The sequence below is a fragment of the Macaca mulatta genome, chromosome 13, assembly GCF_049350105.2.
Source record: "Macaca mulatta isolate MMU2019108-1 chromosome 13, T2T-MMU8v2.0, whole genome shotgun sequence".
NCBI lineage: Eukaryota > Metazoa > Chordata > Mammalia > Primates > Cercopithecidae > Macaca > Macaca mulatta.
The window spans coordinates 75,935,354-76,184,633 of NC_133418.1; the positions used below are offsets into that span (position 1 = coordinate 75,935,354).

Consider the following 249,280-nt stretch of genomic DNA (forward strand, 5'->3'; position numbering starts at 1 on the left):
GACTCCTACAGATTTATGCAAAAATGGGCCTGATATGATTTGGATCTATGTCCCCGCCCAAGTCTCATGTCAAATCATGATCACCAGGTATGGCCTGGTGGGAGTTGATTAGATCATGAGGCAGTTTCTTATGTTTTAACACCATATCCCTTGGTGCTATCATGGCAATAGTGAGTTCTCATGAGATCTGGTTGTTTAAAAGTGTGTGGCGGTCGGGCGCGGTGGCTCAAGCCTGTAATCACAGCACTTTGGGAGACCCAGAGGGGCGGATCACGAGGTCAGGAGATCTAGACCATCCTGACTAACACAGTGAAACCCCGTCTCTACTAAAAAATACAAAAAACTAGCCAGGCGAGGTGGCGGGCGCCTGTAGTCCCAGTTACTCGGGAGGCTGAGGCAGGAGAATGGCGTAAATCCAGGAGGCGGAGCTTGCAGTGAGCTGAGATCCGGCCACTGCACTCCAGCCTGGGCGGCAGAGGGAGACTCCGTCTCAAAAAAAAAAAAAAGTGTGTGGCATCTCTACCCACCTGCTCTTGCTCTGGCCATGTAAGATGTGCCTGCTTCCCTTTTGCCTTCTGCCATGATAGAAAGTTTCCCTGAGGCCTTCCCAGAAGCTGAGAAGATGTCAGCATCATGCTTCCTATACAGCCATTGGAACCATGAGCCAATTAAACCTCTTTTCTTTATAAACTACCCAGTCACAGGTATCTCTTTAGAGCAATAAGAGGACTGACTAATACAGGGTAAATATCTAGCAAGTGGTAAGATCCAAGTTCCGTTCCAGGTCTGTCTGGTTCCCAAATATGTTCACTTTCAGCCATGCTATATGGCTTCCACCAGACACATCCTTAAACTTAACACAGAGAATCAATCAGAATCACCACTGCTTAGTAAAACTTCAAAGTTGTGTTTTGCCACATCTGCATCCATAAATCAGACCCTTTGAACACTGAGGCCAGCCAGTCTGCATAGGCAATGGTCAAATGTCTTGAATCCCCTGACCTGGAGTGCTAACTTCTGCTGCCCTGCTCAGCTTTCCTCATCCTACTCTCTATTTATAACACTTGGTACAAATTCATCCATCATTCCCACTGAATATCATGTTTAGAAGCCAGGGACATGCAATTTATGACACATAAGATGGTTTCTCCCATAATAGAACTTGAAGATCCTCGATGAATTCAAACTCACATATATGATCACATTCTCCAACTGCTCTAAAACTAGGACTACTAGAAAATTTGCTTTTACAAAGCCTGAATGCTGGGTTGGTTGACTGTCTTGAAAATGACAGCCCATGGTGTGCATCTCTGGCAGCATGTTTCCTAGATAGTCAGCTGAGGCCACATGGAAGTAAAGAAGCAAAGATGCCTGTAACCCATCTGAACTCCTATCGGTAAGCTCCAAAGCAAAGCACTCATCTACAAGAGAGCCTAAATATAATTAATCTTTCCTTCCTTCAAACCTAGAAAGAGATTTTTTTGCCTTGCCTGAAAAGGTGTGTTTTATCATAACAATTTGCTGCACACTTGCAAGTACTATCTAGATACCCACTAATCCAGATGCAAAGCAATCAATGCACTCACTATCTGAAAGACATAAGATGCATTTCAACACTAAGACCATAATTCACCAACCCCTCCCAGGCTGAGATCTTTTGCTTTAAGTAAATCACCGGGAGACTGTGGGCTTGATCACCTGAGGCTTCAAGACAACTGAAACTCGACATACACTATCTGCCATGACTTTGTGCTGCTTCCCAGATGGGGACGAGAGTGCCTTTGCAGTTGCAGGCTTGATAGCTAGGTCATATTAGCTGTGGTCTCTTTGGAAATACATATAAAGGGAAAAAAGTGTGTGTGTGTGTTTGTGTGTGTGTGTGTGTGTGTGTTGTGCTCAAGGAGTGAACTATCCTAGTTCACTTGTGAGACAGCCTCTTCCAGTCTTTCTCTTAACTAGAGCTGCCTGGCAGATAGCCCCTGCTTAGGGAAGTGGTGCTAAAGCTGACTTTGTGCAGAAGGGGCCGCTGACTGTATTAAAGACCAAATGGGAGCACACTCACATTTGTTTAGTGGTCTTTCTCATGGCCTGGCACAAGAGTATGTCCAACCAGAGACAGAAGTTATTAGCTGATTCGGACAAATTAACTTTCCCATGAAAATTGAGTTGAATTGGAGATAGAGAACGAAGCATAGTAGTGGCATAGGAGTATATCCCAGTGAGTATGTGAGTTCTGTTTCTAAAAGGATACCAGAGTCCCTAACCTCTGGATATAAACAACCTGAAATCTCATTGGATCCTTCCAGATCTTGAACGATATCTCAATCTCCATAACCTCCAGCAGTATAACTATATAATTTTTAGAAATATTTATGTTTTTCATATTATTCCATGAATCTTACATTAAATATCCCCATTACTGGCGGTAAACCAAGGGACTTTGGAAAAAGCTGCATACGTTGTCTTCCTGTTGGGAGGTTCACAATAAAGCACAACAGTATATTAAAGGCTATGGTAAATGCTGGGAAAAAAAAAAACGTTTTACATTTAGCTCAGCATTCCTCAAAGATCTTTGTTCATAAAAATCCATGCCCTTCTCAGAGTAACTATTAGTATGTTGGGAAACTAACAGAAACCCCTCTTAACATTATGAGCATGTTTACAGATAATATTGCCCTGGCCATTGAAGATGGAGACATCAGTTTTAAAGAAAGCTGGGAAAGGTGAGAATCAAAAGGATCCTTTGGACTAGGGAGCTTTAGATGGGCCCAGCATAACAGAACAAAGAAAGAGCATGAGCAGAGGCACAAAGGCAGTGATGAGGGACAAGGCAGGAGCCAGGAGAGAGGAAGGGGCAATCTCAGGACAAGCTGAATAAGAAAGAGTGTGCCTAAACCTTGCCATTAGTGCTACCATTATGTCCCCAATGTATCAAACAATAGTCTTTTAATACATCTATGGCAGCAAACAACAGTCTTTTAATATATCTATGGTAGCCCTTGATTTGTTTTAGTCTGTATTCACATCCCTGTTCTTGTTTTAAATTCATGGGGGATAATTTTAAATGAATCTTCTAATTTTTTCCCAAGGGACCTCATCAATAATAACTGAAAGGATGATTAAAATAACACTCTGTGTAGAACAAACTGAGTCAAAATTACTGTAAGGAGTAAATTACTCTAACAGAGATATAATATCAATGCCATCATTTATTAAATATCTGCTGCCATATGCTATCTCAATTCAAATGTATCCTTGGGTTGTAACCTGGTCTTTGCCAGGGCATCTGGAGAGAAAAAAGATAAATGAGACTTGGAGTTTGGTCTCCACTGGCCTACCTGTATTGTAGGAAAGACATGGATGGATGAAGGACTCAGGGTGAGGGAAGCTCTAAGTCTCCTCCAAACCCAGCTCTGTTTTATAAGCCCACTCACCTTCCTCAGCTCAGCTAAGCCCCTGCTTCTAAAAGGATTCCCTTTCAAGAACATTTAGCCCCAGAAGCAAGGGGCATGACCCAGGGACTCCATGGCCTGCATCAGAGGACAGAGATTTTACTCAAGCTGGGAATGTCTCCCACAGAACACTTTAGGCATTTTTCCTACTACAGGCTCCTGGGCCCCAAATAGAGCAGCTGGTGGTTAGCAGTCGGCAAAGTAACATCTGTCTAAGAGGCATGGTAGCAGAGCAGTATAGAGAACAAATCTTGGAAGAGACCTTGGAAATCATGTATTTCCTTCTAAATGTGCATACTCGGAAACTGAGGCCCAGAGATGGTGACCATTCACCCAAGGTTACAAGAACTATTTAGCACCCAGAGCCAAGAAGATTTCCCATACACCTAGCTTAGAATCCCAGCTTGATTGTCAGGCTTTGTATCACTTTCTATTTTTTGTATCAAATGTCATTTAAAATGAAAGCATCCTCCCTGCCTTAGCAAAGGCCCAAAGGATGGTCATTTTGACATCTCTCAGCGGGACCAAGGGTCTCCACCTGGCAGGGCTTGACAGGCTGGCCACAGTGACAGACTGTGGCAGAGAATATTAGCCAGGGCAGAAAGAGGATCAGGTAACAGGGACCTCAGCTAAGGAAGCTCCCACTGGGGGCTGAGCTCCTGCTGAGAATCTATATGCTGGCGATGATGAGCCCTGCACACGAGGGCAGTGACTCACTGGGGCACAGTCCCCCGAGAGTCCCACAGCAAGGAGGACAGGCATATGCATTCATGTACTCACTCATGAATACATTCATTCTCTGCTGGGTATCAGGGACTGTGTTGAGGGCTGGTAAATCCAAGGAGGGAGATAGGTGGAAAGGAAAGGGGACATGAGAGGAAGGGAAGGAGGCAAAACTCAAGCTACTAAACCAGAAACCAATTCAACACCAGGAGCAGCCAAGAGACAGGAATGCTAACACAGATGCACCAGCTCAGATGACCTCTGTGCTTGGAAATCCTCATCAAGGAGGGTAGGAGAATGGAATAACCGTTGATTGTCAGATGACAAAGCTCTTCCTCCTCCCTATTCTCCCCTACTCATTTACTTGTCCCAAAGTCAGAGGAGCATGGCAGGTTACAGCAAGAAACACCAAAGGTATGAGTTGTTTCCCTTAGTGTTTATGTTAGTCCATTTTGTGTTGCTATAAAGGAATACCTGAGACTGGGTAATTTATAAAGAAAAGAGGTTTATTTGGCTCACCGTTCTGCAGGCTGTACAAGAAGCATGGTGCCAGCATCTGCTTCTGATGAGGCCTCAAGACGCTTACAAACATGGCAGAGGGCAATGGGGGAGTCGGTATATCACAAAGTGAGACAGAAATCAAGAGAAAAGAGAAGAGGTGTCAGGCTTTTTTTAACAACCAGATCTCATAGTAACTAATAGAGCGAGAACTCACTCATTACTGAGAGGATGAGAATGGCACCAAGCCATTCGTGAGGGATCCACCTCCAACACTGGGAGCACGTTTCAACATGAGATTTGGAGGGGACAAATATCCAACCTATGTCAGTATTTGACTAACAAGTGATCTTGACTAGTACTAATAAGTCCTCAAAACAAGACTTACTTCCTGTAAAGTGAACAGAGATACAAACCTGAAAGGCAAACAGATATTTGTACATAAAGGGCCCTAAAGAGAGGGCTATTATTTAGTAATACAAGGTAGCCACTGCCCTCTAGGAATTGGGGTGGAACCCAAGAATCAATTTCTTATAGCTCCCCAGATGATTCCCAGGTGCAGCCAGTGTTGAGAATCACTACCCAGACTCCTTTTCCTGCATAGAAAAGACTCTGCCAGTGCCACGTTGTTAACCCAAATGAGCCTCAAGTTAACCTTCCTCAATGATTTTATTCCTAGAAAATCCCCTAGAGAAGCTGCCTATTCCTTCCATGATCTCCCACCCTTCTGAGCACCTAGAACCCCAAACCTCCCCTCCAGGACTTCATCACAGCATGTGTTCAAGACGGGCTCAGTTGTAGGTCATTTGTATAGTAGTGAGAATTAGAAGCTGGGTTGTTTCTTCAACCATGGGTCACCTTGAGCCTCGTGTCTCACTATGCAATCTATGAAAGGGCTTTTGAGGCATCAGAGATTCAATGAAGCCATGAAGCTTGGAGCAGACTTTCATTTTGCCTCAAAAGTCACACCCAGGAAGTGACTATCAAGAACTGAATACATTCTCCATTTCTGGAAGTTTTTGTGCTGTACAGATAAGGCAAGGGCTTTGAACTGTTAGTCTCACTCTACCGTAGGTATTCCCAGGATGGGAGAACCTGCACCTTTTTAGCTTAGAGCAAGATGTTAAGGCAGCTAAGACAAGGGTTTGGCTTTATGGAAACCAAGTGCTGATGCCAAAGAGCAACACCTCTAACCACATTCACATACTTGAAGCTAATACATATGTGCTCAGCTCTTTTCATCATTATCTTACTTATCTTTACCATAGCCCTAGGAGGTGAATACGAATATGAAGCACACAGTATAGACAAAGAAATGAACACTTAGGCTATTTAAATTACCTAGGTGCAAGTAAGTCACAGGGAGGAATGACACTTGAACCCAGGTCAAATTGCTGCTAAGACTTTTTAAGGCCCTGGCTATACATCTTCCCATGTTCCACCAAACATTGCCCCACAGTGCCAGCTGACTCAGAATCTCAATCAGCCTTCATACTTACTGATAGGAGCCATGGGTCTTAATGGAATCTGAGTTGGACAAAGTGACCAGATCACTATAACCATTCCCATTGCCAGAAAAACAACCAAAAGAATAATCTTGCTTATGTTATTGGTCAAGGTCTTAGCAAAAAACAATTCTACTTAGATGTTTCAAATGGAGAGAATGTAATGAAGGGACTGCTCTGAGAGGAATGGGCAGCACTAGAGAACCAACAGAGTGCTGAGCTTAAGGAACTAATCACAGGAGAAAACCATCCCATCCCCACTCTGGGGCCGGAACAAGCAAGGGAGAAATCATTGTAATTACAGGTGAAGGGGGAGCCACCCAGCAGGAGCTGTGGTCACCCAAGGATGCAACCAGACCCTTGGTGATGAGCAAGGAGGAAGCTGGTAAGAAAGCCCCCAATTCTGTCTCTCCCACACTCCCAGCTCCTGCTGGTAACTCCCCCTGGTCAGCCCAACCACAGAGCCCGATAGCAAAGGAACCTGGGCCAGGCAGCCCATAAAAGTCAGCTTTCTGGGACAGAATGCAGCAGAAAAATGGGAATAAATGAGTCCGGGGTGGGAGCAAGTAGAGAGCGATGAGCATGAAGAGAAAAGTGTAGTTTTACTGGGACAGTTATGCACATTGTAATGGATTTTTTTTTTTTACAAAAGAATTCAAGTAATTTTCCTAATAACAGCATAACCAGGTGTTCACTGTATGCCTGGCACTGTTCTAGGTGCTTCACAGATGTAGCAGATATAAATCTCAGTCCAGACTCAGGGGTGCATGAAATAGTGGACCTTTCTATTTTCTATAAATTAATATTTATTTTGAGATCCCATCCTACCTGGCTGGCATGGCATTTCACCTCAGTCATCTTTTGGGTGTTGGCAATCCAAGAGGCAATACACAGTGCCAAAGTACTAGAGCCCTCCAGCCTGGGTCATGTGTGCACATAGCCTCCCTCAGGTGTATCCATTGTCCCAGCCAACATGGCATTTCTCATCCAGTGGCTCACTCCATCTTCCAATGCTCCCTAAACAGGGCCAATGCAGGAAACCCCACCTAGAGATGCATGTACGTGCAGCCATTCTTCTCTGGGGTCCTGTCAGGAAGTAGGTCCTGGATCCCCGCTTCTCAAAGACATGCAGAACCTCTAGAGGAACTAGGGAATCTTTTTTCTTCCATCTGAGGAAAGCCCCTCCCTTTCTCTTGCTTTTTCTAAGCCTTCTGTTTCTTCCACAATTCTACTTCCTCTGGAAAACCTCTACATTGTCTGATAGCCTTGTGCATTTAAAAACAAAAGCTGGAAACTCTCTGCAGGCTACTTTAGCTTCTTTTCCCCTCACTTAGCTCTTCTTTGGCATTGCATCGTGCACAATGTGTGGGAAGCAGGGAGGTGAAGGAGAAATACAGGCAGGAAAAAACAATTAATACCTAAAAATACAATCCAGATGAACGTGTTTCTTTAAACTTTAGGACAACTGTATTAATCATGTTGGGTTTTTTTTTTATTTTTTGTAATTTATAATGGTTTTACATCTTGGGAACTTGCTAATCCTGAGAGACTGCCCCTCCCAGGGCTAGCTAATTCCTAAAGCCAGTAAAGGACTTGTTCATCGGGAGCATGCCTGTAATACGCAAACCAACCAATCCAAAGCCCATACTCTGAACTAGCTCCTCTATCTGGCTTTGATACACCAGGAGGCAACATTCCTCTACCCACATTATCCCGGGATCAGGCACCAGACAACTAGGACAGCCCCTACATCCTGGAGCCAGCTAAACTTTTTCAAACTTGCCAATACCAAACCTGGTCAACATAACCACCCATTCCTTCCCACGAAAACCACAACAAACGCTCTGTCCTGCGCTTTCTTTCTTTCCCTTTACCCTCCTTCTGCCTCCTGTCCCTGTCTGGCGCTTCCCCCATGTGGCCCTGCGTAGTGTGCTATATACCTCCTATTTCTAGGGATCTGTTGAACATAAAAGTCCTATTCATGACAATCATTTCCATATCTGTGTGTCTTACCATACCTGATTAAAACAAATCCAGGGTAAGATTTAGTACAACATATGCACCATTTTTACCAATGAGGCTCAGAGTAGTTCAGTTACTTTCCCAAGGCTACCTAGTAGGTAAATTCTCACCCATCTGCCTCTAAAGCCTACTCTTCTAATTTTCCAGAAATGCAAACAGGGTTTACAACACAGACCAGTTATGAGTGGCTGGCATGGCTAGCTAGAAGCTGTGTTAAGAAGAATTCTGATGCAATAAAAAACTCATTGAGAAACAGTGCCATTATTAATTGGCGAGGACTTGGTGAATGCAGGAAGCATGTGTATTTTGCATCTGTTTACTGAAAGTTAAGCCATTTCTTATATATAATAAAATGAATTGAAAAAAATGGTTTGAATTTGTGCAATGTGTCAACAAAGTCATGAAGAGAATCCATCAAGAGAATCTCCTAAGAATCAAGCACTGAGGGAGTGGAGAAAGAAGAGGAACTTATGCACACACAGAATCCCCCACCCAGAGTGGTACCGGGAGGACACACACAGATGGACACAATGCCAAGCCCTTTTACAGGCCACCCTTTTGTCTCCAAGCAGGTTTTTCTGTTGAGTCAGCTCTCCTTTGTTCTTGTGGCACTTCTCTTCATCTTTATTTCATATTTCTTTTATTCAAAAGGTAGAAAAAGGTAGCCACTGTGCCTGCGTCATGTACCTACTGCTTGGGATGACACTAGGAATTAACTTGTAGATCCCACTATTTCTCTGTCCCTTCACTTCACCCCCCCACCCCAGTCAACCACCTACCCCAGGGATATCAAGTCGGAAAAGTGTGGATTTCATTACATTTTATTTTTCCTGCACTCTCCTTTCAGCAGCTCTTAATATCCTTCCTTTTAGTGCTGTAGTTTTGTTGCTTTTTGTTGATTTATGTGGAACTGGGGATCTTTGTCAGTTTAATTACAAAAAAATCACACTGTTGTATATGCTTGTCAACTTAATTTTCAGGATTTGCCTTGTTTTACATTGTAAACTTTGGGGACAATTTGTTCTGTCTTTAATCAACACTTGCAGGTTTTGTTGTGTTTCTTTTAATGTTTTGCTATTTTGCTTCCAAGCCCAGTATGGACAAAGATGATTCACATTTTCCCTTGTTTCACAGCCTGTACCATCATGTTTACATTCACTTTGCTTTGAAGAAAAAGACAACCCATTTGTGTTTTCATTAGAGGAAGCAGTTCGAGCATAATATATACTAGCTCAAAGAGTACTGAACAAAGAGTCACATGAGCTGGTGCTAGTGCTGGCTCCACCAATTTTCTGGCTGGCTGTAAAAAGTCACTTGCCTTCTCTTATTTGTAAAGTGGGAGTATCTGAACTTCACTAGATAAGGTGTGAAGCCCATGTCAACTTTGGAATTCATGGATCTTGTGTTAATGTCTTTCGGTTGCAGGCAACAGAAAATTACTCTGCCTAACATAAATATAAAATTGAGAGCAGCTTGAGATCATTTACAATATTGCAGGAAGAACTGAACTGTCAGGCATAGGGAAGATACAAATCAAAGTGTTGGAAATCCAAAGAGCAGAAACCTGCAGTGCTTCATTCAAAGGCATTACCATAGGTGATTCAGCTCTAACAGCCTTCCATCCACCCATGCCTTGGCTCAAGTTTAGAAGTTCTGAAATAAAGACTGCAATTGGCCCAACTTATCCCTGGAACCAGGGCGTGGGATACTATTTGAAGGCCCAGCCTAGAACAGTATCAGGGGTAACAGCATCTGTTACCAGAAAAGGAATGGGAAGGGGGTCAGGAAAGTATAATAGGCAGATAAAAATAAATAACTACCATTGGTCCATTGCCTAGTAGCTGCCCAGGACACACACACACACACACACACACACACAGAGAGAGAGAGAGAGAGAGAGAGAGAGAGTTATTTAGGTCTCATCTCGAACTCTCTAGGTCTAGAACTTCTCATGATTATATCTCTATGGTCTGCACTTACGTGTTGAATGATAAACAAATGTTAAACAACCCCCAGTAAACTGAGAAGAAAAGCGAAAATGCAAGAAAATCTTTTTTAAATGTTATACAGTAAGAAAGAAGATGCAAGTAGAGGCTGTAACTTCATTTCTCCAGCTGGCCATAACACTACAGCTGATGTTTATAGTTTTCCATAACTTCTAATATCCACTCTATGTTCCTCTGACCTTTAACCAGAACCTCTGAAGAACCAGCTGAGGTTGTCATGACAGGAGACATGACTCTTCTAGGAGGTTTGAGCCCCCGATGGTTTTACCTGTAGAGGGATACAGCAATTACACATTAACCTTGACCACTTGTCTTGGCACCATAAAGGCTTCCTCAGATTGCACCCATTTTTTATGTAGTAGCCACCTCTCTTCTCCTTGGTAATCAAAGTGAATCACCCAGTCAACTTCATAACCATCTTTTCCTGTTTGCAAATAGCGTGAGGAGCCTAACACAGGCCAGGTGGCAGTCTCTACTTCTGATGCAATGGACCTATTCCTGTCACTGATGGAAGAATTTCACCTTTAGGTATCAAGACCTCTAAATCAGCAGAAGCAAGATTCACAGGAACAGGAACCATAATTCATAAAGTAGGTTACCTGATAAAATCATAAGATTCCTCCCCTACCTCACTGAGTGAATGACAAGAAGGATAAGAATTAGGCAGATGAGAGTAACAAAAACCTCAAATAACAATAGCTTAAGCAAGACAGGATTATATTTCTCTCATGTAAAAGTCCAGATAGGTGGCCCAGAGCTGATATAGCACTCCAAGGTGCCAGGAACTCAGATTCTGTAATCTTATTGCTCCATTATGTCCAATAGGCTCCTAACAATTCAATAGATTGATTTGATCCGAGCTATCATATCTGAATTCTAACCAGTAAGAAGGAGAAAAGAGGAAGAGAAGAGAAAAATCCATTCCTGGAAGGTGCACCAGTCACTCTTACCCTATTTGCCAAAATTTAGCTACATCATCCCACTGAACTACAAGGGGTCTGAAAAATGGAATCTTTACTCTGAGAGGCCTTGGGCCCCTAAAAAAATCAGAAATTCTGTTTCTCTAGAAGAAAAGGAAAAATAGTATTAAGGGATAACCAGTGCTCTCTGCCACTGAGAATGAGGGAGAACTGCCAGTTTTCTCCCCTAAGGAAAAGGTAGTGTGATGTGCCTAGAGCAGTTTGGAGAACCAGCGTTTCCAAATGCCCAGGATTCTCGTGGAAACCCTCATCTCAGTTGCCTAGATTCCACTCCTTCCCAAACAATGTTCTAACTAGCCACAACCCTGACAAAGATGTAAATCTAACTGATACTGTAATCTAGCAACTATAAACGCTATCTCTGTGTCTCATTTTCAGCATTCTCAACCCTGTAGAGTTAATAAACAATAAGAGATTCTTTCCTCATGATCACATAAAAGCTTCAGATTTCATTCCATGCTTTGTGGTGAGAATTGTGTAATATAAGCTTTTCAGAACAGTTGTCAGAAGACCCTTGTCCCCAGATCCAACATTTATCATCCCCTTTGCATGAGCCTATGGCTACAGCTATCTTACCCATTCCCCCAGAGTTTCATTTTCAAAGAGCATGTGGTCCCAAAAGAACAGTGTTGATAACTTGAGTAGTTATTTTGTCACTTTATAGCATACATTATACTTACAAACCCAAAGTGAAGGGGTGGGGGTGAAAATCTCACTTCCTTTTGCCCCATCTTGGGCCAGTAACCAATTCTAAGTGGCCCATATGTCTCTTACTTGCAACCCACTCACTATTACCAACTCTGGCATAAGTTAAAGTGTTATGATGGAATGTTGGGAGGAAGTATCTTTTAAGGCTCATACCATTAACCACTATAACTTTATCCTCCTTATAATGTTATTTTTGACCTCCAAGTCACTCCCTCATTCACTGAAGATGAGGACAACTGTAGGCTTCCTAAAGCAAATGCAAAATTTTATGCATATATTATGTACCTTCCTAGAGAGAGAGCCCATACTTCCTATTTTATTTTCAAAGGACCCCATGACCTCCCCAAGGATAATTAAGAATAACTTCCCTAGCTATTAAAATTGCCCGAAGTGTTTTTCATCTGTGAAATTATACATTCCAATGTCCTACTCTCAGTGCATAGCCTCCCACCTTCCAGCTTTCCTTAGCTACTCCTCTGATGTCTGGATATCCACTACCTCTTCAAAGTTTTACCTTCATCTCTTTCCAATTTAAATTCCATGCTCCATCCTATCCACAACTCTTCCTTTATTCATTCATCAACTAAACCAGTGTTTACTGAGCATTTACTATTTGTTACAGACACAAAGACAAGACAGAGATTCCTGCCCTACTGGAGAATATGCTCTCATAAGGAATAGAAAAAGAAAACAAGAAAAGAATGAAATAAATTCAAATTTGTGATTAGTTTCATGAAAGTAAACAAGAACTAAGCAAGAGAATATTATGGAAGCCTACTTTAGGTAGTGTGATAGGCAGAATAATGACCCCCAAAATGTCTACATCTTAACCCCTGGAACCTGTGAATATGTTAGGTTGCAGGCCTAAGGTTGCAGAGGAAGTTAAGGTTTCTAATCAGCCGATCCTCAAATAGGGAAATTATTCTGGAGTAACTGGGTTGGCCCAATGTAATCACAAGGGTCTTTAAAGGTGGAAGAGGGAAATTGAAGGAAGAACCAAAAATATGGCAGCATGAGAAGGACATGACCCACTGTTGCACATTTTGAAGGTGGAAAAAAGGCAGCTACAAGCTAAGGGATGTAGGTGACTTCTAGAAGCCAGTAAAGCAAAGGAAGCACATCCTTCCCTAGAGCTTCCAGAAGGAACTCAGTCCTGCCACCACCTTGATATTAGACTTCTTACCTCCAGAAGTGTGAGATAATAAATGTGCATTATTTAAACTTCTATATTTTACAGTGATTTGTCATGGAAACAATAGAAAACTAATATAGAGTAAATAGAAAGACCTGTCTAAAAATATGGCATTTAAAATAGACTCAAAAACATTAATAAATGCCATGAGATGAGTGGCGGAAAAGTGTTCCAGGCAGGGGGAAGGGCATGCGCAAGAGCCCTGAAATGGGAGCGAGCTTGGTGTATCACAGAGGTGACCGGAGACTGAGGGGGAAAGCCACATATAGGAAGTTATAGCAAATCAGAGCAAGATTCTGCAGACAGATCACATGACTCATACTAAGAAGTCTGGATTTTATTCTAGATGTATCCTAAAGTACAAGATAAAGTCGTCAGCTAGAAGTGAGGATAGATAAATGAGAGTTTTGAGAAAACGGGTGGTGTGAAAGAGCCCTCTTAAGGAGTGGGAAGGCTAATTTACCAATGAAACACAGTAGGATCAGCAGCAGAGTGGAATATTCACTTAAGGTTCATGATCACAAGTTTTGAATAAAAAGAGTCAGCTTATGGGTATGTTTTCTCCAGTGACATTCAGCTAACATTTATTGAGCTTCTTAATGTATGCCAAGGACTGTCATAAGTACTCTAAAAAAATTAACTCTCTTAATCGTCATCACAACTCTACCAAGTGGGTGTCCTGTCATTATCATCTCTAAATTACAGATGAGTGATTATAAAGATAAATATGGCATCTAGGCAGGTCAAAGAAGGATGAAAAGCTAGTGCATTGATGGAGAGTAAGAAATTGGTGGAGGAGGAAGAGGGAGGATGACTGAATTGAAGATTTAAGTAAGGTTGAACATGGGAAGCAATGGGCACACTTCCACAAGTAAGCTAGAAGGGTGGGAAGTTAAGGTTGGAAAGTAACATGTTTAAAATTGAGATTTTATATGTGATGGCAGTCCTGGGGTCCAAGGTATGGTCATGAGATCTTGTGGTTGAGGAGGAGGCAACAAAATGGTCATTAAATTAGCTAGGTGCAGTGGTTCATGCCTGTAATCCCAGCACTCTGGGTGGCCAAGGCAGGCAGATCGCTTGTGTTCAGGAGTTCGACACCAGCCTGGGCAACATGATGAAAACCCCATCTCTACTAAAAATACAAAAATTAGCAGAGCATGGTGGTGTGTGCCTATAGTCACAGCTATTCAGGAGGCTGAGGTGGGAGGATGGCTTGAGCCTGGGAGGCAGAGGTTGTAGTGAGCTGAGATTGCGCCACTACACTCCAGGCTGGGCAACAGAGCCAGACCTTGTCTTAAAAAAAAAAAAAAAAAAGATGAGTAGTTTTCACTACTCAAGGTCTCAAGCACTGGATGGTTCATTCATGTTGATGATGAAGTCACCAAGAATTATATGAAAAATTAGACTATGAGTCAGATGTAAAATTAATGAATAAAAGGGGTGAAGAAATCTCCATGATAAACCAGTATAGGGCAAGGATATACAGAGCTGAGTGGCTAACCCTCAAACCTAACAATTTTGAAACACAGAAAGGAATTCATGGCCTGGAAGCAGGACAGATACTACCCCATATCCTGCCCTGAGGTATGTGAAATGTGGAACAAAACAGTGTCCACCTAAGAGATGCCCTTGAGGGTAGGCAGGTTTTTATTATGCAGGGGTTCCAAGCGTGGATACACATTAGAACCACGTGATAAATATTTAATAATCCAACGCTCAGGCCACATCCCCAGGCCGATTAAATCAGAATCTCTCAGAATTAATCCTATGTATTGGAACCTTTTTTTTTTTTTTTTTTTTTTTTTTTTTTTTTTTTTTGAGACAGAGTCTTGCTCTGTCACCCAGGCTGGAGTGCAGTGGCGTGATCTCAGCTCACTGCAACCTCCGCCTCCCTGGTTCAAGTAATTCCCCTGACTCAGCCTCCCGAGTAGTTGGGATTACAAGCACGTGCCAACATGCCCCGGCTAATTTTTTTGTAATTTTAGTAGAGACGGGGTTTCACCATGTTGGCCAGAGTGGTCTCGAACTCCTGACTTCCAGCCATCCAGCTGCCTCGGCTTCCCAAAGTGCTGGGATTACAGGCGTGAGCCACCCCTCCCGGCCCATATTAGAACTTTTTAGGATCCCTAGATGAGTGCAATATGAAGCCAAAGTTGATTCTAATAAGTTAAGACGAGAAAGTGAAAGAATAAATATTTTAAGTATAGGTTGAGGACACATGGCAGGGGTGAGCAAACTTTCTGTTAAAGGTCCAGATAATAAGTATTTTAGGCTTTGTGGTCCACGGGTCTCTGTCACAATTATGCAACTCTGCCACTGAAGTGTAAAACATTCAAGGTTCATAGATGACACATAAATGAGTGTGGTTGTGTTCCAATAAAACTTTGTGTATAGACACAAATTTGAATTTCATATAATTTCATGCAGTGAAAAATTTTGTTTTAACCACTTTAAGATGTAGGAATTGTTCTTGCGAGCTATACAAAAATAGGCAATAAACTAGATTTGGCCCATGGGTCATCATTTGCCAATATCTGATATAGGGGAATTTGTGGTCAGAGAGCTGAAGTTCTAGAAGGCAGAGCAGTAGGGGTTGACAGGGTTTTATGTCCTTCATGCTTCCAATACACCTCCTGGACCAATCCATGACCCTACATAAACCTAAACATCTTACACCTAGCAGATGAGCACTCTTGGCAAAAATCACACAACTGTGAAGCCTCATAATCTGTCTCCCAGCCTCCACTCCTACCTCTCCAATCAATTCATGGTAGCCAGAGAAATGTTTCTAAAACACAAATCAGATCATGCCATTCCTCTGTTTAAAATCCTTCCAAGCCTTCCCAAGGTCCCTCAGGTTTATCGAAATTTCTCAACATGTTTACTACCAGCTGGCTTCTGCAACACTCTGGACCACCTGCTTCTTGCATTCTAGTCATTGTACATTTGTTTTTCAGCTCCTTAAAATCCCCTTTGCTCACTGTTGCTATGTGTCAGGACAGCCCTTCTCCACCTTTACTCTGCTTCTTCCATCAGGTTCCAGTTTTGATATCATTTCCAGCAGGTCTGGATTCAGTACTCCTCACATGTGCTTCCTTAACATCCAACCTATATTCTTTTTCAAGAGCGTATCATGCTGCTTGGAACTGGTGGTGTCACCTTAAACAAGTGTCACTTGATGAATTAATCACCTTTATTCTTTGTTTCCCACTGACCCTGAAAACCTTATCAGCTGGGGAATTTTTCCCCTGCCACTGGATAAAAACTCTGTCAGGCCCTCTGATGTAATTTGGTCTCTGATGTAATTTGTCTGTGGTAAAACACAGACTCGATTGAGAAAATAGAATTTCCACTCCAATATATTAATCCACACTTCCATCTTCATTCGTGGTTAAGACTCCTTTCTATTTCTTTACCAGTTAGAAACCTATGATAGGCAGGCTTCCTGCCTTGAGAAAAGGTACATAGTTGGCTTCATTTCTCTTTGACCTCTCCAGAATTGGAACATCAGGGAGGGAGAAGAAGAAAGGAACTCAGAAAGCTCTTACTTGAATGATAGGGTCTTAAATTGGCATCTTACCCTTGGCGTAACTAATTTTTAAACTTGATTCTTTCTTTGTGAGTGATTTCAGGGTTCTTTGGAGGCTCCTCCTGACTTGCAGCTCCAATGCTGGGTCACTGCCATTGGTTCCTCTACTATTGCTTCTTCTTCCACCTCAGGTTTTCCCACCACCCAGAGACTCTCTTCATTATCAGTATCTCCTTCCCTTAAAGTCCACTTGGACAGGAGTCAAAACAGCTCCAGGCAGATTTTTTCTCCTGCATGGCCAAATGGTCCTTATCCTTTTTGCCTTGATACATACTGGGAATGCAGGCCAATCTCAACCCATCCATCCCAGTTCTGCTGTGTAAGAGTCTTGTCCTCTAGATTTCTTGGAGAAGAGTCAAACTCAAGTCCAATTGCAGGGGGCACATCTTAAGTCCTTCAGTTGGTCTTACTGAATCCCCTCTCTCCAGATTTAAGGTGACAAAGTACAATTAGTTAAGATAATAATAGCTGCTTTAACACAGCCACAAATCTCAGTGGCTTACATAATAGAATTTATAATTGGGATGGGAATGTGGGGTAGGAATGTCTTCTCTATGAAGTCATTCAAGGTTCCAGGATAATGGATGCTCTTCCATCTTTAACACACTGCTTCCAAGGTTGCCCTGGGCATCAATATCTAGTTAGTAAATGGGGGAAGAGCTTGAAGCTTGTGCAAGGAAGTTTTTAATGGACCAGGCCTGAGAGTGAGCATTCATACTTCCACAGACATTCTACTGGCTGGAACTCAGTCACATGGCCACAACTAGTTGCAAAGAAAACTGGGAAAACTAGCTTGAGCAAGAAGAAATGAGTTTGGTGCATGGTCTTTGCCACAAAGGAGAAGCACATCTTGGCTTCCTTTCAAGATAGTGGGTGATGATCTGGGAAGACCACAGGACTCAGAATCAGGATACCTGGTTTTGGTCCCACTCTATTACTAACTACCTGTCAGGCCTTAGACTAGCCAGTTTACCTCTCCATGAACCTCATTTTCCTCATCTGTAAAATGAGAGATTGGACTATAGGCTCCCTAGGCCCCAGCCCTCTCATTCTCTGGTTCTATGACCCTAAGGAAACACAGCTGGAAATGATGCAGAGCCATAACTCAAAGGGCAGTAGTGCCATGGGTAGAGTGAGGGAAGATGTCTTTGTCACACACAGGCAGCAATTACCCTCAATAGTATTTTCTTTAGAAAACTGAAAGACAAGGATCTTCTGGGAAGGCAGCACATACAGAAGCTAAAATGATACTGAAAAGTCTAAAATATGCCTAGAATCACATCCTTTCTCACCATATCCATCGCTACCCTTAGTTTCCTAATTCATCTCCCTCTATACATGCTCTTTAAAAGTTTCAGACTGTTGGACTGCATTACTCCAAATAATACCACTTCGATTTAATTTTAAAAGTAATTATAGAGCACACCATTCTTATTCTTCACATCACTTAAGATTGGGATACCAACCAATCCCTACTCATCTTGATCTCTGCATACCCAACTCGTTCAACTCCCCACCCAAACCATTCCATCTGCTCCCTGAAATAATTCCTAGCCAAAGGTCACTTCCCTTGCCTTCAAATCCTACTTTTACTATTTCTCATCCACTTAGTGCTCCCACAGGACAACCTAGTTAATTGTGTACATCTTATCTTCTCTACTAAATTGTAAGTTCCCTGAGGGAAGATACCATAGATTACACTATTTGCATTATGCACCATGCTAGGTGCTTAATTATTTATTGAATGAATGAATAACTAATGACTGTGGAGAATTGTTAAAAGGCAGCCCTGTTGGAAACAACAGTGAGCCCTGTTTCATCTTGGCAAGTGCATTGTTTTCTGATTGTTTTTCTCAGAGTCCACTGAGGCTGCATTGAACAATCTGTAGGAAGAACTGTAGGTGTGAATCTTCAGCCAAGATAATGATTGCACTAGGGTCTGATTCAATTCAGTCTTGCCCAGGGGCAGTATTAAGAAGTGAGTTAAGTGAGAGATCATATTCTGTCAAATCCTGAGAAAATGACTGGGTGCCTGCCAAATAAGAAATTGCAGCTGGACAGTAATTTTTCTCTTTCTGTCTTTTAAATGTGAAGCTGTGTGCTCTGAAACAAAACAGAGGAGGGAGATGAGAAGATTTTTGGAAAATTCAATCAATGTGGACAATTGTTCTGTTAAATTCAGACAAAATAAGTCTTTCCCCCCTCAGTAGCAGGAAATTATAGCTAGTTATATGAACCCATGTTTCACCCTCCATTTCCCTTTGGCCTGTCTGAATCAAAGGCCATAAGCTGGGCTGCAGCTAGTTAGCTTAGACATGCAGAGCCTGCAGTTTTCCTCATATCAGCCATAAGCCTGGTACCCTGGGGACCCATTAGCTACACTTTCTCCATGTATCCAAACTGTACCCTGACCACAGATGTACAGTGTGCCACAGGCACAAACAGATCCAGGTAAGGTGAAGGACCAGCACAAACACATCCTCACTATTAAAGAAGCAGTGCAATGGCACATCCTACCAGCATTAATAGCTCTGTCTCACAGCACCAGGCACAGTATCTTGCCCACAGGAGGACTGTATCCATCTGATCATGTGTTTACCATGATGACACTCAGAAAATAACAGCTAACATGGAGCTTCTCCTCTGGACCACACACAGGGCTAAGCACTTCACACACTTTGTCTCCAATCTTTACACCAATCCTGGGAAGCAAAAACCCATTTTATTAATTGGGAAATTGAGGTTCAGAGTGGTCCTTCACATGGTCCAAAGTCACAAAGCCACTGTGTGGTGGGCCAAGATGCCAACTAATGTCCAACTCAAGAGCCATGTATTTTCCACTTGAGCACACTGCCCAATTCTTTTGCCAAGTCCACCAATCCCACTCTTGGGTCATGGGCATGTGAAAACGGGGAGAACGAGCACTCTGCAGACAGCAATGCCCTTTCATATACACTACCTCTTTTGTTCCTCATGGCAGCCTGGTGAGGTATACAAAGCACATAAAATCTCCATTTCATAAATCAGAAAAGTTATGACTGTTTGAGAAGTGAGAACTCAATCTCATTTCTTTTTCTAGATCCTAAGCCTGCCCACTGTTATGTGAAAACTGAGGTATAAGAGTAAAATTATGTTCTTTTTCCCAATGAGTAAGTCATATTTCTCTATTTGTAAACCTCTTGTGGTTTTCCATGACTGTAGGATTAAATCTAACCACATTATTACATCATATAAGGCTTGTCTAATCTGTTGCCTGCCAGCTCACTGGGCTCCCCTTAGCTCCCTTCCTGCCTCTCCACCCTTGTTCTGCCATCTTGAGCAAACTATTAATATTATGCACTCTTTGAAGATGTCATGACGTCACACATCCTAGCCTTTGTTCATGCTAGTCCTTCTGCCTGAAAAACACTTCATACTTCTAGGCTCGACTCTTCCCCAACGACCCCAGGCAGAGATGGCTATTCTCCATCAGCCTTGCAAAGACACCTGTTCCATCAACCCGAATGAGATGATCCAAATGTAGTGCACTTGTAGGGTGTTCACCCTGATTCATGAGACTCTACTAGTAGTGACTGTCTTCCTCACCTCATTGGCAAGGAAAGCTGAAGTCCTCATAAGGGACTACAAAGCTCCATACACTTTGGCTACCCATTATATTACTGAGCTTATTGCCCCCTACTCTTCTCCCCTGTCACTATGCACACTGGCCTTGTCAACTCTTCAACATTCCAGGCATGCTGTCACTTCAGAGCCTTTGCTCTTACTCTTCCCATTATCTGCAGTATCTTCTTCCCAAGAAATCCACAATGCGGACTCTCTCACTGGTGCCTTTTGAGCGAGGCCTTTTCTGAACCCCCATTACATTTCTTTCCCTCCTCCTACCCCAGTGCCCTTTTTCCCCTTACATACTTTATTTTTCTTCAAAGCTCTTCTCAACATCTGATAGACTATATATTTTATGTATTTTTAAACTTTTCTGTCTTTTGAATGAATGAATAATGAATCTTTGTAGCCCCAATTCCCCCCACTCCCAACCAGTCCCCCGTTCAATGCCTGGCTATGGAATTATCTGATCCCCTCCACTGCCTAGAAGATTCTAAAGGATTGACCGAGCTCATTTGGTTTCCGTGGGCCAGGAACAAACCAAATAACCAAGGACAAATCACAATCCAGGAACAGAGCTGTGGGTTGGGGCAGGCAAATTGTGTCTAGGCAGTCTTTCAAACCAAGTGGGTCCTAGAACACTCACTATGGGGAGCAAAGGTGCAACCAACAGAGCAGAGAGCCAGGGACAAAAGAAAGCAAGCCAGGGGCAAACTAAAGCAAGCCAGAAACAATGAGTCAAAATAGGTAAGGGAGAGGGCAGTGTGAGAAAAATCATAGAAATGGTAGGCTTTGATATGTGTCTAGTGATTAATTCCATACGCAGACCAGAGTCAATAAAGCTATACATGTTTGCTGAATAAATGAATAATCAATGGAAAAGCTGAGGGGACAATCCTAAGCTTCTGCCTTTCTGGCTTCTCTATTCTACACATTTCCTGTGTGGAAGGTGTGATCTGCATCCCTGAGGTATAGGTGCCACGCCAGCACCAACCTCTAATTAGCGTGAGCCAATACAGAGCACTCCAAATGCTCACTGCAGGCTGTTTATCTGCAGAAATAAGAAATAAGGCCAGCATTCCCAGCAGACCCCTTTGGCACAGCTATTCCATTTGATAAATAAAGTACGGGCTTTGAGTTCATGGTCTGCTGTCCTGGTCCCAGCATGAGAAGCTCTCCTTTGTGGTTCCACTAAGCAAGTACAAAGCAGAGTGTAAGATAAATTGCTCTTCCACCTACAGAAAGCAAGCAAGCACACTAAGCAGCACCAGGGACATCAGCCAAGCACAAGAAACAAGGCATTGGAAAAACATTGCAAATTGGCACCATCCACTTTAGAGAGATATAACCTCAGGTGTATTTTGACTTGGAGTCATGAAAAGATTGGGCAAGCACACATAGGTGCTGCCAGATGCTCTCTACCTCTACATGTTATACTGGAAAGATGGGAGATGAAAGAAGGAACCAGGGCCAAGAAGTGACCATTTGTTCCTTTCTAGACTTTTCTCACCATCCCCTTCATTCTCCTGACAGTGATAATTTTCTGAGGGAATCCAGGACTAGGTTGAAGGGCCATTTTTTCTTTAAAAAGGTTATTGGTATTACATGAGTACTCTATGAACTCAAAGCCCAAAACAATAGAGATATGGAAATCTATATCAACATTGACAAGATACAGGTATAGCTATAGACATCGATCCAGATACAGTTATAAATATATAGAGTGTAAAATGGAACATTGTCTCTTTTGCTTCCACACTTCCAAACACATGCCACTTTCCAAAGGCATGACAACTTACGGTTTCCTTTAAGTTATTTATATATTTCTATCATATATGAGCATACACACACTTTTTTGCATTAATGGGGTCATTATACATATTTTTCATGCTTTTTGTCACTTAACAAAATGTCTCAGAGCAGACAAACAGAGCAAGATGGCTGAAGAGAAACCTCTACCAATCATCCTCCCCACAGGAACACCAAATTGAACAACTGTCCAAACAAAAAAGCACCTTCATAAGAACCAAAAATCAGGTGATCACAGTACCTGTTTTTACCTTTATGTAACTCAAAGAGGCACTGAAGAGGGTAGAAAAGACAATCTTGAATCACCAATGCCAACCCTCCCCTAAACCCCAGAAGCAGCCACAGAGAAAGTGGCAGAGAGAAAGAATCTGTGCACTTTAGGGAGAAAGAGTACAGTCATTGTGAGACTTTGCATTGGAACTCAGTGCTGCCCTATAAGAGCAGAAAGCAACACTGGACAGAACTCAGCTGTTACCCACAGAAGGGAGCATTTAGACTAGCCCCTGCCAGAGATGAATGACCCATCCCTGCAGTTGGAACCTGAATTCCAGCAAGCCTGGCCACCATAGACTAAAGTGCTCTGGTATTCCAAATAAACTTGATAGCTGGGTGTGGTGGTACATGTCTATAATCCCAGCTACTTGAGATGCTGAGGCAGGAGAATCACTTAAACCCAGGAGGCAGAGATTGCAGTGAGCCAATATCATACCACAGCACTCCAGCCTGGGCAATGGAGTGAGACCCTGTCTCAAATAAATAAACAAACAAACAAACTTGAAAGGCAGTCTAGGCCACAAGGACTGCAATTCCTAGGCAAGTCCTGGTGCTGTGCTCAGCTTGGAGTCAGTGGACTTTTGGGGACCTACAGTATCCAATGAGATACCAGCCATGGTGGCCATTGGAGGGCTTGTATCACCCTTCCTCCAACCCCAGGCAATGCAGCTCACAGCTCAAGGAGAGACTCCTTTCTTTCCCTTGAGAAAAGGAAAGGGAAGGGTAAAGTGGTCTTTATCTTGCAACTTGAATACCAGCTCAGCCACAGTAGGATAGAGCACCAGGAAGAGTCCCGAGGCCCCCATTCCAGGCCCTACTTCCCAGATGACATTTCTAGGCACACCCTGGGCCAGAAAGGAATCTGCTGCCTTGAAGTGAAAGGCCCAGTTCTGGCAAAATTCATTGCCTGCTGACTGAAGAGCCCTTGGTCCCTCAATAATCATCCGTGGTACCCGAAGAGTACTCACCATAGGCTCCCAGCAAGACTTAGAGAGGTGATGGGTTCAGAGGAGGCCCAGAACATTCCCAGTTGTGGTAGCTACAGTGAGGGGACTCCTTATGTTTCAGAAAATGAGAGGGAAGAGTAAAGGGGATTTTGTATTGCAGCTTAGATACCAGCTTGACCACAGTGGAGTAGACCACCAAGCAGGTTCTTCGGGTTGCCAGTTCCAGAACTTGGATCTTAAATGGCATTTCTGGAACTGCCCTGAGCCAGAGGGGAGCCAACTGCCCTGAAGAGAGAGTGAATCCAGAAAGCTCCTGGGTCTGGCAGCTTTCATAACAAGCTGACTGAAGAGCCATTGGGCCTTGAGTGAACATTAGTGGTAGCCAGGTAGTACTCGCCACAGGTTTGGGGTAAAGGTGGCCAGGGGAAGACACTCTTCTGCTAATTGGAAGAAGAGGAATGAGTGAGAGGGACTTTATCTTGTGACCTGGGTGCCAGCTCAGCCACAGTAGAACAGAGCACCAGGTAAATTCCTAAGGTTTGTGACTCCAAGCCCTGACTCCCAGATGACGTCTCTGGACCCACTCAGGACTGAAGGAAACTCCCTGCCCTGAAGGAAAGAACACAAGCCTGATGGTTTCACCACCTGCTGATTGTAGAGTCCTAGGGTCTTGAACAAACATAGATGGTAGCCAGACTGTACTTACCCCGGGCCTTGGGCAATACCTAATGCTGTGTTTGACTCAGGTCTGACCCAGCACAGTCTCAGTAGTAGTGAACACAGAGGTGCTTATGTCACCCCTCCCTCAGCTCCAGGCAGCATAGCACAGAGAGACTGTGTTTATTTGGGAAAAACATAAGGGAAAAGAAATAGAGTGTCTGCCAGGTAATACAGAGGATTCTTCCAGATCTTATCCAGGACTAACAAAGCAGTACCTCTACAAGTCTGCAAGTGCCACAGTGTTATTGGGATCAGGGTACGCTTTAATGCAGATATGGCTGTAGTGACCAAAAACTTAGATCACAACACCTAAGTCCCTTAGAATACCTGGGAAGCTTTCCCAAAAAAGATGAGTACAAATAAGCCCAGATTGCAAATACTACAATAATTACCTAATTCTTTGATGCCCAGACGCCAATGAACATCCATAAGAATCAAGACATCCAGAAAAACATGATGTGACCTCATGAAATGAACTAAATAAGGCACTAGGAACCAATCTCAAACAAAGACATGTGACTTTTCAGACAGAGAATTCGAAATAGCTGTTTTGAGGAAACCCAATAAAATTTAAGATAACACAGAGAAGGAATTCAGAAACCTATCTCATAGATAAATTTAACAAAGAGGTTGAAACAATTTAAAAGAATCAAGTAGAAATTCTGGAGTTGAAAAATGCAACTGCTATACTCAATAATGCATCGAGTCTCTTAATGGCAGAATTGATCAAGCAGAAGAAAGAATTAGTAAGCTTAAAGATAGCCTATTTGAAAACACATAGTCAGGGGAAACAAAAGAAAAAAGAATAAAAAAGAATAAAATATGCCTACAAGATCCAGAAGATAGCCTCAAAAGGGCAAATCTAAGAGTTATTGGTCTTGAAGAGAAGAGAAAGAGAGAGGAGTAAAAAGTTGATTCAAGGGGAAAATATCAGAGAACGTCGCAAATTTAGAGTAAGATATCGATATCCGAGTAGAAGAAGGCTATAGAACACCAAGAAGATTTAACCCAAAAAACAATACCTCAAGGCATTTAATAATCAAATTCCTAACGATCAAGATAAAGAAAGTATCCTAAAAGCAGCAAAAGAAAAGAAACAAATAACACACGATGTAGCTCCCATACGTCTGGCAGCACACGTTTCACTGGAAAGCTTTTGGCTAGGAGAGAGTGGCATGACATATTTAAAGTGTTGAAGAAAAAAAAAACTTTTACACTAGAATAGTATATCTGGTGAAAACATCCTTCAAGCCTGAAGGAGAGATAGACTTTTCCAGAAAACAAAAGGTGAGGGATTTCATCAACTCCAGACCTGTTCTACAAGAAACGCTAAAGGAAGTTCTTTAATCTAAAAGAAAAAGGATACTAATGAGCAATAAGAAATCATCTGAAGGTGCAAAACTAACTGGTAATAGTAAACATACAGAAAAATAGAGTATTTTAACACTGTAATTGTGGTGTATAAACTACTTTTACGTAGAAAGACTAGATGATGAAACAATCAACAATAATAACTATAGCAACTTTTGAAGACATAGACATAAAATAAGATATAAAGACAACAAAAAATTAAAAAGCAATGGGAAATAGTTACAATGTAGAGTTTTTATTAGTTTCCTTTTTGCTTGTTATTTATGTAATCAGTGTTGTCATCAGTTTAAAATAATAGGTAATAAGATAATATTTGCAAGCCTCATGGTAACCTCAAATCAAAAACATACAACTGATACACAAAAAAATAAAAAGCAAGAAATTAAATCATACCACCAGAGAAAATCACCTTCACTAAAAGTATGACAGGAAGGAAAGAAAGAAGAGAAGATCACAAAACAACCAGAAAACAAACAACAAAATGGCAGAAGTAAGTCCTTAATTATCAAAAATATAATTGAATGCAAATGGACTAAACTCTCCAATCAAAAGGCACAGAGTGGCTGAATGGATTCAAAACGAACAAAAAAAGGCCCAGTGATCTGTTGCCTATAAGGAACACATTTCACCTATAAAGACACACATAAACTGAAAATAAAGAAATGGAAAAAGATATTCCAAGCCAATGAAAACCAAAAAAGAGCAGGAATAGCTATTCCTATATCAGACAAAATAGACTTTAAGGCAAAACTGTAAGAAGAGACAAAGAAGGTCATTATATAATGATAAAACATCAATTCAGAAAGAGAATATAACAATCGTAAATATATATGCACCCAACACTGGAGCATTCAACTATACAAAGCAAGGATTATCAGAGCTAAAGAGAGAGACCTCAAAACAATAATAATTGGAGACTTCATCACCCCACTTTCAGCACTGGACAGATCTTCCACACAGAAAATCAACGAAGAAGTGTAAGACTTAACGTACACCATAGAACAAATAGACCTAATAGATATTTACAGAACATTTCATGCAATAGCTACAGGATACATTCTTCTCCCCAGCATATGGATCATTCTTAAGTTTAGGTCATATGTTAGATCACAAAATACATCTTGAAACATTCAAAAAATTAAAATAATATCAAGCATCTCCTTTGACAACAATGGAATAAAACTAGAAATTAATAACAAGTGGAATTTTAGAAACTACAAAAACACATAAAAATTAAACAATATGCTTCTGAATGACCAGTAGGTGAATGAAGAAATTAAGAAGGAAAATGAAAAATGTCTTGAAACGAGTGAGAATGGACACAATATACCAAAACCTACTGGATACAACAAAAGCAGTACTAAGAGGAAATTTTCTAGCTATAAATGTCTACATCAAAAAAGAAGAAAAACTTCAAATAAATAACCTAACAATGTATCCTAAAGAACTAGAAAAGCAAGAGCAAACTAAACCTAAAGTTAGTTGGAAAAAAATGAATTATAAAGATCAGAGCACAAATAAATGAAATTGAAATGAAGAAAACAATACAAAAGATCAATGAAATGAAAAGCTGTTTTTCTGAAAAGATAAACAAAATTGACAAGCCTTTAGCCAGACTAAGAAAGAAAGGGAAGACCCAAATAAATAAAATCAGAGATGAAAAAGGAAACATTAAAACTGATACCACAGAATTTCAAAGGATCGTAAAGGAGACATTACAACTGATACCACAGAATTTCAAAGGTTCATAAAGGAGACATTACAACTGACACCACAGAATTTCAAAGGATCATTAGTAGCTACTATCAGCAACTACATGCCAATAAACTGGAAAATCTAGAGAAAATAAATAAATTTCTAGACATATACAACCTACCTAGATTGAACCAGGAAGAAATCCAAAACCTGAACAGACCAACAAGTAACAAGATCAAAGCCATAATAAAAGTACCCCAGTAAAGAAAAGCCCAGAACCCGATGGCTTCACTATTGAATTCTACCAAACATTTAAAGAGAAACTAATACTAATCTTATTCAAACTATCCCAAAAAATAGAAGAGGAGGGAATACTTCCAAACTCATTTTATAAGGCCAGTATTACCCTGATACCAAAAGCAGACAAAGACATATCAAAAAAAGAAAACCATGAGCCAATATCTCTGATGAATTTTAATGCAAAAATCTTCAACAAAATACCAGCAAGGCAAATTCAACAAAATATTTTAAAAGATCATTCATCACAACCAAGTGGGATTTATCCCAGGGATGCAAGGATAATTCAACATACACAAATCAACCAATGGGATACATCATATCAACAAAATGAAGGACAAGAACCATATGATCACTTCAACTAATGCTTAAAAAGCATTTGATAAAATTGAATATCCCTTCATGATATAAACCCTAAAGAAAAGGGTGTAGAAGAAACATACCTCAACATAATAAAAACCATATGTGACAGACCCACAGCTAGCATCACATTGAATGGGGAAGACCTGAAAGCCTTTCTGCTAAGATCTGGAACCTAACAAAAATGTCTACTTTCACCACTGTTATTCAACAGAGTACTGGAAGTCCCAGTTAGAGCAATCAGAAAAGAGAAAGAAATAATGGGCATCCAAATTGGAAAGGAAGAAGTCAAATTATCCTTATTTGCAGATGATATGATCTTATATTTGGAAAAACCTAGAGAGTTCACCAAAAACCTATTAGAACTAATAAATAAATTCAGTAAAGTTGCAGGATACAAAATCAACATACAAAAATAAGAAGCCTTTTAGTATGCCAAGAGCAAACAATCTGAAAAAGAAATAAAAAAAACTATCCCATCTGCAATTGCCACAAATAAAATTAAATACCTAGGAATTAACATAATCAAAGAAGTAAAAGATCACTGGAATGGAAAGTATAAAACATTGATGAAAGAAATTGAAAAGGACACCAAAAAAATGAAAAGATATTCCATGTTCATCAAGTGGAAGAATCAATATTGTCAAAATGTCCATATTACTCAAAGCAATCCACAAATTCAATGTAATCTCTATGAAAATACCAATAACATGCTTCACAGAAATAGGAAAAACAATCCTAAAATGTATATGGAAGCTCAAAAGACCCAGAATAGCCAAAGCTGTCTGTATTAGTCCGTTCTAATGCTGCTATGAAGAAATATCCAAGACTGGGTAATTTATAATGAAAAGAGGTTTAATTGACTCACAGTTCCACATGGCTAGGAAGGTCTCAGGAAACTTACAATCATGGCAGAAGGGGAAAGAAACACATCCTCCTTCACAAGGTAGCAGGGGAGAGAAGTACCAAGCAAAGGAGGAAAAATCCCTTATAAAACCATCAGATCTCCTGAGAACTCACTCTATCACAAGAACAGCATGGGGTAACTGCTCCCATTATTCAATTACCTCCCACTGGGTCCCTCCAACACATAGGGATTATGAGAACTAAAATTCACAATGAGATTTGGGTGGGGACACAGCCAACTCACATCATTCTGACCCTCTGACCCTGTCCCCTCTCAAATCTCATATCCTCACATTTCAAAATACTATCTTGTCTTTCCAACAGTCCCCCAAAGAATTAGCTCATTTTAGCATTAACCCAAAAATCCAAGTCTAAAGTTTCATCTAAGACAAGGCAAATCCCTTCCACCTATGAGCCTACAAAATCAAAAGCAATTTAGTTACTTCCCAAATACAATGGGAATACAGGCACTGGGCAAATACACCCATTCCAAATGGGAGATATTGGCCAAAACAAGGGAGATGCAGGCCCCACACAAGTCTGAAATCCAACAGGGTAGTCACTAAACCTTAAAGTTCCAAAATGATTTCCTTTGACTCCATGTCTCACATCCAGGTCATGCTGATGCAAAAGGTGGGCTCCCACAACCTTGGGCAGCTGCACTTCTGTGACTCTGCAGAGTACAACCCTCCTCTTGATTGCTTTCACAGGCTTGTGGTGAGTGTCTGTGGCCTTTCCAGGCACATAGTACAAGTTGTTGGTGGATCTATCATTCTGGGGTCTAAAGGACAGTGGGCTTCCTCTCACAGCTCCACTAGGCAGTGCCCTAGTGGGGACTCCATGTTGGGGCTCCAACTCCGTATCTCCCTTCCGCACTGCCCTAGCAGAGGTTCTCCAACAGGACTATGCCCCTGAAGGAAACTTCTGCCTGGACATCCAGGTGTTTCCATATATGCTCTGAAATCTAGGCAGAAGTTCCTAAACCTCAGTTTTTGACTTCTGTGCACCCACAGGCTCAACACCATGTTGAGCTGCCAAGGCTTGGGGCTTGCACCCTCTGAAGTAATGCCTCAAGCTGTACCTTGACCCCTTTTAGCCATGACTGGAGCTGAAGCAGCTGAGATGCAGTGCACTATGTCCCAAGGCCACACAGAGCATGGGGCCCTAGGCCTGGCCCATGAAACCATTTTTCTCTCCTAGGCCTCTGGACCTGTAATGGGAAGGGCTAGAATGAAGGTCTCTGACATGCCCTGGAGACATTTCCCTATTGTCTTGGCAACTAACATTTGGCTCCTTGTTATTTATACAAATTTCTGCAGTGGGCTTGAATTTCTCCTTAGAAAATGGGCTTTTCTTTTCTATCACATCATAAGGCTGCAAATTTTCCAAATTTTTATGCTCTGCTTCCTCTTGAATGCTTTGCCACTTAGAAACTTCTCCTGCCAGATACCCTAAATCATCTCTCTCAAGTAAAAAGTTCCACAGATCTCTAGGGCTGGGGCAAAATGCCACCAGTCTGCTAAAGTATAGCAAGGATCACCTTTATTCCAGTTTCCAACAAGTTTCTCATCTCCATATGAGACCACTTCAGCCTGGACTTTATTGTCCATATCGCTATCAGCATTTTGGTCAAAGCTATTCAACGAGTCCATAGGAAATTCCAAACTTTCCCACATCTTCCTATCTTCTGAGCCCTCCAAGTCTCTAGGAAGTTCCAAACTTTCCCACATTTTCTTATCTTCTCCTGAGCCCTCCAAACTGTTCTAACCTCTACCCATTACCCAGTTCCAAAGTCACTTCCACATTCTCAGGTATCTTTACTGCAGTACCCCACTTCCTGTGGTACCAATTTACTGTATTGGTCCATTCTCATGCTTCTGTGAAGAAATACCCAAGACTGGCTAATTTATAAAGGAAAAGGTTTAATTGACTCACAGTTCTGCATGGCTGGGAAGACCTCCGGATACTTACAATCACGATGGAAGGGGAAGTAAACACATCTTTCTTCATAAGACAGCAGAAGAGAAAAGTGCTGAGCAAAGAGGGAAAAGCCCCTTATAAAACCATCAGTTTTCATGAGAACTATCATGAGAACAGCATGGGGATAACTGCCCCCATGATTCAATTACTCCCCACTGGGTCCCTCCCATGACATGTGGGGATTATGGGAACTACAATTCACAATGAGGTTTGGGTGGGAACACAGCCAAATCATCACTACCCTAAGCAAAAAGAAAAAAAACTGGAGGAGACAGATTACCAGACTTCAAATTATATTACAGAGCTATACTAACCAAAACAGCATGGTATGGGCATAAAAACAAATGCATAGACCAATGAAATAAAACAGAGAAACCAGAAACAAATCCATACATCTACAGTGAACTTATTTTTGACAAAGGTGCCAAGAAACATACATTGGAGAAAGAACAGTCTCTTCAGTAAACGGTGCTGGGAAAACTGAATATCCATATGCAAAAGAATGAAACTAGACCCCTATCTTTCTCATATGCAAAAATCAAATCAAAATGGATTACAGGCTTAAATCTAAGATCCCAAACTCTGAAACGACCACAGGAAAATACTGAGAAAACTTTCCAGGACAATGGTCTGGGCAAAATTTTCTTGAGTAATAGCCCACAAGCACAAGCAACCAAAGCAAAAAAGAACAAACAAGATCACATCAAGCTAAAAAGCTTCTGCATATCACAGAAGGCAATCAACAAAGTAAAAAGAAAATCCACAAAATGGAAGAAAATATTCGCAAACTACCCGTCTGACTAGGGATTAATAATCAGAATATAAAAGGAGCTCAAACAACTCTATAGGAAAAGTATCTAATAATACAATTTAAAAATGGGAAAGGGATCTGAATAGACATTTCTCAAAAGATAACATACAAATGGAAAACAGGCATATGAAAAGGTGCTTGACATCACTGATCATCAGAGAAATGCAAATCAAAACTACAATGAGGTATCATCTCACCCCAGTTAAAATGGCTTTTATCCAAAAGACAGGCAATAATGAATGCTAGCAAGGGTGGGGAGAAAAAGGATCCCTCACACACTGTTGGTGAGAATTTTAAATTAGTACAAAGACAATGGAGAACAGTTTGGAGGTCCCACAAAAAAAAAACTAAACTAAACTAAAAATAGAGCTACCACATGAATTAGCAATCCCGTTGTTCGGTATATACCCAAAAGAAAAGATATTATTATGTTGACAAGGAGGTAGTAACATATGCATATGGCATTTCCTATTCTTGTTACAGTCCTGATAATGAGGGTAAGGTGTCGGGTGTCTTCATTCCTCAAGTTGCAACTCAAGGTGACTGAGCCATTAGCTCATGGTCTTGCTCTCCAGAATCTTCTCTGCCAGCTTTTAGCTACTATTCTCAGTTTTGGAAAGAAAACTCTGGAGCCTCTCAGAAAACTTTTTGCACTAGGGTCAAAGTAAGCAGAATATAAATGCTCCCTGGCATTTCCCAGTATAAATAGGTACAAGATGCCTCATTAGGAGCTTCACTGCTTGCTTCTGAAGCACAAGTTCCATCTCCATCTTCATCTGTTTCTCCGGGAGAATAACCTCATTACCTTACTACAATTACCTATTTGCTGGAAAATAATCTACATCCCTCACCAGCACCAGTAACCTACTCCCAACTACACAGCCAAGATTTCAAAACCATTGATCTTCCTTAGGGAAAATATTCTCATGCCTTTTCCTTTTCTTTTTGAAAATAGTAATCAAACTCATCAATAAGCTGCTGAGGACTTAAATCCTAAACATCTCTAGCCAGAAGCTAAGGGGAGTATATTCATTTCTGGTTGCAAGCAACAGAAATGAACTTTCTGGAATTAAATGATAACGTAAGTAAAAAGAGAATATTCTGGAAAGCTATGGTGCGGCTCACAATACTGAAGGCAAGACTAGGGAACCAAGCTTGGAAAGACAGAAACGAGGAGACTCCAAAAGATCTTACTGTCAATTGAGCCCAGGCCCCATGGCTGGAAGAGCTGAACTTTGACTGTTCCTCTACCTTAGGTTTACTCTACTCAAGACCAAAGTTCTGATAGAGAAAGAAACCAACACACTAAGTTTTGGTCCTATCCTGCCTCTTGCTATACCTAGGCTGTGAAAGAGAGATCTTAGGAAATGAGCTTCTAGAGTTTCCTTCAGCTGCCATGATGGGACAGAAGGCCCTGAGACTTATCTACCCATCACAACTGCACACAAAGGAACGCAGTAAATTCCCCTAAAGGAAATCAAAGTGCTATTAGGAAAAGGCAATGTATACTGAGTAGCAAAACATAACAAATGTCCTTCCCGGGAATGTTAAAGTCAATTATCTTCTTTTACAATTAAGGAAGCCGAGATCGAGAAAGTTTAAATAACTCAAAGGTCAAAGAGCAAGTTAGAGGAAGAGACAGAATATTCTATATCCTTACTACCGGAAGTGTGTGGTCTATGGAGCTCAGCTGGGGGCTGGTGAGGAATGCAAACTTGCAGGCCCCACCCCAAACCTACTGAGTCAGAATCTGCATTTTAACAAGATGCTGGGGTAATTCACATGGACACTAAAGTCTGAGAAGCACTGCTCTATTTTTATAGGTCTCTACTTCTGTGTCATCCAATGGAAACTGAACCCAGGTGTTTCTCACATGACTTTGACTGATGATGGTCTTTCCTCAACTCATAGAAAAAAAATGACATAAGTGTTTCGTCATCATGTTCTAACCCTTATAGCCTGTCCCTGTGTTCTAGTTAGCACACTCAGAGAGCAGCTTATGTGATCACCAGAAATGTAACAATAGGGTGCACTTAAGCCAAATTCCAACACAATGATAGGAGGACTTCTTCAAATCAGGACTTCATATAGGCAATGTTGAGGATGACCAGTCCCAACTGTGAAATCAGAACCAAAACTATAATGATAAGAATTGCTCCATGGTATTTGGGTGCAAGAAATATCACATTTCTTTATTGTTTTAAATCAAATTAAACAGTCCCACCTGGTGAGCAGGAAATCTAGGTGCAATTATTTAGGACACCCTCTCCATCTTTATCTTGGTTGAAGCAGAACCTGGAGGCTTATATAGTTCTACAAAAACACAAATTAAAAATTTCAAGAGAAAAGGGGGTAGGAGGGGGAGGGGGGAGAAATGGCTCTTTGTCCTCCAGATGGCCCTGGCCACTGACTTTACTTTTTCTCAGGCCACTGCTCTAGGAGGGCTGCAGCCATACACAATATCTGCAGACCTTCTCTGTCTGTCAGCAATCTGGAGAAATCATCCTTCCCCTACTCCAGACTGAGGTGTCATGCTTCATTTTGTATGGTGCAAGTGTGTTTTTGATAGTGAGATTCTATTGCATACATATAATACAGGCATGGTTTCTGCTAGCAATATTGTTCCTTGTTTGCCTGCTGGAGTGAAATATATCACCATTTTATGGTGCTCCATAAAGAGTATGGTGTAAGCAAAGAACACCAGCTTGTTCAGATGATGTCACCCAGACTACTTTGAGGGCCGCTGATCTTGGCTGCCTGCAATATATAGATAGCCTTTGCTGCTATTAAGCTTTGTAACTCAAGCACTCCTGCAACTTCACATCTACGCCAATTCTTCTTAATGTTAAACCTATAATGTGTTGCTCCTCCAGTTCCTTATCACCTCTTTCCCACTATTGCATATTCTCTACCACATAACATGATGGGATTATGGTAAAGACTTCATGGCTCACTCAGGTTATTTGAGAAACTTAGGAAAGGGTTTCCTTAATGAATGACTATGTTATTAAGACTGTAGATCCACTACACAGAAGGCAGTTCCATCTCTCTGCGTGTGTGTGTATATATGTGTGTGTATTTGGGATGAAAAAAAGGATATAGATGTTAAATTCCATGGTGTGATTTTAAGCATGAGCCATACTTACACACTATCGGATGCCTAGACTATCTTTTACACACTATCAGATGCCTGGACTATCTTAACTAGAAAACTTTTTCATGCCATAATTAGGAATAAGATTTTAATTATAAGTAATCCTGTAATTATAATTAATTATAATTATTATATATTGATATAATAATTACATAATTATATTTATAAGTAATTATAAAGAATAAAGAAGCAGCCATTAAGCCTAGGATTCAGATTAGGAGAGGGGATACTTCAGGTACATAATGTCAGGGAAGAGTGAGCCTTGAAAATACAGAGAAGGAAAGTGGACACACCAAGAACACATTCATCATTTTCACAATTCTGCCAACATCCTATACTAAGTGACAGTCCCTTTATTGCATACCGAAAGGCCCTTAAATATCGACATTACCAGTTTCCTTTATTCCTTCTAGATCAGGAATTTTAGAACCAGCAGTCAATCTGATAATCATTCCAGTAAACTTACAGATCAAAAGATCTTCCAGAATTTTCAGGTTCTAATTGACCCAGTAAACATGGTGAGCATAAGAGAGCTCTCTAGAACACGTTCTACAGCAACTAGAGTAGAAGAAGAAGATAACTGGATTCCCATATATACCTGATTGTATTCTTTGACTAATCAAAGCAACAAACACTGAGTTGTATACAATTCCAAGAGATATGTAGCAGGGCTTTACCTTCAAGGAGATTTTACTTTATTTGAGTAAATAGGTCATGTGCATAGAAAGAAAACAAACAACACACAATGGTTTTCAGTAAGTACAAAATGAACTGAACAATTTCAGTGAAGTTCAGAAGAGAGAGGAAGGGGTAGAGAAGTTATCAACATTAGCCAGAGTGATTTAGGAAAGTTTCATGGAGGCTTGAGAATTTCAACTTGACCTCGAGCAAGGATTCTTAATTTAAGGTCAATGTTCTCCTAAGGAGTACATGAATGGAGTTTTGGGTCTCAATGAACCCTCTAGAGATACGTTTTTGTGGGATAAAGTTAATGGCCTTCATCAGATTCTCGAATGGATAACTGAAAACTTTACAAACCATTGCTTTGCAAGAAATTGCATAAGTGGTGAGAAATAAAGGCAGCATCCTAATTAGAGGAAGAAGTAAACAAGAGAATGATGAGAAAATGAACAAGCCATGTTTAAGTGGAAAATATGCAGTATCAGTCTGGTTTTAGAATTGGACCCACGTTCATACAGAAATTTCAGGAGATGAGCTTGGAAAGCAGATTGGAACTGGTGCTAAAGTCAAATCCTTGACTATCAGGATTATCCCATGGGCTATGTTCAGGTGAAGGCTCATAGAGTTTAGGATGATTAATCTGACCACTTTGAGCAGGATGAGGTAGAAGTTGCTGAGCCATGGCTATAGCCATGAAATGAATGAGAAGGATTCTAAAGCACTGAGAGAAGAACTGATAAAATTTAGTAACTTTGAAGTATAGGAAGAGAGAGGAAAGAACTAAGGATGACTCAAAGCCTCAAGTCTGAGTGCCTGGAGGAAGACTCACTTGTAGAAATAGAAACAGTGGATAGAAAGCTGGTTTCTCAGAGAAAGGTAGAGGCTTTTACTTCCAACAGGTAGATTTTGAGATGCTATCCCAGGAATAACTGAGCGCCCCTTTATCAATGTTGCCAAACATTCACATACCCAAATATATGATCAGAGACATCTCTAACAGTATTCTTCCAGCCCTGTGCCCTCTATACCAGACAACAGATTTGGTCTGACTTCTTGGGGTACTCTGGACCGTTAACTTAGGCTGTATTATTTTTGGTTTTTATTAGCAATCTTTCCTGAAGCATTTTCTCCAAATGACGTTACCACAGTGTGATTAGGAGACATGCAAGGACATAAACATTCCAGTAAGATAAAAGCAGCCCTGCTTTCCCAGTAGTCTCACAGCACTTCAACTTCATTAGGTTCCATGTTTCATTAGAGTCAATGCCATTTAAGTTTTTATGTTCATTTCAAGGCTATTTGTTTTGACAAAGGATTTTAAGAAAATGCAGTTGGAACTTTCTGGGTTTTATTTAACTTTATAACCATCTAATTTACTCACCAATAAAGGGATAACTAAGCATTCCTTTTATGCTTCTAAAAACCTCTTTGCATAATTTTGAAATACAATGCAAGATTCTGCAAGGAGGAAATTCATGCCAAGGAAATGCTGATACAAGCTATCTAGTGTTTGGTGCCAGGGGTTAGGGACTTAGGAATGCCTCTTTTCATTAGCACACACACCCCCTATAGGACCTGAAGACACTTCCTCTATCATTATATTGCTGCTTTTCTAAATAAGTGTATCTCTGACCCTGATGCTTACAGGGATAGATGAAACCCAGCAGGGAGTTCCCCAAAGCCTAGGAGTGTCAACAGACAGGAAATAATAGTAACTAAGAAGAACCAGGATGATTTGTGCAGAAATGTGAAGATTTTACAGATAGGTTGTTCATCTCTCCCCAAGATGACACTCCAGTTGATCCAGACAGATCGTCTAACGTGCCCCTTCATGAATCAAGCCACTGCTCAACTCTTCAGTTTTGTTCAATGTTCTCCACTGCTGGGTAGGACTTCCCTCTTATCTATCTAAATACAGCTGATCTTTCAAAATCCAGCTTATATCCTGCCTCTAGGTAGAACCTTTTCTTTAGGTTTATTTGAGGATTCTAGATCATTGACTTCTCCCAATCACCCAACCAACAAATGCTTTTGAGCACCTACTATTTGCAGGCATGAGAATCCAGTTGTACTTACTCTTTATTTTCTCCTTTGATTATTTGAGTATATTAATCTCATCACTCTCATACAGGTGATCACTTCACTTCCTTTATATTTCCCATGATGCCACACCAATTCCCAGGCAGAGTATCAATTAAAGCCCATATGTGAGCATGTGCCTAGTGTGTTCTAAAGAAAAAAGAAAAGAAAGAAACAAAGAAAAATTGGGGGAAATCCAGAACTAACTGTCTTTTCAGCACAATTAGAAAGGAACCTAAAATAATGAAAATGTGAGGCTTTTTAAATTTAAGCAGAAGAAAAAATAAGCCCATTGGAAAGTACTTCTAATGTGATAAGCTGAGGAATGTACTTGAATTGCTTTGTAAAGTACAGGAAGGGAACAGAACTAATTCCCACTTGGATCTCAGTGACTAGTCCTGAGAGGGCTGTGTGGTGCCGCATGCAGGCTGCCCTCGGACGTGGGCAGCAGCTCGTTCACCTCATCCATGACAACAGCCAATATGTGCTTCCAGAAATGGCCCTAGAATTTACATACTCTGAAACTCATGTCTAGTAAATTTCTCCTCATGTCACCCTCCAAGCATACAATTTGAACTCCCTGGGAAAAAATAGCATCATAAGCAAAAGAAAATACAAAGTCATTATCTTTAGAATAAGAAGGTATTTTTGAGACAGGAGCAATGTGTGTTAGTACATCCTCATATTTAGTTTTTTTCCTCTAATTACGAAGTCAGTGCCACTACACTGTCTTTTCACAATGCAGACAAGGGTCTCTTTTTTATTTCATGGTTCCCAAGTAACTCATATGACCCTATAGGAAGCAATAAATACTTACCCACCCGAACTGCTAGCTTTTCACCAAACATCTGGCAAGTTTTGTGGGCCTCTTAACTATTGAATTTCCATATCAAATACATTTTATATTTAAATCTTTTATTTATAATACTTTTGAGTAAATCCAAACCAACAAAATATATCTCTGAGGCAGGGAGTTTAGCAGATGAATACAATTTCTTAATTTTTATAACTTTCATAGCATGGCTTTTATAATGCAAGGGGAAAAAAAGCAGAGCAATTAAAAATGTTGTCTATGGACCCAGAAGTAAGAAAAAAAAAGAAAAACCATCATTTAAGTAGCCACTGAAGAAATATCCGCTCAAATATACGATTTATCCTTCTCCCAGAACAGAAAGAAAAAGATATGAGTGTGCCTTTATATGAGAGGCATCTCTGCAAAGTGATTCCTGAGAAGCTTACCTTTGGTTTCAGTTCTAAGAAAGCCATAGAAGTTTCAATGATAAGTCGCAGACACTGGGGAAAATGTTATCAACACACACTCCTGTGGGCTCTAAAATTATATAGTCCTGGAGTTGAATATCAACTTTGTCAAGTGTTAATAAAATGAACCCACTTAATGATAGCCTGAAGGTCTATGTGACAGTGGGAAAGTTTCATAGCCTCTCTGAGCTTCATTTACATAATGAAGATACAAATCACAACCTCTCAGTACTGTTGTAAGAATTAAACAAGATCATATGTGACCTCTGGTACAGTGTCTGGCTGACTGGCAAACAGTAGAAGTTCAATAAATGTTGGTTGTTCCTCCCTCCATCTTGAGACCCCTCCTTCCATCCCATGGACCCAACCTGTTTAGAAATTGGGGGTGCCATTCAGATCCATCCTAAAATAACATTTACTAAAAGCATCTTTGAAAACAGGTCTTCATGGCCGGGCACGGCAGCTCATGCCTGTAATCCCAGCCCTTTGGGAGGCTGAGAAGGGCAGATCACGAGGTCAGAAGATCAAGACCATCCTGGCTAAAACAGTGAAACTCCGTCTCTACTAAAAAAAATACCAAAAAAATTAGCCGGGCCTGGCGGCGGGCGCCTATAATCCCAGCTACTGGGAAGGTTGAGGCAGGAGAATGGCATGAACCCAGGAGGTGGAGCTTGCAGTGAGCCGAGATTGAGTGGAGTGAGTCACTGCACTCCAGCCTGGGCGACAGAGCAAGACTCTGTCTCAAAAAAAAAAAAGAAAGAAAGAAAGTAGCTCTTCATATCAGTTTGTCCATCTATAAAAATGAAAATGATATTACTTTCGTTATCTACCTTATAGCTGCTTTAAAAACTATATAGGGCTGGAAAAATATGTCAGTGGAAGGAGAAAAATCCTGGGCTGATCTTCAGAAGACTGGGTTCTAGTCATGTAATGCTGGTCAAGGAACTCAGCTTCACAGTCCTCATTTTCCTTGCATTTAACATACAGATAATGATACTGTATTACCTATATAGGGTGTAATTACATATTATATAGGGTGGTGGTGAACACTTCTTCTTCATTCTGTTTCTTGATCTTCACACCTATGAACCCCAGAAGAGGTTTGGCTCATAGTAACACAACTATTATTTAAACCTAGATTTTACACCATGTCTGAAATCCGAAAGTCTTGTTTTTCCCAATTCTAGATGTTGACATTGAGAGGTAGCAAGTAAGTTCTTTGAAGGCAGGGGCTATGCCTTTCTCCCATAAGAACTGCGCTCCTACCATAAAAAGGAATGAGATCATGTCCTTTGCATGGACATGGATGGAACTTGAGGCCATTATCCTTAGCAAACTGATGCCAGAACAGAAAACCAAATACCACATGTTCTCACTTACAAGTGGGAGCTGAATAATACATGGACACATCGTGGGGAACAACACACACTGGGGTCTGTCAGAGGGTAAAAGTGGGAGGGGAGACAAGATCAGGAAGAATAGCTAATGGATGCTGGGCTTAATACCTGGGTGACGGGATGATCTATGCAGCAAACCACCATGATACACATTTACCTATGTAACAAACCTGCACATCCTGCACATGTACCTCTGAACTTAAAATAAAAGTTTGAAATTTTTTAAAAGGAGCTGTACTCCTACCTCAGCAAGAATCTATATTTTACCTTGTACATCAAATGCCAATATGTGTACATCAAATACCAGTGTGTTCATCAAATTTATTTTGATGTGTTCTCATTTTATATATTTATAAATGAATACTCACGCAATTTAGCACAATGAAGCAGTGTAGCCTATTAGTTGAAGTATGGACTTTAAACCCAGAGCAGCTAAATAATCATGCCTCTGCTACTTGTTGTCTGTGTGTCTGAGAAAAAGACTGCATCTCTCTAAACATTGGTTTCTCCATCTATCACATGGGGAAAAAAACTAGACCTATGTTACAAGGTATAAGAGAAAATAAATGAGATGCTGAATGCCTGTAAAGAAGTCATGCTAGATGTGTTGGCTCACCCTTGTAAGCCCAGCACTTCTGGAGGCCAAGGAGGGCAGATCACTTGAGGTCAGGAGTTCAAGACCAGCCTGGCCAACATGGTGAAATCCTATCTCGACTAAAAAAATATATATACAAAAATTAGCTGGATGTGGTGGCATGTGCCTGTTAATTCCAGCTATTCAAGAGGTTGAGGCATGAGAATCGCTTGAACCTGGGAGGCCGAGGTTGCAGTGAACCAAGGTAGCACCACTGTACTCCAGCCTAAGTGATACAGTGAGATTCTGTCTCAAAAAAAGAAAAGAGAGAGAGAGAGAGAGAGAGAGGAGAAGAAGAAAGAAGAAGAAGGCGGCATTTTGTATCTTCAGAATCTATCCAAGAAGTGGGCAGAAACAGAGATCCCAAATAGAAGGTAAGAAGGAAGTGGAAGTTTGGGCACCTAGGGAGCTCTTAAAAAGTCCAAAGTCACCAAGAGAGGTAGCAGAGAAAGTTTAAAAGACTCTGGAGAGGGAACAAAGTTCCCTCTTTCCTATGTTCAATCCTACTCCCAGTGTTTCTGTTTTAAAGAAATGAGCTAAAGGACCAGGTTAAGAAAAGGAAATATTCATTGAGGTAGAACATTACCCCTGAAGACGGAGAAAATATTGCTTTTCTCACCCATCCCTAGGTTCATGGCTGAGGCTCCATAACAAAAGACAATAGAAAAGCATACAAATTTATATAATACAAGTTTTACATGATATAGTAACCTTCAGCAACAAAGACACAAAGAATCAGGGAAACCTGTGTATTCTTATGCCAAGGTTGATGAAGAAGTGGACAGTTGTAGAGACATTTGATTAGACAAGTGCAGTATGATCTAGGGGAACTTAGCCAAGCCAGTTTGTTCAGATTCTTCTGTGTTCCTGCGGTTTCAAAGTTAAGGATATTCCTTTCCTGAGTATAGGGTAGGCACTTCTCACATGAGGGTCTTAAGAACTACTTTAGAGGAAGATCAGAGAATTCTTGCAGGGCCTGCTTCAGGAGAGAAGAGCAGGAGAAAGTCAAAGAGCTCTTCTTTCTTCTGCTGTTTCCTCAACTGCCAAGGTGCCATATTTTGGGGTAGCATGTCCCGAACCCCATCACTCCAAAACTTGCAGGTTTGCTTCCTTTCTCTTTTCTGCTCTTCTTCTCACTCTTCTAACTTCTGAAAACTCACCATTCTAGTCCTGTTTATAGTTCCCCAGCAAACACACTTGTTTTCATTTTAACCAATACACACACACACACACACACACACACACAATCTCATACTATAACCTCACAAATACACAAAGAGATAGAAGCATGCACACATGTATGTATATCCTTTACTCCTAACCCCTAGCTTCCAAACAGCTCAAGAGACCCACATATGAGTAGTAAGAATTGATGGTATTAATGCTGGTAAAATACAACTGATAGGGCTTCTGGTTAAACTTGACAGATTGAACATGTGTATTTTTCTCCACTTCCTCTCAAATCCCATTAAAATGATGATAATACTCAAATTGTGAAAAAGAATAGATGGGCTGTGGTAAATTACTTGTCAGACCAGAGAAAACTGAAACCTAAACTAGGAGTCAAGGTGGCTTGTGCTGCAGACCCCAGAAAAACTTATGAATTGAAATCACCATGGACTTCTGAAGATTCCCCCTCTAAGGAATAAGAAAGGAGAAGTTTATGCAACAGAGGATGGGGGAGAAACAATGTGAGGAAATAAGTCCATTATACCTTAATAAATCTGTTAAAAAGCAACAAAAAAATCCCCACACACAAAAAAAAAAATAACTATAAAGGAATTAATTGGAAGTTAGCATCCTAAGGGGTGAGACATCACCCCATCCCCAGTTTCTGGAACTCTAGGTACTAAGCTTATACTTCCAAGCAGAACATGTGAGGATCATGTGCAGAAACTGACCAGCTCAAGAAAAAAAAAATAGTGATGGTGATATTTACGGGTCCTCCAATGAAACAGCTAAGTCTGCATGCCATCATCCATATTTTGGTACAACTCCCTTTCCCTCATTTGCATCTTCCAATCATATTTTTAGCACTTTCCTCTTAAAATGGAAAGGTATTTGAGGGAAACCTCCAACATAAAAGAGAGAGATACAAACAAACCAAAAAGAAAAGAAACTCAAAAGAAAAGAGACAACACAAGAAGCAGAAGAGAATTTCAAATACACTCAAAACATGCTATCTCAAAGATACGAACAAGGAATCTCTGAATGGATAGTAAAATGCCATATAAAGGAATATAATTAGAGAACAAGAAAGATGTGCTAGGAATTAAAATCATAAAGGCATACTTTTTAAATTTATGATATGGTTTGGCTGTGTCCCCACCCAAATCTCTTCTTGAATTGTAGCTGCCATAATTCCCACGTGTTGTGGGAGGGACCCAGTGGAAGATAATTGAATCATAAGGGTAGTTTCCTCCATATTGTTCTCGTGGTAGTGAATAAGTCTCTTAAGATCTGATATTTTATAAGAGGAACCCCTTTTGCTTGGCTTTCATTGTCTCTTGCCACCATGATGTGAGACATGCCTTTCCCCTTCCACCATCATTGTAAGGTCTCCCCAGCCACATGGAACTGTGAGTCCACTAAACCTCTCTTTCTTTTTAAATTACGCAATCTTGGGTATGTCTTTATCAGCAGCATGATAATGAACTAACACAGTAAATTGGTACCAGTAGAGTGGGGTGCTGCTGTAAAGATACCCAAAAGTGTGGAAACGACTTTGGAACTCAGTAACAGGCAGAGACTGGAACTGTTTGGAGGGCTCAGAACAAGATAGGAAAATGTGGGAAAGTTTGGAACTTCCCAAAGACTTGTGGAATGGCTTTGCCCAAAATGCTGATAATGATATGGACAATACAATCCAGGCTGAGGTGGTCTCGGATGGAGATGAGGAACTTGTTAGGAACTGGAGTAAAGGTGACTCTTGCTATGTTTTAGCAAAGACACTGGTGGCATTTTGCCCCGCCCTAGAGATTTGTGGAACTTTGAACTTGAGGGAGATGATTTAGGGTATCTGATGGTGGAAGAAATTTCTAAGCAGCAAAGCAATCAAGAGGTGACCTGGGTGCTATTAAAAGCATTCTGTTTTAAAAGGGAAACAGAACACAAAAGTTTGAAAAATTTGCAGCCTGACAATGTGATAAAAAAGAAAAACCCATTTTCTGAGGAAAAATTCAAGCTGGCTGCAGAAATTTGTGTAAGTTAACAAGGAGCCAAATGTTAATCATCAAAACAATGGGGAAAATGTCTCTAGGGCATGTCAGAGACCTTTGCAGCAGCCCCTCCCATCATAGGCCCTAAGCCTAGGAGGAAAAAATTTTTTCATGGGCCCAGCCAAGGGCCCCCTTCTGTGTGCAGCCTAGGGACTTGGTGCCCTGCATCCCAGCTGCCCTAGCCATGGCTAAAACGGGCCAAGGTATAGCTTGGGCTCTAGCTTCAGAGGTTGCAAGCCCTAAGCCTTGGCAGTTTTCACATGGTATTGAGCCTGAAGGTGCACAGAAGTCAAGAATTGAGATTTGGAAACTCTGCCTAGATTTCAGAGGATGTATGGAAATGTCTGGATGTCCAGGCAGAAGTTTGCTACAGGGGCGGGCTCTCACAGAGAACCTCTGCTAGGGCAATGTGAAAGGGAAATGTGGGGTTGAAGCCCCCACATAGAGTCCCTACTGGGGCACTGCCTAGTGGAGCTGTGAGAAGAGAGTCACCATCCTCCAGACCTCAGAATGGTAGATCCACCGACAGCTTGCACCGTGTGTCCGGAAAAGCCTCAGACACTCAATGCCAGCCCGTGTAAGCAGCCAAGAGGAGGGCTGTACCCTACAAATCTACAGGGCCAGGAGCTCCCCAAGACCATGGGAACCCACCTCTTGCATCATTGTAACCTTGATGTGAGACATGGAGTCAAAGGAGATCATTTGGGAGCTTTAAGATTTGACTGCCCTGCTGGATTCTGGACTTGCATGGGGCCTGTAGCCCCTTTGTTTTGGTCAACTTCTCCTATTTGAAATTGCTATATTTACCCCATGCCTGTACCTCCATTGTATCTAGGAAGTAACTAACTTGCTTTTGATTTTACAGGCTGATAGGCAAAAGGGACTTGCCTTGTCTCAGATGATACTTTGGACTGTGGACTTTTGAGTTAATGCTGAAATGAGTTGAGACTTTGGGGTACTGTTGGAAAAGTGTGATTGGTTTTGAAATGTGAGGACAAGAGATTTGGGAGGGGCCAGGGGCAGAATGATATGGTTTGGCTGTGTCCCCTTCCAAATCTCATCTTGAATTGTAGCTCCCATAACTCCCACATGTTGTGGGAGGGACCATGTGGAAGATAATCGAATCATGGTGATTTCCCCCACACTGTTCTCATGGTAACAAATAAGTCTCACAAGATCTGATGGTTCAATAAGGGGATTCTCCTTTCACTTGGTTCTTTCTTTCTTGTCTGGTGCCATGTAAGATGTGCCTTTCACCTTCTGCCATGATTGTGAGGCCTCCCCAGCCATGTGGTACTGTGAGTCCATTAAACCTCTTTTTCTTTATAAATTACCCAGTCTTGGGTATGTATTTATCAACAGTATGAAAATGGACTGATACAATTTACTAGATTAGAAGATAAGGTTGAAGAAATATTTCTGAAATTAGAACAAAAAGGCATAGGTAGAAGATAAGAGAGAAAAGAGAAAATAGAGTCAATCCAGAAGATCAAATCCAACTTCAGATTTATGTAAGTTCTAGAAATCAGTACAGAAGGTCAGAGGAAAGAAAACAATCAAAGAAATAACACAAATAATTTTCTGGAACTAAAATACATGAGTCTCCAATTGAAATGGCCTGGTAAATATCCTGTAAAATAAACAAAAAAAAAAGACACAAACCATCCCCATGAAATTCCAGAACAATGGAGATTAGAGAAGATGCTTAAAGCTTCCAGACAAATAAAAAAAGCAGGTAAGAACGGCATCCTATTTCTTAAAAGCAGCAGAAGCTAAAAGAAAATGCCAAAAAATTCTGAGGGAAAATATTCTCCAGCCAAGAATTCTATGCCAGCCAAATCATGAATCAAGTAAGAAGGTCAGATAAAGATATTTCTAGACATGCTCAATCTTTAAAAAAAAAAAAATAGAAAATTGCCCATGTATTCTTTTTCAGAAAGCTATAGCAAAATGTGTTCCAGCCAAACAACTGAGAAAACTAGGAAAGAAAGAGACGAGGATCAAGAATAGGGACTCCAACACAGGAAGGAGGTCAAAAGAATCCTAAGATGATAACTGGGCAGCAAACTGAGATAGCAGCTAGTCCACATTTGGGGTAGTTGACTAGAGGCTCCCAGGGAGATGTCTCCTACGGGAATAAAGGAACTGTTCGATTACTTTGTGTGTTTAAATGGAGTAAAATGAGTTTTACAGCTTTAGTGAAATATACAGGAATGAATTATTGATAGATACCTAGAAAACTAAGCAAATGATAAAGGAAGTCAATTAACGATTCCAAGGCAAAAGTTGAGAAAGAAAAGAAATGATGTTGTAGAACACTATGTCTCAGCTTCAAATAATATTAACAAAGTCATGATGAACAAAAATAGTGGCTTAGCTATATTGAGAGACAGAAGAAGGAACATTAAGACATTAAGGAAGTGTGTAAAAGGAGTTATTCAGGAGAGCAAAATCATCATCCTTTTATTTTACACAGTTAGCTAAACAGCAAAGAAAAGCAGCTAAGCGTTGAAAGTGGTTCCCTGCCAGAGACAGAATCAGGATGAGCAAGCATGAGACAAGGGACTACTGATTTGTGTAAACTAAGTTAATTAAGATACCAGTAGCAGGAAAGTGGATTAACAGTGGCTTACTACATGAGGATACTTGTTGTTTACTTTTTTAAAAAAATGTACAGAAATAGACGGACTTGGCAGCTCAGTGACATCACTGAGGACTCATCGCTTTCCACCTTTCTGCTCCACCATCCTCAGTGTGTTGCTTTTCAACCTTGCTCACTCAGGGCAGCAAGGTTGCTGCCACAGCTGCAAACATTGTGTTCGCAGGCAGACCACAGGAGACAGATTGCCTGTGACTGAGCAAGAAAGTTGTCTTCATGTAACTCTTCCCTCTCATTAGTGTATCAGTTAGGATTAGTTTTGGTAATGAGTGATACGGACCCAAAATTAGAATGTCTAGAGCAAGGCAAAATCTTGTTCTCACCACTCTGGAGGAGGTAGGTAGTGCAGGGTTGGTGTAAGGTTCTACTTACTCTGTGATCCCTTCAGAGAACAAGGCTCCTTCTCTCTTGTCATTCTAGTAGTCACAGCTTCCTTTCTCAAGGTGACTTCATGGTTCCAGAAGGTTACAGCAGCTCCAGCCAACATGTCAACATTACAGGCAGCAGGATGGAGGAAGGAGGAATAAAAAGGACACTTGAGAGCTTTCTTTTGATGAAATTTCCTGAAAGTTGCCACAAAACACTTTTGCTTATATTCTGCTGGCCAGGATTTAGTCACAAAGCCACAACTAGCTACAAAAGAGGCTGAAAAATGCAGTATTTATTCCTAGTAGCCATATGCACAGATAAAACTTAAAAGTTCTAAAAAAAAAAAAAAGGAAGAACAAAATAACAGATACCTGGCAGTCTTCACCACAATTAGAAAGGAAAATATCTTTCCTGGAAGACCTGAGTAGAATTCCCCCTATATCTTATTAGCCAGAACGGGTCACATGGCCACCCTTGCCTATGAGAGAGGCTGGTGAAGGGTGAAGGGAGACTCTGGATTTTCATCCTCTATAGTAGAAAGGAAGCAACAGAGAAAGGGGTTGAGAATGGCTGCAAATAGCCAAACGAGTGCCTGCCTCACAAATCTTGTAGCACAATTTGACCTTAAAGCTATATACACATAGTACTTTCATGTTTTAACGTATATAAATTTTTAAACGTATATAAATAACAAATAAGTAAATTTGTTTTTATGGGAAAACTTATCAAGATCTGCTGCCACACTCCCTCCATCTTCTTAGTGAATAAATAAAAGAGAAAAGTTATAAGGTCAAAATACATACACACAAATAATAGCAATGGCTATTCATATAGTCTATTTATTTCATGCTTTGCCACATTGATTCTGTCATTTATTCGACAAACATTTATTGAACGCTTGCTATGTACAAAGGCATATAGACATGACTGAGTCTCAGTTCATGCCTTCGAAAAGGTCACAGGTTTGAAGGAGAGAGACATGAAGCCCATTTTTCACAACACGGCATGATAAGCACTAGGTTGGAGGATTGCAGGGGATGACAATTGCAACAACCCAGAGAAGGGCCATTGAAGTTGGCCCAGCAGACAGGGAAGGCTTCCCTGAGGAGATAATTTTTGAGCTGTTTTGAAAGATAGGCAGAAATGTGCCAGGAGATGAAAAGGGCATGGAAAGGACATCAAGCCCACGGAAGAATGAATACAAAGGCATGCATCACATTACAGCTAGGAAGAATGAGCCACATTCTTACTCTGTCTATCACTGATATGAAAAGGTAGGCATGCAATTTACATTTAATAAACATTTGGTAGAGTGAATCAAGAGGAGTAGCAACTCTCTTAATCTACTTCAGCTTAACTAGTACCCTAGATCAGGAGTTGGCAAACTACGGCCCTCAGGCCAAATCCCATCTGCTGCCTGTTTTTGGAAACAAAGTTTTATTGGGATATAACCACACTCATTCATTTACACATTGGCTATGGCTGCTTTTGTGCTATGATGGAAGAGTTGAGTAGTTGGCCATAGAAACTTGAGAGTCTTGCAAAGCCTAAAACATGTACTATGTGGTCCTTTATGGAAAAAGTTTGCTTACCCATATTCTAGATGAGCTGACATCCTTCATTCCCTTTAAAACATACAGCACTCTGAGCTCAAAGCTAACAAGTAATAAATAATAATACATCCTTGCATCTCACCAATCTAGTTGTATTCTTTCCAAGAGTAAATTGTTTGTTACCAAATGTGTTTTGTCAGTTTCACGTGTTAATGTAAATATCTAATAAAATATTGTATATATTAATAAAATGAGTGTGAAAAGGAAGAATGTTTCTATTTTAAAAATTAATAGAATACATTGAAAAATATCCATCACACCATGCTAATAAAAACTATTAGTGAGTCAGATGTGAATGAGACAACGATAATCATAATCATAAAATATTAAGATTTTACCTTGCAAGTGTCTATAACTTTCACTCCACTTTTTTAAAACCTAAAATTAGAAATCAGAGATGATGTATTTAGGGGAGATGTTTATACAAGAAAGACAACACAAAATTATAATTAGCAACACATCCTTAAAGAGGAGTCTTGGCTCTACGTCAACAGACAGGAGTTCCCTAAAAAATTTTAGTTCCCCTAAAAAATCAGATTAAAATTAAACTAAATATTTTAAGTAAGTGAGTGAGTGAGTAAGCAAATAGTATGTAGATAAATATTAATGTATATTTGCTGGATTCTTTTAAAAATGATTTCATGACTTAACCAGGAAAAGACAAAGTAACTGTGTTTGTTTGGGTGAACAGAGACATGAGATTTCAACTCCCAACATTTTCTGGGGCCCATGTCATTCTGCAAGACTCATCTCTCAACCAACCACTGCCTTGACCCCAAAAGTGGTCCAACCTATGGGCACCCATTTCTGCCCAGTGCCAGCTCCTGAGAAAGTTAGATGAACAGGACTCAGATCTCACATTTCTGGCTCTGGATCAGAAAGGAACAATGAGCTGACACTGGCCCCATTCTGAGCAGAAATTAATTACCTGTGAAAATGTCAACTCATTAAATCCCCAAAGTGCGACATCTAAGCTCTGACAAGCGATCTAGGAAATAAAATGAATAAAATAAAACAGGCCCTCTTCATTACAAATCACACAAATTCAAAGTTCAGAAAACTTTTAATTTGGTGTCTTTGCCCATCACCTCATAGAACCTTGGATCCACCTTTAATCTGGAGCTTCAAACAAATCCCTGCTTCCTTAGGATTCTAAAAATAATTGTGCTCCTTGTGGTACATTAACTCTTTCCAAAAGAATAGCCAATTAGCTCATAAAACAGCTGGTTATTTCCTCAAGATCCTTGATTAAACATTGTTTTTTCAGAGAAGCCTATTTGGTTTTTTTCTAGCTAATTTCCCCTCTGCCCCCAAAGGCTATCCCTTCCAGAGAAATAAAAAATGCTTCTTATTCAGTTTTCCATCCTGGAATCACAGCAGTGATCAGTGTGACATCAGATAGGGTATTAAGGAATCTTGGGCCCCCCAAGAAACTCCCTAAAGAAGGTCCATGTTCTCCAGGGTCACTCCGGGCTCTTGGCCTCTCCATCGCCACCAAGGACAGAGCTATGCAGGCAGGAGATGCCCCCAAAGCACACGCTGAAGATAAGGAACAAACAATGATGAAAAATCCAGGACCCAGACGCCACATAAACCTGCCCTCCAACTAAGTCAGTTTCCAAATACATCATTCTTCCACTTTCTAAGCCTCTGCCCACATTGTTTGCCCCCACTTCCACTCCCACAATTTCCAATGCAGGTCACATTTCACCTTTACTTCAAAATCTTTCCTCAATACTAGGTGGGGCCCTCTGACATTCTGCCCTGCCTCACCCATCTATCACTATTTGGTATGAACATTTATTGTGATCATTGGCTTAAATTCAATCTAGCACTATTTTCTATTCTGCCTTCTAGATTCCAACTGAACCATGTCACATCTGAGAGCAAGGCCATGCCTTATTCCTCCTTTTTCTCTTCCATCGTATTCAGCAAAACAAAGTATTTTGCAAACATGTTGTCTTTTCCTTCTCACCTACCTACAGTCTTTTCACAGCCCCCAAATAGCAAACAGGTCCTTCAAGTAGAAGCACTACTTGGGCCAATTCCTTAAGTATAGGAACCATATGAATGCAAAGTTTCCAAAATGCTTTGTACTAGGAGTCTATGAATTAACAACTCCAGAATCACATATTCTATGTCATAACATAATTATGTTTGCTTATGTATAGAGGGAACAAAATTGCCCTCTCAAACTCAGGAGTACTTGGCAGTCTGTATGGTGGTATTCACCTTACAGACTGGTATTCATGCCCTTGTACTTCCTCTCTTTGTATATGACCTGTACCTACCAACTTACTTCTAATTAATAGAATGTGGCAGAGCCATGGAATGCCACTTTCAAGATAAGGTTACAAAAAGACTATGCCTCTGTATTCATCTCTCCTTCTCTCTCCCCACACCTTGTCTTTTCTTTTTCCCAATCTATGCCCCTCTCTTCTCTCTCTCTCTCTCTCTCTCTCTCTCTCTGTCTCTCTCCCTCTCTCAGCCCTTTCTCTAAGGGAATCAAGTTGCTATGTTGTGAGTAATAGCTCTATGGAGAGGTCCACAGAGCAAGGAAATGAGGTTTCCAGTCAATATCCAAAGAAAACCTGAGGCCTGCCACATGAGTGAGCTTGAAAACAGATCCTCCCCTAGTCAAACTTTGAGATGACTTCAATCCCAGCTGACACCTTGATTGCAATCTTGTGAGAAACCCTGAGCCAGTGGCATCTGACTAAACATTCAGTTTTGTTTCATTTTGTGACAGGATTTTTGTTTTGTTTTGTGACAGGATTTTACTCTGTCACCCAGGTTGGAATGCAGTGGGGCAATATGAGCTCACTGCAATCTCCGCCTTCCAGGCTCAAGCGATCCTCCCACCTCAGCCTCCCTAGTAGCTGGGACTACAGGCACATACCACCACCCCTGGCTGATTTTTGTTGTTGTTGTTGTTGTTATTGGTGGTGGTGGTGGTGGTGGTGGTGGTGGTGGAGACAAGGTTTCACCATGTAGCCCAGGCTGGTCTCAAACTCCTGAGCTCAAGCAATCCACCCACCTCAGCCTCCCAAATTGCTGGGATTACAGGGTTTGGTATTTTAAGACACCAGATTTTGGGGTAATTTGTTACACAGCAATAAATAACCAATACACCAAGTTTTTCACAAACATTAGATTTTTTTTCTGCAAAACTAAATCTAATGTAGGCCCCCTCCTCTCTATGCCAGATTGGCAAGAAATTATCTTAGTCAATCCTGTAACTCTATATGCATATCTATATCTCCCAGAGTATTGTCAAAGTCTCAGGGTATTTGGGACAGGATATTTGAGGAAGGGCCTTCAGTCCTTGGTTTGTACTGGTTATCACTACTGGGCTCATTGCCCAACTGTGCATGGCCCTTGGAGTTAGCGGGTGAGGAAGCTCCATACATTCCCTGCCAAGCCTCAGCTCTACCACTGGGACTTTTGCTGAGGCTAAAGCCCAGCACCCAAGGCCAGCCTACCCTCTGCAGTTCTCAGTTGGCAATCAGGGATAGGGGCACCAGGCCCCTCATAGCCCTGCATCCCTTCCCAGGCTTCTGAGAATCTCCTTTCTCTGTTAGTTCCAACTATTTTCTTCACATCCCTCCATCCCTGCATATACACACACATGCCCTTAGCACAATCAAAGAGTTTAGGGTTTTGAGAAAAGCCTGAAAGATAGATTATCTTCAAGCTGCTACTGCAACAAGAACAACAATAGCCTTCTCAGAATTCAGGAAAACTTAAAAAAAAAAAAAAAAAAAAAAAAAAAAAAGAAAAAGCTCTCATTCTTTCTGAAGCTTCCATGCCCTCAACACAAAATACACATTAAAGTTTCAATAAATAATCTCACTGCACTTATTTTCCCCACATATTCAAGAAGAGATTTATGCTCCAAGAAGGGTTGCCATGTTTACCCTAAGGTTTGGAATACCTTCCAGCACACTGCAGTGTACCACCACCTACCACCTCCTAACACACACAGCACTGTAAGAAGCTCAATAATGGTGGAATGAGAGACTGTCTAGTAGGAACCTACTTCTTCCAAATCTCCCCTCACTCTATTAAAGAATAGCCCAACCAACAAGCCAAAAGGCAGGCATCATGCAGGCATAAATGGAATAAGCTTCTACTTATTGTGTGTGATTTAAGTTGAAACCAGGGAAGTCTCTCAGACCCAAAATATCTTCCTAGTGGCCTGTAACAATCACTAAACTTCATTTTTAGAGCCTGGCTCATTTGAATTTAAAGCATTGTTACTCCAAAGTTAAATTATCTATTATGCTGTTTTTAGCCAGGAGCACCTTCTTGGAATTTAGCTTATCAGTTCTTTTCTAAGAGTCAGCTTATTGAAAAAAGAGTTTGGGTTCTGCTGTAAGTGGAAGAAGAGGAATAAAGAGGTTTAGAACAGCAGCAGTGAAGGCATCTTGACTGCTCAAGGCAGTCATTGGGAGTGGGATGTGTAGAAAAACGCTCCTCATTACTGTAAATGTGATATGACTATTGGGGTTATGACATTATATTCTGTTGTAGTTACTCCATGGAGACTGATCATTCTATGAAGGCCACCCCTGGAAATAGATATGGCCTCATGGAGGGTCATTGTTAGTGTTCAGTAATAATGGTACAGGCTAATCTATGAGAAGAAACCAGAAATGAAAGATCTAGACATCAGAGTCTAAATGCCTGGGTGGCATCCATAGGTGGTATGTACAAAGATAATGTCCTCCCCATAAAGAGAGACCAGCGACTTGAAATGAAAGGGGCCAGGCTGGGTTTTTCCCAAAGATACCTGAAGAGTAGGGCAGGAACTGTCTGCACTCAAAAAAAGATCTATTTAAAATAAAATTTCATAGTGTTCTTTGTATGGTAGTTACTTGATCCTCAGCTTGTGAGAGACCAAATCAGTTGAGCAACTGCCTGAAATGTCCCTCTTGAAGGGGCTACAACATTGCCAGAAATTCAGCAAGGAGAAAATTGTATTTACTGAAGCTCCTCTAAAAGAGAAAGCGTACTGACTGAAAACCATTTGGGAAGGAAAGATTGAGAGAGACCCTGAGGGTCAGGTCTTCCAAAAATGGTAAAACTGGTTAATCGTTGGACTTTTGATTTTCCGAATTGGGTATGAAGATGTGGGTTAGTGGTTAAATTACTCAGGGATCATCAAGGAAAGGTTAAGTGCTACTACCACAAGTGTTTCTCTCTGCTCCCCAAACACATCACTTGCAAAGACATATCAGATGGAAGAGCACCACACTACTATCCTGCTTGTGGCGTTAGGTCTACTCCAGTCCTACTCATGAGAATATCTAGTCTTGGCTCAGCTGGACTACTGAAAATCAAGGGAAAGGAAACTTGTATCTCACTTGGATCAGTGTACTCATGAGGCCACTTGTGTTGGTCTCATCCAAGAAACAAACCTCAAAAGCAAGATGAATCTATGAGTCCAATCCCCCAAAGTCCTACCCCACAAGAGATTCTCCTCCATGTAGGGCCAACTTCAGAAAAGTTAGAGTTTGCTGCTACTAACTAGGAAGGTATCATTTCCTTTCAGGGTGGCATTGAGAATGCATGATGAAAGAGATCACAAGAAGAGGTAAGAGAACTTTGAAGATGGACAAAGACTATCACAGTTCAGAGGACCATCCCTGGACATAAACTTATTGGTTACAATGTGCTGTCATAATAAACATTCATAAAATAATAAAGGACAAATATTCCAGATATTCTTTTCTTTAAAGGTGAGGTTCTCCATGCAGCAGCAATAGAAGGAGGAAGAAAGCTGAAGAATGGCTCTTATTGTCCGTTTCTCCTCACCAATTGCATTCAGTTCCACTTTCTACTTTCTCCGCTGGCCCCACCATCAAAAAAGCACTGGATTTCAGATCCCTGGCTAGTTCTTCTCCTTTTGTACCAAAGCAGAGAGTATGTACGTAAAATTTCCAGGCCACAAACACTGTATTTGGGCTTCCAAAGTAGCCTACCTCATATAAATTTTTTATTCTATGATGGCTATCTCTCTTGTTCCTAAGCTCATCCCTGGACTAAAAAATCATGACACTGTTAGAGCTTAAAGGGTCTTTAAAGAACACCTGACTTGCCAGAGAAAACCAAGTCTAAAAAGGAAGTGATTTGTCCAAGATTCCACAGCTGTTTGTGGAAAGACACAGGTCTTTCTGTGTATTTACACAGGAGGACTGCTGCCTCTAAGGCTGGCTGCCACTGTTTTTAGCTTGATTTCACTCAATTTCAATTTATTTAGCTGTGGCCTCAATCCACCTTCTCTGAAGGGCTTACTCAAGGTCACGCTCTCCAGAATCACCTCAAAATTCTGCTGCTGAGAGCCAACATGATTCATGAATCACCTACAAATTTCCTATATTCTTCTCTCTAAAGTATTACCAAAATTAATTTCTCTTTTCCAGGCCAGCTCAAGGAAGAAAAATAGCCCCTTCGGTAGCCTGAGGTCCTCACTGAAACACAGCATTAGGGTGAGTGAGGTGTGGAAGTCCGCCTGGGCAGAAGACTTCCACAGAGCAGTTCTCAGGCCTCTGAATCTATAGTTTCACAGCAAATGAGATTGGAAATTCCACCTTCCATGCTTGATCTCTAGGTTTAAGACTTTCGTTCTTGTGAAAATGCAAATATCAGCTGGGTGCAGTGGCTCACGCCTGCAATCCCAGCACTTTGGGAGGCTGAGTCAGGCAGATCACCTGAGATCAGGAGTTCAAGACCAGCCTGGCCAACATGATGAAACTCCGTCTCTACTAAAAATACAAAAAAAATAGCCGGGTGTGGTGGTGGGCACCTGTAATCCCAACTCCTCAAGAGGCTGAGGCAAGAGAATCGCTTGAACCTGGGAGTCGGAGGTTGCAGTGAGCTGAGACCATGCCACTGCACTCCAGCCTGGGTGACAGAGTGGGACTCCATCTAAAAGAAAGAAAGAAAGAAAGAAGAAAGAAAGAAAGAAAGAAAGAAAGAAAGAAAGAAAGAAAGAAAGAAAGAAAGAAAGAAAGAAAGAAAGAAAGAAAGAAGGGAGGGAGGGAGGGAGGGAGGGAGGGAGGGAGGGAGGAAGGAAGGAAGGAAGGAAGGAAGGAAGGAAGGAAGGAAGGAAGGAAGGAAGGAAGGAAGGAAGGAAGAATGCAAATATCCCTGTCAATGGGTGGATCATTATAGAGCATCAAAACATGATCAGAGTACATAGGTGATAAGAAGGGAAGAGAGAGCAAATAGCAAAAGGCCAATTTGGGGAAAGGGAAAGATGAGAAGAAGAAAAATAAGGAATGAGGTCCTCCTAGGTCTGGGAGCTTAGAAGACAAAACAGAGAACCCTAGGAAAGCATTTTAGCCCACCCCATTCCTCACAACTGCACTTAGCTTTTAAATAGCAGCTTTCTCTGTCTCATTGGCTATTTACAGTTATCTTAAAGAGGTACAGATCCTGTGATTCCCATTGCATCTCCATTTGCAAGAAAAGAGATGCCCAATGAGCTCCACCTTGAGAAGAGATTTGGAATTATTTCACCATCACCACCACCATTCAGGATTCCAACATTTTTGATCCTAAATACCTAAAGGGTGTGGGCTATGTCCCCTGCCTAGAAAAATAAGGGCACTTTCTCAAAAGTTTTATGCATTAAGTTCAACAGATGAATCACAGACAAAAAAAAAATACCCTCCAGCCTTTTCCCAGCTTTGTTGTAGGAGAAATAGAGTTAAAAAATTACCTTGAGTTACCTGAGTTTCATGGTTTGACATAAATTTTTTGTCTTCTTCTTTCTATTTCCTGTTTCTTGATAGACTACTACAGTGAATAGAGAAAAGGCAGTCTTTGGATTCAGTCTCCACAAGACTGCTCTCACTTCAGACATCGGTTCAGAGGTCAAGACAGCAAATTCAGAGGTCCCCAGGGCCACCCACACTTCAGACTAGCTGGCTACAAAATTGGGGATTCCCACAATCACCCTCAGGTTCAACAATTTCCTAGAATGGCTCACAGATTTCAGGAAAACATCACACTTTGGATTACAGTTTTATTATAGCAAAAGGATACAAATTAGAGCCAGCCAAAGAAACAGTGAAGCACAGAGTGAGATCTGGGAGACTTCCAAACACAAAGCTACCACTATCTTCAGGGACTTGTTACCCTCCTAGCATTGATGTGTGACAATTCACCCAGAGTATTCCCAACCAGGGAAGTGCACCCAAGCTTCAGTGTCCAGAGTATTTGGGGTTTTTTTGTTTGTTTCATTATATAAGCATGATTGATTGAATCAGCACCCTCCTGAATGAACTCAATCTCCAGCCTCCCTCTCCTCCCAAAAGGTAAGGCTGATATCACGTGGTTGAAAGCCCAAACCCTCTAATCACATGCTTGGCACTTCTAGCATGGACAGCCTCCCCCTGAATCATCTCATTGGCATACACTATCAGGTCAGGTGCAGTCTGAGGAATCCGCTATGAATAGCAAAGACACTCTTATCACTCTGGAAAGTCCAAGGGTTAGAGATTATCTTCCAGGGTCAGGGACAAAGGTCAGACCTCTCATTGAGTAAATTTAATTCTTCACTATATTAGAAAAACCCTATATATATATATATATATATATATATATATATATATATATATATATATCATATTTTAAAGGTATAAATCACTCATAGTGGATAGTGGCTCAATTATAATACATAGCACAATACACGATTTTAATAAATGTCAAACATCTAATGAAGAAAGTGATTGATTCCATTGCTTAAGTAGGGCTCTATAAGGTAAAAATGACCTGCTTAGGCTAACTATAAACTGGGCTTTTTAAACAGAGTCAAACCTAATCCTTCTGCATTGACCTCCCAGATGAGTTGGAATGAATAAGGGTGGTAGAAGAAAGAAGCATGTATTGTTACCTTGAAACCAAATGGTTGGAGGTGATAAAACTCTCCTAAAATATCCAAGGACTCTCCTTTTTCCTGGCAAAAAAAAAGTACAAAACATAAAAAATCAAATTATGTGTCCCTTGTGTTAACAGGAGAAATTCCAAATCTTCCCTGCTAGCTCTTGAAAAGTGCAGTTTCATAGCCTTGCCCTGTGCCAAGGCTAGGGTGAGGCTCCCTGAACTATCCATCACAGCCTCTCCTTCATGGCCCTTTCTCATGAGCCCACAGAAGGGATGTAAAATTCTTGTGATAGCAGATGTTCAAATTAGACTTAGAATGCTTTTGTGAAAAATTGCAGCAGCTCTGAGACATGTTCTTCTAAAGATTTCAAAGAGCATTTTCTTTCCATGTGCTTGTTTTTAAAGAAAAGTAATGATTCTTCAGCCATGATTTCTTAGATTCATTTCCTTTCCTCAAGTTTTCCAAAATTTCAATCCAATTAGATTAACGTAATGTGCCTAAAACTCTGCAAAGAATAGTAGGGAGTCTTATAGAAAAAGGAGAAGTGGTCCCCACCCTCAGTTTATAATCCATCTCAGGAAATAATACTAGCACCCTCTAAATAAGAAAACAATGTGACATTAAAGTCAATATCTCAAACTCTTGGGATCAGGCAATCCTCCTGCCTCAGTCTCCCCAAATGCTGGGAGTAGAGGTGGAGCCACAGTGCCCAGCCATTCAAGTCAGTTTCAAGAAAAAATAGTTAACATAATGAGTATCTTAAGAATTCAAGGTGAAGAAAAATTGAGGCTTGACTACATATGAAGACAGGCTTCTCAAAGGATGTGAAAGTTAAGTTAGGCTTTGAGAAAGAATAGGAATTTTAGCCCACAGCAAATGGGGAAGGGAGAGACATTCCAGAAAGAAAAGCTAGCATATGAGAAAGCATAGACATAGGAGAGAGAAAAATGTTTACTTATCTAGGGAAGTTTTTTTTTCGGGGTCGTTGGGGGCAGGCGGGTAAGGGATAATCTGATAGAGAAGTAAAAAGCATCCATGCCCCTGCCCCTGAGAACACTGAAGTCTATAGTTTTAAAAAAATATTCAGGTTAGAGACAGAGGATTTATAACTAGTTGTCTTATTACTAAAATGGATCTGCAAATGCTTACATGACAGAAGAACTATGAACAAATATTGGAAAAGGTATTTGAATGGGACTACAGCCTCCATTCTATTATGGAGGAAAATTATTTCTTACAGAACTATATTCCTTAACTATGTGTTAGCTCAAAAGATACTTTTCTGACCCCAAATTCCTACTGTAAAATATAATACTGGGTGAAATTCAAGCACATAAACAGGTATTCACAAGACAAATAGCATCAGAGGAAAACAACTTAGAAGGAGAATTCTATTTTAACAAATGTCCTTCGAAGTTCCAGCCACACTGGGCACAGGCCAATAACTCAAATTGACATTATTTTATTGTCACAAGTCTGAGAAGGCAGGATAATACACTGAGTGGTAGAATTGGGATCCAGAGTAAAATGTGACATTACATGATGGTTCAAACCCAACCAGATGTATTTTAACAGGAATAAACTCAATGCACAAGTGTACAATGTAGAAAATATGTCTTGATATCATAGATTAAAAAAGAAAAACCTAAAAGTCATAAACATAATATGGTTGTACCTAGAAAGCAAAAGCAAACTTGGGCTGTGTTAAAAGCAGAGGCAGGGAGAAGATTGTCCAGAGGCAGGGAGAAGATTGTCTGATCTGTTCTGCACAGGTAGCATCACCTGGGTTCACCACACACTTTAAATAGGGGCACAGAGATCCAGAGGTAAGTAAAGAGTAATCTATGAGCCTTCACCCAAAAAAGAAACAAATCAACCTAGGGAAAAGAGGAACATAATTGTTGACTTCAATATCTGTGGTAAGCAGGCAGGATTAGATTGGTTCTCTACTGTGCTGTTCCCAAACTTTCCAAACCAAAAATCAAGACACAAATAGTTTTTGTGCCACTTCTAAGTGTAAGAGTTAACCTAGGATATACGGTTTGAATACAGAGAGCTGGAAGTTCCAGGACCCTGGGATAGCTTACAAAATAGTAAGTATTTGAAATCATATATTATGTCCTAGAAATTCCGGGGCTTATAGTCACAGAATACAATTATAATGAATTAGAAGATATTCTAAGATAATAAATTCCAACTCAGAATGAGGGAAAATATTCTAACAGAAAGAGTAATCCAAAAATCAAATGCTCTACCCTAGGGGGTAGAGATTTTTGCAATAAATATTTATTGTGAACTTGCTAACAACCATTATCCTGCTCTAAAGTCATTCAGGGTCTAGGGTGGAAGCTAAGCAAGGGAATAGACAACTGAAATGCTCAAGATTAAAAAAGAAGAAGAAAAGTTTAATAGAGGTAAGAAAAAATGTAGAACAGAAGCCTGCATAGTGAAGGGTGGGGAAAATGATCCGAGTTTAATTTCAAGGTTTGGCTGCAATATAAAAATTTATCAGATTGGAGTCACCCAGGAATCAGCGATATAAGTGGAGAAGGCATTGTCATAATGCAGGAATGACATAGCAATGGCCTGAGCTAGGGCAGAGCTAGGGGTGTCAAAGAGCAATTAATATTAAAGAACCATTAAAAAAGCAGAATAAAGAGGACTTGAATTAGGGTATGAGTATGAGTGGTGTCAATGATAGCTGTGTTTCCTTGAAAGATGGTAGTTCCATTCAGCCAGAGAATAGACAACAAGGACTTTCACCAAATATGAATTTAGTCCTGGACAGATTGAATTAGAAAAGTCTGGAAAAACAACCTCGTGCAGATGGGCAAGCAGTTGAATATGTGGGTCTAGCATTCAAATTTTAAAAAAGACAGAACCAAAAGACAAAGGTGAGGATGTCTCATAGGAGGTAAATCAAAAAGAAATATCAATAAAAACTAGGAGATCTAAGCAGTCAAACATCCAAAATGAGGAATTCTTAATAAGAGAGAAAATAAAGGGTGGTTCGGGGAATTGTCAAAGAAAAAAATACGAGAGTATTTCTGAAGGAAACAAATTTCCAGATTGAGAAGTCCAAAGGCCCAACATAATGATGAAAAAGAAATTCACAGCATGACATGACTATGAATTTTAAGAATCCTGAGTATAAAGAAAAGATTCTAATAAGAAAAAATAAATTACATACAAAGAACTAGAAATAAAAATGGCATCAGACTTCTCAACAGCAACACTGAAAATCAGAAGACAATGAGGTATGTCTTCAAAATAATCTGAAAAAACAAATGCCTACCTTACAACTCTATACCCAGCCAAACTATGAATCAAGAGTGAAAATAGAGTAATTTCCTTATATGCGAGGTCTCGAAAAATACACTTCTTATGCATTCTTTCTCAGGAAACTTCTAGAGGATAAGCTCCTACAAAACAAAATACTGCCAAAAAGAAAGAGGAAGACACGGGAGCCACACAATAGCGGACACAGAATAAAGGAGGTCAATAGAATTCCCACTATATTAAGAAAGCAACTCCCATGACAACAGCTGGGCAGCCATTTTATAGAGCAGCCACTCCAGATTAAAGCAGAAAAGAAAAAGGCTCTGAGAGACAGGATTCCAGAAGCAAATAAAAGTGATAGATTCTCTGATAGGCTTATAGTGAGGAAGATTGGATTGAGAATAATTTTATAGAGTTATTGAAGGATATAGAAAGACTTAGCAAGAGACTGGAAGAAAGGTAAGCAAATTTAAAAACAAAACAAAAAGAACCAAAAGTTGAGGCATTCATAACATAGCTCTGGGCTCAGCATTGAGCAATGTTAACACAGTGGTTATGTTGACAATTATTAATTATGAAAATAATGAATATAGATGTGATCAAATGCATTATAAAATTATATTAGGAAGATACAAGGTGATGAAATATGCATGAGCAATGAATAATATCAGAAATCTATTTCTGTGTAATAAATCATCCCAAAACAGTTAAAACAACTGAAGTCTGCTTACGAATCTGTAGCTCAGCAATTTGGACAGGGCTCAGACAGTTCTTCACTCATATGGCTCTTATCTGGGGGACTCCAGATGACCTCACACTCATGTTTTGGGACTGGTGCTGGCTGTCTACTAGTAGACCTAAGAGTCTCAGCTAGGACACCTTGTCTGTGTTTCAAGTATCTCATCACCCTTCAGTCAGATCGGGCTTGTTTACATGACAGCCTCAGAGCAGTGTTCCAAGAGCAGAGGTGAAAGGGCTCTTGAAGTCTAGGTTTGGAGATCCCACAGGATCATTGCCAGAACATTCTTTTGGTCAAAGGAAATCATATGGCCAGTCTAGATTGTATGGGTAGAAACACAGATCCTACCTCTAGATAGGAGGAGCTATAAAGGCAATTTGGAAAGGGGTATGCATACAGGGATGGGAGAATTTGTTGTAGCCACTTTTTCAAACACTCTACCATAATGATATGTAAGAAGTAAGCCTATCTTCTATAGTGGGAAATGAGTATAATGGCCAGTGTAGGAATATCAACAAATCCATATGAAATTTGTAAATATGGTAAACAGAACAAACAGCTGAAGAGTTTAAAGTGGGTGACTTTGAAGAAAGGGTCGGGGTGAAGAGAGGCAGGACAGGTGACTGCTGTTCTTTGTTATAAGCCATCTAGAACTTTTTGACTTTTAAAACTACGAAATTAGATTACTTTGAAAAGCAAAACAAAAGTAAAATGTTTGGCTGTACTAGCAATTCCATTTCTGAGTATATAGCCCAAAGAACTAAAAGCAGAGACTCAGACAGATATAGCAATGTTCATAGTGGCGTTATGCATACCAGCCAAAGGAGGAAACAACCTAAATGTCCATCAACAGATGAAGAGATGAACAAAATGTGATATATACATATAATGGAATATTACTAAACCTTAAAAAAGAAGGAAATTCTGACACATGCTCTAACATGGATGAACCCTGAAGATGTTATGCTAAGTGAAATAGGCCAGACACACACACACAAAAAAACAACTATTATACCACTTGCCTCAGGTACCTAGAGTAGTCAGAGTTAGTCAGAGTCATAGAGATAGAAAGGAGAATAGTGGTTGCCAGGGACTGGTGGGGAAGGGAGAATGGTGAGTTATTATTTTTTAATTTATTTTTTATTTTTTGAGACAGAGTCTCACTCTGTGGCCCAGGCTAGAGTGCAGTGGCACGATCTCGGCTCACTGCAACCTCCATCTCCTGGGTTCAAGCAATTCTCCTGCCTCAGCCTCCCGAATAGCTGGGATTACAGGCGCACACCATGCCTGGCTAATTTTTGTATTTCTGCTTTTGTTTTTGTTTCTTGTTTTTTAGTAGAGACGGGATTTTACCATATTGGCCAGGCTGGTCTCAAACTCCCGACCTCGTGATTCACCCGTCTCAACCTCCCATCACCTGTGCTGGGATCACAGGTGTGAGCCACCGCACACAGCCAGAGTTTCATGGAGGAGTTCTGAAAATAGTGGTGATGATTGCAGAACAGTGTAAATATACATAATGACACTGAACTATCCACTTAAAAATGATTAAATGGTAAATTTACTTTACATATATTTTACCACAATAAAAAACAAATAAGTGCTGCAGGAAAAAACAAACACACAAAAAATCTTTGGCTACCAAGTGAAAGAAAGGTAGTAAGTGGTTAATAAGAGAGGCATGATGTTAAGGACTGGACTTTGTTTGCTTTCCCTCTTTCTTTTTTTCTTTTCTTCTTTTTTTAAGAATAGAGAAGTCTTGAGTTTTTAATGCACTAAGTGAAAAGAACCAGTATAAAGCTGAGGTTTGACACAGCTGACGGGGGAATAACTGGTAGAGAGAAGCATCTGCTAAAGGAGTATGTGGGCAATTGAGTCTTGCCTGCACTGGTGTGTGCTAAAGACAGTTTGAGTAAGCCCTTGGTGAACTGTCACAGACTGGAACAATGACTCCCTTCCACTCCTGAGAGCTTTGCAAAATCATACATGCCTCACAAAATCCTAAGGAGTAAAATATGTCACCTGACAGGAGCATTCACCAACCTCTTAGCATTTATGCATTTATCACTCAATCTGCTTGCTGAACTAGTTGGAGGAAAGAGTATTTTTTATAGAGTGTATGGTCAAAATATTGATTCATGTTTTAACAGGAAACTTAACTACATTCATTGTTGCTATTTTTCTAAAGAGTGGACTATAACTACTTCCCTTATTTTCTAGGATGCTTTAAGGAGCAAACTCTCTGGCCATGATGGGAAAAGGACGAGTTTTGAATGGTTTTGAGCTTTTGGCTTCTGGGGTCATCAGAGTCCATGGGAAATGAATGACAGGAGAATCAGTATGGATGCTGAGGAGGTGAAACAAGAAAAGAGGAGTGTCTCTGAGATAAATCAAAAGAGAGATGAGATTTTTTCCAAACTAAAAAGAGGTCACAGGTCCTAGTGAATCTTGCTCAGTCCTCACCTAACTAGCCCATTGCCTTCGCCTTTATCCATAACAGTACCTAATCTCTAAGAGTGATATGACCTTTGGCACCATATGGAGCTGTGAAGAGAAAGGAAAACTGAGTGTTCTAGAGACCTGGTCTGAGACAGAGGTGACACCCATATTACCTAGCTTGAAATACTGGGCTTATATGAAACAATCTCAATAAAATTTTATATATTTTGCAAAGTGCGATGTTACTGATTTAGGAGAAGAAAGATGATGATGGCATATATAAAGTCACCAAACATTTTTATTCTATTGAAAAAGCAATTCTTTGTACCAGGTCTGATATGAGAGAGTTGGCAAAATATCTTCAAACTGCGACCCTTCCTCAGAGACATAAAATATATCAATTTACAAATAAAGAATAATAAGGAAATACTGCCATTATGCTTATTTTTCAGTCACACTGACAGCCACATTCATCTATATTCTTAACAGCAAATGTAATTATGAAGAGTTTGAAACAAAAGAAACAACTATTTAGATGCCATTTTTCTAGCTTTTATCTGTAGGCACCGACTTATACACCAAATGGCCTTATATTTCCTGGTTTCCCTTGTCCAGAAATTCTAGGGACAGACTTAGCCTCTGACCCAATGAGGGTCTGATCCTAGATCATGGTGGCAGCACTCAAGGTCTGGCAATCTGTGTGTTTCCATGACAACCAGGCACCATTACAGAGTCTGCCTCTTCGAGAAACATTTTACAGCTTTTTTTCTGGAGAAAAGGGAAAGAGGAAAAGGAAAGGAAGGAGAAGGAAAAAGATAGGCAGGTGGGGAAAATAAGGGGGAAAATAAGTGAGAAAAGAGAGAACATGATATTAGAGGGAAGATGAAAGCCATTAAATATGGAGATAGCACATCAAACAGCCTAAAAAATACATACACTTTATTCGCAATCAGAAAGACTTCGGGGAATTTTACAATTTTTTTTCTTTCTCTATTTCTCTTTTTTCTCATCCTGAAGTTCCCAGCACCCTGTCTTTTCTCAATGTTTTACCTGCATGAAAGTTCCTCTTGGAATTTCAATCAACCAGCACTGTCAAGTTTTTCCCTTTCCTTCTTACATTTACTATATAAAAATGAGCAGGGGGTCAACTGCAACTGGAGGAAATCGCTAATCATTACAATACTCAAATTGCAGCCCCCTGGTGTATGAAAAATTGCTTTTTACTGCAGCCAAACGTGTGCTGGGTTCATCCAGAGCTTTACTATGAAAGGGAGCACAGATACTCGTCCTACTACAATCTTGCCAGCAACTGTAGAAAACTCATGAGACTAGAATGGATCTTCAAGATACTGTAGAAACAACAACAACAATAACCACACACACACACACACACAGAGAGAGAGAGAGAGAGAGAGAGAGATAGAGAGAGAGAGAGAGAGAGAGTTTGTTCTCTGAGCAGTTTCCCTTCTGTCACTTAACAATACCCACTCTCCCTCCCTTTTGATTTATTAAAAGTGGCACTGCATTGCTCCTAAGTTCTTTAGTTCTTCCTTTCCACTTATAGGCAGTTACTTTGAAAACTGTACAAAAATTGAAATAAAATATTACTCAATTCTTGAAAATATTTTACATCCCTTCTGGGAGAATGACAGAGAACAGGAGAGTGAAAAGTCATAACAGTATTTTTTTTTCCAGAAAATCTGTGAGGAGAAAAATATATTTCATAATAGTTAATATTCTCTTCAACTGCATCCCTTTAAATTTCCAAAGGAACAGTGATATAGTTTTCAGCCTACTTATGTTTGGATTTTACAAAGAAATCTGAGGACATCTAATTTAATGATAAAAGAAAACAATTTAGGACCAAATTAACTGGTTATTTTATGCTCTACCCCTCTGCTTCTCTCAGTCATACAAAAATGCTAAAAGAAATGTGAGAAAGACAAAGAAGAGTGTTGAGTGAATTCGCCCCCACGCACAGCTTGCACACAGCAGGCTGGAGAAAGTGCTGCATCCTACAGGGAGAATATGCGAGGCAGTAGGAAATGAGGGTGAAGAAGAGAGGACAGCAGGTCCAAGGAGAGTCTGACTAGGGTGGGAAATTGAAATATGTGGAGAGAAGGTGAGAGAGAGATGGTAAAGGCAGAGGAAGGTGGAGAAGAAAAAGAACAGGATTTTTTTAAGAGAGGAAAGTGGAGAAGCAGAGAGGAGAAAGAAAAGGAGCAAAGTATAAATGACAGCAAATAATACTACCATATAGAAACAGAAAGAATTGGTCAAAGGAGAAATGGTAGTATTGAGAGGATGACACATCCCTGTGTGCCAGGAAGACCCTGCCCTCATCTAAAATGGCAGCCATCGAAGCCTTCCTGCTCTCGGTTCCTTTGAATTCTTGGGCCAGTGCCCCTGAGGAAGATCTGATTAATGAATTGTGGCAGGACCTCATTGCATCTTAACGATTTAGGATTTTCCTTTCACTTCCTGCCTGTGGTTATGGATCTTTTATCTGCTTTATCTGTGAAGCCTAATGAATTCCTGTTAAGTCTTTATAGCACTTGTCCTTTCCACTTAAATCTTCCCCCTGATCCTATTTACCAAGTTTACAGTTCAGAGTGTTGTGTGCTAAATTGCTTGTGTTTTTACAACCATCACTAAATGCTGACTCTAGAAAGTAGTTAAGTTGCCAAGAGGAGAATCCTTGGGCAAGGAATAAGTAGAGCGGGATAGGTAGTGCTTCCTTCCTTCTTCCATCTGCTGTGTCTGCTGTTGTGGGTGCAGAGATTCAATGTGCACTGAGGGGTTCTCCTAGGACCTCTGCTTTCCTAAGGTCTGAAAGAAGGGAGGTTAAGTGAAATGGATTGGCAGTCAGTAGGCCGAAATTCTGTCCCAGACTTGCCATGACAAACCAGGTGAGCTAGCACAAGTTGCTTAAGCTCTCTGAGCTGCAGTCTTTTCATCTGTAAATTGGGATCAGTATACTTCCCTCTTCTACAGCAAAGCTGGGAGAGAAACATGGTACAATTAGGGAATAACAAAAAAGGTGGTGTGATGGCTGCAGTTGGTGATACTAAGGGACTGAAGATATAAAGGAACAGGTAAGGTGGAACCAAATAAAAGATGCCTTGAATCTCTCTATGCTTCTCAGTTCCCCACCTGTAAAGTGAGTAGAAATTATGCCATAATTGTTTTATGGAGACATTGGGAGAATGTTTTAGCCCTTTGGATGTATAAAAAGTGCTAAGGAATCCAAAAGGGCGGTGTGCCTGCTCTAATCACCAACACCCTCCTGCAACCCCAGTCCTTCGATGTCTTGTCTCCTGAATTCCCCTAGCTCTGCGTATAGGCCTATCTCTGTTATGGCTAAACAAGTCCCAAGGAAATCACTGGCTACTCACAGTGCCTCTCAGCACAGGATATTCAGAATCATTTTATCGTGGGGTCCAGGATCCTTAGAGAAGTATGCAAAATGTACCTCCATCAAATAGTTTTACTACAAAAACAGAGGCCTGGTAAGACAAAACAGCAACATTTGGAAAGACTATGGTGTTTTGTGTGCTGCCTTCCCTGAGTCTCCTTCTGTCCTTGCCTTCAGAGATAATAAAGTTCTCAAGTTAGGAATTCCATCAATAGTGAAATTTTCAAACAGAAAAGATACCCTAATACTGTGAGGTATAACATACTACTAAAACAAGTCAAATATCCTTCTAGGTCCATGTACTTGGATTCAAACTACTAGGTAAAATTTCAGTAACATCTGACCCCAAATATTTTGTTATTTAATTTTTAATTGTTAAAGTCAACAGTCTCTGAAATACACAGAGGCCCACAAAAAAATCCATTAATATGGAATAAAATGAATGATTGAGCTAATTAACTAAACTAAAATGCAAATACCCCAAATAATGGTAACTCATTAAGCATCTTTATTAGTCTTTAAGCCTTTTTGTGAAACCAACTTTTTTAGGGGAAAAAAATTGAGAGGAAATAAACAACAATCACTGAGTGTGGACTACATGCTTAGTGCTTTCTAGACACGTTACACAACTACTTATGTAGGATTCATATGTTTAATCCTCACACTAACCCAGGAGATATTGACATCAAGCTTATTTTACATAGGGGAGATGAGGCTGAGAGAGTTTATATGACTTGCCTTGGGTCACAAAGTTGGTAGAAATGGGGGAGAGTAGGAGGGTCCTAGGTGCTTAAAGTAAAGAATGGCAAGGAAACATTGTGAAAAAGGATAATGGGCCCAGCCAGGAGCACCTAGATATCCGAAGATAAATTTTGGTGACTTAATAAATTTGGAGGAGTGCCCTACAACTCAATCTCCTACTTAGTTCATGCCATTTCCTCATTCATTCATTCATACTACAAATAGTTACTGAATTCCTACTACATGCAAGGCAGTGTGCCCACTATTGCAGGATGATATCAAGATGGAAAATATGGGACTCTGTTCTCCATGGGCTTACAGCCTAGCAGGGGAGAATATATATGCATAGAATCCTGGTATTTTTAATGCAAGTAGATAATTATGTCTGCTAAGAAGAGAAGAGATAAAGCCCTATGACCATGTGGAAGAAAAAGAGACAGCTTTTAAATAGTGAGGGTTAAGGAACACTTCCTAAAATAGATTGCCCAGAAGGATGGCCAGATTTTATATATGTAGAGAAACGAGGAAGGGCATTCTAAGTGGGGAAACAGAAACAACAAAAGCACAAAGCAGGAGAACATAGAACATGTGTGAAGAGAGAGTGGTTTCATTTCACATCTTTATTTATAGTCCAGAACTCTTTCACAAGCGCTAGATTGATTTTCTAACTGCATGCAAGATATCTCTTCTTAACGTTTCCAGGACAATCTCAGATTTGGTACAGCCAACACTGAAGTCACATGTTCCTTGTGTTTCCTAATGATACTATCTTCTTGCCAGTCACCAAACTTGAAACCTTATTGTCACCTGTGACCCCTTCCTCTCTTGTCCTTATTTCCAACCCAGTGCCAAGTCTTACTCATTGTCTCTCTTGCATTACTTTCTTTACCCAGGCCCCTCACCACAGTCTCATGTAGCATCTAGTCTTACTGCCTCCTGCCTCCACTGCCATCAATTAAGTACTTTGGAGGCATAGTCCTGATCCCATGACTATCCTCCTTAACGCACTCTATTCAGAGTTTACCACAAACGTTCATTGAACAGTTTTCATGTGCCAGATACCATGTTAGTTGCCTTGTGTGTATTACCTCATCTAATGTTTGTATCAGCAGGAGAGGTAGGATTTTATCAGCACCATTTTATGTAGGAATCATGGAAGGAGCTTAATCTGCTCTTTCCACTGTGGTACAGGTATATTCGGGCATATCTGGAGGATCTGGGCCCAATCTACATTTTCAACCTCATATTCTGCCTTTGTAGAGGAGGAAAATGATTTTTTCCTTCTACCCATTGTAGGTTCACTGTCTATAGCCCTTGTAACAAAAGACAGATTAACAAAAGAAAAACATACTAATTTATTTAACATACGTCTATGTGACACAGGAGCTTTTATTAGAAAATGAAGACCTGAAGAGGTGGTTAAAACTGAGTGTTTTTATACTAGGTTTGATGAAGAGTGGAAAGCTGTGAAGAAATGAAATAGGACAAAGGGAGTATGAGCTAAGTGTAACAAACTAGAGGAAACAGAGAGGTTTTTTCCTTTTTTTTTTTTTTTTTTTTTTTTTACCAGATTTCTCTTAGCATCCCTGTGTTGTCTTCAGGGATAAGTGTGCTTTTTTCCTCTATGTATAGGGAGGGCATCTGTCACATGAGGATCACAGGAGAGGGCAGTATTCAGTCCAAAAGAACAAAGTATTGCAAGAAGGAAGTGGGTAGTGAGCAGGACACAATGATCAAGAAGGAGAAGTGGCTTGAGCAGAGGACTTCATTGATCTCTTCAAGAGCACATTTGGTGAGGAGTTAAAGAATGAAGAGTAAATGAAGTAAGAGGGAATGAAAGCAGCAGGAACAAGCTACTCTTTTGAGAAGTCTGGCAGTATGAGGGAAGGAAAAAAAGAGAACCCCTTTGTCAAGGGAGGGATGTTAGGATGCTGGAATCACCTGAGCACCTTCCCAGGCAGAAAGGGAAGAGGCAGGAGAAAGGAACAACTGATGGCATAAGAAATAGGAACCCTTCACAGCTCATTCCAAAAGATTCACCAGATAATGAAGTTAAGGGGAGAACTACCCTACACCATTTAAAGTAAGATTTAACTTGGAAACATTTCCTTTTTTGGAAAATATATGTCTCTTAAAACAGGGTATGCCATCACTAAGAGGTTTGATGTCTTAGCAGGCGACTGAATGGCAGCATGGCAAAAGATTAGATGATATACTTCTTCTAAGAGCCCTCGTGACCTGCCGGGATCTGCCATCTCATGTATAAGTTGATATTAAGTGCTTAATTTCAGTATAACTATAAGATAATAAATAATGATGATAAGCTGCTTCAAAGGAGTCTTCATTTGAAACATTTCTATAAGGTCTTGTTAGAATGTATAAAAATCCATGGAACCATCAGAGAAGGGACAAAAGTTGTTGAATGAAACTGCTAATATCTGAGTAAGAAAACTGAAAAGTGTTTATTGAGGTATCAGACTTGGAAATCCCTACTCCCCATTCTTATTTAGAGAGACAAGGAAAAAACACACACATATTTCTGTTTAAATATTGCCAATAATTTAATCACTTTAATCTTACCTTGATACCACAAATGATTATCTTAAATATTTGGGGCTCCAGCTTTCATTAATTTAAATCCAGTATTTTTTCATGTGGACATTTACTTTTAATCAGCCTCTACAAATGAGCCTGATTACCGTAAGTATTAATAATAATAATAAACTTGTTAATGACTTCTTTTCCCTCTTAACTTACAGGATTAAGCACCACCATTTATTCATACTCATTAGCATTTTCTTGACTGGAGAAACTAAATCAAATGCAAATGCAAGCTTATTTTCTATGCACAGTCATACAAACTTGTCAACAAATTTTTCCATTCTTTTCTTATTTTCCCACTTTTATGTGCATGCCAGAAAGCCACTTACTCTACTCTCCAAAGTAAACTGGGCTTATGTCAGATCATCATCAGGGGAGAGTGAGGGGCCAGAGCACTTGTACCACCATCATGATTAGTTATAGCAACAGCTGCTATTGAACACTTATAGGCCAGGCACTGTTTATGAATTCCATGTACATCTTGAATAAAACCTGTGAGTTAGATACTCATAGGACGTCCATTTTGCAGATAAGGAAACTGAGATGTAGAGGAGGTTAAGTAGAAAATGGCAGGGTTCCTGTCTCTTGGTTTCCAAAGTTGGTACTCTCAGTCACTGGACTGCCAACCCACCCATAAAATACTCACATTACTTTACAAGACCCCTAGCTGTACATCCTTCAGAAAGCAAATGACCCAGGCCAAGAGGAGTCTGAGACTAAATTAAGCCAAGAAAGTGGATGCCATTTTAAATCCACCCACAGTCGTGTTGGGCATGAGGTAAAAGGACCAACTCCTGGGACCTAGAGGGGTCTGATCATCAATAGTCTGGGGCCTTGGAGGAAAGAGCCTCTAACTTCCCAGTCATTGACTGAGCCACAAACCAACCCAGCAGCCAAAGACAGATGCAGGGAATATGCATGGACTGATAAAGCCACAGTTGCTGGAAGCAGAGTATTGAGACAAGTCCAGTGTTACCTTAGAGGAGAGACTGAGGCCACAATATGTTAAAAGCCTAACAGGGACAATCAATCTCAGGCAAGTGGTATAAAAGCTCTAAAACAATATGGTTCCAGATTTTCCCTTTCTGACTTTATCAAGTGTCTCCTGCTCCAGTCTGCCCATTCTTCCCTCCACTCTGGCCCCTGCCCAAGGCACAGCTTTACACACCTGTGACTCCCAATCATGTTCAGACCATTTATAATTTCCCAGCTCCAACACCTTTCACTGTATACCAGATCTAGCTCTGCTACCTCTACTTCTGATCCCTTGGACAAGATGACCATTCATTTTGTTGCCCCTAAAGAATATATAGTTGTCAGATCCCAGTTTCTCCTGGGAGTAAATCCCAGGATTAAGTTTGGCAAGATATTTATACATGGTTACCTTTAGGCTAAGCCTAATTCAAAATCAAAACCTCAAAAAGCAACAGAAGACAGCAACCAGGCTTTTTCAATTTTTCATGGGCTTAGCAAATCCTAAAGGCTTGAAAGCAAGAAAGGAGTCCCAAAGTTGGTTTAACATACCAAAGTCAATCAATGTAATACACCATATTAATATGATAAAGTATAAAACCAAATGATCATCTCAGTAGATGCAGAAAAAGCATTTGACAAAATCCAACACCTTTAATGGTAAAATAATTTTAAAATCAAGTAATCAAGATAGTGTAGTACTGACATAAGGACAGACGTATGGGTCAATGGAATAAAACTGAGCGTCTAGAAATAAACAAATACATTTATGGACAAATGATTTTAGACATGCATGCCAAGACAATTCACTGGGGGAAAAATGGTCTTTCAAGAAATGGTGCTAAGACAACTGGATACCAAATTGGACTCCTACCTCATACCATCCACAAAAGCTAACTCAAAATAAACCTAAATATAGGAACTAAAACTGTAAAGCTACCAGAAGAAAACATAGGAGTAAATCTCTGTAACTTTGGGAGCTGGGCACGGTAGCATGCACTTGTGGTCCTAGCTACTCAGGAGGCTGAGGCCAGAGGATCACTCGAGTCTACGAGTTGGAGGCTGCAGTGAGCTATAACCATGCCACTGCACTCCAGCCTGGGTGACAGAGCAAGACCCTGTCTCTAGAAAAAAGTAAGAAATCTTCATAACTTTGGGTTAGGCAGTGGTTTCTCAGATGTGACACCAAAAGTATAAGCAACAAAAGAAAATATAGATAAATTGGACTTCAGCAAAATTAAAAACTTTTGTGCACCAAATGGTACAATCAAGAAAGTGGGAAGACAACCTATAGCATGGGGAAAAAAAATATTTGCAGATTATATATCTGACAAGATACTTGTACCTAGAATATATAAAGGACACTTACAACTCCCCAGTAAACAGACAATTCAATTTAAAAATGGGCAAAGGGGGGCCGGGTGCGGTGGATCATGCCTGTAATCCCAGCACTTTCGGAGGCCAAGGCAGGCGGATGATGAGGTCAGGAGATAGAGACTATCCTAGCTAACATGGTGAAATCCTGTCTCCACTAAAAATACAAAAAAATAAAATTAGCTGGGCCTGGTGATGGGCACCTGTAGTCCCAGCTACTTGGGAGGCTGAGGCAGGAGAATGGCATGAACCCAGGAGACGCAGCTTGCAGTGAGCCAAGATTACGCCACTGCACTCCAGCCTGGGTGACAGAGCGAGACTCCGTCTCAAAAAATAAAAATAAAAAAAGGCAAAGGGGACCAGGCACTGGGGTTCTCACCTATAATCCCAGACTTTGGAAGGCTGAGGTGGATGGCTTGAACTTAGGAGTTTGAGGAGGCCAGGGCAACACAGTGAAGCCCCATATCTACAAAAAAGAAATTAAAACAACTGGGCATGGTGGCATGAGCCTGTGGCCCCAGCTACTTGGTAGGCTGAGGTGGGGAGGATCACTTGAGCCTGAAAGGTTGAGGCTGCAGTGAGCCATGATTATACCATTGCACTGCAGCCTGGGTGACAAAGTGAGACCCTGTCTCAAAAACAAAAAAAAAAAAAAAAAAAAAAAAAAACTGGGCAAAGGATTTGAATAGATATTTCTCCAAAGAAGACATATAAATGGCCAATAAGCATATAAAAAGATGTTCAACATTATTAATCATTAGTGAAAGGCAAATCAAAACCACAATGAGATGCCACTTGGCACCCACTAGGATGGTTACAATCAAAAGGAGAGCCAACAAGAAGTGTTGCTGAGGATGTGGAGAAACTGGAACCCTCACAAATGATTGGTGGACTGTAAAATGGTACAACCATATTGGAAAACAGTTGGATAGTTCCTCAAACAGTTAAGAATAGAGTTACCATAGCAATTCCACTCCTAGATATACACTCAAGAGAAATAAAAATTTACATTCACCTAAAAATTTGTATACAAATGTTCATAGCAGCATTACTTGTAATAGTAAAAAAGTGGAAACAACCCAAATGTCAACTGAGCGATGAATGGATAAACAAAATAAGGCATATCCGTAAAACATAATATAATCTGGCAATACAAAAGAATAAAGTACTGCCACATGCTATGACATGGAAGAAACTTGAAAATAGTATGCTATGTGAAGAAAAGCCAGACACACACAAAAATACACATACTGTATGATGCCATTTATATGAAATGTCCAGAATAAGCAAATCCATAAAAACAGAAAGTAGTGTAGTGCCTGGGGGTGGATCAGGAGAGTGAGGGAAGGGAGCAAGAAGAAAGAGTAAGTGCTAATGTATATAGAGTTTCTTCTGGGGGTTCTTAAATTTGTTCTAAAATTAGATTGTGATGATAGTTTTTCATTGAGTTTTTAATTTAGAACAAAAAAACACAAAGGGTTGATGAAAACCTTAGAAAAGTAGTTAATGGCATGCCCAAGTTCAGGTGTCTCCACCACACTGAAGAGCAGGAACCTGGTAGAAGATGTAAAAATAAGTCCATTCTTTTCATTTATGATCCATATAAACTTACATGGATCTACTCTACATAGTCATATGCTTTCAAAAATTTACAGGATAACAAACAAATGGTGTCCCTCAGAAATACGGAATCTAATCCCCACCTCTGTCAGCAGCTTGCTGTAGGACTGGTTTACATCAAAACCTGTACATTATTTCCTCATTAATAACTGATCCCTGTTCTGTGTGCCTGCACAAGTGTCAAACAAGCAACAAGAAAAAAAATGGAAACCTTTCATGTGTTCAGAATACTCATGGATAAATCCATCTGAATGTATCTGAAGAGCTGCTAAAAGAGCCACCAGGCCACCTGTGCCGAGAGCAGTGATGTGCTGGAGAAGGCTCATTCCACCCCTCAAGAGCCAACCATGCTCCTCTCATCGACTCTCTATGTTCAATGACATCACATGAGTAACTTGAGATCAGCCATAGTTTTAGAATGACTTCCACTTTCTCAGTTTAATTTAGTCCAAAGTGTCTCACGGCTTGAGCTATTTCCTTTCTGAAGACCTTTCAGTAAGGAAACTTATGAACTAATGCGTCCTATGAGCAGTTCAGTGATTAAAAGCACCTGCTTTGGGGTCCGAGCGACAGAGGCTCTAGTCCTGTCTGGCTCTGCCATTTCCTAGTTACTTAATCTGTTTTCCAGAGAGCTAGTTTACCAGCACAGCACTGGCGGCTTCCAAGGAAGCCTCTCATTTTAATGGCATCATGGCTCACAGCTTGACTTAAAGACCATGGGTGAGAACCTAAGAGAAAGGCCATTTTGAAGACAAAACAGTGTCTGTCACTCAAAATTGTGCTCCAGCAGAGAGTGAGTCCTAGATAACAAGGGGCTATAACGAAGAGCAGATGTTTCTCAAAGATTCCTGAGCCATATGGAACAAGAGCCCAAGGTATCCCTGAGGTTTCTTTACCGGCAGGCAGCTAGCAGAAGCTAGGGCAAGTTGTGGAGCACTCTGCAGAATCAGGTGGACCCTGCCCAAGCTGGATTTGGACTAGCTCACATTTGGAATACATGGAAAGAAAAATGAGACAGCCACTTGTGGACTTGTGAATTAGTTTGCGTGCACACACACACACACATTATTTACTAACATGAACAACCTGCTTCAAGGGTCTGATGGCTCATTCTTATTCTTTGTGATCCCTGCTGACTCTTCTCCAAAGCCCAAGAGATTTAAACTCTTAGGTCAGAATGGATGACTCTTTTATTTATTTACTTATTTCTTTAGATACCCAATTCTCTTTTATTGAGGCCTCTCTGGGGTAGGTCAAAGGTCTTCACTGGAAGGCTTATTTATTGGTGCTGCTTCCTGAGTCCTGGGGATTCATCGCATCAGGCAGCACTGGCAGGCTGAAGAAGGGGTCGATGTGCAGGGCCTCAAAGGTGTCTCTGACCCAACCTGTAAAGCCAGCCCCACTGTAGCTGTGGCCTGTGGCTGGGGAAGCCAAACTCATGCTTCGTCTTGCCATCACCAGGAGCGGGTCACCCTTGTACAGCCGTTGCTAATCAGGCAGTCATTTCAGGATACCTTCAATAACATGGTGCTGGACTCCTTGATGTCTGTGAAGATGGTGGTCATGGCCCCAGCCCAGCCCTACTCTTTTTTAATAACAGCTTTACTGAGATATAATTCACACATCATACAATTCACCCTTTTAAAATGTATAATTTAGTGGGTTTTAGTATATTCCCAGAGTTATATGACCATTACCACTACGTAATTTTAGGACATTTTCATCACCCTAAAAAGAAACCCACACACATAGGCAGTCACTACCCATTTCTCCCTCCCCCAGCCCCTGACAACTACTAACCTACTTTTTGTCTCTATGGATTTGCCTATTCTGAACACTTCACAAAAATAGAAAAATTCAACATATGTCCTTTTGCAACTAGCTTCTCCCGTTTAGCATAATGTTTTAAAGGTTCATCTATGCTGGAGCATGTATCAGTACTTCATTCCTTTTTATTGAAAAATGATGTTCCATTACATGGATATACTACATACTGTTCATCCATTTGTCAGTTGATAGATATTTGAGTTGTTTCCACTTTTAGCTATTATAAATAATGCTCCTGTGAACATTCAGGTACAAGTTGGTGCCCAACTCTTTAGGCATTTGAATCTTTCCTGGCTGTGCTCCTGGGCAGATAAATGGACCTGCAATAACACATCTCTTTTAGGCTCCCCTAGCACTTTCTTCTCCATTCTGTACTTTTTCGAGGAAACAGGTTCATGCTCTTTGCTGGTCTCCCTGCCTCTAAGCTCTCTCCAAGTCTAGTTCTCCACACATTTTGACATCAGGTATATTTTTATTGGAATTGATCTCTATGGCACCAATTCCATGCTCAAGAGATTTGGCTAACACTCAAAGCCTAGAAGCCCCTGTCTCTTCACACCACCAATCCCTACCTTTATTTAATCTATGTTTATCAGGTGTCACCTTGCAAATCTCTCTGCTATCTTATGCCCACCTCATCATTTCTCCAGCAAACATTACTGAATTCCTTGGCACAGTGCTGGACACTGGAAGCATCAAGAAATGACTGAAAAAGATCCCTAGCCTTGAGTTCATTTTCTGGATCTGAGTGGAGTAGGGGGGTGGGTGGTATTGGAGAGGGTGAATAGACATGTTAACAGAGAACAAATAAGCATTATGCAGAAATGGACTACTGGTTCAGTCCACTGGTGACACATCCAACCCTCTTAGAATCTTTTTCTAACTCCAGATGAAGTTTTTGATAAAACTTATTTGGCACAGGATTTTTATAACTGAAATTTTGTGAACTCTTTTTAATTTTATTTGCACAAAAATACAAAAAAAAAAGAAGAGTAAGCAAGTAAGCCCCATTTGCCCCAAGCAATGCTGAGGCTAGAAAGTGGGAGGCATTCTCAGATTGCCCTGAACAGCCACATCTGCATGTTGTCAGGATTATCAAAATTGCCATGACAATGACCCAAGGGTTCTTCCTCAGATAAACCCTGCAAATACTCAGCAGATTTCAGCCAGACTCAACTGCATGCCCTTGAGGTTTGCAGTTTGCATGCTGTAAAAAAGCTGGAAGTAGGGGTGGGAGGGTGGAAGGAGGAGGTAGGATGTGAAGCAAAGGGGAAGAGGCCAGCTGAGGCTGCACAACCTTGCAATAATGTTCAGCTCAAATATGAAGAGAAATCACTTGACATCCTGACTTTGTCTTTCTCTAGAAATGCTGAGGTAGAGCTGTAAGCAGCTTCAGGTCAAATTGTTAAGTGTCTAAGTCTCAGAACTCTTCCCCATCTATTGACCAGAGGAGGATGGACCTGTGAAGAGGGAAGGTATGTATAGCGTTTTGTTCCCCAGAGAGTCTTCCTTAGACCCTATACCTAGGGCTTGGCCACTTGACAAACTGTGATATCATTACATTTAGTCTTCAGAGTCCTGGACTCCAGTTTCTTGACTCTCCTTGCCTCATTTTCAGCCCTGATTCAACTGGAGATCAGTCCCTCTCATTGGATGAACACACTTAGGCCCAGAACATGAAGAGACTAGATACTCTTCAGTTGGGGATGCTGTAGATGAAATGCTTTCATCAAAAGAAGGTTGGACAAGACGATCCCTAATTTTATTCCAATCAAAGCTTCTACAATTCTAAGATTTACCCAAAGGAACAAAGCTATTTTGTGGCAAAGTTTGGACCAGATCCCAGGTCTCTCCCTTCCCAATCCAGAAGCCACTGGAGAATAAGCCCCAGTACATCTTTGATGATGAGCTTATCATCAATTTGGATTTTTAGCTCGGATCTTAAACATCTGTTATGCACCATGTAGACATTATCTTCACAATTTTCATGAGAAGGAGAGGGTGCATGGAGGGGTTAAAGGGGAATAGAGCAAGAAGACATGCAGAACTCCCTTTTTACAACTGATATTTTTCTTAAAAGCTGAAAACACAATCACATTCTGCAAACCAAATTACATTTTCAAATGAAAGTTCAACTGCCCCATAAATGGATATTACCATGAATTCTTATAAAGGGGGCAATCCTATCATTGTAAAGCAAATGACCACTCCTTAATGTATTAATGTAGGATATTTAGATGTTCGTGTTTGGTTTTGATTAAAGCTCTGCCCATATTCTTGTAGTTATTTTACCGTAAAACTAAGACAGTAAAACCAAGCTCCAAAAAGATGTCATGTCTTGTCCAAGAACGCCCTAAGACTAACTCCACACTATCATGACTCAAATCCCTTCCCTAGTCACCCAGTTTCACAGCCTAGATCTCTAAGGAACTAAGGGACTTGATCTGATCTCTTCACTTTGCCTACATCAGAGCCGAGAGCTCCAAGTTGGGCATACCTTGAGTTTTGTTTTTGAAGCAAGGCTTTCAAACAACCTTGTGCTGGATCCTGGCATGGAAGCAGAGGCTCATGTCCCTGACATACAAAGTCACTCTGAGTTCCCCTAATTCCACAGCAATTCCCTGCCTGCTGGGTCTTATTGCTTAACAGGAACATAAGCTCCTCTGACATTGACCTGGACAAGTGCTGCGTATTTGGGAAGACAGGGGAAAAGGCGAGCACAAAACATCTTTGAGCACATTACCGACGTGCCTGATTTCTGCAGGCTGCTCCAGTGGCCTGACTCCCTACTCTGGATGGGGGACTCTTGAAACAACAGGCTCACAAGGCATGGGCTCCCTGGGAAGTGGTGAGCTGCAGAAATAAACTGCTCCTTTCCTTAAAACAGCCAGTGGCTCACACACCTGTAATCCCAGCACTTTGGGAGGCCGAGGCGGGCAGATCACTTGAGGTAAGGAGATCGAGACCATCCTGGCTAACACGGCAAAACCCCCTCTCTACTAAAAATACAAAAAATTAGCCAGGCATGGTGGTCGGTGCCTGTAGTCCCAGCTACTCAGGAGGCTGACACAGGAGAATGGTGTGAACCCTGGAGGCGGAGCTTGCAGCGAGGCCAGATCATGCCACTGCACTCCAGCCTGTGCAACAGAGTGAGACTCCTTCTCAAAAAAAAAAATAATAATTTAAAAAAAAATCAGCCCTGCAAACTCACTCTTGGTAAAACAAAAGACATAAAATTCTTATTGTTTTTCCTTTTTTCTCTCAATTCCCTTTAATATGATAGCAGTTGAACTCGCTGCTCATTTACCAATTAGGTACAGGTGGTAGCTCTTAACTTGTTATCAGACCCTGATGGATTACCTCTTGTAAGGAATTAACCTCCTCCTACCTATTTGAATCTTCTGTCTCCAAGTAGGCTACGTGTTCTCAGAAGACTGAGGCAGGGCCATATAAGCCTTTGCTTTACCCACAGAAAGTCTTGCTAATGTTCGGAGTAGAGTTGGCACCCAGTAAACTCATTAATCTATGGATGATAATTTTTAAGTGCCTCCAGCATTATGAATCTCAGTCTACAAACTCGGATATGCCAAAACAATTCTCCTTCTTTATTTTCATTAAATCAAATTAATTTCCATTTTGAGTTCACAGGCTCCTAAACTTGCAAGAATTTCAATGTCAGGCATTTACAGGAGTCTTCTTTCTCCTCAAGGTCTCCCTAGAATCCAGGGGGCTTCCATGGTGCTCCGAAAATTAGGGTTAGGGCCTCTATCTTCTTGTCCATCGTAGTCATTGCTGCCCATGATGAACCCTGGTATCTCTCTGCTGATTAAAAAAAAAATACCATTGGGAGCACAGGGGCCTAAGGTCAGGACTCCCTAGGTTCACCATTCACCCCCTCTCTGAAATCTTGCTAGGTTAACTAAACACATTAAAGAGGGGACATAGCGTCCTCCCAAACCCAAAAAGAACACAGTACTATTACCAAATGAAGAGATACTGGGTAGGCAAAACAACAAATGCCTGTCACAAACAGAAGAGAGCATTCAAGGTAACAAGCTGCCGGGAGGAGAGCAAAACATCCTCAGCAATATTAATTATATTTGATGCTTAAAGTGAACCTGGATCATTTGCAGATACAAATACCAAGAACTGACTGAAGAAAAGTGATACAAGCATTAATATAAAGAAATGACCAACCCCACAGAAGACTGTGTGGGAAGAGAAAAGAATGAGCCATATCCTATATAATGAAGATAAATGGGAAAGAAAACTGTGGAACAGATGATAAAGAGGACTGTTTTCTTAGGAATCAAGATTTTCTCAGTTATCTTGAAAGGAGCAACTTGAGATTTATTCAAGAATTCCACTTCAAAACCATATGTCGTTGCTGTATAGAAGTATGTCTAGGCTAACAATGTAGTAAAATCAACGTACTTCTCATAATAATGTGTGGGTTTAATTATCGTTGACTATTTTTTATGGTCTTCAAAGTCCCTGGTTAAAGAATTCTTCCTATTACTAAATGGGGATACCTTAACTAGATATAATTCCAGGAAAGATTCTTAGCACCAAAGTAGGCAAAAACCAGGTAAGCTATGCTGATTAGAGATGATGTCTCAAGATTTATTTCTCTGTGTGTGTGTGTGTATACTGCACATGGATTAGGTCTGAAATGCAGAGTTTTAAAAACAAAACAGCTATGTCAGGGCACCATTTCCCAAACTGGTGTCCCACAAATTAGCTCTTTGAGATTCTCTTTGTGGGGAAAAGAAAGGCGGGGAATGAAGTTTTGTAAGTTAAGGGGAGTAGAAATTAGAGACAGAAGTCTCTTATTAGAAGACCACTGAGGTAGTTCACTGGCCAGGTATTAAAGGACTGTGATAAGGAAAAGTGATTGTGGGGGCAGGGGAAGGAACAGCTAAGTGAGGCATCCATCCAAGAAGTAAAATCATCAAAAGAGTGTCTAGTAATGACCCAAAAACCTAGAAGTCATAACCCTTTGTTCTTAACCATAAGCTTATCTTTCCTCAAGAATAAGTAGCTCAGCAATGACATAGATTAATCTTAAAATAATTATGCTGAGTGAAAGAAGCCAGAAAAAAAAGTGCATAATGTATTATTCAAATTATATAAAATTCTAGACTATGCAAACTAATCTCAAGTGAGAGAAAGCAAATCAGTGGTTGATTGGGGCTAGGAAGCTGAGATGGGTGGCCCAAGGAGAGCAGAATTACAAAAGGGCAGGAGGAATCTTTTGGGAGTGATGGATAGATTCATTTTCTTGATTATAGTGATGGTTTTACATGTAGAGATGTCAAAAAACATCAAACTGTACATTTTTAGTATGTACAGGTCATTATATATCAATTATACCTTTATATCTGATAAAGCTGTTGAAAGAAGGAAGGAAAGGAAAGGAGAGGAGAGGAGAAGAGGAAGGAAGGGGAAGGAAGAAGAATATGTACTTCATTGAATTTTATCTATAGCAGAGCTTCTCAACCACAGCACTACTGACATTTTAGACCAGATAATTCTTTGTTGTAGGAGGGGAGCTGTCCTGTGTATCTTAGGACGTTTGGCAGCATCCCTGGCTCTACCCACTATATGCCAGTAGCACTACCCACCAGCAGTGATGACCAAAGATGACTCCAGACACTGCCAAATATCCCCTTGTCAGTAGAAAAAGAGAGAGAAATGCCCCCAGTTGAGAACAATGTGTATGCAGGGATTTAGCAGGTTACCAGGACGTAAAGGAAGAGAGTAACCTGAGCTCATGTAAGCCAGGATATTAATTCAAACCTAACAATTAGTGCTGAGGATGGAACAGAGCTGCAAGCTAGATGCAGAGGGAGGGTGCTGGAGGGCTGTGTGGCTCCTGACGAAATGCCATGCCACTCCTCTTCTACAGCAAAGTCAGTGCTGTAGAAAAGGAGGATGAAACTGTGGCAAAGCAAAACTCAAAGGAAAAAGAGAGAAGTATTCAAATAATAACTTGAATTTGTTTATATTTCCCAGAGTACTTTTAGTCATATTATCTTACTGGGTTTTTACAAAGTCCATGTGAGGACGAGGGGGTAGATATTGCTCTCCTTATTTTTCAGATGTGGAAACCAAAACCTACAAGGAGTATCCATCAGCCTCTGAGTTACTACTAGGTGTCTGAGCACACTGTTAGACTTCTGAGTCTCACCAGTAAAGGAGGGTCAGATAATCCCTCACCATGTTAGATCTTCCAGATAAAAGTTCTGAAGGGATGTGATTAAGAATTCTTAATCTCTGATGGCAATCCAACAAGAAACAAGCTGTAACATTGCAAGTGAGGAATTTAGGAAGTTTGGCTTAAAGAATTATTTCTGGGGTGAGTCTTGTCAGGCAAAGAATGTATGAGTGAGGGATAGTGAAGAACATCCTCTTCTAGTGCTTAAAAATAGAAGATACTTACTTTACTGGAATGATTTAAAGTCACTGATGGAGGGTAAGCGGGTAAACAGAAGACTATGCCCAGCCCTGTAATTCCTTGCACCAATAAAAGGGAGAGGATTCAGAAGTGAGGGATGGAAGATCATTTGAATTGAGAATCTAGATTTAACTTCAGCATGAGTAAGAAGGGGCTAGATTTCAAGTGTACCCAGCCTCTCCTTCCTGCACCCTTTGTCCTTCGCATATATTAAAATTCTTCATTTAGAAAGACATAATCATTTCCATGTAGTGTGAAGATCATGATGCCTCTCCTCGAACAAAGAAAAGCATTGCTCCCCAGAAAAAGAATCTCAGGCCTGTGAAGGAGGTGGAGAGAGATTTGGCAAACGGGCCTTCATGAACCACACCAATATTCCAGTTGGAAGCTCGTTAGTTATTAGAATGTAGTGACTAGCCGTGTGTGTGTGTGTGTGTGTGTGTGTACAATGCAATGATATTTTGATGGCCATACTTGCATTTTAGAGTATCTTTCTTCTAGAGGAGCTCAAAGAAAGTTCCATATGGGCTTTTAAATTTTGTAATTATATATTTTAACACTTTATAGTGAACTATAAACAGAATCATGAAAAAAGAAAAAGTCCAGCCCTCCTTAACACAAAACCTAAAGGAGAATCAAGATACAATGGTCTCTCCTCGCCTTAATATTGTAAGATATAAATTTTTCATGATTGCAATAAACATGCCCATATTATTTTAAGGGTTTATTTCACTCAATATCACATAATCTATATTTTTTCACATCTCTACTGCATTCACATATTTTGAAAAAGCAATGTGATATTCAAATTGTTAACACACTAGATTATTTAACCAACTTGCTACAGTTTGATCATTCACATTGTTTTTCACTGAAAGAAAAAAAGTCTCAATGGAGGTATGATAGTTCTCTTCCATTATTTTGCTCATTCATTCATTCCTTCATGGAACATGATAGAATGAAAAGATGGAAGCATCTTGAATCCTTGGCAGTATCTCACTGCTGTTATATCAATGCTAGACTGCCTACCTCCTAGACCCCTACTTATTCAAGCCACAATAGTCAATTTTCTGCTTCATGCAGCTAAGAGATATGCTGATACACCACTGACGCATCTTTAGGTCTGCATCTTATTTCTCTTATCTTTGAAGGAGAGATGGCCCTCCTGCTTTTTGAACTAGCTCTTCGCATGCATTCGTGATCCCATTTCCTCTTCTGCTTCCTCTTAGGCCATGTTCTTACAATCATGTCCTTTCTTGTTTGCATACTCAATCTTTCCCTCCATTCTGGCTCTTTTTTATGTCCACTAACAAAACTTCCTAGCCCAAAAAAAGATGCTTTCCTTTGAAATATGTTTCAAAATACCAAGCACACCCCTAGGTTAATGTTGTCTTCCTTGTTCTCCCTTTACTACCAGACTTCTTGGCAGACTGGTCTATACCTACTCACTCTTATATCTACTCAGTCTCTTTCAAGCTGGCTTTCAACCCATAACGGTGGAATCAGCAATAAGTTCACCAATAACCAACCTCTTAATTAGCAATTCACACAAGCTTTCTCAGCCTCCATCTTCCCCCCACTTTCTACCTGACACTTCTGATCACCTTCTCCTCTTTTAAACTTTTTTATAAAGTATAAACATATTACAGAAATGTTGGAGGAAAATTATTTTAAATAAAATAACTTATTTAAATAGTTATTAAACATTTAATTTATCTAGTAAATAAATTAATTTAAATATTTATTAAATATTTTAATTTATTTTGAAAACAAAGGAACGTTGAAATGTAGCCATTTCCTTTCCTTTCCTAAACACCACTAAAATATTTTTCTTTAAAGAATATACCCTCTCCCACAAAAAACGAACACACCCAAAAAATAAAGGGAGAAGAAACGATCTTTGGTTGCCATGAGACTACTCATGCCCCTATCTATGGAAGTGGAATTGACCAAGGATCCCCACTGCTGGGCTCTGAAATCCCGCTAAATCCACAGTTGATCTTGACCCAAGCCATGCTTCCCCAGGGCAGCTCCCAGCTAATCATGACTCAATGAGTATGCCAGGGAAATTGAGGCAGGTCCATTCCCAGGGTCCAACAGCCAGCTTTGACTCAAGTACTCTTGTCAGTCTAGTTGAACTTTCCTTAGACTGCACTGTGGTCTAGGACATTTCGACACAGCATACCTTTCTTCTCTCCTTCATTCTCATTTCAGTCTGATGCTTTCCAAGTCTTTTCTGGCTCCCTGCCGCCCCCCATTTTCTCTCACCCAGGCAGTTTCCCTAATAAAATTCTTGTACATCTAATATCATCTTGGTATCTGCCTCTTGGAGGACCTGAACTAATGCACAACTGTAGATGAAAGATCTTAACAAATATTTGGAAGTTATGCGGATGGAGGAGCAGTAGTTAACATAGCAGTATGCCCTGAAAGCCCTACAGAAAGAATTTGTAGGATCTGATAAGCACTGATATGGATTAGCAGAAAGTCTCAGGTCTTGGAGACTCAAGTTATTGCAATAAGGTAGAGGTATAGTGTGGTGCTAAAAACAGATCTATTAATTGAAAGCCTGTATACAGAGAAAACCACCAGCTCCTCTCCCTGACCTTGCCCATCCTCCACTAGCTAAGCTTCACCACACTTCTGATCTACCAAAACTGTGCAGGCAAGTATTACATTTTTCACTATTCGCTTTTTTTTTTTTTTTTTTTTTTAAGACAGGGCCTCACTCTGTCACCCAGGCTGGAGTGCAGTGGCATGATCATGGTTCACTACAGCCTTGATCTCCCCAGCTCAAATGACCCTCCCACCTCAGCTTCCCAAGCAGTTGGCACCACAGTCTTGTGCCACCAGGCCCAGCTAATTTTTTAATGTTTTATAGAGATGTAGTGTCCCTATGTTGCCCAGGCTGGTCTCAAACTCCTGGGCTCAAGTAATCCTCCCGCCTTAGCCTCTCAAAGTGCTAGGATTATAGGTGTGAGCCACCACACCTGACAATATTAGCTTTTAAAAGCCATTTGGCTAGTTTTAGCATGAACATTGCTTTGATGCAATTTTTCATAAGTAAAAACTTAAACAGAAGTACTTTCATTATAGGGCTGTTAGAATGGGCTTCAATAGCTGAGATTGTCTGAAACTGAAAGAGCTGGTCCAAGCAATCTGAGGAGGTAAAAAGAGTGTGAAAGAACAGATGCTACTATAAAGTACAGAGTCATAGGTGGCATCCTAAACCAAACAGAGAGAAGAGTTGGAGAGAAGAGTTGGAAACCAAATCAATAAGGAGAAGAGGGGATTTAGGATATTTACACAGCTATTTTGGCCATCTGAGCACCTTATAACTGCCAAGAATACCAGCTGGTATCCATGGCTTGCTTTATAGGCTACCAGGTAAATGGTACGTATACTTAACTGACTTCAAGGTACAAAATTGGAACAGGAAATTACTTTCCCTTTTTTCCTCAAAAAAACATACTTACATTATTGTATTTACAGTATAAGTTTTACGTTGTATTCTAAGTTTTTCAATATACAACTTTTTCTCTATCTCTAAATTAGCCAAATTACCATTTTAAATTATTGCATACTTCATTAAGTGAATCATAATGTCTTTATGTCACTATAATGTTGCGGAGTATTCAGGGTATTTCAAATTTGTCATATAGATACTGCTATAATGACCATTTTCATTCTTATAACTTATTTATTGTGTTCAGTTATTTTCTTTGGAAAGTTCTCAGTGCTAGAATCACTGAATTGTGGGATATACACATATGCCTGGCTCTAGATGGGAATTACCATATTGCTTTCCAAAAGGCTTAAATCATTTTAAATGCATGAGTGTATGTTTTATAATTATTTCTCTGCCATTTGGTGCTTCCTTTAAGTGACTTTTCTCTTGGCTAATTTAGGAGTAAAGTCATACATAAGGTTTTCTTTAATTTCATGTCTTTAATTTCAAGGAGGAATAAACTTCTTTGTTTTTGCTTGTCCTTTGTATTGTTTTTTAGGTGGATGGTCGACTTCACTGCATATTCCACTCTCCTCGTACCTCTCTGATGGCCCCTCCTCCACCTTCTTCCCTGGCTCCTCCAATTCCTCCTTTTCCCCAGTGTGGGCACAGGCATTCCCATGGTGCTGTCTTTAGCCCATTTTTCTTCTCCATGGGTTTCTCTATCAATCTGAAGAAGTGTTTTCCAGAAGGCCTTTGGATCCCCTTCTCCATGCATAAAAGTCACCTCGGACACTTTTTAAATTCACCTTTCCTGCCCTGACATAAAGTATACAGAAGCAGAATCTCCCAATGCGCCCTCCAAATCCATCTCTTCAGGAATTTCCCAGAAGTGATTCTTAAACCTTGATAACCACAAATGTAGGATTCCCAAATTTGTCTCTCCCATTTTAGCGTTTCTCTTGCTTTATGTGAGCACAGTTCAGCTGCCTCCTGAATCTCTCCAGGAAGATGTCACCTCAACTCTACACATCCAAATGGCACTCCTGGTCTTGATCACTCCCATGTCTCTCAGGCATGCTCAGCACTTCTGCAAATCAGCTTCTCCTTTCGCTGAAAGAATTCTCGTCTCCTGAAAACAGCAGCAGTATTCTTACAGTCTGTCAGCCCCACAGGCACAGTTCAGTACCACCTGCTATTTCTAAACTATTCTTTAAAGGAGATTCCCCTTTTGATAAGGGCCTTACTAGCCCTAGGGTAATCACTGGCCTCTCTGTCTGCATGCCACATGATGTCCAGAAGGCATAATTCAATGTGACAGATATGATCAGCAGCAGGCCTATGGATAGTGCATCTCTAATAGAGCTGGCATCCAAGCAAGCAGCATCTCAGCGTGCCTGAAAGCAGACCCTATACAGGCTGAGGAGGAGGATGAGAAAAGAGGGCCATTGCATCCACACAAAGCAAGCCAAGAGTAAACATGGGTTTTCTTCTCTCCCCCTGATCTCTGGGTTCTGAATGCATCTGAGAGCAAGCCGTATGTAGGGTCTACTTCCTGGCACAGCTTTGATGGGGGGAAGCTTCCTATGGGGATTCCTCCCTTCCCTCTAGAGGGCCCACCTCCTATGCTCTACATACCCAGTATCTCCACACCACCCTGGGCTCTCCCAAACTTATTCTAAAAATAAATAATTCAGATGAAGATACAATTGACTCAAAGTGCTCCCACCCTGTGTCGTATTTTTATTTCAAAAAGGAGCCTGGAAAGGACAATGCCCTCAAGGAATATATTGATAACATTGGAATTTCTAAACCTTGAATATCTGTATTGAGGTATGGAGGGGAGAAGAATAGGGGTCCAGATGATCTTTCCTACCCTCACCAGGCCCACACATTAGTCTGCTAAATGGATGCTAAGGTCAGCTCTGGCTTCCAGACTGGGTTCTCTGCCATAAAATCCAAGTGCCTGAAAATTTGTGAATAAGTTCATTTTCTCAAAACATATCCCCAAGTCAGTGTTCTTAAAGTTTCTTAAAGAAATACCAAGTTGGTAGCTGGCAAGATGGCCGAATAGGAACAACTCCGGTCTGCTGCTCCCAGCAAGATCGATCCAGAAGGCGGATGATTCTTGCATTTCCAACTGAGGTACATGGTTCATCTCATTGGGATGGTTGAATAGTGGGGTAAAGCCCAGGGAGGGCTGGCAGAAGCAGGGTGGGGCATTTTCTCACCTGGGAAGTGCAAGGGATGAGGGGATTTCCCTTTCCTAGTCAAGGGAAGTCATGAAAGTCTGTACGGGGAGGAACGGTGCATTCTGGCCCAGATACTGAGCTTTCCCCCATGGTCTTCTCAACGGGCAGACCAGGAGATTCTCTCCAGTGCCTGGCTTGGTGGGTCCCACCACCACGGAACCCAGCAAACTAAGATCCACTGGCTTGAAATTCTTACTGCTAGCATAGCAGTCTGAGGTTGACCTGGGATGCTCAAGCTTGGTAGGGGGAGAGGCATCCACCATTGCTGAGGCTTGAGTAGGTGGTTTTACCATCACAGTGTAAACAAAGCCACAGGGAAATTCGAACTGGTCAGAGCCCACTGCAGCTCACTGGGACAGAGCACCTGGGGGAAGGGGTAGCTGTGTGTCAGCCTCAGCAGTCTTAAATGTCCCTGTCTGACAGCTCTGAAGAGAGTGGGTTCTCCCAGTACAGCGTTCGAGCTCTGATAAGGGACAGACTGCCTCCTCAAGTGAGTCCCTGACCCCCTGACTCCCAGTGTATCCAGACTGGGAGACACCTCCCAGTAGGGGCCAACAGATGCCTCATACAGGAGAGTTCTGGCTGGCATCTGGTGGGTGCTCCCCTGGGACGAAGCTACCAGAGGTAGGAAAAGGCAGCAATCTTTGTTGTTCAGCAGCCTCCACTGGTGATACCCAGGCAAACAGGGTCTGGAGTGGACCTCCAGCAAACTCCAGCAGACCTGCAGCAGAGCGGCCTCACTGTTAGAAGGAAAGCTAACAAACAGAAAGGAATAGTGTCAATATCACCAACAAGACCAAAGGTAGATAAATCCATGAAGATGAGGAGAAATCAGCACAAAAAGGCTGAAAGTTCCAAAAACCAGAATGCCTCTTCTACTCCAAAGGATCGTAACTCCTCGCCAGCAAGGGAACAAAACTGGATGGAGAATGAGTTTGACAAACTGACAGAAGTAGGCTTCAGAAGGTGGGTAATAACCAACTCCTCCAAGCTAAAGGAGCATGTTCTAACCCAATGCAAGTAAGCTAAGAACCTGGAAAAAAGGTTAGGCAAATTGCTAACTAGAATAACGAGCTTAAAGAAAATAAATGAACTGATGGAGCTGAAAAACACAGCATGAGAACTTCATGAAGCATACACAAGTATCAATACCCGAATCGGTCAAGCAGAAGAAAGGAAATCAGAGATTGAAGATCAACTCAATGAAATAAAGCAAGAAGACAATATTAGAGAAAAAAGAGTGAAAAGAAATGAACAAAGTCTCCAAGAAATGCAGGACTATGTGAAAAGACCAAATGTAGACTTGATTGGTGTACCTTAAAGTGATGGGGAGGATGGAACCAAGTTGGAAATCACTCTTCAGGATATTATCCAGAAGAACTTCCCCAACTTAGCAAGGCAGGCCAACATTGAAATTCAGGAAATACAGAGAACACCACAAAGATGTTCCTCGAGAACAGCAACCCCAGGACACATAATCGTCAGATTAACCAAGGTTGAAATGAAGGAAAAAATGTTAAGGGCAGCCAGAGAGAAATGTTGAGTTACCCACAAAGAGAAGCCCATCAGAGTAACAGAATATCTCTCGGCAGAAACCATACAAGCCAGAAGACAGTGGGGGCCAATATTCAACATTCTTAAAGAAAACAGTTTGTTTGTTTGTTTGTTTGTTTGTTTGTTTGTTTTGAGACAGAGTCTCACTCTGTAGCCCAGGCTGGAGTGCAGTGGTGTGATCTCCACTCATTACAACCTCCTCCTCCCGAGTCCAAGCGATTCTCCTGCCTCAGCCTCCCGAGTACCTGGGATTACAGGTGCGTGCCATCATGCCCAGTTAATTGTGTGTGTGTGTGTGTGTGTGTGTGTGTGTGTGTGTGTGTATTTTTAATAGAGACGGGGTTTCACTGTGTTGTCCAGGATGTTCTTAATCTCCTGACCTCATGATCCGCCCACCTTAGCCTCCCAAAGTGCTGGGATTACAGGTATGAGCCACCGTGCCCAGCCAGAAATGATTTTTCAACCCAGCATTTCATATCCAGCCATACTATGCTTCATAAGTAAAGGAGAAATAAAATCCTTTACAGACAAGCAAATGCTGAGAGATTTTGTCACCACTGGGCCTGCCTTACAAGAGCTCCTGAAGGAAGCACTAAACATGGAAAGGAACAACCAGTAGCAGCCACTGCAAAAACACACCAAATTTTAAAGGCCATCGATGCTATGAAGAAACTGCATCAACTAGCTAGTGGGGCATAATAACCAGCTAGCATCATAATGCCAGAATCAAATTCACACATAACAATATTAACCTTAAATGTAAATGGGCTAAATGCCCCAATTAAAAGACACAGACTGGCAAACTGGATAAAGAGTCAAGACCCATTGGTGTGCTGTATTCAGGAGACTCATCTCACATGCAGAGACACACATAGGCTCAAAATAAAGGGATGGAGGAAGATTTTCCAAGCAAGTGGAAAGCAAAAAAAAGCAAGGGTTGCAATCCTAGTCTCTCATAAAACAGACTTTAACCTAACAGAGATCAAAAGAGACAAAGGAGGGCATCACATAATGGTAAAGGGATCAGTGCAACAAGAACAGGTAACTATCCTAAATAATATATGCACCCAATACAGGAGCACCCAGATTCATAAGGCAAGTTCTTAAAGACTTACAAAGAGACTTAGACTCCCACACAATAACAGTGAGAGACTTTAACACTTCACTGTCAATATTAGACACATCAACAAGACAGAAAATTACCAAGGATATCCAGGACTTCAACTCAGCTATGGACCAAGCAGACCTAATAGACATCTACAGAACTCTCCATCCCAAATCTACGGAATATACATTCTTCTCAGCACCACATCATACTTATTCTAAAATTGACCACATAATTGGAAGTAAAACACTCCTCAGCAAATGTAAAAGAACAGAAATCACAACAAACTGTCTCTCAGACCACAGTGCAATCCAATTAGAACTCAGGATTAAGAAACTCACTCAAAATCACACAACTGCATGGAAACTGAACGACCTGCTCCTGAATGACTACTGGGTAAGTGACAAAATGAAGGCAGAAATAAAGATGTTCTTTGAAACCAATGAGAACAAAGATACAATGTACCAGAATCTCTGGAACACATTTAAAGAAGTACCTAGAGGGAAACTGATAGCACTAAATGCCCACAAGAGAAAGCAGGAAAGATCTAAAATCACCACTCTAACATCACAACTAAAAGAACTAGAGAAGCAAGAGCAAACAAATTCAAAAGCTAGCAGAAGACACGAAAAAACTAAGATCAGAGTGGAACTGAAGGAGACAGAGACACAAAAAACCCTTCAAAAAATCAGTGAATACAGGAGTTGGTTTTTTGAAAAAATCAACAAAATAGATACTCCGCTAGCAAGACTAATAAAGAAGAGAGAAGAATCAAAGAGACGAAATAAAAAACGATAAAAGGGATATCACCACTGATCCCACAGAAATACAAACTACCATCAGAGAATACTATAAACACCTCTACACAAATAAACTAGAAAATCTAGAAGAAATTGGTAAATTCCTGGACAGATACACCCTCCCAAGACTAAACCAGGAAGAAGTCTAATCCCTGAAGAGACCAATAACAAGTTCTGAAATTGAGGCAGTAATTAATAGCCTACCAACCAAAAAAAACTCAGGACCAGACGGATTCACAGCTGAATTTCACCAGAGGTACAAAGAGAAGCTGGTACTGTTCCTTCTAAAACTATTCCAAACAATAGAAAAAAAGGGAATCCTCCCTAACTCATTTTATGAGGCCAGCATCATCCTGATACCAAAATTTGGCTGAGACACAACAAAAAAGAAAATTTTAGGCCAATATCCCTGAAGAACATCAATGCAAAAATCCTCAATAAAATACTGGTAAACCAAATCCAGAAGCACATCAAAAAGCTTGTCCATCATGATCAAGTCAGCTTCATCCCTGGGATGCAAGGCTGATTCAACATACACAAATCAATAAATGTAATCCATGACACAAACAGAACCAATGACAAAAACCACATGATTATATCAATAGATGCAGAAAAAGGCCTTTGACAAAATTGCCCTTCATACTAAAAACTCTCAACAAACTAGGTACTGATGGAATATATCTCAAAATAATAAGAGCTATTTATGACAAACCCACAGCCAATATCATACTGAATGGGCAAAAACTGGAAGCATTCCCTTTGAAAACTGGCAAAAGACAAGGATGCCCTCTCTCACCACTCCTATTCGGCACCATATTGGAAGTTCTGGCCAGGGCAATCAGGCAAGAGAAAGAAATAAAGTGTATTCAGTTAGGAAAAGAGGAAGTTAAATTGTCTGTGTTTGCAGATGACATGATTGTATATTTAGAAAACTCCATCATCTCAGCCCAAAATCCCTTTAAGCTGATAAGCAACTTCAGCAAAGTCTCAGGACACAAAATCAATGTGCAAAAATTGCAAGCATTCCTATACACCAATAACAAAAAAGAGCCAAATCATGAGAGAACTCCCATTCACAATTGCTACAAAGAGAATAAAATACCTAGGAATCTACCTTACAAGGGATGTGAAGGACCTCTTCAAGGAGAACTACAAACCACTGCTCAGCGAAATAAAAGAGGACACAAACAAATGGAAAAACATTCACATGCTCATGGATAGGAAGAATCAATATCGTGAAAATGGCCATACTGCCCAAAGTAATTTATAGATTCAATGCTATTCCTATCAAACTACCATTGACTTTCTTCACATAATTAGAAAAAACTACTTTATATTTTATATGGAACCAAGAGACCACATAGCCAAGACAATCCTAAGTAAAAAGAACAAAGCTGGAGGCATCATGCTACCTTGACTTCAAACTATATTACAAGGCTACAGTAACAAGAACAGCATGGTACTGGTACCAAAACAGAGATATAGACCAATGGAGCACAACAGAGGCCTCAGAAATAACACCACACATCTACAACCATCTGATCTTTGACAAACCTGACAAAAACAAGCAATGGGGAAAGGATTCCCTATTTAATAAACAGTGTTGGGAAAACTGAATAACCATATCCAGCAAGCTGAAACTGGATCCCTTCCTTACACCTTATACAAAAATTAACTCAAGATGGATAAAAGACTTAAATGTAAGACCTAAAAACATAAAAATCCTAGAACAAAACCTAGATAATACCATTTAGGACACAGGCATGGGCAAAGACTTCATGATTAAAACACCAAAAGCAATAGCAACAAAAGCCAAAATTGACAATGGGATCTAATTAAACTAAACAGCTTCTGCACAGCAAAAGAAACTATCATCAGAGTGAACAGGCAACCTATGGACTAGGAGAAAACTTTTGCAATCTATCCATCTGAAAAAGGGCTAATATCCAGAATCTACAAAGAACTTAAACAAATCAACAAGAAAAAAACAACCCCATCAAAAAGTGGGTGAAGGATACGAATAAACACTTCTCAAAAGAAGACATTTACGGAGCCAACAGACATATGAAAAAATGCTGGTCATTAGAGAAATGCAAATCAAAACCACAATGAGATACTATCTCACGCCAGTTAGAATGGCAATCATTAAAAAGTCAGGAAACAACAGATGCTGGAGAGGATGTGGAGAAATAGGAACGCTTTTACTCTGTTGGTGAGAGTGTAAATTAGTTCACCCATTGTGGAAGACAGTGTGGCGATTCCTAAAAGTTCTAGAACTAGAAATATCATTTGACCCAGCAATCCCACTACTGGGTATATACCCAAAGGATTATAAATCATTCTACTATAAAGACACAGGCACACATATGTTTATGGTGGCACTGTTCACAATAGCAAAGACTCGGAACCAACTCAAATGCCCATCAATGATAGACTGGATAAAGAAAATGTGGCACATATACACCATGGAATACTATGCAGCCATAAAAAATGATGAATTCATGTCTTTTGCAGGGACATCAATGAAGCTGGAAACCATCATTCTCAGCAAACTACCACAAGAACAGAAAACCAAACAGCGTATGTTCTCACTCATTAGTTAGAGTTGAACAATGCGAACACATGGACATAGAGAGGGGAACATCAGACACTCAGGCTTTTTGGGGGGTGTAGGGTGGGGGGAGGGATAGCATTAGGAGAAATAACTAATGTAGATGACGGGTTGATGGGTGCAGCAAACCACCATGGCACATGTATACCTATGTAACAAACCTGCACGTTCTGCATATATAACCCAGAACTTAAAGAATTTTAAAAAAAAAAGAAAAAAAAAGAAAAAGAAAAGAAACACTAGTCTCCTGCATACACTATGACCCTCTTGGAGATCCAGAATGCATATTAAAAGTTCTGAGAGGCCGGGCACAGTGGCTCACACCTGTAATATCAACACTTTCAGAGGTCAAGGCAAGAGGGTCACTTGAGATCAGGAGTTCAAGACACACCAGGGCAACAAGCAAAACCCTCATCTCTACAAAAAAAAAAAAAATTAAGAAAGTTAGCCAGGTGTGGTTCCAGCTACCTAGGAGACTGAGGCTTCAATGAGCTATGATCATGCCACTGCACTCTAGCCTGGGTGTCAGAGTGAGACCCCAACTCTAAAGTAAAAATGAAACTAAAAAATGTTCTGGGAAACTCTAAACCTTGTTTAACTTTTTTAACCCAATTTTCCTCAAATTTCTTGAGTTTTGGTCCCTTTCCCCTAAATACTGTGAATTAGCCCGGCAGAAAAACAGTAGCCTGTGGTACAGGGATTCCCTAACCCCTGAGGCCTGGACCGGTACCATTAGGTGGCCTGTTAGGAACCAGGCTGCACAGCAGGAGGTGAGCAGTGGCCAAACAAGCATTATTGCCTGACCTCTACCTCCTGTCAGATCAGCAGTGGCATTAGATTCTCATAGGAGCATGAACCCATCATGAACTGCGCATGCAAGGGATCTAAGTTGCATGCTCCTTATGAGAATATAATGCCTAACAATCTGAGATGAAACAGTTTCATCATGAAACCAGCTACCCACCCCATCCGTGGAAAAATTGTCTTCCACAAAACCAGTCCCTGGTGCCAAAAAGGTTGGCTATGGCTGCTGTGGCACACACTTTAATTAATTCTACACTGATTTTAAACAATCAAATCTTGTTTCTTTGTTGGTTTATATCATCATTTCAAAAAACTTTCTCGCTTTCCTTGTGTTGCCTCTGTCTAATATTTTAGCTTGAAGTTTAATTGCTAAACCAAAGTTTCAGTAAGAGGCCTTCCCTAAAAGAAAAATGATGTTTGGTAAATTATGTAACAAAATGCAGTTTCGCTATAAAGAGGAATAACGTGGTTCTACCACATTACTTCTTTGTGCACTCATTCATTTGTTCCTTCACTCATTTGACTTGTTTATTCCCAGAAGTACAGTGATAAAGGCTGTCAATTCAAATGGGGAAAAATTCACTACACCTATAATGAGTCCTATGACAGAGATAAGAATAGAAAAGCCCTATTTCTCTCCTAACTGGAAAGGGATGAGGGAAGTTGGCAGGTTAAATAAAGTTCACAGCAAGGCTCATAGTAGAGATGAAGAATTTTGGTTGCAAGTGAGAAAGACTCAACTCCAATTAGATTAAGCAGGAGGGGAGTGTGTCAACTCATTACTTAGGCAGTCCAAGGGTAGAGCTGGCCTCAGGCATGACCAGTTCCATGAAGTCAAAGGACATTAACAAGACTGCTTGCCGTCATCTATTTCTCATCTCTACTTTTCTCTAGTTGTTGCCAGCACAAATAGGGTTTTTCCATGAGACAAGAAGGACAGCAGCCCCTAATTCATTCACATCTTTCTGGCAACATGACCAAAAAGGCAAGGCCCCTTCTCCAACTCTCTCTCTCCATCAGCCTCAGAGTAGGATTCTCATGCCCCAGACCAATCATCACATTCCAATTACCGGCCCAGCTGCCTATCAGCCTGCAGCTTCAAACTCCTTCTGAGGCCCACAAGAACCCCAGGGCTGTGTGGGAGGTGACACAGATGATCACAGCTCCGATTTTACATTATGTAGACAGTGAAATGGAGATGAAATTTTCAAACAAGCAATAAAGAACTCGTATGAAATTTTGGAGTGTAACTTTCAGGGACTGTCTTTTTTGTTCTCCTTATTTTGTTTTGTTTAGTTTTTTTACCTCAGGTAAAAAGGTGAACAGCTCAGAGATGTAACTGTATTTTTCTTTTCTTAAGCAATTTTTTCTTACTCTGCCTACATTCACCTTTTCTTCCAAGGGAGAGGTAAAACCACTGCTTTTAAGTGAGAAGAAATATCAGTTATTGTACTAACAGGGTATGTGTTCAAGAATCAAAAAACCTTGCCTACTCTACTTAAGGTCTTAAAAATTACTTTGCTAATCCCATTACTGGGAATATACCCAAAGGATTATAAATCATTCTACTATAAAGACACATGCACATGTATGTTTATTGCAGCCCTATTTACAAGAGCAAAGACTTGGAACCAACCCAAATGCCCATCAATGATAGACTGGATAAAGATATTGTGGCTTATATACACCATGGAATACTAGCAGCCATAAAAAAAGAATAAGTTAATGTCCTTTACAGGGACATGGATGAAGCTGGAAGCCATCATTCTCAGCAAACTAACACAGGAACAGAAAACCAAACACCGCATGTTCTCACTCATGAGTGGGAGTTTAACAATGAAAACACATGGACACAGGGAGGGGAACATCACACACTGGGGCCCGTTGGGGAATGGGAGGCAAGGGGAGGGAGAGCATTAGGACAAATACCTAATGCATGCAGGGTTTAAAACCTAGATGGCGGGTTGATGGGTGCAGTAAACCACCATGGCACATGTATACCTATGTAACAAACCTGCATGTTCTGCACACGTATCCCAGAACTTAAAGTAAAAAATTTTTAAAAATTACTTTGCTAATGTCTTTCAACTCCAACGTCTTAGTGTAACTTCAGGTGCTATTGAGTTTTGACCTAGGGTGGCATAAAGAAAATAGATTCCATTATTTTGTAACATTGCTCATTCCATAAATAAATAAATAAATAAATTTCAACAATATAACCAATTAAATAATTTTAGACATTTAAACACATGTACACAGAATATACTATTTCTATGCATGTACTTATATACATCAAGGTTTCTTTCAAGATGCATCAACATTATTAGGCTTCACTCGCAGTCCTTAATAAAGATTCTTGAGCTTTGTCTTCTTCAGGCAAATTTAATTCTAGAATTTCCATTTTTGGGTATTCCTCAAATTGTGATCCAGGACTACATGCATCAAAATTACATGAGAAAGCTTATTCAAATGCAGAATTTGGGACCCCACTCTGTATCTATTGAATCAGAATCTCATGGGGAAAGTTCTAGGAATCTTAGTATTTAAAGCTTTGCAAATGATATTTCCGCACCCTAAAATATGAGAAGCTCCATTCTAAAACTTTGGAGAGTTTTAATTGCAATTTCTGAGTTACGGTGTCAGATACTATGTTTTTCTATCTCTAAAGTAGGATAAAATATTTGTGAATTCTGTGAACTTTATTTTGTCATTAAAATGTAATTAGCAATCTTTGTGGGTCACGCTGGTTTGAAGTTCTCTGACAAAGTAGCTATAAGCATAGTTAATGAAACAAAGTCCTTTGGATTTAAAAATACTCACTCTAATGAGTATTAATGAATAAGATAGGTAAATTCCATTGTAACAAACTTTTGTGATTATAACAAATGAATCAATATGATTTTATTATAATGTTACATTGCAAGAACTGATGTGATAATTAAGATCCAACTGAAATTAATCTAGATAGTAAAATTTTATGAAAACTCATTACAGTTGTGAGCTTTCTTCCAAATGAACAACCTAGACTTTTCATAAACAGGATTTTATTTCCAAACCAAGACAAGTTATAAGAAGTCAATACATACAATCCAGTTCCTCCCACTAGCAATTCTATAGGAGCTGCTTAGAAAGTCTTTGCATCTTTAGAGCCAGAAGAGCCTTAGGGATAGTGAACTTCAACCCTTCTTACAGATGAAGAGACTGAAGGGCAAATCTCATGATTGACAGCAGAAACAGAAGGAAAATCCTAGTGTTCTGATTGCCTTGTCCTCCTACTGGAGTACAGAATTAAATGATTCTTCTGGAATATCCATTGTTCTCAAAGATTCAGGGGTGGGTGGGAGCAAACTTTTTTTATATGTAACAGGTATGCTACAGAGTTTAAAAAAAAAAAAAAGTCACGTAAAACATGAGACATGAAAGAAATGCCATTCAGTCACCTTGAGTTATTCATTCTTTCTCTCCTTCCATTCAAGATACATGGTGAAAATGTTTAAAAATCCCAGTGCCTACCCCAATTTCCCTACCAAAATATGACAAAACTAAAAGAGAACAGAGAACATGACACCCAAAGTAGTCATGTATAATTACTTTATACATATCCAGATAGATCCAGTGTAGTTGAGAATAAAGCAAGTGAGGTTATTAAGCTCTTCTCAGATAGTTTACTGAGCATCTACTACAAATCTGGGCCTGGGTTTCACTTATTCACTCTATTATTCAACAGACACATATGGAACACCTACTAGGAGCTAGAAGCTATGACATGCTCTGTTGATATTAAGATGAATAGACAGGGGAAAACAAAATTAAACCCACAATTACAGTGTGTTGGATTACTGTAACAATCTAACAGTAATCTGTAGAACCAGGTGTTATGGCCAAAACTACTCAACTAGGTTGACTCAGAGAAGAATCAAAGTGGAAATGACATTGGGCTGAGTCTTGAAAGACAACCAGGAGTTTTCTAATGGAATAATAGAAAAAGAAGAGAAAATAGTGGGGACAACCCATGCAGAGGTATGAAAGGGTGAGGAGTTATCTATAAGCAGTTGAAGAGAGGATCCAGAGAAGACAATATTACAGACATGAGCATTGTTTTGTGCCATCTGCACAATGTGGGCAAAGCCAAACAAGTTTTTAAAATAATAATAATCTACCCTCCTTGAGCAACATACTGTAGAATGGTGAATGAGGGAGCCCATCCTTGAGAGCTGGATTCAGAATGAAAGAAATTTATTCTTACATTTCCTCTCTTTAAAGCCTTAGACGCCTTCCCAGCTTTCAAAGTCCTCTACCAGCAAAACTGCTAGGATTTCCAGAATCCAAACAGAGTCCTTGAAAGGAAGGAATGATCAAATCAAAGAGGGGATATGCATCCCCATGATTACCATAAAATTTTGTCTCCTTTCTAAGTCCCTTGGTATGTAGATCATAGCCCTTTTTTGCACTGGTAAGAGATGGTAGGTGATAGACATGAGTTCCAGGTTTCACTACTTTAAAACCGTGCGACTTCAGGGAAGCCACATACCTCTCAGGACATTTTTCTCATCGTAAACACCCTAGTTTCAGTGTGGAGCTTAGACATGATGTGAGGCAGAGCACCTGTTACAAGGTCTAGCCTATCCTGGGCCTTCTACGGGGCAGCTGCTACCAGTATTACGCAGTTTCATTTATTCATTCAACAAATATTTACTGAGGACTTACCATGCAGAAGCCAGAAGAAATACAAAAATAAATCTGAATTGGATTTTGCTCTCAAGGACCTCCCAATCTATAGAAGAGATATAGGACCAAGCCAAATAGCTATACCATAAAGAAGAAAGCATTTACCACCAAGAGAAATTACTGGGGTAGTTGGGAGGATGGGCGGAGATTACTTGTAGAGTGGAGGGATTTGGTAAGAGAGAAGGGGAAAGGACTAGGGGCTGGCTGAGGATAAAAGAGAGGAGAAATAGCTGAGCTAGGCACTCTTATGCCTTCTGATGTGGGTATAGCGAGTATCCATCGGACCCTTTCACAAATGAAATAAAAGGGGTTCCGGGAAGTATCACAACTCACTCAACTCAGAACTCCCCACCTCTAATCCAAAACATTTGCCATTAAATCTACCTCCTATAGCTAAGACCATTTGCAGATGGTAGGGGGCAAGACAGGGGAAAGTAGCAGGAAGGAGGTGATGGGGTCACCGGGCACTGTCGCAGGTCAAGGCAGAGCAGACTCAGCGGGGCGCGCGGTAAGAGGCGGAGGGCAGGGGCGGGCCGGCAGGGAAGGGTGTGTGGAAGGGCAGGCCAAGGGGCGGGGAGAGGGGTGCGGGCCGCACTCAGAGGCCGTCCAAGACACTGGCAAGCCGCAGAAGCCCAGTTCGCCGGCCATGAAGCAGCGGTTCTCGGCGCTGCAGCTGCTGAAGCTGCTGCTGCTGCTGCTGCTGCTGCTGCAGCCGTTGCTGCCACGAGCGCTGCGCGAGGCGCGCTGCCCTGAGCCCTGCAACTGCGCGCCCGACGGCGCCCTGCGCTGCCCCGGCCCGACGGCCGGTCTCACTCGACTGTGAGTACACAGCGCTCCCGTCGGGCCCCCTCGATACAGGACCCTCAATCGCCTATGCCATCTTCCCTCCCTACTCCTTTGGCCCTCTTTCCCTGGAAGCTTGGAGAAAGATGCTGTGCCCTCTCCAATTTCCCCGCTTTAGGGTGATGAGAACCCAAAGCTTGGTGGTTGTTTTTGCCACCCCATGCCCCTGAGAGCCCAGCCCCGCTCTTTCCCCCTGGTTGGGGCTGCGGCTGGGGGAGTAGAACTATTCCGGAGCCTCAGGAGAAGGCCTGCTCTCTGCTGCTGCTTGAAGGGAATATGGGTGTGACGCTCCTCAACTCCTCTAGCAGGGGTCTCTGCCAGAGAAATCTTACAGGCCTTTGAGCCTTGGGCCAGCCACGTCAGGGAAGGTGAATGTGGGCTCTGGCACCCTGTGGTCCTCTAGGAATGGAGTGCTCAGGCCCTACAACCAAGGGTGACCTCATCTGTCAACTGACTGCTGGCGGTCACACGGGCATCTTAGTGAGCATACAAGCCGCTGCTCCGCCGTGCCCAGATGTGCTTGAACTTCAGTCTCGTGGTCTAATGGACCAAAGGCCCTGTGCCCTGCCGCTGGCACCCGCGCACCCCCTCCACGCTCACAGGCCTGATTGAAGGATTGTATACATCAGCAAGCAGGCGGAAGCTGTTGTTTCCAGAGTGATGGGGTAAAGAGGAGAAGGAGGACCTTTAGCACTACTAGTCTATCAGGGTGTCATCAGGTCTCCTTTCTCCCATTTAGAAAAAAAGTGCCACATATTTTATAATCCCATTTACATGAAATGTCCACATAACCTGAAAGTAGATTAGTAGTTGCCAGGGCTGGGGAGGCAGATGGGAGAGACAGTGGGTGACTACTAATCAGTGGGTATGGGCTTGTGGGGGGCTGATGAAAATTTTGTAAAATTAGATTGTAGTGACAGTTGCAAGTGCACATATTAAAAAACACTGCATTGTCCACTTTAAATTCTATAGTATAGGATTTACATCTCAATCCCGCTGTGAAAAGAGAAAAGGAAAAAAGAAAGGAAAAAAAGACAAAAGACAAGAGTATCTAAAAGGCTGGTAGCGGTCTTGATCATGTTCTAACAATTAGAGATGATGGAATTCTGTGCTGGGGAAGGAAGGAGACCACCCCCTCTGCCATTTCCTCTGAGGCCCCAAGAGTCTGTCAGGGACCCGTTTCATAGAGGACACTCACCCTCCCTGCCAAGCCAGGCTTCTTCCTTTGGAAAAGTTAAAGGCCTTCTGGCAATAATTGAGGTTGAGACATACAGTTTAAGGGTTGAGGGGTTTATATTAATTAGTTTCCATTAATTATCTTGTCAGCTCCATTCCCTGAAGGAATGGACCATGCTGATAGAATTTATTTCAATCAATCCACAAATCCATGGAATAGGCCTTCCAAGTTCCAGCCCTGGTCCATCCCCGACAAGCCTGCCGTGTTGCTCTGAAGAATGACTGTACTATGAATAGACTTTCTCACTTGCCTGCTACTTATTATACAGATTAGAAGAAACTGAGATCCAAAGAGATGGAATAACTTGCTCAAGGTCCCACAACTATTGAGTAGCAATTCAGGACTTTATCTATTAATTATCTTCTTAAATTTGCTCGTCTTTGTAAAAAAAACTACTGCTTTCTTAATAAAACACACACAGACACACACACACACAGACACACACACACACTCAATTTCTTAGTACTGAGCAAAGAACTCCCACTGGGGGCATGAATGGGTGGGCCAAGTTCCAGTTCCTTTTCATTTTGGCTTTTCAGTGAGATCTCTCAAGGGCTCCTGCTGCCACGTGCTGTTCTCAGGAAGGGACCCCCTTCCCAGGAAAAGGCTGAAGTTAATTTTTTTAAAAATCCCACTTTCTCCTGCTGCCTTTCAGCAGGGTTTCAAGAATCCTAGAACCCCTCAAAAATATTTGATAGGGCTGACTAGGTTTGGGGGTAGAGACCCTGAGCATCCACCACCAGGAACATCCTCTGCCAGTCATTTAGCCTCCTTAGCCAAGCGTGGTGACCCTCACAAGGTTGCATTTCCTGAGCACCAGATGGTTGAGAGATGCCCTTCTCTTTCAAGAGATGCCCTTGTCACTCTGTGGAGGTTGAGCCTATGCAGGCTGAAACAGGATAACTTTTGGCACAACATAGTGACACCAACATCCATATGACAAAAGAGGTGCATGTTAAGCAAAGGGAGGGTTGTTACTTTAAGGCAATATTTCTCAAAGTATGGTCCTAGCCCAACAGTATGAACATCACCTGGGAAATGTTAGACTGCATATTCTCAGGCCCCAGCCCCAACCTACTGAATCAGAAACTCCAGGGGTGGGTCCAGCAGGCTACATGTTAACAAGCTCCTCAGGTGATTCTGATGCATACTAAAGTTTGAGAACCAAGGCACAGCTCTCCAGGGAGGTATCACCTTAGAGACAAAAAAGTATATTTTAAATGTCTTTGTGCCGTACACTTCCCTTCCCCACCCCCCTAAAACATGCATAACACCTATTTATTGCAAAAAGGCATAAAACTAAAATCCTAAACCCAGAGGCAGATGGAAAATAAGCAGAATTGAAGAAAGTTTTTTATTTTTCCTCAAAGAGGACTGCAGGAAGGAATCCATGGAGGACAGACTGAAGATACAGGGAACGAGGGAGGAATGTTAATTGTTAGAGTCAGATCTCAGTGGGGGTAGGAGGAGAGCATCAGTCTAACAACAGAGGGGAAAGATTAATCTTAGAAAGAATAAGGATAGTTTTGAGTCCTGAGGGAAGAAGACCGTGGGTAAAGGAATAACTCAATATTAAAACAAAGGACAGGAAAAGTGGACAGGTTCATACTGAAATCCTCTTTTCTTGATGATGAATGCATGAAATGATAAACAGTAATTATGAGACAGAAAACTGCTATTGGCAAGTTATCAGTTCATAAAAAAAAGAAAGCTTAAATTATGAGGTAAGTCTTCCAGGAGGAGAGGATGTGGTCTTGCACTACATTATAATAGACTTTGCCTCTGCAGAGAGAAGGGGAGCACTCCAAGTTCTCAGGGTTGGAGGAGGCAAGTACCGCAGAGCACCTTAGGATTCAGCATCAGTCCCTCAATAGATGTTAGTTTATGCTTTAGTCATTTGGGGTCCTAGTAACCTTACCTTCTAAAACCTCCATCCGAAGTTCACTATTTGGTTTAAGAAGAAGAATAAAAACAAGGTACATGGATTATAGCTGCTTATCACTGGCAAGCCCACTGCTTACAAATTTTGAAAATGGCATCATTCAAATCTTTACTCCCCTTCCATATTTTATGAAAAACATAGGTATTTAAAATCTAAAATGTGATACAAAAAATAACCTCCCACATTTCATTCATTTTAATTGGGGAAAAAAATGAAAGAAAAAATTGATTTAAAAAATTTCCTTTCCTTTCATATTAGTTCTAGGCAACTGGAAAGAGGAGAAGAAAAAAATCTCACCTTGCCCATGGTTATATAAAGATCTTTGTCTCTATGACAACAGAAAGGTTGATCTGCTTGATATGGAAACAGCTTCTGAAAAATATGTTAGTAAGAAAATGCTAATAATAATTATGGCAATTTCTTTTTTGCATGTTGTACCTACTGAACAGAAATTAAATTTTTAGACTTTGATATAAGACATAATCCAGAGGCCTTGGCAAGACATTGGCTTGGTACAAAAGTAATTGCCATTTCTTTCAATGGCAAAAACCGTGATTACTTTTGCACCAACCTAATACAACGTTCATATCAATCCAGCGTTACTGTTTCCTGACATCTTTCTTGAGTGTCTTCCTCTTCCTCCCACTTGCAGTGTAAATCAGGGTCCAAAACAGTGTTCAATGCCTAGAGGGATATACATGTGAAGGGTGTGGTTCCTGTCCTTGAGAAGCCCACAATCTAAGTGGAAACACCGCCCCGCCCCAAGAGATTGGTATAGGTGTAGAGAGAGACAACAAGGCTCTAAGGAATTCACAGAATGAATTAATCACTGTGAACTGAAGGCTCCAAGGGAAGGCTTCATGGGCCAAGTGTTAAGAAGCTGAAGTGTGAAGAAGGAAAGAGGGGTCCTGGTGGAAGAACCACAGGTTAAAGTCGACTAGAGATTCCTTGCTGAGAACCAAGGAACAAGGTTGAATAAATTCTTCCCAGGCTTTGGGGAGGAAATATTTCTCAAGAGAAGACATAAAGTTGGGAGCTTTGATTACTCAGAAGTTGTGCAAAAAGAAAAAAAATTCCCAATCTTGACTAATAAGCTTCCAGTGAAAGTCATTATTTGATGATTTGTGGCAAAGGCATTAAATAAAAACCATGATTAGGAGTCATTTCCCCATGAAGCCTTCCCTGATGCCCACTGCCCCACCCCCACTCCACCTCCAGCTTCCCCATCCACATACTCACTTCAATATCCTAGGCTTACATACATTTTTGTACATATCCCACCAAAATGCAACCATTTGTTCAGCATGTGCCTCTTCTGTCAGATCAGGTTTCCAAATCTTAGCAATATTGACAATTGGGGCCAGATAATTCTTTGTTATGGGAGCTGTTTTGTACCTTGTAGAACATTTTCCAGCATCCCTGGCCAGAAGCACTGCCCTCCCAAATTGTGACAACCAAAAGTATCTCTAGACATTTGCCAAATGACCCCTGGAGGGGGCAGGAGGCAATTACTCCCCACTCTTTGGTTTTGAATCATCGTGCTAGAGTAAGAACCACCTGAAGAAGTGTCATTCAACGCAGGGTTCCCAGAATTTTACATGTAGTATAATTAAAGTGTTTACTGAGTTTCATGATTAAACTGAGATAGCTGAATAGGAACAATTAACTTGTGCAAAAAAGAAGCATGTCTACATTAGCTAGCATGTATTGCATCTAAATGTTATTTTTTAAATCTCCATTTTAGAAAATGGGGAAGTGAGAAAATGCTATAGGTTCTGAAGGGAGTTATTTGTGTTATCTCAGCATCCGGTCCTATAATAGAATTTGTAGGCTTCCAGTCTATCGTTTGAATGGGAAATAGCAGACATACCAACTTCAGGGAAGCAAGACCTGAAGCTTACCTATATTAGTATATTCCATCTAGATTGTTTCCATTTTATTTTTTTAGACTCACTCAGTAGGGAAGAATCAATCCCCAGCCCCAAGATTCCTTAATAAAAACAAACTGAAAAACAAAAACCACCAAGGCAGCCTGAATTGAGACAGATGGGCTCCTGTTGTAGGACACAAGGTAGCAGCCCCCAGGAAAGAATCCACAGACAGAAAGAAGACTACCACACTCTTGCAAGTAAGACAGCTTGGCCCTACCCTCAGCTTTCCTAAATCTGGGCCAGCCAAAAACTCTCAGAATTAAGAAAGTTTATGTCCTACCTCCCTAGCCTACCCCCACCACCACCACAACCACCCCTAAAGAAACAAAGGCCCAAGGTTGAGGTTAATCTTGAACCTTAGTTCTGACTCAGCTCTCCCAGCCATGCCTTCAAGGCAACTCTTAAACCTGACCTTGCTGATACACAGACTCCTCGGGAGAAGCTCAGGAAGGACTAGATTTTATTTGTTTAAAAACCACCCTGTTGGGGAAAGTGAATGATAGCCACTAGCAAGACTAAAAAACAAGCAACAGAGTTCCCAAAATCTCAACGCAAGTGTAGAGCCAAAAGGTTCACACACAGATCCCTTTGGCATTGGACCCAGCTTCCTCCTTGGAGAGCAACAATTCCTTGTGATTTTTCTTCATTTTTTTGTATTTCAAAAGCAGTAAATCAGATTAATTCAGGGCTCCAGTTCTGCTCTTTTGCCCACCTCTATCTTCCTCCTAAGCCCCTCAGTTGGCTTCTTTTCATGTCTTGAAATGAGGCAACAAAGGTCTCTTTCCAAAATATAATCTCCCAGAGTGGCTGCACCAAATGGTGTCTTGGCCATGTGTAACTCTGATCTTACACTTGAGGTTTTAAAGCCAGTTGAGTCACAGTGGTGAAGAGAAGCCCTGCTGCTCACTTCCACAGCCGAGAGGGCTGGCTCCATGGGAGCATATGTGCTTTGTTCCGGCAGCTCCCCTTAGCTGCAGAAAAATCATACTTAATGCAGATTTTAGCAAATTCCCACCCAGCTTTTTTTCTTATGAAGGGAATTAAAATAATCCCTCCCACCAGGCAGGTGGGCTTTCTGACTTGGTGGGCAGCTTCTAGCTGCTTCTCCACAGGGGACTCATTTACTCCTAGCTTCTGCCTCACTGGGAGATGACACCACCTCCTGGCAAACCACTCACAGCTGCTCTCTATGTGGCCCTGAACCTCAGCTCCTTAATGCCGCCTCAGCCATATTCAGAAAAGTACAATTTATAAATAAAACTCAACTTTCAGAATGAAGATTTAATCCCTTGTTGCTGTTACATTTGTCCTTGACTCTGATGTAATGAGGTTACACTACTCCTGGGTTCCTAATTGCACCTCATGAGTAGCAGCAGACAGCATTTCTGAGCCCACTGAGGTGGGGATGCTCTGGTGTGACAGGGTGGGGTCCAATGCAGTCCCTGAATTATTCAAACTGATCAACAGGACAGACTGGGCAGAACTGGGTTCTAACACCAGGTCTCCTTTCCCTAATTTGCACTGTAGGTGTTGGCTCAATGATAAAATCTCTTTGCTGTCTGTAAAAGGGACGCGAAGATTCCTGTCCCCGAGTGGGGCCAGATATAGTGAAGATAAATGAGACCAAAAAAAGCCAAAAGTATGGAAATAAAGTTTTCACATAGTTACAAGATATTATTGTAATAATCTGATAATGCAGAGAAGACTAAAAAACCCACAGCCCATATGTGAGGTTGAACAGTAAATATCTATCATCCAAGGGGCAAGCCTGATGGAACAGTTTTGTTCCTGGGAGGTGTTAATTAGAGAAAATGACCCACTAGGTCTTCTCAACCTGGAAAGTGAATACATTAGAATCCCAAAATAGCAGAGCTTATTATTGCCTTGAGTCTAATTTCTGGCCTTTTCAGCCCAGACTGAGCTGCTTCTGACACATACCTCCTAATACCTGATTATAGGCTGTTTTTGGTCGTGTCTGCCCAGCTAGAGCATCCAAACCCATTCTGGATCTTTTCCTCCCCTCTTTCCCCATCCCTAAGCCTCAGACTGGACACACAGAAAGCCTTCAGATGAGACTTGTTGGCCACTCCGGAACTACGTACTGAAATGTATAAGATAGCATGCAGGATCCAAAGACACCATCTCTGCCCTCCAGGAGCTTATAGTCTTCCAGATGTAGAAGAGGTATCTTCTTCTCAAATGACTACAGGGAAATGGAGAACGTGATAAATGCTAGATAAAGGTTATAAACAAGATAGGCGTTCAGAGCAGGGAATCATCTCTTCTAGCCAGAGTAACAAAGAGGCCTCAGAGGAAGTGTCATTTGAACTGTGTAGTGCTCTAAGGCTCATTCTCTATAGGGGCAGCTGGGCTAACATGGTTATCCCATAAGCTCAGTTCTGGCCAGCTTAGAGAGGCCACTGAGGAATCACTATTCAAAGCCTTTGGTCCTCTCACTGAGCACCAGCATATGCCCTGTGTTATGGGCTGTCCAGAGAATAGTGGATTACTTCACCCTGGAAAACTTGAGTGGGGCTCTGGGTAAGTCTTTTTTCATTTGCAAGCACCAGATATCAATTCTGACCATTTTAATCATAAGAGATTAACTTAATAGAAGGATAAGGAGTTAGAAGTATGCTGTGAAGATGTAAGGATAATATCTGGCATCTTAGCAAAAGAAGCTCAGGGAGCTTCTCCCTAGATTTACAAGGAGTCAGTTCCAAAAACGACTCCTCTCTGTCCCTCTATTATAAATTTCAAATTCCCAAAAGGAGAATCTGACTGACCCAGACACATTCAGCATAAAATCAATCTGCTCAGCCAGCAAGATTCTTCCACCATAATGCGACCAGCTCCGAGGCACTTCCAGAGAAGGGGGCATTTTTGATACAGGCAACCTCATAATGGTGGCTACCAGAGGGGATGAGCTAGTAAAAAGTGAAGGCACACATGCCAGTAATTTCAGGCACTTCAAACCCATTCTAGGCACAGTAGCTCACGCCTGTAATCCCAACTCTTCGGGAGGCTGAGGCAGGTGGACCACTTGAGGTCAGGAGTTTGAGACCAGCCTGGCCAACATGGTGAAACGTTTTCTGTACTAAAAAATACCAAAACATTAGCCCGCCGTGGTGGCTCATGCCTGTAGTCCCAGCTACTTGAGAGGCTGAGGCAGGAGAATCCCTTGAACTGGGAGGCAGAGGTTGCAGTGAGCCGTGATTGCACCACTGTACTCCAGCCTCAGCAACAGAGCGAGACTCTGCCTCATAAAAAGAAAGAAAAATAAGAAAAAATAATAATAAATAAAAGTACATAGTATATCAGTTTCAACCAGCTTTTACACATTTACTTAAAAAAAAGTTTTTAAGTGTTGAGAAAGAGAAGCTTTTAATGAAAGAGCTTCCTGAAGCATATCTGCAATGTCACTGCCTTGACAACATAATATTCTCTGCTTCTGAAAAATATTTTCAAGAAATTATTACAGGTGATGCAGACATTCCCCAGGGAGAATCCAACATGTAGTTTTATTTACCAGAGTTATTCTTGTCATGTTATATTATTGCTAGACAAATTCTAGTTTAAGGAGATAGAGATTAGGTTATTTTGCTTTGTTTCTTTAGAAAACTTTAAATGGGTTTTGAGTAAGGGCTTAGATATACTTACCATTTTCCTCTAAGGCTTTATATTTTTAATTTACTTGTTGTACAAATGACTTGAAAAATCCATTATCCAGGAATCTTCTTAACATCTTGGTTTACATGATAAGACATAAACTCCTCACACCTTCTTGGGTGCTCTGGAATGGCTGTCTTAGAGGAGAGTCACTCAAATTGCATTCTCCAATGGGAAAGTTTCAACTGACTGAACATTAAAACAATCAATGCTCAAATGCAAAATCTGCAGAGTGGCTCTCTAGAGTTGAAATATTTATTGGAAGGTTGTTCTTTATCACATCTTAAAAAGGCTATCAGACGAGGCCTAAAAGAGATATCTGAGCCCAAAAGAAAGGTACCAATTGAGAATATTTATTCTCCCTCTCAGTTGTCCTAATCAGAGGAAAGTCAAGATTTAGGAACAAGCCATAAACATGCTATAGACTTAAAGGTGACTGACCCATGACAAACAGAAGAATCAATTCCAAAATCTGGAACCTACCCACCCCTACCCCCTGCCAAGGAAATAGAGATGTCATTAAATATAGCCTAGGTGGCCTAAATCGTTCACAGTAAGCAGCTGTGAGTTATTAATAAAAATACTTATTGAGTCCTTACCTTGTACTGCATGCTATATTAGTATCATGTAAACATAGATTTTTTAAATTATACATATTTTAAAGATGTGGAATGAAATTTTGATTTGAACTCAGGCTGGCTCCAGAGTGTGCACTCTTAACTACCACACTATGTGACTTCAAGAAAGAAAGCAAGTGCCACTGGTGATGAAGACCCATTCCATAGAGTATATAGTGCCTGAGATGGACCCTTAATCCAGGGTAGAATTTGACCAGCAGAGAAGGGAGATGTGCCAAACAGTAGGAACTGTGAATGGCATCAGGAAAGTGTGAGTCAAGTTCAGGAAGTACAAATAGTTTGATTTGTCTAGGGAGGTGCTATTCAGTAGAAACATAATGTGAATCACACAAGTAATTTTCAGTTCTCTAGTGCCCACATTTCAAGAGTTTTCAAAATGTGAAATTAACTTTAATAGAACATTTCATTTAGTCTAGTATGTACAAAATATTCTCATTTCAATATGCTATCAATACAAAAATTACTGAGATATTTTATATTCTTTTTTCTTACCAAGTCTTCAAAACCTGGTATTCATTGTATACTTACAGCTCATCTCAATTCAGACTGGCCTATGTTTCAACTGCCCAGTGGCCACCTATGGTTAATGGCTGCCATATGAGACAGTTCAAGTCTAGTGTGTTTGTTACATGAGGGCAAGAGTGGGTGATACAACTGGTGAATAAAGATTGAGTCTTGAATGCAAGGCTCATTTGTAGATAGGTTGGCCCAGGGGGAGGCACAGAAGCTGTTTGACATGAGAATGACATAGTAGGAGTTGTCAGGAAGAGTAATCTAGATTGGTCAGGGGAAAGCAACGATGGAGTGAGAGGAAACTAATTAGGGGACTCTAGAATAGTCCAGGTGGAGAAAAGAATGGCCAAAAGTAGCAGTGGGTAAGGAATAAAGGGGCTGGAAGCAAGAGAAAATGTGAAAAGTAGAATCTACCAGAGACTGGGTGTTCAATGGGAGAACAGCAGAAATGTTTGCGCATGGCATCTGGTAAATTCTCAAATAATATTGAAGGAAAAAAAACAGTATAGTAATTAAGTGTAGAGGAGGATAGAGGAAGAGAAAAATCATTCTGGTAGGCTCCAAAGCTTCATGGAGAAGCAGGGATTTGAGCTGCATCTTGAAACTGAGCTATGTCCTCAAGAAGCTGATGGCTCTTTTCAGGAGGCTAAGTTTTCAAACAAAAAACAGAGGGTCATGTAGTAGAGTGTATCAACAAACATCCAAATGAACAGTACTGATGTGACTTGATTGTTGGAAGACAACAGCACCAAACCAGGAAGGAAGAAACCAATGCTTTAGTCCAGATCTGCCTCTGAATTGCCATGTGGTTTCAAAAAAGTCATTTCCCTTTTCCTAAGTTAAGATTGTTTCTCTGTAAAGTGAAGGGTTGGACCAAATGACTTGTAAGCAGCCCTTTCACTCTGACTCCTTTAGCCTAATACAATAACTGCAGGGAGCAGTCAACAATAATCAAAACCATCTGGATGTATTTTTAAAGCCTGTTCCAAAGTTTTCTGGTGTAAAGCTTAACATACTGGATGTTCAACTATACTGACTTCATATTTCAGTTAACATTGAAGCCTCAGCTCCCTCTAGGTAAATGCTGAAGACAACAGGCCAAAAGTGAAGACATTCCCTGTAATGAAGCCACCAAATAGACTGATGCCTTTGAAAGCTCAGAGATTTAAAATCATTTGAAAAGAGGAAAGCTATTTTTATTTTATTCTAAGATGAAAGCAAGTTTATTACAATTGTGAGCAGCTTTGAAAAGAACACAGAACTTCTTAAGACACTGTTAAGTGTAGAGCAAGATCATAATAAATACAAAAACACCAAATTCTTTTGAATTTAAATAATTAAATAAACTTCCTCCCATTTCAACAAGTTCATTAGGCAAAAAAGCTTTAACTGTCTCTGATTTCTCTCTTTTTTCCCTTCATCTGATTTTTGTAGTGTTTTAGAATTCAGCATGTAGCTCTAGCAATAAACTCATTATCTGTGGAAAAATGAATTGATGTTTGTAGCTTTCTTAAATCAATAATATAGTTGGCATTTTTAAAAACAATTAGAAGGTAGTGAATAAAAACATTTCACTTCTGCCATGTGTTGGGCAGAAGGAAAAGTAAAAGCTCTGGCAAGTGACCAAAAGACCCTATACAGTCTTTGGGGACTCCAGATTGGTGCTGTATTTCTTCCCTAGCTCTTCTCTCCCTTTGCGCCTCCTCAGCTTGAGGGCCTCAGAAGGCCGCCCTGCCCTGGGAAACATCTTGTACTCAAGCTCTGAAAAACCAAGGGGAGGTGAGAAACCTACAGTTATAATTTGCTTTATGCAGTACCTGTCCCTAAAAAGAGAGAGTGTGTCAATTGAACTCTATTTTCCAATCACCCAGGGAGTTTGCTATTTAAAGTAACCCTGCAGTAAATCCTTCTATAGAACAAAGAAATCTTTGATAGTGCATATGTCTCCCAATTGATAGGTCTTTATAAGCAAGGATTTCCAGACTTTTTTAATTTTTAATACATATAACATACAAAACAAATCTTCTGTTTTCTTAAAGGGGGACACTAGAGCCCTCCTGATTGAAGCTCTCCAGGTAACATTACTTTGAGGATTAGTTAACAAAAATTAAACTCGACAAATTGGCTCCTTCCAAGGCCATCTGTGTTATTAAACTCAAAAGAAAAAAGAAGAGGGGCCCAAGCCCCAATCCTGGGTACCCAGGAGACATTAGAAACCACTAAGGAGGACATGATAAGGTGGCATTATCTTCTTTAAGGTAACTAGATTTATCTGGATGCTGTAAATTTTCCTGTCACTGGACTCTGACACAGCTGCACTGAGTGCTTGGCAATTGGATTTGACTGGGAAGGGGATCAAGTCAGGGCCTAGGTAAGAATTGACAGGAAGAAGCTCTAAAGATAGGATGGTCCTTCTGAGTAGTCCCACCTGGAGGCAAGGGGGCTGGGCCTTTATTCTATACATTGTCCAGTCATTGGATGAGGGCTGCCCAAAAGAGAAGACATAATCCTGGGTAAGGTAGCAATCTTGGTCAGTGTATTGGTCCATTCTCACACTGCTATAAAGAAATACCCAAGACTGGGTAATTTAAAAAGAAAACAGGTCACTTGGACTCGGGAAGGGGAACATCACACACCGGGGCCTATTATGGGGAGGGGGGAGGGGGGAGGAATGGCACTGGGAGTTATACCTGATGTAAATGACGAGTTGATGGGTGCTGATGAGTTGATGGGTGCAGCACACCAACATGGCACAAGTATACATATGTAATAAACCTGCACATTGTGCACATGTACCCTAGAACTTAAAAGTGTAATAATAAAATAAATAAATAAATAATAAAATAAAAAGAAAACAGGTTTCGTTGGCTCACAGTTCTGCAGGCTGTACAGGGAGCATGGCTAGGGAAGCCTCAGGAAACTTACGATCATGGCAGAAGGCAAAGGGGAAGCAAGCACATTTTCACGTAGCCAGAGCAGGAGGAAGAGAAAGAGGAGAGGTGCTACACACTTTTAAACAACCAGATCTCATGATAACTCACTCACTATCATAAGAGCAGCAGCAAAGGGGAAATCTGCCCCATGATCCAATTGCCTCCCACCAGGCCCCACCTCCAACGTTGGGAATTACAATTTGACACGAGATTTAGGTGGACACAGACACAAACCACATCAGTCTGTGAGCATAATTCTAGGACAGCAACTCAGCTGAGAGTTTCAGCCACCCACTCTTTCCTAGCAGTTGGTGAAATTGGTGCCTCCGTACTAAAGAGTGATTTGGGTAGCCCACCACAGTATCCACTACAGAAAGTAACCCAACTCTACTGGGTAGTCACAACACAGGGTCACCATCTGTGCCAAGGGACCCAGTTTGAAAGTTAGAATGAAGCAGTAAGAGATACTAGCTTGATCCTAACCAGAGAGCAACCAGGAACTGGTTTAGGGCAGTGGTGTCTCCTAAGGGGTAGAGACACAGGGATCAGGATCTGGTGATTGAGAAGAGAAGGCAGGAACTAAGAGAAGCCCTACTCCTAGATGGATTCTGGGGAGACCAAGCAAGCTGCAGGATAAGAAATCAAGACAAAAACAAACACCAGCATAGCATGTGGGGAGGCACTGCAGGTGCACTCCTGCCCTCCAAATATTAATATTATTGGGTCCAGTTTAGACCATGCACAATCCTTGCCAGAGTCATCACCAATCACAAGATCCCAGCACTAGGGTGAATGACTTAATTCCAGCCCTAAGGAGTACAGATTGCTTCGATTTCAACTTTAACCCACAACTAGAAGGGTTGGAGACCTGCAGATGGGATTAATGAGTAGATGGAGGCTCCAAGCAGCTGATGAAGCGAATGCAGCCTTTGTAATCCAATTGAAGCATTTGTTTCAACATCTGTGGCAAAGGCACTCGGGCAAGGTGCCACCTGCGTTGCATCATCAATTTATTTAAAAACAAAAGTTCTAAACTGCAAAAAAGACTGTGAAAATATAATAAATTTAAGTAGCTGCATAGTTCCACGGCCATATTTTTCCACAGCCATCTCACCTTTCAAGAGAGAACTCTCCACCCTGCAAGTTTAACCTCATATTTGCCCAGTAACCCTAATTCTTTACCACCCATCTGAGGTGCATAGTTGTGGTGTGTCACCCTCTTTTGCTGAGACGGAAAGGGCTCTGTCCTTCCTTTATTTTCTTTGCTTTATGCATAGTTTTCATTCCTCTTTTGACCCTGGAGAGCAGAGCCGCTGAACTGTCCTTGCCTTAGGCATTTTTGCCCTCAGTTCTCCTTGGCTTCTGCTCTGTATCAAATGATACTGACTAGACCTTTCCACAATAGTTCACAAAACTACCGGAATACAAGTACGCCTAACTTCAAAAAAAAATGAAGGAAAGGAAAGAAAGGAGAGAAGAAGGGAGAAAGGAAGGAGCAGGAAGAAAGGTAAGCAAGCAGGCAGTCAATACGTCAAAATAAAACTTTCTATTTTCCATTTGTCTCTCTAGTACAGAGGGTTAAGTTGGTCATATTTCTTCATTTAAGTAACATTATCACTAGTCCATTCAAAGTCCCTCTCTGTTTTTAGTTATTTATTTTATCTCCTTCTCCCACTTCTGTTCCTCTCAACTTGCCTTAGATAACAATCCTAGCATATGTTCATGTGCAGGAGGAGGTTAATGTCTAGTGTTTGGTGTACATATATTTTAATTCTGCAAACAGTATATTATATCTCAGTAATTTCTTGTTTCTCTCAGTCCCATGATTTGAAGATCCACCCATGCTACTCTGTGTGCCTTTAGACTCTCACTTCTACATGCTCTCCTATTCAGTTAGGTGTGCACTGTCCAAATTTTATCTACTCCCTCACCTGGTAATGGACACCCAGGTTGCCTCCAATCCCCTGATGCCACAATGCTGTGAAGAAAACGTTTGTAAAAGATTCCTTTAAGTATCAGTTTGAGAATTTTTCTCAATGTATGTATATAGGAGTGGAATTGCAGGGTTATTAAGATCATTGTTCACATTGCTAAAAGTTTCTGGCATCATGGAAAGAATCATAGATGCATCCATTAGAGAGTGGGGCACCTTCAAAGGGAGTACATTCAAACAGTTATTAACAAATCATAAACTTTATTAATAAATTCTGGAGACACACTTGAATGTTTAGGAACTGCTACCAATCAACAACAAATCAGAAATGAAGATGTGACATTTCTGAAATAAAAAATATAAGTCAGTAGGGAAAATGGTTTTAGATTCACAGGACCCCCATTGTCTGTGTTGCCTCATGGGAACACATCTGTTGTGAAAAGCACAGTGCACCTGCCTAACCCCACCTCTCTCCCCATTCCCTGGCCCCCAGGACTCTTTCTTGACCCAACCACATCAACAAAGTCACCTGCTGTTCACTTGGTGTCTCTTTTTAGAGGAGGCTCTAGTTTCACTCTCCCCACTGCTGCCCTTCCTGCTCTGCAGCATCAACATCAACTCTGCAAAATTTCAGCTTGCACCAGGGCTGCTTCTGTAGCCACTGGAGACTGCCATTGCGTGATCTACAGCTTCTTGCACTTCTGTCTGACCTTTGCTCCTCATCCCTCCTCCCTACATCAATCAAAAGCTCAGGCAACCTCCCTGGTCAAATCTGAACCAAACTGCTCCTCTGGGAGTCACACCATGCCCCCATTTGGAGGAGGAGGCTGCCTGCTGAGAGACTCCAGCTTCTGGGCTCCATGTGCGTGAATAAACAGCTCTGAAGGGTTCTGTTGAAGCTTTTATGTAAACACTCTCCAAAATATGTTCCACACTGCATTATCCCCAGCAATAAAGATGCTGGAATCAGAATTTGGCTGTCAGTTTTATTGATGCTGCAAGGGGTACAGTGGAATACAGCTTTCTCTTCTGGAAATTTATTGGTTTGGCAGTGCAGAGAGCAATAAAACTGTGTTTTTAATCAGGAAGCCAAGCGAACATGATTCCAGAAGAAATATAGGAAGCAAATATGCCATCAAAAGAAGATTTCTCCCCACACTGTCCCTGTTCTTCTAGGATCCTCTGTTAAATAAGTTTAGGTGTTAAACAATGTCCTTGGTGAGAATGTCTTTGGGAATAGAATCAGAGACCAAAGTTGTATTACTTTCTCTAGGTTATATCATTTCTAAGAGATTATTGAGTGAAAACATTTTTCTGAAATGAAATTTCTGAAATTCCTCTCCATTAGCACCTAGGGAGGTATGGCTGGTAAACTGCTTTGCGGAAGAAATAGAATGTGACATGCTTCCTCTCAGGAGAAGCAAGGTTGCAATGCCTGTCCCTCCACCTTGCTCACCAAGATACTGGATTAAGAATGAGCCGGACGCGGTGGCTCAAGCCTGTAATCCCAGCACTTTGGGAGGCCGAGACGGGCGGATCACAAGGTCAGGAGATCAAGACCATCCTGGTTAACACGGTGAAACCCCGTCTCTACTAAAAATACAAAAAAATTAGCGGGCGTGGTAGCGGGCGCCTGTAGTCCCAGCTACTCGGGAGGCTGAGGCAGGAGAATGGCGTGAACCCAGGAGGCGGAGCTTGCAGTGAGCCTAGATCGCGCCACTGCACTCCAGCCTGGGTGACAGAGCAAAGACTCCGTCTCAAAAAAAAAAAAAAAAGAATGACATGCTTTGGCCAGTATTGCACAGGGAAAGGATGTCTGGAGTCATTCTGCCTGGTTGTAACCTTGTTCAGGTTACTTAATCTCTTTGTGACCCAATTTCTTCTGCTATGTAAAGGAAATACTCACCTCACACCATTGTTGGAGTGAGTAAAATAAGGTCACAAATGGGTGTGTATAACTCACACCGCAGCTTAGAACTGTAGCAAGTCCCTTCTGGGACTGTAAGAAATCTGACTTTCATCTGCCCATCATGGAGGTGTTCTTTCTTAGCAGCTTAAAGCAGTCTCTGCTGCATAGACATGTTAAAAACAAGACAGCATCTCTCACCTTTGTTCTCATATTCCTGATACTCACATACTCACTTCCCACCTGAAATATCCTTGCCCACTCCCTTCCTCTCTGCCAGTCCTTGGGCCAAAACATTAAACCATTGTAGATGCTCAATAAGTGTTGGCTGCATGTTCATCCCTGCCTTGCAGTTGTTTTCTCCTGAGTTATCTTAACCTCCAGTTCCTTTAGCATTCACACATCATCCTATACTGGTTTTGCATTTCTGAGTGTCACTCTTTTCTCAAATCTTAAGTACAGCATAGCTTTTATTTCAATTTCAATAATATTTAGATTGTTCCTGTGGGTATAAGTGAATGCCTGAAGGAAATGATCTCATAGATATTCCCCCTCAAATGACATGAGATGCCCATGTGGGTTAACCATAGGATCAAAGTTGTCTGTTTGGGATAACACTGAAATAGGCTACCTGGGAAAGATAGTAGAGATCAAGATGGGAGCATGTTCTTAATGAATCTCCTGTTCTCCTGCCTGCATAATTTCCAATTGTATTTTCATCATTCATTTCTCCACTCTGCTCAACATAGTTGTTGTCCATTTTCCCAACCAAGTCTATAGGATCACTCTACAACTGTTTAACTATATATTCGGTACCAAGCCCTGTTCTTTACATGGATTATCCAGATTAATCATCACAATGACCCTGTGAAGCAGGAATTATTAGTGCAATTTTACAGACAAAGAAACTGAGCTGGAGGGCTTAAATAACATGCTTAGAATCACATAGCCAGGTAGTGGGACAGCGAAGATTTGAGCCCAGGTGTGTCTGATCTCAACATTCATGATCTTAACCACAAAATTATACACTCTTTGATAAAAACCAAGAATAGTCATGGCACATCTCTTCATTGATTTAAGTCAGAATCCTCAGCCTGAATCCAGTTCTCGGTAACTCTGAAGTCTCTGTCTCTCATACACATATACATACACACTTTATTCATGAACTTAAAAGGCAACCTATCATAAATCTTAAACTCTTGGATTTCCTTTTTTCTTTTCTAGATCACTTGCCTACCTCCCTGTCAAAGTGATCCCATCTCAAGCTTTCAGAGGACTTAATGAGGTCGTAAAAATGTAAGTAAGTTACTGCATATCAAAAGACATTCGTAATTGGAATAATGAATTTTTTCTAAGAGAAAACACATTTGAAAGGGGATAATTTTTCTAGGAAAGAAATTGTGTTTAGGATACTCGCATATTTTTATCTTTGTAATACAAATAATAACCAGAGACCTTTGAAGAAAAGGTATGATTTTTAAGAGTCATTAAAATCCAGATAATTAACCTTGCTTCAAAGAACTGAATGCATTTTGTAAGTGATGATATATCTTTTAAGGAGAAAAAAAGATAGATTCCAATCATAAAAATTCTCCTGCTGCTGCAGCAGCTATTCCCTTGTGTCACATTTTTAGATAACACCCACATAGGAAAAAATTGTGTTGGAAGTTTATTGTGCATCAGAAGATAATCTTTATATCTAAAATATAAGTATATAACAAAAACACAGTATTTATAACTATATTGATGAAAGGTATTTATCAAAAGTGTAAAGTACTCGGATAATGCAATATGATCTCATGTTTGTCAGACATAACTTCGATCATTTGTCCCTGGGTTTCAGCTTCCAGGACCAAAGTTCCCATACTTGGAGAGAGAATGTTCTCAAGGGCCCAGTATTCCAGCATCTTTCTTAATATTAGCCTGAGTCAAAGGACTTCATGGCCACTGAGTTCCCACAGTGCATCTCTAATCTTAACAATCCACTGGACTTTGGAAGCAGATTTGCCTCTCTAAAGAAGATGCTACAGCATTTAAAATAATGCCTCAAAAATTACTGCATATTATAGGAAATTCACTGCCGGTTACAGACTTGTCAGTTTACTTGAGCCTAACCCACGCTCTTCTGCTCTCAAGTTGGAATGTTGAGTTTTGATAACCTTTAATGCATTAAGACCTCCTACTGAGAAAAGCAGCTACAGTTAAATAAGCAAACCAATAGGTGGGAATAAGATGAATCAGCCCAAGAACAATCCATTCTTGTGTTGTTCAGAAAAGACATTAGCTACCTTAGGCTCTGCTTTTCTGTGGGCTAATGCTCTCATCAGTCTGAAGTCTTCAGAGAGCCTTAACCTTAGAAATAAGCAAATGTACAGTTTGTGAATTTGAGACTTTTTTTTTCAGCTGGCAGGAAATGGTAGCTTATGTTGGGATTTTAGGGTAACACTGACATTACCTGCATGCTTGCGAATCATATATGACAAAACTGGTTCCTTTATTTTTGTGTTGTTTTCAAAAAATTCAATTATTCATTACTCCATTCACTTATTCATTCATTCATTTGTACTCTTAACTCTGTGCCAAGCAACATAAAGCCCCCAGGGATTCAGAAGTGAATAGAATATACTCCTTGTCCTCAATTTGCTCACAAGTGAGAAAAACAGTCAAGGAAGTAGATAATTATAATTCAGGACGGATACCACGTGCAGGAGTTGACCACCTTGCAATAGCCTCAGCACGAGATTTTGGGAAACCAAGGGTTAAGAGTTATGAAACAATTCAACCCATATTAAAGCCTCACTAGAGTGACAGAATTGGGACCCAGAGATCCATATCCTAGTCTTGAACCTTAATATAAATACTATTTGAGTCTCCTCTCAGGGCCTTAATTTCCAGAGCTGTAAAACAAGGGAATCTGACTAGATTTTCTCAACGGGCCTATGCAGTTCTAACAACCTGTGACTCTGAGCCAGAGATAAATAAGAGAAAAACCTGTCACATAAACAGGGGTTACTAAAACTTGCATTTCAACTGCACCTGGGTTGTAGGTGCCCATCAGTGCTTCTAAATCATACAGTATTAGCACTGTATGATTTGGGGACAACTTGCACATCCTTGTTCTTTTCAGGGGGACACAGTGGAGTCCCCAGTTGTTGGGTCACACACACACATCTCATTCTCATGCAGACACGGTCATTTCTTTCATGTTTCTTTCTCTTTTTTCCCCCTCTCTCTTCCCTAGTGAAATCTCTCAGATTGATTCCCTGGAAAGGATAGAAGCTAATGCCTTTGACAACCTCCTCAATTTGTCTGAAATGTAAGCATCAGCTAATAGACAGTTTACTGCTGTACACTATTACCCTCGCTGGCTGGAGCCCACTTGGTATTTGTATTCAAGCATCCACTGCTAGGAATCCAAGAGGAAAAGACTACAGCAATTACTAGGTCTGGGCAGGCAATAATTTTTCTCACGGCAGTGGCCTGTAGGTTGCTATGGTGACAACTGCTTCTCCCTGGGAGCTGTATAAATGCTGAAACATCACAACACAAAGATAGAAATTAAAATTGACATTGTGAAGTCCTGCCAAGTAGCTCTTGCCTATGGAGGGTATGGAGTACTTGGGATAGTGGGAAAATGTGGAAAAGAGCTTAGAGATCATAAATTGGTTTTTGGCACATTCACTCATTCAGTAAATGTTTCTTGAATACCTACAGTGTAAAAGCTCTCTAATAGGCATGTGTGTGTTGAGTTTGTTGGGTTTTGTTGTTGTTATTGTGATGTTTTGGAATTAACTCTTAGAAACAGAACACTTGCCAAAGTATCATTTGCCTAAAATATCACAAAAAGGATGGGAAAAGGCTGGTTTAATTCAGTTTTCAAGTGATGAATCTGTGGCCTAAAGAGGTTAGCTTACTTGCCTGACATCACGCAGCAAGTTAGCGCCAGAGCTGGAATTAGAAATCAATTCATGTGACTTCTAAACCAGGCCCCCTACTGCTGCTTTGTGTGGTCCAAACCTGAGCTTCCAGAAGAGCACTCAAACTTCACCTACTTTGGAGTTTCAAAAGTAAGGGAAGGGGAAAAGTATTAGCATCAAACATTTTTTGAGCTCTTGTGCTTGGCATTTGTTCTATGTTGTGTCATTTAATCCTGACAGCTACCATGCAGAGTCGGGGTAATTATCCCTTTTGTCCAGTGGAAGGAATGGAGGCTTGGAAAGGCACAGAAACTTGACCAATGTGACACTTTAGACCAAGGGTATCTAATCTTTTGGCTTCCCTGGGCCACAGTGGAAGAATAATTGTTTTGGGCCACACATAAAATACACTTACACTAACAATAGCTGATGAGTTTTTTAAAAACTCATAATGTTTTAAGAAAGTTTACAAACTTCTGGGTCACATTCAAAGTCATCCTGGGCCACATGTGGTACGCAGGCTGTGAGTTCAACAAGCTTGCTTTAGACCATGGCAATACTGGGATTCAATCCCAGACTGTCTTTCTTCAAAGCTCCTGCATTTTCCATTATACCACAAGGTCCCCCTATAAATGATCCAATGAGTAATTACCTAAAGAGAATAATTAATAGGTAAGTACATGAGCAACTACCGTGTGTCCAATACAGGGCCAAATGCTATTGGAATACAGAGATAAAATATAAATGTCAACCACGAGATGACAGTGTAGCCAGGGAAGTAAGACTACTCACCAGTTACGGAGAAATCCAAAATAATGAGTAAGTGCAAAAGACATAGTCTGGACTTAGCTGAGAAGCAGAATCACATGTGGGGCTCATTACAATTGCAGAATGACAGTCCTATCTCAGACCTGGAAAGCTGCAGTTTTAACAGACTTCCCAGGTAATGCTAAAACACAGCTTATATTGAGAACCACCAGGGCAGCTAATGATAAATAAAGCTTCCCATGATGCAAAGCCGCATTCATCAACAGAAAGAAATATAAAGCACTCTCAGGGAAAGTTTATGGATTCCCAAAGAAGGCCCTAAAACTAGCATGCTAGCTCCATGAAGGCTCTTTTTGCTTCATTCACAGCTGTATTCCTAGCATGTAGAACAATGCTTGCCACATGTAAGTGCCCAATAAATGTTTGTTGAATGAATGACTGGGCTAAGGTCAGGCCCCAAAATTCTTTTATTAAATTTATTTTATTTATTTATTTATTTATTTTAGTTACAGGGGTCTCACTCTGTTGCCCAGATTGGCCTCAAATTCCTGGGCTCAAGTGATCCTCCCACCTCCTTCCCAAGTAGCAGGGACTACAGATGCATGCCACCACACCCAGCCCAAAAGATCTTAGAGATAAAAGTCCCTTCCATCCCACCCACATAAGGCCGTATATGGCCTATGATTGCTTGACTCAGTTGTTACAGAAATAAATACAACAAAATATCACTCACATCTGGAGAATCAAAAGGGCTGAGAAGATGGAAATAGGCACAAGTGATGGGTAACTGTAGTGTGGTGGAACAAACACTAAACTGACAGTCAGAAAAATTGGGTCACGTCCAAGTTCTGCTAATTCTCAGCTGTGTGACTAAAGACAAATCATTCAACTTCCTAATTTCAGCAACTATTATAACTATCGTTAACACTGGTTGAGGCCTTACTGTGAACCAGACACATATATTTATTCCTCAAAAACAACACTATGAGGAAACCAAGGCACAGAGAACTTTAAGTGATATATCTAAGGTCATATGATCAGTAAAATCAGAATGAAAAACCAAGTTGACTCCAGACCCCATGCTCCTAATCAATACACTACATTTTCTCTATAGAACAAGGTAATTATTATTCCCTCAGGTGGCTGTCACCTGCATTAAGGAAGCCAAAGGCATTTACTGGCCTTTTATTGAATACAAAGTAGACAGGACTTAGCAATGGTGACTACTTTTTATAGGGTAACAGTAATTAGGGGAATGGGGGAGTTGGGCGGGGAGGGCAATAACACCACAGTGGTGTATGGCTGTACCTTTATACTTTGCAAAGCCCTGCCTCTTGTTACCTCTACCTATTCTATTACTTAAAACCTACTAACCTGTGAGGCAGGAAGACTATATAATACTATTACACCAATTTTATAGAAGAGACACTAGCTCAGGGAAGTTAGGAGGCTGGGCATCAACACACAGCAAATTATCTTCAGGATGAATATAAAATCCCCCAAATTCAAGCCTCTGGCCTTTACCCTGTGCCATTCCACAGACTGGTGCCCCTCAGTATAAATGCTCATGTGATTGCCAGCCAATATGAAGAGGACCAGTTTGCTTACAAGGGAGAGTAGGTAATTTGCTCATCTCTCCTGAGAGAGGAATCTCTCATCACCCTCAGTGTGCGGGGTCCACAGTGGGGCAGAATCTACTTGGCCAGGAGCCCTGGGTGTGGGTGCTGTCTGTGGTGGGGGAGCGGGGGAGGGTGCAGAGACAGACTCCCTGCTCTGATCCTCATACCAGCCTCTTTAGAAGCTTGAGAGCAGTGCTTCCTGGAAATAGTGACTGGCTCTCACCAAGCCATTTCCATCCCTAGAGTCGCTAGGGGTCCTCCCAAGCATATGAAGGTCACCGGCTTTTGCTGATGCCATTTTCAGCCAGCAACTTCTGGTGACCACAATCTCACCCATTCCAAACAATACGTATCTATTAAACAGCTGCTTTTTTTCCCCTCTCTCTTTACAGACTGATCCAGAACACCAAAAATCTGAGATACATTGAGCCCGGAGCATTTATAAATCTTCCCCGATTACAATACTTGTGAGAAATTTTCCTTTTTAAGCAACTGGGGAGGGGAAGATGGGCATCTGATGAAAATCAAAACAAGGAAAAGGTTGGAAAGATTTTGTTTAACCATATACATGGCACTATTTGCATGTTCCTCTTCAGCCTTCTGATTTAAATTTAATTGGCATTTCTTGTCAGCCACCGTGCTGGGTGCTTTTGTATACATATAAGTGGTTCCCAATATTTTATCTGTCCTAAACACCTGGGAAGAACATCACCCCTTTGCAGTGATTTTCAAGGTTGACAGTGGGTATGGGAGATGGAGGTCATAACACTTTAAAGAGAGTAAATCAGAATCTCTGAGGTGAATAGAGAATAGGTGAAAGTGAGAGTGGCAATTCTGATTTGACTCTCATCACTGTTTGAGAATTACTGATCTCCTGCATCTCATGTTTTTTCATTTGTTCATTAAATGAAAACTTTTTAAGTATTGCCTTAAAGTAGACACTATGCCATACAAAGTAAATCATTATTTTCCACTTCCCATTAACTCTGTCAGTTAGCATTAGAAATTGAGTACCACTGTAGCCTTCCACAATCATTGGAATTGCCAGCAATACCAAAATTTCTGAAATCTATGAATTTATCACTATGGATTTTCTCACATATCAAGTCATCCCTATACATAAAGAAAAATGTAAGCCTCCCTAAAACAGACATCCTCTCTTTCTTCTTTAAATTTCATAAACTCCTCAGAGAATGTAAAGTCCACCTCCCATCACTGCCCAAAAAAAGGAAAACCGAGAGAAGGGACATCTCTCTGGTATTTCATGTCATCAGTCTTGCTCTGGGGCCTTCTACAAGAGCTGCTACTGGAACTGGCATAGCTCCTTTGTTAACTCTAACGTTGAACAATTCCAAACTCAGGCGTTCTGCTTTTCCAAACCTACAGGGTGTCTATAGGGCATATAAGCATACAGTAGCATCAACTACTTTGAAAGAACATAAGGAAATCCCAGAACCAAATTTGACCACTGCGGCCCTTATTATTTAAGAATAATTGTATTTATTAAATAGTATTTTCACCCAAAACTGTGATATTCACCCAACTCAAGTACACATTGTAGTCTAATCCCACACTGCTATCCCCAGCTATAGACACAGCAGAGATCCAGTGTGACCTGGGCTTTTGGATAAGGAGGACAACCAGAGAGAGCCAGAAGAGAAACCTGGCTTTGTTTCATTGTCACCAGGGTGACAAGCAGTTCACATTAGTTGTCCAGAGTCCAAGACCGGTGAATCTACAACTCGGTGGAAATCCAGATGCCCAGACTCTGAAGGAGCCCCATTCTCGTAATAAAATATTCTTCAATTTTACCTATCACTTAAGCCTCTCTCCTCTTTGGAGGTTAAATAAAAGGTGGGAGGAAAAGAAGAGTCTTGAATAGCTCCAAACACCAAAATAAATTTTAGTGATTTCAATGAGATGCAAAGAAGAACTTCCTGAATTGCAAGGTAGCTAAATAAGGGAAGATTTTTAATAATGAGCAATATGGATTTATCATAAAAGATTAATCTTCTTGAAGTATTTGAATTAAAATCTGCTCCAAAATTTAAGGATGCTTTCTAGAACTATCAAGAGCATGTAATAAACTAATTACTAAAAGAAAATGGAGGCCGGGCGCGGTGGCTCACGCTTGTAATCCCTGCACTTTGGGAGGCCGAGGCGGGCGGATCACGAGGTCAGGATATCGAGACCATCCTGGCTAACACGGTGAAACCCCGTCTCTACTAAAATACAAAAAATTAGCCGGGCGCGGTGGCGGGCACCTGTAGTCCCAGCTACTCGGGAGGCTGGGGCAGGAGAATGGCGCGAACCCGGGAGGCGGAGCTTGCAGTGAGCCGAGATGGTGCCACTGCACTCCAGCCTGGGCGACAAAGTGAAGACTCCGCCTCAAAAAAAAAAAAAAGAAAAAGAAAAAGAAAATGGAACACAATACAGTAGGAAAATGTGATTGATTTAATAAGAAAAGACAGGCTAGAAATATAAATGAAAAAGACCTTTAAATTTGGCCCCAGTCCCCAAATCTCTAAATAGGAGTCATTAGAGCATCTTCTCCTGTAGCATCAGGGACTTCTGAATTCCAACAATCCTTCTCAGCTAAAAGTAGTCCTGATAACACCAAACTCAGTATTTTTAAATTTAATGTGAAAGTCGTATTTGCAAAATGCTTTTGTACTCCCTTTTTATCTTTATGTCTTACTAACAATCACTTTTACCCACTCTCTGCCCACACCACTACCCTGTCCCTAATCACAGGAGCATCTGTAACACGGGCATCAGAAAGTTTCCAGATGTTACGAAGATCTTGTCCTCTGAATTAAATTTCATTCTGTAAGTACCAGGCTGATTGCTATGCATAACAGTTTCCTATTTGCTGCTAAAATTTGGAAAGTAAATATTTCTTATTTCTTTTCTCAAGGGAAATTTGTGATAACTTACACATAACCACCATACCAGGAAATGCTTTTCAAGGGATGAATAATGAATCTGTAACACTGTGAGTAAACTCCCAGATTCATGTTCTGCCGTACAGCCTCCTGCTATTCTCACTACTAGGTTGGGGTGAGCTTTTTCTCATGTTTTACCACATTCCTCACTCACTGGTGACATTCTTCTTGACCTAAAATGCTAAGGGTGAAGGGAGTTGTGTAAGATCACAGCTGGGTCATATGTTCACATGACAAGCAACCAACCAATTCAGTTTAAAGTTAACCTAGGCCCCAAGGATTTTTAGTGACTGAGTCTCAAACTTATGAAATTGTTCACTGCATTAATGAAGAATGCTCTAAGGCTGGGAAGACACAGTCTAGAGAGGTGTGGCTTTCCTGGCTAAAAAATAGCACAGAAATTTCAAGATTTCAACAGGGAAGAGTTTGGAAGGATATTCTCCAAGTAGGAAAAGTAGTTTATCAATGGACCTTGCTCTGTCTCTCATTTTCGCCTTCCTCTTGGGTCCCTCCCACTTTGCTTCTGAAGCAACACTATCTACACCCATTCTCTCTATCCCTTAATACTTAAAAATAATGTGTTTTTATTTGACAGTTACTCTTCAGGTTACCAGGCTATCCTTTCATGGTGTTTCCTAAGGCCTCACTATTCACAGTATGAACCATCATCTTCAGCATCTTCTGAGAACTGGTATATTAGTCCGTTCTCACATTGCTATAAAGAACTACCTGAGACTGGATAATTTATAAAGAAAAGAGCTTTTAATTGGCTCACAATTCTGCAGACTTTGCAGGAAGCATTATTCTGGCATCTGCTCAGCTTCTGGGGAGGTCTCAGGAAACTTACAATCCTGATGGAAGGTGACGGGTGAGCCGCACCTCACATGGCCAGGAGCAGTAGGAAGAGAGAGAGCAGGGAGGTGTCACACACTTTTAAACAACCAGATCTCATGAGCACTCTATCACAAGAACAGCACTAGGGGGATGGTGCTAAACCATTCATGAGAAACCACCCCCATGATCCAGTCACCTCCCACCAGGCCCCACCTCCAACATTGGGGATTATAATTTGCAATAAGATTTTGTGGAAACATAGATCTAAACTGTATCCTCTAGTTAGAAATGGCTCACCACAGACCTACTAACTCAGAATATGCTTTTTACAAGATCCCAAGTGATTCACATGTACATTAAAGTTTGAGGAGCACTACACTAAGGTAACTCAACCCATGTTCTTCACAGGACACTTGCCAGACTTCCTTCCCTCTGGAATCCCTGCCATACATCTTCACATGGGAGCTTTCCACTGCCCTACCATTCAGAAGCAGCATCCTGGGCACCATATTTTATTTTATTTTATTTTACTTTATTTTATTTTATTTTTGAGACTGAATCTCATTCTGTCACCGGGCTGGAGTGCAGTGGTGCAATCTCAGCTCACTGCAACCTCCACCTCCTGGGTTCAAGTGATCCTCCTGCCTCAGCTTCCCGAGTAGCTGGGACTACAGGCATATGCCACCACACCTGGCTAATTTTTGTGTTTTCAGTAGAGATAGAGTTTCACCATGTTGGTCAGGATGGTCTCGATCTCTTAACCTCATGATCTGCCCACCTTGGCATCCCAAGGTGCTGGGAATACAGGCGTGAGCCACCACACCTGGCCTCATTTCTTTATACCTAAAGCCCAACGACCCTTATTTAATTCTGCTCCTAAAATCCATATCCCTCTCACTCTTTCTGCTTTGGTTACAGCCCATGGCAAAATTGTGATGAGGCAATAAAGGAGCTCACCCTTAAAGAAAAAAGAGAGAACATGGATTGGAATGACTCTGAAATGAAGAGATAGATGTGAAGCAAAAGAAGAGACCATCTCAGAGGACTCTCTTTTATATCACTGGATTCTAAAAATTGGTATCCTTGGTACACTGCCTTTGTATAGTACTTTTACTTTGTGTAGGTGTAATTTTACATGTATAGTTGTCATGTTACAAAGCTGTGACTATGTAGCTTCATCTCAGATTACTGCAATCAAAAGAATACAGAGCAGCAACCACAAATAATTTCAAAAATAACCCATACTCTTTATTTGCAACTCTTGAACACTGGGAAGGAGACTCTATTGATCCTAGAAATATTTCTCAACAGTCTCTCCACTCCTGCCACTTCCCTCATATACCACAGCTCTGCCTGCTGCTTATAAAGTGTTTTCAACTCACCACTGGATCTGGAACTACTCATTCATCATGTCCCCCACCAAAAACAAGGTATTCACCAAATAAACTCCAAATGAGGTGCTATCACATGCCTTAGGATTTGGGGTCTCCCCGTGTCTATATCAAGAATACAAAATACATAGGATTAGATTTATGTCCTCAAGAAGTTCATAATCTCAATGAGGGGAAAGACATAAAATAATAAAAGGATAATACAAGATAGTAGATATTCACTATTAGAGTGTGTGGTACCTAGAAATAAGATCTTAGAGAAGTCCTCTTGGGCTGGGGAAGTCAGAAGAGGCTTTATAGTGGAGCTATTAGACTTGAATCAGACCTATGGAATCAGTAACATTTATATGGGTAAGTGTGATAATAGCATCTAATATTTATGTAGCCCTTATTAAATACCTGTACTGTTTTTAAGTACTTTTTAAGTCTCATAGCAACCTTATGAGGTAGGAACTATCAACCCTACTTTTAGATGAGGAGACCAAGGCACCAAGAGGTTAAGTATCTCTATCTCAGGCCAAGATGTGGTCCCAGGCAGTCTGGCTCCAGAATCATGTTCTTAACATTTATGTGGTACCACATACAGAGAAAGGCAGAGTAAGGAATCCAAGTGAAGAGATAGTAGGAGTAAAAGCATGGCAGGAGGAGAACAGGGTGAAGCTACTACTTGGGAGTAAACATGCTATTTAAGGAACGGAAAGTGAGTTTAGATAACTGGCTGAGATGGAGAGGACATTGAATTGCAGAGACCCTTAAGTGCCAGAACAAGGAGGCAGGCTTGGAGGTAACTCTGGAAAAAGTAACAAAATAATCTACTCAATAGAGTAGACTTTATTCAAAGATCACAAATATCCACAACTCCCTTCTATTTTGATCTAAATCTAAAAATAATCAGAGACCAACAGGTACTCCTCCCAGGTAAATGTACAATGATGGGAGTGGAGTGAAGTAGGAATGAAAGGGCAGAAGACATGGAGGAGGGTGAAGAAGAAAATCAATGTTGGAATAACCCATAGGTAACTATGAGCTCACAAGACTGGGACACCCCACCAGACTCAAGGAGTAACCAAATATTCCTTCTCACATATCATACTTCAGTATGTGCACAGAGACAGAGAGCTTCATGGTTTTCTTTATGACAGGGACATTAACTTATGTTGCTCATGATTTTAAGAAAAAGAGTTCATGCCAGTAGGGTGTAATTTCCCCCACTCTGAAGGTAATAAAGATTAAGGCTCTGTCTCTCCCAGAGAGCCTGTGGGACATTGTGGTTCCATCCCCCTTCTCATTCTTGGCCCTTCATCTGGAAGGGGAGTGATGAGTCTTCTGCCTGGCACTTGTTCTCGCTGAATGGGCCCCTCTGTAAGCAAAGGATCATGTGGAGCACCCTGCTGGAAAAAGGGTATTGCACTTAAAGAGGAAAGCCTTATTTTCTCAGTTATAAAGTTCAACTCTCTAATTAGAAAATAATGAAAGCAAGCCTTCTTCTTTCATTATTAGTGGTATTTGAGATTTTGCCTTTTGTAGAACCTGTCTTGCCCTCCCCCGACCCAAATCTTTACCAACTGTGAGCTCATTTAATGAAAACAAAACACTTCACTTGATGCTGGAGAAACTCAGTGGGGCTAATGCTAAAACTATGCATTATGCTCTTATGTCCCTTTATAGCCACTTTGGTTGTTTATTAAATCTCCTCAAGAGGCCACCTTGAAATGTCCCTCCTTCCCAAATAAGCAGAATTTAGCTGCACTACCTTTAAAATATTCTAGGTGATTGGTCATACCAGTCTCAAAAAAAAAGAGACAATCTTGATTCACATCTCAACTCTACAAAGAAATGGAAAGGTCACGGCAATTAATTTTCTAAGACCCTACAGAGAAGTGATGTCTGGAAAGGCATGACAATTCCAGGCTGTACCCATGACAAGCCACAGTAGAGAGACTGCCGGGTCTCTCTACTGTGTTGAAACAGGGAGGTTGGGCTTCAGTCCTGGCTCTGTGTCTAACCACCCAAGCAGCCTTAGTCAGGTCATCCCACTTTGACATACCTCTGTCTCTGTCTATTCAAAGGGATTACTGCCTCCCGTGAATCAAATCACTTTGCGTCAACTACACAATCATCACAATTACAATTAATCACAGTTAAAAGCTCATACTTAGCAACCTGGAGCAGGCCAGTTGTTTTAGACCATCTTAAAAACATCACATCTCATCATCTCCTTTTAAATGTTTTTTTTTTTTTTTGAAATTTTTAACTGACAAATTGAGGCACTTTCCATTTGTCTTTTCATTGACAGATGGAAAGAACAGTATGATGAACACCCCATACACCTTATGTAGATTCATCAACTATTAGCAGCTTGCCGCACCCACTCCATCTCTGTGTATGTGAGTATATACCACACACTGCCCTTTTGCCAAGCCATCCAAAAGAAGTTTATACACATCATGGCATTTCAGCCCTAAATACTTGAGCATGTATCTCTCTAAAACATGGACATTCTACATAACTACAACGCCATCACACCTAAGAAAATAAACATGAATAATATTATCTAACCTACAGTCCATATTCAAATGAAAATGTCTTTTATAGATTTTCTTAGAACTAAGAATCCAAAGTTTATGCATTGCATTTTTGCTGTTACTTCCCTTTGTACGCCCAACCTCACCTCCCACATCTTCCCCCATATCTCAAACTGTCCAGCTTCCTTCCTCTGTTCCGTATGACATAGGATACTTTGAGGAGCCCAAGACAGTTGTCTGGATTCAGCTGACTATATTGCCATGACTAGATTCAGGTCAAATATTTCTACAGGAACACTGCAAAGGGGGTGCTGTGCCTCTCGCACTACATCAAACCAGGATGTCACACTGTCACACTACTTGGCTGCTCGCTTAAGGCAGCGACTGCCAGATCTCTATTGTAAGAGCACATTTTCCTCTGTCATTAACAAGTAAACTATGGTGGTACACTGTGAGTTTGTGTGACTGTTCAGTTGGCCAACAACTTTTCATCCAATGGTTTCAGCCTCCATTGATTACATGGTTGTTACAAGGGGAGTTAAACAAAATGGTAGTTTTTTACATGCTATCATTCTTCTACATGTATTAGCCAACACCTTTCTGTAAAGAAGATGCTTACTTTTTTCCCCCTTTTCCCTGTTCTCTCTTAGTCTGTCTCTTTTTGAGTATCACTATAGAATGTGAATTTTTCAAAAAATTTATTCAACATATTGGAATCCTTTATTGCTATCATTCTTTCTGATGCCTGTCACCCTTTTTATTATTACATATAGTAAAGACATATAAGTTGACATGAACATGGCTGAGATAGAAGGAAACATGAAAACTCAGTGCTGCTGAGAGGCAGGAGGCACAGCAATCCAGGGACAGGGATCCCTTGCTATAGAGACTGTGAGGCCCCAGAAGTGGGGGGACCCTGATGCATAACTAGGGTTACAGCAGCACATAGTAACCAGGTCACAGGTACCCATCTAACCACTGCCAGCACATCCACTAGAGAAGTGTCTTCATACATGAGGAATTATTCAGCTATAAAAGGACTTCAGCAAAGTTCCACACAGGGAAGAAAGTGGTGAATTTAGGATTTCCTTTCTTTAGAATGCTGTTTGTATAGTCATTTGAAAAAAAATGTACTTACAAATATACCACCATATTTTCTAAAAGATATCTTCTAAAACAGCATGCTTTGCCTTTTAGCAATGGGGCCACTTTTTTGAGACCCTGAGTATCTGTAAACATAAATTAAGTTTTCTTCTTCAAAATCATCCAGAAACCAGGTGATCCAAAACGAAACTATAGAATAATTTCTAATACTGTTAATATTAGAACCCCAGAAATGCTTTTAGAGTCCAGGAATACTTGGGGTTCATCATAAAGCAGCATTCAGAATTAGAGTATCATCTGTGATTAATATCTAAAGCCCAAATCTTATTTTGAACAAAAAGGTGCCATTCTGTCTGATTCACAATTACTGACATTTGAGTAGAGAACCTAGACAATGCTTTAAAGTTAGGTACAGCTATTGTAATAGAGGAGAAGTTGGGGGAGGTGAAAATCTTCATTTTTGTGCCTGTAACAAAATCATCAAAGTAAAGCAAAGGAAGCCTTCCTCATTTAATTCTGACACCATGATGTTTTATAAAAAAGTTATCTGAAGTGACTCTCCAGATGTTTTTTTAAGGGCATTAAAAGCATTGTGCAAGCCTGACAGCATGAGGTCTCCCACTCACATTTGTAATTTCTCCAGAGTAAGGAAGCTTCTCTTTTAATCAAAACAAGGCAGCACATTCTATTGTGTGTGACTGGTAAGAAAAGAGACAAGAGCAACTGGAACAGTGGGCCACATTGTTTAGAAAGTTGAGACAAGCAGGTCTGAGGCTATTCAGAAAAAAAAAAAAAAAAAAAGACATGGAAAATGTCTAAAGCCAAAAAAGTCCATGATGCTAGTAGAGACCACAGGTATCTGAGAGCCTTCAGCATGTGAGTACATTTGGGGAAGTCCAGGCCACTGACCTGACTTGCTCTGCCCAGGAAGAGAAAGACCCCCTACCTCAGTGGAGAAGGATGATAGTTCAATTAAACAAGATGCCTGTATTTGACAGAAATCCTGTCCAGAGCATGGAAAGGGAGATCCTTTCCCTCTGTTCTGGTCAGAAGACTGGAGGCTACTGCAAAATATAATAATAATAATAGGACCAACACATTAAGCATTTATTGTATTCCAGAACCTACTTAGAAATGTTAAACACATATTTACATTTTTAGTCCTTACAATAGCTTTATGAGGTTGATACTATTATTATATTTTCAGATTAGGAAATCAAGGTACAGAGACGGTAAGTAACTTGCCCAAAGTAATTCAGATTGTAAGCAGCAGAGCTGGGATTCAAGCAGTTGGGTTCAGTGCCTGCAGACTTAACCACAAGGGTACACTTACAGCAATGACATTGTGAGTCTAACAGAAAAGCATAAAATCCTAACATGTATCAAAACAAGGATCAGGGCAGCATGCGGCTGTGACGAGTAATGGGCTCATGGGCATCTAGACAACTATTAGCAGCTTTGGTGAAAACAAAGCAAGGGCTATTTTTTCTTCATCTACTACACATGTAGTGCCACCACTTAGAAGGTAGAGAAAGCAATTCAGGAACTAGACTCTGGATACAATTCTAAGCCAACGACCATCTGATTTGCCCCATGGAAGTGATAAGAACAGTATCATCCTATGATATACCCTAGGGCAAGGGTTCTCAAACTGGCATATGATGGCTTACTGGGAGGGCTTGTTATAAAAGTGCATATTTTTTGGATGCCACTATTAGTTTCTGATTTAGTAGGTCTGAGTCTGCATTTTTGACAAGCAACTCCCGGTGATTCTAATTCAGTGGATGGAGGAGAAAGTTTTGACAAATACTGGGCAAGCGTCTAAGACATCAAACTTAAGGAAGTTCAGAAAAAAGGGTGTGATTCCTTTATCTAAAAGAGACTGCTATAAAGGAATGCAGCCCCTAAAATAGCAGGAGACTGCCAAAGAATAATATCCTAAGTGTAAAATAAAAAAGAATTCCGGTGAAACTGAGCTTCTAAGGAGGCAACAAGGTTGTGTATAATTATGCAAGACAAAAAGCATCAACCCTGTCCCTATGTTCTCAGATTCCACAATATAGAAGGGGAAGAAAGCTACTGAAAGTGGCATCCAGTAATCCAATATGGGAGAGCTAATATGTGAAGCTGATTGGCTCTGCCTCCATTGCTTTATCATCATCTGACCCATGATTATATTTTACGTTTTCTTGTTTACCTCCTCCAGAGAAACATATCCTCCTGTATCTAGAACAGTGCCTGGCACCTGAGAGTATTACAGTAAATATGCATTAAATGAATGGGATGACCAAATGGGAGTATGTAAGATGAATTTCTTACCATAAATCATAACCAAACAAGTTTGAAGGCTACTGACTTAGATGGAAATATAAGTTCTTTGAGAAAGGCCTGTGGTGTGATGTAAAGTTAAGCTGCTTGAATCTGCCAAGAGCCTAGCTTCTCTTTGCAGGGTTGCTGGAAGCTGGCCAGGGACAGGCTGTGGGGTGTGACTTGAGAAATGGTTCAGAAACGTGCCTCAGATTCTACAATATAGAAGGGAATGAAAACTATTGAAAGTGGCATCCAGTAATCCAATATGGGAGAGCTAGTATGTGTAGCCGTAAACTCTGAAGAAGCTCAGAAGAAAGCATATGAGAGCCTGGGAAGCCATGGAAGCCTCCCCCTCCCAGGGAAGGGCAAAGCCGCTGCTTTACCCAGGCTATTGACTGAGCTAGGTACCAGGCATTCTGTGAGGCCCCAGGGCTTTAAGAAATGAATTAAATATGCTCCCCTGCCCTCTTTGAACTGAATCTAACGAGGAGACTTAAGAACTATTTTGTAACCTCTAGTTATATTTTCTGAATTTCAGAGTTTACATATTATACTTCAAAATGAGTCACACCTTTATTTATATGTTGGTTTGTCTCAGCTATGTTGTGGGTTGATGGGAGGAGACCATACATACATACACACAGAGTACATACATGCTATTGATGTTACACACACACTCACACCCCCCGTAAAGTGAAGTTCCATGTTCATTTTATTTAACAAAGACTAGAGAGGCCTTGAAGACAACAGCTACCTGGAGCAGGAATAAGTGAAGCACATTTCTGAACCATTTCTCAAGTCACACCCCACAGCCTGTCCCTGGCCAGCTTCCAGCAACCCTGCAAAGGGAAGTTAGGGTCTTGGCAGATATAAGGAGCTTAACAGTACGTCACACCACAGCCCTTTCTCATGTGGCTTTTACATCATCATTCACAAAGAACTTATGCAAATATTTCCATCTAAGTCAGTAGCTTTCAAACTTGTTAGACAAGTTACTTTCCCTCACTGAGTCTATTTCCTTCTTTGCAAAATGACGATGTGCTGCTTGATTCCCTCTAGACTCCTTTTTGGCTCAAACATTTCCCTGTATCTGTGTTCTAAGGATCCTCTTATGTCTTATTCCGGGTAGAAGTATATATGTATGTATGTATGTATGTGTATTTATAGATATATACTATAAAAAATGGTGGCATAAAATTTCATAAAAATTAATACCCTAATTACTTGCAAAATGCTCTAGTACTTTTTATTTTTTCTATATAGTTTTTTAAATGCTGGTTATGCCCAAGTAAATTGATTCACTACCCACTAATGGTCTTAAAGAACTGTTTACAGACAGTGAAATCTTCTTGGTTGTGAAGCCAAATTTGACATCAGCAAAACCACACACTCACCCAAGAAAAAAAAAGCTGGCTCAGTGCTGGAGGCTTCCTCTGCCCTCAGCTTTCAACACCCAGAAAACCCATATGCCCACACAGGCCTGCAAAACCAGAGGAAAGGCTTAAGTGTTAAACAGCTCTGGCCTCGGATCCCAGCTATGCCACTGTTTTCCTTTTGACATTAAGCAAGCTACATAACCACACTGAGGCTTAGGTTTCTTGTCAGTATAATGGAAATGATGATGAGGATTAAATCATAAAATATACATAGAGTGGCTGATGAAGTATCTAGCACTTAATAGCCACTTAATAAATTGATGGTGGTGGTGACGATAGAGAACTAGATATTATGAATGCCTGTAATAATCTTAGTAATATATGTTACAGGAGGAAAAATGTGTTTCCAAACTGTTTCTTTCAGTTTCTTCCCATTCCTAAACCCTCTCCTCCCTCCTTCAGCAAACTATATGGAAATGGATTTGAAGAAGTACAAAGTCATGCGTTCAATGGGACGACACTGATTTCACTGTAAGTATTTGCTCATTTCCCCAGCTCACGAATAAAAATGAAATATTACTCTGGCTACAAGATCACATTCAATCTTCAGCAACTAACTCAGGGCAAAAATAAACTTTCAAGTGGCTAGCCCTCAGTGTTTCATGCATGTTACTAGGCAACTGGCTGGCTAGAAACCCCACAGCACCCTGATTTCAAAGGCAGATGCAGCCTGGATACATTGAAGTTGACAGTTTACTGAAATATTCAACACCCTACTTTATGCCTCCTCCACCTCAGTGCCTCCCTCTCTAGCCCCCTCACTCAGGTTGATGGTGTGTTAGAGGAAGCAGAATTTCAGAAAGAAATTCTTCCCTTGGCCCCACTGCAGAGAAATCAGATAATACTACCATTTACCAGTCTAATCAGCCACAACAGACCCACTCAGGGAGTCCCATCTCTGTACTGCTAGTGCGGGAGGAAGCTCATTTTCCACAAGGTAGGGAGCCTTGTGTTTTCACCACACCCTACCCAGTTCTTCATGTTAACAGCCTTTAACTCAAGAAGAGCATCGCTACTGTTTCCCTCATTGTTCTTGACCTCTCTTTCCTTCTATGGATCCTCTTCTAAAAGAGTGGCATATTCACAAAGTTTGTGGGGCTGTGGACATTTGAACCACAGCAAGTACAGGGTGAGGTGACAGTCACCCTACAATTTGTTCATAATAAAAACTGAGAGCACATGAAAAGTTCAATTGAAGCCAAAATTAAGGAAAATAAACAAAAAGGCCTTTAAAATAAATAAGTTGTGTAAGCTGTAATCTAGACTAATGCTTCTCAAATTTTTACACACCTAAGAAGAACCTGCAGATTTTTAAAATACAGATTCCTGGGCCCTACCCCCAGAAACCTGGATTCAGTGGATCTAGGTAGAGCCTGAGAATTTGCAATTTTAACAAGCTTCAGGAGATGCTGATGCTGTCAGTCTGAAGTTGGGTAGCACAGTCTAAAGTTGGGTAGCAAAATTCTGTACAATATGCTATTTATTTTTAATGATAGGTATCTAACCAAAGCCTCTATTATACTGATACATGCTATATAGTTTGGTGGCTAACAGAATAGACTTAAGAGACAATGAGTAAGACTCAAACTCCAGTCCCACTATTTAACAGCTGGTATGACCTTGAGCAAGTTACTTAACCTATCTAAGCCACAGTATCCTCATTCATAAAGTAGATCCACTAATAGGCTTTTTGTTGAAGATACCCCACCGAAATGAAAAGATCTGTTTCATATCCTCAATACTTAACACAGTGCCTGGCATATAGTAGGTGCTTATTTATTATGTACTATACAATATAATTAATTATAAGTAAACAATTAAACAAGATTGTATTTTTGTGTGCTTAGCACAGCATAGTAGCACATACTAAGTGTTCAAGAAATGGTAGAATTTTTAAAGTTGTTCTCCTATGATGGGGTGAATTTGCCCTCATGTTCTTTTTGACTTGATGACTTAATGAAAGGTTCATCAACAAGCATCCTTAAGTTAATGAAGGGTTCACTCAGGCCAATTGAATCGATTTCCGCCAAACTTAAATCAGAGGCATTTATATCATCTCCTGGCACAGTTCTCTCAGATGCCTCATTCCATTATTCACTCAACAAATGTTTATGAAGCATCAGCTGTGTTTGAAGAAACATGTCATATTTTGAGGGGAAATGAAGATGATTAAGTCCTAGTGTCGCCCTACAGGAGCTTACAGCATAGGAAGAAGCATCTCCAAATGCTGTATAAACTACACATTAAGTACTAAAACAGAAGCAAAGCATGAAGCCTCCCCAGAGAGAGGTAAAGTTCTCTGGGACTTCAAGGCAGGAGGAAAGGAAAGTATAAAAAGTATCTGGGAAAGGTGGGCTTTGAGCTGGGCATAACTTAGGCAAAAATAGAGGAAAAACACCTTCCAAGCAGAGGACAGCAAGAAGAATGGTCCAGAAGAGGAAGTATAGCATGTATTCAGAGACCAGCAAATAGTGCTTTCTAGATACAAGTTAAGGACAAAACAGGAAGGGCCTCAGATGCCATAGTAAAGAGTTTAGACTCTCTTCTCCAGAAAACGAGAAGCCATTGAAAGTTCTGAGTTGGAAGTACGAGATGAGTGCTTAAAGAAGGCTCAGCTGTGAGCAGGAAGGATGGAAGGCTGGAAGGGGTAGGGCAGGGCTAGAGACACAAGTGCCAGGGTCATCTGAATAGAGGGGATGGCTGAAATCCTGTGTGGCTGAGGTTACCTGAACAGGGGGAAAAACAAAAGAAGTGAATATTAAATTAAAGGGAAACAAGATGAGCATGAGAAGCAAGAGCAAAATGAAACAGATGGGAGGAAAACCAACACAGTATGTCTGTGTGAGGTCAGGAAAAATAGAAATTTAGGAGGGAAGATTTTAGGTGGTCAGCAGCATTTCAACTGTTACAGAGATACCAAAATGGGTATGAACTATGAAAAGTCCAATTAGTCAACATTCTGTATGCCCTGCATCTCACTGTTGTAAGAAAGAGGAAACCAAGGACATGAGTCAGTTTGCCAAGAACAAACTTAATTTCATTCAACAAACATTTATTAAGCACCACTGATATACTAAGCACTGTGTTAGGTACTGAGTCTGCAATGGTAGAGAGGACACAGTCCCTGCCCTTTTGAAGTTTCTGATCTATCAAAAGAGACAGACAAAAAAAGCAAATAATAGATAAAATTATTACAAGGGTAATATATAACTAAGAAGGACATAACCTGTTACTGAGATCTGAGAGAGTATGAGGGGTGACCAACTTAGGCAAGGTACCCAGGATGCCCTCACTGAGGACGTGATATTTAGGCTGAGCCTGAAGGATGACAAGGATTCCACTGTGGCAACAGTGAGGGAAGCACATTACAGAAAGAGGAGCAGATGTGCAAAGGTCCTGAGTTGGAAAAGGAACTAAGTTGGTAAGTCCCAAGAATTGAGAGGAGGCCCGTATGGCTGGAGGGTCTTTAGCAAGGGGGAGACTGGAGATGAAGGAGATGGAGCAGGATTGAGCAGCCATGGGAAAGGAGTCCGAATTCTCTTCTAAGGGCAAGGTCACACATTAAAGAGTTTAAATAGCAGGGGAGAAGCAGTTTTCAAAATTGTCAAGCAAAATTTTCAAACAATACATTCAGCCTTTCTCATAAATAGGCCTGTCCAAAGTTGTTCAGAACACAACGATACTGAAGTCCTGCAAAGTTCGCAAACACCTGACTTACTAAGGCAGCACAGGACACAGGAAAGACAGGAGTGCCCTGAGGCACCTGAGGGGTCTGGGAGTCAGTCCCTACTGTTCCCAGAGCACCCCAGCTGGGAAAACTTTGGTGTAACTTGTGGTTTCTTCCACTGTGCTTCAAAAGGTCATCCTGCCTGTGCTTCTCACACCTGCAAGGTCACGTCATTGGGAGAATTCTCAAAAGTGACCCCCAGGACAATGTGGGAAATTAATTTATTTTTTGACCAAGTTGCGTAATACAGAGTTACCAGTATACAGAAAGATCTGGGTTTTAGTAAAACATGTGAAATGCTCTGTCATGAAATTTGAACAATTAATCTGACTGGGCTAACACAAGAATAATTTGCTCACAGAGCCCAGTTTCAATGATGTATAACTATAACTGAATATAATTAAAACAAAACACATCAGGAAGAAGAGTCATGGAGGTTTAGGATGAAAAATTTCTTTTGATTTAGATTTTAAACAGCAATTGACTCTGACAATCTCATCTCTTTGAAAGTGGAAATACACCCAGGGGATGGGACGATGTGAGATTGACAGGTGGATTCTGATGAAAGGGCTGAGGGTTTCCAAAGAAAATGCTTAGTAGAAATGTGGAAAACAGCCACCCAGAGAGTGAAATGCAGGGGCTTTTGCAGTTCTTAAACAGCAAGGAGGGTGGGGAATGGATGTTAGTATGTTTGTTTTGCTGTGTACACTGTAATGGTGGTAAGAGAATCATGTTCCCATGCTTGAAATCATCACACCAACGACAGATGCACACTGTGCCCACCATCCAGGGTTTTCCAGATGCTCTGTGAATCACAACCATTCTCTTATAGAGAGGAAGTGCTCAAAAGAAGGCTGGCAGGCTTGTGCCCAGGGATTCCTCTTCTAGTTCCCTCGACTACTCAGAAAAGGGCCTGTGCTTAGAGATACCAGTGTCAGGGCCCAGAAAGGAGGCTGCCTAGGAGGACCAGATTGTGCTGCTCCTAAGGAGTTTAGCCGGAATGACTTTGAACTCAAGGCAGCAGAGCCCTCAGGGAGCTACTTCCATAACAGCTTTTGGCTTCTTCCATGGCCTTGAGAGTAGTGGCCCTCAATACTTTTTCCATGACACACACACACACCTGGCCATGATCATTTACACTGCACAGCTCCATGGGGCAATTTTCTACAGAGGCTGTAAGTCCTCTTTCTCACCCACTGAGAAATGCATATCTGAAAGAAAAAGAATACAAATTACACTACAAAAGAGATAACTCTGAACGGACCCTACTTTTTCAAGTATTTGCAAACTTCAATATATAACTATTAGCACACTCTGAGACCTCCAAGGTCACAATGGCGGAGAGGCTAACAAAGAGTAGGTTGCACTTCAGCCCTTCAAGCCTTGGCCTCTTGGAGCAGCATTTTCAACCTTACCCAGCTGTCTGGTGGTAAACTTTCATAACTCCAAGACAGGAGCGGGTGAGTACTTTAAGTTACAGGACAGAGTTCTACCAAGTGAGGAGGTAGTGGAAGAAAAAAGGAGCGGCCAAACACACATGCCAGCAATTTCATTATTTCATTAAGGACTAGCACGTCTTTTTCCCACTCTCCCTCCACTTCCCCCTTTTTCCCCTTCTAACCCTACCACCATGCACATAGGTTGGTCTAAATATGTGTACACACAGCTATGAATGCTTACACATGAGGTACAAACTCCACTAAGGAAAATGTCCTTCCCCACAGGGAGCTAAAGGAAAACATACATCTGGAAAAGATGCACAATGGAGCCTTCCGTGGGGCCACGGGGCCGAAAATCTTGTGAGTAGAGTGGTGCTGCCTCCCCTCCCTGCCCATTGTACCCCAACAGGGCTGCTTAGGGTGATCCCTCCACATCATCCCCAAGCTGATATGTGAGACATCAGCCTCTACACCTGAAAAGGCTGCTGTTGGAAAGACCAAGTGTATCACAGCTGCCATAATAAAGTACCCCAAACTGACAGGCTTAGACAAAAGAAATTCTGTCTTATGGTTCTGGAAGACAGATGTCCAAAATCAAGGTGTCAGCAGGGATTGGTTCCCTCTGAGGGCTGTGAAGGAAGCGTCTATTCCAGGCCTCTCCTAGCTTGTGCTAGTTCTTTCTGGTTGTGGCAGCATAACTCCAGTCTTCACATGGTATTGTGTATGTGTGTGCATGTATGTGTGTGTGTATGTGTATATCTCCAAATTGCCCCTTTTAATAAGAATAGCAGTCATGGATTAGGGCCCACCATAATAACCTCATTTTAACTTCACTACCTCTGTAAAGACCCTATCTCCAAATAAGGTCTAAGGTACTGAGAACGTCAAGATACGAATTTGAACAAGGGACAAAATTCAACCCATAACAACAAATATGGGGGGTGGTGGCCTCATGTGCTGGCAAAGAGGCTGGCTACCCACCTGGAATCCATTCATGGGAATCTAAGACCAGAGATCTGGCTTGCCCCTGGCACTTGGCTGGACAGGGCTGAGGTGCTGTCAGATTCTCTGAGGGTGCAAGGATTAGGACCAGGCTCTCTCAGTTAAAAAGGGTTTAAAGGATACATGGGAAATTGCTTCCAAGAAGGCCGAATAGGAACAGCTCTGGTCTGCAGCCCCCAGCAAGATCGATGCAGAAGATGGGTGATTTCTGCATTTCCAACTGTGGTACCTGGTTCATCTCACTGGGACTGGCTGGACAGTGGGTGCAGCCCACAGAAAGCCAGCTGAAGCAGGGCGGGGCATTGCCTCACCCGGGAAGCACAAGGGGTCCAGGGATTTCCCTTTCCTAGCCAAGGGAAGCTGTGAAAGACTGTACCTGGAGAAATGGTACACTGCTGCCCAAATACTGTGCTTTTCCTATGGTCTTTGCAACCAGCAGACCAGGAGATTCCCTCCTGTGCCTGGCTTGGTGGGTCCCATGCTCACAGAGTCCAGCAAACTAAGATCCATTGGCTTGAAATTCTCGCTGGTAGCGCAGCAGACCTGAGATGCTGGAGCTTGGCGCGGGGAGGGGCGTCCGCCATTGCTGAGGCTTGAGTAGGTGGTTTTATGCTTACAGTGTAAACAAAGCTGCCAGGAAGCTCGAACTGGGTGGAGCCCACCGCAGCTCAGCAAGGCTGACTGCCTCTCTAGATTCCACCTCTGTGGGCAGGGCATATCTGAACAAAGACAGCAGCCACAGTCAGATAATTATAGATAAAACCCTCATCTCTCTGGGACAGAGCACCTAGGGGAAGGGGCAGCTGTGGGCACAGCTTCTGCAGACTTAAATGTCCCTGCCTGACAGCTCTGAGAGAGCAGTTGTTCTCCCAGCACAGCGTTCCAGCTCTGATAACAGACAGACTGCCTCCTCAAGTGGGTACCTGACCCCCATGTAGCCTGACTGGGAGACACATCCCAGTAGGGGCCGACAGACATCTTATACAGGAGAGCTCTGGCCAGCATCCAGCAGGTGCCCCAATGGGACAAAGCTTCCAGAGGAAGGATCAGTCAGGAATATTTGCTGTTCTGCAGCCTCTACTGGTGATACCCAGGCAAACAGGGTCTGGAGTGGACCTCCAGAAAACTCCAACAGACCTACAGCTGACGGGCCCGACTGTTAGAAGGAAAACTAACAAACAGAAAAGAATAGCATCGACATCAACAAAAAGGGCATCCACACCAAAACCCCATCCATAGCTCACCAACATCAATGACCAAAGGTAGATACAACCACAAAGATGGGGAGAAACCAGAGCAGAAAGGCTGAAAATTCCAAAACCCAGAATGTCTCTCCTCCTCCAAAGGATCACAACTCCTCATCAACAAGGGAACAAAACTGGTCAGAGAATGAGTTTGATGAGTTGACAGAAGTAGGCTTCAGAAGGTGGGTAATAACAAACTTCTCCAAGCCAAAGGAACATGATCTAACCCATCACAAGGAAGCTAAAAACCTTGAAAATAGGTTTGGCGAATGGCTAACTAGAATAACCAGTGTAGAAAAGAACATAAATGACCTGATGGAGCTGAAAAACACAGCACGAGAACTTCGTGAAACATACACAAACTTCAATACCCAATTTGATCAAGTGGAAGAAAGGATATCAGTCATTGAAGATCAAATTAATGAAATAAAGCAAGAAGACAAGATTCGAGAAAAACAGACTGCAAACAAACGAACAAAGCCTCCAAGAAATATGGGACTATGTTAAAAGACCATATCTATGTTTGATTGGTGTACCTGAAAGTGATGGGAAGAATGGAACCAAGTTAGAAAACATTCCTGGATATTATCCAAGAGAAATTCCCCAACTTAGCAAGGCAGGCCAACATTCAAATTCGAGACATAAAGACAACACCACAAAGATAATCCTCCAAAAGAGCCATCTCAAGACACATAATTGTCAGATTCACCAAAGTTGAAATGAAGGAAAAAATGTTAAGGGCGGCCAGAGAGAAAGGTCGGGTTACCAACAAAGGGAAGCCCATCAGACTAACAGCAGATCTCTCAGCAGAAACCCTACAAGCCAGAAGAGAGTGGGGGCCAATATTCACCATTCTTAAAGAAAAGAATTTTCAACCCAGAATTTCATAGCCAGCCAAATTAAGCTTCATAAGTGAAAGAAAAATAAAATCCTTCACAGACAAGCAAATGCTGAGAGATTTTGTCACCACGAGGCCTGCCTTACAAGACCTCTTGAAGGAAGCACTAAACATGAAAAGGAACAACCAGTACCAGCCACTGCAAAAACACACCAAATTTTAAAGGCCATCGATGCTATGAAGAAACTGCATCAACTAATGGGCAAAATAACCAGCTAGCATCATAATGACAGGATCAAATTCACACATAACAATATTAATCTTAAATGTAAATGGGCTAAATGCCCCAATTAAAAGACACAGACTGCCAAATTGGAAAAAGAGTCAAGACCCATTGGTGTGCTGTATTCAGGAGACCCATCTCACATGCAAAGACACACATAGGCTCAAAATAAAGGGCTGGAGGAAGATCTACCAAGCAAATGGAAAGCAAAAAAAAGCAGGGGTTGCAATCCTAGTCTCTGATAAAACAAACTTTAAACCAACAGAGATCAAAAGAGACAAAGAAGGCCATTACATAATGGTAAAGGGATCAATTTAATAAGAAGAGCCAACTATCCTAAATATATATGCACCCAGTACAGGAGCACCCAGGTTCATAAAGCAAGTCCTTAAAGATCTACAAAGAGACTTAGACTCCCGCAAAATAACAATGGGAGACTTTAACATCCAACTGCCAATACTGGGCAGATCAATGAGACAGAAAATTAACAAGGATATCCAGGACATGAACTCAGCTATGAACCAAGTGGACCTAATAAACATCTACAAAACTCTCCAACCCAAATCAACAGAATATACACTCTTCTCAGCACCACATCACACTTATTCTAAAACTGACCACATAATTGGAAGTAAAACACTCCACAGCAAATGTAAAAGAACAGAAATCACAACAAACTGTCTCTCAGACCACAGTGCCATCAAATTAGAACTCAGGATTAAGAAACTCACTCAAAACTGCACAACTACATAGAAACTGAACAACCTGCTCCTGAATGACTACTGGGTAAATAACAAAATGAAGGCACCAATAAAGATGTTCTTTGAAACCAATGAGAACAAAGACACAATGTACCAGAATCTCTGGGACACATTTAAAGCAGCATATAGAGGGAAATTTATAGCACTAAATGCCCACAAGGAAAAGCAGGAAAGATCTAAAATCGACACCCTAACATCACAACTAAAAGAACTAGAGAAGCAAGAGCAAACAAATTCAAAAGCTAACAGAAGACAAGATATAACTAAGATGAGGGCAGAACTGAAGGAGACCCACATGAGACACAAAAAACCCTTCAAAAAATCAATGAATCCAGGAGCTTGTTTTTTGAAAAGATCAACAAAATAGATACACTGCTAGCAAGACTAATAAAGAAGAAAAGAGATAAGAATCAAATAGATGCAATAAATAAATGATAAAGGGGATATCACCACTGATTCCACAGAAATAGAAACTACCATCAGAGAATACTATAAACACCTCTAGACAAATAAACTAGAAAATCCAGAAGAAATGGATAAATTCCTGGACACATACACCCTCCCAAAACTAAACCAGGAAGAAGTTGAATCTCTGAATACACCAATAACAGGTCCTGAAATTGAGGCAGTAATTAATAGCCTACCAACCAAAAGAAGTCCAGGACCAGATGGATTCACAGCCGAATTCTACCAGAGGTAAAAAGAGGGGCTGGTACCATTCCTTCTGAAATGATTCCAATCAATAGAAAGAGAAGGAATCCTCCCTAACTCATTTTATAAGGCCAGCATCATCCTGATACCAAAGCCTGGCAGAGACACAACAAAAAAAGAGAATTTTAAGCCAATATCCCTGATGAACATCGATGTGAAAATCCTCAATAAAATACTGGCAAACCAAATCCAGCAGCATATCAAAAAGCTTATCCACCACAATCAAGTTGGCTTCATCCCTGGGATGCAAGGCTGGTTCAGCATACACAAATCAGTAAATGTAATCCATCACATAAACAGAACCGATGACCAAAACCACATGATTATTTCAATAAATGCAGAAAAGGCCTTCGACAAAATTCAGCAGCCCTTCATGCTAAAAACACTCAATAAACTAGGTATTTATGGAATGTATCTCAAAATAATAAGAGCTATTTATGACAAACCCACAGTGAATATCATACTGAATGGGCAAAAACTGGAAGCATTCCCTTTGAAAACTGGCAAAAGACAAGGATGCCCTCTTTCACCACTCCTATTCAACATAGTAATGGAAGTTCTGGCCAGGACAATCAGGCAAAAGAAAGAAATAAAGGGTATTCAACCAGGAAAAGAAGAAGTCAAATTCTCTCTGTTTGCAGAAGACATGATTGCATATTTAGAAAACCCCATCATCTCAGCCCAAAATCTCCTTAAGCTGATAAGCAACTTCAGCAAAGTCTCAGGATACAAAATCAATGTGCAAAAATCACAAGCATTCCTGTACACCAATAAGAAACAGAGAGCCACATCGTGAGTGAACTCCCATTCACAATTACTACAAAGAGAATAAAATACCTGGGAATCCAACTTACAAGGCATGTGACGGACCTCTTCAAGGAGAACTACAAACCACTGCTCAACGAAATAAAAGAGGACACAAACAAATGGCATTCCCCACTTAATAAATGGTGTTGGGAAAACTGGCTAGCCATATGTAGAAAGCTGAAACTGGATCCCTTCCTTACACCTTATACAAAAATTAACTCACGATGGATTAAAGACTTAAATGTAAGACCTAAAAACATAAAAACCCTAGAATAAAATATAGGCAATACCATTCAGAACATAGGCATGGGCAAAGACTTCATGACTAAAACACCAAAAGCAATGGCAACAACAGCCAAAATTGACAAACGGGATCTAGTTAAACTAAAGAGCTTCTGCACAGCAAAAGAAACTATCAGCAGAGTGAACAGGCAACCTACAGAATGGAAGAAAATTTTTGCAATCTATCCATCTAACAAAGGGCTAATATCCAGAATCTACAAAGAACTTAAACAAATTTACAAGAAAAAAACAAACAACCCCATCAAAAAATGGGCAAAGGATATGAACAGACACTTCTCAAAAGAAGACATTTATGCCACCAACAGACATACGAAGAAATGCTCATCATCACTGGTCATCCGAGAAATGCAAATCAAAACCACAAAGACATACCATCTCACACCAGTAGAATGGCGATCATTAAAAAGTCAGGAAACAACAGATGCTGGAGAGGATGTGGAGAAATAGGAATGCTTTTACTCTGTTGGTGAGAGTGTAAATTAGTATACCCGTTGTGGTAGATGGTGTGGTAATTCCTCAAGGATCTAGAACTAGAAATACCGTTTGACCCAGCAATCCCATTACTGGGTATATACCCAAAGGATTAAGACACATGCACACGTATGTTTATTGCAGCACTATTCACAACAGCAAAGACTTGGAACCAACGCAAATGCCCATCGATGATAGACTGGATAAAGAAAATGTGGCACATATACACCATGGAATACTATGGAACCATAAAAAAGGATGAGTTCATGTCCTTTGCAGGGACATGGATGAAGCTGGAAACCATCATTCTCAGCAAACTATCACAAGGACACAAAACCAAACACTGCATGTTCTCACTCACAAGTAGGAGTTGATCAATGAGAACACATGGACACAGGGAGGAGAACGTCACACACCAGGGCCTGCTGGGGGGTGGGGGTGCTGGGGGAGGGATAGCATTAGGAGAAATACCTAATGTAAATGATGAGTTGATGGGTGCAGCAAACCAACATGGCACACGTATACCTATGTAACAAACCTGCATGTTGTGCACATGTACCCCAGAACTTAAAGTATTTAAAAAACAAACAAAAAAAAAGGATACATGGGAAAGTTAGGAGAAATCGAACATTGAATCTGACAAAGCCTGAAACATCCAACATGAAACATCCAACATCCTGCAGAGACCTAAAGTTGCAGTCAGGTTTCAGGGATAAATGCAACAGCGTTCCAACTACTGTGCTGCTCTCACACAGGGCAACTGGTTATCCCATCACAGAAGTGGCAGTCCATGACACCACTAATCTACTCTAGCAGCTGTTATTTATCCAACAAACATTGATTGAACCTATCCTGTATACCAGGCACCGTGGTGAACAGACTATAGTAAGCAAAATAGCTCTGGACCTTGCCCTTAACCAGATGACAGACACATAAGGGAGACAACAACAAACAGGCAAAGCAATAAACAGGCATGTCATTTTACAATGAAAAAAGTTCTAGAAAAATGGTGAGCAAGGTAACCCAGTTCATTTGTTTGTTTATCCATCCATTTATTCACTAACTCTTATGAACCCATACTCTGCAGTAGTCACTGGATTAGGCATCAGAGAAATGGCAGAGATTAAGAAGAGATAAGCACTTCTGCCTTCATAGAATGGGGAAGACAGACAAGGATCATATAAGTAAATAAAATATGTAGTCATCCAAATGCTATCGGTTGTAGAGGAGAAAACTCATTTGGTTGTGGGGAAAGGAGTTCTGGAGGGGGGAGTACTATTTTAAAGGGGATGGTGAGGGAAGACTATCCCGAAAAAGTGTCGTTTGAATGAATACCTAAAGGAAGTAAGAAAGCAAGTTATGTGATTATCTGCAGGAAAAGTGTTCCAGGAGGGGGAAACAGCAAAAGCAAAGGCCTGAGACAGAATCTTGCCTTGTGTATTTGAAGAGCAGCAAGGAGGCCAATATGGCAGAGTGAGCAAAGAAGGGAATCATAGAATATAAGGACAGAGACGTGGCAGAGAGCTGGATCATGGTAGGGCCTATGGTCACTATATGGACTTTGTTTTTTCTTTAAGTGAGATGGGGAGGCTTTGGGGGTTTGAGCAAGGGAAGGAAATGAGCTGTTCTGGTTATTCTTCATAATGTAGATCCTGCCAAGATCAACTCATGACTCTGTCTACTTTCTATTTCCACCAGTGTAAAACACAAAGTCTGTCTAATTTCTTAGCTCCTGTCCCTATCAGCCCCTCACTCTCTATTTCCTAACTCCTTCCTGCTATCCACTTTTGACTGTCTACTTCCTATTCCTGCCACTGTGAGCCCTGACTGTGCTAGTTCCTAGCTCCCACTGTCAACCCCTGACTTCATCTGTTTCCTAGCTCCTGCCACTGTCCAGTTCTCTGTCTACTTCATAAGTCCTGCCACTATCGACCTCTGACTCTACTTCCTAACTCCCACCACTAAAATTCCTACATCTTTCTGTTTCCTAACTTCTGCCACTATCAATCCTAACTCCCTCTAATCTCCACTCAACCCTATAACTTCTGTTTACTTATGACTTCCACTACCTTGTGGCTCCTGCCCACTGCTTTCTCTGCTCTCAAATTCTGGCAACCTTATCCTAGGGGTCTTTTTCTACACGTATCATATGCAAAGCACACCAGACTCCAAATCTTGTAGGTTGACTGAATACTCTTCAGTTTAGCACATCCAGTAGGCAGAGCTGTTATAGCAAGCTGTCCATCTACTTGGTCACTAGACAAACAAAGAAAGCTGCCTCTGGCTCAGGTGCAAAACACAACCAAGCCACTGTGTTCCCAAGGCCCCTGCATGACAGTATTGGCTTGAAGAGCTGCTTGGTTAGCTCCTTAGAAGTGACTGTGGGCACTACAGATCCCTACACTCTCATGTCCAAAACAGTAGCACCAGACCTAGGTCTCTTCCTTCCCAAGAGGTTGTTCTCATTATACCCCTAGGATTTGAATCGTATCTAAAAGCATCCATTCCACCCTTACTCAAAAAGTATTTCTCAAACTAGTCTGTTACTAAGACTGAAAACCCACTATCAGAGGTTCACTCCCTTATAATGAGGCCCTACCATTTCAAAGAATCTAATTTTAAATTTACTCACTCACAAGACAAACAAAAAAGCCACCAGATCTTCAAAGAGCTCAATCCCTAACATGTCTGAGATAAAAAACCCTATAAAGCAGAATGAGAACCCTGGTTACCTGAATCAATAGGGACACAAAAGCAGGAAAGTCTGAAGCCCCTGGGACAAATTTTGCTGCCTTAATTTTTCCACTGAGGTCCTACAACATCATCATTCCATGTCATCAAGTTCATCTTCCATCAGTCACCTATTGCTCCCCTCCCATGTGCTGAACACCAAGTCTTGCAGATGATTGCTGAGGGGAGCTGTGCTGCTAGAAAAGTTTTGTGGGGCATCAGCAGCAGCCACTTAGAAGATGAGCAGAATTGTTTAATTCCCATTGACTCTTTTCTCCTAACACTTAATGTGTTTAGAATTTTCTTGGACATTGCCTCAAGTCTAGTAAAACCAAAGAGTTCAGGACCTTGTTGACAAAGCCTGACCTTTCCACACAGTTTGACTTGCAAGGTTGTGTTTGCTTGCTTTGAACAGATGAATCAAGTTTGCGTTAGAGAACATGCATTCTGCTTCCTAGGTAGATGATGGCTAATGCCACATAGCAGCTCTTAATAAGGTAACTAGCCTATGCTTCATGAAAACCTCTCCTGCAGGGCTTAATCAATCAAAGACTGAAGCATCTGAAGCCCTGAATAATTTCCCCTGGGGTAGAGCACAAAAGCTGATGTAACTGCATGTGCTGGCTGTCGCATAAAGCAAGTGGTTATTTCACTTCTGCTAAGTGGAGAGAAGTAGAGGAAGAGAGAGGGTGGGGAAAAGGAGTTGGAAGAGGGGAGAGACAGAGAAATGCTAATAAATGTATGGTAGGTGCAAGGAGTTATACTTAACCTTGAAAAGAATAATGAGGCGCACATGAGAAAAAATACAGAATCGCTTTTTTGAATTCAGATCTTAGTGAGAGTAATTGAAATGGAGAATTAAGGGGAAAGCAAGATGGAGAAGATTCCTCAGTGCCTATAATGATAATATTGTTGAGGGGAGGTTCCATTCTCTGAATAAAATGTATAAAATAAATAAATAAAAAGCATTTCTCCCCTTTATTGTTCAGGGATATTTCTTCCACCAAATTGCAGGCCCTGCCGAGCTATGGCCTAGAGTCCATTCAGACGCTAATTGCCACGTCATCCTATTCTCTAAAAAAATTGCCATCGAGAGAAAAATTTGCCAATCTCCTGGAAGCCACGTTGACTTACCCCAGCCACTGCTGTGCTTTTAGAAACTTGCCAACAAAAGAGTAAGTAAAAAACAAAAGGTAAAGCCTACCCAAGCTGCGGCCGAAATTCAGATTTCAAAATAGTCAATGAGTAGACAGCTCCACTCCCCTTCACTCCCTGCCTTCTCGCCCAACTCCATAGACATGGGGTCACTTTCAAATAGATAAGGAGAAAACAAACTGTTCTGTTTCCTTGTGGAAACTGCTGCCAAATAGTTGATTCTCCCTGAAGTTAGAAGACCTTTGTAGTCAATTCTGGGTATACTGAATTAGAGGCCATTTTAGCATTTGCAGAACGGAGTACAAAACTGGCATCTCAAAGGATTTGTTCTAATCCTTATCAGAGAGCATCATTTTTTTAAGCAGAGGAAGAAGCTTCAGGATGGCAAAACTTACCTAATGTTTTAATCCTTAATTTAAAAATGGACACAAAACACTACAGAAGGTTTTCAAAACTATTTCTCTCCTAGTAGCCAAGCATCTTCCATTTCAGAACAGAATTACAGCTAAAGATAAGCTTAGTATGGGAACAGAAAGGGAATGAGCTCCTGGATGGTTTGCATCCAGTGGTCGGTATCGTACTGATTCCGTTCATCCAGGGTTGGGGACATGGTGGCTGAATTTCATTCTTTCCTCAGAGCATTGTTTTTCGACTTTTTTTGACTGAGATGCATAGTAACAAATACTTTTGTATTGCAACCCAGTACATGTCACATATGTAACAGAAATAAAGCAGAGTGATACTTAACTTTTTAATATGTAATATGCTGATATTTTCTTGTTTATTTTATGCTTTTCTTATTTTTAATGCCAGTCTTGATGCACTCTATTGCTTTCATGACCCACCAATGGGTCACACAACTTACAGTTGGGACAACACTGCCCTAAAGCATTATTATTGTAGCCTATGGAGATAGGCTCTATTCAGTTAATCAGATAAGGCACTAAGAGAGTGACACCAGATGCTGCTGTCTTTGTTTGGAATCAACCAAAATGAATTATTTATAATCAACCAGTATGCATTATTTGTACCTTGCATACAGGAGGTTCAGCTCCACCTGAGGCTTTTGGGATAGCTGAGAAGATAAAAACACTTGCTGTATTCAGAGAGTCATGCAGCATTAACTGAGCTTCAAAAACATTAACTGAGCACTCACCATGTTCCAAACACTGTGTGAAAGCCTGAAGGTACAAAGATAAGTCACAGACAGCTGTATGGGGGCAACACACAAGACAGCCAATATTTAAGTCCAACACAGCAAATGTTATGACAGATCTGAGAAGAGAACAGAGTGTTCTGAGAGCACTGAGGAAGAGTTTGTTAATGGTAGCAGGGATTATGGAAGGTTTCCTGAGGGAAGTGATTTAGGCTGAGTCTTGAAGAACAGGCAGGAGTTGTCTAGACAGAGTGAGAAAAAGCAGGCAAAGAAGATAGAATGGCTCATGTGAAGACACAAAGTCAAGAGACAGTAGATGAAACTCTCTCAGAAAAAGTGAAACATGGACACATGGAGGAAGATGAAACCGAAGAGGAAGCCAAGGAGATGTGGGCCATGATGATCTGAGGGCCAGGCCCAGCTGTTTAGAGGATGGGGAGCCATGAAGACTTTTAAGCAAGATTACTCAAATTTGCTTTTATAAAATACCACTTTGCAGCAAGGAGGATGGTTTGGAGGTGAGCAAAACTGGTGAGAGACCAGTTAGGAAAAGGATAGAGATATTGGTTTATGATAAAGCTGATTCTGGATACCCACATTTTGTGGCAAAGAAATCACATCCCTTCCTGAAATTACTGGCATGTGAAAATTTTAGTTCAGGGATTTTTATTCCAGTAGGTGAAAGAGACAAAATATTCCTGCAAGGAATTGTCTCATAAGTATTGGAGAAGAATAATACATAGAAGCGTCCAATTTGAATTGCCTCATTTCTCCTTCCTCATCAGTAAAGGTTGAGGCCCTCACAGCCTGCTCTCTTTTCCCATTTTTCTTTTTTTCTTGGCAGGGGTAAGGGTGTTGGTTATTTTCATTTATTGACCTGACTAATGGGTACATAGCTGATCATTCTGTGAGAAATCATTGAGCTGTACATTCATGTTTTACCTGCTTTCTGTGTGTTACAATTTAATTTTCTGATGTTTTACAAATTGCTATTACAATATAAGTCTATTTGAAACTTATGAAAAGGAAAATAGGCAAATGTCATATATCTTTTCTGGTTGTGGCCTTGTACCCCACTGCCCTCAGGGAACCTTGATCTGACTTCACCAAGTAGCCTTTTGGAATTAGCCCCTTCTGAGCCTGTCCTTTTCCATCATGTCCAAATTCTTAATGAATGCAGTTGATAAACCTTGTAATAATGTATCAACAGCATGATAGTTCTTGCATAGAATATGCATGAACTGTGTAGAAACAATGCATTGTCCCATCAGAGAAGATGCAAATTTCATTCTCTATAAAAACAAAGATTGACTGTCATGAGGATGCCATCAGGGCAGTGAATATGAGGAGAGAAGAAATAAGAGACAATCAAGGGCATTTGTAATTATGAAGAAACCACTGTTTTTTTTCTGTAGATCTCCTCTGTGGACAACCATTATTTTTTTATTCAACTTTTATTTTAGTTACAGGGGTACATGTACCAGTTTGTTACATGAGTATATTGCATCCAGGAAGTGAGCATAATACTCGATAGGTAGTTTTCAACCCATGCCTCCCTCCTTCCCTGCCCCCCCTTTAGTATTCTGCAGCACCTGTTGTTCCCATGTTTCTGTTCATATGTCCCCAGTGTTTAGCTCCCTCTTATAAGTGAGAACATGCAGTATTTGGTTTTCTAATCCTGAATTAATTCACTTAAGATTATGGCTTCCAGCTCCATCCATGTTGCTGCAAAAGACATTATTTTTTATGGCTGCATAGAATTATATTGTATATATTAACCACATTTTCTTTTTTTTTTTTTTTTTTTTTTTGAGACGGAGTCTCGCTCTGTCGCCCAGGCTGGAGTGCAGTGGTGCGATCTCTGCTCACTGCAAGCTCCGCCGCCTCCCGGGTTCACGCCATTCTCCTGCCTCAGCCTCCCTAGAAGCTGGGACTACAGGCGCCCACCACCACGCCCGGCTAATTTTTTTGTATTTTTAGTAGAGATGGGGTTTCACCGTGTTCGTCAGGATGGTCTCGATCTCCTAACCTCGTGATCCGCCCGCCTTGGCCTCCCAAAGTGCTGGGATTATAGGCGTGAGCCACCGCGCCCGGCCTGTACCACATTTTCTTTATCCAATCCAAGCACCCAGGTTGATTCCATGCCTTTGTTATTGTGAATAGCATAGCAATGACCATACAAGTGCATGTGTCTTTTTGGTATAATGATCTATTTCATTGGGTATACAGTGAGTAATGAGATTGCTGAGTTGAACAGTAGCTCTGTTTTAAGTTCTTTTAGAAACCTCCAAACTGATTTCCACAGTGGACGAACTAATTTACACTCTCATCAACAGTGTATGAGCGTTCCCTTTTCTCAAACTGTAAAAATCCTAGAAGAAAACCTAGGAAATACCCTTCTTGACATCAGCCTTGGCAAAGAATTTTTAGCTAAGTCCTCAAAAGCAATTGCAACGAAAACAAAAATTGACGAGTGGGACCTAATTAAACTACAGAGCTTCTGCACAGCAAAAGAAACTATCAACAGAGTAAACAGACAACCTACAGGATGGGAAACAATACTCACAAACTATGCATTTGACAAAGGTCTAATATCCAGAATCTATAACAAACTTAAACAAATCAACAAGCACAAAAATAAATAACCCCATTAAAAAGTGGGCAAAGGGCATGAATAGAACAGCATTTTTTCATATGTTTGTTGGCTGCTTGTATGTCTTCTAAAGAAAAAATGCTCATCATCACTAATCATCAGAGAAATGCAAATCAAAACCACAATGAGAAAAACAACAGATGCTGGCAAGGCTGTGGAAGAAAAGGGAATGCTTATATCCTGTTTCTTTACTCATTTGTATCTCCCTTAAATTCCATCCCTAGGTAAGTGCTCCCTCAGGTAAGAACAGGCCTCATTTTATTTTATTGGTATTTCTCCAATTTCCATAGGCTAAACTTCTTAGAGGGAAAGATGGAGGAGTAGGGAGCACCCACATATGTTTCTGCACATAAGAAAAAATAACCTGAAATTCACATCATGATGTCAGGTCCGGCATCTTCAAGTCCTTACAAAAAAAAGGTGCCCAGTTATAATTCAAAACCATGAACACAGAATGATTATTTGTTAAGGCCAATGTGGAAAGGAGAGTGGTAAGGAGCAAACCTTAATATACCATAAAAGTAGCTTTTATAATCATTGAAAAATCCTTGATTCAATATGACAAATTTAAGTTTTTTCATCTCTAGTGCCCACACAAAATGCTTAGTATTCAGAAGCATTTTATCTAAGCTGGAAGCACTCTAATGACAATTCAGAAGCCTTTACTGTCTCCTCAGGAAGCATTTCAGTTAGGACAATGGTGCAGAACAAGATGCTGGTGTAATAGGTAAAGAATTTGCATGAACAAAGCATAAATAGATGCACAATCAGGTTTAGCTTGAAGACCAAAAGCTCAAATGCTTTTTTTAACCTCTTCTCTTTCAGACAGAATTTTTCACTTTCCATTTCTGAAAACTTTTCCAAACAATGTGAAAGCACAGTAAGGAAACTGAATAATAAAACATTGTAAGTATTTGCATGCAAGGAAACTCAGAAGTCATATCTTGTTCTGTGTGTACCTTATTATCAGCATCAATTTTTTCTTTTGATACAGTCTTGGTTGGGGAGCGGTTGCAAAGCATCTTTAAATAGTTTTAAAATGGGAATTTTTTCTTTGCAATTGACATCAAGTTGATCAAGCATCTCTTTCAACTGTTTAAAAAACTATTTTAAAATGTTCCTCAATATTTATTCTAAAATTATATTAAAGCCTCCTCAAAAATTAAAACTATGCAGGTATTTTGATGTCACCAAAGGCTGATATAACTGATAGCTTCATTTGTAAGAATTTCCACTAGTCACATGGTCAACATTCCACAAAGATTAACTAATTGCGAACGTAGCTTAAAAGTAGCCACTTCCCTTAAAGGAGACTTAGGCTACCTCAACAACTATGCTCCTGGGCTTAAAATTAGTCTTCATGGTATCGCTAACATACACTGGATGGAAGCTACATTGCTGTTTTACTGACTAACTTTTAACACTTTTCTGCTATAAATGCTGGCTGCCTTGGCATTTCACTTATCTTCAATTGTAAAACAGCATGCCTCAGAAGATAATCCCAGTGTCCCTATGGCACATTTACTAAGATTTAGATTTTATTATGCCCCCATGAGTCCTCCAGACTACAAAACTAGAGGTCCCTCTGAGATACTTTGCCAATCTCTTTCTGAAATTTTCTCTTTTCTTTTCCTATCAGTCTCCAAGTTAGACAAATGCTTCAGGGTGATGTGGTAGAATGACCCTGGACTTTGGGGTTCCATTCCAAGGATATGAATCCTTGGAAGTAACCTTCCTGTAACACTGAGTATCACTGGCAACATTTATCCTTTTTGAGACCTTTCTCCTCATCTGTAAGGAACAGCAGAAATACCATTTGGCTTTCAGAACCATGAGAATGAAGGAAGTTGCTAAGCAATGTGACAACACCAAGGGTAAATAAGTATTACTGTCTCCTTCTTTTCCTTTTCTCGCAGTAGGTCTGGCACCCATATCCTCCAGTGGCCTTTTCTTCTCCCTTCCCATCATCTTACTCAGTATTCTATCAGTAACCTTCTATGTAACTCTTTTGCAACCACATGACTTTATTCTTATCAACAAGAAAACATTTATGGGTATAGTTAATAACAGCACCAAGGAGTGGTTTGAGGGGAAGGAAGACTTCAAACCATCCTCCATATAATCCTCACCAGTCCTCACCGTAAACCTTCCCAAATGAGCACAAACAACCTTAAGTTTGCTATGCTATCACTGCTTTAAGACAAGTCCCTAATCTCTAGCATCTTCAAAACTAACCGAAATTAACATAAAATCTAAGTACAAAGAGCATTCTCCTTGTGAAAGCATTTTATGCTAAATCTCCTACCTCCTACCTCCCACCAGATAGCCATTCCTCAGTGCCTAGAGTTTAGAAATTCTGCAGCCAGCCGCTAAGCCTTACCTATTCTCCCCAAGATAATGCATCCTTACCTCTATGGCTGGCCCCATTGTCCTCCTAAAATTCCCATCTTTTCTCCTTTCTTTCTTGTGACTGGAGCAGGCGTACTACAGCTCTCCTTCCTCTGATTCAATATTACGAAGCCCATGTGAGTCCATTCATACTCCCTGTATAGCCTCCAATACTAAAGACAGCTCCGTGCTGGGCTTCGTCAATAAGCATGATGCTGCCCTCAGGAGCCATCCCAGGACACAAACGTAAGTAACGGCAGGTGGGCATTTAGTCTGAAGACAAATCACCAGGGAGAAAAATTGCTAGACATATGCCCAGTAGGGCAAAAAAAAGAAAGGACAAAGGACCAGACAGCGAGAGGAAGTGAGAAAACATGTTTGACCTCTTATTGATATAAATTTAATCAGAAATCATGGCAGAATTTTTAGAAGTTTTACAATAGTGCTTCTAAGAACTGAAGTAGTTTTGAAAAGGGGAAAGGAGTAAAGGAAATCAGGAACAGTTGGAACGTTTTCACCTAATTTAACAAAGGCTATTATTTTCTATGAATCATCCAGAGAGCTTACTTAAAATGCAAATTCCTGGGCTCTGCCTCTAGAGATTTTTTATTCAGGGTTTGGAAAGCCAGGAGTCTGAATTTTAACAAACACCCTGGTGATTCTGATGGAGCTGGTTCAAGGACCACACTTTGAAAAACAATGAGAGTGAAGTTAGGGGAAAGGTCTCTGAACTGTGGTTATGAAGACCTCATGCTGCTACTGTCACTATCCCTGAGAGACCTTGGACAAGTCCTCCTTTAATCTTGGTTTCCTTACCAATAAAATGAAATGATTCAATGAGATGGTCTTTAAAAATCTTTTTTTTTGAGACAGAATTTCGGTCTGTCACCCAGGCTCAAGTGTAGTGGCACAATCTCAGCTCACTGCAACCTCTGCTTCCTGGGTTCAAGCGATTCTCCTACCTCAATCTCCCAAGCAGGTGGGATTACAGGTGCATGCCACCATGCCCAGCTAATTTTTGTATTTTTAGTAGAGACAGGGTTTTGCCATGTTGGCCAGACTGGTCCAAACTCCTGACCTCAGGTGATCTGCCTGCCTCAGCCTCCCAAAGTGCTGGGATTACACGCATGAGCCACCGCGCCTGGCCTTAAAACCTTTCTAATGCTAAGAAATTAATGATCTATTTTCTTTAATAGTTCTTTTAACCATCTTCTCCCTTTAAAGATTAAAAAATGGTAATTATATTTACGTCTATGAGAAGAGGACAAACAAATGTGCTAGTTATAACAATATTTAATAATAAAACACGGGAGGTTCCTATGCGGTCTTCTGTACATAACAGCAGCCCTTCTCTAGTTCCAAATTGGGCTCCACAATACTCGAACATATTTTCAGAGTCCCAGGTCACAGATTTTTTTCTTTTTTAAAATCTGTGTTCTTTCCCTTCAGTATTGTATTCTTCCAATTTATTATTTCCTCCACTCACTGAACTAGGTATGCACTTAAAATACAAAACATGAGAAGTTAGCTTTCGAAAGTAGAGAAAAATATCCTTTTAGTGTGTTAGAACCATAAGGTTCCTCATGTATTATACAAAAATGTATTATAAATACATATATGTAATGGCCTTGACAGAAAAAATATGCCCATTTCTCCAGTTCCTAAGATTGTATTAGCAGAAGATGGGTAAAAACAAAAATGTTTGTTGAGCCTACCTGCATCATGCTGTGTGCTCACTGTCCCTGTATCCTCTCAATTCCTTTCAGAGCTAGAATCATCCTGGTTTAGAATTATTCACTCTACAAACATTTACTGAATGAACACTCTGAGCCAAAACTGTGCTAGACACTGGGATTTCAGAAATGAGTAAAACCTAGTCCTCTGTTTTCAAGAAGTGAATAGACAATTAAAGAAGATAGACATGCATCATCACTTAATTGCAATATGTTTTGATAATTGCAATTGTACTAAGTTAAGCTCTGGCAGGAGGATAAATAATACTTGGGGAGTATAATCAAGAAAGCCTTCATAGAAGAGCTTATCTTTACAGATGAGGAGGAATTCACCAGAGAGATGAGGAAAGGAAGAAAATTCTAGGCAGAAGTATGTACAAAGACAGAGGAATGAAACAGTAGAACTTATTCAGAGAGCTACAAGTTATTTTATGTGACCAAAGAGAAGGTTGCCCAAGGGATCTGCAAGAGCTAATTTTAAGAATCCCTAATATTGATTGCTTCAAGAATTATTCTAAACATTCTTCATGTATGAATGCATTCAATTCTTAGCACAACTGTAACATAGAAGGTATGATTATTATCCCTACTTGGCAAATAAAGAACTTGAGGCACACAGATATTAATTAACTCTCCTGGGATTACACAGCCTGTAAGAGCCGTGCTAGAACTGGGTCCTGGAAGTCTCGCTCCAGAGCCCATTCTCTGAATTCTGCAGCACTACTGCTTCTTAGAGATGAGGTTGGAGAGATAGGCAGAACCCAGACCAAGGAGGGCCTTGGAAGTCATCACAATGAGTTTGGATTTTATCTCATAGCCAATGAGAGCCTGGGGCAGGTTTGAGTTCAGAAAGTGAAATTAGTAACTTTGTATTTGGGAAAGGCCGTTCTAGAAGGAACATACAGAATGGACTAGGGAGAGGGCTAAAATTGGAGAAAGGATATCAGGAAGAAAACTAATTGCTCCATAAGAGAGGACAAAAACCCAGGCCGGGCACAGTGGCTCATGCCTGTAATGCCGAGGCAGGTGGATCACAAGGTCAGGAGATGAAGGCCATCCTGGCCAACATGGTGAAACCTCGTTTATACTAAAAATGCAAAAAATTAGCTGGGGGTGGTGGTGTGTGCGTGTAGTCCCAGCTACTCAGGGGGCTGAGGCAGGGGAATCATTTGAACCTGGGAGGCAGAGGTTGCAGTGAGCCAAGATTGTGCCACTGCACTCCAGCCTGGTGACAGACCCAGACTCCGTCTCAAAAAAAAAAAAAAAAAAAAGACAGAGCGAGCAGAAAAAACCCTAAACTCAGGAAGTATCAGTGGGGTTGGAAAGGAGTGGCAAAGGAAGGACTGTTCTTTCACTAGGGACCAAGTACCTCTTAAGCCTCCCTCTGTCTTTGACTCACGCCCCTAAAGAGCAATGTTTCCACCATCTCTTCCTCTTGTTCACAACTATATTCTTCCTCTGCTCCTAAATTTCTAATAACCTATCCTTGGTTTCTATTTCTCGATTGGACTATTTGATTAGCCAGGGACTTAAATGCAAACAAGTCCAGCAGTAGCAAATGACTTTCAATAACATGAGCCTTCCATTTGTGTTCTACTACATACAAACAGCTTGGTAGCAGTTTGGTTGGCAACTAAATGAGAGATAAATAGCTAAGAAAATGACAAGAAAGGATTATTTTAGATTTACCAAGCATACATTGTCTTTCTAAACTTGTTTTCAAAAGAAAATCATCCTTTGTAAACAGCTTCATTAACTTTTTGCATCAATGTTTTATATATATATATGTATATATACACACATATATGTGTGTATATATACACAACATATTTACATATATACACATATGTTTATATGCATGTATATACATATATATGTATATACACACGTGTATATATGTATATGTGTATATATGCACACATATGTATATGTATATATGTGTAAATATACATATATGTGTGTAGATATGTGTATATATAGTCTAATGGCTTTTCATTCCCTTCTTAAGGAACTCCTACATCAAATCAGAGTTCTCAAATAATTTAACAAACGTAAGGCTGAGGGTATTATGGATTTGTTTGCTTTTGTTTCTTTGGCTTTAAAGAAACCTAATTCTTGAATTTTTTTAATACTCAGAGAAAACCTCTTACATCAAGCCAATAATTCTTCTTACAGTTATTCTGCCATGCTTGCTGAGAGTGAACTGAGTGGCTGGGACTATGAATATGGTTTCTGCTTACCCAAGACACCCCGATGTGCTCCTGAACCAGATGCTTTTAATCCCTGTGAAGATATTATGGGCTATGACTTCCTTAGGGTCCTGATTTGGCTGATTAATATTCTAGCCATCATGGGAAACATGACTGTTCTTTTTGTTCTCCTGACAAGTCGTTACAAACTTACAGTGCCTCGTTTTCTCATGTGCAATCTCTCCTTTGCAGACTTTTGCATGGGACTCTATCTGCTGCTCATAGCCTCAGTTGATTCCCAAACCAAGGGCCAGTACTATAACCATGCCATAGACTGGCAGACAGGGAGTGGGTGCAGCACTGCTGGCTTTTTCACTGTATTCGCAAGTGAACTTTCTGTCTACACCCTCACCGTCATCACTCTAGAAAGATGGCACACCATCACTTATGCTATTCACCTGGACCAAAAGCTGCGATTAAGACATGCCATTCTGATTATGCTTGGAGGATGGCTCTTTTCTTCTCTAATAGCTATGTTGCCCCTTGTGGGTGTCAGCAATTACATGAAGGTCAGTATATGTTTCCCCATGGATGTGGAAACCACTCTCTCACAAGTCTATATATTAACCATCCTGATTCTCAATGTGGTGGCCTTCATCATAATTTGTGCTTGCTACATTAAAATTTATTTTGCAGTTCAAAACCCAGAATTAATGGCTACCAACAAAGATACAAAGATTGCTAAGAAAATGGCAATCCTCATCTTCACCGATTTCACCTGCATGGCACCTATCTCTTTTTTTGCTATCTCAGCTGCCTTCAAAGCGCCTCTTATCACAGTAACCAACTCTAAAGTTTTACTGGTTCTTTTTTATCCCATCAATTCTTGTGCCAATCCATTTCTGTATGCAATATTCACTAAGACATTCCAAAGAGATTTCTTTCTGTTGCTGAGCAAATTTGGATGCTGTAAACATCGGGCTGAACTTTATCGAAGGAAGGATTTTTCAGCTTATACCTCCAACTGCAAAAATGGCTTCACTGGATCAAATAAGCCTTCTCAGTCCACCTTGAAGCTGTCCACATTGCACTGTCAAGGTACAGCTCTCCTAGACAAGACGTGCTACACAGAGTGTTAACTGTTACATCAGCAACTGCATTATCGAATTGTTTTTAAACCTGTAAAAAAAAAAAATTACCTGTACCAGTAAAGGGTTGGATTTAGGAAATTATTTATTCTTAGGTACATTGGGCAAGAGACCTCTACCTAGCAGACAGTGTAGACCATGACCACTGCCATACTAAAAACTGTTTGTCATTGATATAGGGCATCAATACCCAAGTTGGGAGCATTTAGAAATCTTTATAGAAATTTTACCACAGTAATTTTGTTTGATGAATCTATTAAAAAACCGAGGAGGTATTTTGCATAACTTTTTTGCATTTTTGTAATTTGTATGGCATTCTATAAAAATATTAGTTCATAACAGATCAGAAATTTAAAATAAGTGGCCTTTTTCCTCAGGTAGTTTGAAAAACGCACTCTAGAGATGCACTCTCCAATCTGGTAGCCACTGGCCACATGTGGCTAAATTAAAATTAAATAAAATGAAAAGTGTAGTTTCTCAGTTGCACTAGCCACATTTCAAGTTCTCAATAGCTACATGTGACTAGTGGTTACCATACTGGACAGCACAGACACAGAATATTTTCACCACCACAGAAAGTTCTATTTGTTCTATTATAGAGACTTTTATCTATCCCCTATCTGGATTCTACTTATTTATAATTTAAGGTAAACATCTAAAAGCACATTTCAGCCTATTTGCTTAGTGAAACATTAAGCTGTAGACTGTGAACTCCTCGTGAGTAGGAATCCTGTCTCAGTTCATTTTGTTTTCCTGCTTCCTACCTCAAGATCTTGGCAATGGTACACTACAAATGTGCTGAATTAGAATTACTCTGAAGTTATGAAACATATAATGAAAACAATTTTTTTCTAGAGCTTATATTTTTATTTGAATGAAATAAAATGTTTAAATATTTAAAAATAATTAAGTTTCATCTTTTCTATCCTTTGGAGAGTATAGGAAAATACATTCAGTATTTGCTAGAAGATATTTTTACTTATTAGAATTGGTTCTTATAGGACAACAAAACTATGGTTTTAACTACAGTGTTTTTTGTATGTTCCTTTGACTTCTTTAAAGTAACTCTCATTGAAAGCTAATTCTATACCAAACATCTTGATAAATGTTATATAATTTAACCCATTTAATCTTCATAAAACTCTATGATGTAGATATTATTCACATTTTATAGGAGAGCAAAACCTACAATTTGTCAACGTTCACAAAACAAATAAAAGATCCAACTAATAGAATTTAAACTCAAAGCTCTGATTCAGGACCCCAGCCTCTTAATCACTGTATTTTACTGATTCCCATATCGGTAAAACAGTCATCTAAGAGTTTAATATGCATTCAAAGTTCCTTAAATTTTCCCCAACATTTTATGTTTTCAAATGTGCAGAAAAATTGAAAGAATTGTACAGTGAACACCCATACAGCACCACTTAGGTTCAACAATATTTTACCATATTAGCTTCATTACATATGTATGTAATTATCCATGATTTATCAATTCATCTTATTTTGGATACATTTCAGAGTAATTTGTAGACATCAGAACTTAGCCCTAAACATTTTAGCACTCTTACTACTAACCAAGATATTTATTTACATTTCTAGATAAAATTTACATAGTGAAATGGACAAATCTTAAGCATGCCATTTAATGAGTTCTGAGAAATGCATATACCATGTGACCCAAACTTCTCTCAAGGCATAGTAATATAATATCATCACCCTCAGAAAGTTCCCTCATGCCCCTTCCCAGTTAATTCCTGACCCCCAGCCCCAGAGGGAAGGATGGTTTTTTATTTTTTCTCCCACCAATTAGTTTGTCTGTCCTAGAACTTCAAATAAACAGAATCATATAGTACATACTCTTTGTATAAGGCTCCTTTGACTCAACCCAATGTATTTGCTACTTATCCATGTTATTGCTTGAATATTGCTGATTAGTATTACATTGTATGAATAGAACATTGTTTCTATTCTTCTATTAATGATCTGTGCTATTTCCCATTTTTAGCTCCTTTGAGATTTTATGATATAAATGTATAGACATAACTAAACACTCTACACATCCAATCTGTTTTCAATCCTTATGCCACTGTGCAAAGTGATTCAAAGGATCATAACATTATAAATTTTATAAAATCTCTTCTCTGTATTGTGTTTTTCACATTTCTGACTTTTCTGCTGCATAACAAGTTACTTGTCTTTATTCATATGCAGGCCTCTCTCGTAAGTTAGTGTTCCAAAATTTGTCTCAGCAATATAAAAGAATACTAATTAGTCGTGTTGCTGTATACCTAACACAAACTTTCTGATTCATATATAAATCCCAGAACCAAAACAGCTAAGAAAGCAAAAAAAGCATAAAGGAAAAAAAGGGAAATAAAATCTATTCTTGTGGAGAAACTTTACACACTCAAATGCAGTTTGAGACCAAGTTACTTCTACATATACTCTGACAATAACTTTCATAACCTTTGCACAAAAACTGATGTTTATTTTCTACACTGTAAGTTTTAACACATGGAGGTACAGTATATTGTCTTCCTCATTCTCATTCCCATATTCTTCAGTTGCTAAGATCTACCAGTTATTCTTCTGAATTGTCTTCTACACCAGTTTATATTCCAGGGCCAGGCATGGTGGCTCATGCCTGTAATCCCAGCACTTTGAGAAGACAAGGCAGGAGGATCATCTGAGGCCAAAAGTTCAAAATCAGCCTGGACAACATAGTGAGACCCCATCTCTACAAAAATTAAAATTAAAAAATTAGTCAGGTGTGGTGGCAATGTGCCTGTAGTACCAGCTACTCAGGAGACTGAGATAGGAGAATCACTTAAGCCCAGGAATTCGAGGTTGCAGTGAGCTATGATCATGCCACTGTACTTTAGCCTGGGCAACAAAGTGAGACCCTGTCTCAACAACAACAACAAAAATTCCCATGTAAATGTAAACTGAAAAAAAATTGTATTCTTATTGCCACACCCACATCTCAGATCATTTTCCCCTTACTCCTAGAGTATCTCCCTAATTTTTATTCCTATCCAATCTTTCCCATGTCCATACTCTCATACCCACTACCACTGATTAATCGTCATAAAATCCTATTTCACCTTATTATATACATGCAAAAAAAAAAAATCCTGAGCAATTCATCGGACCATAAATTTACATTTTAGAGCTTAGCCTAACATTCAGAGAGTCCTAACTTTATTTCTACTGATCTACTTTAAATCTACTAACTTTATTTCGTGCTGATTTTCTACATGAAACAAATTGTTCTAATCACTTTTCCCTAGCCATGCCGTATGAACCTCCATGCTGGAGCCATGCCATTCTTACTGTCTGAACACCTTATCCCTTACCTGTCCTTCCCCGCATCCTTTAAGGCCCTAAAACAACCACAGGTTTATCTTTTTTATCTTTTTTCTTAAAACAAAACAAAACAAAACAACCAGAGTCTCACTCTGTAAGCCAGGCTGGAGTTCAGTGGTGCGATTATGGCTCACTGCAGCCTCTACTTCCTGGGTTCAAGTGATCCTCCCACCTTAGCCTCCCAAGTAGCTGGAACTACAGGAGTGCACCACCATGTCTGGCTTTTTTTTTTTTTTTTTTTTTCTTGTAGAGATGGGGTTTAGCCATGTTGCCCAGGCTGGTCTTGAACTCCTGTCTTCAAGCAATCCTCCTGCCTTTGCCTCCCAAAGTGCTGAGATTACAGGCATGATCCACCATGCCCGGTCTTTTTTTTTTTTTTTAAATTAAACTCTCCTTACTTTTTCCTTAATCTGCTATAGTCAAGACTCTTCCTTTATCCAAAATAAAGTAGGACACAAATAATATACAACCCGCAATGATCTCTCTCTTTGGACTTCTTTAGCATTTGTCCTCTGCGTCACGCATTTGTCTCTTACCCTACACTGCTGGGTTAATTATCTTTACAAGTACACCTCTTATTCACCTATGATAGGAGTTTTTTTAGTGGTACACTCATCTCTGTTTCCAACTATATCTAGAGTCTTACACATCATAGATGATTCATAATTTTTTAGCTGATTCACTTTTATAACTGAAAATAAAATTGTCCTACTTAAGAAGCATTTCCTCTATGAGACGGTCTCATAGAAAACATGTGTATTCTTATTCTGTATAATCTCTCATTACATATTTGATGATTTTGATACCTAAATCATCAAAATGCAATACTCGATAAATTTATATTTCTGTTTTGTATTTTTTGATTAATATTTGATATTTTCACTGGTAGGCTGCAAAATGGCTAAGAGGGGTTAATTCATCTGGAATAACTCATCTAAATTTACAAAATGATTTTAAAAGGCAATGGTATTTTTTCCTTTATTTATAACATTTTCTGTAAAGGGCATGATTTTGGTTTCCTCAAATTGTAGTGAGTCCACATGTAATTAAGAATCTCTGTCCCAAAGATTTCAATAAATGTGTTTATAATTAGAAATAATGATTTCCTCAAAATGAGCAATATTTTTATCTTTTTCTTCCCCTATGAGTTATTACCTAGGGCTTTCTACTCATAATTTACCCTTCTAGTTATAAATCACAACATTCCCACTGGCTTAGAGTGTATTTACATGAAAATCAGGATAATATTAACCTACTAATATGAGTCAAAATAAAATCTCCCATTAAATCCCCTCCCTTTTTACCCACCACAATTAACTGATGCTACTCACTCTAAAAGTTATCCTTTTTCCTACACAATCTAAGTGACTGAAACTGAGTGTGTCAATTAGATTTCTTGCTCCTCTATGGAGTCTGAGCTATAGAGGTGATTATTTACAAACATTACAGCCATGACTGAGGTGTTCTGCACATTGAATAAAATAGGTAAATGTACCAGACAAGGTCAGTTGGTCAGTCCCTAAGAGACTAACTGTACAAACTCAGCAAGATCTTCTTAGTCCACAGAGAGAAGAAGAAAGTATGCAAGAAAGAGCTACAGCATAGGCCAGGCATGGTGGCTCACACCTGTAATCCTAGTACTTTGGGAGGCCAAGGCAGGCAAATCACTTGGGCTCCCAAGTTCAAGACAGGCCTGGGCAACATGGCAAAACCCTGTCTCTACAAAAAATACAAAAATTAACCAGGCATGGTAGTGCCTGTAATGCCAACTACTTGGGAGGCTGAGGCATGAGGATCTCTTGAGCCTGGGAAGTGGAGGTTGCAGTAAACTGAGATAGCACCACTGCACTCCAGCCTGGGTGATAGAGCCAGACCTTGTCTCAAAAAAAGAGAAGGGGAGGAGAAAGGGGGAGGAAGGGGAGGAGAAGGGGAGGAGAAATGGAGGGGAGGGGAAAGGGAGGAGAAGGGGAGGAGAAATGGAGGGGAGGGGAAGGGGAGGAGAAGGGGAGGAGAAATGGAGGGGAGGGGAAGGGGAGGAGGAAGGGAGGAGAGGGAGGGGAGGGGAGGGAAAGGTTAGGGGAGGGGAGGGGAGAGGAGAGGAGGAAAAGAAGGAAGGAGGGAGGAAGGGAGGGAGGGAGAAAGGGAAGAAAGAATTACAGCATGCTAACAAAAATACTTGAGAAATTCTCAAAGTATACTGACATAGAAATTTCTCTACCTATAAAAGAGCTTAGAAATGACATTTACCAAGAGACTGTCTTTATAAGAACGTAAGAAACTTAGAGTATTTTGTTATAAAAATGCAATAGGAAATGTTTACCTTGGACATAATAAAGATGTTCCTGAAAGGAAAAGTAATATGATATCAAAGCCAAGTCTCAGGTAAACTCTCCTGACTTACAGGGCTTAAAGAATAACTTTCTCTTTTAAAATGAACTAGTGTCTCACTCTATCTTTACTACACAGGTTAAATTTGTAGGTAGTGAAATCAATTTAGTGGTTCAACACGATCAATTTTTTTAATGAAACAAAACAGAATCAAATAGATGATGCTGGGAAGGCTATCATATGCTAAAGGCAAGCATAATTTTCTGAAACTTTTGTCTCATTTGTTATGTGTGTCAGTCGACATGCAAATATATACTGAGTTGTTAAACTGTATTTCTTAGTGTAGATTCAGGCCAAAAAATGTTAAAGTCACTGTTCAGATGACTTCTCAAGAACTAGGATTTTTCCTAGCATTATCTGAGACTAATAAAAAGGTAACAGATCCAAAATAATTTGGTGATCTCTTAATTATCTCTGTAGTCACCAATAAAACTATGTAATTGGTTTATGTTAGCACACAAGGAAAATTATTATTGTTTTGTGATAAGCATACATTTAAATTGATTTTTTGCATTTTTAAAAGATGAGGGGCATGAGAGCAAGCAGAGACACAAATGGAACAACCATGACTTAATCTTTAATGATAAAATACACTACACAAATAAAGAGGCCCAATATAATAACAGTATGTGTAATATGCCATTTAAAAAATCACCAAAGTAAAATGAGATTTTAAAGTTCACAGTGAAGAAGAGGAAAAGAATTTTAGAAACAAATATTATTGCCTCCCTCGGGCACTTGAACCAACACATTAATTCCCAGCTCCCAGGTGTGTACACCATATCAATAAATTCAGCCCTTAATTTGCAATAAAATTTGCCTGGGGAAAATACAGAATGACTGGGTGGGCCTGAAAGAAAACAGGAAGAAGACAGTACACTTCTCACCTGTAATCCCAGCACTTTGGGAGGCCGAGGCGGGCGTATTACGAGGTTAGGAGATAAAGACCATCTTGGCTAACACGGTGAAATTCCGTCTCTACTAAAAATACAAAAAATTAGCCAGGCATGGTGGCGGACACACGTAGTCCCAGCCACTCGGCAGGCTGAGGCAGGAGAATGGCGTGAACCCGGGAGGCGGAGCTTGCCGTGAGCCGAGATCGCACCACTGCACTCCAGCCTGGGCAACAGAGAGAGATTCTGTCTCAAAAAAAAAAAAAAAGAAAGTACACTCCTCAGCCCTGGAGTGGGTACATTTCAGAGACAGATGCAAAGCACTCTCTTTTTACTTTCCACGTAGAGAATACAGACATTTCATGGAAGGCAACACCCTTGAAAAGAACGCACAGCTCCTGGGAGTTCTCAAGATCCAGAGAAGGATCTGGAATAGCACTGGTAATAAGGAAAAGGTCAATCACTTTTGGATGAAGGTCAATCACTAAGGATGAAGAGGGTCTAGTGGGAGAATACAGCTGGGGACCAGCCCACTCACCAGTACTAACTGAATCCTCATGCGGCTGCCAACTTTAGGCCAGAGACAATACCCCATCCATGTTGCCCAGGGCTCAGAGGAGATCCATCCAGATTTCGAGAAGATATACCAATAGCTGAGCCTCTTGTGTAGGACAGAAAAGTGTTGGAAAAAATTAAACTCCCCAATAGGGTTGCTTTCCAAAAAGATATGGGGAATTTGCCCTGTAACCAGTCAGATCCAGATACCGAATCCTTAAGGAGCTTTAATAGGCCATAACCTACTCATCCCTGCATTGCTTTTCGTGTGACAGTTACTGTCCTTAAAAACACCATTCAGGGATAAAAACAGAGCTCCTAGACTTACAGAGCATATGTGCCCCACCTGTTAAGAGCAGTAGAGTGATGGGGAAAATGTTTCTTTGAGAGATGTGAATCTACTAAGGAAGAGAGTATTATAGAATAACATCAGAATATTAATTTGCTTTGTTTTTATTGCTACGGGAAAACGAGGGCTATTTATCTGATGTTTTGTTTCCTCTCTGTGATTTCAAGACAGTTATCCATTCCTCCGTATCTCAAATGAAATTGCCAAAGCAGAAGTTCCTGAAGAGAACATCTCTTCTTGACTTTTGTTTTAGAAAGCCTAAAATCAATGAAGGAGATCCCTGTTAAGAAAAAGAGAGTGAGGCACTGCCTTTGAAGGGGAAAGGGTTTGCAAAGGGGTCTTCCACTGCACAAAAAACGGAAAAAGTAGGGAGAGAGAAAAACCCACCATGATCAGGCAAAATACAGAAGTATAAAATTTCAAGAAGTAGAATAGGAACCTAACCCACTTCCTCACAATTCCCCAGAAATATAAAGAAGAATGGCCTAGCCAAATGGTAAGTTCAGAGAGGCTGATCCTTAGCTATAGGGATCCTAGCCTCGGCAAAAATTTTCATGTTCAAATAATAGTATAGGCATCTGCCTCCAAGGGACCATCTGGGCTTAAACAATCAACATATTTCCAGTAATCAGTACAGAATTAAAACCCAAAGAAGCCTTTTTGAATATCCCACTACTTAAAAGACTCCCAAGGACGTTCTATAACATGGTTTGGTGAGAGGTGGGAGGAATGCTGGTCCCAATCTAATAACTGATACTGACTTTACCATGAAGGGGAACTGAAATGTGATTTAAATTTTACTTCAAGAAAAAAGAAATGTGATACTTTTTCATGTTCCATTATCCTGATGCATCTATGCTTTGTAATGGTATAGAATGAGAGTTTTTAAAAACCCTGTTAGGACACAAAACGAAATACATATAAAATTGTGTATTTGTATCTGCATCTGAATTATAATTTTATTAAATTCCATACAGTGAACTACAAATTTGAACAGCTCTCTGCTGGACTATATTTAAAATAAAAATGAATTTCACAATATGCAATATAGTCCAACTGATGTTCACAAAATAGCTGTACTGAGCTCACAAGGTTTACCACTCTGCATCACCAATGGCTTTTGCAAATACATAGTCTCTCCCTCCAAAACACATAACACCATCTTTCAAATAGAATTTCCATTTGTTCTTGCTTCGATGAATCTGGAGGGAGAAAAGTAGTTTACATTAATTAATTTTACAAGTTAAAGGATCACCTGCATCTCTTTGCTACAGTAAATGGGATTATTCTCACCCTAAATGTGAGTGCCTTAAAACTAAAACCTCCTCAAGATAGTTTATTCGTTCCACAAACATTTGAGTTCCTATGTGTTAGACACTGTTTTAGGCACTGGAAATATATTAAGATACATATATTTCTATACTGTATATTTTATATATAAAAACACACATCCTGTATATGTAAAACCAAAAAAAAAAAAAATTCCCTGCCTTTTAAGAGTTTACATTTTAATAGGGAAGGACAGAAACCTAATACTTAAGTAAATTGTATAGAATATTAAGCTGCCATTTGAGGTGACACTTGAGCAAAAACTTGAAAAGGTTAGGAATAAAGCCAGGCAGATATTGACTCAGAAGCATTCCAGATAAAAGGAACAGAAGTGAACAGTCCTGAAGAGGGGCATGCCTGGATTGTTCAAGAATAGCAAAGAGTCCAGTATGTCTGCAAAGGAATAAACAGGAAGGATGTAGGTAATGTTACCAGAAATGAAAAACTGATACTTCATTGTGAGGAAGAAAGTCACAATAAAGCACTGAACAAGGTCAGAAGATACAGTTTATAATCTGTTAGATTCTGCTGGCTGTTTTCTAGATTCCATAAATCAGCCTAGACGCAGACAAAATAAAAAATAAGAAATTTTACTACTTCAAGAGGTAACAAGCCATAAAATCATTGCTACCTCTAAGTAAACTGCAAGTGACTATTTAAAAGCCCTAGGAATATATGATCTGAGATCAAGAGTAAAATTTAAACCTAGTTGTTGACTACAAATAGTCAAGTCCAGGAAAAGCTGTGACTGGTATTCAGATGCATTTTGTGAAGCATAAGAAAACACACAAGATAAACCCCTATTTTTGTGTGGGGGGGGGGTGGTTTAAGTCCTAGTAAATTTTTTCTGAGTTTTATTCCCAAATTGTCTTGCACAGGCACTTGCACATGTCTTAAAAATCCCTTGGGAATGCAATAGTGACAACAAAAATCCCAAACTCAGCACAGGTAATAAAATATAACCAGAATTAGCAGGAGAACAGCAACAGAAGCAACAATTCATTGTGGTACCTTTATCTAGTGACTATATTTTTTCTAGATATACAACAATAGTTCAGTGTTAGGAATTTATTAATATAAACATCATATTACTTGAGTTACTGACAAATCGTATAATCACCTCTAATTGTGTTGAAAAAGTATTTAATAAAGCTATTGCATTTTAGATTTTTTAAAACTCAAGAAAAAAAAAGATTAGAAGACTGTGTATTATACACACACACACACACACACACACACACACACACACATCACCCATCTCAGCCCAAAAGCCAGTGACACACTTAGTGGGAAAAACCCTGAAAGCATTCTCACTAAAGTCAGGACACAGACAAGGATATCCACTATTACTCAACTTCTTAAACACTCTAGAGGTACTAGCCAATGCAATTAGACAAGAAAAAATAAGTAGAGATATAAAAATTGAGAAGGAATAGATTTATAAATACAGTGATTGCATGTCTCAAAAATCCAAAATAATCAATGACAAATTACTAAGAATGCTGATATAAAATTAATATACAGAAATAATTCATAGCCTTCATGCATAGAATCAACAGTTAGAAGACATTCCAGAGGAATAAGCCAATTAGCACCACAACCAAAGAGATAAATAGGAATACACTGAAGAAATACTTGACCTACTGGTAGCATTCAACACTCTCTCCTCTTTGAAATATTCTTCTCACTTGGCTTCTAAAATCCACCGGTTTTCCACTCTCTGACCACTCCTGAGTTTCCTTTACTGAATCCTCCTTATATCTCTTACCTCTCAATTTTAAGGTACACCAGGATTCTTGTTTTTGCTTATATTCACTTTTGGTGATCCTAGTCTCATGACTTTAAACACCATTTATATGCTGTTGACTCCAAGAATTTATGTCTAGCTCACACCTCTCCCTTAAATCCCAGATTCTCATTCAACTGCTTCAGCATCCTCTCCTGAATGTCAAGTAGATATCTGAAGCAAGTTTAAAACTATGACACTTATACTCTCTTCCCCAAACCTCACAATCTTCCCCACCTCACTGGGAAATGATCACTCATTCTTCTAAGAGCTCAAGTCAAAAATCTCAGAGGTATTCTTTATGCTTGCTACTTATGTCCCATATCCAGATCCATCAGTACATGTTAGTTCTACCTACAAAACATATTCATATTACAAAAACTTCTACCACTACCACTACTGTTACTCTTATCTCAGCCATCATCTTCTCTTGCCCAGATTAATACAATAGCCTCATAACTAGTTCCTGTTTTTACCCGTGCTCCCTGACAACACCCACTTTCAGTCTACTGTAAACAGCATACCCAGAGTGTCTGCTAAAAACATAAATCAGATGTCATTTCTCTTCTCAAAACTCTCCAATGACCTCCCATCCAAAAACTAAAGCCCTTACAATGGACTACAAGATTCTTCATTTTTCCTAACTTACTGCTCTGGCCTCTGCACTGTTCCCTGAACACATGGGCAAACTCCTACCTCAGGACTTTTGTATTTCTTGTTCCTTCTGTCTAAAATGCTTAAACCCTAATATCCTCACAGTTCATTCCCTTACTTCCTTCTGATCTTTACCCTATTACGTTCTCAATAATGGCCCCCCAGACACTCCATCTAAAATTGCAACCTATTCCTCCCCAACATCATTAAAATAACAAATTTTATTAATATGATCTCAATGAAAATACCAACAGGGTTTTATTTTGAACCAGACATGTTGATTCTGGAGTTAATATGAAAAATAAACAAGAATATCCAGGAAAATTCTGCAAAAAAAAAAAATAGTAAAGAATTACTAACCTTACCAGATATTAAAAATCTTAATAATTAGATCACAGTAGCATTGGCCTATGGACCTATGCTATCCCCTTTCTGGGTATTTAATAGATATATCTGCACATATTATGAAAATGTCTTATGTACATAGTAATTCAAATCAAAAGACTGAAAAATCACAAATATCCATCAGTAGAGGATTGGTTAAATTTTAGTAATCCTACAATAGGATATTATACAGCTATTAAAATATCATCACAAAGAAAGCCTCCTTATATGGGAAGATCTGACAGAAATGTTGTTTAAAGAAAAAAAGCAAGGTACAGAAGAATATAGTGTTATTTATGTTATCTTTTGTATTTGTATTTGAATAAAGAAATTCTATGAAAACTAATATAACTACTTATTTGCATTCGAGACAGGAAAAGGAGCTACTAACAGAAAGCACAAATGGTGAAGGAATGTGAACCAGATTTTTCACTGTATACCTTTTTATAGTATTTTGATTTTTCAATCATGTGTGTGCACTGTATATTCAAAGAAGGAAATGTACATATATATAGACTATTAGACATATAGATATATATAAAGAGACCATATATATACACACATATATACATATCTCTCTGTATATATAAAGAAACCATGCTATACCCCTAGAAATTAATCATTGTATAGCATCTAAGGGATAAAGTCAGCTATAAGCAAGTCTGCTAAACTATCAAATGAAGATATAGGATATTCAAATGGTTTCACATTCCACTATAAATAGGGTCCTATTTGTAGCACAGAACATTTCCATCTGTAGTAAAAGGTTTCATTTCACCATTAATTTTCCCTATAATGTCTTTATTATTTAAATCTTTATATTAATTTTAGACATTCTCTAGGCCTCTGAAACAAAATATCTACGCCATTTAACTAATTCTCATCCAGTATGTAAACCAGTGACTTTCATTTAGCTCTTTTCTACTGTACCTGTTTATATTTTCAAAGTTTTCCCCCAATTGTTAAATTTTAAAGATAAATTCCATCTGTTAATCAAATCCAAATAAAATATACTAAAGAAGCCAAACAGTGCTTCTCAAAATTTAATGGACATGCAAATCATTTTGGAGTCTTGTTAAAATGTACATTCTTATCCAGTACTCTGGGGTGGAACTCAGGATTCTGCGTTTGTAATACTTTCCCAGAGGAACTGGTACTACCTGCCTTTAAAACAAGCTGAGTAAGTCAGCAGAGTGGCACAGCAAAAGCGTGCGGAGATCATAAAACACACTGAATTAGTAAAGCTCTGAAAAAAGACTACTGAAAGTTCTTTCAAATGACTTGAGTTGGGTTACATTCAATACTATTTGAAAAAATCAACCAGTGATCAGCACTGGAAAGTTTTCCTTTCATAAAGATTCACTATAACAGTGTTCCTCACCCCACTTTGACCTTATACATTCTTTTGGCTATCTTCTGACTACATCACTCCCTTTTTAAAATGTTTCAGTGGTTCCCCAATGCCCTGCTTTCCATTAACTTTGTTACCACTGTTCTTAAAATATTCAGTAAGTAGAAGTGTTCTAAGATACTAGATTTGTTAGCAGTGTATATTTAATATCACCTCTATCTATTCCGTAAGATTATTATAAGAAACAAAAGATAATGTATGAGAAAACACACTGAAAAAATACAAAGTACTATGTAATTAATTACAAGCTATCTCCCACATTGCAGCAAACAAAGGATACCATATCCATAATGGTCTAGAAAATTCTTCATGAGACTTTATGGAATGCATATATAATTAAGTGCCTTATAATGTTTTTTTCATAGAAGGCAATATATTGTTTATAAGAAACTAAAACAAGTTTTAGTTTTAGTTTCTATCCCCTATTCCTTCTTATGTTTATATTTTTATTCAGCACCTAAATTGCCATTTTCTATTTGTATAAAATGTTATAGGGGAGAAAGTGGCCTTATTTTCAGAGAAAAAGATTTCTTTTTACAGCAATTCAAAACATTATCCTTTGTTTCCCCTAAATATATTCAAATTGTGACTGGAATAAAAGGCCCATTAGTTATCAAGGAAACACAAATCAAAACTGCAATAATATACTATTTCACACCCATTAGAATGGTTAGAATTAGAAAGTCGGATCATGGCCAGTGCTGGCCAGGATGTGGAGAAATTGAAACCCTCAAACACTGCTAATAAGAATATAAAATATTATAGCCACTTTGGAAAATAGTCTAGTAGCTCCTTAAACTGTCACCACATGACCCAGGAATTCAACTCCTAAGTATATGCCGAGACAGATGAAAACATATGTCCATGCAAAAACTTGTACACAAATGCTTATAGAGGCATTATTCATAGTAGCAAAAAGGTATCTGTGGGGTTCAGAACACATTATCCCATATGTATTCTGGCATCCTGACATTTGAAAAAATGGCAGAAGCAGGAAAGTCTTTCTGACCTTGCCCTCGCCCTTCTCCCCTGAACCAAGCCATGAAAGAATTATCTGACCTTCCTCTAGAGTAAGTCATAAAACCTTTATTACAGAGGTCCCTACCCTGTACACAAAGGAAAATAAGTGTCCTTATTTCTGAAGACACAGAGACACAAAAATCTGAACAAACAGGTCTTACTAAGTTCCCTCCAGTTTATTGCCATTATATCATATACTTTTTTCCTCTGATCATACTTCCATATGACTCTCCAGGAAAATACTTTTCCCTGTTTCTTTGGGTCTTCATTTCTAAAGATTCCTGTGTCGGCCAGGCGCGGTGGCTCAGGCCTGTAATCCCAGCACTTTGAGAGGCCAAGGCAGGCAGATCACGAGGTCAGGAGATCAAGACTCTCCTGGCTAACACGGTGAAACCCTGTCTCTACTAAAAATACAAAAAAATTAGCTGGGCATGGTGGCGGGCGCCTGTGGTCCCAGCTACTCGGGAGGCTGAGGCAGGAGAACGGCATGAACCCGGGAGGTGGAGCTTCCAGTGAGCTGAGATCACACCACTGCACTCCATCCTGGGCAACAGAGCAAGACTACGTCTCAAAAAAAAAAAAAAAATTTCCTGTTTCAGTAAAATGTACATTAAAATAAATTTGAATGATTTTCTCGTTAATCTGTCTTTTTCTAGGTGCCTCAACCAGAAATAGCAATGGGTGAGGAAAAGGTATTGATTTTTTCTCCCCTACAGTGGAAACAACCCAAATATCCATCAACAGACAAATGGAAAAAGAAAATGTGGTATATCCATTCAATAGACTATTATTCAGCAATTTTTTAAAAAAACGAAGACCTGATATATGTTACAACATGGATGACTCTTGAAAACACTATGCTAAGTGAAAGAAGCCAGTAACAAAAGACCACATATTATATAATTCCTTTCATATGAAATTCCAGAATAGGAAAATCCACAGAAAGAGAGAGTATATCAGTGGTTTCTTACGCCTAGGGGCTTGGAGTAGTGGAAATGGGGAGAATACTGCCCTGAGAATTAAAAAGTATGGGGTTTCTTTTTGAGGTGATAAAATGGTTCTAAATTGACTGTGATAATTGTTATACATATCCATGAATATACTAAACAAACCATTGAATTGTATACTTTAAATAGGTGAATCGTATACTGTGTTAATTATATCTCGAAGCCACTTTAAGAATATAAATATTCATGAATGAAGGACAAAAACTCCCCATTTGACTATATAATCACAGCTGTAGTGTTTTTTAAAAAGCAGTATTACTTTTAGTTGCTAGAGTTAAACTGCTACTAACATAATCTCTAGGCTGGAAACCTGAGAGACACCTTCAGCTAATGACCAAGTCCCACTGATTCTTCCATCATAACCTCTGACTTTTCCATGTTCTTACACTGCCATCCTCAGTCTGGGCTCTGGGCTCCGGGGACTTCACATCTGCCCTGCCCACTTTTACCATTTGCTTTTTCCAAATCAAACACATCTAGCTTTTAAACCCAATTACGGTTTTCTCAATAACCTTCTCAGAAGGCTAATGTCCCTTAGACCAAGTTTAGATTTATCCTACTAGCATTCAGGATATTCTAATCTGCTTTCTACTCTGTCTCCCAACCCAGCTTCATTTCCTAGTACTATACATCCAATAAGAGAACACTTTGTTCAAGCCAGAGCTCTCTCTTCAGTGTCCCTTGTACATACTACATCCATTCATTTCTCTGCTTTTTATTGGGCTATTCTATTCTGATGCTTATTCTCCATATTTACCTGTATCCTACAAATCATTCAAGGCTCATTTCAAAACCCCACATCACCCATGAAGGATTTGTGGGGAACTCCAACTACAAATGATTTGTTACATTTCCTAGCCACCTCTAGCACTTACGATCTGTGCTGCATATCTTAGCATTTGATTTACGTGCTACTCATCTTAGCATTTGATTTACATTCCACATATTTTAGCATTTGATTTACCTGTCACATATTTTAGCTGTTGGTTTACCTACCATCTCATTGCATGTCTTTCTAGTTTTCCAAAAGAAACATCTTGTTTCAATAAGATCATTACTTCCTTAAGGACTATCACCTTTTCTGGTATCACTGAGATCATATAGTACAGTGCTAGACCCAAAATACACACTCAGAATTTCTAGAATTGCACTGCTGTTTTGATTAATTGTGAAGTGTAACTCACCATCTTATTTCCCATCATTTTACATACCTTTCTACTATAAATGCAATTAATAAACCCAAAGTCCAAAAGGTAAATACAGTACCTTATCATACTGACAGACAATTACATTATCCGTGTCAAACAGGTCTGGCACATCCTGTTCACTAACATCATCTCCAGAATTTAAAGGGTCCTAAAGATGAAAGATGATCACATTAAGGAATATTATGATGCTTTAAATTTTTTAAAGATAAAGAGACATATAGAAATAAAGGAACTTGGCCGGGAGTGGTGGCTCATGCCTATAATCCCAGCACTATGGGAGGCCTAGGCAGGCAGATTGCTTGAGGCCAGGAGTTCGAGACTTACTTGGGCAACATGGTGAAATCCCATCTCTACCAAACATACAAAAAATTAACTTGGCATGGTGGCACACACCTGTAATCCCAGCTACTCGGGAGAGTAAGGTAGGAGAATCATCTGAGCCCAGTAAATTGAGGCTACAGTGAGCCATGATCGCACCACTTCACTCAAGCCTGAGCAATAGACTGAGACTCCATCTCGAAAACCAAACCAAAACAAAACAAAGAAATAAAGGAACCTAGAGCAGCAGAATATAATTGTACTAAAAGTCAAACAGCCTGGATTTAAATTTACCCTGTTTGAGCCGGGTGCAGTGGCTCACATTTATAATCCCAGCACTTCGAAAGGCCGAGGCAGACGGATCACTTGAGGCCAGGAGTTCAAGACCAGCCTGGCCAACATGGTGAAACTCCGTCTCTACTAAAAATATAAATATTAGCTGGGCATGGTGGTGTGCTTGTAATCCCAGCTACTCAGGAGACTGAGGTGTGAGAATCATTTGAACCCAGGAGGCAGAGGCTGCAGTGAGCCAAGATCGCACCACTACACACCAGCCTGGGCAACAAAGCAAGACTCTGTCTCAAAAAAAGAAATAAAAAATAAAAAATAAATCCCTGTTTGGCCATTTAATAATTACAAGACTGACCTTAGGCAAGTTACTAATTCTCTCCATATCTCAGTTTCCTCATATCTAAAATCAGGATAGGAATAAGAACCATAGGACTTTGGGACTATTAAGATAAGGCAGGTAAGACTTAATATGATGTCTGGCACATATGTAAGGCTACCATAAATGATAGCTAATACTACTTATACACTTTTTAATAATCACACTCTACCTGGAGTTTATGACATTTATTAGAATTAGAGCAGATACTATATGTTTCTACCAGGCTGCCTTCTTTAACAGCCATTCCCATTCCCTAGATCACCTACTGCCTCTACCTAAGACCAATACAAAAGCCCATTCCCAAATATTTATTATTGGTTTTAAATTACAGTTGAAGATTAAAAGTTTAAATCTAAGGATATATTAAGTCTTTTTTTTTTTTTTTAGACAGAGTCGTGCTCTGTCGCCCAGGCTGGAATACAGTGGCGCTTCTTGGTTCACTACAACCTCTGCGTCCTGTGATTCTTTTGCGTCAGTCTCCTGAGTAGTTAGGTTTACAGGCATGTGCCACCATGCCCAGCTAATTTTTGTTTTATTAGTAAAGACAGGGTTTCAACATGTTGGCCCAAGCTGGCCTCGAACTCCAAACCTCAAATGATCCACCAGCCTCAGCCTCCCAAAGTGCTGGGATTACAGGCTTGAGCCACCATGCCCAACCCCAAATAAGTCTTATTTCAAAAGAGTAAAGAAAAGATTAATCTTGCTATTCCTTTTGGTTCCAAAGCATAATAAAGTAGAAATGTTATAAATTAATAAAGAAAGTCTCAGCTGAAAAGCCATCCTTACCTCTTCTACAATGTCTACTTGAGGATCTTCATTATCGCTACTGTTTGTGGCTGAATCCTCATTTGAAATACTGTCAGCTTCTTCTTCAAGTACCTTCAGATCTCCTGCATCAATAACCCCTAGAAATTCATTCTCATCTACATCTCTTGCACTTCCTGTTTCTTCATTGGAAGATGTATCACCGGTTCCATCGACTTGAATTATTTCACCAGTATCATCATCAGTAACCCGAATGCTTAAATCTACCCGTGAATTAGAATCCTAAATAGAGAAAGAAATACACTAAAGTTCAAGTCAAATAAGGCATATAAAATATTGAATCCAAATTTAAAATTAACAGACATTCCACAAATGGTCACTGCAAGCAAATTTCGGCCTTATGACATTAAAATCTGAATAAGCCTAGCATTTCTATGTAATGTAGGAATAATTTTTTAAATTATAAATAAAGTACATCTACTTACAATCATAGGGAGACAGCAAATCAGTTCATTACTTTCAGATAATATTTACCAGTTTTTATACATACCATCTAAATTTATATAGTACCTATTAGGATTTAACTATTTCATTTGACTTTAAACAATAATTCATTGAAATAGAAAAGACAAATGTCATTGTGCTTAATGGATAAATAAAAATGTAAAGGATTATACTAAGTAAAATAAGCCAAACACAGAAGGACAAACCTTAGATGATTCCACTTATATGAGGCACCTAGAATAGGCAAATTCACAGAAACAGAAAGTAAAATCGAGGTTACTAGGGGCTATGAAGAGGGGAATGAAAAGTTATTGTTTAATGAGTACAGAGTTTCTGTTTGAGAAGACAAAAAAGTACTGGAAATACAGAGTGGTGATGGTTGTACAACACTGTGAATGTATTTAGTACCACTGAAATGTACACCTAAAAATGGGTAAAATGGCAAATTTTTATGTTATAGATAATTCACTGCAACAAAAGTAAAAAATATATAAAGGAAATTTAGTAATCACCTCTGGTCACGTAGATGGCTATTATTTTATCATTACCTTCATCCAGCACAGTTAACAAATAAACCCCTCTGCTAAGTATTTTATAGGCATTTTCTTATTTATTTATTTATTTTTTGAGACAGACTCTCGCTCTGTCGCCCAGGCTGGAGTGCAATGGCACAATCTCGGCTCACTGCAAGCTCTGCCTCCCAGGTTCAGGAAATACTCCTGCCTCAGCCTCCTGAGTAGCTGGGACTACAGGCGTCCGCCACCACATCCGGCTAAGTTTTTGTATTTTTAGTGGAGATGGGGTTTCACCGTGTTAGCCAGGATGGTCTCAATCTCCTGACCTCATGATCTGCCCACCTCGGCCTCCCAAAGTGCTGGGATTACAGGCATGAGCCACAGCACCTGGCCTGCACTCTTCACTTTTCAATGTAGGGTTCTATGTTGGTCATACCATACTACCCACCCCCCAATTAATTTGTCATAGATAGGACAAAGATCAATAAAATGTCAAGCTCCTTAAGATCAGGGGCTGTTTTATGATTATATATGTTACAGAATCTATAGCAGTAGTTCTTAACCACTTTGGAAAAGTCAGAGGCCCCTTGAAAACTTGATGAAAGCTCCAGATGCTATAATGCTGGTTGTTTTGGAAATCCATACATATGTTGACACACATATTGCATAAACAACAGGTTACATTAACTTTAAGACTGAAGTATAGAAGTGTAGCCCAAGTACATGGAAAAGATGACTTTCCATCCTTTACAATCAGAAATACAAAGGTCATACTAAGTGAAATAAGGCAAACACAGAAGGACAAATCTTATATGATTCCACTTATATGAAGTACCTAGAACAGGCAAATTCATAAAAACAGAAAGTAAAATCAAGGTTAACAGGGGCTATGAAGAGGTGAATGAAGAGTGATATAGCACCCAAAGAGCCTTCATCAAATCAGTCTGGAAAGTCTTTGGAATTTTAAGAGTCAAGAGGGCTACTAACAGAAGCCAAGAAGTTTTACTAAGATTTGAACAGATGCCCTCTATTTATATTTCTTCTGAGTTTGCAAGTCATAGGTGATGTTTAATACAATAATACTTAAGATACAACTTTAATAATTTCAATAACTTAAGATACTTTAATAATATGCATATACTCAACTTAGTTTTTGAGTGGACAACTGCCCTTCTAGGGTTCAAACCCATATGAATATTACCAATAATGAACTCTCAAAAAAGTATACCCAACAAATAATGCTGTGTAGAAAAATTCCAATTAATAGACCAAAATTATGTAAGTTTACATGTAATTAATTTTACTACATTGGAAACAGATTTCCTTCGCAGATGAAATATAAGGAATACCACATGTATACAATAATTAGTGACTATGTGCTCAAAAATGAAAATAAGTCCAAATTACATAAATAAGATAAATTTGTACTCTGCTATGAATAAATTAGAGAAATCTTAGAGGGCCCACTGCCCATAATGTAAAAGCTGAAAAGAATGCTACTATCACACTAACAATGAACAAAAGCTGGATAAATTTACAAAATCACAACTTTTCTTGAAGCAGCCTGAAATCCAAGGAGGGACACCCCTTACAGATGGGACATACAAACATAACTCTCTATAAGAAGAGTAATGCCTATTTCCAACTATAAATACTATTTACCTCAGTCTCTCCTTTATTTATATAAGATGTCTGACATTCAGTCAAAAATGAGGCCAGGCACAGACACTCATGCCTGTAATCCCAGCACTTTGGGACACCAAAGCTGGCAGATCACTTGAGCCCAGAAGTTCAGGACTAGTCTGGGAAACATAGCAAGATCCTATCTCTACAAAAAATACACACACAAAAAAAAAATTAGCTGGGAGTGGTGGTGCATGCTGAGGACATGGAGGCAGGAAGATCACCTGAGCCCAGGAAGGTTGAGGCTACAGTGAGCTGTGATTGCACCACTGCACTCCAGCCTAAGTGACAGAGTGAGACGCTTCTCAAAAATAATAATACAAACCAAAAGCAACAAAAACCAACCATCACACTGCAAAGCAATCAAGAGAACCAGACTCAGAGATAGTTAGAAATGTCAGACTATGATTGATACACCAAATAATTTAGTGAAAAAAGTGGAAAAAAATCCATGAACAAATAAATAATTTCAGCACAGATAACAAGTTTGGGGAGTTAGGAAAAGAAAGAAAAAAGAAAAACAAGAATTTTAACAAAAAATTCTAAAAATAAAAACCACAATATCAGAGTAAAAATTTCATCTGAAGGGGTCATTAGTAGATGTGACAGAGCAAAAAAGAATCAAAAACATTCAGGAAAACAGAAAAAAGGAAGAACACAGACACACACACACACACACACACACCCTGACAAGTTGATTAACAACTATATTAAATATAAATGGCCTAAACATCTCATTTAAAAGATAGAGATTATCAGACTGGATTAAATTAGCAAGACCCAACCATACGCTGTCTATCTGGGAGGCTAAGGTGGGCAGATCACAAGGTCAGGAGTTCAAGAGCAGCCTGGTCAATATGGTGAAACCCCATCTCTATTAAAAATATTTTTTAAAAATTAGCTGGGTATGGTGGCACATGCCTATAATCCCAGCTATTCAGGAGGCTGAGGCAGGAAAATTGCTTGAATCCAGGAGGCGGAGCTTGCAGTGAGCCAAGATCGCGCCACTGCACTCCAGTCTGGGCGACAGAGCAAGACACTATCAAAAAAAAAAAAAAAAAAAAAGGGAAGAAAGAAAGAAACTCACTTTAAATACAGTGACACAGGTAGGTTAAAAGTAAATGAACAGAAAAAACACATACCATGCAAACACTAATCAAAATAAACCTAAAACTGCTCTATTAATATCAGAAAATGTAAAGTTCAGAACCAGAAATATTATCAGAGATAAATAAAAAACATTAAATAATAATAAAGGGATCAATTGAAGAAGATGACTATCCTAAATACTTATATACCTACAAACATAGCTTCAAAAATAAACTAAAAAGTAATAAAAGTAAAAGAAGAAATAGACAAATCTACTATTACAGGTAAAGGCTTAAAATTCCTCTCTCAGTAGTCAATAGAAAAAGTGAACTCAAATTCAGTGAAGATACGGAAACCCTAGACAATGCAATCAACCAACTTGACCTAATTAATATCTAGAGAATACCCCACCCAAAAATAGCCAAATAGCTTCAAGAGCACACATCATGTTTGCCAAGATAAACCATATTCTGAAACACAAAACAAACCCTGACAAATTTAAAATATATAAGGTATACTCTCTGACCACAAAAGAATTACACTAGAAACCAATAACAGAAAGATATCTGAAAAATTTCCGAAATATTTAAAAATTAAACAACACAATTCTAAATACCCAATGGTCAAAGACTAAATCATAAAAGAAATTAGAAAATAATTGTAATTGAATGCAAATGAAAACATAATGTCCAAACTTTTGAGATATACCCAAATCAGTGCCTAGGGGGAAATTTATATCATTAATTATATCAGAAAATAAGTATGTCTCAAATCAATGGCCTAATATTCCACCTTAAGAAACTAGAAAAAGAAGGCCAAAATAAGTCCAAAGTAAACAGAAGGAAGGAAATAATAAAAATTTTAAAAGGGAAAAACAGTGAAATTACAAACCGAAAAAAAAAAAAAGAGAGAGAAAAATCAGTAAGGCCAAAAGTTCATTCTTTGAAATTATCAATAAAAGTGAAAAACCTGGCCAGGCAGGGTGGCTCACACCTGTAATCCCAGCACTTTAGCAGGCCAAGGCAGGCGGATCACTAGAGGCCAAGAGTTGGAGACCAGCCTGGCCAACACGGTGAAATCCAGTCTCTACTAAAAATACAAAAATCAGTCAGGTGTGGTGGCGTACACCTGTAATCCCAGCTAGTCGGGAGGCTGAGGCATGAGAATCACTTGAACCCAGGAGGTACAGATTGCAGTGAGCCAAGATCACACCACCTGAACTCCAGCCTGAGCAACAGAGCCAGACTGTCTCAAAAAAAAAAAAAAATTGAAAAACCTCTAGCATGACAGAGAGAGAAAGAGTGAGAGAGAGACAGACAGACGACACAAGCAAACAGTATTAATAATTAAAGAAGGGATGTTACATAGATCCTAGAGGCATTAAAATAATGTATTATCAACTTTCAATAAATTTTACAACTTAAGTAAAATGGATAAATTCATTGAAAGAAATTACCAAAATTTACTCAAGAAGAAACAGATAACCTAAAGAGACATATCAGTTAAAGAAATTTAATTCCATTAAAAACCTTCCCACAAAGAAAAATTCTAAATTCAGAAAGCTAAAAACTCTATCAGAAAACAGGAGAGATACAGATATATAGCAATTCATTTTATGAAACTAACATTATCCTAATACCCAGCACAAAATAAGAAAACTACAGACCAGTATTCCTCATGAACATAGAAGCAAAAATCCACAACGAAATTTTAGCAAATTGAATCCAGCAATGCATAAAATGAATAACACAACATTACAAAAGGAAGTTTATCCTGAGAATGCATTTGAAAGTTGAACATTCAAAAGTCAGTGTATCTCACCATATCAAAACATGAAAGAAGAAAACCCATTTGTTTCAATAGATATAGGGGAAAATTGTTTAAACCTAACGTCAACTCATGATTTAAAAAAACAAACTATATTAAAGAAAACTTTTTCCATCTGATAAAGGATATCTACCAAAAAAAAAAAATTAAAACCATACAGCTAACATAGTACTTGATGAAAGATAGAATGCTTTCCCCTTAAAATCAGGAACGAGATTTCTGCTCTCAGCACTCTTATTTAATTTTGTACCGGAAGTCCTAAATCAGTGCAATAAGCCAAGAAAAAAAAAGCTATGGGAAGAAATATATATATATACCCATATTTATATATATACTTTATAAACATATATATATAAAACATAATGTCCAAACTTTTGAGATGTACCCAAAGCACTGCCTAGAGGGAAATTTATAGCATTAAATTTATGCTATAATATGTGTGTGTGTGTGTATTTTTTTTTTTTTTTTTTTTGAGACGGAGTCTGGCTCTGTCACCCAGGCTGGAGTGCAGTGGTGCGGTCTCCACTCACTGCAAGCTCTGCCTCCCAGGTTCACGCCATTCTCCTGCCTCAGCCTCCCGAGCGGCTGGGACTACAAGCGCTCACCACCACGCCCAGCTAATTTTTTGTATTTTTAGTAGAGACAGGGTTTCACCATGTTAGCCAGGATGGTCTCTCTCTCCTGACCTCGTGATCCACCCGCCTCGGCCTCCCAAAGTGCCGGGATTATAGGCGTGAGCCACTGCTCCCGACCCCAGAAGAAATATTTTTTTATTCATCAAAATAGATTACAGTCTACATAACGCAACCCCAAAGGGTCTACAAAACAACTACTAAAATTATTAAGTGGGTTTAACAAGGTCACAGGATATTAGGTCAATTTACAAAATTCAACTGCATGTCTTATAGTAGCAATAAACAATTAGAAATTGAAATTTTAAAACACTACCTTTAGACCAGGTGTGGGGGCTTATGCCTGTAATCCCAGCACTTTGGGAGGACAAGACAAAAGGATCGCTTGAGTTCAGGAGTTCAAGACCAAACTTATCTCTACTAAAAATAAAAATGTTTAAAAATTACCCAGGTATAGTGTTGTGTACCTACAGTCCCAGCTACTCAGGAGGCTGAGGCAGGAAAATTACTTGAGCCTGGGAGATTAGGGCTGCAGTGAGCTATGTGAGCTATGACCTGCCACTGCTCTCCAGCCTGGGCAACACAGCAAGACGTTGTCTCAAAATATAAAAATAAAAATAATTTTTAAAATGTTTATTATACAGCATTTTATGTTTTAAAAAATTATTTTTATAAAATCCATTTTTACATTAGAGATCTCAAAATGGGAAAATAACAATGTTTTACACTTTAATACTTGTAGGCAGATTGTTTTAGGACAAGTAAAATAAACATATTTGAAGGATTAAGTTTCAGGGTTTTTTTTTTGTTTTTTTTTGTTTTTTTTTTTTTTTGACGGAGTCTCGCTCTGTCGCCCAGCCCAGGCTGGAGTGCAGTGGCGCGATCTCGGCTCACTGCAAGCTCCGCCTCCCGGGTTCACGCCATTCTCCTGCCTCAGCCTCCCGAGTAGCTGGGACTACAGGCGCCCACAACCGCGCCCGGCTAATTTTTTGTATTTTTAGTAGAGACAGGGTTTCACCGTGGTCTCGATCTCCTGACCTTGTGATCCGCCCGCCTCGGCCTCCCAAAGTGCTGGGATTACAGGCGTGAGCCACCGCGCCCGGCCAAGTTTCAGTTTTGATTGATTGATTGAGATAGGATCTCGGTCTATTGCCCAGGGTTAAATGCAGTGGCCCAATCTCAGTTCGCTGCAGCCTTGACCTCCTGGACTCAAGCGATTCTCCCACCTCAGTCTCCCGAGTAGCTGGAACTACAGGAGGGGAGCGCCATGCCCAGCTCATTTTTTTGTATTGTTTATATTGATGGGGTTTTGCCATGTTGTCCAGGCTGGTCTTGAACTAGTGGACTCAAGCAATCCTCCTTCCTCAGCCTCCCAATGTGCTGGGATTACAGCCATGAGCCACTATGCCCAGCCAAGTTTCAGTTTAGAATGTGTAATATTTTAATACATCTACAAGGGAAACCTCTTTCCTAAATGGAACTTCTCTTTTTTTTTTTTTTAACTTGTACTTTAGGTTCAGGGGTATATGTACAGGTTTGTTATGTAGGTAAACTATGTGTCATGGGGGTTTAGTTTACAGATAATTTCATCACCCAGGTAATAAGCACAGTACTCAACAGGTATTTTTTCTGATCCTCTCCCTCCTCCCACACTCCACCCTCAATTATTCCCGTGTTCATTGTTCCCCTCCTAGTATCCATGTGTTCTTGTTGTTTAGCTCCCACTTATAAATGAGAACGTGGTAGTTGAAAATAAATTTAAAAAATTATATACCTTTAAAGCATCAAGAGAAAAGCAACTCACCTACGTATAAGGAATCCCCAATAAGTGTTCTGGCAGATTCCTCAGCAGAAGTTTGAAGACCACAAGGCAGTGGGATGACATATTTAAAGTGTTTAAAAAAAAAAAAAAATCAACCAAGATTTCTGTATCTGGCAAAATTATTTTTCAAAAATAAGGGAAGGAGTTGCTTCCAATCTCTCTCTCCCACTGCAAAACCCAGCTAGAGTAGTTCCTATTGCCATGGATCTCCTTGAATAAATTCTGCCTTACCATCCTTTAAAAAATGAAAGATAAATTAAGACATTCCTAGATAAAAACCAAGGGAATTCATTATCATTAGATTTTCCCTACAAGAAATACTAAAAGGAGTCCTTTAAATTAAAATGAATAGATGCTAGATGGTAACTTGAAGCTACACAAAATGTAAAATTATCTGGTAAAGGTAAATAGATGGACAAATACAAAAATCAGTGTTAACATAATTTTAGTTTATAATTGATTTTATTCTTCTACATCATTTAAAAGACAAAAGCATAAAAAAATCTATGTTAATGGGTAAATAATATATAAAGAAGTAATCTGTAACAACAATAAGACAAAGTGGGGGAGGGCAAAGTTGTAAAGGAGTAAACTTTTTGTATGTGATTGAATTTAAGTGGGTATCTGATTAAAAGAGATTATTACAAGCCTAAAATATTATATGTAATACCCATGGTAACCACAAAGAAAATATCTATAGAATGTTCACAAAGGAAATGAGAAGGGAAACCAAAAATCAATTATACACAAAGGAAGGTAACAAAGGAGGAAATCACAGAAAACCTAAATACATATAGAAAACAGCAAAACGGCAAGAGTTAGTTCTTCCCAATTAGTAATTACTGTAAATGCAAATGAATTAAATTCCCAAATCAAAAGACATAGTTTAGGAGAATGGATAAAATATAAGATCCAATTATATGCTCTCTATAAGAGATTAAATATCTAGGACATGAATAGGCTGAAAGTGAAAAGATGGAAAAATAAAGTCCATGCAAATGATAACCAATAGAGCTGCAATGGTTATGTTACCACTAGAAAAAATGGATTTTAGGTCAAAAACTGTTATTTAAAAAGGAAAAAAAAAAATTTAAGTTACATAATGAAAAAAGAATCAATTTACCAAGAAGATATAACAGTTATAAATACATGTGCACCAAACATTAGATCTCCTAAATATATGCAACAGGCCGGGTGCAGTGGCCCACGCTTGTAATCCCAGCACTTTGGGAGGCTGAGGCAGGCGGATTACTTGAAGTCAGGAGTTCGAGATCAGACTGGCCAATATGGTGAAACCCTGTCTCTACTAGAACTACAAATATTAGCCAGGAGTGGTGGTGGGTGCCTGTAATCCCAGCTACTCAGGAGGCTGAGGCAGGAGAATCACCTAAACCCAAAGGCAAAGGTTGCACTGAGTCAAGATTGTGCCACTGCCTACATCCCCGGCAACAGAGTGAAACTCTGTCTCAAAAAAAAAAAAAAAAAAAAAGTCTGGGGATAAAGTAAAAACAATGGGGAGGGAAATGTATACCTATAAATGCCTACATTTTAAAAGATCAATCTCTAACAGTTTAACTTTATATCTAAAAAACTATAAAGAACAAATCAAACCTAAAGCTAGCAGAATGAAATAAATAATAACATTAGAGAAAAAGAAAACACAGAAATGAGAAACAACAGAGAAAAATCGACAAAACCAAGAGTTGCTTCTTCAAAAAGATCAATAAAATTGATAAACCTTTATAACTAGACTGATAAGAAGAAGAGAAGACTCAACTAAAATTATCAACGAGGATCGGCCACGGTGGCTCACGCCTGTAATCACAGCACTCTGAGAGGCTGAGGCAGGTGGATCACTTGAGGCCAGGACTTGTTGACCAGCCTGGCTAGCATGGCAAAACCCCAACTCTACCAAAAATACAAAAATTAGCTGGGCATAGTAGAGCACACCTGCAATCCCAGCTACTCAGGAGGCTGAGGCACAAGAATCATTTGAACTCAGGAGGCAGAGGTTGCAGTGAGCCGGGATCACACCACTGCACTTCAGCCTGGGCAACAGAGAATGTTTCAATAATAATAATAATAATAATAAAACAAAATTATAAATAAAAGAGGGGACATCATTACCAATTTTACAGAAATATAAAGAACTTTAAGAGAAAACTATGAACACTTACACCACAACAAATCAGATAATCTATTTTAAAAATTAACAAACTCCTAGAAATACACAATCTAGACTGAATCAGAATAGAAAATCTTAATAAGTATATTGATTGGAAAGTAGACTGAATAAGAAATCAAAACCCTACCTACAAAGAAAAATCCAGAACCAAATGGCTTCACTAGAAAATTATACCAAACATTTAAAGATGAATACCAATCACCCTCAAACTCTTCCAAAAAATGGAAGAACAAAATATCTCCAAACTTATTTCACGAGGCCAGCATTACCCTGATACCAAAGCCAGACAAAGACAAAACATAAAAATGACAGACCAATACTTCTGATGAATATTCGTGTAAAAATCCTCAACAAAATACTGGCAAATAGATATAATAGCACATTATAAGAATCCTACACCATGGCCAAATGAGATTTATTCCTGGGATGCAAGGATAGTTCAACATAAAAAAAACAATCATGCTGAATGGTAAATCCCTGAAATCTCTTCTCTAAGATTAGAAAGAAGGAAAGGACAAATACTTTCACCACTTCTAATCAACACAGTAATAAAAAAAAAAAGTACTAGCTAGGACAATCAGGCAAGTAAAATAAATAAAAGACATCAAAATTAGAAAGGAAAAACTAAACTAACATTATCTCTGTTTACAGATGTACTATTCACAATAGCAAAGACACGGAATCAGTCCAGGTGCCCATACATGGTAGACTGAATAAAGAAAATGTGTTACATATATACCATGGAATGCTATGCAGCCACAAGAAAAAAGGGGGGGGGGGGATCATGTTCTTTGCAGCAACATGCATACTGTTGAGTGCTATTATCTTAAGTGAATTAACACAGGAACAGAAAACCATATACGAGATGTTGTCACTTATAAATTAGGAGCTAAATATTCAGCACATACAGACACAGTGGTGGAAATAATAGACATTGGGGATTCCAAAAAGGGAGAAGAAGTGGGAGCAAGGGCTGAAGAACTATTTTGGGTACTCTGCATAGTAACTGGATGACAGGATCAATCACACCCCAAACCTCGGCATGATGCAATATACCTATGTCACAAACCTTGCACATGTACTCCCTGAATCTTAAATAAAAGTTGAAGTGATAAATAATAAAAATTTAAAAATCAAACCAGTGTGTTATTAATGTAAAGACAGGTGTATATACCAATGGGATAAAGATCCCAGCAACAAACCCTTACATAAAAGGTCAATTTTCCAGAAGGGTAACAAGACCATTCAATGTGGAATGGACAGTCTTTTCAACAAATCATTTTGGGAAAACTAGGACCACATTAAAAATAATGGAGTTGAACCCTAAATTTACACCATCTACAAAAATTAACTCAAAATGGATCCAAGAGCTAAACATAAGAACTGAAACTATAAATCTCTTAGAGGAAAACACATGGTGAAAATTTCATGACATTAGATTTGAAAATAATTTACTGGATATGACACCAAAAGCATAGGTAACAAAAGAAAAAAATAGATAAAATGGACTTCACCAAAATCAAAAACTTTTGTGCTCAAAAGACACTATTAACACAGAGTAAAGGTGACCCATGAAATGGGAGAAAATATCTGCAAATCATACATCTGATAAGAGGTGAATATCCAGGATATATAAAGAACTACAACTCAACAACAACAAAGCAAACAGTCCAATTAAAAAAAAATGGGCAAAAGACTTGAATAGACTTCTCTCCAAAGAACATATACAAATGGCCAGAAGTACATAAAACAATGTTCAACATCACTAATCATTAAGGAAATACGTATCAAAACTACAAGATACCACTTCAAATCCCTTAGGGTAGCAATTATTTAAAAAAACAAAACAAAAACAAAAACAGAAAGTAAGTGTTGGTGGGGATGTGGAGAAATCAGACGCTTGTACACTACTGTTGAGAATGTAAAATGGTGCAGCCTCTATGGAAACTGTATGGCAGTTCCTAACAAGATTAAAAGTAGAACTATCATATGATTTTACAGCTCCATTTCTCCATATATATCCAAAAAAAATAAAGACAGGGATTTGAAGAGATATTTGTACACCATGTTTATAGCAGCATTATTCACAACAGTCAAAAGCTGGAAGCAACCCAAGTATCCACACCTGAATGAATACACAAAATGCAATATATGCATACAATGGGATATTATTCAGCCTTAAAAAGGAAGTAAGTTCTGACACATGCTACAACATGGAAGAACCCTGAGACATTATGCTAAATGAAAAGGGCAAATACTGTCTGATTCCACTTAGATGAGGTAACTAAAGTAGTCAAATTCATAGGGACGGAAAGTAGAATGGTTGTTTGTCAGGGACTGGGAGAGTGAGAAATGGGGAGTTAATGTTTCATGCGCATGGAGTTTGACAAGATGAAAAATTTCTAGAGACAGGTGGTGGTGATAGCTGTACAACAATGTGAATATACTTACTGTCACTAAGCTATACAGTTAAAAATTGTAAAAATAATTTAAAAATAAAATAGTTAAATGGCTAATTGTACGTATATTTTAGCATGAAAGAAAAATCAAATTTGTAAAAGTCAGTAGTGATACAGTGTCAACTATATGGCAAAACTGATCAAAGTACTGGTGGCAGGAAAAATCGGCACAATCTCTTTTTAAAATACTGTGGCAATGTACTGCAAATGCCTTAGAAATTTTTAGTTTTTTCTACCTTTTAAAAAATGTATTTTAGGCTGGGCACAGTGGCTCATATATCTGTAATCCCAGCACTTTGGGAAGCCAAAGTGAGACAAGTGCTTGAGGCCAGACATTCGAGACCAACCTGGATAACACAATGAGACTCTGTCTGTCTCCACAAACTAATGAATTAATTAAAAATATATTTTTAAAAATGCAATGCAAATGAAGCTTAAGAATAAAAATGGTCTTGGCACGCACGGTTTGCTGAGCCCGTTAGTGTGTCTGGCTGAGACATGCCGCAGCCATGTCCCACTGCCTGCATCCCCTCAACACGTCTCTGAGATGTTCGTGATGCTAAAGACGATTTACATAATTTGGACAGAAAGTGGATTTGTGGACAGCAGATTGAAATAGTTTGCCCAGGGGGATTGAAAGACACCAAATCAGATGAAAGCCAAGGAAGAGAGGAATGTGTACAGTTCTTCAGGCTATGATGATTATGACAGATACAGGCATTCTAGAAGCCAAAGTTATGAAAGGAGGAGATCAAGAAGTTGGTCTTTTGATTACAACTATAGAAGATCGTACCATCCTAAAACAGTAGACGGACTGGAAGACCACGGCGTAGCAGAAGCCATTCCGACAATGACAGATTCAAACATCGAAATCAATCTTTTTCCAGATCAAAATCCAATTCAAGATCACGGTCCAAGTCCCAGCCCAAGAAAGAAATGAAAGCTAAATCATGTTCTAGGTCTGCATCTCACACTAAAACTAGAGGCACCTCTAAAACAGATTCCAAAACACATTATAAGTCTGGCTCAAGATATGAAAAGGAATCAAGGAAAAAAGAATCACCTAGATCCAAATCTCAGTCAAGATCACAGTCTAGGTCTAGGTCAAAATCTAGATCAAGGTCTTGGACTAGTCCTAAGTCCAGTGGCCACTGACAGTATAGACCATGCTCAATTTTAGGCATGTATCATTCATTTACTCATAGTTCGGTTTACTTAAATTATCAGGAATACAATGTTGCAATGATGCTTTAAAAACACTTGTTAGTTTTCCCTGTACCAGGCAACAGTTATAATTAAATGATATGCTGTTGAGAAGCCACTCTTAAGAGTCCAGTTTGTCTAATGTTATGGGCAGCTACCAATTTGTGGTGTCTCTATATATTTTTGTAAAGATTCTCATTTTTTATGCTTGAAGTATTTGGTGAAAAGATGTTGGTTGACCACAATTTGCAATATTGTCTCATTAAAAATAAACTTTCATATTCATATTTGGTAGAACTGTTAACCTAGAAATGTAGCTTGCTAATAAGATAGAGTGATACAAAAGTGAAGTAGTAGCCACAATACAACACTGACTGCTCAGACACATGTAGGTTCAGGGTGGACCTTTATGTCTTGTCAAGATGTCTAGGCCCAGCCAGGCGCAGTGGCTCACACCTGTAATCCCAGCACTTTGGGAAGCCAAGGTGGGTGGATCATGAAGTCAGGAGTTCGAGACCAGCCTAACCAACATGGTGAAACCCCGTCTCTACTAAAAATACAAAAATTAGCCAGGCGTGGTGGCGCATACCTGTAATCTCAGCTACTCAGGAGGCTGAGGCAAGAGAATCGCTTGAACCCAGGAGGTGGATGTTGCAGTGAGCCAAAATCATGCCACTGCACTCCAGCCTGGGCAACAGAATGAGACTCCATCTCAAAAAAAAAAAAAAAAAAAAAAAAACACATGTCTAGGCCAATGATAATTATTTTTGATGCAGTGTGGATTAGTTCTTTTGTTAACCCCACTGTCTTGGGGAATGATACCAGCTGGGTAATTGAGTTCTTGACTGAAACATGGAGGCTTGACTGCTTTTCTTCTCATTCCTATGAAGATTTGGAACACAGAAAACACAAAAACTCACCTTAAAATTTGAGCAGGTCGATGATGGCAAAAATAATTTTAAGGAGAAAGAAATATTCTTATGTAGTTATTCTAAAGTTTAAGGAACGTTGTTGACCATAATATTGCTTAGTTTTCTTACTGCTGTTAGAAGCAATTGTTTCCAAGTAGGTTTCGTGTGTGTGTGCATAGTGTAAAAGAACTGAAAGTTTGATGCTTACAGCACTTGGCTCATGGATTTGTATCAAAATTTGTCTGCCTCTTTATGAGGGAGGCCTGCTTTTCACACCTCAGTTTATTTAATACGAGGCAAGATGAAAGATAACACTCATTCTAGGTGATTCTGTGGTGCCATAAAATTTAAAATAATTTGGGAAAAAGGATTAGCCAGTTGTAAGCAAGAGTCACGTCTTCTGAGCTTTCGATTATCACTGTAGTACCTGACTAAAAATGAAGTAATACCCTTAACCATTTATAATTTCTAGTATTTCTCTGAAAGATCGTTTTGGGGACAAAAGTGACTTGACATGTCCAATTTCATTTCAGAATAAAAAGCTAGCATCTTTAAAAATCTCAGATTGCTTGCTTACAGATATAAGTAAGAATTATGGAGAAACAATTCCTTTTAGAGGATTACTTTTTTCAATTTTGGTTTTAGTAATCTAGGCTTTGCCTGTAAAGAATACAATGATGGATTTTAAATACTGTTTGTGGAATGTTTTTAAAGGATTGATTCTAGAACGTTAGCATATTTGATAGTATTTCTAACTTTCATTTCTTTACTGTTTGCAGTTAATGTTCATGTTCTGCTATGCAATCATTTATATGCATATTTCTTTAATTTTTTTAGATTTTCCTGGATGTATAGTTTAAACAACAAAAAGTCTATTTAAAACTGTAGCAGTAGTTTGCAGTTCTAGCAAAGAGGAAAGTTGTGGGATTAAACTTTATATTTTCTTTCTTATAGAGGCTTCTAAAAAGGTATTTTTATGTTCTTTTTAACAAATATTGTATATAACCTTTAAAACATCAATGTTTGGATCAAAACAAGACCCAGCTTATTTTCTGCTTGCTGTAAATTAAGCAAACATGCTATAATAAAAACAAAATGAAGGAAAAAAAAAGTTCTTGATGGCATTTTTAGGTACTATTTATAATAGCACCAAAAACCATGAAATATTTAGATAAAAATAGAATATATAAAATATGCATATGCTAAAAACTAGAAAACATTAGTAAGAGAAGTCAAAAACCTAAATTAAAAAAAACAAACAAACAAACTTATGCCCCTGAATTGGAAGACTCAATATTGTGAAGACATCACTTCCCCTTACTGATCTACCGATTCAACACAACCCAAAGCAGTCTTAGCAACTTTTCGTTTTAGAAACTGACAAGCACATCCTAACATTTATATGGAAATACAAAGGAATTAGAATAGCCCAAACAATTTGGAAAAAAGAACAAATTTGAGAAATTCACACTCTCTGATTTACTATAAACTTGCCATAATCAAGACAGTGTGGTACTAGCAAAAAGATAGTCACGTGAATTAATGAAACAGAATGAACCTTCAGTAATAAGCCAACACAGATGTAATAATTTTCACTAAAGGTGAAGTGCTTTAGATACTTAATGTGCACAGACAGCTAATTCAGTGAGACAGGGCAGTCTTTTTAACAAACGATGGTGAAACAATTGACTATCCATATGTTAAAAAAAAAAATGAGCCAGCCAGGCACGGTGGCTCATGCCTGTTTCCCCAGCACTTTGGGAGGCTAAGGCAGGTGGATCACCTGAGGTCAGGAGTTCAAGGCCAGCCCAACCAATATGGTGAAACCCTGCCTCTACTAAAAATACAAAAAATTAGCAAGGCATGGCAGTGGGCATCTGTAATCCCAGCTTCTCGGGAGACTGAGACAGGAGAATCGCTTGAACCCAATGAGCTGAGATCATGCCACTGCACTCCAGCCTGGGCAACAGGCCTAAATGTAAAATCTGTAACTATACAATATTTAGAAGTATAAGAAAATCTCTGCAGCCTTTGATAAGACACATGAAAAAGAAAACAAAAGATAAAAATAATAAACTGGACTTCATCAAAATTAAAAACTTCTCCTTACCAAAAGATAGCATTAACTACCAAGGATGTGGTGTACCAACAACAAATCTTATACATTGCTGGTAGAAATGCAAAATTCCACCATACATTGCTGGTGGAAATACAGCCACCTTGGAAATGAGTTTGACTGTTTCTCATAAGCATACATTTATCATCTTATCTAACAACCCCACTCCTAGGTATTTACACATACAAAACCTACACATAAATGTTTTCAGGTTTTTTGTTTGTTTGTTTGTTTTTTGAGACAGAGTCTCACTCTGTCTCCCAGGCTAGAGTGCAGTGGCATGGTATCAGCTCACTGGGTTCAAGCAATTATCTCTCCTGCTTCAGCCTCCCAAGTAGCTGGGATTACAGGCGTGTACCACCATGCCCAGCTAATTTTCGTATTTTTAGTAGAGATGGGGTTTCGCCATGTTGGCCAGGCTGATCTCGAATTCCTGACGTCAAGTAATTCAACCATCTCAGTTGCCTAAAGTGCTGGGATTACCCAGTGCCTGGCCCTTTCAGGGGCTTTATTCACAAACACCAAAAACTGGAAACAACCCAAATGTCAAACTGGTAAGTAAATGTGGTATAACCATACAATGGAATGTACTCATACACGCAACAGCATGGATGTATCTCCAATGTATTGTGCTGAAAATACATGCTGCATGATTGTGTCTAACATTCTGGAAACCATAAACTTATCCCAAAAGAAAACAGATCAGTGAGTGACCGCTAGGAACTGGGGGCTGAAGGAAGGTATTGACTACAAAGGCATGTGAGGAAACTCTGAGGTAATGAAAATGTTCTCTATCTCAGGTAGGGTTGTATAATTTCAGTTTGTCAAAATTCATATGGTACATCTAAAAACTACCTTTTAAAAGATGAATTTTATTGTATATATATCATGCCTCTTTAAATTTGAGTTATTTTAAAGCCAGTTAGTTTGAGACCAGCCTGGCCAACATGGTGAAACCCCCGTGTCTACCAAAAAAACAAAAATTAGCTGGACATGGTGGTGTAGGCCTGTACTCCCAGCTACTTGAGAGGCTGAGGCAGGAGAATCTCTTGAACCTGGGAGGCGAGGGTCGCAGTGAGCCAAGATCGCGCTACAGCACTCCAGCCTGGGTGACGAAGTGAGACTCCATGTCAAAAATATATAAAAAATAATAATAATAAAGTCAATTAGTATAAGATTTTTTCCTAGGCCTAAACCACACATTGAAATTGGTTTTTTTGTTTGTTTGTTTGAGATAGAGTCTCGCTCTGTTGCCCAAGCTGGAGCGCAGTGGCGCGATGTTAGCTCACCACAACCTCGGCCTCCCAGGTTCAAGTGATTCTCTTGCCCCAGCTCCCGAGCAGCTGGGATTACAGGTGCCTGCCACCACACTCTGCTAATTTTTGTATTTTTAGTAGAAACGAGGTTTCGCCACATTGACCAGGCTGGTCTCGAACTCCTAACCTCAAGTGATCCGCCCACCTTGGCCTCCCAAAGTGCTGGGATTACAGGCAGGAGCCACCATGCCCAGCCTGGCTTTTCATTTTAATGGCAACAAGTACTGAAAACCTTAAACCATAAGATCTTTTGTTGAAAAATGAAGCAGAGCTTCTGTGTTACTTTGCCAGATGAGCATAAGCTTATAAAGGAATACTGAAGATTTTAGGACTCTTCTAGTTGAATTTATGTAGCCTCATACCATCTTCCTTCAATCAGTGAGGCCCTCTTTACTCTGGGAGAGGATTAAAATTACAAATCTAAATTTAATTTCAATAACAGCAAAAGAGTTATCATTCTCAACTTTTTTCTTCAGAAGCACTTCCACCAGGTATTGAAAAATTCACGATTATCTGACTCCAATATCTTCTGAAGTGGTAATTTGACCAAAACAGCCAGGAGTTGTGCAGCAACATCCATAATTGATACCGCAGGACCATGAAAAGATTTAAGTCTTTCATATAGCCAAACATCCACCACATAGATCATCAGTGAACTCCTCTAGGTCAAATTGTTATGAGGGGGCTTTTGCTCCCTCTCAAAAATAGTAAATGTCTCCCCAAGGATCAAGCAAGGGTCCTTTCAAGCATTTTCCTTTCAACAGCCAGAAAAATTCTGCATGAAGAATTTAATATTCTGCCTACATTGTTTGATAAATGTCTTGGGAAACACAATAATTCAAAACCATGGCTCTAATATATTTGAGTTTTATGTCAGCAGATGAGACTTCTTTTAGAATTATTGGCATGTCTTAGCACTAATGCATGCCATGTGCTGAAATAGACAGCAACGCTTTCTTTACTAAAGCAGCAAAACCATGTTTGCCAGGCATCTCGGGAGCTCCAATGGTGTAGAGTACCAAATTTTACTAGCCAAACTTTTCATTATTAGAAAGATGTCAGTTTCCAATTTTAAAAAAAAGAGCTCACAACATAAAAATTATCTGATGGTATCAATGTACAAATAATGATTAAAATCAGATATTGGCAGCCTTAAGAAACATTGGTATTTTTAGCCTGTTGAATGTTAAAGGAAAGTCGCTGCTGATACTTCTATGAATTCCAGCCAAACCTGAAAGAAATGTCAACAATTCTAATGCAGATGATGTCATCTGACAGAGGAAATGCTTCCGTTTTTTTTCTCTGCTCTAAAACAAACCAGCTCAATAATGTCCAATATTCTCAGCTTAACCATGGTGTCTTTGATTGTATGTGGCTTCCATGACTGGGTAGTATAATAAGCAAGTAAATAGGATGCTTCATGATAAAGCTTTGTTTGCCAAATCCAGCTTCCAGTCTTTGCCATTTAAGCTTCCCTCCAATGAAAGAACCATATTTTTCCAATGGCTAGTAAAAATTTGCAGAACTTTATACCCATATGTGGGGATAAATATAAAACAAGATAAGCCTAGGCTACAATACACATTCTTTTCACATTTTCAGCCTAAATTATGTCAAATTCAGTGGCCTATAATTGTAATGGCAGCACATATTTTCTTTTATTCTTAACAAGAATTTAATCTATTACAAGATAGTAACAATGATAATTATATATTACCTGACCATGTACAGTAGCATCCCATGCTACTTCACTCTTATTTGGAATGAAATATATCTTAATATATTTTGACAGATATAAAAAATTATTTTGTTAAATTGGCTTTCTTCTTATAATGAAAAAGTCACATATCTGGTTTAAATATCTCTGACTTTGATATATTAATTTCATAATGGCATACAGAGACTCAAAAAGTATTTACTCAATTTAAATGAATTATAAAGTCAAATAATTATTGATAGGACATTTTATCTTTTAGAGGAATACGTGCAGACTTAGAAGAAAAATGAAAACTCTCACTTAGGAGTTATATATTCTCTTATCCTTTCACTCCATTTTTCACTCATACATTGATTTTGAGCTACATCAGTGGTTCTTAGCCTTGACTATATATTACAATCACTTCAGAAGCTCTTAAATATTGACGACTGAACCCCATTCCAGATTAATTAGATTTAAATCTCTTGGGGTAGACGTGCACTTTCCTTTAATGGCCCAGTGATTTTATCATTCAGCCAGGATTGAGAACTACTGAGCCAAATAAACTAATTCTAGATCCCATCCTTAAAAGCTTACACTCTAGTACACACGAGTGTGTATATATTCTTAGATTACTGCATATGCAAAGATAAATGTACCTGTCAATGCAAAGAAAACATATCAATATATCTTTGAACTACATTATGACAGACATGCTTCAGGCGACAAAACAGAAGAGCTACATCCAATTTAATAATGAAGGAAAAATTAGGTGGAGAAGTACTGAAGATTTCTGAAGGAAGTAATGAATAAGCAGGAATTAACCAGAGGAAAGGATGGTGGGAAGAAACTCCAGGCATCAAATAGGGGGGATGACAAAAGCAAAAAGAAAAGTAGGAAACAACAAGGTTAAAAACCAAGAATCACTCACGGTTACCAGTTCCCAATAAAGAATATTCATGTGAGGAAGGAAGAATAAATAGGAAACTTTGGCAGAGAAAGAACGTGTAATATGCTTTGTGTATGTATATTAAGGTGCCTGAAGTTTATTTATTATAGGTGAAGGGCAGTCAGTGATGTGTTAAGTGCAGAAAGACACAATCAGGCTGCATTTGGGACAGATCTCTGGAAGCCACCAGGAAGAGAGTGCTAACATGCACTGAGCATTTACCACGGTGCCAGTGTGCTGCTGAGCACTTTTCATTGATTGTCTTAACTAATCCTACCACAATTATATGGTAGATACTATTATCTTTATTTTACAAATGAGTAACTTCTCTAAGTCATATAATTATTAAGGAATAGAGAAGGGATTCAAAACAATTCTGATCCCTGAAGCCTAGGCCTTTGACCTGTAGGACGGATGGATTGGCAGGAGCAGAGTAAGAGGTAGAAGAGACTACACACTGATAAATTAGTCAGATAAAATTATCCCACATGAGAAACAATTAGGGCAATGGCACTAGGAGTGGAGAAGAAGAAACAGATTCCAGGAATATTTACAAAATTTAAAAATTATCAAATTCACATAATTCAGCCTTAAAAAGGAATGAAATTCTGACGCATGTTACAATATGGACTAACCTTGAAAACATTATGCTAAGTGAAATAAGATAGTCACGAAAGGGCAAACATTGTATGATTCCATCTTTAAAGTACCCAGAAGAGTCAAATTCAGACAAAGAAAATAGAACAGAAGTTACAAGGGGCAGAATCAAAAGTTATCAAGAATATATTTTGTGAAACAGAATGTTAAACCCACATAGATCCTTACTTCTTAAACCTATAGATCCAAAAGCTCTCCAGTAGTTTACAACATAGGAAAAGTAAATGAGTAGAGTTGATTATAACTTGCTTTAAGCTACTTATAAAAAGAAAAACTACTTGTAAAGTCTTTGAAAATTAGTTCAGCATAAACTTACCAAACTGCTTACTGTCTCAAAGGTAACTTACAATAAATCAATCAGCATTTTATATATACTCTCATATGTTTATATTTTTGTGTTTTAGATATAGACCTTTTTTAAAACTAACAAGTTACATGAAAAGTTACCCAATATATTACAAGCTCATAGAGCATAATAGCACTAATCTAAAGCTTACTATGGTGCCAGAAGCTTTAAATACTCAATATATATTATCTCTGATAATTCTCAAAATTACAAGGTTGGTATTAGGGCCAATTTAAAGACTAAAACTGAATTTCAGTGAGTAATGTTACACAGTTTGCTTGCAAGTAGTGAACCTAGAATTTGAACCTACTGTGGTTTCAAAGCTTATGTTCTCAACCACTACCCCTAATCAATCCTTGATTAATATCCCTTAACTAATCTATTTCCCCATATCAGAAAAAGGGCATGATGACATACAACACATAACAGTAGAGTAAGTCCTTGACTCATCACACCAAACATCTGCAAAGTTCACACAGAATCCAGGCAAAAAGTGCCTCCAAAAGTATTAGTGATGAAAACAAACATTTTACATTTGTAGTTAGTTTTACCTCAAAACCAAATGTTTCATAATTATTAGTTTAGCCTACATTTATTTACTAAATGTTATATATTACGTAAAAAAAAATTTAAAAAGTCAATAAAACATTTTAGTATGAACACTTACAGCAAAACTAACAACAGATTTGCTCAGAGATCTTGAACAGGTTTCATTAAATATCTGAAACATTATAAAACAGGTCAAATAGTTTCTGATCATCATTTTCTTTGTTTATGGGCTTTCACTATGCCCTATATCTTTTCCTAAGTAGCAAAATTTAAATATCTTGAAGATAAAATATTAAGGTGGTGCTTAACTGTCCATTGCTACAGACTTGTACAGTGGCTCTGGATGATGGCTAAACCATTAGCTGGAGCAAAAACCTTTAAGTATTTTTCACATGTCCTAAATTGTATAACTAGAATTAGCCACAAGATGTATTTCATCTTTGTAAAAAGAATGTAATTTTTTTAATTTTTATAATCCAAAATTATCCAAGAATCTTTCTGCCATTACTATTAATTCCTTGAAAATTAATAATTCAGACCTATTTTTGGTATCAAAAGTTAACTATAAGCTAATTTTTTGTAGTTTCAATACCAAAAGAAATTAAGTAAAACTAGTATTTTAGTAGGCAGGGAGAAACAAAATTACTAGCAACATAATCCCTCATGTAGGGAAAAGTTTCCATATAAGAATTCAGAAAAATTAGGTAGAGCAGGAAAAAAAATACTTTGTGGGCTTCTTTTGTATATTACATTTGATAATTAATTATCTCAAAACATTCCATAAACTACTGGTATGGATTTCTGGGTCTTTTAATTTTTATCTGCAGACAAAAAACAAGTTTCCCAATGTAAGAGACTGGTAAATAGATTACCTTTTAAAACAAATGCATTTTCTCTAAAGAAGTATTCTAATTCATCTATTGAAATGAAAACTTTAGAAATGCTAAGCATGAATATTTTAAGAACTGATGGTCATATTAAAAACAACAATAAAGATACAATCTTCTTGGTTGTACCACATGTGGATGTATATAACACTACTGATCTGTACATTTAGAAATGGTTAAGTTGGTAAATTTTATGTTACGTGTATTTTATCACAATTAAAAATTTTTTTAATCAATAGAAAAAAGAAATAATCTTCTAAAGGAAAAAACAAAACAAAATATATATAATTCTGATTAACATTATAGCTTGAAAATACTCAGGATATCCAATCACTGGCCACTGTCTGTCCCGATACCAAGAAGTTGGACACAGAACTATACCTTCTCTGATACAGGTATGTTGCTGGGTTCCTCTGTATTTCTTGGTTGCTTTACAGATTCACATCCATACATCCCATTTTTAAGAATATGAAGCTGAATATCAGTCACGTGCTGGTGGAGAGCCCCATGAGGGCTTGTGGAGAGGGACTCATCATGCAGATTTTGAGTCATGCTAGCTGAACCACTGAGCACTGACTCCACATTAGGATTTGTTTGAGAGACCTGTGGAGAAAATACAACACCTGGAAGATTGACATACTGAGAACTTTCCTGATGACGTAACAAAGCTTCAGGCACGATTTTATGCTCATTTCCAGGAGATACAAGTATATCACTGGCGGCATTTTCTAAGTGTTTCCTATCTACTGGCCCAGAAGGTAGAACTGTGGGTTGCTGTAGCACAGTTTCAATTCTCTGTGATTTTTCAGTAGTTGCTTGAAGAGAGCATGGATTTAATTGTGGAACACTAGTTTGTATTACTGAAGGCTGGCCAAGCTGTTGAAATACTTGCTGAATTGGATGCTGAAGAATACCTGCTCTTCCAGAAGTCTGTGTCACCATAATTGGTACATTGACTTTATAAAGGTGACCTTAAAAAGGAGGAAACAATCTTGTAAGTATAATAGAATTAAAATTTCCTTTGACAACAATCACAAAAAAAATCTCATCCACAACAGGCTGGAAAAAAATATACTGATATGTTAATGGTGGTTATCTCTAGGGGTTTTTCTTTTATTCTTCAGACATTTTTGGATTTTCTACAATCAATATATAAATTCTTATTTTTTAATTATGTATGTTTAGCTTTAATTCCAGACTTCTCCCACAATTGTTTATATGTCACACTCTGAGATACAAAAAGGCCACCAATATTTAATCCATGAACCTCTTCCATTGTTCGATAAATTAATGTTATCAACCAAAAACTGGATTTTAACAAACATAATCATGTAAAATATAACTTCATATATTTAAAATGCCATATAACAAGAAAATGCTATCCAAAAGAGAGTTTAATGATTTCAAAAGTAATCAAATTTCTTCTCCTTTCTTCCTTTAAAATAACACTATAAAAGAAAAAAAAAGGCTGGGTGCGGTGGCTCATGCCTATAATCACAGCACTTTGGGAGGCCTAGGCGGCTGGATCACAAGGTCTGGAGATCGAGAACCTCCTGGCTAACACGGCGAAACCCTGTCTGTACTAAAAATACAAAAAATTAGACGGGCGTGGTGGCGGGCACCTGTAGTCCCAGCTACTCAGGAGGCTGAGGCAGGAGAATAGCGTGAACCCGGGAGGCGGAGCTTGCAGTGAGCCAAGATCAAGTCACTGCACTCCAGCCTGGGCGACAGAGCGAGACTCTGTCTCAAAAAAAAAGAAAAAAAATAAAGGACTTATTTTTGAGCACTGAGTTAGGTGCTTTACTTAAACTTTACAACAACCCAAAGAAGAGGTATGATCCTCTTCAAAATCAAGAGATGGTGCTCTGAAAAGCAGAGACTGGTTAACCTCAAAACTGTTGTTTGTTCTATCAGACCATGCAACCTCTACTAAGAAAGGGGACAAAGGTGGATCAACCTAATCTTTAGTCCGTAATTAGAGCTAGCAGGAATGCAGGTAAATTATTTTATTTTGTATTTGTTAAAATTTAGATAACTGACTTGAATTAGAAAAAATACATACAAAGAACCCCTATACAATGTTGGGAAAGAGAACTGGGAAGGAAATACAGGACAGGCCTAGTACAATGTCTTTTATGGTAGACTGTCTCCATAACAATGAAAACCACCATTTATCATTACTTCTAAAATCTATTTTATTAAAAGTTCTTATAACTTCTGGTATATAATCTATTAAAAAATCATGAAGCTTAACGTCCAAAAAATAGTACCAATGCTAAAAACAAAAATATTCTTAGAATATACTCTCACCAGATACAGTCTGTAGTGTCACACCTGCTGGTACATGAATGGGATAACCAGGAAAAGTAAAGTTTGCACTGGAGTTTGAAGTACCCTAGATATAAGAAATTTATATCAGAAAGTTAGAAAAGGACTTTACTTGTATCTTTTTTTCCCTGATCTCATAGGGAGTCAAAAAATCTGATTGTGGACAATAGTTTGACAATACTTAACATTTAACATTAGGGCTGAGTTCTTTGAATAAAACAGTTTTTCGATATTGATCAACCCATTAAGGATCAAGAGGAATCCTATTCTACAGTTATTAGCAAAGAAGTCAGTAAGTCCTAATGAACAGTATAAACATTGACTCAAAAAACTTGCCCAAGACATAGCTTCGCAAGGCCATTGATTCTCAGATCTGCAAAAATTTGAAAGATTGATAACATCCAGTGTTGTTGAGAATGTGATAAAAATTGGTTTTCTCAAACCACTGTTTGTATGAATGTATATTGGTACAATCCTTTTGGAGAGTAATTTTTGCAATATATATACCAAAATTGAAAATACATATGACCTTTGACCCAGGAATTCTACTTTTAGAAATTTGTCCTGATTATCACACAAACACGCAGAAATATATACAAGCATAACCAATGGAATACTATATTAGAAAAATGCTGGAAATAATTTAAATGTTCACCAACAAAAGTTTGTTAATTAAACTGTGTTACATCCACTAAGGCCAATGTGTACTAACTGAAATTGAAAGCAGTACGTCTGTATTACTAAATTAGAAAACAGAAATTACAGAAACAGTAAAAAGAGTATTCATACTTTTTACCCTGAAAACTAATATAGCTTTCATGAAAGAAGTCTGGATGGATAAACATCAAACAGTTAAAACGTTTATTCTTGGAGTATAAGACTACAGAGCTCTTTCTTTTATTTATAAATGTTTTGCTTTTTTACTTTTAAGAGACAGGGTTTCATTCTGTGGCCCAGGCTGAAGAGCAGTGGTGCAGTCATAACTCACTGTAACCTCCAATTCCTAGGCTCAAGTGATCCTCCTGCCTCAGCCTCTCAAGTAGCCAGGACTACAAGCACACACCACCATGCTCAGCTAATTTTTTTAAAAAAATTTTGTACAGGCCGGGCATGGTGGCTCACACCTGTAATCCCAGCACTTTGGGAGGTCAAGGCGGGTGGATCACTTGAGGTCAGGAGTTTGAGACCACCCTGGCCAACATGGTGAAACCCCGTCTCAACTAAAATACAAAAAATTAGTTGGGCGTGGTGGTAGGCATCTGTAATCTCAGCTACTCAGGAGGCTGAAGCAGAAGAATCACCTGAACCTGGGAGGCAGAGGTTGCAGTGAGCCAAGATCATGCCACCACACTCTAGCCTTGGATGACAGAGTGAGACTCTGTCTCAAAAAAAAAAAAAACTGTAGTGATATGGTCTTGCTATGGTGACCAGTACCTCAGTCTCCCAAAACACTGAGATTACAGGTGTGAGCCACTGTGCTCAGCCTATTTTTACTTTTTATTAATATAAGCTTATTATTTATTTAAACAGGAAAAAAGTATTTCCTTGAATTCCAAAGGCAGAGGTATTTCTTCATTGGTCTCCTATCAAAAGCAGCACCATTCTTTCCAAAAATCCTATTAAGGTGTGTGGTTTTGGCTGTTCTTAGTGAAGAAATGGAAATAACTAGCCCACTAAGCATTTGCCCTAGAAAGGCAACCTATGGGCAGAAAGAAAATTAAAAACAGTTAGTATATACTCTCAGTACTATGGAAGAAAGATAAAAGTGAAAAGCTGCTATTCTTCTCTACCCGAAAAACTACTTGGTTTTCTATGTTAACATGTACATTTATCCTCTGCCTCCAAGTACTAAGGGGAAAAATATTAACAAGCTGTACTTCACAAAGGTACAAAATGACAAACATATTCCAGTTTAATTAAAGTAAAAACTATGATGTTGCTCCATTCTGGAGGGGAAAAAAAATCAGAAAAAAAAAAAACTCAAAATTATCTATTTAGGATGTAACAAGGATATAACATTACACAGTGTATTAAAACCTCATACAACATAACTTCAGACATTTCCTAACCTTGTAGGTATAGTCTTGGAAGATGCTAATGACCTGTCTGTAAGACAGGAAAACTTGGCAAGAAAATGTCAATTCTGAAACTTCTGAGTTTTATTACATCTATGCTATAGATGTTATTCTGTCGCCCCACTCTTTACCACATCTTTTGTTTCTTTTTTTTTTTTTCCTTTGAGACAGAATTTCGCTCTTGTCACCCAGGCTGGAGTGCGATGGCATGATCTCGGCTCACTGCAACCTCCACCTCCCAGGTTCAAGCGATTCTCATGCCTCAGCCTCCTGAGTAGCTGGGATTATAGGTGCCCGCCACTAGGCCCGGCTAATTTTTGTACTTTTTAGTAGAGACAAGGTTTCGCCAGTTGGCCAAGCTGGTCTCAAACTCCTGATCTCAGGTGATCCACCTGCCTCAGCCTCCCAAAGTGTTGGGATTACAAGCATGAGCCACCGTGCCCAGCCACATTTTTTCACTTTCAGCTGGAGGGTAAGAAATTACATCTACGTTCAGCATTTTGCCACCACTCACTAACAGTGGGGCATATCTTTTAAAATATATTTTAAGTAAGCTACATACCAGTTCTGCTGTAGTAAAACTTGGAAGAGTTCTACCAGCAGGAATAACTAATGATGCTGCATAGAAAACAAAATAAATATGCGTTCATTAGAATTTACCAATTTAATAAAATCACTAAATATAGCTTATTTTTAAAAAATATTTTCTATCACTAACAGGTTAAACCATGGTGAATTCTAAACTTCCTGATTCCAAGTGAGGTAAAAAGTAATTATATTTTTTGCAACAACTTCAGATAAAGACTTTACAAATAAACTCCTTTAAATGCCAAAAGAAAATATCTCATTGTAATCAACCATACTGTACTTTGGAAATCCATAACAAAACACCTAGATTGTCCTTAGTAAGTCAAGGTAGCACTAAATCTCTCTTACAACCCTTCACTGGAGAGAAAAAGTAATATTTATTAAAGAGGCACATTTCCAAGAGACTATAATATTGAGCATAAATTTGTAACCCAACATAAACCCATTCTAAATTGTATAGGTTCAAAATAAATTCCAATTCATTATTTTATGAAAAGTTATTTACAGTACTTTGGGCAAGTAAGCAAGCACACCTGAATACTTTTAGGAACAAAAGAATAAAAACATGTCTCCTCAAGTCTCTGCAGTAAAACAGGTACAACTGCTAAAAACAAATCCCCAGATTGACAACTCGACCTACATTAGAGCTACAATCCCATATATCTTTCCTTTATTATCTACCAGTTTTTCTGTGCTAACCAGCCTTTCATTTATAATACATCTCAAAGATTGGCCAGCTAGTTGTAAATGTAAACTATCATTTAAAAATAAGTGTAAAGAAAAAATAGTAACTACAGTAGAGGGATCTTAGTTGATCAATGTAATCATATACCTTAGATACTCAAGGTTCATTTTACCTAAACGTGACTAAATATGGTGGTTAGAATGTCATTTTCCCTCATCTTTAATAAAAACACAAACTTTAGCATGTTTATGTGTTCATGTAATATTTATTATGGCTTGTTTTTCACATACTGCATTAAGGAAAATTGCCCCAAAGATCTGTTCCTGACATTAGAATCACTCCATCACATAAAACAACTCATAAACAAACAACTCATAAAAGCTAACATTTTTTTAAACTAACCATTCCTTCCACGTTAAGGCAACAGAAGAAAGGCTACAGATTGATGGTTAATGAAGCACAGAATTGTTTTTATCCTCTGTTCATCTATGACTTTGCTTATTAACAGGCATTATCTTAGAAAAGCTAAATTAGAAAGAATTGAACTGGCAGGAACACAATGGTATTAGTCTTCATTAGCTGAAGTGAGCAAAGCTTAAGCTGCTACAGCTTAAGTAATAGCCTGAGAGGAAACAAAAATCTGTTAACACATTGTCTAAAGCAATTAAACGAATTCCTTGAGAAAAAATAGCAACAATCATCCTCTTTTAAATACTTGCAATAAATCCTGTAAGATAATTCTCTATATTTAAATAAATCAAACAGGACTATAAGAGAGTTTTTAAAGTTTCTTTATAGACATTGGAATAAAAGCATTGAACAGTTTTATAATGAAGTTTCATGCAGCTCCTACTTAATTTTGATACTAAACTAACAAGTTATATAATTGAACATATAAAAATAACTTGTGATCAACCACACTGTACTTTGGAAATCCATAACAAAACACCTAGATTGTCCTTAGTAAGTCAAGGTAGCACTGACTCTCTTATATAGATCATATAAAAATAACAATTTATTTTTACATGTTCATATTATACCTTTAAATGTATGTGAAACAAATTTTAATATTCAAGATGGTTTCAATAACAAAGTAAGTTTTAAATAAGTATGTATTTTTACTCAAACTAAAAGTGTCATAACTTTGATCTTCACGTATATGTTCTAGAAATACTACATTTTTTTAACTTTTAAGTTCAGGGGTACATGTGAAGGTTTGTTCCACAGGTAAATTCATGTCACAGGGGTTTGTTGTACAGATTATTTCATTACCAAGGAATTAAGTTCAGTACCCAGTAGTTATCACCCTCCACCCTTAAGCAGACCCAGTGTCTGTTGTTTCCTTGTGTTCATGAGTTCTCATCATCTAGCTCCCACTTGTAAGTGAAAACATGCAGTATTTGGTTGTCTTTCCTGCTTTAGTTTGTTAAAGATAATAGCCTCCAGCTTCATCTGTGTTCCCACAAAAGACATGATCTCATTCTTTTTTATGGCTGCATAGTATCCATGGTATACATGTACCACATTCCCTTTATCCAATCTGTCACTGATGAGCATTTAGGTTATTCCCTGTCTTTGCTATTGTGAAAAAATGCTGCAATGAACATTCGCATGCATCTTTATGGTAGAATGCTTTATATTCCTCTGAGTATATACCCAGTAATGGGATTGCTGGGTCAAATAGCAGTTCTGCTTTTAGCTCTTTGAGGAACTGCCATACTGTTTTCCACAATGGCTGAACTAATTTACACTCCCACCAACAGTATATAAGTATTTCCTTTTCTCTGCAACCTCACCAGTATCTACTAGTTTTTTACTTTTTAACAATAGCCATTCGGACTGGTGTGAGATGGTATCTCCTTGTATTTTTGATTTGCATTTCTCTAATGATCAGTAATATTGAGCTTTTTTCCATATGCTTGTTGGCTGCATGCATGTCTTCTTTTGAAAAGTATCTGTTCGTGTCCTTTACCCACTTTTTAATGGGACTGTTTGTTTTTCTCTTGTAAATTTAAGTTCCTTATAGATGCTGAATATTAAACCTTTATCAGATGCATAGTTTGCAAATATTTGCTCCCATTCTGTAGGCTGCTTCCTCTGTTGATAGTTTGTTTCACTGTGCAGAAACTCTTAAGTTTAATTAGATCTCACTTGTAAATGTTTGCTTTTCTTGTGATTGCTTTTGGTGTCTTTGTCATGAAATCTTTGCCTGTTCCTATGTCCAAGATGGTATTGCCTAGGTTGTTTTCTAGGGTTTTTACAATTTGGGGTTTTACATTTAAGTCTTTAATCCATCTTGAGTTTATTTTTGTATGTGGTATAAGAAAGGGGTCCAGCTTCAGTCTTCTGCATATGGCTAGCCAGTTATCCCAGCACCATTTATTGAATTGAGAGTCCTTTCCCCATTGCTTACTTTTGTTGACTTTGTCAAAGGTCAGATGGCTACAGATGCGCAGCCTTACTTCCTGACTCTCTATTCTGTTCCATTGGTCTATGGATCTGTTTTTGTGCCTGTACCATGCTGTTTTGGTTACCATGGCCCTGTAGTATAGTGTTAAGTCAGGTAATGTGATGCCTCCAGCTTTGTCCTTTTTGTTTAGGATTGCCTTGGCTACTCACGCTTTGTTAGTTCCATATGAATTTTAAAATAGTGTTTTCCAGTTCTGTGAAGAATTTCATTGGAATTTGATAGGAATAGCATTGAATCTGTACATTGTTTTGGGTAGTATGGCCATTTTAATAATATTGATTCTTCCTATCCATGAGCATGTGATGTTTTCCCATTTGTTTGTGTCTTCTCTGATTTCTTTGAGCAGTGTTTTGTAATTCTCATTGTAAAGAGCTTTCCACGGTGAAACCTCGTCTCTACTAAAAAATACAAAAAACTAGCCGGGCGAGGTGGCAGGCGCCTGTAGTCCCAGCTACTTGGGAGGCTGAGGCAGGAGAATGGCATAAACCCGGGAGGCAGAGCTTGCAGTGAGCTGAGATCCGGCCACTGCACTCCAGCCTGGGCAACAGAGCGAGACTCCATCTCAAAAAAAAAAAAAAAAAAAAAGATCTTTCACCTCCCTGGTTAGCTGTATTGCTAGGTGTTTTATTCTTTTTGTGGCAATGGAATTGCCCTCCTGGTTTGCCTCTCAGCTCAGCTATTGTTGATATATAGGAATGCTAGTGACTTTTGCACATTGATTTTTGTATCCTAAAACTTTGCTGAAGTTGTTTATTACCTGAAGGAGCTTTTGGCCAAGACTATAGAGTTTTCTACATATAGAGTCATGTCATCTGCAAATAGCAACAGTTTGACTTCGTCTCTTCCTATTTGGATGTCCTTTATTTCTTTGTCTTGCCTGACGGCTCTAGCTAGCACTTCCAATACTATGTTGAATAGGAGTGGTGAGAGAGGGCATACTTGTCTTGTGCTGTTTTCAAGGGGAATGCATTCAGCTTTTCCCCATTCAGTATAATGTTGGCTGTAGGTTTGTCATAGATGGCTTGTATTATTTTGAGGTATGTTCCTTCAATACCTAATTTCTTGAGTTTTTAACATGAAAGGCTGTTGAATTTTATCTAAAGCCTTTTCTGCATCTATTGAGATAAGCACTTGGTTTCTGTCTTTAGTTTTGTTTATGTAATGAATCACATTTATTGATTTCAGTGTGTTGAACCAACTTTGCATTCCAGGGATAAAGCCTACTTGATAATGGTGGATTCGCTTTTTGATGTGCTGCTAAATTTGGTTTACAAGTATCAAGTATTTTGTTAAGGATTTTTGCAGCGATGTTCATCAGGAATATTGGCCTGAAGGTTTCTTTTTGTTGTGTCTCTCCCAGGCTTTGGTATCAGGATGATGCTGGCCTCACAGAATTGGTTGGGGAGGAGTCCTTTCTCCTCAATTTTTTGGAATAGTTTCAGTAAGAATAGTAGCAGCTCTTTTTGTACATCAGGTAGAACTCAGCTGTTTATCCATCACATCTTGGGCTTTTTTTGGTTGGTAGGCTATTTATTACTGATTCAATTTTGGAGTTCCAATAAGGAACTATTCAGGGAATCAATTTCTTCCTGGTTAAGTCTTGGGAGGATGTATGTGTTCGGGAATTTATTCATGTCTTCTAGGCTTTCTAGTTTGTGTGCATAGAGGTGTTTTTCACAATAGTTTCTGATGGTTATTTTCATTTCTGTGGGGTCAGTGGTAACATCCCTTCATTTCTAATTGTGTTTATTTGGATCTTCTCTCTTTATTAGTCTAGCCAGCAATCTATCTATCTTATTAATTTTTTCAAAAACCAACTCCTGGATTCATTAATCTTCTGAATGGTTTTTTGTGCCTTGATTTCCTTCAGTTCCGCTCTAATTTTGGTCTTCTGCTAGCTTTAGGGCTGATTTGTTCTTGCTTCTCTGATTCTTTCAATTGTGATGTTACATTCTTAATTTGAGATCTCTCTAACTTTTTGACGTGGGCATTTATTGCTATGAATTTCCCTCTTAACACTGCCTTAGCTGTGTCCCAGAGATTCTGGTGCATTGTACCTTTGTTCTCATTAGAAATAATAAATTTAACAATAAATTTTAACATAGCAAGAATTCAATTCCACAAACATAATTTAAAGAATGTTGTAATACACTAACATGGCATAACAATATCCACATTCATAAGTGTATTGTTTCTTATTCACCATCAAAAATCCTTTGATACATTGTGGCAGTTATAGTTTTGTGATTCTTGGATCATCTTTGAACCAATCCAAATAAAATTACATGATTCACGAAATACAGAAACAGGTGAATTTCTTCTTTGTGAATACTCATTAGCATAAAAGATGTCTCCTGATGACCAAACAATATTCTAACTCTCAAATCACCTAAAGAACCAACCACATTGCTGAAATTTTCAACACATCTAAGTTGAAGAACAATTGGACATATAGTTTAACACCTATATTTTAAGAGTTTTAATGCTCAAATATGAAAGCCACCACAAAAGTCTCAGTGTCCCTGTTCTTCCCTTCCCTTCCTTCCATCATGACTGATAGTATCATGTCAAAAAGATCATGTGACATGAAGACCAAACACAGAAGCTGACTTGAAGTCCCCTAGAAATAAGGTAATCATAGGGTGACTACACGTCCCAGTTTGCCCAGGACAGTCCCAGTTTACACCTGTTAGTTATTCTGAGGTAATTATTAATAGAATCCCATTTCTCTCTCTCTCAAAACTAGATTATAAATTACATATAGTCACCCTAAGTGCAGAACAACAGTTCTCGGAGTGTAATATACAAACCACTGAGGGTACCTAAGACCCTTTTCAGTGTGTTCATAAGGTCAAAACTATTTTCATAATACCAAGACAAAGTATGCCTTTTTCTCATTTAGTATTTGTATTTGGTTTTGTTGACATTTGAACTGATGATGCAAAAGGAATAACAAGTAAAACTGTAGACATCTTAGCATGAATTAAGGTAGTAGCACCAAACCTTGCAAGTGGTCTCTTTATTCTCCATTGCTACTCACCGTTAAAATAACACAACAGACAAAAACAGCATGAACAACCACAAAGATATTTCACTTAAGATAAGAAAGTCCTTTGCATAATCTAAGAATTATTAATTATACTAAATTTCAACTAGCAAGTATACTTCCTTTTAATATTTTATGAGGTGAAATAGAAAGATAAAGCATTTCTGTAGCATACAGAAGTACAAAAAGTACAAGGAAAAACATTTGTGCCTTTGTTTAAGCTGAGAGTTAATATAGCCTTTTTTTTCTAAGGTGGCAGATTAACGCCTGTTAGCAGGCCTCCGCCATTTGGATATAACAAAATAGTAAATAAAGATCAATGGTGTGAGCTTTAATTCAAGAAGGAAAATGGTAATCCACTGGAATCATGCAGGATACTCCAAATCCCAGAGACGAGAATCCCACCAAACAGTCACTGTGATGGCATTTGGCTGATGAAAGTAAGTGAAGCCCCAGTACATGAAAGAGAAAGACAGCCTCCCTCAGTGACTCACCTTTCCACTGGAGATCAGAGCAACTCAGGCTGAGGGAGAATTTTTTTTTTCTCCCAAGCCCTGAAGCTAACCTGGGGAGAGGGCTGGAGACACTGTGAGGGAAAAACACTAGAAGAAGCTGCAGACACTTTCCCAGACATAGGACCAAGCACAGGATGCCATTTTTAATCTGGGTACGTACAAAGTCAGCCATTCTAAGCAACCCAGCTGCATGGCCTTACAAGCATTTTACTCTTGGGCCAGAGACTAGAGCACCTGCTCGGGAGCAGGATAGTAGTCTCCACAGCCTCCACCACTTCTGAGGTGGAAAGCACCTCAGAAGTAGGTACTGGAATTATACTCTTCCCTATTGCAAGCTTGGAGTGGGAGGAGAGCTGCTACCACTGCAGTTTCTCCTGGGCAATGAGACTTGCAACCATGGCCAGCTTGGCAATCTGAAACTGAACTGCGTGTGCCATCACTTGGTACCCCTGCCTGTTCCCCTGGGATCGAGGTGAAGTGGGGTCCCCTCTGCTCCACCCTCAGGCAGAAATCCAGGCATTCAGGGCACTCACTTGCCTGAACCAGCAGCCTGAATCACTCATCTTTCATGGACAGAGATCATGGTGCAGCAGGGTCATCTCCACTCCATGCCCAGGCAGATGTCCAGACCTTTGGAGCAGCCACTCACCTTGATTAACAGCCTGACCCACTCCACCCTTCCTGTGCAGAGATCCTGGTGCAAGGGGGCCCTGTCTGCTACACACCTAGGCAGATCTCCAGGTATTCATAGCACCTGCTTGCCTGGTCCAGTAGCCTGAGTCATCCCACCTCTCCTATGCAGAGATCTTGATGCAGGGAGGCCCTCTCCACTCCATGCCCAGACAGATCTCCAGGTATCTGGAGCACTCACTTCCCTGGATTAGAATTTTAGGCTGCCCCCCATCATTGTGCAGAGAACCTGGGGCAAGGAGGTTTCCCAGTTCCATGCCTAGATACACCTCTGGGCACCTGGTGGCTGCCCAGTGGATTCTCCCTCAGCATCAGTTCTTGTACCTGCCACTGAGGGACCTGTAGATGGATGTGCCCAGTCTGGCCCCACTCTTCATGGCCCCTGCCCTCCCAGACTGTCCGAGGTCAATGCTAAAGAAAAATATCTTAAAGGCAGCTAGAGAAAAAGGTGAGATCATGTACAAAAGGAAACCCTTTAGGCTAAAAGCAGACGTCTCAGCAGAAATCTTACAAGCCAGGACAGACAAGGGGCCTATTTTCAGTATTCTTAATGAAAAGAAATTCCAATCAAGAATTTCATACCCTGCCAAGTTAAGTTTCATAAGCACAGCAGAAATAAAAGCTTTTCCAGACATGCAAGCATTAAAGGAATTAGTTACGACTAGACCACCATTACAAGAGCTCCTTAAGGGAGCTCTAAACATGGAAACAAAAGACCAATGCCAGCTACCATGAAAACACACTTAAGCACACAGACCCTATAAAGTAACCACACAAAAGAAACTACAAAGCAACCAGCTAACAATTTCACGATAGGATCAAAACCTTACGTATCAGTCAGAGACAGTGACTCATGCCTGTAATCCCAACACTTTGGGAGGCCGAGGCAGGCAGATCACTTGAGGTAAGGAGTTCATGATCAGCCTGGCAACATGATGAAACCCTGTCTCTACTAAAAATACAAAAATTAGCCAGGTGTGGTGATGCTCGCCTGCAGTCCCAGCTACTCAGGAAGCTGAGGCAGGAGAATGTCTTGAACCCGGAGACAAAAGTTATAGTGAGCTGAGATTGTGCCACCGCACTCCAGCCTGAGTGACAGAGCAAGACTCCATCTGAATAAAAAAACCCTCACATATCAATATTAACCTTGAATGTAAATGGTCTAAACACTCCACTAAAAAGACACAAAGTGGTAAGTTGTATAAAAAACAAGAGGCACGTAACAACACCCATAGGCTCAAAATAAAGGGCTGAAGAGTGATCCACCAAGAAAATAGAAAACAGGCCGGGCGCGGTGGCTCAAGCCTGTAATCCCAGCACTTTGGGAGGCCGAGACGGGCGGATCACTAGGTCAGGAGATCGAGACCATCCTGGCGAACACGGTGAAACCCCGTCTCTACTAAAAAATACAAAAAACTAGCCGGGCGAGGCGGCGGGCGCTTGTAGTCCCAGCTACTTGGGAGGCTGAGCCAGGAGAATGGCGTAAACCCGGGGGGCGGAGCTTGCAGTGAGCTGAGATCCGGCCACTGCACTCCAGCCTGGGCGACAGAGCCAGACTCCGTCTCAAAAAAAAAAAAAAAAAAAAAAAAAAAAAAAAAAAAGAAAATAGAAAACAAAAAAGAGCACAGGTCACTATTATTATATCAGACAAAAAGAACCCTTGTACACTGTTGGTGGGAATGTAAATTACTTCAGCCACTGTGGAGAGCAGTTTGGAGATTTCTCTAAGAACTTAAAATAGAACTACCGTTTGACCCAGCAATCCCATTGCTGGCTATATATCCAAAAGAAAGAAATCTTTCTACCAAAATGACACACGCACTCCCATGTTCATCACAGTACTATTCACAATAGCAATGACATGCAACCAACCCAGGTGCCCATCCACAGTGGACTGGATAAAGAAAATGTGGTATATATACACCATGGAACACTATGCACCCATAAAAACAAAGAAATCACATCCTTTGCAGCAACACAAATGCTGCTGTAGGCTGGTATCCTGAGTGAATTAATGCAGGAACAGAAAAACAAATACCACATATTCTTACTTTCAAATAGAAGCTAAACATTGAGTACCCATGGACATAAAGATGCCAACAAGAGAAAATGGGCACTACAAGAGGGATGAGGGTGAGAGGAAGGTAAAGGCTGAAAAACTAACTATTGGATACAATGCTCAGTACCTGGGGGTACTATGCATTTGTACCCCAAACCTCAGAATCACGCAATATACCCATGTAACAAACCTGTCTGTGTACCCCTGAATCTAGAATAAAAGTTGAAAAGAATAAAAAAAAAAAAACATGGCCTCTTTCTTCAAGAAACACCATTTTTACTTGAAAGAATAACTGACAGCAACTATAGTTATTCAAACTGGGTATCTGGCAGACTTTTTTTTAAACATAAACTAAGCATGCCCATCACTTCAAGAAAAACTAACAGCATGTATTTGCCAATGGTAAAACTTAAGTTTTCAAGCAAAAATTTAATTTTGGAAAATTCATATGAACCACAATGGATGAGATGCTTAGTTATATCAACGAATATGATTTTTTATCTTCTATAATGAACAATGTTTCATCTGTATGACAGCAAACCAATATTTTCCAAATAACCAATGTATGCTGTAACATCACACGTATGTTAAAGAGCCATTCAAAGTGCGAGGTATACCAATAAACCCTAATGAAATATCCCAAAAAGTTCCTTGTGGTTCCAGATTCCATCAGGCAGCTAACCTCTCAGAAAGTACCATGTGCTGAGTTTTAGTGTAGTATCAATTATCTGAAAATACTATTAAAATGCTTCCCTTTTTTCCAACTATGTATCTGTGGAAGGCTAGATTTTCTTCATATACTTTCACAAAAACAACATATCACAACAGATTGAATTTAGGAACAGATATAAGAAATAAAGACACCGAGGTAGTAATTAAAAACCTCCCAACATAGAAAAGCCCAGAACCAGATGGCTTCAAGGCTGAATTCTACCAAATATTCAAAGAGGATGAACTCAGTAAAGTTGCAGGACACAAAATCAACATAAAAAATCAGTGGCATTTCTGTACACAAATAACTACCTATCCAAAAAAAATCATTAAAAAATCTCATTTACAATAGCATCTTAAAAAATAAAATTCTTAAGAATATATTTAATCAAGAAGGTGAAAGATATGCACACTCTGGGAGGCCAAAGTGGGTGGATTGCTTGAACTCAGGAGTTTGAGACCAGCCTGGGCAGTATGGACAAACCCTACCTCTACAAAAAATACAAAAATTAGTCAGATGTGCTGGCACATGCCTGTAGTCCCAACTACTTAGGAGACTGAAGTGGGAGAATGGCTTGTGCCCAGGAGGCAGAGGCTGCAGTGAGCCAAGATTGTGCCACTGAACTCCAGCCTGGATGACAGAGTCAGACCCTGTCTAAAAAAAAAAAAAAAAAAACATACATACACTGAAAACTATAAAACATTGATATAAGAAACTGAAGGACAAAAATAAATGGGAAAATACCCATGTTAATGGACTGGAATAACTGATGTCATTAAAAATGACCATACTACCCAAAGCAAAATATGGATTCAACAACATCTCTATCAAAATTCCAATGACTTTCTTTATAGAAATTTAAAAAATTCTGAAATTCATGTGGAACAACAGAACACATCAAATAACCAAAGCAATTCAGAGGGGGAAAAAAACAGAGTTGGAAATATCACATTTTCTCATTTAAAACCATATTACAAACCTGTAGTAATCAAAACAGTATGGTACTGACATAAAAACAGACACACAGACCAGCAGAACAGAACAGAGAGCCCAGAAATAAACCCAAACACAAATGGTCAACTAATTTTCAACAAGGGTGCTAAGAGGACACAATGGGGAAAGGATAGTTTCTTCGATAAATGGTTGCTGCTGGGAGAAGTGAATTTCCACACACAAAAGATTGAAATGGACTTTTATTTTTACACCTTACATAAAAATCAATTCAAAATAGATAAAAGACCTAAACACAAGACCTTAAACCATAAAACTCCAAGACAAAAACACAGAGGAAAACCTCTTTGACAATGGCCTTGGCGATGATTTTTTGGATATCACACCAAAAGCTTGGGCTACAAAAGTAAAAATAAATAAGCCAGGCATACTGGCTCACACCTGTAATCCCAGAACTTTGGGAGGCTGAGGCAGGAGGACTGCTTCATTCCAAGAGTTCAAGACCACCCTGGATGACACAGGAAAACCCGATCTCTACAAAAAAATTGAAAATTAGCCAGGCATGATAGGCTGTGCCTGTAGTCCCAGTTACTCATGAAGTTAAGGTGAGAGGATCAATTGACCCTCGAAGGTCAAGGCTACAGTGACCTGTGATTGCTCCAGTGCACCCCAGCCTGGATGACAGAGCAAGACCCTGTCTCAAATAAAATAAAATAAAAGACCATCAGTGTGCTGTATTCAGGATACCCATCTCACATGCCGAGACACACATAGGCTCAAAATAAAGGGATGGAGGAAGATCTACCAAGCAAATGGAAAACAAAAAAAGGCAGGGGTTGCAATGCTAGTCTCTGATAAAACAGACTTTAAACCAACAAAGATCAAAAGAGACAAAGAAAGCCATTATATAATGGTAAAGGGATCAATTCAACAAGAAGAGCTAACGATCCTAAATATATATGCACCCAGTACAGGAGCACCCAGATTCATAAATCAAGTCCTCAGAGACTTACAAAGGGACTTAGACTCCCATACAATAATAATGGGAGACTTTAACACCCCACTATCAACATTAGACAGATCAACGAGACAGAAAGTTAACAAGGATATCCAGGAATTGAACTCAGCTCTGCACCAAGCGGACCTAATAGACATCTACAGAACTCTCCACCCCAAATCAACACAATATACATTCTTCTCAGCACCACATCTCACTTATTACAAAATTGACCACATAGTTGGAAGTAAAGCACTCCTCAGCAAATGTAAAAGAACAGAAATTATAACAAACTGTCTCTCAGACTACAGTGCAATCAAACTAGAACTCAGGATTAAGAAACTCACTCAAAACCGCTCAACTACATGGAAACTGAACAACCTGCTCCTGAATGACTACTGGGTACATAACGAAATGAAGGCAGAAGTAAAGATATTCTTTGAAACCAATGAGAAGAAAGACACAACATATCAGAATCTCTGGGACACATTTAAAGCAGTATGTAGAGGGAAATTTATAGCACTAAATGCCCACAAGAGAAAGCAGGAAATATCTAAAATTGATACCCTAACATCACAATTAAAAGAACTAGAGAAGCAAGAGCAAACACATTCAAAAGCTAGCAGAAGGCAAGAAATAACTAAGATCAGAGCAGAACTGAAGGAGATAGAGACACAAAAAACCTTCATAAAGTCAATGAATCCAGAAGCTGGTTTTTTGAAAAGATCAACAAAATTGATAGACCGCTAGCAAGACTAATGAAGAACAAAAGGGAGAAGAATCAAATAGACGCAATAAAAAATGATAAAGGGGATATTACCACTGACCCCACAGAAATACAAAGTACCATGAGAGTATACGATAAAAACCTCTAGGCAAATAAACTAGAAAACCTAGAAGAAATTGATAAATTCCTGGACACATACACTCTCCCAAGACTAAACCAGGAAGAAGTTGAATCCCTGAATGGACCAATAGCAAGCTCTGAAACTGAGGCAATAATTAACAGCCTACCAACCAAAAAAAGTCCAGGACCAGACAGATTCACAGTTGAATTCTACCAGAAGTACAAGGAGGAGCTGGTACCATTCCTTCTGAAACTATTCCAATCAACAGAAAAGGAGGAAATTCTCCCTAACTCGTTTTATGACCAACATCATCCTGATACCAAAGCCTAGTAGAGACACAACAAAAAAAGAGAATTTTAGACCAATATCCCTGATGCACATCGATGCAAAAATCCTCAATAAAATACTGGCAAACCGAATCCAGCAGCACATCAAAAAGCTTATCCACCATGATCAAATGGGCTTCATCCCTGGGATGCAAGACTGGTTCAATACATGCAAATCAATAAACATAATCCAGCATATAAATAGAACCAAAGACAAAAACCACATGATTATCTCAACAGATGCAGAAAGGCCTCTGACAAACTTCAACAGCCCTTCATGCTAAAAACACTCAATATATTCGGTATTGATGGAACGTATCTCAAAATAATAAGAGCTATTTATGACAAACCTACAGACAATATCATACTGAATGGGCAAAAACTGGAAGCATTCCCTTTGAAAACTGGCACAAGACAGGGATGCCCTCTCTCACCACTCCTATTCAACATAGTGTTGGAAGTTCTGGCCAGGGCAATCAGGCAGGAGAAAGAAATAAAGAGTATTCAATTAGGAAAAGAGGAAGTCAAATTGTCCCTGTCTGCAGATGGCATAATTGTATATTTAGAAAACCCCATTGTCTCAGCCCAAAATCTCCTTAAGCTGATAAGCAACTTCAGCAAAATCTCAGGATACAAAATCAATGTGCAAAAATCACAAGCATTCTTATACACTACTTACACACTAATAACAGACAGAGAGCCAAATCATGAGTGAACTCCCATTCACAATTGCTTCAAATAGAATAAAATACCTAGGAATCCAACTTACAAGGGATGTGAAGGACCTCTTCAAGGAGAACTACGAACCACTGCTCAATGAAATAAAAGAGGACACAAACAAATGGAAGAACATTCCATGCTCATGGACAGGAAGAATCAATATCATGAAAATGACCATACTGCCCAAGATAATTTATAGATTCATTGCCATCCCCATCAAGCTACCAATGACTTTCTTCACAGAATTGGACAAAACAACTTTAAAGTTCATATGGAACCAAAAAAGAGCCCGCATTGCCAAAACAATCCTAAGCCAAAAGAACAAAGCTGGAAGCATCACGCTACCTGACTTCAAACTATACCACAAGGTTACAGTATGGTACTGGTACCAAAACAGAGATATAGACCAATGGAACAGGACAGAGCCCTCAGAAATAATACCACACATCTACAACCATCTGATCTTTGACAAACCTAACAAAAACAAGAAATGGGGAAAGGATTCCCTATTTAATAAACGGTGCTGGGAAAACTGGCCAGCCATATGTAGAAAGCTGAAACTGGATCCCTTCCTTACACCTTATACAAAAATTAACTCAAGATGGATTAAAGACTTAAATGTTAGACCTAAAACCATAAAAACCCTAGAAGAAAACCTAGGCAATACCATTCAGGAAACAGGCATGGGCAAGGATTTCATGTCTAAAACACCAAAAGCAACGGCAACAAAAGCCAAAATGGACAAATGAGATCTAATTAAACTAAAGAGCAGCAAAAGAAACTACCATCAGAGTGAACAGGCAACCTACAGAATGGGAGAAAATTTTTGCAATCTACTCATCTGACAAAGGGCTAATATCCAGAACCTACAAAGAACTCAAACAAATTTACAAGAGAAAAACAAACAACCCCATCAAAAAGTGGGCAAAGAATATGAACAGACACTTCTCAAAAGAAGACATTTATGCAGCCAACAGACACATGAAAAAATGCTCATCATCACTGCCATCAGAGAAATGCAAATCAAAACCACAATGAGATACCATCTCACACCAGTTAGAATGGCGATGATTAAAAAGTCAGGAAACAACAGGTGCTGGAGAGGATGTGGAGAAATAGGAACACTTTTACACTGTTGGTGGGACTGTAAACTAGTTCAACCCATTGTGGAAGACAGTGTGGCGATTTCTCAAGGATCTAGAACTAGAAATACCATTTGACCCAGCCATCCCATTACTGGATAAATACCCAAAGGACTATAAATCATGCTGCTATAAAGACACATGCACATGTATGTTTATTGTGGCACTATTCACAATAGCAAAGACTTGGAACCAATCCAAATGTCCATCAATGACAGACTGGATTAAGAAAATGTGGCACATGGAATACTATGCAGCCATAAAAAAGGATGAGTTCGTGTCCTTTGCAGGGACATGGATGCAGCTGGAAACCATCATTCTCAGCAAACCATCACAAGAACAGAAAACCAAACACCACATGTTCTCACTTATAGGTGGGAACTGAACAATGAGAACGCTTGGACACAGGAAGGGGAACATCACACACCAGGGCCTGTTCTGGGGTGGGGGAAGCGGGGAGGGATAGCATTAGGAGATACACCTAATGTAAATGACGAGTTAATGGGTGCAGCAAACCAACATGGCACATATGTAACAAAACTGCACGTTGTGCACATGTACCCTAGAACATAAAGTATAATAAAAAATAAAATAGAGACATCAAACTAAAAAGCTCTTGCACAGCAAAGAAAACAAATAACAAAATAAAACAGCAGCCAACAGACTGAGAGAAAATATTTGCAAACCATATATCTGATAAAGGGCTTAATATCCAAAATATATTAAAAGATTTACACAACTCAATAACAGAAAAACAAATAACCCTATTCAAAAATTGGCAAAGGACTTGAATAGATCTTTTTCCAAAGACAACATAAAAACAGCTAACAGGTATATGAAAAGGTGTTCAACATCACTATTCATCAGAGGAATATAAGTCAAAACTATATTAAGTTATCAACTCACACCTGTTAGGATGGGTATTACCAAAAAGAAAAGAGATGACAAGCGTTGGTGAGAGTACAGAGGAAAGGAAACCCCTATACTCTGTTGGTGGGAATGCAGAATGGTCAGCCATTGTATGAAACTGTGCAGAGATTCCTAAATAAATTAAAAATAGAACTACCATATGACTCAGCAATCCTTCTTATGGATATATATCCAAAGGAAATTAAACTACTACCTCATAAAAATATCTACACTCCCATGTTCATTGCAACATTACTCACGATAGCCAAGATTTGTAAACAACCAAAGTGTCTACAAATGGACAAATGGATAAAGAAAATGTGGTGTGTCTGTGTACACACACACACACTCACGCAGAGAATTATTATTCAGCTTTTTAAAAGAGGGAGAGTCTGCCATTTGTCACAACATAGATGAATCTGAAGGACATTATACTAAGTGAAATATGCCAGACACAAAAAGAAAAGTATTGCATGATCTCATTTATATGTTAAAAAAAAAAAAAAAAAAACCAGTCAAATACACAGAGATAGAGAATAAAATAGCAGCCACGAGGGGCAGGAAGGGAGAAAATAAGAAGATGTAGGTTAAAGGATACAAAGTCACAGATACATAGGATCAATAAGTTTAATAGCTAATAGATTACATGAGGGTTATACTTAATATTGTTGTGCCGCATTTGGGATTTTGCTAAAAGAGAAGACTTCAGGCATACTAAAAGTACCTAAAATGAGCACCTGTGTGAGATGACAGACAGGTTAATTTGCTAGACTATACCAACCTCTTCACTATCTACCTATCTATCTATCTATCTCAAGGCACCATGCTGAACACCTTAAATACATACAATAAAATTTAAATAAAAAGAAATAGATAAGAACCCAGCTCATTTCTGCAGACCTCATTAAGCTGACATTAACAAGACCTGCAGAAAAGTAAAACAATGCTACTCTTCTTTCTAAATTTTTTTTGTTCTAGAAGAATTATTACTCATAAATATATGCTATTATGTTAAAATGTAATTAAATTTTTTAATAACCCAATATTTTTTAAATTTGTGTTTTAATTTCTAATATAGTAAATAGATACTTACAACCCACATTGTAAAAGCTATTTAGGGTCCTTAATTTTTATGAGCTTAAAGGGGTCCTGAGACCAAACAAAGTTGAGAACTGAAGATACAGGAAATTACTAAACAAATAAAAAACGAAGAACATATGATAGCGCAAACCAGTTTCTGGGGTGTTTTTTTTTTTAGGTTCAGCAGGTATGTGTACAGGTTTGTTACAGGGGTATATCATGATGCTGAGGTTTAAGCTTCTATTAATCCCATCACCCAAATAGTGAACATAGTACCCGACGGGTAGTTTTTCAACACTTGTCCCCTTCTCTCCCTCTCTCCTTTTGGAGTCCCCAGTGTTCTCACCTTTCTGTCTATATGTACCCAAGGTTTAGCTCCCATTTATAAGTGAGAACATGCAGTATGTGGTTTTCTGTTCCTATGTTAATTCACTTATGATAATGGCCCCAGCAACACCCATATTGCTGCAAAGGACATCTCTCTCTTTTTTATGGTTGCATAGTATTCCATGGTATACATGTACCACATTTTCTTTATCCAATCCACCATGTATGGGTTGAGTTGATTCCACATCTTTGCTAAGGTGAATAGTACTGCAATAAGCATACAAGTGTGGATGTCTTTTTGTTAGAACAATTTATTTTCTTTTGGGTAAATGCCTAGTAATAGGACTGCTGAGTTGAATGGTAGCTCTAAGTTCTCTGAGAAATCTGCAAACTGCTTTCCGCAGAAGCTGAACAAAGTTACATTCCCACCAATAGTGCATAAGTGGTTCCTTTTTTCTGCAGCTTCACCAACATCTGTTTTTCAGTTTTTTAATAATAGCCATTCTGACTAGTGTGAGATGGTATCTTATTGTGATTTTGATAGAGGAAACAAGTTTTAAGATGGAACAGACAAAGGCAAATGACTTCTTGAATTATAGATTTAATTTGAACTTGTTATCAAAAGAGATAAAAAGGTTCTAGAAGTTTAAGTTATTTTAATCAGGCTTTTAAAAGCAAACCATGAGAAGATATAATTAAGAAGTACTTCAATTTTATGAGACTATTTATTTCAAGAATCTTATTGTTGGGTACCTAAAGATGAAGAGAGACAGAACAAGACTATAAAGCACTTTTAAGGGATACATGTACTTCCTCTTAAACCTCTTCATTACAAATGATGTGGAAGAGAATAAGGAGAAAAACTGTTTAAAATGTAATTATTTCTATTATTCTAACTGCTAAGATACAGAATAAGGTGCTGAGTAAAAACAAACTAGATACATTAGTTGCAAGACTATTTTGTTATTTAAATCACTGGTAATATTACCATCTTGCGGCAAAATCTAGTATTGCAATTTTGAATGACAGAATCTTAGAAGTGTTCACTATGCCTTTTTTTTTAAGATGGAGTCTCACTCTGTCGCCCAGGCTGGAGTGCAGTGGCGCGATCTCAGCTCACTGCAACCTCTGCCTCCCGGGTTCAAGTGATTCTCCTGCCTCAGCCTCCCAAGTACGTGGGATCACAGGCATGAGCCACCACGCCTGGCTAATTTTTGTGTTTTTCTTTTTTAGTAGAGACAGGATTTCGCCATGTTGGCCAGGCTGGTCTAGAACTCCTGACCTCAGGTGATCCATCCACCTCGGCCTCTTTTGATAAAAGACAGTCAAGTATTTTCCTCTTCCATATCTACCACACCCTCATGCCAACCATAAGTTAAAAAAAACATTTAGCATTCCGTAATAAGTAAAACAGTGATTAAGAAAACAAAAGTCCAAAGGAATGTTATTTAAACAGAGAAGGGGATGCCCCAATGAAATAGCAGTTAAAAATTAAAGCATAGCCAAAAACCCAACTGATAAAAAATGTTTCAATGTGTCAACAATTAAAACTGCCAAGACTAATTCTTACAGAGCATAATTATACTTTATAAATGCAGTATTCAATAAAACTTGTATTTGGTAATTCAACATTCATTGTTAATTTATTCAGTTTTATATGTTAGAACTGCTGCCACATGTAAATTCTCCCACTTTGTAATAGAAGAAGTACAAGCATCCTTACAATGTTCTCTTCACCTTGGCCCATGTAATGTTCATGTGAATTTTTCCAAGCATGCAAAGAACTATCTACTTATTATTGATAATCTAACCCAAAATCTACCCTCACTTCTTGCAGACTACTCTGTTGAATTTCAGCTAAACCCAGTAAAACTTGTTTGTATGTGAGTATACATTTATGTATACACACGAGTAGCATAAAGATTATAAGAATCAGAGGAGAAAGAAAGGAATCAAGCATACAAAGATAGAAAACTCTAAGTTTTATTTTTTATTAGCTAGCCCCTTCCAGTTTAAATTGATAAGCATAACGTGGACAAATATTTCCCTTAAAAGCAGAAGTCTAGATTGCTAAGTCCAAGAATAAAGATAAATGCACATGATCAATTTCTAGCCACCATTTTATATATCCAAAACAGTGAGGTAGCCTGAATAATCTCCATATTCTGAACTCTACATTCTGCTCCCAATACATCAGATCTATAACACAAAAAAAAAAAAAAAAAAATAAGAGAACGAGAACACACAAACTTTTGAGCTCTCATCTTTCCCTCTGCCACTTGTAATCTTTGACTAGACCCAATCAAATTATCTGAAATTACCAATGGGTGTTTCCAACAGGCAACAAACTGTGTGACTTTCCTTTAAAGAAAGGCTTTATCATCTTTGTAAAATTTAATATTTAAAATAAAAACTAGTTTGAATAACCCGAGTTTTTAACCAATAATTACATGCGGCAATGATTTATACTGTGTTCATTTAATAGAAATGATTTAGGTGTCCAAGCCTTCTCACCCTAAGAACATTACTGTCTAACTGAAAAACAACCCTAAATGAGAATTTGTTCTGAAGATACTAACAGTACTCATTTACTAACGGTATCCAACCTGTTGCCGATTGCAATGTTTGGTGCAAGCTGTGTGGCAACTGAAGAGTAAACAGAGGTGATTGGATGCTATTTCTGAAGAAGTCTTCTGTTGCTTTAGACTGCAAAACCTTGGTTTCCCAGAGCTGCAGAGGAGAAAAAAAAAAAAAAAAAGTTTGCTGTAAAATAATATATACATATATAATGATACTTCTTTTTTTTTCAGTTTCTTAAAAACTAACTTGTCATCCTGATGGCACAATGAACGGGTAAGTACTAAACTATAATTTGAGAGATCAGAACTGCATCAGTTTTGTATGCCAAAAAAACAACAAAAGACAGGAAGAAAAAGTTGTATCGGCTACAAACCTGCTTCAAGTCTTTTAAAACTTGTTCCTCTATACCTTCTTCAGCAAACAGATTCCGAACTCCTTCAATTACATCTTCAATTACAGATCTGTAGAGTTTAGGCTATATAAAAGCAATTGTCAAAGTTTTATTTTATTTTATTATTTATTTATTTATTTATTTATTGAGACAGAGTCATGCTCTGTAGCCCAGGCTGGGGTGCAGTGGCACGATCTCAGTTCACTGCAACTTCCACCTCCTGGGTTCAAGCAATTCTCCTGCCTCAGCCTCCTGAGTAGGTGCAATTACAGGTGCACGCCACCACTCCCGGCTAATTTTTGTATTTTTAGAGAGACGGGGTTTCACCATGTTGGTCAGGCTGGTCTCGAACTACTGACCTCATGATCCACCCGCCTCAGCCTCCCAAAGTGCTGGGATTACAGGCATGAGCCACCGCACCCAGCCTGTTACAAGTTTTGACTTCTCAAGTTTGAACATATTTAGCCTTAAAAGATATGCAGTGTATACCTTCTAGTCTTGTAAAGTTACCATAAAAACTTTTACTAAGTACATTCATATTCCCAATATAGTCTTAGCTTTCCATAAACTGTGTTAGCTTCAGACCCGTAGTTTCAGCCTATCTACAAGACTGAATTACAGGACTACAATAACATATGAGCTAATAATCTCAAAGATGTATGGTTATTGTCATGTTACTTGCCTTTTGTGTCAGTATTTAACCTCCCCAACTCCTTTTAAAAGGGAAATTAATGTAAGTCAGCTGGAAATAGATCTTCTGTTTTCAATTTACCTTTTTATCAAAGTGGCCAACGGAGAATTTTTTAGGGTTCACTATATTATTTCCACAAATATAAATAAACTCCAAGCCAGAAGACTGGGGTAAGCACTTAAAATAGAGCAATCAAAGCCCATCTCACTTCCAAAATACACAAAGTCCAAAAAATATATTTTCTGGACCATTGTCAAATACAACTGCTCCAAAATGGATTTCCTACTAGAACCAAAGAAGGGCACGAACGACCATACCCGTCCAGTGTGCATATTGAAGAGACCAAATAACATTCTAAAATACCTCCTAGTCAAATGTGCCATGACAACAAAGTTAAGCAGATTTCTTCCCAGATTAAACACTAGTTATAGCAAAACAAAAGAGGGTATGTGAAAAAACTCAGCCCTTCAAATCTACATAAACTATGCCCCCAGGCCAAAACGGCAATGCTATGTGCTGACAATACTGACCTAGCGGAAGGTCCACGGGCAAGAAACAGCAAGCAGGAATTTAGTTGAGTTGCTCTTATTTCAAATTGCTTAATGAGGCCAAAATGAAAATGAAAATTGTGGCACTCTAGGATTGCCTTTTCATACTACCCACTAAATAAATACTCTTAAATACTCCTGTACATGCCAAGAGTAGCTATGCGGTTTTTTTGTTGTTTTTTTGTTTGTTTGTTTTGAGACGGAGTCTTGCTTTGTCACCCAGGCTGGAGTGCAGTGGCACAATCTGGGCTCCCTGCAACATCTGCCTTCTGGGTTCAAGTGATTCTCCTGTCTCAGCATCCAGAGTAGCTGGGACTACAGGCGTGCACTACCTCACCTGGCTAATTTTTTGTATTTTTAGTAGAGATGGGGTGTCACCATGTTGGCCAGGCTGGTCTCAAACTCCTAGGCTCAAGTGATCTGCCCACCTCGACCTTCCAAAGTGCTGGGATTACAGGTCTAAGCCACCATGCCCAGCCCCCAAGAGTATTTAGTATTTAAAGCTATGCTTTAAACTAATCCTTCTAAAGACCCAGGGTAAGCCTATATGAATAGGCCAATCAGTAACATTTAAATAATGTTATTCACAAGCACATGCATTAAGACTAAATGCCCCTAAATTCGTTGCGTCTTCTAAAACAGTTTATCCTGATAAAGGCATACTAAATTGATACTTCAGTGGTAGTCCCAGCTAGTGTTATCAAGCTTAACACTGACGGAAAAAACTCTTAGGGCTAAAAACATCTTAACACAGCAGTAGTCAAAAAGTACCATTAGAACACAATTTTTCAAAAATCAAAACACGTATTGAACTTATTTTGTCTTCTAGGACCACAGACTTTGTATTGCTTTCCCTGTTATCTTTATTAAAACTATGTCTAGTCCATCTTAACTCCTCTGTTTAAAACAGACACTACTTCATAGAATTCACAATCAGGTAAATTGGCAAACCTAGTAAGCTTATATTCAGGCAGAGTATAGGTATTTTAGGTATCTTAAAACACACTATCATAAAACAGATATAATTAAAGTAGCATGTCTCTAAATTAAACAGAGCTTTTATACTGCATATGATAACCGGAACCCATAAAATTACACAGATCTGGACAAGCATATTGCCTTTCACGAAATGTGAAGTCTGTTGAGATGAATTGGTAATAAAGATTAATCCTTCATTTTTGTTCTTTGATTCAGGTTTTTAAGATTGATGGTCTCCTAAGTGCCACTGAGACTAGAAATTCTCACTGTGCAAATTAAGTGTCCGTTAGGGGTAGGAGGGTAATGTAGGTTGTACACTTAAGCATTAAGTTGTTAAAGGACAAAGAAATGGGCGGGTAGGGAAAGATACTAAAAACATGTGGGGAGGTAACATGAGAATCACATTGTTATTTCAAGCTGTAAATAATACAGCTTGGAATTAACAATGTCCACGGTAAAATTAACACAACCGAACTTGGGGGTTTTGTAACATCTAGGAAACCAGGAGGGTTGAGGGGGAGTTCCACCTCTAAACACCCCAACTAGATAGCCTCAGTTTTGGTGAAAAGAGAAAAAGGACACTTGTTGTTTCGGCGGAGCTGGCCCAACTTCCTGCTGAACTACTGGCCCTCATCAGCTTCCTCCAACACAGAGGTGAGGAAGAGCCCCAGCCGCTAAAGAAGAGGGTTTATGACAATCTGTAAAGTGTCAGGGGGAAACAAAAGGGTGTGCAGGGTTCGGCTGCTGTGAACCAGGAGTCCCAGGGCGCTCCCTCTACACAGAGCTTGAGGTCCTCCTTACCACCGGGTTGAAGCAGGCCATGACAGCACCTCCAGCACCTGGCCCTTTGCGCCTGCGCGGCACTCAGTGCACGCGGAGGGAAACACTGGGCACGTTTTGAACGATGTACGCCAGGTGCGCAACCGCGGAGAACGCCGGGGGTGTGGCTGGGCAGAAGAGAACGTTAATAGATGGAGCAGGCTTAACTGGAGGCGGGGCCAGGGCGGAGAGGCGGTCGGCCTGTGTGGGAAAAGAGACCCGCTAAAACGGATGGTTAGGTTGGGTCTAGCCGGTTTTGGGCCGTTCACAGGTTGTTTCCTCAATCTGCGAAAGATGAAGAAAATCGAGGAGGGGCAACGCAGGGGTAGATCTCAGTCTAACTTCAACTTTGAAGAAGATGGGGAAAGCAAAGAGGGGAGACTAGTGGTATCTGTCCTCTGCATTTACCAATTTTCATTCTTGCCCCTACACCCCACTCACAGCTGAACTCCATTTTTTGTTGTATAAAAATATAACAAGAGCCAAATTTTTCTAAGACTTGTCGGCATGGTACAGCGGCATCAGCAGCATCTGGGAACTTGTTAAATATGCAAATGATGGGTCCCACCCCAGCCCTCCTGAATCAGACTGGAGAATGGAGCCTAGCATTCTGTAAATTTAACATGCTCTCCAGGTGATTCCGATGGGCGCTGAAATGAGACCCACTGACGTAAGACAAAGGGTCTCAATTTGGGGTGCACATTAAAATCACCCGGAGAGCTGGGGGGGGGGGGAAGCTTAGTGCCTGAATCCCACTCGGCAGAATCTGATTCTAATATGCAGCCAAGGTGGAAAACCACTGCTAAAATAAAGTCATCAGCTAATACCTTCCTGTCTCCTTTTCCTCCTTAGGCAGAAATCACCAGCTGTCTACCTACAATGATTCTCTCTCCTGAAGGGCAGAGCATCTTGGGGAGTACCTTACCTAGCTAAGCTGAGGGAAGATGTAAGCACAGATAACCTGGAGGATTCAAAAAGGGAAGAAGTCACCATCTGTTGCCACAACTCTGCCTTTTTTTTTTCTTTTTCTTTTTTTTTTTTTTTTGGCAGGGTCTCACCCTGTTGCCCAGGCTGCAGTACAGAGGCATGCCCACAGATTGCCGCAGCCTCTACCTCCTGGGCTCAAGCAACCCACCCACTTCAGCCTCCCAAGGAGCTGGGGCTACAGGTGTGTGTGCCACCATGCCCAGCTATTTTGTGTGTGTGTGTGTGTGTGTGTGTGTGTATTTTGTAGAGACAGGGTTTCACCATGTTGCCCAGGCTGGTCTCAGACTCTTGGTCTCAAGTGATCCACCAGCCCCAGCCTCCCAAAGTGCTAGAATTATAGGCATGACTCACCGCACTTGGCCACAACTCTTCTAAAGAACCCTTCTAGCCTGCAAATAGGTCTTGACCTAACCAGATGGATAAGTTATTTGATGATTAAAAACCCTATTAGATTTAAAATTGGCTGTTTATGTATTTATTTGTGCAAGTAAGTGCAGTAGAGCTGTTTATCCCCTACCACTCTGTATGTGATTTGCCAGGGTCAGGTACCTTATGGTTTGCGAGTTTCAAGTAGCTGATTTATATGACAATCTTTAGAAAAGTTTCCTACATTGAAAACCATTAGAAATATCTTTTACAAAAAGCCAAGAAGTATATATGGTAATTTTTAATGGTTATATCTCTCTACCTGGCAATTTACTACCAGGAGTGTTCAAAGTGACTTATCTTTCACCCAAAGTAGGAAACCTAAAAGCAGTCATTGATTCCTACTGATATTATAAAATCCAATTAAATTATTCAAGCTGGGAAATAAGAAAGCTAAAACGGTCTCTTGTTTTCCATCTTTTTCATAGCAAGGTTTTAAAGCTTTATTTCTATATGCTTAGGATTGGTAATCACCTAACTTTCTGTGACAGCATACTGTTTTACTTTATTAATCATTCTACCCTTCTCAGAACTATACTGTAGATCATGTATATTTTTTAAATTATTCTTGGATCTTGGTACCCATAAAAAGTGTAACTAAAAGTTGAATTGTTATTTCTTAGTACACTCAGTATACTCAAGTTATGGAAAGGCTATGTAATGTTAGCTGAGAAATGTCAGCAAATTTCCATTTGCCCCTTGCGGTCTGTCTGAATGGTCACTAGTCATTTCATCCCAGTAACAGGCAATGACTACTAGAGGAGGTATGCTTTAAAACAAGTTCTAGGTGAATCCAAGTTGCAAATCTGCCACATGGACCTGTGGTAGTCAGTTTTCAAGATGGCCCCCAGTGATCCCTGCCTCCTGGTATTGACCACTTGATGTTGTCCCCTCCTACCTTGTACCATGGTTTGTCTGGTTTACCAGCAAAATAAAGAAGTAGTAGTAGCATATCACTTTTGAGATAAGGTTATTCATAGCTGTGGATTCTTTCTTGGGCTCACTCTCTCATTTTGGACGAAGTCAGCTGTCATGTCATGAGGATACTCAGATAGCTTATGGAAGGGTCTGTGTGGCAAGGAACTGAGACTCCAACTCACAGTCAGCAAGTATGAGAAACCTGCAAACAGTCACATAAGTAAGCTTGGAAATAAATCCTTCTCCAGTTGAACTATCAGATGATTGAAGCCCTGATAAGCTTGACTACATATCTTTGAGTTATCTTGAACGAAATCTACCCTCTAAGCATCTCCTAGATTCCTAATCCTCAGAAACTGTATGAGATCATGAATATTTGTAATTTTATTTGCAGTTACATTTTGGGTAATTTGTTACACAGTGTGAAATAACTAAACCAGTGCCCATTCTCTGATTGGACTGTCCCCTCATTGTAATCTCAAGTGTCTTGAATGCCCTCACCAGTCACAAGAGCATTTGAAAAGTATGTAAAAGAATCTTTTAACACTTATGTTTGATAGCTTATCAGATTATCATGAAACATGCAGAATATTATAGTCATAATGGTTATATTTCTTTTGTCAATTTTTTAAACTCAGAGAGGAAGTACGTTGCATACACAAACCACTTTATTTAGAGAGAGAGACAGGGTCTAGGTCTGTCACCCAGGCTGGAGCGCAGTGGTATGGTCATAGCTCACTGCAGCCTCGAACTCCTGGCCTCAAGCAATCCTCACACCTCAGCCTCCCAAAGTGCTGGGCATGAGTTGCTGCATCCAGCCCACAAGGTACTTTTGACACTAAAATTGAAATTTCAAGACCCTACAGCCTCAATGAGGCAATTTTACAGTGACTATTTTTTGTTAGTAAATAAAGAATAAAAAAGAAATGCTGAAACTTAGTTCTTTTTTAAGTACTTATTCCTTTGAAATTACACCTCTGCCAAAGCATAAAGCTCCTCCTTAACTGGCCAACACAATTTGGAGCATCAGATTTTCATTTTTCTCCTACTTTGTTTAGAGACCATAATATATAATATATATTTATTACTGGTAATACCAGTTTTTGCAACATTTAAGCAAATCTTAATAATCAGATTAATTTTCCTCCCCATATGTTCTTATTACTTTTGCCTGGAGGTGTTAGTGATACTCTATTGAAAGTAAAGAAATAATTTCGCTTTGCTTATTGTGAGCAAAAGCCATATTTATGAAGTCCTTTTGTTGGATAAAAATGTAAAGAAAGGTCGGGAGTGGTGGCTCACCCCTGTAATCCCAGCACTTTGGGAGGCCGAGGTGGCCAGATCACCTGCCAATATAGTGAAACCGCCTCTACTAAAAATACAAAAATTAGCTGGGGTGGTGGTGCACACCTGTAATCCCAGCTACTCGGGAGGCTGAGGTAGGAGAATGGCGTGAACCTGGGAGGCAGAGGTGCAATGAGCCAAGATCATACCACTGCACTGTAGTCTGGGTGACAAAGTGAGACTCGGTCTCATAAAAGAAAAACAGTAAAGAAAAATATTTTAGAGACAGCCCATTATTTTTTACATATTAAACTTTACAGTCAATTACAAAGTATTTCAATAATTGTATAGACTCTAAATAATTATTTATTAGTGATTAAAATGCAAGTTAGTATTTGAGCGTATGACTTAAGGCAGCAAATATTCATAATTAACTTCTGAACACTTTGCAACCAGTGCACTAAACCCAGCAGTATTGTGTTTCTCTGACTCTGTTTCATCCTTTACATCTTACAGGAAATGAAAATCCAAATAATCTCTGCCTCACCCTGTAACTTTGAAATGGTTACAGTGTTGGCAGTTCTGATTTATTTTATACTCTGAACTTTTGTAACATTTTCCATTTTCTAATACAGCTCCAAAATCAACTTGCTTTATTTGAACATCAGATTCTATTCCACCATGATGAATTCCTCCTCCCACTCCAACAAGATTTCAGTTAAAGTGACCTGTATGACACAATGCAATGGAACACTGTTAATGAGTATGTGACTGCCTACTTCAAAATATTTTAATATTCGAGAGACGTATATATTGTGCACGTATTACTAATTATAATTAACCCGTAAAAACTATGTAGGATGTCTTCAAACACAATTTTCCTCATCACTACTTTTTCAACATTCTCATCAAGGTCTTGATAAGGATTCAGTAATTTCCTAGCTAACAAATGGTTATACTTTCATTTCTTTAATCATAATGCGTATAATCATACATGAACATAAAGTATTAGCAAGAATAATGTTTATTGTCTCCAGTTAATTCTCCAACCTAGACAAGGTGGAGATAAAGACAAATAATCTGAACCTAAGGCTATAACCTGCAGAAAACCAACCAGCTTTCTTCCCTCAAGAACTGTGCTTTTCTTCTTTCCTAATTTATCTCATTTTATAAGAGGTAAGTGGCAGCATCTTGACTGTTCTATGCTATCGTCTTAGATGCCTCAAATATTGGGAGAGGCAGGGACAACATAAAATAACACACTTCTTCCTATTCATCCTGCTACGAACAGCTGAAATATTATATATCTAAACATAAGAAGACTCTGAAAAGTGGGGAGAATATGGCAGATCAATTATAGACCTCGCAATCCCAAGAGCCACATAGCAGTGAGTTCTCCGATTTTCTTTTTGCCTCCCGTATCCTAGATTGGGTGCTGGGGAAGCTGGCAACCCAGAAATACCAATGGTCACAGAAAGGAAACATAAAAAAGCTTGCTTTTTCTAGCCAAAGGACCAAGAAAGGGTCATCAAGGCAGAAAACTTTTGGACAATAACCACTCTGTTCTGTCCAAACATCACAGAAAACCACTGTGGCCCCTTTCCTACCACTACCATCCCTACTTGTGATTGCATTTTCTTTCGGCTTTGAAAGTGGCAATGTCATGGTCCCATAAATTTAAGTACACTGTAATTTGTAGAGTTCCATTTATTCCCTAAATTATAGTACCTAGGATTGTACTGGCCACATAAAAGGTTCCTAACGAATACTTGTGTTTGCTTATATGTGTTTACGTGGGATGAGCTAGTGAACGATTCTTTATGTGAATGTTTTCCATTTGAAGTTACATGTTATTGTTATGTGGACAGGTCAAGGAAATTAAGCATGGGATATTGTTTCAAGTACAAGAAAAAAAGCCATCTACAGCCACACAAGGTTTCCAAGATACCTTGAACAAGAGACAGATGTTTTCATTTCACGATGAGAAATAACACTCCTTGGCCATGCACGGTGGCTCACGCCTGTAATCCCAGCACTTTGGGAGGCCGAGGCGGGTGAATTGCTTGAGTCCAGGAGTTCGAGCCTGACCAGTATAGTCAAACTCTTTCTCTACTAAAAATATAAAAAATTAGCCAGCCATGGTGGTACATACCTGTAATCCCAGCTACTTGGGAGGCTGAGACACAAGAATCACTTGAACCCGGGAGGGGAAGATTTCGGAAAGCCAAGATCAGGCCATTGCACTCCAGCCTGGGAGACACAGCAAGACTCTGTCTCAAAAAAAAAAAAAAGTAAAAAAGAGAGAGAGACAGAAATAACACTTCCTTGATAAGTTGTTGGGTGTTAAATGAGAAAACACAGTCCCAGACAAGCAATAGGTGCCAAAAAGCTAAGGGTGCATCCTCTTCACTTTTACCAGCTTTCAAAACCAAGATTAAATCAAATTTTAAAACAAACATTTTAATATTTTCCAACCCCTCGGATATGTGTGCGTGTGTTTACTTTTTAAAGGGCATTTGCAACCATAAGTGTAATAGATTTTAAATTTCTTGAGGACTTAGGCTGTGTATTATTCATTCTTATATGGCCCTTGAGCTCCTAGCATAGTACCTCAAATATGAAAAACATTCGTTAAAAGTTATTGATATGAATTTATTCTTAAGCTGTTATAAAATGGAATTTCTAGCCTACAGGTGGGGGAAAATTAGGGATTAAAATGCAAATATCATAGGGAGAAAAGTAGTGCATTTATCTAAATTTATCTGATCATTCATTCATGTAGTGTTTCTTATTGAACACATAGGTCATAATCTCTGGCCAGGGGATTAGCCCCATACCACTGGCATTGCTCCTACCATCACCCACCACTACCCTTGCAGAAGGTTCTCTTCCCAGAAAAAGAGAAATAACTGTGGGCAGAGCCACCCCAGTCAAAACCCCAAAGAGGGTGGGCAAAAAGAAAAAAATGCAAGTAATTACAATATGTGTGTGTGTATACACCTGTGAGGTACAATACTGTGTGTGTGTGTGTGTGTGTGTGTGTGTGTACACCTGTGAGGTACAATACAGTGTGTGTGTGTGTGTGTGTGTGTATACACCTGTGAGGTACAATACAGTGTGTGTGTGTGTGTGTGTGTGTGTGTGTGTGTGTGTGTGTGTATACCTGTGAGGTTCAGCTAACCTGAATGGGGAGGGCCAGCGAAGGCTTCTTAGAATTGGCCCCCTAAACTGAGGTCTGTGGAATGAGTAGGGGACAGAGGAAGGGGGCAAGAAAGAATATTCCAGGGAGAGGGAACTGTATCAGCCAAAGCTTAGGGCTTGAGAACACGGGGGGTTTGAGAACATGATAGGTTTGAGGAAATGAGAGCAGTTTGTTTGGTTTGGCTAAAGGAGAGAGAATAAGGCAAGCTGTGGTGAAAGCTGAGGCTCACTGGTAAGCAAATGCAAGATAATGTGTCCTTTCCTGACTTCAGCACAAAGGGTGGACTGGAGGATGGAGGACAGCCACACTGAAGGCAGAGAAGCAGTTAAAGGTCTGTGGGGTTTGGAGGAATAAGTAGCTCCATTGGAAAAGCCTGCAGCAGAAGAACACCAAGATCTAAGTTACTGATATCTACCCTTCCATGGCACTCAATCACATAAGGCAAAACGAGGGAGGGGGAGAGACCCTAAAAGCCTTGAGGAGGTATGGGGGAAGGGGCTGGAGCATCACTGACGGAGGAAGAGGCATAAAAAGAGGGCTACAAACATCGTCTAGTTCACAATCTTACCCAAGGCCATCTCTGATCCCAGTGTGAGTTTAATATAGAATGTGTCCTTTTCCACAATGAGTACTTAGCAAAGCCTTTGAAAAGTGTTTCAGAATTTCTCAAAATTATCCACTGGAGAGGCAGGCTCTTGGCATTTAACAATGCCACTGTTCAAAGATGCTCTTTCCTTGTCCTTTTCATGGCACTTGAGGACCTTTGGGTGGAATTCTCTCTGAGCAGTGTGAAAATATCAAAATAAAACTCTATGGAAAAGGACAAGCACTGCTCTGAGGTGGCATCTCCCACCCCCGCCCGGCCACTCACAGCTCTATAGTGTCTCTCTCAGAGATGAAAAGCAGAAAAAGAAACTGAATTCTAGAGTGCTCACAAATGGATTTCCCAAATCAGAGCTGCCTTAACCATTTATTCCCTGTTAGAGGGAATTGGTCATCTCAGTTCCAAAATCGCAACAATGTCCTTTTTGAGTCAGTATAGTTAATATTGAAGCATTAATACCAGTGACATCCACAGCAACCTCTGTCATGAAAAAAGAAAAAAAAAAAAAAAACCGCCAGCAAAGAACACATATTAAAAGAAGTGATCAAACTTTTCAAGAAAATAAAATTAGGCTGGGTGCAGTGGCTCACACCTGTAATCCCAGCACTTTGGGAGACCGAGGTGGGCAGATCGCTTGAGGTCAAGAGTTTGAGACCAGCCTGGCCAACATGGTGAAACCCTGTCTCTACTGAAAATATAAAAATAGGTCAGACATAGTGGCAGGCACCTGTAGTCTCAGCTAATTGGGAGGCTGAGGCAGGAGAATCACTTGAACCCAGGAGGCAGAGGTTGCAGTGAGCTGAAATTGCACCACTGCACTCCAGCCTAAGTGGCAGAGTGAGACTCCCTCTCAAAAAAAAAAACAAACAAACAAACAAAAAAATCTAAGGGAAAAAAAGAAAATTAAAGTCAGTAATAAAGTGTCCTTAAAGAAACAGGATTCTCCGTCTCTGGGACGGTGAAAAGTCTCTGAATCCCCCATTCCACTTCTGGGAAGAAAACTAAGAAAGAGCACCTTAGATAATAGGCCTGCATTCATCTGTACCTGTAGACTCTGTCTTGCATCATTGCCGTGTATGAACTGTTTGTGCTTTTGTCTGTCAGTCCCTCTGCTGGTGCCTTGGGTCCCTTCTCCTCTCATCTGCTCAGAGATATGGCCCTAGCAATTGTCTCCCTCTCTCCTTTGCATCATTAATTTTCTTTTTTCTTCCCTGCCCCCAAACCCCGCCACTCTGTCACTCAGGCTGGAATACAGTGGCTGGATCCCAGCTCACTGCAACCTCCGCCTCCCGGGTTCAAGCGATCCTCATGCCTCAGCCTCCAGAGTATCTGAGACTACAGGTGTGCACCGCCACACCTGGCTAATTTTTGTACTTTTAGTATAGACCAGGTTTGACATGTTGGCCAGGCTGGTCTCGAACTCTTGACCTCAGATAATCCACCTGCCTCAGCCTTCCAAAGTGCTGGGGCTACAGGCGTGAGCCCCCGTGACCTGCTGTATCACTAATTTCTCTTTCACCACTGGATCACTGCCAATTTGTGGAAGTATTCGTCATCCAGTGGTGTAACAAGTATGGGGAAGTCGGCAGTCCTGGGCACAGGCAATAATGAGAAGCATTGTTTTTTGATCATTTAAACACAATGATAAAACAACGGAAAATCAGTTTGCTTTTGATTATCACCATGTTCTGGCAATTCTGGCAAAGGAATGTCCACAGTTATATACTCTATCTCCCCTCCCCACCAATTTTTTATTAAATATTGGCATACATTCTAAACAAATCAGTGCAATTATTGTTGAGTTTTAATAATGCAAATGAAAGATTCAAATCAGCATTTTTTTTTAGATTCTTAGCATATAATAAACATTGTATCCTACATAGAGGTTAATTTGGAGGCCTCCCAGTTTTACACTTGGACCTCTGACACAGGTGGACTGATACCCACAGTCATCTGGGGATTCATAATGGTCTAGGTGCAATGTGTGTCTCCATTCCTTTGGTACCATGTATTCTTGGATTTAAACGATAGATTTAAAATAAACTGTAACAGTAAAGATGAAGAAATATGATTTAGGTTACTTCTTCTTTTTGTTTTGTTTTGGTTTTGTTTTCGACAGAGTTTTGCTCTGTCGCCCAGGCTGGAGTGCAGTGGTGCGATCTTGGCTCACTGCAACCTCCACCTCCCTGGTTCAAGCTGTTCTCCTGCCTCAGCCTCCTGAGTAGCTGGGATTACAGGACCCTGCCACCATGTCTGGCTAGTTTTTTGTTTTGTTTTTTGTTTTTTTCCTATTAGAGATGGGGTTTCACCACGTTGGCCAGGCTGGTCTCAAACTCCTGGCCTCAAGTGATCTGCCTGCCTTGGCCTCCCAAAGTGCTGGGATTACAGGCGTGAGCCATCACGCCTGGCCAATTTTTTTGTTTGTTGGTTTGTCTGAGACAGAGTCTCACTCTGTTTCCCAGGCTGGAGTGCAGTGGCACAATCTCTGCTTACTGCAACCTCTGCCTCCTGGGTTCAAGGATTCTCCTGCCTCAACTTCCCAAGTAGCTAGGATTACAGATGCCCACCACCATGCATGGCTAATTTTTGTGTTTTTAGTACAGACAGGGTTTCACCATCTTGTCCAAGCTGGTCTTGAACTCCCAACCTCAGGTGATCCGTCTGCCTCAGCCTCCCAAAGTGTTGGGATTACAGGCATGAGCCACCATGCCCAGCCAAACTTAGGTTACTTCAATTCTGTCATTCTGTATGACCATTTGGAGTTTTTATCAGTATCTTTAAATTTAAAAGACTAAAATGGAGTGTGAATTATAAGATGTAATATTTTTGTTTAGTAAGTTTTGTTTCATTACTTTATATATTAAATATTTACCATTTTTGAGTAATAATAATTTTAAATTGAAGTTTATTCTTCTATTTTAATTGTGAACTGTTTTGTTACATAGCTTTGAAATGATTCCAAACACATATATAGTTTGCTATGAGTGACATATGTTTTACTGTGATAAGAACTTGCAATGTACTCCCACTTCCTTTGAGAATGTTACATCACACCTTATCAGACCCCACATGTGAGCTATTGACTTCAACTACTGGACTCCAAAATATAGTGGTGTGCTGCATAACCATGTTTCTGTCAATGAGGGACCCCTTAGAAAACAGTAGTCCCATGAAATTATAATACCGTAGTTTTACTGTATCTTTTCTTTGTTTGGATATGTTTAGACACACAAAACCATTGTATTACTACTGCCTACAGTATTCAGTATAGTAACATGCTGTTACTGAAAACAGGTTTGTAGCCTAGGAGCAATAGACCATACCATATAGCCTAGGTGTGTAGTGGGCTATACTATCTAGGTTTGTGTCATAAATTCTATGATGCTTGCACAATGAAGTCTCCTAACAACACATTTCTCATTTTGTACATTTTCCCATTGGTAAGTAATGCATGACTTACCTACAAACCTAATAGTTTGACAGACACTTTGAGAGCTTAGGCCATGGCATGACTGCACTCTGTTGAGTTGCTTCTCCAAAGATCGTGAGCACCAGGTGTGGCAGGGCTACATTCTGTTAGCCTTTGGGGTCATCTCCGAAGCCTCAGCAGCAACACCCGCACTCTTGCATGGAGGGACCTCCTGTGTCTGCATGGATCTCTGTTGTGTTGGTCAAGCCATGTCTCCCAAAATCCTCTCTTACACTCATACCTCACACTTCCACTAGCTTTTACTTTCCACAGAGCTTGCATTCATCCTAATTGGTGAACTAGACTTTAGTAATTTTGGAACTCACTCATTACATGGTTAATATACTTCATCTGTCGAGTGTATTCCCTATGAGATTTGTTCTTGTGATTCTCCCTCTTTAAGTATTGTGGGAAAAAAATTCTTTTGTATGACAATAAGCCATGTGAGTCATGAAATCACATTTTGATCACCTCCTTATTTTAACCATACAAAACAGTTTTAAAATAATAAAACAATAAAATATCCCACTAATAGTATGATTTCACAGTTGCCTAAATTGTACCTTTCACAGATACTTTAATTTTATTAAGATTCACTTAATTACTGGACAATTATTTACATAGAATATTACTATATCAACTATAATAAAGAGTCAAAGTTCAAACTATTAGGTAGATACAAAAGCTATGAATAAATAGGTGTGCTTTTTCATCCTGCAGGAACTTTGTAGGCATTCTTAAGATTGTGAAACCAGCAACTGGTTTATAATTATTCTGAATTTGATAACAAAATTTGAAGTGGGATTACCATCCTAATATGAAATGACATTGACCTGGTGAAATTCAACCAAGAAAAATTTTAAAACAAAGCAGGATGTGATTAAAGCAATGGCTAAATTTATTTTAAAATATGTAATGCCTACAACACCACACATACAGTTAATGAAAATTCTGAAGAAATACAAGCTGGCATAGTCAAAGCACCTATGCTGGAAACAGCAAATGATTCAGATAACATGGGCTAAAAGGTAACAAGGAATCATTTTCCATACGCATTAACAATAAGGAAGAGAAAATCTTTTAGCAAGAGTCAACATCAAGAAGATAAAAATAATAGTAATGACGAAGAAGGAGCCAAAGAGCAGACAAAGTATCAAGACTTGGGTCTTAAGGGATGTCAGGGAAGTATTAAGATCTCATCCTCCCCAGCTACTGTCCCAGTGTTCATATTGACAGCAAAACTCCTCAAAACAGCTGAAGGGGGCCAGGCATGGTGGCTCACACCTGTAATCCCAGCACTTTGGGAGGCAGAGGTGGGTGGATCACCTGAGGTCAGGAGTTTGAGACCAGCCTGGCCAACATGGTAAACTCCTATCTCTACCGAAAATACAAAAATTAGCCAGGAGTGGTGGCACACGCCTGTAATCCCAGCTACTTGAGAAGCTGAGGCACAAGAATCACTTGAACCTGGGAGGTAGAGGTTGCAGAGAACTGAGATGGTACCACTGCACTCCAGCCTGGACAAGAGCAAAACTCTATCTCCAGAAAAAAGGGGTCTGAAGGGATTCACGCCATCCCAAAATATGCTGTTTTGCTATATTGATTATTTTAAGCTGAAAGTGCTTGAGAAACAGAACACGCAGAAGGGCTCTGATATGGTTTGGATGTGTTTCCCCTCCAAATTTTATGTTGTAATGTGACCTCCAATGTTAGAGATGAGCCTAGTTGGAGGTATTTGGGTCATGGGGGCAGATGCCTCATGAATGTCTTCATGCTGCCCCTGCGATAATGAGTGAGTTCTCACTCTGTTCGTTCATGCAGAGTTGAGCCTGGAAGCGCCTCCTCTCGCTCCTGCTTCTTTCTCACGATGTGACATGCGTGCTCCCGCTTCGCCTTCTGCCATGAGCAAAAACTTCCTGAGGCCTCACCAGAAGCCAAGCAAATGCTGGTTCCATGCTTGAGCAGCTTGCCAAACTGTGAGCCAATTAAACCTCTTTTCTTTATAAATTACTGAGTCTCAGGTATTCCTTTGTAGCAATGCAAAACAAACTAGCACAGGCTCTCTGACCTCCTCATTTCTACCTAAAAACATATCATAAAATTTTCCATAAAAATGGTGACTTTCCTGTACTAGGAAGAGAAGAACATTCTTATCACCAAATACTAGGGTTGATGCCGAAATGGACCTCCACATCAAACTCCTAAAACGACCCTCTTTCTTTAGTTTCCCCCATGTATTTTCTAGGCACTGTCCTACAATTTAATGCCCTGAGCCCAAGCCCCTTTGTCTTGTCACATCCCCATAATTAATTGTTCTTTGCATGAAAAGGTATATAAGCTTCATGGCCTAATGACATCCTAGCGTCTTTACTTCCCTTTTGAAGATTGCCATGTACATGTAAAAATATTAATAAAATTGATATGCTTTTCTCTTGTTAATCTGTCTTATGTCAGTTTAATTCTTGGACCAACCACAGAACTGAAGAGGGTAGGAGGAAATTTTGCTTCCCCTACAAAGCCATTTACTCACTGGGTCCAAAAGTTTGCTTCCATTGCTGTCACTTCGATGACACTGTTTCTGTCAAGGTCACCGATTTCCATGTTGCTAGATCCAGTAGTCAACTCTCAGTTCTCATCTTACTCTAGCAGCAGCATTTGAGGAAACTCATTACATCCTTTTTCACTTGACCTCTGAAATAAATACCATTCTCTTTTTTCTTCTACTCCAGCTACTCTTCCTCAGTGTCCTTTATGGCATTGCCCTCATTTTCCTGACCTCTAAACTCCAGGGAGCCCAAGGGCTCAATTCTCAGCCCACTTCTAGTCTATATTCACCCCAGGTGATCCCAGTTAGTCCCATGGCTGAAAGTGCTGATATCTCTAAGAGGGACATCTCTATCACAGCCCTCTTTCCTGCCTTGTACATTCAATTGCTACTTGCTCTCTCCATTGTATATCTAATAGGCATCTCAAAGTTAGCATATCCAAACATGAATTCCTGATCTTTCTCCCCAAAACCTGCTCCTACAACACTCTTCCCCTCATCCATAAAATCAACTCCATTCTTTCGCTGCTCAGGCCAAAAATCTGGCAGTGGTCTTGGTTCCCTTCTTTCCCTCACGCCCCACATCTAATCCATCGGCATATACTATTGGCTCCATGTTTCACATATGTTCCGAATTCAACCATTTTTCATCTCCTGTCACCACTTTCAATCTCCATTACCTCTCACCTGATGCTATCTGAATGTTTGTGTCCCACGCAAAATTCGTATGTTGAAACCTAACCCCCAAGATGATGAAAAGGTGGGGCCTTTGGGAGGTAATTAGGTGTGAAGGCTCTGTCCTTATGAATGGGATTAGTGCCCTCATAAAAGAGGGTTCAGAGAGCCCTGTTGCCCCTCCTGCCATGTGAGGACACAGCAAGAACGTGCCTACTATGAGGAACAGACAGGCACTCACCAGACACTGAATCTATTGGCACTTGATCTTGGACTTCCCAGCCTCCAGATTGTGAGAAATTTCTGCTGTGAGAAATTCTTGCTATCCCTCAGTCTCAGGTATAGCAGCAAGAAAGGACTAAGACACCTGAGATATTGCAATAGACTCTTAACTACTTTCTCTGCTGCTGCCTTTACCTCCTTTTTATGTCCACAGAATCATCTTAACATGTAACAGAGTTCTATCCCTCCTCTGCACAAAGCCTTCCAGGGGCTCCCATCTCACTCAGAATAAAATCCATGGCCCACAAAACCCTAGGTGGTCTGCCTCCCCCACCTCCCCACGATCTCTCTGATCTCTTTCCACCTCTATCCCACCCCCTTGCTCACTCCGATATAGCCACCCAGCGGCCATCTGTCCTCTGTGATGTTCCTCTGATGGGTTAGCACCCCGAGTCCCCCACCTGTGCACTAGCAGAGCCCTCTGCTGGACACACTCTTCCCTGGAGATCTGGGAGGCACTCTACCTCATTTCTTTCAGGTCTCGCTGCTAGAATGTCATCTCATCAAAGAGAACATTCCTTACCAACCTATCTAAAATGGCACTCTTCTACACCTCTTTATTGTTTTACCCTGCTTTATTTTTCTGCATAGCAATAATCACAACTTGATATTTATCATCTGACTTCCCCCACTATTATATACTCCCTATAAGAGCAGGAATTAACTGTCTTTGTAGTTGCTGATCCCTAGTACCTAGAAAACTGCAGACATATAGTAAGCACTTAAAAAAATTAGAATGACCAGCAAGATGATTATTTGGAACAAAGGTCACACTGCATTTTGAGGTGATTCAGAGAGGCAAACTGGCAGCCAATGTGTTAAGGAAGCCTTCTGTAGTTCAGAATGCTTTGGGAATGCTGCAAGCGTTCAGCTACACTCATAGACTTACTCATGATATAAGGCTTTTGGAAAGAGAGTGTCCTAACTGGCTTTATGAAAGAATGACAACATCCACCCAGGAAGATTTCGGAGAGAAACACAGAGCCCATCTTGAAAAGGACATTGTTCATTACTGCTTTCTGAGGACTGAAAGAGTACCAAGGCTTGTCCCTGAGTCAAGGCAGCACGAAATATTCTCCTGAAAGCATATTATCTTTGCTTGTTCTTACCTAAGAAGCTGAAAGTACAGTCCTGGACTGGAGATTTCTAGAGACCACATTGACCTTGACACATGCCAAAACAGGATGAATTAATTATAATAGCTTACAAATATTTTAAAGAAAGAAGATTTTGAGTTTATTAACTCTCATTAGAAAAATTTTGTTTGAAACCTGCGGAAAAGGAAGACGCTGTTTTTCTTTCTCTATAATAGTTAGAAATGTTTAGAGATGAGCATAGTATTTAAATCTTTGGGATATGTAAAATTATATTTGACAGCATTTTTAGACTAGGCATTAAGAATACTTTAATGTGTTTGTCTATTGCATTAATTTTAATTATACTCCACTGGACTCACATGCTTTGAAATGCTTTATTGAATACCCCCAAGATCTTGTACTAATCATAATACAAGCAACACCAAATTTAAATTTCTAGCACCGGGTAGCATCAGCTTGCCTGAGAGCACCCTCTTCTGTTTCAAGAATGTACTGCAAATTACATTTCATGGAGTTCACAATGCTGGGTTCTACAAAAGGGGCTTCTCAGCAAAATGGCAAC

At 39.7% G+C, this 249,280-nt stretch overlaps 2 protein-coding genes and 1 pseudogene across 2 annotated transcripts; 2 read left to right on the forward strand and 1 right to left on the reverse strand.

Moving 5' to 3' along the window:
• Positions 1–100,754: 100,754 nt before the first annotated feature.
• On the forward strand, positions 100,755–164,199 carry LHCGR (luteinizing hormone/choriogonadotropin receptor). The gene is made up of 11 exons (XM_015112325.3): positions 100,755–100,989; positions 118,940–119,011; positions 120,957–121,031; positions 124,412–124,486; positions 126,774–126,848; positions 126,937–127,014; positions 136,967–137,035; positions 142,016–142,090; positions 151,870–152,055; positions 156,670–156,750; positions 162,141–164,199. Exons 1-11 carry the CDS (start codon positions 100,817–100,819, stop codon positions 163,291–163,293), a joined length of 2,112 nt encoding a protein of 703 aa, XP_014967811.3. The 5' UTR covers positions 100,755–100,816; the 3' UTR covers positions 163,294–164,199.
• A 7,588-nt stretch (positions 164,200–171,787) lies between these two features.
• On the reverse strand, positions 171,788–233,297 carry GTF2A1L (general transcription factor IIA subunit 1 like). Its single transcript, XM_015112323.3, has 9 exons — positions 233,212–233,297; positions 230,176–230,277; positions 229,829–229,952; positions 209,720–209,775; positions 207,065–207,149; positions 205,136–205,725; positions 181,430–181,690; positions 179,714–179,803; positions 171,788–172,058 (listed from the first exon to the last, which is right to left on the reverse strand). The coding sequence occupies exons 1-9, from the start codon at positions 233,230–233,232 to the stop codon at positions 171,951–171,953; spliced, it is 1,437 nt and encodes a 478-aa protein (XP_014967809.1). The 5' UTR covers positions 233,233–233,297; the 3' UTR covers positions 171,788–171,950.
• LOC716037 (serine/arginine-rich splicing factor 10 pseudogene) lies at positions 194,741–195,279 on the forward strand (annotated as a pseudogene).
• Positions 233,298–249,280: the final 15,983 nt, after the last annotated feature.

What these genes read in the sequence shown, in the direction of transcription:
- GTF2A1L (XM_015112323.3), bottom strand. Translation starts at nt 233,232, where the DNA reads ATGGCCTGCTTCAACCCGGTG. An exon ending in GTTTTACTACAGCAGAACTG is followed by an intron (nt 207,150 to 209,719) that starts GTATGTAGCTTA and finishes TCTTATATCTAG; the next exon opens with GGTACTTCAAACTCCAGTGC. An exon ending in TTGTCTGTCAGTATGATAAG is followed by an intron (nt 172,059 to 179,713) that starts GTACTGTATTTA and finishes TTCTCCCTCCAG; the next exon opens with ATTCATCGAAGCAAGAACAA.
- LHCGR (XM_015112325.3), top strand. Translation starts at nt 100,817, where the DNA reads ATGAAGCAGCGGTTCTCGGCGCTGCAGCTGCTGAAGCTGCTGCTGCTG. An exon ending in TCTGAATTAAATTTCATTCT is followed by an intron (nt 126,849 to 126,936) that starts GTAAGTACCAGG and finishes TCTTTTCTCAAG; the next exon opens with GGAAATTTGTGATAACTTAC. An exon ending in AGAAACTTGCCAACAAAAGA is followed by an intron (nt 152,056 to 156,669) that starts GTAAGTAAAAAA and finishes CTTCTCTTTCAG; the next exon opens with ACAGAATTTTTCACTTTCCA.